The 248856-nt window shown below is 48.2% G+C and overlaps 3 protein-coding genes and 1 long non-coding RNA gene across 6 annotated transcripts in view; 2 read left to right on the top strand and 2 right to left on the bottom strand.

Annotated features, from left to right (window-relative positions):
* ACACA (acetyl-CoA carboxylase alpha) overlaps positions 1–313 on the top strand; it is a 112882-nt gene extending 112569 nt beyond the window's left edge. For all 3 annotated transcript variants that reach the window (XM_057399510.1, XM_057399512.1, XM_057399511.1), the window contains one exon: positions 1–313. This exon is cut by the window's left edge and continues 47 nt beyond it. In XM_057399510.1, coding sequence (XP_057255493.1) covers positions 1–80 — 80 coding nt within the window. In that variant the 3' untranslated portion in view covers positions 81–313.
* A 5506-nt stretch (positions 314–5819) lies between these two features.
* Positions 5820–248294, bottom strand: AATF (apoptosis antagonizing transcription factor). Its single transcript, XM_057399508.1, has 13 exons — positions 248253–248294; positions 140034–140127; positions 51263–51451; positions 50528–50950; positions 49906–50043; positions 37225–37339; positions 36713–36917; positions 35779–35943; positions 34922–35005; positions 24884–24951; positions 23337–23417; positions 19963–20034; positions 5820–6601 (listed from the first exon to the last, which is right to left on the bottom strand). Exons 1-13 carry the CDS (start codon positions 248277–248279, stop codon positions 6538–6540), a joined length of 1725 nt encoding a protein of 574 aa, XP_057255491.1. The 5' UTR covers positions 248280–248294; the 3' UTR covers positions 5820–6537.
* On the top strand, positions 52910–55253 carry LOC130593971 (uncharacterized). Its single transcript, XR_008970941.1, has 2 exons — positions 52910–53028; positions 54953–55253. It is a non-coding gene; the product is annotated as an uncharacterized LOC130593971 (long non-coding RNA).
* Positions 60961–66882, bottom strand: LHX1 (LIM homeobox 1). Its single transcript, XM_057399509.1, has 5 exons — positions 65822–66882; positions 64441–64667; positions 63913–64190; positions 63159–63324; positions 60961–62826 (listed from the first exon to the last, which is right to left on the bottom strand). The coding sequence occupies exons 1-5, from the start codon at positions 65989–65991 to the stop codon at positions 62447–62449; spliced, it is 1221 nt and encodes a 406-aa protein (XP_057255492.1). The 5' UTR covers positions 65992–66882; the 3' UTR covers positions 60961–62446.
* Positions 248295–248856: the final 562 nt, after the last annotated feature.

The following is a 248856-nucleotide window of genomic DNA, read 5'->3' as shown; positions in this document are numbered from 1 at the left end:
TGACCCAGCATATATCACCCACGCAGCGAGCCGAGATCGTGCGGATCCTTTCCACAATGGACTCCCCTTCGTCAACGTAAGAGCATCGATTTCCCACGCTGCCCCTGCCCGGTACAGTGGAGGATAAAAAGCAGCAGCTCAGAATTGCCCTTTGTCTGCTTGACTGCGCCCACTGTACCGCGACCGGGAGGCTCAGGGAGCGCTGCCACCGGGACATCTGTATTGTTTCCAATCAGACTGACCAGAGGAAGCGTGTTCCTCGGCCAGAGACCCGAGGGAGGTGATGGATAAACACAAGCGCCTGCGGAACCCAGGCCCCGCTGTCTTACCTGTACCTTATTTATTTAACAAAGCGTGACTGGACCGACGCTGCTCAGCGCCACAGCCAGGCAATGACGGGTGCTGCGGCACCGTGAGGCCTGCGCACCGCAGAGCCCGCTGACAAGTGCCAATGGGACCCTGTGAGCGCGTCGCCAAGGCTGGGCTCTGCCTGTGGGAGCCCAGAGCCGTCCTGCCTGTGTCCTGCGGGGGGGGAAGCAGCGCTCTGGGTCAATCTGTCTGGTTACCTGGGAGGAGTGGAGGGGAAAGAGTGTTTCAGGGCTGTCCCTGTGCCCTGGAAGGCTGCGGGGATGGCTCTGGGACCGCCATGGTGTCAGGGCAGGACTCTGGAGGGCTGTTCCCTGCTTGCTTTGCCTTTGTGCCCAATTCCTTTAGACCTGGCCAGCAAACTGCGTGAAAAGCTCTTCTCAGAGGAGGTTAAGAGAGGAGACCACAACGCAGCTGCTCAAACACCTCTGCTCCTCCTGCCCTGCTTACTCAGAGGGGTTTGCAGACACGAGCATCCCGTTGTGTAAGTGCTAATCCCTTTTGTAGGAGTGGGAAACTGCAGCAGAACACAGGGGAGGGGAGAAGGCCAGAGCCACGGACAGCAATGGGGTTAGAAACGCACAAGGAAATCTTGGTCCAGTGCATCCAAGCAGAGGTTTTTCTCCATCACTGCCTGCACACGGGAAGATGGGAATGTAAGAGAAATGATTTCTGGTAATCCCAATGATCACTCTTGGGGCAGGTCAGGAACGTGTGTGGCAGGTAAGCACCCATCCCCACAGGCTGACCCAGCCCAGGCCCCAGCTTATTGCTACACTTTTGTATTTTCGTGCGCCTCCTGACACTAGTAAAAGCTCAGAAAAGGTGGAATTCTGGTTGGAAGCACAGTCAATCCCTAGTACACAAACACTGTAGTGGATCTGGTCTAACTAGCACTGGAGAGCTTACCCCAATGATGGTCTTAAAGGTAGTTCACATTTTACAGTTCCTCTTTTAATACAGATAAATAGGAAATGTTTTAATGGGAGAGTTAACTAATGATGGTGCCAGTGCCTCACACCTGTACCTTTTTTCCTTCTGAAGTGTAATGCAGCCAATGCTGGAGCTCATCCCAAATCCAGGGTAACCATGCTCCTCCCAAGGGACCAGCAGCCAAGGGAGCCCTGTCAGCTGAAGGACTTTGCTAAGAACCCCAATTTCATTTAAAAGACCTTTTTTCCCCCCTCAACAAGCCCCAAAGCTGCTTTTCCTTATGCCAGTGTGCGCTGCAGCAGGACACACAGGACAGGCAGGAATGTTGACCGCTCGGGGGGCATCCCAAGGTACAGGCACCGGGTGAGGCTCCGCTTCATCCAGGGGCAAACCCAGCCCCTGGGTGGCATCAGTGCTGGTCTGAGGTCGGGCTCCAGCACTATTCCCTGGCAGTGGCACCGGTGCCGTCCCGGCGGTGGACGCGGTCACCGGCAGGCAGGGGTGGGGGAGCTGCCCCCGGGCCGCACGGTTCTGCTGGTGCTGAAGTCTTTCACTTACCTCAACTTCTTTTAATAAAAGAATGAATTACAGCTCTGCTGCCTGCAGTGTCGATGTGTCCCCCCTGTCCCGGCTCACTCCCAGCCCACTGCCACCATCCCGGCGTGGCATCAGCGGGTCCTGTTCCTCCTCCGTGGATTTATTGTCATCTTTAACATGACACTGACTGGAACAGTGAGCAAACACCCAGTGACTGTCCTTAAGGGGGTGGGATGGTGGCCTTGGACCTGGCCAACAGGAGCCCCTGGAGAGGAAGCACCAGGATGGAGGGTGATAACACAGACACCTGTTGGCAGTTCCCCACCTTAAAGGCATTCCTGTGATGTTAAATGGGGGCACATTTCCCAACACAACTCCAGCAGTTGTTTCTCAACCCAGAATCCTGACAGTTAAAACTCTGGGGGGGGGGCAACAGCAACACACGAGGGGCAGCCCACAAACTCCAGAAACACATTTAAAACTCTTTAGCCTAAAATATCTACATATTAAACCCCCACGAAAAGCAGCACCAAAGCTGCGAGCTCTCCAAAGCCCAAGATCAAAGTGCCATCATCTTTTAACGCAAACCTTTTGTTGCAGCAACAGTCTTAAGAGGGATGAGAAACATCAAAAATACAAACGGAGGCAAACTGTGGCTCTGGTGCTGTGTTTTGTTTTAGTCTCTTCTCTCAATGTGGGCCATGAAATAGGTCAGCTCCATTACTGCTCAGCCTTCCCACAAATATTTAAACCAAATTGAATTGCACACCCAATACCCATCACAATTACAGCCGGCACAATAACTAAATTAGCAATTCAACAAAATAATTGGAAATGCGATTCTCTCTATTCCCCAGCCTCCCCCGGGGCTCCGGCCGATCTATGGGGGGAAAACTCGGCTTTACTAATTCTGCAGCTAATTAGAGACACACTTGTAAATGAAGTTGTTTGTCTGAAAGTTGAAATTCTTTGCTGTTGGAAGGTGGGGGGGAAGGATTAACACAGCCCCTCTGTGTCCCTCCCATCGCACGCATCGTTCCCCGATCCACTGCGTAGCTGCTCTGCAATGTTTGGCAAAGGTGTAACGCCCGTTTGTGTAGGTACTAATTAGCAGCTGTATCATGAATTAACAGCCTGTGGGGTGGAGGGTGGTGTGTGAGGCATCTCCCTTGCTCTTAACTGGCAGCGTGAGGAAAACTGGGTGGGAATCATCCCGGTTACCTGTGCCTCCATGGAGGGCAGAGCTGTGTCATCCCACTGCTGGGCACGGGCACGGGCACGTCACCTCTGGAGCCTCTCTGCTGCATTGCTGCTCAGGGATTACACAGGCTGCACCTCCTCCTGCAGCACACTCCAATCCAGGCGAGCAACCGCTCCGACAGCAGGAGTGAAGCCCTGCTCTTAACAGCACCATCAGCAGACGAAACGGGACTCGTGAGTGGGCACTGCCAGTCCAGGTTCTCCCCATGCAGCCCCTACCCAGGTGGTGACAGGGGACAGCAGGAGAAAAGGCTGGTTAAGCACTGATAAGTGAATTCAAAAGCATGCTTAGTAGGGCTTTGACTCTTATCTCCTCAAACAATGCGAACGAGCAGTTATCAGATGTAAAGCATTTGTGTTACCCTTTAACACTACAGCCAGCTCCCACTCACAAATAGGAAAAAAGGGTAAAACATTGAATGCCCTGGTGCTAGGAGTGTCAAGGACACAGGAGTCAAGCAGAAAGGGGTGGCACAGCACCGGCAGCACCCCAACAGCCTGCCAGCACAGCAAACCAAGAGTAGGGCAGGGCCATGGTGTTCTCGGTTAAACACCCTTGATGCCTGCACTGACAGTGCAAGCAGCATGAACCCATTCCACCACCACCAACTCTGGAAGCAGCCGATTTACTTCCCTTGATGCCTTCCAGAATGGTGGTTATTAAACCATGAGATTTTAATGATGTTGGAAGACCACACAGCTTTGCTGCTGCTGAGAAATCAGTGCAGGTACAGTTCAAGGGGTGGGGACACCGGCGTCTGCTGGGGAGCTGGAACTAATGGAGGATAGACAGAGGACAGAACCATTGCCAGGATGTGCCTTGGATGATGGTTACACCAAGAGGAGGCCGCTGACAGGCATCAGCCTAAACTAAACCAACTGGCTCACCAATGAACACGGGATTACTCACCATATCCCAGCACTGGTGGCTTAAAGATCAGCCTTTCCCTGCAGCCATGGAGCCTCCGGGCCCTTCTCCCCACAGCTCCCTGCATGTTGCTTTACCTGCGACTCTGGCACCTTCACACAGGGACGAGCAGTGCTGCTGGGCTCTCTTGCTGTGCACAAGGTCATCAGCAACAGAAAGGGAGCAGAGAGGAGCCAACGGTGACATTCAGTGTGTTTTCCACCTGGCAAATCCTGACCAGAGAGCTGCAGGGGGGGGAAGAACAGGAGAAATCAATGCACTTCCCTGCGAGCTGCAGCTCCTGCTCCGCTGCGAGCAAGCACCAAGATTTATTCATCCATGATCCGCATGTTTTCCACACAAAGTCAATACTCACCTTGGCACTTGCTTATTTTCTAAAGCCAAGAAAAATGCTCCATTCTGCACAGGGCTGGAGCCTGCCCCATGCTGCTGCTGCTCCCTGCATCGATCCAGAGGGGTGAGGACCAGCACCGGGGAGGAACAGGGAAGAGAAAAGCTCTGATGGCTTCTGGAGCCAGCAGCTCCCTAAAGACAGGGCAGAAAGGCAGCAGAGCTCCTGGGAGCAGCAGTTGGAGGAGCTGGGTTTAGCAGCATTACCACACTTTTTATGCCCTGCTTTAAAACAGCAAGTCACAAAAGAAACCCCTTTCCCAAAGGAATAGTTCTGTGAGCAGCCCCTCACATGGAGTTGCAGGATCTGCTTTGTGCAGGCTGGTGGAACCCAGCAATACCCATCCCCACACACAGGTGTACTTGTTCTGCTGTTAAACAGCATTCAAACCCTCTGTGATTTCACACAGCAACTTGTTCCAGGCAAGTCTCTGCAGCTGAGCTGGGTCTCTCTTGCTGTGGAGGGCTCTTTTCTCCCCATACATCACTGGAGGTGTTAGGAAGCCAGTTACTGGAAGCAGGTGACTCCAAGACTTCAATCTGTAATGATGAGGTGCAAAAATGATTAATTAGTATTAGGTCTGCAGACAGCTCTGGGGACTGAGAAAGCCTTCTGAGGGGATAGAAGGATAAACCTGTGCTGTAGCACAGCCCTTTTCAAGCAGAGACAGGAACAGAGGGACAGGAGCAATCCCCACATGGAGATACAAAGTGGGATCATCACCTGTGCACAGGGTCTCACCTGAAGCAGAGTTCATGGCTTGGGCTTCCTTCCTTGTGACCTAACCTGTTACACATTTAAAACCAGAATGCATGTTTATTTAGGAACAAAGAACAACTGAAGTGAGATCCTGTAGCCCAATGGGCAGGGAAAAATCCAACCGACCTTCCCATGGAGTTCAGAAACGGTCAACAAACACGTCAATGCAACTGCAAGCCTTTACATTCCCATGCTGTGTGCCGGGTGTCCTCAGAGCCCCCAGCACACGGGGATGGGCAAAGCAGTGCTGGTGAAGTGACACCGTGCTGGTGGGGTTTCCTGCCCTGACCACACTTGGATCACCAGGTTACAACGCATTTTAATTGGATTGCTCAAAACACACAAAACAAAGCTCAGTTCACGTGGCCACAAGCAACGGCCCTCGTACACACACATGTATGCACCGATTATTTACGCAAGATAACCTTCACTGCAGATTGATCACAGCAGGCTGACAGATCCCCCTTGCAGGGATTTAATTCCCAGCTTCTGCCCTTTGGATATGAACACCCCACAAGCCCCTCACATGAGTCCTCTCCTCCGGCCAGTTTTACACCCATGCTGGCATCCCCCAGCAGCGTGTGATGTTGATGGTGAAGGTGAAGACAGGACGGCTCAGGGTCATGATTGGCAGAAACGATTCAGTGCACAGGATCAGTGCTGGACTCCACCAGCAAACAGCCCCAGATGTACCCCAGTGCTGTGCTCATCACCAGTCAGCAAACATCCCTGTGTGCACTGAGAGCTCACTGAGAAACAGTGTGAACAGGGAGCTCTGGCTGCCTGCAAGCGAGAGCACCTTTTCTCTGTTTTAAGGCCATGTTAATTATGTAAATGACATTTAAATCCTCTTGACTCGCTGAAAACTAAAGTCACACATTCCAGATATGCAGCCAGCCACCAGAACAGCACGCTCCAGCAATCCCCCCGTCTCCCAAATGAAAATCTCTACGGATTTAATACAAACGTGGGTGACCTGATTGCAGGGGGGGCTGGTGGTCCCTCTGCTCTGAATCGTGTGTGTCCCCCTGGCAGAACGCTGTGCCCAGCTTGCAGAATCAAGGTCAGGAATTTCAAAGAGAACAGTTAAAGCTGGATTGTCTTTGGGAGGAAGCAGAGTTCATTTTCAAGGCAGAGAGAGGGCGTTCAGCCAAGCTGAACCTCCCTGCTCTCCTTTCTGAGCCTGTGTGATTCAGCAGAAACTGCATCGGATGCTCCTTCAGTGGGGTTTTATAGCAACAAACCAGCAGCTGGAGAGACCTTGCTCTGGGTCAGACGAGCAGCAGCCCAGACCAAGGAGACAGCAGGAGATGGGGCAGTGTCCAGTGCAGGGAGAGGAACCCGCTGCTGTGGTCAATCCCTGCTAATTCTGCTCCGGTTCTTGGGGATTGGAGATCTTTCCAAAGAGTGAACGATAAAGCTCTGTCCTGGGGAAAAGAGGAAGGAGGAGGACAAGTTACTTCCCAAGGTCAAAATGGAAGCAGGAGGCTGCAAACCCATCCCCTCCTTAAAATGAAAAGGCCATGAGTAATTAAAACTGCATTCAACAATCTTCATTACCAAATACGGGCGAAGGGGAGAACTTGCCTAAGACCAATCACACGCACAAGGCAAGTATGTACACACCTCAGTGTGCCTGGGTACCGTGTCTCCAGAGAATGAGGTGTTCTCTATGTCTGCCCTTTACAGACAGGCTTGTCAAGTAAGAAACCAAGATTGAATATTTTAATAGGCTGAGCCCACAGAGCCATGAGGAGGATTCAACCACGCATCTACATGGGACTATAATTCAGCTTCCATACATTGTCTTGGACCTGACGGTACTTGAGAAACAACGAAAACAACCCAGCAACAAGACTCCAATTAATAGCACCCAGGCAGCAATTCTGGTAACAGGAGCAAGCTTCCCTTTTACAAGAATGAAGTGGGCTGGTGGTGTATTTAACTTTTAGAACCAAAGTAGCCCGAGATGAGAGATGGGGAAAGGAGAGAGCATGTTTATAAATCAGAGGTATCTGGAAATCAAGGGAAACGCATTGGGAGAGCCTTATTTTCTAAGGCTGGTGTGCCAGGCACACACGAGTGGAGTGATGGTTACAGGGAGGATGGGGTTTTTTCCTCCAGAACACACTGATCATCACCAGGTTTTCAGAGCAGTAACCAACTGATGCATCGCTGGCAGCCAGTGTCTCAGTGGTCCATCAGGGCCAGCACTTGGGAAAGCTGCTCCTGGAAAACTGTCATCACAGACAAGAGGAAAGAGACTTCTCCACTGCTCAAGACTGCATAACACATGGCTTCAAAGGATGAAATCCAGACCTGACAGAGACACTGTGATTTCAGCCGCTGCCTCAATGGAGGCTACAACAGGGACCACCCTCGCTAGGGGCTGCTTTGATGCTTTGCTCCTTCACGGATCAATAAGAGATGGCAACTGGTTTGAAAACTGTCTGCAGACGCTTCCACTGCAGAAAGTTACCTGTCAGCCTCGAGAAAGAGGGAACTTCTGAGGTCTGATGGCAGGAAAACGCCAGCCATTAATCCCAGGAAGACAAGGAACCAAGTATCAGCTCCGGCGATGCAGGAGGATGGACAGACACACATGGACCACTGAGACAAGCCACCATCCTCATTCACAGGGCCACATCTCTCCCATTAATTCTCATTTAGCAGCTAATTAACCCATCACTGCTCTACCCTCAGCAAACGAGGCTTTGGTGAGGGACGTGCCCATCTCCTTATATGACAAAATGGTTGATGCTGTGTTTTGTGTGTACAGAGTGTGAAACCCCAGCTGGAGCTTGTGTGTTACACTGGGAGCGAGCACAGGGGTTATGGCAAGTTTAACACAAATGCCAAATCAGAACACCTCTACAAAACAGGGCTGACGCACAAAAAGCTGTGAGTACTGACACCTGAAAGGAAAAAAGAGGAGGGAGAGGAACGCCTTACCCAAACCTGCACCATTTTCCATCTTTGCTGACTCCTATCTGATAAATGCAACTCACTTTTGCTGTTTCAACTGAGAAACCAGGTGGCAAGCGGCAATGGGGACAATGTGACCTTAAGGCTGTGTCAGTGCTCAGAAGGGAGATGCAGAATGCTGCTGTTTTGTCCTCTGACAATCACAACCCTCAGCCCGGCTTTGCCCCCTCGGCTCAGACCCCCTCATTACAGCAACGACCGCTTCCCCCGGCGCTGCGATCGATGGCATCCCCGGCCAGCAGCAGGGTTCATGTGCCGGGAGCAGAGAGTGAATGCTCAAAGTGGTGCTTTGATAGGAGATCGTTTCACAGGCAGGTGGCCAAAGCTGACAAACCCCATTGGAAGAGGCTGAGCAGCTCGGGCACTTCCAGGGAAACGTCCACTTTCATTCCTGCTCCCCTCCCTCTGCTATGTGCTGTTACCTCTCCCATAGGATGCAGCCTTCTCCTTCCCCGCACCCCGGTGCCAGTGAGCAACAGAAACCACTTTTGTTTTGCCCACAAGCCTCACTCACAGATAACAAGCTTCAAACCTTCTCACTGCTTGCCAAGCACACCTCAAAGGCATTCTGCAGCATTCCAAGGGGAATTCCTCCCAAACATCACCTCCACTGCACAGAGGGGCTCCTGCCTGCAATTCCTCTACATACACCCTTCTCTTATACATTCAAGGAAGCCCAAATACAATGGGCACATTCTGGGGAATGCCACAGAAACCAACCACAGAAACAGGAGTTTTGGTGGTTTCCTGGTGAGCTGGCAAAAGCCAAAAGCAATGTTTCTTTGCAGCTCACCCTGGCCTTTCCCACTGGTGGAGAACCAGTCCCCTCTGTTTTGTGTTCATTTTTGGGTTCCTGATAGCCTCCTGATGGGTACAAGAGTTCAGGGATCACTGCAGCATTTGCTCCAACCCTACAGATTTTACATAAACAGCCGTTTTCCAAGCAAGCAGGGCCCAGGGAGAGAAATTCAAGCAAGAATTTATCTTCACCAGCAGAGAAACGCTGCCAGCACCAACTGAATCTGACATTCACACCCTGGGTTTCATGGGTGCAAAGGGGGGGCTGCACCCACAGCCACAGGCAGGGAGCCCTGCACCTCACAGCACTCCGCAGCCCCAACCTCCTGGGCTGGTAACCTCTGTTTAAGTCAAAATCCAAGTGGAGCTGTTTGGATAATAACACTGCATGGGCAGACACTGTCAAAGAGCAGCAGGAGAAGGAGGGGAATCAGGTAAATCCTGAAAGAGAACTAATGTTTCATCCTGAAAGAGAACTAATATTTCACCCTGAATGGAAATACCCCAACCCACAATCTTTCTCCCCCCTCTTCTCATCATCTGGGCTACCTTCCTTTTACAGCATCTCCCCTCAGCAGGATTTAACCATGCAGAGAGTAAAACTCATCAATCCTCCAGGTTTAACCTTGTCTCTGTTTCAATTCACCAGGGTAAGTGTGGATTTTAATACTTTCAGCCCCCTTAAGGCTATGCATAATGAACCTGGATTTTGGTTAAAACATACAAAATTCCTCTCCTCCACCCACATATATTAAACACCAGACTTGAGCTGAAGCAACCCACCCTGCTGCAAGCCTGCTACCTCTGGGTAAAGGAAAGGGGACTTCAGCACAAAGAGGTGCTGGTCTTAGCAATGTGCTGAGGAGTAACCTATGCGAGTAATTAACAGCACTTACACCTCAGGTAGAGAGTGTGGAAGAAGCAGGTCGATACAGGGGTCTTCCTTGAATTAAAATTTAACTTACCCTTTATTGCAACCTACAAAAGCAAGTAATGAGCACTAACATTTTTATTTCTTTTAAACTGTCATTTAGGCTGCAGAGGGGATAATTACCTATTTCCACTGTAGTAAGGTTTTATCACCCTTAGTGAGGCATTTTCTAATTTAATATTTTTACTATATTATCATAAAACCTGTTTCTGGAAAAAATGATCAGGAACCACACAGCCATTTGCCATAAAACATGTGTGTGTAACTACCTTGCCTTCATTATTTATGCATGTCTTCAGAGCTGGCTCCAAGGGCTGAGGACAGCACATGGGCTGGATGCTCTGGGAGCGCTGTGCCCAAGTACTCCCCCTTTTCCCAGCCCTAGGGCTCACTCCATGGGCACTCAGCACCTAGAAACTTTGCACAGCCCTTTCTCAATGCACCAGCAGCCTGAGACAAAAGGTGTGTGCGAGGGAGGTGCTTTATTCTGCTCCCTGCACTGTAAAAACAGTCCTGGTTTTGGTGTTATTTCCACCTCAGTTGTGTGGGAAGAGCACGGAAGGGATGTCCCTGCACCCCGGCCATGCTGTGGACCCCCGGGAGGGCATTCCCCATGCAAACCTCAAGCCAGCAGCTTGACTGTCTTCCCATTCACAGCTCTAACACTTGCACAGCCCTTGGCACAGTCACAGCAATGCTCAGGGCTGTGAGGAGCCCCTGATGTGCGCTCTGCAGACAAAGGATCTGCCTGTGCAGGGAAGAGGTGCCAAGGCCCGGCTCAGCACCACTCCATGGCACTGCAGGGATGCCAACCAGCTCCTCAGCATTCAACCTGACGGATTTCATGTCGACAACATGACTTTAAAAAAATCAAATGAAAGGAGCAGTTACTTCAGACAGTTATCAGTGGTGTACAACTGACCGATGGACCTCACCACCCTCCAATCCCAGCTATTGATGCTACACACAGGCAAAATCCTTGCGACAGACAGCAAGGAAACACACACACCAAGGGCCAGAGGGCCCTGGCTGAATATTAATAGCAACAGCACATTTGATCAATCTATGAATCATCAAAATATACATCATTAAAACTGTTAGCAGTTCCTTTGCCCATCTGCAGCAGCACTATTCCACCAAATACACAACAGGGAAAACAAACACCTAAGTGTACATGGAAGGGGAGAACAGCTGATGGTGGGCTAGGCCACTTAATTACAGCCAGCTTACTTCTTGGGTTTAAATACAGTTCTGTAAACGAGCAGAAGAACAATATTAAGGAGGAAGATTCCGTTTCTGGTGGTTTTTTTCCAAGTGTTATTAATACAACATCACTGCCTGAGTCACTGCTGGGCTGGTTTACTACAAATGCCCTCCAGCAGGTTTCTGTACCTTTCCCCATGTACCTTTTACTTCTTCCAGGCCCCAAATTAAGAGGATAATTTAGAATATGCCACAAGCAATACTGAACTGTACCTACTCCAATCCCCCTGACACCCTCCACTGGGACCAATGAGTTTTTAATTCACAAAAGATAGAAAGATAGAACATGACACACACCCCCCCCCCCCGAAGAAAGGGGGGATGAAAAACACACACCCCAGATGAAAACTGAAGCTGGCTGTGAATCACTTCCTTGGAAAACTTTCTGTCTGTATCCTAAGAAATCTTTTAGCCAGTGGTATGAAATTCAGATGACCAGGTGCCCAGCAAACAGAGCAGGTTCACGGGAAGATGAAACAAATTGAAGCCCCTTATTTTTCAGTTCCTAGTCAAAAAGCAGTACCCTACATCAGCATGAGCGGGGTGTGGATCTGGCTCCATATCCACACACCTTCCAACACGCACTCCCTGCTCCTCTATTTCCCCAGCAACAAACCCATGGTACGGTCGATGATGCAGAGCAAAACAAGCAGCAGTAATCACTGAAGGAGAATGAAAACACCCTTGTCTTTGAGAGCGAGGGGGCCTGACTGGCAGAGCCGAGCGCTGTGCGCTGTGCCGGGCCACGGCATCCACATCCGTGTCCGGCGGCAGCGCGGTGACACGGTGCTGCCCGGGATGCAGGCCCACGAGATGGCACTCTCTCCTCTCACTCGCTTCCCAGCACGGCCCAAACCCGGAGCGTGCAACTCCAGCTATAAATTACCCAGCCAGACGGCTCCCATCACCGTGCCCGGCGCTTGAAGGAGATCCAGACAGGTCTGCCGCAATTCCCCCTCGCTCACGCAGGTCGGGATCGGGTCCTCCAAGTCTGTGCAAATGCTTTTAGCCCCACGGCTTTAAATTATGACAGGTGACATGTGACCTCTGGTTTGTCTCCTGAGAGCAGGCACGAGATTTACAAGTACTTCAGAAAGCTGGTTCCTGCCTAAACAAAGGGACTCTGCACACTTTGTGAGGCTGCATCTGGGGACGGGGCAGGGAGGAGAGGATGGAGATGCTGCTCAAGGTACCGCACCCCAAACTTAACCAGACCCTAGGTTCAGACCTGCCACCTCTGTCACTAATTCCACACGCTTTGCCCTTACACCAGCACACAGCCATCTGCTTACTGACCAGCCCTGAGCTTGGGACTTCTCTCATCCTGATTTTGATCCTAACAGCATTCAGCATTCACATTTTCATCTGAGCTTTTACAGCACAAAGCGTAAAAGGTGGGGACAAGTGGCTGCAGAAGCAGCAAAACACAGGGACGTGCAGAAGGCTGCTCCCCTGGCATGCCTTCCAGCAGCATTCATTTCCCCATGAAATCCATAAAATGTTGCCTTCCCACTCTTTGTTTTTAGACAGGTATTCGAGCAGAGCAGCCACTGTAATGCTGCACGTGAAGTGCCCTGCAGACGTGCACGTAGGCGCACGGAGGGGACCATTCTTTGTGTACCTTAACATCCCATATTCCTAGGATGATTTCCCTCTTTCACAGCTTGCCTGTTTTATAACAGATTTGATGCAGGAGAAGACAAATTGTCTCACAAAGGGAGGATGACAAATCATCTTGCAGCTCTTAACAGGTTATTTTTTTCCCCTTTAAAAAGGAAATTTCCATAACAGAAGCGCCTGTCGTCTTACATGGGATGTCAAACATCAAATGCTGGGACACGATGATTTCAGCCCACTGGCACCAGCCAGGGTCACGTATCCCACTTCACTACTGCAGCCTCAAAACATACAACAGCTCCTCATTCAAATGCCAGCCTTTCTAACAACCGTGGTTAAAAGCAATATGGGATCCTTAACTGCATCTACATGAGCTGACTTCTAAGGCAAAGCCAAAGGTTAGGAGGGTAAAATCCACCAAACAATGATACACAAAGGGCAGAATGATACCAAGGCCATGGTGCCTCAGGACCTACAGTCAAGCCAAGCAGGTTGAGTTTCACAGGACAACAGTAGGTTTTTTCTTGGTTCCCAGCAGAGCTCAGGTCTAAGGCTCCGTCCCCCCATGCACTGTCCCTGAGTGAACTCAGGCTGTGCAGCAGGCTACACATCACCTCCCCAAGAGAGCTCATACATCCCTCAAGGGGGTCCCTGCCATTCCAGGGGGCTCTTCCAGAGGCTACAGCGCCCAGGCAGGAAGCTCACCCTCATACCCACACCTCATGCCAAGAATAACAGCTTCCCCTCAAACCTCAGAGCACTGCACACTCAGAAATGGCCCTCCACGTCAGCACTACTCCCTTTCTTTCCCAAAACAAAGCCAACACAAAGCAGGGTAACCCATCATCCAGGCTGGGTCTACAGAAACTCAGAATAACTCTTCTTCACCAACACAGTCCCAGAAGCTGCTGGTTTACTTGTTCCAGAAATAAGAGCTTGGCTTCCTTTCAGGGACTTCTGTCGTGGTGAATGCATTGGATTGACAATCCCAGAGCCCAAATTCCTCCATTAATCTAGTCTCATGGTGTTTTAATACCCAAAGTACAAAGTGAGCTAAGTTCAAGGCTGGTATCTCACGAACCTTTCCTTTTTTTTTCCATATTAAACTCTTATGTCATATAAGTAAACTAATCTTTTAATACCAGGATTTCCTAGTACGTACCCCCCTCTGCTTGCAGAAAGAGACACTGTGACAAAGCAACTGCACTAAGTCCAAGAGTGAGAATGCTGATGGGGAAAATACACAACATCCTGCCTGAATCCAAGGGAAATGCTCTAATCCAAACCTTGCTGGCAGCTGGATAATCTGTGTCTTAACTCAGCTTCCCAGCAGGCACTGGTCTGCTCCTGCAAGAACAAGAGTGGGCTGGATGCTCTTCTATCAAGCATGACTTGAGGCCAATGGGATGACCTTTGTGGATTCAGGGGCTTAAGTCCTTGCCCTTGGCTGTGGGATTTCAGGCAGTGATTCCTGAAACACAAAGCCTACTACAAGAGGTGTGGAGAGACAAGGCATGGGCAGTACATGGGAGCTGGAAGAAGGGAGCCACAACACTGGCACACAGCCCTGTCTTGAAGTCCCAGTTGCCTGGGGTTCCCACAAACCAGGGACATTAAGGGAAGTGCCACCACAGGCACAGAGGCTATCTGGCCAAGCTACACCATCAGCTTGTGGTGTATGACCAACGCTGCCTGAGGGCAGGGACCAGGTCATGAACTGGTGACAACCCAGTGTGGAGAGGTCTGGGAAGAGCAGGGGAGACTTCCCCAGCTCCTGGAAGGGCTTCACATTGTGGTAGAAATGCAGGGTCTGACGCAGTCCCACCACAGCCAACTTCTTCCCCCTAATTTGGCTCATAAGAGATGCAAAGTCCTCCTCCATAATGAAGACCCATTTGCTGAGGCAAAAAGCAACCTCACTAAAAGCTTGATATATTCTCCCCCCTCTTCACTCAGTTATAAATCCTGTCCTGAACTCCAGCTTGCACTTGAGAACATGTCTCTTTTGTCCTGCCTGACTTTACTGCAGAAAAGCCTCCTTTTCCCTCCCATTCCTGCACTGGTGCCATCTTTAATGATGATGTATGGGTGTCCTTTTCCTCGGCGGTGCTGTGGGGAGGGGGTCAAACATGTGACACCGCCAGCATGTGTATCAACAGCAAATTATAAACCGTGTCAATCCAAGTTAATGCAAAGCTGTAATCCTCTTTAACAAGAGATCAAATCAGTGCCATGAGTTATGTTCATTCTGTAATCTGATAAGAAATAGAGTGAGCCTCTAATAAAAGAGTAATGAGAGCCCTTAATGATGCTGTTAAAAGGTAGCGCCAGTTAAAATATTGCTGTTGTTCCAGCTGATTAGATCACTGTTGCATATTTGCACAATCTTGTTTTACCTGTCAGAATAACCTGAGTCCTCCTGGGAGATAAAGGTGTTTGGACCAAACATCTGCGTCCTTAAAGGGTGTCTCACCTGCAAGTTACTGTCCTCCAGAAGTGAAATCACGATGCTCACCTGACTTAGCAGTAATTTAGTATTACACTTTTTAAAGTGTCTGTGTTTAGTCTCTGTTTCACACACAGGTACACTGCAGAGATCTGAGGATCTATGTATCAAAGCTGACAGAGAGGCAGAACAAAACCAGAACCCACACACAGCTCATCCCAGGAAGAGAGACTTTACCTGACCTTGCCACAACCAGGCTGCTCACAGGGTGCACTCCTGCAGATACAGCAGCTGTGTGTGTGCTGAAAAGATACTCTATGTGGGCCTTCAGCTTGAACACAGAGAAATACACCTACCCAGCACAGGAGCTGTGAATGCACAGATACCTGAGCCCCTGAAAACACGAGGCTGCTCCAAGCTGGGCCAGCTGAAGGCTCACAAGATCCCGTTTAACTACAGCTCTAGCCCAGACCCGCCGTGTCACCTTTGGCAAGTCACTGAGGCTCTTGATTCATGGATTTCTGGACCCAAAAACCTTTGGAGATACGGGCTGTGATTGATCTGTGCTGCATTTCCCAAAGGGTAAACCAGAAAAGGCTGGAATTTTCCCAACTCTGCTGCACACGGTGATACTGAAGGATGACTGTGTTAAAGATTACACCAGACCCTGGAGCAATGGGATCAGTGAAGTACCATAGGTCATGAAGATGGGACAAAAAGGATTTCAAGGGAAGCCACCCTCAAACTCAGGTGAAATCACCACCAAAGAGAGATGAACTCTGTTCTAATCCTGGGTAATTCCTGCCCAAGACACCAGCCCTCTCCTCTGGACAATCACCACAGTGCACACTCAAGCCTTTGCCTCCAGCTTCCTTGTCTTAAGGTAGGTCCATTTACATGGTGATGACCTTGGCCCAATTACAAAAACCTGGGCCCAAGAGCACAATAACTGTATTTAAGTCTATAAACACATACCCTGAGATAACCATAAAAATCACTTCCCAGTGCAGGTTTTAAAATACTACCAAAGAGGGGTTAAAACAGAGGAGGGCTCGAGGCCACCAGTGTCCCACACATTACAACATAATATATGTGAGCACAAGGTTAAACAGCCATGCCCATGTGTAGGGTGCATGAAAAACTGGCAAGTGGAAGATTAATTGCCTGCACAAATGCTATTATTCCAACCAGCAGCAAGAATAAGAAAGAATGTGGCAGTGATGTTGACAAAGGCAGTTATTATATGTGGACATTTCCCTTCTCAAATTTAGGCTGTAAAACAATTCTGGAGTGACTGCTCATCCTCTTCTCCATGCAGTGCTCAGGCTGCTTCTCCTCACACATATCTCTTCTTTGTTTCTCCAGCCAGCAGCAGTGTGAAATGACAAACTTGATGTGCCACATCCTGGGTATCCCACATGCAGCAAGCAAAGCAAGACAACAGTCTCAGACAACTCCCTTCTGCTTCTGCCCCAGTGACAAAGGGCTTGTGCATTCATCAGGAGGTGTGAGGACTTCGCACAACCAACGAAGAACCAGAATGACACCACTCTGTCCACATAGCTTCTGCCCACCCACATCTGCATTGGCATTTACTGGCACTTCCCAGGAATCTACCTTCATTCAAAGGAAATGTTCTGCCAGCTCCGTTTCTACAGCCCTTTTCTACATGTAGCTCACCGACACACTAAAACTCCTCATACCACAACAGAGAACCCCGTTGTTCAGATGTGTATGTGTTTTGGGGTCGTGCTTTTACAATGCCTGACCAGAAAAAGAAAGGCTCAGAGCATGATCACATCCTGTGAAGTGTATACCTGCATTTTCAATCTAGTAATTCACACTTGCAACAATAAAATTACCTTTTTCTCTCACAAAGGAACCTGTTCTCATTAATGCTTCCCTCTCATGTGTACAGGCCTTGTCCTTTCTTTTTAATTCACTTGCACTTTAAAGCAGATGTTGAATTCTTCTTGCCTTGTCTATACATTGTGCGCTGCTACAAAGGTATTATGGCCCATGGCAAGTGCAGAGGCATTTTAAACAGAGATGTGAAGTGACCCCTACAGAGTGGCTGTGATTTAAAAAATGACTGATAGCTGCACGTGTCTTCATTTTGGGAGAGCTGAACCAAACACCTACAGAGGGCTCATTTCAGACACTGGCCACTCCAGGACTTTGAGTATGTTTTATGTCTGGATGCAAACACAAACAGTGTAAAGCAGGGAGGAAAGGAAAGAAACTAAAGTTAAGTAACACCTAGGTTTTCCCTGTGCAGAGCAAGAATGCCCAAATGTGGAAGTGCTGCTGCAAAGAGGAGGCAAGAATCTGTTCCTAACAGACCCAAATTACAGCAGAGGGAAATTTAGGCTCAACATTAGTACTAAACATGCTAAAGCACATCATGTAGGGAGGAAGCTGCAGAGAAACTGTGTAAGGAAGACTGCAAAGTCTGCAATAGCAAAGGTAAGGCATGCTCTTTGTGTTACAGGTAAGCAGCAGGCATTTGGGCACACAGCGAGGGAAGCTTAGGCTTCTATTTGTGTATCTAAAACTAAAGCTTTCCTACATAGGTTAAAAACTTAAATACTCCTAATACTAAATGACTGATTTTGACAGGCACTTCTCAACAGCAGAGCTCTGCGGCACAGAAGAGGAATCAGAGCCCCAGAAACACGGAGTGACCTGCTCAAGGTCATCCACAAAGCCACTGGCAGAACTAGAAACAGAACCTGCCCGCTTGATTCCAGCATTACCCCTTCCGGGTCCAGGGTTTGCTTGAAAACCTGATCTTGGCAGAAGGGGACACAGCTGCCCACAGGATGTGACCCTCAGGCACACTCGCTGGTGTGAGAACACATCAACTGACAGTCTCGCTGTAGCTGGATAAACCAGCATCAGGAGATGAGTGACTGAAATGCCATTAAGAGGAAGTATGGCGGGCCTCCAAAGTGGCTAATAAACTTAATGTAAGAACTAAGTTCCTGCAGTCAGACAATAAGCAGCAGCAGCTGCTGCCACCAAAGACTCTGTAAAGCATGCAAGCGCTGTAATAACCCGCTCGACGTGGAGAGAACCCCCAGGAGACATTTTCAGTAAACCAAATGTCAACCACTCTGTCCCTACCACAATGATAACTGTGTCGACACAGCAGAACGTAGATGGCATCCTATTAGCTGTAATAGCTTCTGAGGGTCAGGCAGGCTTCGTGCGGTTCGCGGTGGACTCAAGGTGCCTCCTGAGAGGAGTTAAGATAAGGGTTATGAAGATGGCAGGCAGATGAAGTGTAGCTGAGGCCCAAGGAGGCTGTTGTGCACAACAACTCCACCATCCCAGCTGCTTCGATGCACTTCACGTTTGCTGGAGGATTCTGGCTTACAGAATGCATTTTCTATGCAACTTTTGGATCACAAGTGAACGCAGTGGACTGTGAAGGAGCAGGCAATGTCACCTCTGGGGACAGCAAACATGGTGTAACTACTGCATTATTAGGATCAGTCTCACTGGGGGTTTTTCACCTTCCTCCCCCCCCTGTGTTCACCCCATTACAAGCTAAGTGTGCCTTCATTCTGGGGTCAGAGCTACCTGCTTAATCTGCAGGACAGCGCGATATATAGTGTACACAGTGTGTCTAATCTCACAGTGCTCAAGCCACTTCCGTCCCTCTCTTCCTATATTCCAGGTAAGAGAGTGGAAAAACTGACCACTTTAAATGGCTGGAGGCACAGCTTTCACCCCATACATGCACCACATTTATTTTCATGGCAAGAGGATTTAGACACTATTCAGGAATCAGAGCAGTTTTCTCACTTGAAAAAAATAAGAATAAAGAACTATGAGAAAGATTCATGATGAAACAGCACAGGTCATATTATGACCATAAAACATCTTAGTGCCAGCTTACTGGAGAGCTCTCATCCAGAAGCCTGTGCAATACCCCAAAAGGCAACAGCCTAAAACCAGCAGGTATGTGATTGTCATTTCACAAACAGACAGATGACATCTCTCTCTCTCACAAAGCACAAACATGTTCTGCAACCCAGGGGAAAGATGTTTCTCAAGCTTTCTACATCCATTCACTGGAAAAATTATCCCACCTCCTTCCCACAAAACGCTTGGCATTTCCAGCTTTAGTCTAAAAATGTAATACCAAAGAAAAATGGGTGTAGATGCAGAAAAGCTACCTAGTAACCATGCACAAAACTTCATTGATATTTGCTTCACTAATGAGCACATTAAAACAGTACAGTCTTCCAATAAAATTCCTTGCTCTTTACACAGACACAAACATAAGCAACATTTAGGTCTTGAGTGTTTCTTGACTGAGCTATTCCAGTCATTAACTGCTCTAAGGAAACGCATACTAAACACATCTAAACCAGTTGCCATTTCTGTTAGAAGACAAGTTATCTGTAAGTTTTGGTTATACCTGAAGAGATCATATAACCTAGTTGTCTGTTTCCAAAATAATTCCCCAAAATGAGATTTCAAAATCAGAGGAGTTTTAAACCAGGAATCAAAACGTAGCTACTGAGATTTATGGAAAGTTCTTGTTTGGTGTCACGGTAATTACAGAGTGAAAGCTCAGCCAGAATGCCTGGGCAGATGTGACCAAGACACCCAGGCTATGATGCCAGTGACAAATGGTTAACTGATAAGAAGAAATGGAGGGGGCGACAGACTGAAGAACAGGTCAATATCATGCTGTCATGAAGCCATTTGAGAAACGTAATTAATCTATTACTCACCTGGCATCATCATTCATTGTACAGTGGTCAATAGGTGCCATGAAGCTCACCAGCTTGCTATGGACATGATACCTGAATAGTGCAGGAAATAAGCAGACAGCACATTAGTAACTATTAATGAAAAGGAAGTGTTGCTGCTTGAATAGAAACATACCAGCCCCTGAGATGCAAAGCACTGGCTTTCTTGGTGGCTGGTATCTAACGAGTCAGTAGTTGTAACTGGCAATTCCCTCTCCTTTTCCTCCTCTTCCTGTCTTATAACACGGACACAAGAACAATCAGATAATACAATGAACTGAATGGCAAACAAATCGTTTTTTATCACAGCCAGAAAGAGGACAGACAGCATCCATTAATTGTGTGCAAGTACCTAATCAGGCTCCCAAACAGACAACCCTGAAAACTCAAGAGACAAAGAAACAAGAACTCGTTTTCAGCCTTCCCTTCAGCTGGCATCTTAATCACCTTCTGGAGTTTGTGCCCAAAGAGCCCACTGCGGGCAGCAGAAGCAACAGAGCATCAGATCTTCTTGAGCATCCATCTGCTATCACTTTCTTCCTTGCTCTGTGGTATCTAAGGCCTTAACGGATATCAAAAGCCTACCCTGTGAGCCATACCTGCAGCTGGGAAGCCTTACGCTGAATAACTTCTAAATGAAGCACGTAAAAAGAAGCAAAGGAGAAAGACCTGCGCAAAGAAGAGATGTGAGACAGTGCTGCATCTGCCTCCACTCCTGATCCACCAAACCATTTTTGCAAGCTGTATCGTGCCTTCAGGTACTGGCTCCCCTTCCTGCTCCCAACTCTGGGCTAGGAAAGGAACCTGCAGTGTTTTCATGACTTACATTCAAGGGCTTGGCATAAAATTTAACAGAGGACTGAAAAAATTCAGAATGAAAAGGTGGCTTTAAGCACTGGTGTGTACAGGCAGGGGATTCCAAACCAGTGTCTTTTGGTGTACTCTACAATGCTGCCCACCCAGGTCTGAAATGTTTTATCCAAGCTCCTGCTATTTTTAGAGCTTGACAAATAGCAGGCAAAAGGATTCACAAGCATTTGCCCAGAATCACCTTTCCACTCTGCCACCTTTGCACTCCCTTCTGTTTGCTTATGCAGGAACATTCCCTCAAGGGGATTTTTAGCTCACAAGACTATTTCAGAATGGCTCTTCAGGCACAGCACACACTCACCCTTACACAAGGGCTTCTCTGCACAATCAAGTCTTTGTCACTGTTAATGGAGGGAACTGCCCTGGTCTGACTGTGATGGTGGAGTCAGGGGACAGACATGCCTGTGGAGGGCCAGTTCTGAAACAAACCCCAGGTCAACAGGCTGGACTATCAAATAGTTTGCTTATGAGACATTATCAAGTGATGGGTTCATAGAGATCAACGCTTATACAGGGACAGCAGAGTGGCAGAGGGACCTGGCAGCTCAGATGAATTCTCTGACATGAGTTTGTCTGCCCAGAACTCATTAATGGCACATTTCTTTAAATGAGCACTTTACACACCCCAGTCGAGCAGATCTAAACTATTTCATTCAAAGGAAGACATCCCACGTGGCAGCAGCACAGGACCAGGAATCACTGACATGAAAAACAGGGTGCACACATCACTCCTTCATGTCTACTGCAAGAAAAGGCGAGTCCTAGCGAGGGACAGCAGAGTTCCAGGCACTAGGTTTCCTAAGCTCAACTGGAGTTTTTAGATGAGCTCACTTCCCCTCTTAGTACCCCAGTTTACCTGTCCATGGAAGGGACAGGTACTCATGGCAAGTGGAAGATCAGCTGCTTTTCAAAGCATTTGAAGATCTTCAGACCCTAATAAATTAGCACATCTCATCCAAACATGCTCTAATATTGAAGGTTTGCTAAAGGACTGCTTTATTTGCCAAACAGAATTATGAAGGAAGAAACAAAAAGGAAGAATTATGGAGACAGAGGAAACTTAGTATTAATACTTTGCTCTCCAGGATCTCCAAGCCCTTCATGAAACCAAATCTAGACACTGCTGCTTCAGTTTTAGTTGAAGGGAAAGGAAGAATAGAGGATAAGTGATCTACTTAGGGTGACACGGAGTCTCTCAGTGGAAGAACCAGCTTTGGGCTCCAGTGGACTATACTGAAGAGATGCTGGAGTTAACTGCATGTTAATCCAAAACACAGACAATGGCACTTTTTTCTGTTATTGATATTTTCCCTGCAGGGTCAGTGCAACTTTTATTTAAAGAAGGAAAAAAAAAAGGCCCCTAAGATCTAAGAGGCAATTGACTTGGCCAGAGAGCCATCTCTCAGGAATGCTGAAGCACACAGATTGCACACAATGAGAGACTTCCCCATTATTCCTGTAGGTTTATGAGTCTGACTCAGTTGTGTGATGTTGTCAGTAGTTTTGACTGAATCATGAATATATCCAATTATGTGTGATGCTGACAGAAAAGAATATTGATAGTCAATAATTATAGGCTTTTCAGGCCAACAAAGTAGCTCTTCCCTCTTTCAATAAATTATCTTATGACATCTATCTTAAAAATTGCTATGCCAGGCCTGACCCAGACTGACTCCACTGACTTTCTATCAGATGCCATCTAAACTCAGGATTTATAGTTTACTCACAAAAGGATGGTTAATGTTGCGGGTTTTGCAGGAAGCGGTGCAGCTTTGCTGCTGCCTCCCTGCCACTGACACCTCTTCCACCACAAATCATGCAGTCATGCTCAACTCAGGGAGACTCATGTATCTGCTCTGCAAAGACGGGAAAAAAGCCCAACCTATCCTTTCCAGGCTGCTTCCCTTCCCACCCTACCACATGGAAGAGTCTTCCACTGGAAACATAAGGGGAGAGTTCAACCCAAATGAGTGATCCAGGAGTCAGGATGTGAAATAAGCTGAAGCTAAAGAAAGCTGTGATGTGACTTAAGACATTAAAGAGAAATTAGTCACCAAATTCCAGCCGACAGTCAGTGGAAAAGAGGCATCTACCTCACCGAGGTGTTTCGATACATCTTCCCCTAGAGCTGCTACCCACATTTCAATCAGCTAAATATATATTGCACAAGAGGTGTTTATTGGCTTTCATTGGGAATTATGGCCCCAAATCGCTTGGGGACATTTCAACACCTCTATCCAGTGTTTTCTGAGACCAGTGAACGCTCTTGCCAAGACTAATCTGGGCAATGCTCACAAGCTGCATCCAACCAAGCCCTTATTCTAGGCTCAAAGAGCATTAAGATGTCCCAGTGGATATCCCAGAGCATGACATCTTGCCCCTAAAAGGCATGAAGAAGCCTCCCAGTGCACCCCAGAGCCAACCCAGTGCAGTCAGACTTTATGTGGCAAAATCAGAACTGTTTGCTTGCAAAAGCTGGCACCCACCTGATTCTCCTCCCTTTACTGGCTTTCCTGTCCACTTTCTTCTTTATTTTGCTTCGTAACTTCTGGATGGCCAGCCACTGCCTGCAGAATGCAAAAGGACACTTACACAACTAAAGAGCCACGAGGAAAATGAGCATTAGGTACCGTGGGGTCTGAGGCCCTTCCCAGCCCAGCTGCCTATTGCATTTACACAAGTGAAAGAGATCAGAACCTCAGGAAAACAAGTGTGAAACTCCAAATGCCTGTGAAGCTGCTTCACTCCACAGACAGGGCATTTAAACAACGTGCCAAAAAAAGGCAATAACACTCTGAGAAAGTGCTGTCTGATCCCTGCCTATATTGAGAAGGGAAAGCCCAACTCCTCAGACAGAACTTCATTAAACCAAAGAAGTTTTCAGCAGGGACAAACTTCTACCAGTTATAAATATTTCTTCACAGGAACGAGCATCATTTTACCTGATTTATACAATGAAAACTCGACATCAGGGGAAAAAATCTAGCAAAATCCAATTACTGCAATCTTAATATAATCTTAATTACTGTAATCTATTTTATTGTAAAGTCAGATAAATGTACAATGTAATCACCACTTAAATGTAATTTTGTCTATATCATGTTAAATTATAGTGAAGAGCTTTCCATAATATTCCAGACATACACAAAATAAATTTGACACATTGCACTAAAATTTGGGTAATATTTCACAAGGATAAAAGTTATTTCACCATCACAAAATTTCCTAATGCATTTTCTTCCCCTCCCTATACATATACCCCATAGCACTTTTGTAGTGGAGAGCCCTACTCCAGCCTTCCTCTGCTTTTCTACTACTCTAAATTAAAGCCCACAGCTATTTTAAATGCACCCTGTTCATTAAGAGGTATTTGGAAGATTCTTTTCTAACTATAGAATTTAAAAGAAATAACAGTTTCCCTGCACGGAATTGTATTTACTTCTGCATCCAGGAAACATTCCCTGATATTGTTTTAACTGGATAGTATCTTTTCTTACAGCAGGGAGAGAGCATACATAGGAATTGCTTTAACTGAGCTCGTGACAGCAGGTTTGCTCCTCTAAAACAATGACAAGTGAGAGCTTGTAACGAGAACAGGCCCAATATCAGCAGCAGGCAGTCACTTTGTCTAGTTCCCCCTCACTAGGGTGGGTTAAGACACTCCTCTATGGATCCCATTTGTACTGCATGAACCACTGAGAGACAGAAATACCCAATGTCTGGAACAAGCCTTTTACAACTGGAATTATCTTCAGGGGATCACAGAGAAACCAGGGCACAGCTCAAAGTCTGGCAAACTTGGAGTCACTGTGATCCGTAACTCAGGAATCTGTTACAGAGGATGACTTTCCTGACTGATGTCATACTGGTTTAATTATTTGTTATGCAGTTTCTTACGCCCAGATGATGCTTTCTACAGCCATTCCAAATGTGACCCTCTACAATGAATAGGACTAGAAACTCACAAGTAGTTCTGGACTGGAATGCAGTGCTGGGGTGAAGCTACTGATGTTACAGACAACTTGCTACTTACCTGCCCATCGCCACCTGGTCATTGGGGTCCAGTGAAGTGGTTTTACGTTCTATGAATTCTCGAAGGAGCTAGAAGAAAGACAACAATCCCATTGAAAAGCACAGAAAAGACATGTTAATGCCAAGAGGCTCACAGGTTTCTCAAAACACCTGGACGCTTCATTTCTTGAAACGTTTCCTCTGCATGAAAAAGCTGATGGTGATGCTAAAAGTTTAAGTTACTGCAGATCATCACCCTCATCCAAAAAGGTCCCCACAGCATGTATGACTAAAGCATAACACCAAAGGCCACTACAAAGAGCTTCTGCATATAATTTCAGATGGATATAGGAGTAGTATAGAGTCGAGTCCCTGGGGTCACTGCAAAGCTTCCCCTGGGGCTGTCAGATGGTCGAGTCGTTGGGTAACTGCTAGTCCCAGGAGCCCAGAGCAAAGTGCACAATCCCACAGAGGGCAAACGGGAGATAAGCTTGGAGGGATGTGAGCAGCTGAGCCTCAGCTTGTGTTTTCAAGGCTGGTGCTGTTCCTTGGGCTTTGGAAGAATTAAACAGACCTAAAAGTTCACAATCTGTTGTGTATACAACTCTCATGGGCAAGAGATACAAGGCAGGCAGATCTGCAGCAAGACCTCTGCCCCACACTTTGAGTAGGGAGGGCAGGGGGGAAGTGAAACACTTCACCAGACAGAAGTCAAGCATTTCTGGGCAGTAATGCTCGCTCCAAGGAACAGCACAGCAAAATAACTTTTATAGCTGGAGCAGGAACACTCAAGCAGACTCTTCTATTTCTTTTCATGTCCTGAGGGTTGGGGTTTGTATTTTTTGCTTCCTGCAGCCAAAGAATATTGTGAACAGTCTTTTTGGATACTTGACCGGTGCTGTATGTTTATCACCACTCACTGTAAATTGTACGTGCTGTGCCTTGGGTATCAGCCAACATATTAACACAGAGAACAGAAATAAACCTTCCAAAACCAAGAGGCACAGACTGCTTTATCGAGGCTGACATTTCACTGACGATGGAAGTTACTGCCACAGCTCAGAACCCAAAACAGAGCCTCCTGCAAACCACAGTCCAGGCAATTCCACATTAATGCTAGAGAAGAACAGAGGAAAAGTGTTTTTCCTCCACCTATGCTGCTCCACTGAGCACAGCTGAGGCCAAAAGCTGTCCCAGGCTCATTGCTGCATGAGAAACTCACTGACTCCTGTGGTTTCTGATCACTTAAGTACTACTGAAGTAAGGAAGAGAAAAGGTCTGCACCCCCCAGAAGAAAATTGCCATAAAGGTAGATGGGTATCATTTTAGGAGACTGAATTTATTATACCTGTCCACATCTTTCCTCTTCTTCATGGCACATATCATATTACCAGAAAAAGAGGGATTCAATCATAACTAAAAACCTGATATGACTGTTTCTAGTTGCTTATTTTTTGAGATTCTGACTGCAGCAATTACATTTAAACACCCCAGGAAGAGAGGCCACTGGTTTATTATCACTAGAAAACAGCAAGCTACTTCTCTGCCCTGTTTATCTGACTGATTCCCAACATCTTTCTGGCACACAATCTATCAGTTTATCTCTCCCACTTCATCACAGTCACTCCTGGCAGCTAAATACAAGATCCAAATCCAGTGTTACACAGACATACGACACAGTAAACCTGTGTAACACCACCACTCTGTAAACAGCTGCCCTTAAGGCTAAGCAGAAATGGGATCTTGGTTCCTAGTCAATATTCTGTCAAAAGCAAGGTGGGAGGGAGGGTTTTAACAGCAGCAAGAAATGGTGCAGCAGGAGTTTAGTGGTTTCTTCCTGTACCAGCAATACAGTGTGTTTACTGCCCCCTGTTATCTTGCTTCCTTGGCACAATGCACTGCAAAACCCACTGAGCAGTAACAGCAGAGACTAAGGAATGAGAAGACAGTGCACAGACATCCTACGCTCTGACAGAATGAAGCAGCAAGGCATTTTCAGCAGGACTTGGACCCACCAAACCCAGAGCTGGGTAGACTAAGGAGTGCTGCCATGATCTTACAGCTTTGGTCACACTGCTTAGAACAAGATGCATTTTTAGGGCAGGTTCCTCGTGCTGTACCTGGGAAGGGGGCAGCATCCTGTTGAACAGAATCATTCTCCTTTTGCCATGGCAGTGTTCCCCATGATGGATCGGGAAGGACATAGAGCTGACCTATGCCCTGCTTAGCAGGGATCCCTATTTGCTGGAGGGCATATCCTCTTCTCCATTCACAGAATTAGAAGGGAAAAGCTTTGTGCAGCAGTAGGAGACTAAGCCCTGCACACAGTGGTCCTCTCTGCCCTAACCAGACCACCAGTCCATCAGCCATTAGCTGAGGCAGTTTGGTTGACCTTGGTGCTGACAGCGAAGTGTCCCTTCAGCACAGCATCAACTGCAGGACTGGGGATGCTGCTGGGGAGAGGAGAGAGAGGCAAAGAGGATGGGGGTAAATGAAATAAAGCAGGAACCAGAGGGAAATTAGGAAGCAGAAATAAAAGCTGCAAAGCATCTTACTACATCTAAATAGCATATGTCTTAAAGCTAAAGTTATAAATCATGATAACAATGGTTACTAACATAAAAGTGGATGTAGCCAGAGGCTACCACTGAAAAAGTCAGTCTAGACCTGCCTTGCTGCCTTTGGTCTTTAAGGATTTGATTAGTTTTTCCACTTTCTAGCGGAGTCTTGCATTCAGCCCATGCTCCAGAGCCAGCTCGGGCTCAGGATACAGAGGGAATGATAAATTCATTTACTGAATAAAGCAACACTGTTTTCACAGCACAAGACTTAAAACCCTTCCGAAGTGGTAATATTTCATTAGGCTTGGCGATTCTGGTTAAAATTTATTAGTCAAAACGGAAAACTCTCATCAGACCCCATATATTCCATTAGGAGTGATATATGGTGTCTCCCAATGTCTAATTATTAACTAGGAAGTGTAAGTAAATCACTATCAGCATTAAGCCCTGATGTGTGAAGACAAGAGTTTGAGTTAGGCAATTCCAGCATCAAAAGGCTTCGATTTGAAACGTATCCTTCTTGCTTTCTCCCCTTCACCTCTTCACATCTTCCCTGAACTTCAAAAGCCTTAAGCTCAGTCTCCCATGTAAGCAAACACAACCGCCTACTGCAATGAAGTGCAAGCACATCCAGCAGCCTGCAGCTCAACTCCAAGCTGCTCCTACCAAAAGCTGGAAGCAGGAAGACAAACCATGTGCGGAGTGGACAATGGTAAGCAGAAGAAAGTTGTTAATGTGAGTTGATTTGTCTTTGGAACGAAGCGCCGATGACAAGAGTGCTCCTGCACGCGCATTTCTGAACTCAACAAAGCTTTGCTGTTAAACCCAACCCAACCAGACTCCAAAACCAGGGACTACCAACCACGTGAGCAGAGGAAAGCACACGGAGATTGTGTGGCTTGCCAAGGACCACAAGCCATGTATGAGGAGGGCTGGGAGCAGATGGGGAGAGAGCTTTAAATCTGCTGCACTAGCAGAGAGCAAGGCAGTGCTCCCACAAAACATGTCCAAAGGTGAGAGCTCCAGCAGTGGTTAGTGCTCACCCACCTCTGCTGACACCAAAGGCACTGTTAAATTGACACTAGAGCCCATGATGGGTGCATTTCTAAAGAATTCACCTTAAAAGGACTCCCTGTCTGCACTGGTTAAAGAGATGCACACAAAGTACATTGTACAAAATTAAAGGGATTTAGAAATGCCATCAGGGTGTTGTTCAAGGGTAATAGAGATTCATTTCTCATTTTAGAGGTCAATTTTCATCTTAGAGGTTAGGTCTCATTTTCATGCACTATCTATCAGTGTTTCTAATAGTACAGTTGCTGACCTTTCTGATTTGCAGACCCCTAAGAATTTCCAGTTGAGACAAAGAGCTAAATATAGCTGAAATAAGCCTGGTGACAAAAGACTCCCTCTTCTTAGACCTTACAGATCAATTCAGATTAAAACCTCACAAAAGTTCATCTATAGTGTATCATAGGAAACAGTCGAGTTTACAAAGCTTAGGAATACAATCAGAACAAAAGGAACACTTTGATGTTATTCAGACCTTCAGAAAAGCCAGGAAAGGTACAGGTCATTCCTGCTACAGTGCATCAAAGGTACCTGCTCTGCCTTGCAAGTGGCACTGCTGCCTTTGAACTCACCAGCTCAGGTATGAGAAGAGGTGAGCAGCACAACAGAGGAGTCAAAACAAGGCCCATCAGGCTCTCTGTGCTGATAAGCATATCAAACAAGGGTCTGACAATGCTCATGTTAAAGCAACTGTGTAAAACAACAGACAAGCAGAACCTCGTATGGCTTCTGCCATCTTGGTCACTTGCTAAAGCAGCAGGATCACACGAAGATTCTATACTTGTGGATTGTGAAACAATGAGAAAAGTGGGAGAAAGGCAGACTTCAGCTGCTTGCCTTTAACAGAACACTCTGTCACCCCTTGGCTAAAAAACACTCTCTTTATTAGTGAGGAACTGTAAAGTATTGGTCAATCGCTTCTGTGGGCTTCTCCAGCTGAATGTGTGTTTGTTCCTAGAGACAGTAAACAATTACTATGGTGCAAAGGTCTACTAATGGCATTCCACTATCTTTTAACATGGAATCATAGAATAGTTAGGGTTGGAAAGGACCTTAAGATCCTTCAAAAGCTCAGACAAATTACCTTCACCCTGCTTCACAGAACCACAACATGACATGTCGCACACTGAAGAAATGTGCTGTTGTTAAATCATCTTTTAAAACGGGTTAAAAAGCAGGTCTTTTTTAACAAGATCACTGTAGGAAACAGCAAGGGAGAAGGTAAGTACAACTGGTTGAGTCCAGGAAGGAAGACTACAAACCCCAAATGCTTTTCCTCTTTCCTGAAAACAAAAGTTGACAAAGCTGTGTTTTAGCAGTATGATTTCAGTACTTTTGTTTGTTTGTTTCTCCTTTAGCCTTTGGAGGGATCCATTTTTTCCTCTTTTTCCTATTTATATGCCATACAATTAGTTAAACCAGCATCAATTACGACAAGGTGCTATAGCCCAGGACTCACCCAACCCACATTTTACACCATGTCCTGCCCAGATGTAGAAACAAAGCTGTTTCTTCTCCTCCTCCAAGCTCCCACCCCACAGGACCATAACACGATTTGGATTTCTAGCAACACCAGAGAAAATTCAGACTGCAGCTCAAGTATTATCTTTAAATCTCCTTGAACCACTTTCTGCCATTATTTATAATGTAAAAACCAAAAATATGAGATGAAACCACTGGACAGCCTCCTTTTAGAAAGCCTTTTCTCAAAGTTGAGTTTTGTACAGAATAGGCATTGACTTGCATATTTTCTCATAGCCCATTAAGAGAAGTTTCAAATCAAGCTTTAAAACGTGTTATTAACCATCTACCCAGCCATTTGAAAGATACATGCCTGTGATAAGAGTATTGTATTGCCATTAACCTGTGGGATGGTTCGAGACATCTCTTCTTCACACAAAACTCTAAATGCATCTCATTAAAGCCACGAGATCAACTGTCCATATTAATCACTCACCAGTTTAATTAAGGTAAACCAGCTTGTCACAAAGCCACTCTTCTCTCTATTCCTCACCATTATCGACTTTTAATAGTTCACTGCATTAGTAATTACTTGTTTAGGGCATTATCAAATACCTGAGACAGAAAACCACAGTTTGTGCCCCAGAAACTGCTTTAGGCCAACTCTTGCTTGGGACATGAGTTAAAGTTTATCCCCTCAGGTGGTTTTCTAAAACGCCACACTGTGGTTTAGACACAAATACAACTCGGAACAGAAACAAACTGAGCTAGAAGCATCTTAACAAGAGATTCAGGGTTGCAAGCTTGTGGTTACTCCAGTTACAGCAGGTAGTTGGGATGCTGAGCTAAGAAAAAGGAAGTTAGTGAGATTTCCTGCTCACTTGTGAAAATCATGCCAGTCACAGACTGTGCAAGAGTGGGCAGGCACAAACACTGCCACTTCACAACAGCAAAGCTGCAAGTCCCACAGTTAAACAACATTTTCTCCAGGATTAATTCCTTCCCTAAGTAATGAGGGTATAGATATGCAAGGGAAAAAAAACTCTTCTTGCTACTGATGCTCACCTTGGGAACAAACCCCAGCACATTGCAACATATGACAACCCTCTGGGAGCTACTGGCAACCCTGCCTGGCAAACTGCTGGCCTCCTCTGAAGCCTTCAGCGTTTCCTTGAACATTCCCCAGCTTGCTTCCAACTCAGCTGCTGAAGTCATGGTGATCACAGACAACACTGGTGATTGTGGGTTGTTACAGAATGCAGTGACATACAACGTACCCAAAATTAGGGAGAGGAGGGAGCAGGCGAGCAAAGGAAGAAAGGGATTATGTATATTCCTAATTCTTAGGCGTACCTGCTGCCATCAATGATGAACATTTGTTCTGGGAAGAGCTGCTACCAGTGGAACGCTTAGCATATGAACACTAACCTAATTCCTGTTGGGAATAAACCAATTTCCACTCTCTCCTTTACTAGAGGAGTATTTCAACCTAATAATAAAATATCCACTGTAGCATGTCAGACCAGCAGCTCTCTGGTAGCAGGCTGGAATTTTAAGTCTTAATGCTGCAATATCAGCTGTAATGAATTCTACGTAAACATGACTTGTAAAAATAAGAAAAGCCTTTTTCTTCCCTTAAAGCCATGTATGAAGGAGAGTTTAAAAGGAAAGGAAACAGAGTGGAGCCTCTCACTGCTGGCAGGAATGAGGATCCGCTGACACAGTTTCACTATTCCCAGCCAGTGCAACCCAGGTGACAGTATTTCCCCTACATTACTCAGCTCAGCTTCACATTACTATTTACCATGGGCCACCACAATAAAAATTATAACTGCTTATAAAACAAGTGAAGAAGATGAGAAAAGGCAAAATGGGATGAACAGACACAACAGAGTTAAACTGTGAACTGCCATAAAATTCCACCAGCCCCACACAGTGAACTCCACTGAATACCAAGACCTGGACAGGAAAATTGGTTTTCCACAGGAAAAACAGATTCATTGAAGAGTTTCTTTAGGATAATCTGTAACAAAATGGTGAAGCTGCTTATTCCATTATTGGTAACTTGTGCACATTCATCAGCTCTCCTTCATTTTTACTTGATTTCCCACTGAAATACACAGGAGTTGGTTTCCAATGTCCTCCTTTATCTGGATGTTTGCTAAACCCTAAGCAGTATTCAAAATAAACTGATCATTAACAAATGTTAATTAGAAAAATGAAAGTCATACTAAAAAAACCTCTGGATCTAAACGCAAATACAAGGAAAAAAGTCCCCACTGAAGTGTACACGTACTCTCTGCGATAAGCATAATGCCCAGAGGTCAGAGATCCTGGGCAACCTCAGCTCCAACAACCAGACACATTGCTGATTACTCCTAAAGAACCAGGTCCCTTTCAACGTTTTATATTTGTATGTCCACACACACAAAGTGCTGCCCAGTTATGACCCATCTGAGAGAAAACACACTCACTGCATTGTCAGCACTCGATTGTAACGCACTCTACCCTCTCTGGGTGCAATGTTCAGCTTCAGTTTAGCACCGTGACAAATAAAGGAAAGCCCTTCATAAAACCAATTTAACTGGGAGGTGACAGGAACCATACAGCAGTTTTCTTTAGCCTTATCATTGAACCGGCTTCAGCTCCCATCTCTGCCAAATCCCACTCAACTGAAGACATTAACCAGGTCAGCGGCACAGGTGCCGCACGCTGTCTGGCAAGGGGCTGGCATCCCCACAATTACTTGCACACAATGAAGCAGTAATCTTTCCAGATCATCTCTCCCAAGAAGCATATTGGGGATGGGAGGAGAGAAAAACAGTGGAAGAGAAGGGAGGGTGGGGTATAAAAAAACCCCAACAAGCAAGAAAGGAAAATGAATGTGTGGCTGCCTCACGGCTCAGCAGATGTCTGTGCGTGATGTACGAGGCTCGGATAAGCTGTCGTAGCCCGCTGCCAAAGAGTGGTAAGTGATTAAAGCCTCCACCAGCCTAAGCACCATATTTAGAGTCCATGGGGTGTTGAAGGTTGCACCCATTCCTTGCTGTGCTGCCAGATGTTGTTGGCTGGTCCTGCTCCCAGTCGCTGTGCGCAGGAGGCAGCAGTTGGTACAGCAAGGAATGCAATCTGGAACGCTTCCGGAGGTGCCGTACATTAAACCAGTGTCACCCATCCTTCACCTCTGCCGAATGCTGAAACAACTCCAATTTGCTGCCACTTCCCTCTTGGGAAATGGCCAAGATACAGTTGTGCCTGGCAGCCCCATTTGTTTTACTCAGGTGATTCTCTTCCCTCAATGACCTCTATTAGTTTAAGTTTTAATTTAGATTAACCCCAGCACCCCAATTAACCAGTGAGGGGAAAAGCTAAGCTGGGACTACTCATATTTCTGAAATCATGATGCATCGAAGTTGAAGTTATTAGAAGGGAAGATGGGCCATTCATCTATTGCTGCTTTTCTTTTACAAATGTAACATTTCATGGCCAACAAGCACCTCCCCTGCACAGGTCCACAGGCTGTCAATCGCAGCTATTTCTCCTTGACCACAGTTTTGTTAAACAAACTTCATTTACTCAGTGTTCTTATGGTGGCCCCCAAAGCTGGGCTTCTGGGTCCACCTGGACCCCAAATTCCACCTCAGTATTATCTCCCTGCCTTACAGATTTGGCCTCTTCAACCACTGATGACCACAAGAGGAGCACTCAGAGCCTTCATAGATGAACCCAGCACCTTCACCTGCCCAAGAGATGTTCCTCAATTGACAGCAGTGCCTGCAGAGATGCTCCTACAGTAAATACACAGCCTGGAGAAGAGCTTGCTCAGTACAGAGTCCTGGCTCTGAGGCAGGCTGCCTTGAGTACATCCCTCACAAACATTAAGTATTCACATGGTCCTAATTCTGCACTAGGTGAGATCTACTGCAAATATTTGTCTTGGACAGTAGGGTTGGAAGCGTGTTGAAAAACTTTGTTGGAAGGGAAAAAAAACCAGCAGCATTAGAGTTCCCTGTATTTCCCTTCTGTAAAACACAGGTAAGAATTGGCAATTTAATAAATCCTTTATTCACCTTTAGTCCTGGCTCTGTACACGAAACCTCAAATTTTAGAACTATCCAAATGCTTCTGGTTAAATCAGTTAACAGAGCACAGGCACGCGGCAACAGCTCTCTTCCACTGTTCTAACACTTTCCTAGCCACTCTAATGCTATTCAGATCAGAAAATTCAGCCTTTCTAATGTGATAATGGTACTTGTTTAGTCCTGAAGTTAAAGCTCTCTGTGGATCATCAGAATAAAATTGGGTTTTGTGCAGTGGGGAAGGCCTTATAGTGAATCAGACTCCTCAATATATGGCCATTTCCGTAATGCATAAAGCCGGCACTCTCATTTCTTAAATGAAGCACAAACATGAGGTTTCCCTAAGCTGCAGCCTCCATGCACTGGGTGCACATTCTTTGTGTCTAGGAATTTTGCAAATAAAAAGAGTAACTGGCCTAAACCCAAGCTGGCACAATACCAAGAAAAGTCCTTGCAGCTTCTTCATTCAGTAGGTAGATGATTTAGGTTGAGCTGAGAGTAACTCAGGTGCTCTTGAGGATCTACCAGACTCGTTTTTCATAATGGGACTCTACCCACAGAGAACAGTCACCTTTAGAGACTTCAGTCATTTTTCTCTGGTATAGCAACATTCACCAGCAAGAACAGAGATAGACCTTATCCTGTGGCCCTGACTCACTCAAGTACAGCAGTAAGTTTCCATCCACAGTGCAACCTTAAGCTCATGCAGCCATATATCAAAAGTTGTGAGTGAGGTCCTCTGAGGTACCTACAGAGATTCCAGGTGTTAAAGAGTAACTGAGTTTCACTGGTAAGAGAAATGTAGAGCACAGAACCAACCACATTAGCTCTGTAAGTATTAAAAACCAACTGGAGCCATAATTTCAACACAGATTTACCATCACCTACCTGGTGATAAAAGTCATCGTCATCAAATATCTCCTCATCTATGTCCTTCAGGTGCCTGTTGGACTCTGACTCAGGAAGGACTTCCTAGAAGCACAAAGGAAATACTGAAAGCTCATGTGTGTGTAATTCTGTCCCTAACTCTGATGACATCACGTGCAGCAGCTTGTAAACACACTTGAAGACAGGAAGGCATGGAGAAAACCTCCCAACATAACAAGCTGTTAAGGACTAGGAATACATTTAAAGGCAAAGCAGAAATGCTGCCAGCGCCAAAACAGATTTATGAGACCTTTACTGGGAAATAAATAGGACTGTGCAAAGTCTTTCTGGCAAAATACTACAGATATTTTTAATGTAATGGCAAAAATACATCTTGCAAGTGCAGTAATTCTGCATGATCTCTCAGAATCGAGTATTTATTCATTCTTAAATACTAAATTAATAACAAGCTTACTACTAATATATTCTGCAGGTTATATGCAGTGTGACTTCAGAATTGACTTTCTGGGTTAAAGATTCTAAACTCCAGAGTAAAACCAGCTCTGTAGCCACTACCTGAAAAAGCAGATTTAGTGACAGCATCATCACTTCAAAGAGCACAGAAAGAGCACAATCACAGACAAAACCTCATTTTCCCCTGTCCAGAACTGGCACAGGAGATAACACAAACACCATAAAAATGGAATGGAAATGTCGACATCTTCTTCTTAGCCATTACATTAAAGGAATCAACACTTGGGTATCTCCTCCATAAACCTCACACAAACAAGAATATTACCTGCTAAAGGCTTGAGCTAATTGTTTTGCAGCGTTTCTCTGCTGCTATAGGGTGAGTTATAGAAAGAAAAAGCCCTTACCGAATTTTCAGGCAAAGACTCAGGGATGGGATGAGTTTCCCGTTCCTGCTTCCCCAGCACTGTATACACGGATCGCTTGGTCTGTGTCCGCCGTAGTAATCTCTCTTTGTCCATCATAATATGATCAATCTGAGTCAAGATTGAACGCTCAAAGGCACCGAAACCCTGCAATAACATTAACTAGTGTCAGATAATGCAGAAAGCTTTTCCTCAAGGCAGCAGTGTTCCTCTATCTTTCCATGTCAGTGGATAAGCAGACAGCATTCCAAGAGGAGGGGGCCTGGGTTTCATTGCAGGGATTTCTGCTAGGATATTTTATTTGTTCTCTCTCTCTCTCTCTCTCTCCCTTCCCAACCTGAGGCAACCTGACGCCTGGCTTAACAAAATGCCTTTGCTGTTCTGGTTCAGATTAACTTCTCAATGATTAATACTGACTCACAGATGTTAGCAGACCCTGGATCTCCGGGTGAAATGATTACCCACTGCATTAAAGTGTACACTTCATGGAGAAGGAGAGCCACAAAAGTCCCTAGTTCTGTTATAAAACACAAACAGCTTGCTGCTAAGCACTAGTGGCATTTTCACAGGGCTTACTTGCTGCTGAAAACTGGCTATGATGAGACTGGCTACTGGGAGAACACCAACATTATCCAAGAATTTTTCCCAAAACCTGGGAAACCATTTGCCCCTGAAAATGTTTTCTACCCATCTGCTCAAAACAAAGGAGAAGAGCTTATGCCTTTGACATCTGAGGGTTGAGTTTCTTTCAGACTCCTGTAAGGCTGGGGAAGACAGCATACTTGTGTATTTAATTCTTACTGCTGTAACTCTCAGCTTAATTTGGAACATCCATGATACAGAATTTCCACATCAGCTTGTTCCCCAAATCTCTGCTGAACAGTAAGCATGTGAGCACACATTAACAAACACTTGCCTTTCCCACTTTGCCAGATGCCAGCTTTGTCTTCTCATGCCACTTCTGCAGGACGCTGTTCCGATAGGTCCTGAAGTCAGCATAGCGCTTGGCTATGAACTCTGGGTACTCCTCCAGCTTCAGCTTTCGCTTGGGGAGGCTCCTCCTCTTCTCCTGAGCCTTATCCACTTGCTCTTCATCACTACTGCTAGGGATTTCATCATCACTGGAACAAAACCACACAGATTAACCACCCTACACCTGTCTAAGGAAACATGTGAATTCTTAACAGCCCCTTCACTACCACCCATGCTCCTTCCACACCATGGTGAAATTTATGGTAAAAGACCCAAGTTTTAGCTCTTTCTGTTATCAGCAAGATTACAAACCAGATGTTTGTTCAGAGTAGAGCAGCAACTGAGAGCTGAGAGAACAGCAGAGAGGGAGGATGGGATGGTCAGGAAGGTTCTGCATTGCCCTGTTTATTGAAGAACAAAAAGATTCCAAAAGGTCCTGTCTTGTTTTGTGGTTACCTCTCAGTTTTGGATTGTTTTCCGTCTACCAGATGCCTCGTGCCTGGGTATTGATAAAGCAGCTCATCCTGAAGCTCCACTAATACTTTCATCAACGCCTCCAGGGCTTTACAACCTGCAGAAGAAGAGACACAAGTGACCATTTCCCACCGGTGAACACTTAGGTTTGCTGCGCTTGGCTTCTCATCGTGAATGTGAATTTCTGCCACAGTTACTGCCTGTCCCATTAACTGTTTTTCTCTTAAAGATGTGTTTTTATCTTCAAACTGATTTATAGCTGTTAATGTCAACCACCACCACGCTGGGAAAAAAAAGGGAGGCAAGGAGGCAGGATTGCCTCTTAAGCATCCACCTGGCTGCACACTGGGAATATACTGAGCTAGCGTTTCATCCACAAACATTCCAAACTGTAGAGCCTGAAGGATTAACATACTAAAGAAGCAAGTACTATGTGCAGAAGTGTCTGATAACACACACATATGACAACAACCTTTCTTGCTGACTCACCCATTTCTCTCCTCTGTGAAGCTCTGAAGCAGATGCCAGCTTCTGAATAGTATAAAGCAACACAAGGGAAAACGTGTATGTGTACATCTCATCTAAACCTGACCTCTGACCTTCCTTTCTTGTATATAATGTGTATGTTATAGGGAGCAGGAGGAAGGCAAGAAGAAAAACCAAACTCCTGCAGGGCTGTGACTACCACTGGTTTCTGTGCCACTGTGCTCACCACACAGGAAGTGTAAGAAATTAGATTGTAAGTAAAATTAAATGTAGCAAGATCTGATCTATGGGGGACACGTAAACAATGACCTGGCAAGTTTAATGAGGAGATTCTGATCAAAAAAGAAGAACTGCAGGCTCAGAGAGCCTTAGAAAGAAAGTGAAGAAAAGACTCGGGTGGAGAGGTGTACAAAATGATTAATATGTGGTGGGAAGTTTAGTTTTACAGGGATGAGTAGCTGCTTTCCAGGGTGTTTGCAGACACAAATGCTGAATGTAGATCTGATGCTGTGTATCCAGAGGCTTTGACAATTTCCCCCTATGCAAATGCAGAGAAAATGGTCTCTGTCCAATGATCTTATGCTCTCCAAGGACACAGAGTTGCAGCTGACTGTGGGAGGGGTTAACTGCACACTGCTGCAGCATCTGCTCTTTAAAAACAGTTCTTCTGTGGTGACCAACAAGCCTCCCTGCAGCACGCTCTGATATAAAACAAGTGTTTGTCTGGGCCTACACAAACTCTCCCTTTGTACATTGCTACACATCAATCACAGCTCAGCTCTTACAGGTAAAACACTTGGCACACTTCTACCCAAAAACCTAGGCTGAACTTCATACAGATTCATTTCTATTTACCTGCCTCTGGTGCACTACCTTCTACTTTTACAAAGAAGCACTACAGGAAGGGGAAAACGGGCCCTGCCTGGGGGAAGGTAGCAGCACATGGCTTCAGGATCTGTTTTCTGGCAAGACAGTGAGTGGAGCTGCTCTGCTTAACCCCCAAATCTGTTTCTTTCTTTGTAGTTACCATAAAAGAATGGAGAGAACTTCTCACCACTCAACTCTATTTCTTTTTTATAACAGAGGAGCCAGAGATCATGGGCAGAGTGAGCAGCAAATCTCCATCAGCTAGACAGAGACACTGCAAGCAGAAATCAGCCCAGACATTCAGAGGTCTCAATCTCCCACATGTTACCACTGTGATATTGCTCAGTTGTCACCATCTTCAGATAGATTACAGCCTGACCTCAGTAACAGGAATGTCAAGGAGAAGATGCTTTAAGATTTTTGTTGTAGATCAGTTGTTGGACTCATCCTTCCCTGGCTCACAGTTCACTACAGACACATTCTGCCCCCTTCTCTATGTAAACCTATTAATGGATTAGGTTTGCTGTACTTGTAAGAATCATGTGTTAGCATCAAAACAAATCCAAGAGACAGACAAAAGCCCCTTAAAAATGCATGTATTGTATGTGCCTGCAGCTAAAAGATCCCTTGAAAAAGGAAAGTGCCCCTAGCCCAGCCTCAGAGCTCAGCTTGCAGCAGCAAAATCTTCCCAACTGCAACACAGATGAATGTCTCCAGAGCTTCCCAAACTGTTTATTTTCTCCCTGTTGCCTACCCTCCAGCAGCTAAAGCACCCCAGGCAGCTTTGATCCTGTCAATTACAACCGGAGTAGCACTTCAGCTCGTCTGGGCCATGGTCAGCAGGCAAGGAATAATCTGCACTATAATGTGCTGGGGTAAATATTCTACCTTAGATAGACATCATTGTCAGAACTGACACCTTTAGCACTGGGCTGTATATCACCAGCAAGAAACACCTCCGGAGTGTCTGTAGCGAGACACTAAGTTGTAAAAGTCACTTTTAAGAGTCCATGGGAGCCCCTTCACTTTGTGTTCAGGAGTGAAAAAGTTGTTCCAGGTCCACCAGACAGCATATCAATCCACCAAGAAAGCTGGGAGCCAGCACCAGTAAATCAAAGTGTGCCTTTCTGTTAATACTCTCTCATATGTTCTCATTTTATACATCCCTTCACCCAGTCAGAAAGTAGCCCTGGAGTACTTAGCTCCATTCAGGGATAGCACTGCCATGTATCAAAGTGTCAGGAGACCCACACAGAGATGAAATCTGTCCTACTGCTCTCAACCCACAAAAATCAATTTTGTCAATGCCAGTGCTTACAGACAAACTGTCTGTGCTGCTGGCATCCCCTTGTATGTGCACATACATGTGGAGTGGCTCCTGGTACCATCCCCACCAGCCTCCTCCCTTCCTCCTGTGCCTCCACTGTCACTGAAGCCTGAGCACCGCCACACTGGGGACTTGCAGGGAACATAGCTCTTGTGCTCACCCATCACTGTAGGTTCTGCCTTGCTGTAGAAATGCTGCTTCCTGCACAGAAAAATAGCTGTGCTCTTATTCCTGACCTCTAAAAATGGGGTCTCATTTCATCTTCCCAAGCAGCTGTGGAGAGCAGCAGCTGGTGCAGAGCAGCGGGGACTGGCCTCATGTGGAGACACTTTACGTTGATGGAAAAAAGCCTGTGCCCTCAAGGCCAGGCTGTCAAAGGTATTCACAGAGAGCCAAACAGTGGGATTCCCAAAACTGCTCCACCCAGAAAAGCTCCTTGGTGCATCCAGCCAGCAGATTTGGGGTAAGACAGGGAGGGAATCCTAAAAACTGGGGCAAAACTCCCTGAATTTTTAACTCCGTGGCTGCATGTTGCTGGCACCTAACGGGGTGTGATGGGGTGGCAGTGCTCCCTTGCAGAACAGTCTCTTGCTTGCTACTGTGTACACACTATCTGCAAACAGAAACAGGAGCATCCTTACTGTGATGTACCAGCAGGAAACACCACACACCCAGGCCACAGCTGAAATTCAGAGCCCATGCCAAAGCTGGGAATTAAATTACTTCCCCCCCACCTCAATTAAATCTGAGGCTCTGGCATCACAGGAATAGCATCACATGCCAGCTTTTAATTTTCTGTGTATCTCCACAGGCTGTATGAAGTGCTCACACAGGAAAACTGGAACACGGCTGGTGTTTGAACCACGGTTTGCAGAGCAAAGCCAAGCTGCCAAATATTGTGTGAGTTCCTTGTGCCACTACCATGGGGAGTCACCAAGTCACCGCTGCCCAGGGCGGGTGCAGTGCCCCACTCAGATAAAAAAGGAGAGGAATCAAACCTCTTCTACTTTAATATCTGCACATAATGAAAAGCATCTTTATCAGGTACACCCATTTATCCCAACGTTCAGCTGAAGAGGGGGAATTTTCACTCCTTTCAAATGACTGCGGGACAGGAGTTAAACTACAGGTCACAATGGCACTCGATATGCTGGCCTGAGAACAATACTTCTCATTCAAATCCACAAGCCAGCCACTTGCACTAGTCATCCCCAGCAATTAATCCCCCCCGAAACACGTTTGATTAAATCTTTTCAAGCAAATCCTTTGCTTTGCTTTTGTTAGTTCACTTCTTGTCAACATCTATTAAAATATGCCTTTAATTCTCCCACAATCTTAAAAAACACCGATTCCACTGTCTTCAACTTTAATCAACTGTATGGCCGGCATTTTTCATTTCATAATAATGTGCTGTTTGGAATTCAAGAGGCAGGCTCAACATCAATCATTCGGCAAGAATTTTTCCACTGCAATAAATATGCAAATGAGGAGAGGCAGTCAGTCGTATTTCAGGCCCGACTTGCCAGTGTTTTAAAAAAGACACAAATTTATTAATTGCCGTTGGCCAGCGGAATCCTATTACTTTGGGCATTGATTACAAAGCTGTGTGAGTGATTATTGTGCAACTCGCAGGCTATCCAGGCATGAGGAAAAATTATTAAAGCAAGGCAGAGATTATCAACTCGGAATAACAATAAGCCTTAACATTTTAGGCCTCTAACTTCTTCAACAAAGAATTACGCCACAGCTCCAGTGTATCATAATTCTGAAGTCTGTCAGTATTACTTTTGGAGCTTGCTCTATATTCCCAACAGCAGAGCAACATTACCCAGCTAGCAAAAGGCGGGGGGAATTCCTCCAGGTATCACATCTTAAGCATGGGGCTTTGGACAACAGCTTCCCTAGCATTCCCGCTGCGTTAACTCACTGTAGGAGGAACAACGCGGTGCAGGCAGGACTTCACTATCTTCAGTTTTGCACCGCTGTACATCCTGGTGCCAAAAGGCTACTGATAAGTCTAAGACAGAAGCCACAAGAGCCAGCATAGGCTAAATTATAGGCTGGGTGCGAGCCCTTTGGCAGCGGAGAGTGGATTCTTTTAGAGGTGGTGGTGAGTTAAACACATGTATCCAGAGACCTGAGCTGAATCCTAGCACAAAGTACTTGTAAATCTGTCCAGATTATCTGGGACAATTGGAGTAACATTCCCTTCATGCTTCCCAAAACATGAGTTTGTGAAATTTTATCAAATGATAGGAGGAAAAAGGCCAACTTTTCTGCTGATTGCAATAAAAAAGGTCTGCTCCAAACCGAAGGCCCAATTTGCTGGTTCCATTGGAATGCAAATGATGCAAAAGCCTTTGCAGAGGGGAAAATTGTATTCCTTCAGCACAAAGGAGCCAATGCTGAAAACCCCTTTCACACCAGCAGTTCAGCTGACTCCCAAAGAGTTACAGAACAGACTCAATTTAGCCCTTTCACTCAAATATTACTGCATTTGGCGGCAAGGACAACAGGATCAGACATTGATGAGTTTGCTAAAAGTAAAGAATATAACTAGATGCAACAACAGAATAAAAGGTTTGGTATTCAAGGATTTTATTAGTGGGGGCTGGGGGAGAGGGAAGGCTGAGAAGGGAGAGAAAGAGAAACCCTTCCATGAAGTTCATGCTCTACTGATTCGCCTCCACCGGCATCTTTTGATATCAGCCTATACCAGGGAGGGGATGGGGCTTTAAAAAATGAGATTTATAAAACCTGATGTTTTACATTACTGTAAATGTAAAGAAGCTGACAGCACACATCCCATCTCTGCCAGGCAAGAACCCCCAGGTACACAGGCAGGAATGAGAAAGGAAGAGGAAATGTGAAATTTCATAGTTATCTAGATATTAAGGCCAGAAGAGAACATTAGCCCATCCAGACTGACCTCCCCATATAACACCAGGCCATTCATTATATTTATCATGACAAGCACTGAGTTTCCATCTCAAGGTAACCAATTGCCAATTAATCCAAGTTAGCTGACATTTGCACATGCTTGTCTGGATGCACTGCAAGCCTTTGTTCCCCTGTATCTTGTTTGTGGAGTACACAGACTCACACACACAAGTATTTAGCTAAACTCTATTTAATTAGCTATTAATTATCTTTGGAAACTCAAGTGCAAGCAAACCTATTTGATGTGCTTAAAGTGTGGTGTAATTCCGCGGTCCAGAGTTGGGATGGTATGGACTCTTCTACCACTGCCTGCACTAGAAATTAAGGCAGCTTTAAATAAACCTCAAACACCACTAGTGTCCAACCCATATGGCTATGGAGTTTACCCGTTAAGTGGGAGCGTTTCAGTTTTACCACATCTGTACAAGAGAAGCAGACAATTCTGTTCAAAAAGACTAATTATCACATGCTAAAAGCCTTGGCACCCCCTGAGGAAGGGCAAGATGGGTTTTGTCAGAGAAAACCCTCAAAAACCAGACAGAAAACACAAACTAAAACTGCATGTTAAATAAATAAATATCCTGCACTTCACCTTCCACACAGGATTTGTGAACAATTCACAGCCAGCAACAAAAAAACACGAAGTATCTTACTGGTACCTTGCACAGCCCAAATCCTGCACATCACACACATACCGTCGCCCACCTAAACATGCACAAATAACTGAGCTCCAAAAATGAGACCTGTGCCTTTGTCTAAAGCTTCTCACTTCATCTCCCTTCCCTCTCACTCACTGGCATGACACACAATGGCCACCCATGAGCAGATCATCCTTTCTGACCCCAGTTCTTACCAAAAGCTCTCCACAGCATAGGATCATTACAACAAAGTCTACAAAAACCAGTCTGGTTCATTCATTTATTTCAGTTGAGAGAGAAGTCTTCATTATTGTCAACAGGCTTTGGCTCAGACCCAGAAAGAGTTGAATAGATTCTTCATTAGATCAGAGAGAAAAGGTGAAATTTGGGGACACCTGCATCCACATCCATTTAAATCAAATTCAGCCCTGCACGGACTGAAAAGCAGGATGGGTTTTGTATTCAGAAAGTGTCTAGACTAATACAATTCAATTAAAATGAACTACCAGTTTTAAGTAGGCTAGATCTGATCACAATAATTTACACTCAGGCCTGAAACCCAGTTCTGCTGTCACACATTTGCACAGGCTCCCAGTAAAAATCTTCAAAGCAAGAACGCATTTAAGTCCATGATCTTGCCTAGCACCAATTAATCCTGTAACTGCTCTGTGCCTCTGGAAACTGTGCAATCTGCCTGTGCCTCAGTTCCTCCCCCACTCCCCTGTGACACCTACCCTGCTCTGTGTTAATGTATTATCATCTCCAGATGTATGGGTGGATACAGTTTAGTTTTAAAAGCCATCCACAAATAGAGATGATGATAAAATTACAAGTGAATTATTGGCAGCTGATTCCTGCACAGCTTCTCTGGAAAACCCAAAGTCTATAAAGCACATTTCATGTGACAGCTTCCCTCTAACCAGATGTGTAAAATGACAACCAGGTGAAGGCAAGGAACAACCCCACCAGAAGGAGGATGCTGCACAATTGGAGAGGAGGACACCTTGCCAGATACATCCTCTCTTACAGGAAGTGGAACAGGCTCTTTGCTACTTAAGGCAGACTTGATCTTACTCAGTCAATGCTTAACCAGCTTCTTCAACAGGATTTACCTGGATGTCCTACAGAATGTATTTGTTCATTTTTTTTAAAGATCAGGAACCAAAGTAACAGAACCCAGACAAAATCCTCTATTCAAAAGACACTAAGAACATACACTAAAGAGATACCGAATAAAATCAGTCCTGAGCTCCTTTCCAGCAAAATATTACAGAAGCAACCCAGAAGAAAATGAAGCTATTCAGTTGTGAAGCATTCATACAGAAGCATTTAATATGCAAGAATGTAAAACCAGAAAACACATCACATCTTTGGAGGTCTCCTGCTGGCAATGAATGTAAGTGGGATTCTTAATCACATCCTTAAGAGGCCTTGTCCACAAATGTGCTGTTTAGTCACAAGCCACAGATACTTGTCACAGGAGCAGTTCACCAACCTGGCAAACCAAGAGTCTTATGCAGGTCCGCACAGCTTCAGGTGCAAGCACAGTCCTTTACCAGCACACTCAAAACAACATACCTTTTTCCACCCCAGAAACAGACATTTCTGGGTCAAAGTGTTTCAACTGGACCTTACATTTGAGGAACAAAAAGTCAGCATCTCCTCCATTTCCAGAAGGCAACAAGCACCCAGACCTATACAGCCCCAAGCAAGGCCTGCAAAGTTTATGTGCTCCTTTTAGCTCTACTTTTCAGTAAAACATAATTAAACATCAACCCTTGGCTAGCTGCACCTGAGATGTAACACCTTAAGGGAATAACTAATCAATGTGTAATACAGATTCTCCAGCAAGTGACTCTGAGTTGCAGAAACTGGCCACAGTAAGAGTATGAACAGTGAGCCGTTTCCTGCAAACCTTATGTGTAGGTCACACTCATTTCCCTTGTTTCATCTTTCTACATTTTTCTTTTGAATCAAGTTTCTTCCCAGCATCCTATTTAAAACATATACTGACCAGGCACTGTACTGAGAAGTTGAGGCTGCTGCTCCATTAATACATTTATAATCCAAGCAGCTTTGGGGATACTGGCCTTGCAAGCACATGGAGCATTTCATTTGCTTTTATCTGATTCACTTTATTCAGGTTTATTTTCTTACTGATCACAAACTTTTGTATAACTTCTCCACAGCTCAACAAAGTGCAAAGAACAGTTAATATTTGTTGTCCCCACTTCTGTTCCTTCAGTGAGCAAACCCATTCTTCCACACCCTGCATATCTGCCTCTTACCAAAACCAGTATTTCCCCCATTTCTCCAAAACAATTTATCTTGAGCTTATGCTAAAGAACAGCCATGTGGTATTCCAGAGTTTTCTCTTAATCCACTGACAGACAGAGTCAAAGCAAAAACACCTACAAAAATTAAGCCAGCAGTTTGCATTTCAGGCACCTACTGAACTCTTAGGAAACATATACACATGAAAACATACACAACTACTCATCCCTTTAAAGTCTTGCCATTTCCATCAGGATCTTGCAGAATCTCACCTGGGTTTCTGCCTGCTTTTAACTCATCTCACCAACTAAAACCTGAAAATAACATGTTATAGTATTTAAAAGCCAGAATTCCCAGCTCTTTGGGAACATAAAGTACTAGTCAACAAAACATTCCCAGCTCAGTATTTTCAACCAGAATTATCTTTAGACAAAGTAATGCAAATAGCAGGAACAGAGCTACACATCAGTACTTGGGAAGCCCAGCTACAGAGGGCACATGGAACAACAGCTTCTAGCCTGCGTCAACTGAGAGAGATCATTGCTTAAAGCTCTTGTTGCCCCCCTGCCCCCCAATTAGCTGCAGGGTTTTTGTCACTGTATCAAGATTTAACAGAACAAGCCCCAGACGTAGGAACTGGTTAAATCCTGACACTGGATGTGGCTTCACTGATGTTGCTTCCACCTTTTCTTTGGCTCTTTCACACTCTTGAGGTCATTTTTTGTGACATTTTCCTGAGATCCACTTCTAACCTTCCTCCCCCTTGAAAACACACGCACAAATATGAATGGCAGGCATGCAATCTGCACAGAGCCACAGCACAGAAACTTGCACCTTGCACTCTTTTTCTATGTAAATAATGCAAGGATCCTGCGGGAACATGCCAGGGATTGGAATTTTTAATTAATGGGTCTCTTTAATGTGCAAATCAGGAGCAGGCTGCAAATTCTGACTTGCATTGATTATGAAAAACATTAATTGAACGTGCAAGACCCCAAACAGAGGCAACATCTCAAGCCCTGGACTAGACTGGAAGATATGGTGCAAGAGAATACAAATGTATCTTGAAGAAACAGACCCTGGGCAGCAGCACCTCAGGAACCTGAGCTGTGGGAGCTCACGTGCGCGGTGCATTAAACATTTGCGCTCTGCTGTGATTTCAGCATTAAAACCCACTCTAACTTGCTCCATGGATGCAAACCAGGAATAAACAGAAGCTCCATGACCACAGTTTGCTCTCCAATTTGTATGTAAAAAGTGACAAAAAAAAAAATATCTGGAACGTAATTAAAGATTAAATAAAAAAAAAAGGAGGGGGAAAGAAAAAGTAAGACAGCGCAAACAAAGCAAGGCTGTCTCTTTAAACAGAAATTCATCCTATATAAATTATGGCCATAAACTTTTCCTGCAGTGCAGCCTAATTAATTCTTGTTCTATACACAAAGGGAAATGCTGGGTGACAAATGGGTGTGAAGCCTGAAAGCTGCCAGGTCTGCAAAACATTTTCTACTTCAATTTATAAGCAATTTTGCAGTAAATCATCCAGCAGAACCTGAGATCTCAGGAATCCAGAGTGTCCAAACCATGGGGCATCATTAAAGAAAAAAAAAAAATTACAAAAAAAAAAATTAAAACACTAGAGGCTTTGTAACCTCTACTCTCAAAATTGGGAAAACAAGCATGACCTTACTGCGTTCACTCAGATTTAGCTTTGAAACTGCAAATGTATAGAGCACTGCTGCCTGCTCTTTAACACAATTATACTCAAACCTAAGGGGATTTCACTACCACCACTAACCGCACAGAGGGTTGCCACAAGTGGGATACAGCAAGGAGACAAATACACGAAGGACCATTTTCCACTTCAAAAAATTCATCCTTCTTGTGAGCACAGAGCAGAGATTTCCTGAGAAATGGAAGAACTTGGGATAAATCACTGAGTGCTCTGGGACAGCTTTCAGAGATGCAAAGGACCTGTGCAGGTCCTCAGAGAGGTGGGTGCAGAGACCTCTATGCACTCCTGTCTTCAGCAGGCTACAGAGCACATCCAGAGTCTGAATTTTTGGCACCAACTGCTTTGTGCAACATCAACATGAAATCATTTCTTCCTGTTCAATGAAAGCATGCCAAATTTCTGTAGTGGATTTGGAAAGGAGCTGAGGCTTGCCTGAAAGGGGAGTACTATCCTGTCCAAAACAGTGTCAATGTCATGATTATCCCAAATCCTGTCCAAGACCAAAGCGCATCACATACAATGAACCACCTCAACATTCAGTATTTAAAGTCCCATCTTACTTTACAGGACACTCATCTTTCAACTTACTCATGCACAATTCTTCTATTTTTTCAAGTCTGGGGAATGGGATCCTACTCACCCAATGGTAGCACAGAAGGGATGAGAACTCACGAGTATTTACCCAGCCTACTACATGCCCATTCAGAACCAAGTAAGACAGTTTATTAAATATATTATGATGTATACTTTCAGAATTACTTAGTTTCACCTCCTGAATGGACAGGCCACAGCCCTGCTATCCAGGCAGAAGTTCTGGACTTAAAATGTAGCACAGCTCAGCCTGCACACTTGGTAACGCTCTAGCTGTTGATCAGACATGAATCCCTCTCACAAGGCCTAACACAGCAAGAGAGAAACAGGTCTTTGCCACGTAACACCAACTATATCCCTAGTCTTTCAGAAGATCTTCATGTCTAAGTTTACTCTTTATTTCATGCTTGGCACTTTGTAACCTCTGGAAAGAGCATCTTTGCAGGACAGTGAAAGACAGCTGCACTGCATGGTAGTGTAGCTCATCAAAAACTAGTTTATTGTAACCTACTCCAGCTTTATTTTCTTCCTGTCTTCACAGATGAAATCCAGAACACAAACCTAGGCTACCAGGGACATCCGAGTACACTACCGCAACTTTCTGTGATAAGACTATGGGATGAGAGTGGGGAGGAAACTGCTGGGCAGTTACTAACAGTGGATTTTGCTTCAGTGTTCTGAACAACTGAAAGATCAGCCTCCCTGCTGTACTGCGTACAGTATTATACTCCATGATCTTGGATGTATTTTGCTTATGGGAAATATCAAAATGTCAACCATTGTTTCTGTTAAAGGTCTTTAATGATATTGCATTTTAGACCTGTAATGAAACATGGTGCTCGGTGCAGTTTGTAATGCATCTCATTAAATACATTAATAACATGTATTTCACTGAAAGGTCAGCTTAGTATTGTTGGGAGTTTGCCTTTTTTCCCCTTAATCACTTAATTTAAAGCAGCAGAGCTAAGTTTAAAATGTAACAGATCTCACCTGCTGTAACTCCAGATAAGCTGATTAGCTGCCATGTTCAGGTGAGGTATACGCCCTAAGATGGGAGTCTACACCTGGTGTAGGCACAATGATGGGGAAAGTTCCTAATCCAGTTTTGAGATGAATTGTGCCAGGCCAGGCCAAAACTGTCTCAATGCCTCTTGATGTTCATTAATTTGTGACTTCTATAAAGTTCATTAATTTGTGATTAACGCAATCAGAAGACAGCATGTCAGGGAGAGACACCAATACCTGCAGTCATTAGTATTTGTTCCTAAGGATAACGTACCAGACATTCATCTCCCTGTGCATTTAACTCCAATAAAAAAAGGTGTCTAATTCTAAAAATTAAATAGACCCACAACACAGTGAAGTACTTTGCAATTACCAGCTGGAGCACGCAATTGTATTTGCCATATTGGAGAATCTACTACAAATCTCACCAGATCAATATCATTAATAGTGATCCTAAGAAATAAACAGATAAAGCAGCTCCAAGCTGAAAAGGTATTTGCTGCTGATTTAACAGCACAGGCCCTCTCTTATGGGCTTCATTATTCCTGGTTAAGGCAAATTTTTGTATTCACTGCCCCAGCACAAAATTGCTACCACAAGGTGTCTCTGGACAAGGTGTCTCTTTGTCTGGGGTAGAAAACAGGTGGAATTTCATTAACAATTAAGGCAACACAAACCAACAGCTAACACAAGACACCTGGAACTCAAAGCCCTCACCTTCCTATTAACTCTTTCCTACACAGGCAAACCATACTGGCTACAGTAGTCTAACTAAAGTAGAGAAATAAAAGAATTCTTACAGTTCTCAACAGCGTTGTCAAATTCCTGTCCACCTTCCTTCCTGAAGGTTGGGTAAGTGTCTGGCTGTGGAAGCCGGTTGACTGTTACAAGCGCCTTCTGCATCTTGATTCTCCCTTCCAGTAGCTGATCCCACAGAGCTTTATAAAACAGAGAAAATAAAGCAATATGATCCTGACTGCAATTCTAGAATCCACAAAAGAAAAATCATCTTTTTCCTTTACTGTTTAAAAGTACATTCTGCACATGGGGGTTTGATCATTTAATAGGACAGACAGGAAGAAACTGCAGTCAGTATAACATTTTCAGAAGAAACAGAAATGGCATCAGCACTCCCACTGTGGTAACTCCCCATCCCCACCAATACCACAAGCAATTTACTACTGGTTCAGTTAGGCCAGTGGATAAATACACTTCATAACCTGAGATTTTGTAGCAACAGTGACACCAGCTTGCCTAGCAGATTTGGCAGACCATTTGCAAATGTGACTAGAGCTGCTGTAGCATGCCCATGCAGTATGCTAACAGCATGTTAACATGCTGAAGTGGTTCCTAACATGGCCAGTTTCTATGATGTCAGCAATGTGAAAGGCTTGACAAAATACAAGGCAAATGTGTACAAACCTAGCTGATTCTTCACTGCTTTTCCTTTTTCTACTTCTTCAGTCTCTTGTCCTTTTGAGAATGTCATCACCCCCCCATCATCTTCGTGGTCTTTGGTTTCTTCTACACTGTCATGGCTTTCACTCTCATATTCCTCCTCATCACTTCCTTCTTCCATGCTGGCATCATCTTCATCTTCATCTTCCCCTTCACTGATTCCAACATCATCCATCCCCTCTGTAAATTTCTCAAAGTCTGTGATGTTCTGGAAGCTGAACTTTGATTCCTTGGTCTTGGCAGACGGATCTGTCTCTTCATCATCTTCCAAGTCATCCTCTTGGTCACTGCCAGCACTGCCCAGCTTCTCCTTTGTTTTAGTGCCTAAGCTGCCATTCTCTTCCGAATCCTCGCTGCCACTGTACCAGTCATCTAATGCTTCTTCAGCTAATAATTAAAAGAGAAAACAGTTATTTATTTACCAGCAAAATACGCCTTTTTGCAGCCCGCATCATCAACAGTTACAGGTTTGGCCTATTTGAGCTCCAAACTCCATTTTATCATCATACAACATTACTCCTGAATTTCGGGAAGGCACTTCAAGACGTCCAACCTAAATGTACCTGTTTATTGCCCTGTAACAGGGACCTAAAGTTTGGCATCTCAGCTCACACGGCCCTAGCTCTGTAGTTAACTAATAGTTAACTACTCAAATTTCAACTAGTCTAGTGAAAAGGGGAAAGAAACGGCATTTCTTACCGGATCCTTCTTCAGATACAGCATCTCCCCAGAGTTCTTCCTGCAAAGCTTTGCGGGATGTTGCTTTTCCACTGTACCTTTTATCAGCTTCCAAGAGAGAGGCTGAAGCTTTTTTCCGTATGTTACCAACAGGTAAAACGTCATCTGCAGTTTCATCCTCAAATCTGTCAATCACTTTAGCAACTGTAGCTGTGGGGAAAAGAAAAAGGGGGGGATGTCTAAAATGAACTGAATTTCAGACTAGAACCACCAGCTGCAGGAAGGAGTCATGGAAAACTCCCCATGCTCCACAAACAAACATATACTGCAAAGGTGAGCTGGATAGCAACACAGCCTCACAGAGGAGCCTGGCTTTTAGGCCCTGAGAGCTGAATTCTTTCTTTTGAATGAACATTGCCCACATTCACTCTTTCCTTCCTGCCTCCTCTTTAGAGAGCACACCTGAAACTAAGCCTGCCCAAGCGCTTCCAGAGATTCATGAGAAATGCAGTCCTCCAGGTGCAGGGCTCAGCAAAGTAGGACTGCCTTCACTCCATGCTTACAGAATGAAAGAGGAAGCCTGCAGTTCAGATGCACTTTGGCCTCTTGCTACACAAAAATACATAAACACTTCAGAAAAGCTAAACAGAGAAAAATCATTTCCCTTGGTTATTACCCTCTTTCATACCCATCTTCTCCAGAACACAGGTACAGAGCAGTCCAGCAAAGAGAACACACCATACCAGCCCACCTCCCTATTTCCATTCATGTGCAAGACACCCTGCATGCAAAATTACAGGGTTAGCTTTGTTCACCCAACTGAGTGATCCAAGTGGCTGAACATCGCTAAGTGCTCTTTTAATGTTCTTTGGAAATGTAAATGTCTCACATATAGTGTTTACCCGAGGCGGGGGGAAGGAAAAAACATCTGCTCACAACCAAAGCAGGTCTAAATACAGTCACCCCAGCTACAAGAAATGCAGAGCACCAAGGAGTGAATGGGCAAAAGGGGCAGACCTGTGGCGCTCAATGAGTCTTCTGGCACTCTCTGTCTTGGCACCCCTGATGTATGAAACTAAACCATGATTATTAAAATGGGGAAGCATCTCTGCCGACTACGTTAATTTCCCAATGGTTACTAAGAGGTTGCTTACAAGACATTATTGCTCTCACACAGATTTGTACAGAGGATCCAAGCCAGCTGGCACATTTACCATGAACAGCGCCTAGTACCTCCTATCACCAACCAGTGCCAGTGTGTGAGGGCTAACTCACAGTCTCCAGAGGCGAGTGCAGGAACCTGGGACAAGATGTCCTACAGAGGAGCCCTACCCCATGGAGAAAATGCTCTGGAGAGGGTAAGCCAAGGAATCAGCAGGCACCAGCCTGGAAAGAGGACACCGCCACCTACATGCCATGGGAGAAGGGATGGATACCAAAAACCACAACTAAGGCAAAACCACCTTGGTTAAAGATACAAACCGAGACTTGCCCGTTGTTTGGCATCAGACAACACGTGTGCAATGTGCTGAGCCCTACTCCGCGCACACGGAATGTGTACAGGGCTGTCACCAGCGGCCCGGCCTCCCACCTCCCTCAGCCGGCCCGGCCGCGCTGCTCCGGCAGAGGAACCGTCCCGTCCCGTCCCGCCGCTCAGCTGTTACAGCTCTCTTCTCCTGCAGATTCCCAGCCGGATCTGCTCCCAGCCCGGCTCTGCACAGCCCAGCCCGGCCTTGGCAGGCCTGAGGAAACTCGGCGCTGAGGCGACTCCAGCCCGGGGCCCTGAGGTAAACCCGCTCCTGAGGTAACGCCGGTCCCCAAGATGGCCGCTACCCCTGAGGTAACTCTGGTCCCCCCGGCCATGGCCCCGACCCTAAAGAAACAAACCCTGCTCTCTGAAGGGGCCCTGAGGTAACGCGGGTCCCCATGAAGGTAACTCCGATCCCTGAGGTGTTCCCGACTCCTGAGGGAACCCCAGCCCGGGCTCCTGAGGGAACCCTGGTCCCTGACGTAGCCCCTGCCCTCGCAATGGACCACCCAGGCGCGGTGCGGCGCGGCGGGCAGCTGCGAGCCGAGGGCCGCCCGGCTCTGGGAGCACAGCGGGGACACGCGGCTCCCAAAGGGGGCAGATCGAGGCGTCCGCGGGGATGACGGGGTCCCGTCTGCGGCACCGGACCGGGCATGGCCGAGCCACCCCCTCGACTTCCTCCGCCACGTGCGGCCCGGCCGTAGGTGCCGGCTCCTGGTCCCCCCACTGATGGAGGATAACGATAACCGCATATCCGAGCTGTGGGAAGCGGTGTGATGAAGCTGAGCAGCACTGGGATAACGGTATAGTGGTATAAAAGCAAAATCCTAATATATAATATCAAATACTACAACTGCTTTAACTCACATTGCGCCTTTTTAGCACTGGTGGCTGCACAGACCTGAATTAGCTCTTTCCTTGTTCCGTATGCTGAAGATCCCCAGCCTCTGCTGGAGCCAGGGTCTCTCTTAGAACGGGGGGTTCATAGTTAGCCCCAGACCTGGTACACAGACAGCTCCTTACACCAGACTTACACCAGATGGCTCCTTACACCAGAGTTACACCAACCTCACCAAATCCATACCAGCACCAAAGCTCCTGGGGTGCTTTTGCCCAACTCTCACCTAGAAGGAGCAACGAAGTGATGGAGAAGTGGCCAGCCAAGAGCATTAATGAGAACAGGTTCTTGGGTTTGCCACCAGCAGCTTCTCCAGGCTGCTTTGTGGGGTGAAGTGACCCCAAAACACACAGGTGGACCTGGAATTAGGGAATGCCAATGGGAATTAGCACATACTTTGTCACAAGGGAGGAGGGACCTTAATCTGCATCTTGGATTCAAGTTGCAGACACAGGTTTGAACTTCAGACCCTACAATGAACAGCTTCAGGGGGTCAGCCTGGACTCCAGGACCTGGGTTTTCCACAGCTGGCATTGAGATTTTCCCCAGGAAGGTGCCAACAGCAACCTGCAAACTTGAGCTGGTTCGAGCCCTGGCTGGGAGAAGAGCTGCGTAAGCTGCTGCTCATCCCCTTTGTGTCCACTCAGGACTCTTACCTGCTTTTAAAGGCTCTACAAATGAATCCGGACCTGGTTTCTAATTGGGATGCAGAGCGGTGGGGGCTGCACAGGTCGGGGTGCTCCCGCAGCAGCATTCAGTGCGGGCAGCTCTCCTACAGAGGGCAGAGGAATATCATTAATTATCGCAGCCATCCATGCTCCCGCCACCGGGGTCCTGCAGGGGATGGATGGGAAACACCCCAACGTCTCACCCCTTTCTCACACGCCCCGGGGCCTCCCCCTGTAAAACCATATGATCTCGGGTAGTGCACAGACAATATACAATTCAATGTTTATAAAAACTAATATTCACTGAAAATCACATTTCCATCACAAGCAAAACCCTTGGAGTTCATGCTGTTGAGCATCTCACTCCTTCATACTGTAGTTTGTATTTATTTCATCACGCCGTGATTGACAGGTATAATGCTCTGCATTATATACTATGTGGGTTTACCATTGCTCCAGCAATGTGACATTAAGCACTACTATCATTTGTTTTTCATTAAGACATGGGTTTATAAACCAGGAAACCTGAAAACCAGGGGACGGGTACTGTGTGTCTTCCCTGGCTTTGCTTCTAGGTCTTTCTTTTTCCTTTGAGTTCGTAGGTGTTTTATTTCCAGAGTAAAAGATGCCATTGCAAACAAAGGGAGGAGCCTGGAGAAATAAATCTACGGAAAATTAAGGAGCAGAAACAAGTGAAACAGGAGTAACGAACCACTCACCTAAGCAAAGAACCAGTGCCAAGAACCCCCCTGCGTAACTGCATTTTCAAACCTCTGCACTCTTAAAGAGTGAAAAGGGGATGTTCTCTAACCTCACGAATAATAAATAGCCCTGTTAATAAAGGAAGAGAGAGGCTTTTAGTGATGGTTAAATACTACATACCCAGTATAATTAATAAAAAATACACAGTGAGCTGCATTACTCCTTTGGAGTGAAAAATGGGCTGCTTAAAGTCAGCATTGTTTTTGCCCCTCACGCCAGCGAGATCAGGATTTCACCCACTGAGACTAATGGGACAACGGGTCGGTATAAATCCCAAATCCAGCAATGCATTAAGATTCCTGTATGTACAACTGCAAACTCTAACAGAGCCTATAGACCTGTTTCTTTTCTGTCCTGCTTCCATTGCTTACACTGGTGCAAAACAAACAGGAAGGCTACACTCACACACATGCATTGCACACATACATTACATGTGTCCTCCATGTGCAGGGGTTAAGGGGGAGCCCCAGACTGGGCCCTGCTCTGGTTACTGGGGTCAGCACAAGGAGCTGGTAGTTCACAGTGTTTGACAAGGAGATCCAGTCACTATAAACCCACATCAAGCAGAAAACGCAGTGTGTGGAAGTCACGGATTGTTAACGTATTGCACTGCCGGAGCCTCCTTCCTCCCCGTTCATTCCCTCTCTTTTGCCTTTCACTTAGCAGGGTAATTAAAAGAGACTCTCAGGCTCGCTTTTAATTTCTGGTTCACATGCCCTCAAACCACGCTGCTGTGGTTTGCACTCAGGATCATGCGGGGGAATATTTGTACCAACCCAAATCTATCAATACATCTTAATTCCAGACAATCACGAAAGCCTTTCCTGCATCACGGTGCGCTCCGTAAACCCCTCTGCCTATTTATGAACTATAAGCAGAAGCCATCAAACTGACTGACAGAATTCCTGTGGCATTTTTTCCTCTTAATTTTCCTTTCTATTTACACGCTGATTTGCTAAATGGAACTAACACCCTAAACACAGGGCACCTAAACAAGTGCATCTGGAACAGCCTGCGCTGCGAGCAAAAAGGCGCTTCTAATGCCTCACACCCAGCCTCTTGTGCTCCCGTGTATCCGTGGAGCTTGTCATCCTGTAGGAAATTGTCAGATGAGAGGGTAGCTTTGGCAGTGAAGGACCACATCATCCTCATGCATCTGTGTAATTACAGGTTATTAACAGGAATCCATTTTCCAGGGCATTTCTTAAAGGTATAAATAAAGGGACGTGTTGGAAACGTGAAGCCGTTCAGACACCACCAGCGAGTAACTCGCTGCTCGCCCGCGGAACCTGCGCTCAGCGGAGCGGTGGGAGCGAGGTGGGCTGCAGGCTCCGGGCTGCCATGGGATTCCCATAGAGATCCACGGGAATGACAGGCGCCGGAGCCTCGTCTCCTGGATTTAATTGAATTGCATTATCAACGGCAGGATTTGACCCATATCCGGAGGACTGCGCGCCGCCCAAAAATAGCTGCAAGCCCGAGCTGAGCTTATCTTTCCAATGCTTTGGCTAGCAAATGTAATTTCCCAAACCAGGCTTTCTCATTGCAGCCAGGCTATTCCATTTGAAATTTCCCTTTCTTAAATCAGCAACACAATTTGTCAGGGAAATAGGGGGGAAAAGAAGAGGAAAAAATTGGGGAGAAGCAGAAAAGAGCATTCATAAACCCACCTCCTAAAATAAATGACCCGAGAGGACATTTCGGTTATGTACATTAAAAACCACTCTCCTTATAAATATTTATTGCTGTTTCTCACCTGTGTTTTTATTGACTGGGGTGGTTGGGGTATTCCTAACCCACCACTCACTCAGAAAACACAACTGTTTTAAAGATTTAATCAACCCTTAATGGCTCTTACATCTAGGACCAGAATGAATACAGTGAGCCTGAATAGGCGCGCAGCCTGAAGATGCTTCCAGCAGATAAGGATTTTAAAGGCCACCCAGAGACAATCCAAAAACAGGAAGAAAACCTTTTTTAGACAGAGCCAAAATCTCTATTTTTCATCTACAAAAAGCACACACACACACACACCCCCCCCCGTGCAACACCCCCCGTGCACACTGGTTTGTGCAGGAACACAGCACACAGCTCTCACGGAGACACTGAGCACAACCATGCAGGGCAGTGCTCACTCCCAACACTTCCCCGCGGCTCGCTCCAGCTCCATGGAAGCCGGGGGGATATTTTCCAGCTCACATTCCCAGGCTGTGCTGTGTGACCGTTCCCACACCATATAAAGAGACCTTTTGACCATGCCACACTCAACCTGTCCTGCAAACTTGGGCTTCCTCGAGGAGCAGAGTGAAGAGTTTCATTCCAAACCATGTGAGATACCAGCAGCTGCTTTAAGGCTTGGATTCTGCAGGAAGAACTTGGATTAAAACCAATCAGGAAAAGAACTCGAATTCTTGCAGTTGCCAAAACCACTCTCTAAGAGCGCACCAAATGGCACCCAAGTGGAGCTGGTCCTCATCTGAAGGCAGCCTGTAACAGAAGGCTGCAGAGAGCCCCATTGTGCCCCTCATCCCCAAGAGCGGAATGTTGAGGACCAAGGGCATTCTCCAAGAACCAAACCATGACGTGCAATAAAACCAGCTGTGCCCATCACCTTCAGTGATCCCATACACATATAGGGAAAACACTGCAGGAAAAGCAGTTGCCCTAAGACTGCCCTTACAGGAATTCCAGGAACAGAGGGGTGGTAATTTGGAGCTGTGAGGTCACGTTCACCCTGCAATCTCTGCAACACAATTCGGCATCTGATGCATAAAAGCTCTCCAAGCAACAAACTCCACTTTCCAAGCATGACCCTATGCTCTACAGCTAAAATCACCATAATAAAAATAACAACCAGAAAGGAAACACAAGATGATAGCAATCCCGGACGGATTTAGAATCAAAATATATTTGCAATGGTCCCTTTAATTTCATTTATAACTTCATGGATATTTTATTGGTGTGAGGAATGCCGAGCACCCAGTGCCATGGCAGACACAAAGACAAGACTTTCCAGAAGCTGCTCCAGCACCACAGTTCCCTGTTCCCAGTTCAACAGTGCTGGCAGCATTTAAGGATAGGTATCAGTTGTTTAAACTTAACATATATGAATTTATCTACATGGGGCAGTAACAGAAAGAGAGACTGCAAATGCTTATATTTAACATTGTGAGAACATGCAAAGCTTCAATGCAACACTCTTATCCAGGATAAAAATCCAGACTATGGCCAAAGGAATCATTCCTGAGAGGACACTGCAACATCTGCCACCTCCTGGGATGGCAAAAGAATGTGAATCACCCTGATATTTGAAAACTGTATTTATTTATAGCTCTGTATCATGTACCCATCGCGCAGCATCTGGGCACACATACATGTATTAAAATAATAGACATCATTGGTCTACAAATCATAACTGAAGTACACTCTTCCTCCTGGGGTACAGACTTACAAATCCCCCTCTGTTCCCCAAGCAAAGGCTTGAGTAAATGGATACCAGGAGTAACAGGAGACGAAGGGCAGCGAGGAGCATCGCACAGTGATAGCGCAGGGGGACAATTAGTTTGAGCCAAAAGCAGAGGTGTTGGGATGCTGGAAACTCAAGGCATGTTAAAGACACTTTGATCAGCCTTCAAACTCTCTCTGTATAGATTAGCTCAATAGGAATAATACTTACAGGGCCTTGTAACTTTTTTCTAGTAAATGGTCCTACACATGGGCTTTGCACGAGTCCTCAGCCTCACGCATTGCAACACCCTCATCCGGGCTGGACACAGCAACAAGGTGAAGGTCAAGGAAGAAAAGATCAAAAGAGAGCAATTGCTTCTAAAACCACTCTTGAAATCCCACCGCACGTGCTGCGTGCCCATGGTTCTGCATGGAAAACCCACGGAGAACAGCACAGATTTTTCCAGGCCCTTCTCCCGCAGACCGCTATTCACCCAAGTAACGCTACTGAAGTCAATGGAAACGCTCTTGTAAACAAGGACTTACAAGAACCCAACGTGACAATGGTTTCAAAAGGAGTTTTGACTGTGCAATTGTTGCTGGATTAGGGTCTTCAGAAACACCCAGCCTGCTCTGAAGAGCACAGAATTCAAATCCACAAAGCGCAGGGGCCTCCGGAGCGGATCCCAGGAAGCACTGAAGGACACGCTCAGCCTCAAGCATGGGATCGGCTCCCGGGCTCCCCCCCGACGATGGGCAGAACCCCTATGGAAGGGATGGAGCGTCAGGAATAAAAAAAGACAGGCTCTCCTCCCTCCCTTTTATAAGCCACTGACCTAAACTGAGCCATATCGCATCGCTGCCTAAAAGAACACGGAATGAAGAGGACAAGCACCTCATTACAAAAGGGGAAAAAAAAAGGGGAAAAAGGAAAGTAAAAGAAAGAAATCTCGCTCGGCAATAACGGGTTTTCTACAAAATCAACCTATTTGGTGAAATCCTCATTGAAAAGAATTGATTCAGCAATAAACTAGCAGCAAATACAACAGCATTTATCAACAGCACTTGCCCAGATAGGTAAAAGTTTGTAATAAATAGATCGCCCATTACTTTGCTTATATAAATGCAAAAGAGCCACAAACCAGAGCACTCATACAAAAGACAAATAAATGAGTTCGACACAAGCCCAGCAGTTTAAGAAGTCTCCCCTGTATTTAATAAAGCATGAATTATTTTTATAGAAACACTTACAGACCCCTTGCAGATAGGGGGGTATTTTTACCTTTATATTACTAAATAAGACATTTTGTATTTAAAGTGAACTATTGCTTCATCTCAGTGGCCCCTCTGCTAGGGCACAGAAATCAGGCTGTGAACAAAATAAAAACCACCATTGAAAATTACAAATTGTACAACTTTAAAGCATTTTGATATCCCCCCCTCCCCCCCCAGTCCAAAGAGATAAAGAACTGAATAGCTGGGAAGGGAAAAGTTGCTGTTTTAGCATCAATTTCTGTGTTTATGTAAAATAAAAGAGAAGCCACAGTCACTATTAGCTGAGAGACGGAGGGAAATCTGCAATTAGAGCTCACCCTGTTCTAGCAGCTCAGCAGGTGGAAAACATTTAAAGCAGTGACCTTCCAGAACCGAACCTGCTCCTTTGTGTCTAACGCAAGTCCAAGTCCTCTTGGAATCAGTGAGTTTTCCTTTTGAAGAACTGAGCATTTGGGATTCTGCAATGATTTAGAATGAAAACGTTACATCTGTTATTTCACAAGGCTCCGGGATTTTTTTGTTTCGCTTCATTTTTCTCCCTGTATCTAGTGCAAAGCCAAACATTCTCCCTCGCTGCCCCTTGCAGAACTTCAGACACACCAAATGCTATCAAATAATTGACTTTGTACCAGCTCTAAGAAAAAGGATTAAAATGACTTTCATGCCATTGAGGTTCAAAAGCATCCAATCAGGAAAACAAAAGAAAAAGGAAAAAAAAAAAAAAAGAAAAATTACCTTTGGAGAATTAATCGAACTAAAAATGCATCCATTAAAACTCACATTTTGGCACGCTTTTTACATTGACAATACAGTTTTGTTTATGCATAAAATAAGCATTTGGAATCTGTTTCCGAAGGAGAAGTGAATAGATTTCACAACCTGATTGGTTTCCAGCTGGGGAATTGCATGCACGGCGTTAACGTGGGGTTTGTGCTCCAGCAACTGAGCCTGAGATAGAAGGAGAGGCTGGAGCTGCCGCTGAGGGCGATGCGCGCCGACGCCAGGGCTTAGGCTTCCACCAAGGCAAAAGAGCTCTACAGGATTATCAGTGGAGTGGATCAGGCTTCTCAGGGCTCTTTAACTCGAGAGAATCCCTTTTAAATTGCTTCGAACATCAAATGAAACACAAGTTATCTAAACATCAGATTTTCTAATTTTATTAAAAACGCACAAATTTTATCCAACATGTTTTCTTTCATACAGTGAATGGTCTAATATGCACTGGAGGTCACACAAGCTTAGGTTTATTCGAACAATAAAAGACATATGAGAAATTTAATATATAAAGGAAAAAAGTAGCAGCTGTTGACTGCATATTTGACCATAAAATTTAAATATTTTGGACTTTTATTTTAAAGACACAAAAATAAAACCTGTGTGGGTCTATATAAGTCATATTAACAACTCCATGAATGTTCAACAGGACTAAAAATTAGCAAAGATGTCGGGGTTTTTTTTTTTGTCTTTTTCTCTTTGAAACCTTGTAACACTTCTTAAACACCTTCTCGGGTTGCTGGTGCCAAGCACCTTACAGTATTTGTGCTATAGATTCACTTTATTTGGCAACTGTCTGGGTTTGGTGGGGTTTTTTCTTTGCCTTCTGTAAACAACACCTTTTACAAACTAGCACAGTGAACCACAAGCCCTGCGATCTGTTAGAACAGCGACAGAACAGAAAAAAGGAACTATTTTGGTTGGTTGCTCAAAATCGTTTGCTTTTGAACAAGAGGTTCTAAAACAGGCTTTATTAGCAAAACACTGAACTCCTGAATTTAACATTAGACGTAAACAGTTGACTGTTTTTAGTTCAATAGAGTCTTTTTTTTGTTTAGCTTTTCTCTCTCTGTGAAGGTAGAATACTTTGCGTTTGTTTGCTTGGTTTTCAAGTCATTTTGCCTTAGAGGTCTGGCGACCTTCGCTATGCCGAGGAGGTTTTGTACGTGTAGCTTTGTGAAGGTAGAAGAGTTGGTGCTGAGGGCTTTAACATTGAAGTATTTGCTATTTTGGCAAAGAAAACACACACAAAAAAAAAAAAAGGAGGAAGAAAGGGGAAAAAATAAAGGAAAGTTGTCCCACCTGGTAGTCAGCAGGCTGCAATGGCTGGAGCTAAAGAGAGTGTCTTGTTGGCGAACTTTCTGAGAGACAGAAACTAACAAACAAATTCAGAATGCCAGAACCATCCTTAACCGGGAACGCTAGAGTTCTTGACGCTTCCTTTTCCCCCTTTTTTTTCCTTGACTTTTCCTTCTTTCAATTATTAATTTGTGGGGTTTTTTGTGTTTTAAAACAATAAGTTCCTAAGGATTGTGGCTCTTAGGATGACATCCGACAGGGTAAGCACACTCACGCCATCCTACGGTATGGCAGCACTTTACTGTACAGCTTCACCAGTTCCTTTGTCAGTGGTACAAAAAAAAGTCAGTCCCTTTGCTTGTTGGATACAACCGTTAACGCGGAGATTGTCCTGGTCTAGAGCAAAGCTTCCCTTGGAGCGATTTGGGTTCAGTTCATGCCCAAGGTAATATTGTCTCAGGGCAGGAGAGATGTTCTATGCATTCATTTCTGTACACCGTAACAATAAGCAGACTAGATGATCATCACTTACTTAGACCCAGTTTGTTTTAAAGCTACCACACTGCCGCTTCGTTCATTTCGGGGGGGTGTGACAAGTGATTGCCGTAGTTAGCACCGCCGTTGACAGATAGCGAAGAAAACGGAGGACTAGGGCCAAAAACTTCCGCGGACATGGAGTGCAAGGACCCGGGCAGGTTGGGTTCGGGGCTGGGCGAGTCTCCCGGGGGATGCGACATGATGTCAGTGAAGCGCTGGGCCTCGCTGGGGGGGTGATGTCCGGGCAGGGGGTGGTCCATGGCCCCCAGAGGGGTGCCCGATGGCCCCGACGAGGGCACGAATGGGAGATCCACGGGTGTCTGAGTTTGGGATGATGGAGGTCCTTGTGGGAAGAAATCGTAATTGCTTCCAGGGCCGTAATACTCGCTCTGATAATCTGCCGGGCAAGGAGAGACAGAAGGAAGGTAACACACAGGCAAAGCAACCGAGTGGAAAAAGACACGAGAGTGCATCTGGAAGGGGGGGGGGGGGGGGGTTAGGGGGTGTCTTGAAATGTCACCCAGAGCTCAACAAACACAAGGCAGGGGACGTGCTGATGGCCTGGCCAGGGTAGGGGGGAGGCGCTAACGGCCTGGCTGGTTCCCGGGGCTGCCCTTCCAGCAGAGCCCGGTCTGCAGAACCGGGGGGACCCCGGTGCGGGCGCGGAGCCGGAGGTGCGGTATCGCGACAGGGGGTGTCCGGAGGAGAGGGGAGGGGCGCGATACCCACCTCCGTAAAAGGAGAAGGGCCCGTTGGGGATGAGCTCCCCGGGCTCCAGCCGGTCCACCAGCGGCCGCATCCTGCGCGGGCTGCGGAAGAAGGCATGCCGCCGGGCGCCCAGCGCGCTCAGCTGCTTCATCCGCCGCTCCTTGGAGCGCCGGTTCTGGAACCAGACCTGGGCGGGCGGCGGGAGAGGAGCCGGTCACCGCGGGAGGGGTCTCTGCTCACGGCAGCCCGGACCCCCCCCACGTTTCCCGTTCGTTCCGGCGGGGGGGACCCGATCCGGTGCACCCCGCTCCGCGCTGCTCCTCGTTCCAAACGCGGCCGAACCCACCCGTGACCGCGGCCCCGCGGCCGCTCCCCGCCGCCCGCAGGTCAAGAATGATCGAGTTAATTCTTATTACCCTGACAAGATTACTCCTAATTACCCTCACACTGAGCCTCTCCAATCTAACCTCGTCTTTAATGGTCCTTTAACCCCCCATTACCCCCAGCGCCGCGGGTTTATAAACCCTTTAATAATTCCAGTGTATTCTCATTCTTATTTATCCATTAACCCCTCACATTTATGGTTATTAATTTCGATACCATTTGCAGCATCCTTTAGGACTTTTTTAAAAGAAACCCGCAGCTCTGCCCCTGCCCTCACCGGGCCGCCTCGCTAACAACGATTTAAACGGGAGGCGGGGAGGTTGCCCCGGGGCTTCCCCTGAGCACCGGCCCCTCCGCGGCAGCGCATCCCCGGCGCCCGGGGCCGCGGTACCTGGATGACCCGCATGTTGAGGCCGGTCTCCTGTGCCAGCTGCTCCCTGATGTGCCGGGTGGGTTTTGGGGTGGCCGCGAAGGCGGCTTTCAGAGTCTCTAGCTGTTTGGCTTTGATGGTGGTGCGGGGCCCCCGCCGCTTCGCCCCCAGGTTCTGGTCGTCGTTTTCGTTGCTGCCCGTCTCCTTGTCGGACACGTTGGCGCTTTCCGAGTCCTTGGCGTCGTCCTGGGAAGGGTCTTGGGAGTCGGGGGACAGGCTGGGGTCACTGCCGGTGGTGGCTGGGAGACAGCAAAGCGGAGCACGCTCAGATTGGGGGGCCCGGGAGAAAACACCGATTGCGGGGACGGGCCGGTAGGACCAGGAAGGGGAAAAGGGAGAGGAGAAGAGAAGGGAGAGGTGAAGGGGAAAAGAGATGAGAAGGGAAAAAGAGGAGAAGGGAGGAGAAAGGGAGAAGGGACCGGAGCGGAGCCGCTCCCACCCCGCGCATGCCGAGCGCATCCCTGCAACTCCCCGGCCGCGCTCCCTCACCTGAATGCAGGCTGTTTTCTTTGGCAGTATTGCTGTTATTTAGGTAATCTTCTTTGCAGACAAACTTGTTTTCGTCTATGATGTAGAGCTCCTCGCCGGTAGAGAGTTGCTTGTTACACATCATACACGTAAAACAGTTCAAGTGGAACACTTTGCTCCGCGCCCTGCGGACCAGATCGCTGGGGGAGATGCCCTGGGCACAGCCCGCGCACTTGGTCCCGAAACACCTGCGGGGAGAGGCCGGGCAGCGGGTCAGCGCCGCCCGCCCGAGCCGCGGGGACCGCTGAGAGCGGACCGCAGCCGGGCCCCGCGCCCATCACCGCGGCCTCCGCTCGCCCCGCGCAAAGGACATTCCGTAAAATAAAGCATCCCTCGGATTGTTTCCGTCCCTAACCAGAGGAGGCTTAGAATTATGTCTTAAAAGAAAAAAGAAGGAATAGGGAAAAGGACCCGATCCGGGGCGGGTGAAGTCTGAGGGACGATTCAGCATCGAGGCGATGTCCGGGGCTCGCCCCGGCACAGCAATTAACGACACGTTAATCGATATTAAGCATAAATTCGTGTTCGTTATTCACCGGCCGCGGCCGCGCATCGGCCGGAGCAGCGGCCGCTCCAGGCCCGGCGGGCGCTGGGGACCCGCACCGGAACAGCACCAGAGCCTGCAGCGCTCCGCTCCACCGGGGCACCCCACGGCCTCTCGGTGCCAGGCAGCTGAGCAGCGGGTCACTGGTGCAGCCTTCGGTGTGCGGCGAGGAGGGCCCGGAGAGCACCCCGGCCCTGAACCGGTCATCGCTGTCGCTGCCGGTGCGCGGCGGCCCCGGCCGAACAGGGGCACCAGGGCCCGGGATTCGTTCCGATGGAGCCCGCCGGGATGCGCGGGGGATGCGGCTGCGAGCGGGTGTCGGTACCCAACGCCCCTTCCATCGATCCGCCAGCAGTGGGTGGCTACCCGCCGGCGCGGCCTCGGCTCCGTTTAACGGGAGTTACAGGGCCCGCGGAGCCGCGCACTGAACCGCGGAGCTCCGCTGCACTGGGCCTCCATCGCGGTGCGGCTGCGGGCAACGCCGAGCTCTGGCCGGCGGAGAGCGGCTGCAGCGGCGGCGACAGCAGCACCGGGACCCGCCGGTCGATAGTTCCGAGGCAACTTTGGGCAAGTGGAGCGCGGCCCGGCCTCGACGGGGCGCCAGGGCCTGCCCCGGCCTGAACACCCCCCCGCCCCACAGCGGGACCGGCGGGAGGAAGAGCGACGGGTGCGGAAGAAAAAGGTGTTTGTGGATCACGGTGACAACGGGGGAAGGCGCATAAAAACGAAACGGGGAAAAAAGGAGATGAGAAACGGCTGCGGAGGAGCTACGGCCGCGGGCAGGGGCCCGGTACTTACCGAAAGAAGTCGTTTTTGCAGTAAAGCTTGCCTTCTCGCGAAAAGCATTTCTCTGTCAAATTGCATTTACATTCACAGCACTGAACACACTTCACATGCCAAGCCCTGTCCAGTACATTCAACAAAAACCGGTCCAAGATTGGCCTTTTGCAGCCTGCACAGTGAACCATTGTCTTTGGTTAGTTCTGAGAGCGGGGGTCGGTTTCCCAGATGTCAAGCAAAAAAGAAATTAAAAGATGCGTTTTTTTTTCAAGACGACACCGGCGGAGGTTTGCTTAAAATTTGTGTTTGTTTTAAAAGCCTCGGAAAAGCGAAGGAGGAGGAAAAGAAAAGGGAGGAAGCAAAAAAAAAAAAACAATCTTCGTTCGAGTGTCCTAGGAGGGATACACAGGAGAAACCACCCACTGCCCGAGGAGACCAGCGCTTCCACACACCGCAGGGTCCCGGCCGCTACCAACCACGACAGCAACAGCGAGAGTAATTATAGGGACGAGAAAAGGACAACGACAGAAAGATCGGCGCTCGTAAAAAATTAAAAACGATTCAAAAGGGGAAAAAAAAAGGAAAAAATTAAAAGGAAACAAAACCCAAAAACCCAACGGCAAAAAGCGAGTGACGAGTGTTTCTCAGGTCTGAGGTAGAGCAGTCAGGAGTCAAAGTGCTTTTCCCAAAGAGAAATCAAAATCAAAATGCAAAATTAAAAAGGAATAAACGACAAACGGAGACATGGGGCCGCCGCGCTCACAGGGGCTCTGCCCGCCGCCGCGGCGACATGGCGCTACGCGCCCGCGGAGCGGAGCGGGCCGCCGTCCTTACGCGGGGAGGTGGGGGGGGGACACGCTCCGCAGCTCCTCGCTCCGTCCTCTCGCCTCTTCCTCCTCTCCTTATCTTTTTCGCCTCTCTCCCTCGACGTCCCGGCGGTGCCGTCGCGCCTGGTTCCTTCCTACCTACCCCCGCGCACCGCCCTGCGCGCTACCCGCGGCGGCCGGCCGCGTCCCCGCCGAGCCGGCGCGGCATCGCCCGGTGCTGCCGGCTGCAGTGGAGCCTCCCGGGGCGGCGGCGGGCCGGGCCGGGCCGGGCCGGGCCAGGGCAGGGCGGGCAGAGAGCGGCGCGGGCCGCGCCGTCCCGGCCGCGCAGGGCGCTCTGCATGTTCCCGGCAGCCCCGCGGCCGCAGCCTTATGCACCGCGCGCACACGTCACCGCCGCTCCCGGCCAATCGCCGCCGTCGCCGCTGCCGTCCCCGTCACCCCCCCCCCCTTTTTCCCGCGCCCGCCGCGCCGCCGCCGGACGGGGCGTCCGCGCCCCTTTATAGAGCCGCCGGGGCGCCGCCGCCGCCGCGCAGGGACGGGCGGGCGGGTGAGCAGCGGCCGCCGCCGGTCGGGCCCGGCCGAGGCGCGCCCCGCTCGGAGCGCCGGGAGCGCGCGGCAGACGGTAGGTGTGCCGGTGCGGTGCCAGTGCGCGGGGGGGGGGGGGGGACGGCGGGGGAATAGGGACGGTCGTTGAGGTCTGGCACCCCCACGGGGCTGCGCATCCGCTATAGGCAAACACCGCCCGGGGCCCGTTGCAGACGGTTGAAGAAGCGGAGCCAAACGAGTTCCCGGTTTAACGGGGGTGCCCCCGTCGTAAACGGCGGGTCCCGAGGCCGGGGGCGCGGAGCGGTGTCCCCCGCCGGGAACGCACCCGCGGCGGATCGCCTTTGCCGGAAGGAAAGGCGCGGAGAGGCCGGGCCCGCGCGCTCCGACGGCAGAAGGCAGGCTCCGGTAGCGGACGGTGACTCCGTTCCCGGCGCTCGTAGCGCTGCCGCGGATGGACTTTTTTAGCAGTTGTTTGGTTTTTTTTTGTTGTCAAATAAAGATTCCTTTGCTTTTACCTTCCAGGGGCCCGGTCTGTTCCGGGCCGGTTTAGGAGGGCCGTGATTTCTCTTTGCTGCCCAGCGCTCCGGGAGGTGTCACCGCCGGGCCCGGGACCCTCCCGCTCCTCCCCGCGCCGGAGCCCCGTGCTTCCCCCCGTCGCGGGCGGGTGGATTTCGCTAGCGGGAAATTAGGAGGGAAACGGGGGATTAAAGGGCCTGAGCGGGTTACACACACGGCAGCGGGATGCGTACTTTCCGCGGCTGCCCGGGGAACGGGGGGTGACGGAAGCCGACCCCGGAGCCCGCAGCATCATCATGCTCCCCTTTTTATGTCTCTTTTCCTCGTCCTTGTGAGGAAAAATAAAGACGTGGAGAAAGGAGAAATTGGAACATAAAAAAGGAAGCGAAGGCAGGAAAACCCTCACCGCGGCGCGGGGCTCCGGCCTGGGGCGGATGGGCCCGGTGCGGGGCCTGCCGAGCCCGTAGAGCATCACCCCGTGCCAAGGCACCCCTCGCTGCTTCTGCGGGTGTTTAAAAGCCGCGGGCCCTGTGTCCGTCCGCCGCCTGCCCAGGTCTCCCCGGAACCGGCCATCCCCGCCCTGTCGGGGCCGCGCAGGGCGCTCCGCGTCCCCGCCCAGCTGTTGCTTTGCTTTGCCGGCGGTTGCGGGATCAATGGAGGCCCGGGCGGGCTCCCCCCGGCCGGTGCCCGCAGCTGGGCAGCTCCCAGGCGGAGCGGGCCCCGTTCCGCCGCCCGGGAAGGCGACAGCTGCGGGCTGGCGTCAGGGGACCCTTCCCTTTGACCGCGGCCCCCTGTGACATGTGGCGGTGGGGATGAATGAGGGGAGGGAGATGAGCAGCTTATGTCCATCAAGCACCAGGGTTTCACAGCGATTTTGTTGTGTGTTTTTTTTCTCTCTCCTTTCCCAGGCGTTAGCGAAAGCAGCTGGTTGTCCCCTGCCCCTCCCGTCCCGACGGCTCCGCGCAGGGCCTGGGGACGCCGAGGCAGGCACACATCACTATGCCCCTATCCACATCACGATCCCGTCCGGTCCCCCGGGGTGCGGAGGGCGAGCGGTACCCGGCACCCGCAGTGCCGCGACAGTGACTTACCGGCGGGTCTCCCTTCCACCCCAGTACACGCACATCCCCGTTGCCGTGGGGTGTAAAAGGGCCAAACACCCCCTAGGGAAGGGGGACCCCGGGTTAGAGAGGGTATTTGAGCGGTGAAAATACCGGTGCTGTTTCCAGCGAGATCCGAGAAAGCAAAACCCCACCGAGCTCGGTCCCCAGCGGGACACGGCGGGGGGCACCCACGGGGCATGAGGGAACGGGAGAAATCCCCGCAAGCCACGGGGATGGGCGGCACGGCAGCGCCCGGCCGGGCACAGCGCATGGGGTGGGGATTTGAATTCATTTCACTTCGGTTTTTCATTGTATTCCGCAGTTCCCCCAGGCCCGGTCCCCGGCCGGACCCAAGTCCTTGGTGATGATGGGGTGGCGGGGCCGAGCCTATCCATACCCGGGGAAGAACTGTGCGGGCTATTCAGAGCCGAGCGGCCCGGGAGCCGAAAAAGAGGGAAATTAAAAGAGGAAAATAATGTTAATAAAACTCCCTCGAATTTATTTTACATCTGATACATAAGGGGGAAAAAAGGCCCCTTTTAGGCGCGTTTGAATTTGCATTTTATAGGTGTCGTTCCCGTCTTTTTAGTTAAACATCACTCCGGTTATCAGCAGCCTTTCTACACCGCTGCGCCCGGTAATGGGATTTCTCTCTCCTTTACGGGGCACTAGTGCTGTACAAACACCGGAGCCGCTCGCCCGGCCACCGGCAGAGCCCCGCGGCGAAGCTGAAGAAGAAACGTTCCTCCCGCTCGGGCACGGACGCGCTCTCCGTGTCCATCCCAGTTCTTTCCCTCCTTCCCGGACTCCTCCGCATCCCGGGGGAACGCTGCTCCCGCATCTATCGGGGAGCACCGCGGCGGGTCGGAGCACCCAAGGCAGCGCTGCGGGGGGACAGCGCGGGTGAAGCGGGAGTATCAACCCCCGGTCACCCCTTCTCCCCTTCCCGAACTTTTCCCCGTAGGAAAAGCACCTCCGCCTATTAAACATCTTCGCGGCCGCTGCCCTAACCAAACATTGAAGATGTAATTAAACCCGGTAAAACAACCCCGCGCGATAACCCCGTTGCTGGACAGGATCCATCGCCGCGCCAGGTTTGGTTTAGAGGAGCTTGGACTCCCCAGAAAATTCCTTAAAATACCTATCGGAGGGTCCCGCTTGGTTCTGCTGCGCTCGGGGCGATGCCGGGGCGGGGAAGTCGGCACTGGCTCCGCTCGCCTTTCCCTGGCCTTATTTATTCTGCTGCCCCCTTGATTAGCTTTCCCCCCCTTGCCCCCCGCCCGGGTTTCTTTCCATGTCGCTAAATGTTGTCGCTTACACTCGAAGCTCATGCATTGTTTATGGGAAATAGAGTTAATAAATTATTGCAAATCCGAGGTGTGCGCCCATGCGTCTGACTGAGGGCTGCCGGCCGAGGGGAAGGGGAGAAGGGCCTGGGAAAGGGAAAAGGGCCCGGGAAAAGGGAAATTCCCCAGGAAGGGAAAAAGAGCCCGGGAAGGGGCCCGAGCCCACCCGGGAGCGCGCTGGGGGTCGGGGCAGGGCTGTGTGTGACAGCCGAAGGGGATTCTTCCCCTTGTTAAAGACAGAGAAAAGAGCAGAGAAAAGACGAATAAAAGAGAAAAGAAGGAAAAGTAAAGAGGTGGCGGGGGCGGGGGGAGACTATAAAAAAGGAGGGTGAAACAAACCCCGGGAGGACGCACCGATCCCGGCTCATCCATCTTCATTGTCTCCGTGTGTGCAAAAGCAACTCCGGTATAAGGAAAAGCCACTATCAAAGCCATGGCTTTATTTTATATCCTATAGATCAGGAGGGAGGCAAAGCTTTATTTTCGCCCAGAGACAGATATTTTATTTCTCTCTTACGGTTTTATGTGTGAGAGATGTCAAAAAGGTAAAATGGATTGCTAATGCATAGGCAAAACGAAGCTGTTTTGGCATGCTCTGTGTCAGGAGGTCTCCCAGGGAGCGCGGGCTGGGGATTTAGGGCTGAGGGGAGGCTCGGGGGGATTTCTGCCAAAACAGCGCTCGCCATAAATCCAGCGCCGTGGTCAGCTCGGGCGGAAGGAACAGGGTTTAAAGGGGAAGAGTTGGAGCGGAGCGGGGACCCCCGAATCCCCTCCCGGTTCCCCTCAGCCCCGGGGGGGCCCCGTCGGCTCCTCGATCGCTTCTTGCCGCGGCGCTGGGGACCCGCCCGCACACCCCATAGCCCAGCTCCGGCGCACTCCTCACCGCTTTAATCTACATATATACATACATATATGGATTTTTTCGCCCCAAAACAAGGAAGCAGCCCCCGACCGTCGGTCCGAGCCGCTCCGGAGCGGCTGCAGGCACCCACCAGCGCAGGGCACCGCTCTCCATCCTCCTCTCCCCGAACCCCTGCAGCGGGTTTGCCAGGACCCTTTGCGAAGTTAAAATATATCTCCCCAAGCTGCAACAATTTTCCTACTTTTTGACCTCGGGGATTTACTTAGCGTGTTAAGTTCAAGGCTCAGAAGCCCAGGGCTATTACTCATGGAGGCACTCCCACCACCACCACTTTTCACCACATATTTTATCATTTGACTTCCCGGCTTAAATTCATGTTATGGCAAATAATGGATGGTAATACTTTCCCCCTTCCCCATGTTAATTGTCTTGTCTGACAACCTCCGCATTTGAAATGATTTAAAGCAAACAACGGGCGCAGTGAGACCAGGAGACAAACCAGGAACCGGCTCTTCCCTCGCAAGTTAGTGCCTGGATCCGGGGTTTGCCTTTGCCTCCAGAGCCCCCCCCCCCCCAAAAAAAAGCATCACCCAGTGCTTGTTGGGGTCACTGCTCAGCTCTGCCCCGCATCCCTTGGCCTTTGCTGCCCGAAATCCCGCTGCTCTTGAGGCGGCTGAAATGGGGAAACAAACCCGAGTGCTATTTGCAAATTAAAAAAAGCAAGGTGTAGTTGATTAGCAAATTAATTATTTCAGTCCCCCCAGGATTATATTGTTTTTCCAAGTTCTGTGGGCCTGTGTAATTTACTAATTTCACAGTCGCTGAACTTCCCTGGGAGTGAGAGTCAATCTCAGCCACCCATCTAACACGTACACGGGATCTTGTGCAGCGGCAGAGGGAAGAGGGTGTCCAGAGCTTTTCCCTGCTCCTGCCACTGACTTGGCTCCGGGAACATTCCCTGGTTTTCTTATTTCTGAGGGCCGACAGTGCTCTCCTGCCCAGCAGGATCAGATAGATCTTCGTGCTTAGAAAGGAGTAACTGCATGGACTTCTCTCTACAGACCACTGTCGCTGGCTTCCCAGATGCGCGCAGAGAAAGGGCTGCTGCATCCTTAGCAAACTGATGGAGAAAAGGGTTCCCAACGCCAAAGGGGTTTTGTCATCAGCAGAGCATCAGCTTTGGGTGTCTGCCACCACCCTCATGCAGAGTGTCTGAGGAAAATAATCGATATAAAAGAAAAAATAGGACTATCCCAATAAAACAGAGGGATAATATGCCTGAGGTGGTGGGGAAACCAGCACTGCCCTCTGCCTACCTGCTGTGGAGCACAGAATCATAGATCACAGAATAGTTTGGGTTGGAAGGGACTTAAAAGCTCATCCAGCTCCAGCCCCCTGCCACGGGCAGGGACACTTTCCACTAGACCAGGTTGCCTCAAGCCTCATCCAACCTGGCTTTGAATGCAGGAGCAGGTCTGGGTTTGAGGTGATAAAGCAGCATCACCTGGACCAGGTACCACAGCACCAGGGACTTCCCTCACTCCTATGAAAATGAAGCCAGAGCTCCCAGCTGCGTTTATATCTATCTGCTTAGTCCCCACTGCTGATTAATCTTCTATATATAGATTCTACAATTTGATACCACATTACTATATAATATCCTATGTCACCCCCTATTTATATAGACTTCTATTCTAAGGCTACTGACAGGGCATGGAGGCTCTGGCCAGCATGTCCTGCTTCCTCCCTGCTTCATCACACACACACAGACCAAGGCACATGGGCTCACACAGCCTGAGTCCAACAGAGTTCCTGGATGCTGGGTGTCTGTGGCTCAGCACATTCTGCCTGCCTGGGCCAGTGAGTGAGAGCCAGGTAAGAGGCAGGGGCTCACTCAAGTGCTTATCCCCCTGTGCTGTGAGTGTGCATGCAATTAAAGAGGTCACCAGCACGCTCCAGACAGGGCTCGTTAGCACAGCACAGCACACACTGCTTGTGACACCTGAGCTGCAAATGGAGCAGTGGATTTCTATAGGGTCACCTATAGAAGATGGTGTGAAACTGGGGCATTGCAGTGAGGAGATGTGGCCAAACACCTTGTTTGATTTAAAAGATGCACATTTAAAACCCATTCCCTCCCCTTTGTACAGTAAGCGATGCTGTAAGTTTGGCTGTACACACACACAACTTATTTCCGCTCTACAGCAAGGATATGGCATGCACAGCCACAATCCCAGTGCTCTGAAGTGCATCATTACGCTGTTTTCAAGATGAAAACAAACCATTTTGTTCTAGAATGTGAAATTTCATTAGTTTCAGCTAATTTTTCCAGGAGGAGCAGGGATACAGCTCCATCCCCAGGAGGGCCCTGCCTGCTGATGCTCTGCCATGCTCCAGGACAAGTCCCCCATGCAAGGCAGAGGCACACAGCAGTGTTACCAAGGGCCAATCCTCCATGCTCAGAAGCTTACATTAAAATATACATATTATTCTAAACCAACCATTCCTTATCATCTTTGTCACTCATATTCCAGCTGGGCCTGGAGATCCCTGTGGGATGGGGATCAGCTTCTTGAGAATCACACAGAGATGGGCACAAAGCAAATCTCCCAACTCCCACATGGAGGTACTGCACCCTTTAGACTCCATCACTTCTCACTTCCTTTCCTTATTGTGTTCCCTGGTAAACAGGGAACTAAAACTCCTCCACACCCTATTTGTGCTGTCCCTCAGGAGGCTGCAGCAGGTTTAGATGAGGCTCCAGGGTCTGGAAGCGCTGGAGAGCATCACCTGCACTGGAAACGCAGCCCCATGGCAACATTATCATTCCGCAGTGGCGAAAATGTCATGCAAAAGGCTGCCCACCCCTGGCTTTGTTATGCCACAGTTGGAACTGGTCTTTCACCCGTCTGGTACTTCCAAGGCAAGGTTCTTTGTTGAAGTCCTGGCAGCACGCTGTTAACATCACACCTCACAGCCTCTCACACCACAAACACATGCACACACGGTGCTATGTAACCAGAGCAGCTCATCAGTGGCTGGGAGACACCTCCCTGCTTCCCTCCTCACCGTGGCCTGTCATACCTTGTCACTCATGAGAACTTCACATCAGGTGGGTCCCACTGTGCTCTTATCACCTCTCTCAATCCACAGGTGAAGGTGGCTCTGGAGCCTGCAACCCTGAACCAGTGTAACCCCAAAGGCACAGAAGCCTGTCCTCCTTACAACAAGTAAACCTCGTTTCAAATGGAGGGTTGCTTATTTGGGGAGCAGCCCCAAACCCCAGTGAACAGCTTTACAAAGTATGCTTCTCCTGTAAACGGTGAAATTAAACCGTAAGCAATGATCTGAGGGATCTATTCTGTGCCGACCTGCAGATCATGCCATGCGCATATGAAAATGGAAACCATTCCACCCCAAACCATTCGGTGATTCTATGTTCAAACTCAGAACCTCTGATTCTGCAGAATTCCCGACCAATGTGTATTTTCCCAGTTGTTGAAATAAAATCTTCCTTGCTGTAATCGGTTAATACCTGTAAAGCCTGTAAGATTCCAGAATAAATGGCTATTAGATAAATGTGTTAATAGTAATGATGGTTGCTGAGAAGACATCACTCCTAATGACGTACAAACTATTTCCTTAAGGTTGTGCTAATAAATGGAAGTCCCTGTTTAAAATCTGGCACATTTATTCCACCTACGCTCTCAGATCAACCGAGTTACTCCAACAACAGAAGAGGTCTTCTTCTTTTCTCCCTCTCTGAAATGTCTCATTAACGCTTGCTGGGCTGATGACTATGAGGACAAACACTCCATCCCACCTTGTACCATAGATATTAAAACCCATGCCCTCATCCCCAGCCTGCCCACTTCCAGCCAAGGTAAGAATGGGTCCAAATTTAACCGTTTGGTTAAATGACCAAAGGGTCATTTAACCTCTGCAGAGGAGCTTGGGTGTTCATCCTCATCCCAACCTGAGCTTTGCAGTGAGTCCCTGGACTGATGTCCAAGTCCCGGACCAACCGCATCCTCTCAGACTAACCTAAACCCCCACCAAATCTTATGTCACTTCTCTTGTGAAACCAGAGAAGCTGCTCCAAGCTTGTGAAGGAAGGAAAGAGTTTCCTTTCTCTTAACCGGGTCAGCCCACGGTGTTTGCAGCAGCTCCATCACCGTGGTGTCGGTGCACAAGGTGAAATGCAGCGGGAGAGCAGAGCCAGCGGAGCTCTGCGGGTGCCGGGTGGGCGCTGTGCATAATCTCTGCTCCCTCGGATGGCTTTGCACGGAATTGAGATGATGTTAATTCCAAACAAATCTTCCCTGCATACCTGCAGGAGATTATAGCCCTGCACAAGGAAGCCCACAGAAAGGTTCCCTTCCCACCACCGTCCACAGGTGGGACAAGCAAACATGCAGTGTCTTCCAGTGCTGCCGGATTGCTCCTGTGTTTGAGGAATGGTTTAGGGCTCTGTGTGCTCTGGAAGATGATTTCCTACTGTAGCTTTTAAAACCCCCAATTAATATTCTACAGGGCTGATGCTTCATGCGGGAAGGAAATGCCATTTCCAGCTACTGATGCCACTTTCATTCCCCTATTTGAATTCAAGCACTCTCATACGTAAGACACCCACTTGGTTTAGATTTAAAAATGACCATGGAAAAAGCTTTTCCACACCTCCAGTGTCTGCACCACCCCCGCGAGCTGCTGTGCCAGCCTACCATGAATCACCAGACACGGACAGACACAGTCGTGTTCAGGGACCCCATGGCATTGACGACAGCAGGGTTGGTGTCCAGAGCCCTGGAAGCGAGTGTGCATCACCTCTGCTCTCCAGAGGAGAAGGAAGTGGATGTAGGCACCAATAAAGCACCCTGATCCTTCTCTTCCTTGTGGAAATCCCTGTCTCGGACACCCTGGGATCCTGCCAGGGCTGTGCCTGGTGCTTGGAGCCCAACTGAACACGTGCTGTCCCCAGACGAACACATCCGCAGTGATGTGTGGCTGTGATGCTGCTCACATAACACGCTGTGATCATTGTGAGTGTTCCAAATTTAGAGAGAAAGAGGAAGAAAAGTGAAACCAGCAGGTTTGGAATTAGCAGAAAATATCCTTTTCTTTGGGTGAAATCCCCTGCTGAAGGCCCAGCTTGTGAAGGGAAGGAAGCAAGGCTGGGCCAGCCCCTTATGAGGCTGTTACCTCCTGAAGCTGCAGTTGCCTTTAGAGCCCAGACCAAGGGACACAACAAGATCAGCCCCACCAACACTACACTCACCAGCAGCAACAACACACAACAGGATATAAAACACAGAAAGAGGAGGAGGCAATGTGCAGGTCCAGTGAGGAGAAGGGTGAGAAACACCTTCTATGGGGAAACCCAAGGATGGGTGCGAGGGGTCTTCACGCAGCCAAGGGCACAATGTCCCTGTGTGATGAGCAATGAACCATTCCTGTTACATAAAGAAATCCCAAGACAAAGAAGAAAGATCATTCCAACAGGAAGCAATCTGAGAACCTGTGCATCTTCTACTGCGCTTCTTCCTGTTTATTTTGTGTGTGTGTCTAGAACAGCAACTCAACTCCTGAGTTTCATAGAAAAACAAAACCAATACAGTTTAAACACCTCTGAAACGGGTGCACCACCCCAATCTGTGCATTAGATGCTAAACCTTCTATCAGAGAGCTCAGCTGGATGAGGGGGTTATGTTCAAATCTGTAAAATAGAATTAAATTGTGTTGGTAAAAAGATTAAAGAAAAGGCAGAGATAGCCCCATCCAAACCCTTATAAGGATATTTCAGGCATGCTGAGGTTCCTTTTCCATAAATGTTAAGCAGACATCTGTAAATATAATTGGAATTTACTGCACACGTGAATAACTGCATATAAATTAGCCTGTATCATTGGGGTTTATAGAGGGCTGCAGGTCCCCCCCCTTGTCGGTCAGGTGATGGTGTTCCCAGCGCATCCCAGCTCCATTCCAAATGTCAATTTCCTACATTTTAATTGTCTTTCATTTTTTGGCAGAGCTCTTGCCTTGTTACATTTACCATAAAGGCCTCGGTACACGAGCCATTCCTCTGCATTCCATGCATTTCCAGCTTGGTTTCCCAGGTTAATCTTTGGGAAAACGCAGAGCAGTGTTGTCAGGGATTGCTTAATATTAGTGATGGAGCCCTGGGCATCTGGGGGAGCTGAACGAGCACAACTTCATTCACAATTCCTCATTTTCCCAGTGTTTTTCCTTTCCTTTTCTCTGCCTTTGCCTTTGTTATGGGCGGGACCCATCAGGCATGGAGCCCTCTGGCCTAAACCCACAGGGACCTGAGGCCAGATCCTGATCCTCCACAAGTTAATGGAAAAACATCCAAATTCCATAGCTCAGGATCAAGCTTTTAAGCACCTGCTTCACTTCGTGCCCAGTAGCTGAGAAGTCTTGGTTAAGCCAGAGTGAAGCCTGAGCACCATGATGAGGCCTGAAGCTTTCAGTAGAGGAAGGAGCTTCCTCCTTCTCCTCATTCCCTTCTCCATCCTCCTGGCTCCATCCAAGCCCAGTGAAAAGCTGGGAACTCCGTACCTTGGAGCACAGGGGAGGGAAGGAGGGGCATGGGCAGCTTGAGCTTGGTTGAGTCCAGTGTGAAAAGAGGTGGTCAGATGCATGTAATTCAGCTAAAACAAGGATTACTTCCTTGGATTCAGTCAGGAGTGGGATTTACACAGAGCCACATCATGTGAAAGCCTGATTTGATGCAGATTTAGTGAAAACAGAGTTTCACCCTCTCTCAGAGACACTGACACCCAGCTTCTATCAGCTCAGCCCTAGTCCATGCATTTACAGCAGCAAATTCAACCAACCCATCAGTTTCAGCCAAATATGAGCCTGAAACACACTGGACTGAGGTGCCAAAGCACCTCTGGGGCACAGACCCACATGCTCCCAGGCAGGGGAAGCACCACACAGTGCAATGGAGAGGCAAGCCCAGCAGGAAAAATCCCTCCTGCCCCAGGATAAAGCCTCAGATGAGGCCCCCTTGATCCCAAATCTGTTGAATTCCAGGGAAAAAACTCACAGAGGGGAGGTTTAGACATTGAGAAGCTCTTCCCTGTGAGGGTGCTGAGGCGCTGGCACAGGGCGCCCAGAGAAGCTGTGGCTGCCCCATCCCTGGCAGTGCTCAAGGCCAGGTTGGACACAGGGGCTTGGAGCAAGCTGCTCCAGTGGAAGGGGTCCCTGCCCGTGGCAGGGGTTGGAGCTGGAGGAGCTTTAACGTCCCTTCCAACCCAAACCATTCCATGCCTCTATGAAGGCAAACATCGGCGTTAGGTTATGACACTCCCCGGGGCGGGCAGAGAACAACCCCACTGTGGAAGGGGCAGTCATGCAGCCCCCCCAGCCCCAGCACCCCCAGCCCCTGCTGTGGCACCCTCACCAGCATTCCCCACAGCCCCTTCTTGACGATAACGGCATTATCAAGTGTGCCAATGGAGTAACGGGTGATTTATTTCATTGTCACTCTTCAAAGGCGCATTTGTTTACCAGCACCTCTGGCCCCCAGCTCACCATAAGCTGTGTGTTTGCTTGGGGGGGGGGGGGGGGCTGTGGTGCAGGAAGAGGGGGGCTGCACTCACCCACCACCGTTGTCACCTTGACTGCGAGCGGCCGGAGCCGCGGGCACCGCCGGAGCGCGGATCCCTGCGGCTTCCCAAGGGATGCGCTCAGAAACGTGTGACTGGGGAGCCCTGACCTGAATTTAACCTTTCTCCGTGCCCCACCTTCGATGGGGATGGGAGGTGAGAGATGTGGCAGCCTGGCCAGAGCCAGAGCCAAACTGCTGGGATGAAGGAGATGACATGGGGGGGAGGAAGAGCCGCAATCCCGTCCCGCAGTATGCACCGGGCAGAGCTGCCTCTTGGCTTGGTGGGGCCTTGGGACACAGCATCATAATGATGGTGTGGTACCCTCGCTTCTCTTTAGGGAAAGACTGAAGGAGGAGGAAAGCAAAAACAAGACAAAAAGGTTTTTTCCTTGTTTTTTTCCCCCCTATAAAGAATAAAAGATGAACTTTTGGTCTAAAACCCTGGCTGATATGACCCTACAATGTCACAAGTCATGAATCTTAATCTTGCCAGACCCAGCTAAGCAAGGGAACAGCTCCCACAGCAAGGTTTAGGCAGGGATCTCAGCCAGAGGAAACCATCATTTGCATCCCAGGGCTGTGGCTCCCAAGGATGCTGCCCGGATAACTGCGCTCTCCAGGTGCCATCTCCTCATCTAACCAAGTGCCAAAGCGGATGGAAGTGATGGAAGGGCTCACAAGGGTCTCTGCACCGTGCTCAGGGGGTGCAGGAGGGATGGGCATGGGGGGCCCTGCCCCACGTGCAGGCAGCAGCTCCTCCCTGCCTGCACCTCACACCAATGGGGCCACGACTTGTGGTCACGTCGGGTCTCCCCATCACCCCCATATGGCACCATAGAACTCAAAGTTATCGACTAAGCAGCTCTTTCCAAGCCATTCCAATTACTTTCAAGCACCTCTTTGATTTTTGTGTCAAAGAGATGTTTTTTTCTTCTCTCTCAAGTTGTTTCCACTTAAAAAAAACCCCAAAGTCCTGGAGCACCAGCCAGAATAATAAGCAGACTCACTAGTTAGTCATAGAATGACCTGGAATTTCTCCAAGGAAACATATTTTTCACTGAAAAATACTGGAAGAGTCTGTATGAAAGTTTTGCTTTGCCATTTGCTGGGTTTAGAGGGAACAGGAGAGCAATTCTTCCCCATCACTTTCATAGTTTGTTATTTTTGCTTCCCTCTCTTTACTCATCCCCAAGAGTTTCCTCTGGGACGGCCACTCACACAGTAAGATAGAAAGGAGTGGGATGAACAAGGCATTGGGACCACTGAGAAACAGGGACGCAGTGAGGAGAAATAACCAAAGCTCTTTTGTTTCTGATGCTTTCCAAATAGATATCAAAATGCTTTAATTCTACAGGGTGCCCAAAATAAGCCAGTTTTTTATGTTTTCCATGCTCAGCTTTTATGAGACTTTAGTTTCCAGCGACATTTAAATTGATAATCCTTAAGACCCCTGGAGCTGGCAAGAGTGAGAATAGCCTGGGGGGGGGATGGACACACTTGGAGGGCTGCTTGTCCCCATGGGGCTCTATTATCCCGGGAACATCACAATCCCTACTCATGGCCCTACCACCCTGTTACAGAACAGAAATAAACTGCTTCACGTGGGGTTTGTGATTTTAAAGCATAATCCTGTATAAAATACTTTGAGGTCCTCAGATGGGAGCGGCTACAAAGGCCCACTGGGCATCCCCTGTTCCAAGGCTCCTTCTGTGCCTCAGGTGTGGCTCTTTGCACTTACAGCAGTTTGCAGCTGATCCTCTGCCAGCAGAGAGCTGCCAAACGGCCTCTCCTCCACCTCCCTGCAAAGCCCAGATGGAATTCTCCTGACTTGTGCAGGCAGTTCCAGAGTGGGGATCAGAACGTATGGGAGGGATTCCATTTACAGTCAAATTCACAAGAATTTGGCTATTTTGGAGTCCCTGCCCCAAGAGCTCCTGAAGTCAAGGGGAACCTTTCCCCTCCCCAGCATCCGCCTGGATGAGGCTGTGTTTTTCCCTGTTGAACTTGCTCTATGAAGGACCCCACTCCTGTTCCAGCTGTTTACACGGGAACACAGCTGGATGACCAGAGGAAAAAACACTTTGCCAAGAGCGCAAGGGAGATGAACCTGCACCAAGGAGGGAGTGCTGCTGAGAGCCAGCCACAGCACCAGGTCCTTGGCATGGTCAGGGTGCCATAAACCCAGGGCACAGGGGGAAGCCATGGGTTAATCTGGACTGGGGGGCATCCACTTCCACTCCCTTCATTTATGGCAGAAATCGGCTATAAACACTATATAGTCTCTCATGCTCATTTTGGTGAGCCCATTTTTACTACATGCTAAGGCATCATGCGATAAGAACCATAATGGGATAACCTTGCTTTGAGCTCCCTGCTCTCAGCTGGGGGCAGCCAGAGCTGTTCCAGCCTGTGGGATCTGATCAGCTCCCATGGGGACACCCAGTACCGAGACATGTGGCTTCCTGGTTTCTGAGCCAGAAACCTAAACCTGAGCCTGCCAGTTGCTTTTGTCCTGGTTTTTGAAGCCCTCCTGCCATCCAAGCATCATGCCAAGGGGTCTGTGGCATTTAAATACATGGAATTATCTATTACAGTGCTTCACTATTTATTACATAGCTTTCGCTTTAACTGCTTTGTAAATCATAGCAGAAATAATGGCCGAAATAATGGCCTTCCAACTGAGAGTGAGATGCCATCATCAACCAACAGAAAGTCACGATTGTAATTTAAAGTAGAGATTAAAAACTCCTTATGTGAACATTTTGCTTAAACTAAGGGACGGGACAATAAGGCCTCCCCAAAGGCTATTTTTCCTAGCATCAGTCAAGGGTTTAGAGGAGGACAAGGGGGGGTGAAGAGCAACCTCGACCTCCCAAGACTACAAATGTGTGCTTGTTGTCACATTCCTTGAGCAGGAGACTGTGCCCAGCCTGCCTGGTCTGTGTCTAAGCGGCACTGTGGTGGTTTCAGCAGTGGAGCCGTGCTCTCCCGCCTGGCAGGAGACACCAGCAGCAGAGCTGGACACAGAACAGCGTCCTTGGGCCATGGCCAACCTCCCCTGGGCAAAGCCTCGCTGCCTCCAGCCCCGTCTGTCACATCCCTCCCCAGCCCCAGCGCCCGACACGCGCCGTCTGCTCGGCCTCCAGCACCGGGAGGCTCTGCTTTAGCTCCCCATGGCCAAGCTCCTCACCGCATCATTGTGACTGCAGCCCCCATCCTGCTCTGCTGCAGCACGATGCTGTGTGCCTGTGCTGTGCCACTGCTGCTGCCAACCAACCCATGGCAGGTATCCAGCTTCACAATATGATCTCTCCATACTGCATCAAGCATGTAACTCCAGGTCCTGGAGCTCCAGAGCCCCTCTTCCCACCGCAGGATCCATCCCTGCCCAGCCCTAGCCACAGCTCCCTTTGCACCCACAGAGAGCCCCTTGGATACCCCTTGCCTGTGTAACCCCATAGTGAACCAAGCAAAACCCAAAGTACATCATCCCCTGGGCACCTCATGAGTAGGACTCCTTTGGGAGCCTTCTTGCAGCCCCATTCCATGCAGAGATCACCGGGCATTTCTGAGCTGGGTTCTCCCAGCGGATCATGGTATTCCAGTATCTCTGAGGCCTCCTTTCAATAATTATCACGCTGTTACATTGGTGAGTTTCTTGACAAGTTATTAAATCATAATTTCTAATTTAAATGCCAGCTTTTGGCGTGCATGCCTGCTCAGGATAAGCTCATTTTCATTTTTATTAAACACCACCTATTAAACACACGGAGAATTTTCTTAGGAATAACAGGAAACACCACAGGTGCCTTATTTCCCAGCTCATTTTGTAATGGTTGCAAATAACTCCCCAAACGCCTAACCACACCAAGGGGATTGTTATATGGTGAGGGCTGATCTGCAAAGACCCTTCCTAGAATCCCTTAGGATCTTCTCCTTGCCAGCCCCAGGAGGTGACAAGGGGCTGCAGGCTTTTGCGCCATAAAGCACCTTCCACCTTCCAAACCCGAAGGAGGGTTAAGGATGTCTGAGCCATACATCAGTATCCAAAGCACCCAACTTCCAGAGACATGCGAGGGCTCCTGACGTGACAGTCATCCTTCAGTGCCACCCAGAACGTGGCTTCTCAAGCAGATGGTCAATTAATTATGCTCATTTGGTGTTTGTAGTGCCTGGCCCTGGGCTCAGCATCCAAACTGTGTCCCCCCCATTGCAGGAATGGTTGCCGCAGCACTGCCGGCTCCATCCATATAGGGTTATCCTCCCACCCCACTGAATTTGTAGGGTGAGGGGTTATGCTTAGGGCTGAGCTTGTGGTGGGGCACAAACCATGCAAAAATGGGACAACACAGAGGTTGAAAATGGGGATTAAAAGGAAAAGAACAACTCCAATACAAGAGATGTGGGGTGAGAGGATGTCCAAAAACATCCCTTGGGATGAAGGGTCATGCCTTGGCTTAGCCCCTCTCTCTGGGCTGCATTTTGTGCTGAAAGTCTGCAACACTTCAGAGCTGATGGGAAAAGGAATTACCCATTTCCCCCAACTGATTTCCATCTCCAGACTATACATTTTCTGTGATCAGAGTGATTAGTTAAATAAATCATCCTTACCTGAAGATAATCCATTTATGCTTTTTAATTAAGCACAATTATGACAATTTGTTCTGCTGCCTGCCAGACTGCGGGTGCAATGGGAGCCCAGGGCAGGAAGCTCTTGTGGATGTGTTTACCTCCAGGATAAAGAAAGGAGCTGAAAATGCACCTTTTGATGCTGGTGCTGGAGATGGGCTGGGAAAAAATAACAAGGGAAGACTGAGGAACTAGTTGAGATGACGGGTGTCCTCTGGAGCAGCCATGGGCTCTCTTGTGCCGTGCCTCACTGGTATTAGCCTGGGCCCCATGGTCCCATTGGGTGCAGAAGGAGCTCAGTTTTGGGGCTGTGCATCCCCCCTGCTACATGCAAAGCCAGGGCTAGGTGCAGATAGGAACATGTCAGTGTTCTTAAGAGCATCGTGTCCTTTTCACAGTCCAACAAGACAAGAAAACAGCTCCCGTTTCCTCTGCCAAGGGCTTTTACTCAGATAACTTCCCTTCAACTTGCTCCCACGGAGTGAGAGGCAAAATAAGACATAAGGAGCCAGCTTAAATAGATGTTAGAGACCTTGAAGTAATTTAACAACCCTCTGCAGCCCCTCTCTACTCCCCTTGCCACCGCACGCTCAAGTTCAACTGCAAGCGAGTACAGCAGACTATGTGCTGTTTGTTTTGGGTTCAATGGCATCTCATTTACACGTGTTAATTGCAACTAATTGGCACTAATTGGATGAACAGGAAACCCTCTGGGAGCACTCATACCTTTAATTTGTAGTAAATATCATTAATTAACATATGCTAATTAGAGCCAATTAACATTGATTAAGGGTTGCCAGCTACTTGGAAAGTACAACTATCCGTGTTGTATTAAGTCAGCACAAAATATGATGCATGCTTTAAGTAGAAAAGAAGAGGCAGCTGACATGAGGCAGCATCTGAGCTCACAATGCATCCTAGCACTGTGCAACCTCCTGTGGGCAAACACAGCGAGGGGAGCAGTGTGATACCCACCACGTCCCGTGCCTTGCGCCCACAGATGTCATAGGAGAGAAAACGCGTCTGCAAAGGGAGTTGTTCCTACCCAAAGTATGTATAAACCATCACTTGGGGCTCCAGGGAAGCTCAGCACATCCCTGCCATCAGATCTGTGAAAGGGGATCTCTGGCCTTTGAGGACAACCAGAGAACCAGAGAACCATTTTTGTCGGAAGGGACCTTAACACTCATCCAATTCCAACCCCCTGCCACAGGCAAGGACACCTTCCGCTAGAGCAGGTTGCTCACATGTTCTAACACTGCCTTTTCCCCATGGAAAACCACTGTTGAGAGCCCCAAGAGGGCTCCCATAGGATGTTTCTGCCTGCCTGGCCTTGGCAAAATAGACATCACAGAGAGCTCAGCCCAAACACTTGTACAGGCACTGAGCTGGATCCCTGCTCTGCCCGCTCCTAGGGGCAGGCAGGTGTGAAGATAGCCTGCAGGCACTGTACCTGAGACCAGGACTTCCGCAGAGCACAGCTACCTGATCCGGCAAATATGGGTCACAGCATTCCTGGGGTCCGCAAAGAGCCCGGGGCTGCTCTGCACGGAGCTTGGCCCTGCTCTGCCAAGCATAGTTACCCAGCAAACCTGGGAGGTGGGAAATAACCCAGCAAAGCTCCCGCAGGGCCAAATCCTGCTGCTCCCACGTCAGCGGCACTTTTGGGTACGGATACCCTGCATCTAGGGATGGAGCTCTGCACTGGATCTGAATGAGCCAGCTCAGACACTGGGAATACCAATGAGGCAGCATGCAAATGTACTCCCTGCAACCCCACGTATCCCAGGGAAGAGTGAAAGACTGGATTTAGTCTGCTGTTACAGTTAGTGAAGATGACCAAGGCCAGGTTGGATGGAGCTTGGAGCAGCCTGGCCTAGTGGAAAGTGTCCCTTCCAAGTTGGAACTGGATGCTCTCTAAGGTCCCGTCCAACTCAGACCAGCCTGTGATTCTATGAGTAACCTGGGGGCACGCAGCCATGGCCAAGTCTGCCACAGGAGGCTGAAGCTCAAATACTTCTTGCTCCCCTAAAGCTTTTGCACTAAAGTCATCACCAACCTGTTTACTCTGCTGTTTACCATTTATTATCTGATAAACTGAGTGCTTCTCAGTTTGTGTGGAAGGACAGGGAAGTGCAGCGCTTAATCTTAACGAACACCTGGGAAGAGACGTCGTTTGGGCTGACACCGGGTCTGTTTCCCAATTTCCGTGTTCCTAAAAGGATTAGCTTTTTACACTGAGAAAACAGAGCCCCGGCGGAGACATGGCAGGGAGGAGATGCACAGCAAATACCTTGAATTTGGTTGTTTGGCTACGAACCGGGCTTTGTTAGCAGAGCGGGAAGCACGAGGTGCTGGTGGAAGGGGGTGTGCAGTGGTGTGTCCCTGTGCTTTCCTTTCCCAGCTCCTATAAGTGTTGACTGCACAGCATGGGAACACACAATTGGAATCATCATAGAGTCCCAGACTGGTTTGGGTTGGAAGAGACGTTAAAGCTCACCCAGTTACAACCACAGGCAGAGACACCTTCTACCAGGGCAGGTTGCTCCAAGCCCCGTCCAACCTGGCCTTGAGCACTGCCAGGGATGGACATTCCCAACTCCCTTGGGCAGCCTGTTTCAGTGCTGGACAGCAGATAGCAGAGGTTTGTCCAGACAAACACAGAGAGGCAGGCGCTGATGAAGCCGTGTTCCCCTTCACCCTTTCTGGTAGAATCCTCCTACCGCATCCTGCTCTGCAACTTCCCATTTGCTGGGCATCATTTTGGGAAACATTAAATCCCACTGTCCTCAGCCTGGACAGGAAACCTCAGGGAAAAAAAAAACAAACCAGGATTGCCTGGCTAAAAATGGGCTGCAACAGTTCAGACAAGCGCAATCGGAGGGGACGTCTGAGAACCTGAAAATGGGCTTCTCACAAGTTGAATATAAATGTCTGTTGGAGAGGAGCATCACCGACACATTTAAAGCAGTATCACAAAGCTGATAAGCTAAAAATGCCAACAGCATACATATATATATATATATATGGCCACATAACCTGCCCCTCTGTGAGGATAGGCTCAATAATCCAATAGGTCTGTTCCACCTCTAATTACAGTGATCCCGCAACCCGGCATTGCTAACCAGGGCTCTAAATCTGAGTTTACAGTATTTAGGAAGCATTGTCAATAATGTTTACAGTGAATTAATTACCGCCGCGATTTTAATGTCTTTTCATTAATTATAATCTTATTAACCAATTAATTAAATCCAAATATGGGCTGTGACATTGTTTGGTGGATACACCCTGGTAAGCAAACAAGCAGCATAATCATACTTCCAGCGAAGCAAATGGGCAATGCAGGAGGGATCCAGCACCAGATGGACCCATCTAAGGGTTGCATGCTTTTGGGATGCTCGCCACAGCCCATCCCATTCCTGCTTCCTCACCACAGTCAAGGAAAACCCAACAGGGTGGTTTTTCCCTTGGGACTCTCCCAAACATGAAAAGCTTTATCCAAATGGCCCCCCAGTTCCAGCCTATTGCTGCTTCTCACCCTTTACCCATCCCATGCACTGTCCGTGGTGGGATGTTATCAGGTTTGTAGCAATGCCACATGAGAAATCTGGGATTATTTGACAACAGAGTGTGTATCCCCTGGTGAAAAGGAACAAGTTGAATGAACAACTAAACCACTTGCAAATTCAAGATCCCTTTTTGTTTTACGGCTGCCTTAGCATTCAACTGCACATGGATACATCCCCCTTCAACAAACATTATGCACAGGATTTATTACAGATGTATACTATTTACTAGGGTTTACAGTGATATATAGTCTCTCTTCATCATTTGAGCAGTAAAGTATATTGTTCTGACCCTTCCACTCTCTCCATTTGCCTAAGACTCCAGCCACTTGATATTTCTCCAGTTCTGACATTTCAAACATGCAATGCCATATGTATTGCCACTTTCAGGTAATTATCACGTAAAATTAGGCTAGTCTTGTACATGAAACTAGCAATTAGCCAAGGATTGAAGGTCAAAGAGATCTCATTTATAGAGTCTCTAACAAAATGTTAAGTGTAAATGTGTGTCAGATGGTCCAGGATGCCGGATTATATGGGGTCATGACAACGGGTCTGAAGTGTCATCAAGCACGATGTAACCAGTCTGTTGGGCACAGCAGTACAATCTGGGACTTCTCTCTTTCAGCCTTAGCAGAACCTGTGCTAAATCTAGGACACGGCCTTAGAGGAGTTTCTGCAAAAAACAGGAAAATCACTCACAGCCCATTGTTTCCCTTGCTGGCACTGTTAAATGAGCTGCTCTTTATTACAGTGCGCTCGGTGTGACAAGCCTGGTCCTCATCCTGCAGGACCCCGCTGCTCCCGCTCGGATGAGGGCAGGTTTAGCTCCAGCCACACGTAAGGTAGGGCAGCAAGGGCTGCTGTGGCACGAGGAGGTGAGTGGAAGTGCAGTGCTGCAGCAGTGCTCTGTTGTCCTGTGTGGATGATGTAGACCTCCCTCCACCCCCAAAGAGGCTGCTGAGAACATATCAGCTACTGACACCAACCCATCATCTCTTAATGTCATCAGAGTGGGTTATCCAGAAGGCCCAAAGGCGTTTAGGACCTTAATCAGGTGCTAATTGGTTCAGCCCCGGTGAAGATACCAGCCTTCCTTTTTGCTGATGCAGGGCCTCATCATGATAGCACCGAGGAAGGCAGAGCAAAGCTCCCAGGGACACTGTGGGGCTGGGCCAGACCTTCCTTGCACGAGCACAGCAAAGGAGGGCTCCCACCACCTCCACAAGAGGACACCAAGCTTTCTGCTCCTTCCCCAGCACCTGGGAGAGTCCATTCCATGTAGAGAAGTCAGGGATGCTTCCATATGTGTGCATTTTCTACTCATTTTCTTTCAGTGTTTGCAGCTGAAATCTCTCACAAGCCTGATCCCTCTGTTTTTCCCTCCCCAAATACAATACTATCCCACTTTCCAAGTGCACTTGGGTGAACAGAGACCAAGCACCAAAGCTAAACCTGTGGCAGGACTATTGCTGAATGAGACCTTCTCCTCCAACAAGGAAGGCAACTGCACCCGAACCAGGGGTTAAACCCCCTCCTTGCATGGTTTCAGTTACTCTCACCTGTATCAATATTCATCCTTTCTTTCTGACACCCTGTCAACTCCAGAGTCCCCGTTACAAGCAACTATTTCCCACTGCACATCCACGGGGATTATGGCAGGGGATGATTTCATTTCACACACTGACGGGGAGAGCTCACAACCTTTTCCTTCCAAGTTTCCCCCTTCCTTATCCCTCTGTTTTCCCCGGCTCTCTGACTGCCATCACCTCCTCTGTTCTCCTCCCCTCTCCCGCTCCGGTTTTCCGCCCGCATCCCTCCCGGCTCTGTGCCCTGACTACCAATGATGCTCCCAGCCCTGCTCTGTATTCCGGCTGGCGGCAGAGGTGGGGGCACGCTCGCCCGCTCCGCTTCCAGCCCTTCCTTTTGCCTCCCGCTCAGCAGGGCCACAAAACCCTGGGAGAAGACACAAACAACATTCCCATTTTCCCTGGCCATGGCACCAGTGCTTTTCTAACTGCAACCAACCAAACCCATGGGCATATTGCACTGCTCTGATCTGGGAGCTCTCCCCATCCTTCCCTGCCTTTCCAGCTGTGGTGGTGAAGGGAGAAGGCACACTCCTTGGGCCAACACACTGGAGGTGTTGGGCTTATTGCAGATTCACCCTTTGATTTGCCATCCAGACCCATTCCCCATTGAGGACAGCCTCAAACTTCTCTTCCCTCCGCGGCGGCTCCGGCTCCTAACCTCCCTTTCCTCCTTGAATCCCAGGTCGTAGCGGCACTTAGCTAAATGCTATAACTGCAAACAAAGTGTGACAGCTTTATTTGTAATTATACCGCGTTTAAAGGAACAAGATGAGCTTAATGAGTTAATAAAGTGCCTGCCTGTCAAAGCAGGGGCTGCTTTGCATAGGCGCCCGGCGGGGTCCCTACTCATGCATATGGAGGGGTACAGGAGGTGCCCCCGGCCATGGCAACGCGCAGGTAGCAGCCCGCGGCCAGCTGCCCCCGTCCCGGCAGACTTGTATGAAGTGAAGACTTGTGAGCAGCGAGCATTTTGTCTCCGCACACTTGACAAAACAAAGACAACTCACTCCTCTGGTTTCATGCCACATTTTTTATTCATAAACAAGCTGTTGGCTGTAAAGACATGATAAAACTCAAGCTCAGAGGAGGCTGGCGCACATTTGAATGCAAATCCTCAGCTGCTACAAATCCCTCCTATTATTCAGCTGATTTCTTTCTCTCTTTTTTTTTTCTCTCCTCTTCCTCCCCATTTTTGTCTTATGCTAAGCCAGGCAGGATCCCAACCAGAGATATGTGATAAACTCTGGTCAATGCAAAGAAAGGCACCGGCATAAAAATGCAAAGGCTTGCCTAGGAGAGGGGAGGCAGGCAGGCTCTGCGGGGCCGGGAGCATGAACAAAGGGCACCGTGCTGCCGAGGGCTCCTCGGTGGCAGCAGAAGGTTTAGCTCTACATGCACAATATTGCCTGTTTGTGATCTTGTTTCACCTTTGTCTCGCCCTGGCCAGGTAGCTTGCTCCCAGAGGGAGTGCGTGGGGAAAACCTGGCATGCCAAGAGGCAGGGAGGGCTGCACAGCAGCAGAACACCAGTAAAACCAAGAGATTCCCAACACTGTGCAATGGGAATATCCGACAGGGGAAAAACCCTCTAAAAGACACAACGCAGATTGGTTTTATTACATTGGAAAGAAAGCGTAACTTAGTATTTAACATTTTCACCCCCAAACCTTCCGGTGATCACAGAATCCCAGCCTGGTTTGGGTTGAGGGGACCTTAAAGCTCACCCATTTCCAACCCCGTGCCTCAGGCAGGGGCACCTTCCACCAGAGCAGGTTGCTCTCATGTTCTAACCCTGCTCAGGGTCGATTCAGACCCTTTGCATGTGCAAAGCTCCTCACAAGGGAGGAGTTCCTGGGGCTGGTGCCACAGCCACGCATCTGGGCTGAGAAAATAAAGTCTCAGGTTAGTGCCAAGGCTGGTGCTGAGCGGTGAAGGGCATGGATGGCTCCTTAGGTCTGTAACTTAAACCCAGCTGTGCTGCTGCCCCAAACCCTGCTGGTTTAAGACCAGATATTTCAGAGAGCCCAGCACTGGAGCTTAAGGTTCCTTTTAAGCAGGACCTGACCTGGCTCCTGAGTAGCTCCCTCCCCTTGTAGGCATTTGTGCAAGTCTTCTAACCTCATCCAGTTCCACCCCTGCCACAGGGAGGGACACCCTCCACTAGAGCAGGCTGCTCCAAGCCCCATCCAAGCTGGCCTGTTGGTGGATGTTTCTGCCAGCTCCCGTGTAGCTGGAGGAGGCCCCAGTGCAGGACATGCTTAGATGCGCATTCAGCCTTCACCCTGTGTTAAACCACAGCTTTGACCCCCTCTATCCTCCCTTTTCCCACATTTCTTAAGGTGCCTCTTTATATAAAGCAGCATCAGCACTGCCTGCTTGGCTGGGGACCTGTTTCTGCAGATGCTGAGGCCAGGAACCAGGAGAGGGATCAAGCAATGGCACCTCCCCAGCTGGGCACAGCTCCTGCTGCTCCCGCCACTCTGGGCACAGCCCAGGTTCCTGGCGTTCGCAATGCGATCAATGCAGGGCCCCTGGTTGTGGACAAGAGGAGAGACTTAATTCTAATCTGTATTGACTGCTCACTGCTTTGTCTGCCAATTTGCATCATGGACTTGTCTCAAACAATGATGTGGGCCTGGCAGGTTCTCTCACAGTAATCTATACCAGCGGGTCAAAATCTCGGAGCACTCGTTAAAGTCCATCCATACAAAAGGCACGTTTAACTACTGGAAAGATGCTGAGGTGCATCTGTCTCAATATTTATCCACCTTCATCTGGAATCTGCTTAAATCCCAAGAAAGCTTTCAATTCTTAGCAACAGAAAGAGGCCGTTTGATGCAGTGGAGAGTATTCCCGTAAGTTTGTGTTGTAATATTTTCTCATGCTACCTCGTGTCCAAGGAACAGGTTAATGGAGGTGGATGGTAGGAAGGAGATGCCCAAAGGAGTAAACTCAGTCTCCTGCCTCACACTGTAAATTCCTGCTGTGATTGAGAGAACAATCTCTCAGTGTATTTTGGGTAAAGCTCTTTGGAGCTTCCCCTATTTTTACATCCATTTCCCGCCAGGTTTGTAGCTGTTGGCAAAAGCAGCTCTGGACACAGCATCCTTACTGCTGCCGTGGGGTGGATGCTGGGGCTGAGGGGCACACATGATACCCTATGGTGGGATGGCATAGTGGACTGGGGAGGACATCCCCAGCTTTGGCCACTCACAGACCCCCCAGATCCACATCCAGCCACTGCCAGGTCAGCATCACTGGCCCATCCCTGGCTCCTGATGGACAGAGCGTGGACAGGAAACCCAGGCGAGGTTCTGGGTTAAGTGCTGAGCTGACAAAGACGCCAAGCTCCGGAGCCCAGCCCGGGCATGCGCTTCCATAGAGCCTGATAACACAGCGTGTCAGCAGTGTGGAGATGGAGTGATTAGGCTGGGGACACGGACACTTGTCTACACTTCATTTAAGCTCTGCCACATCTGCCTGTTTGTCAGCGGCGGTTTAGGGCTGTGGCGAGGGGGTAAGTGTGCGTTTGTGAGCGCACGCACCTCTGTCCCGCTCCGTGTCCTGGTCCTGCATCCCTGTGCTGGCTCCTGAGCAGCTTTGGCTTCCCTGTGCTTGGGTGACAATTTACAGCCGCCGTGACCCTGGCCCCGGTGCTGCCAAACCCTGTGTCCAGCCAGCGCTGCCTGGACCATGACTGCAGCACATAAAGGTGATTTATAGGCAGCCATCAGGGAGAGACACTGCCTCGCACATCAGCTCCTTGCACCAGATGGACTGGCTGCTACTTCAGCCATGGGCTCGGGTGGCTAGGACACTGCCCACCTCCCTCCACTTCCTAACTAGATGGGGTTTGCCACTTGTCAAGAGGTGCCTGAGTTTTATAAATAGCTTTCTGCTCTTGGGTATTTAAGAATACAAAGCATGAGGAAGGAGGATTTGAGGAGGAACAGCCACTTTGGGCAAGAAGAAATTGAAAAGCCACTTTGATCCTGTCCCGGTGCCACCAGGGCAGCAGGACAACTGATAAACCATGGCAAAGAGGTTTTTGGAGCCATGTAGGCACCATCCACCTTGCAGCAGTGCCAAGAGGGGGGACACTTACATATTCCCCATGGCTTGGCTGCTTTGGGTATCTGCCCACATCCAATGGCACAGGCTCCTTGTCAGGATGGAGCCATTGCAGAGACAAGACAGAGAGCAGTCACCACCCCCCACCCCCCCACCCCCCAGCATGGACAGAAGCTCCAAGAGACACAAATATGTTAAATAATGTTTTCCCTCGCTCCAGATCCATCCTGCAGCATGGAGAAATGGCCCTGCTCATCCAGCAACCGTAGAAAATCTCAATTTCCCACATAAAAATATTAGTGGCTGGCTTAAAATATTAACATGTGGATCGCATTGCCCTCAGAAGCTGTGGGATCGGAGTTTAGCATCAGCAGTTAGACACAGATATGGAATTAAAAATGTAAGCAATGGCTTTTCAGGCTTTATCATTGCAGCAGGGAGGCCCTGCAGGATGGATGGCGGCGGGAGGGAGGAGAAGAGCACAGGGCTGGGGTTTCGTGCCATGGCTCCAAGGGATCTGCCCCAGGCTCTGCCCCACAAATCCTGTGTCACATCCCACAGAGCCCCATCCCTCTGCTCCAGCACCCAGAGGGGACACCACATGCTTTAGGGTGGCTCTAAGGATATACTCAGCTTTGGACCAAAGCGAGTATCCTCTTTGCAAAGGGCTGGATGCAGGCTGGGGGTCAGCACACATCCCCCTGCATCCCTGGGATATTGCCATCCCGCTGCATCCCTCCCCATGGCATTGCATGGGGACCCAGCCCTAGACCTGGTGAGGCCTCTAGGGGCTACTGTAATACAAATAATGAATAATTACAATGCTATTAAATGGGCACACGACAGATATTCCACAAGCCCTGCACGTAACACATGTGAAAGCTCCCTTCTGAGCACAGAGACCTCCTTCCCTGAAGGTTTGGGCTTGGCTGATTTCACCCACAAAGGTGCTGGGTGCATGCCGGTGGGTGCCCGAGTGAAGTTGGGAAGAGCAGAGTTTGGCAGAAGGTTAGCGTCGGAAACAAAAACCCTGCACTAAATTATCATTCCACCCATAGCCTTCCCAAGGAAAATAGAAGCAGCAGATTGAGGCCTGTTTTCATATTTGATAGGGAACCAGATAAATGGCAGGCAGCTTGCTCTGATAAGGCCTTGCTCTGGGCATAACCTCCTTCTCTGAAAGCCTCTTACTATGCATAGAGTCAGGCTATCTGTGCAGCTGCACCTTGACACAAATATATCTGCACCCAAGATGAACCAATTCCCCCAGAAATTACAGGAGTGGGATTGCATCTGGGGAAGGGGCCGCAGCCACTGCTTTGCCACCTTCTTTTCTGAACAATACTCTCTTTTCGCCCCAAACAGCCTCTCACACAAACAGTTTTCCCGTATTCTCCCTTCGCATCGCTCCGTCCCCTGTGCCTGCAAAGAGCAGAGAGGGTGATGGGGATGCAGAGGGAAAGGGATTTAACCCTCCTGAGCAATCTCATGCTTGGGAATCACCCCCAAATGGTCCTCAGCAGCAGCTGGGGTGACATCAGTATAACCTGGGAGTTCCCAGGCTCGTAGAGGGCATGAACAAACGCGTGATGCTACAACCAGTGTGCCCACGCTACTTCCCAAACTCCCTCCCTGCGTGGCCACAGAGCCCAAATCCCCTCCTTTTCTATGGGACTGGCTCTTCTGTACCAAATTACTTTGGGAAATGGGTCTTGGCTCCAGAGGCCAAGGCATAAGAATAAATATCCGGAGCACCACCAGTTCCCAAAGAAAACCAGAGGGAACCAAAAGAAAAGTTGGTTACAGAGATTTGGGAGAAAAGGAGAGATATCCAAGGAAACAGCCATGCTAAGTGGGCATTGAGCAGCTTCTGACCAAACCCATATTCATTTCCAGCCGTTTATGGACACAAATAATATCCTTTCTCCCAATTCCACTATGTTTTTATATCCAGAAGGGACTGGAAATGAGTTTTCCAGCTGCACAGCCACTTTAAGGACTTTATCCTAATGTTCTGTTTCGTGGTGACACGAGCTCCATCATCATAAGAAGAACAAATCAGCAATTAGTCTGCGACAGGCATTGCCACGGAGGTAGAACAGCCCCTAGTCAAGAGGGAGAGGGAATCCTTTTCCATGGAAAGCCCCCGGGAGCGCCGGGACCTGGCGCCTGTGACGATGATTGATGCTGGCTCTGCAGAGACGCACCACACCTCCCCAGAAAATTAAAAGCCTATTTGGTACGGTGCTAACAACGCAGCCCATTGATATTGTCTCATTACCCATCAGCACTGGGCCCTCATCTTTCCATCAGTATGGTATTAGGGGGAAAAAAAAAACCCATAGGACAAGCGCTTTTCCTCTTTTCTCCTCATCCATCCCACAACATGCTTGGGAAACCTGACAGTGAAGGTTGGGCAGATCCAAAGCTCCTGTATCCTTCCTTATGCAGCATTATTATTGATATTATTGGGATTTATGTCTCACTATGAGCCCCTGAAGCAGCTCTCACCCACCGGAGCCTTGCCTTTACCCAGGCACAGGGTGATGCTGGCTGCACGGCTGTGGATTAGCGCTGACCCTGCCAGCACCAACGCTGAGCACCACATGCCCAAACCACCGCAGGGATCTGCATGGAGGGAGCACACGAGCAGAGAATGGGCTTGCTCTGCAGCCGGAGCCGGGGGGGAGCGGAGAGGCAGCGCTCGGGGCAGGGACACGGGGAGGTGTTTGTGAGATCCATCTGAAAACCGCAGTTGCCGAGGTGCAACCGGCCCCGCTGCCAACCGTGAAGGGCCGTCGGTGGGGAAGTGAAATATTAGAGCTTCGGGGGGTTCCCTGCCCCCACCGCTCCCAAACTGGCATCTGTTCCGTGCTGGGTTGGAGCAGCAGATGCCTGGTTGCAGCTAATGACAGCAGTAGGCTGCTAACAGATGCCACGTATCCAGCAACAGCCTTTGTCTGATCAAAACACCAAGTGCTGATTTAGCTGTAAAGGTAGCGGGGACGAGGCCTGCACCTCCCTGCAGCCGGGTGGCTCCATGCAGGAGCAATGGACTCACTCCTATCCCTTCCCCTGGTGACAGAGAAGATGCAGCTTCAGAGCCTGGCTGGACCAGAGCGTATAAACCTGCCCATCCCATGGAGCGGGTGATGCTCCAAGATGAGCATCCCTCTTTTCCACACAAGCACTTTGCTGGGGGCTAAACCTGATGCTTGCAACCGCTCTCTTCTAGCTTTCCCTGCCCTATTCCCTTTGGGAGCTTTGGATGTGTTGGCTCTTCCTTGCCCTGGATCTCCCATCCCATCCCATCCCAGCATGTCTCTGCACCTCAGTGCATCATTCTGCCTATGGCAGCACTGACATCTCCACCACCATTAACCTGCTGCTGCCTTCCCTACCCCAAGCAGCAGAAGAGATGCCCATTTCTGCATGGGATGTTTAAGAACAGGGGCTTAAATAAAGCATCACTATTGCACTGCAAGCCATCCTCCTGCTGTAGCCATCACTTGTTAGTTCAGCTCCTGATGCTGAGCAGACAGGGTTGAAGTTTGGTGGGTGAGATAACTCAAGGCTGCTGGATGTGTGGCCAAAGCACAGAGATTGTGAATGGGCTGCACAGAGTCTCGCTGCTGACCAGGCTCCCATAAACCTCCCCAGGCATTAACTGAAGAGAGCAAAGGGAGTCCCAAGGGTTGTGAACGGCTCTGGATGGGGTCCTGAGGGCATGAGCACAGACACTCATTTTTCAAGGCTCTCTCCATCAGCCTTCCGATTTCCATCTCCCAGCCCCACCAGAGATTAGGGCGCATCCTGGGACCCACAGGCTTCCCGGTGACATTAACAGCAGTGCCATGCCTGTATGCAGAGCAGGGGAGAGCCCTTATTGCTGAGCAAATTACACGTTTAAAATCAAACCTGTCTCTGGGAAAGAGGAAAACACAGCGCTGCCCACAATGGAGAACTTCAGTGTGCTACAGGAGGTATTTAAATAACAAGATTAACCCCCTTTCCTTTAAACTAGTTCATAAAAATTGATTTCTCCTGGTGCTGAATACTTGCTTTCACCAAAACTGCCCTTCAGGGGTACTTGCAACTTCCTAATGTTGAGAAAGCTCAAGAACAGTCAGAGATTTTGGGTCTTTCTATGTAAAGATGAAAGCTTGGGTATCCGTGCTCTCCGTGGAGAGCCTGGTGCCAGTTCATGCTCCACAGAGGGCATTGCAAAGGGGAGTTATTGCTAAGGAAGTTATTTCTAAAGGGGAGGCAAGGAACCACGCATCAAAAGCTCTTGATCTGGAGGTCAGCAGGGATGCAGGGATGCAGCACTTCTCCTCCCTGAGACCCTTCTACTGTAGGAGGCGACCCTCCTGCTCTCCCATGGCATAGATAGAGAAGCCAAGGCCTGGAGCAGCCCCTTCCACCTCCCCACCGCGGAGCATCCTTCCTCCCCTCAACATTTCTATCTCCTTACCACCCTGCCACACTGGATAGGCAAGGACAATACGGCGAAGCACCAAATGAAGAGAGTTTTTAACCAACACACAGGAGCCTAAAGGATAATTAAATGACAAGACCTATCAGCCCCCGCAGGGCATTCCCATTGTATCACAGATTAAAAAGTGTTTCCTTTCCAAAGGAAAACCAGCCACTGATCTACCTCTGGCTGAATCCATCAGACAACTCAGCTGAAACAAGTTTCCCAGTTTTTAATTCCGCCAGCTGATCCAATCCCCCCCTCCTTTTGATTTCCCCAGATGGCAGGAGCAGCTGGAAGGGAAAATCCTTCCCTGCCAGCGCTGCAGCATCACCTGGACATCCACAGATCGCATCACCCAGCCTGAGGAGCACAGAGAAGGGCTCAAAATGCTTTGCTCTTAGCAATCAAACCAACAAACCAACCATCCCCTTGCATTTTTACTATCTGGGGAGGCTTTAAACAACATGGGTACGTATTACAACAGCTACAAACAACATAAAGCCTCCAGGGAAGCTTTAAAGGCATCGGTATGTCCATACAACTAAGTATGCAAGGAGGGAATTACTGTATGAAAGAAAGTTGGACCAGAAAGAGGAGTCAAAATGTCTCCACTAAAAGTTCTTCTATGGCAATACACTGCTTCTTTGCTGACAGGATCTTGCTTTCTGCAGGGCATTTGCACTGACTGTGAAAAGAAGCCCATAGATGACAGCAAACAGCCTTGGCCCCTGCCCGGCCCCGCCATCCCCTCAGAATGGGGTGAATAAAGAAAGAAATGGAAAGAGCATCAAGGTTTTCCTTGGCATTTCCATGTGCCCTGGTGCCGCAGCCTGAAGCTGGTGGTGCTGGTGCCTGTGCACTGCTTTGCCTCCACCAAGTGCTGTGTATTCAATCAACTGTTTACTCGGCATCGCCTATAAATGTGCATTTAATTGGGCACCTTTGCTCCCTCTCCCCTCCTTCCTCCGAGGGGGAACAGCCTCCGATTCATGCGCCACCACCCTGGGGTCCCCCCCTCCCCTCTCCCCGGGACCCACAAAAGAGAGGTCGCTCCCATGTCAAGTGGGGTGTGGAGACCAGCTGAGGAGCTCGAGAGCTGAATTGTGCCAATTTGTGCAGCCAGCGCCCGCTGAAAACCCTCCGGATCGGGAGGCAGGAGCCGGCATATGGTGCCTCACTCAAGAGCCTGTCATTCAGGGGACCGGCAAGTGATGGCTCTCTCTCACCCTCCCTTTATGGCCTTTCTGCCCCCCTCCCGTGGGTCTGCGGCGGGGCCGGGAGGATGAGGAGGGCTGGGGCACGGCATCCCCTCTGCCGCTCCATCTGCACGTGGAGCCAGCGGAGCGTGGATGCTCTTTCTTTATCCCGCTCCCCTCCTCCGAATTTCTCCGACGTCCCTGTGAATAAAGCACTCATGTTTCTGAGGGACACACGTTTGGGCTCAATTTCATGCTAGTTAAATCCAAACTACAGCCTGTGAGAGCGGCTGTGGACCGTCCCTGCTGCCTCCGACACTCCATGATTCCCAAAGCCCTCTCCCGTCTCCAAAGCCAGCTCTCCTTCTCCTTCCAGCCCACCCTTTAGCCAGGGCTTGTTCCTGTCCTCAAAGCTGCCCTTTTACAAGCAGAAAAGCTGTTGGCATGAAAGAACTATGAAGAGCCACCACTTAAAGCCCCTTTCAGGAGCAGAAGGTTTTCAGCTCTCAAAGAAAGAGGGTTTTTGTTCTGGCTTTGATGTTTCTGGGGTTTGGGACTCTCCGCTCTTTTCTCCTCCATCCTGAGCGGGCAGATATAATCACCCTCCACCCTCCCTGCCTCTATTCACTGCTGCATTTGAAATAAGGGAACAACACAATCCCCAATTTGGGAACCAACCTCAAATTAGTGCCTGCACCGCTTCAGCAGGGGAGATTTAATCAGGTAGTTAAGACCCCGTTTGTGAGAGGCGGCTGCCCTTCATGGGGGGTTTGAAGCCCTCAGTGTCAGTGTGGGGCAGGGGGAGGGGGGAGCTCCAGCCACATCCCTGGCAGACCCCTGAACTTCAGGCTCCCACTTATCTCCATCTGAGATGCCAGGGATGGGAAAAGCCAGGTCTCCACGTGAAGGGATGTGATTTGCCAGGTGTCTTATGCCACTTCCACAGTGCCAGGCGACCCCTTCCCATCCTCATCCTCATTCCCCCTGATCTTACTCTGCTTTAACAGCAGCAACTTCATAAACTCTCCTGCTCTGTATAACAGAATGCATGGAAAGGGTCAGAGCCAGAACATTGACAGGGAACTTCATGGACATGATTGTTACCCCACAGCTGGCTCCGATGAAGCTGGGCTTGCACTGATTATGGCTACGATTACTGAAAGCATCCTTATGGGGGAGGATGCTTCACTTGTAGCAGGTACTTAATCCCTTTTGAAGCCAGATGAGTCAGCTGGGTGAGTGCAGGGGGATGAGAAGGAGTGGGGAGGTGCAGGATATGGGGTCTCAGCAGCACATCCACTTTGGCCTCATATCCACCCTATGGGGAGGCCCATGGATCTTGCACGCACTACACTGTGCTGTGGCCATCACAGCCCAGGTAGTGAAGGTTTGGAACCCCCTGCTCTTGATGGGGCAGGAGTGGGCAGGCAGAGGGCCCAGCATGGCGCACAGCATCCCTGCAGCATCCCTGCAGCATCCCTGCAGCATCCCCGCAGCATCCCCGCAGCTGCCGCGGCAGTTGGGGGAACAAACCTTTAGAGACACCGTCTGTCAGCAGCTCTGGGGACATTGTCTGGGATCCCATCACACTCCACCCCTTTGGAGCTCTTGCTGCAGCTCTCTCTGCCCTTCCCCAGCAGCACTTTCCAGCCACCCCTCACTCTGATTTAATGACAGCACCCTCAGACCCGGCCGGCGGTGCGGGAAGGGATGCGGAGCACGGCGCATCCCACCTGGATAACTCCCTGCAGACCTTTGGGACCAACTCTCCACTTGCCAAGCAAGTTGGCGATTGGGTACTGCGCTAAACATGTGTGCCCACGGAGCCCTCCCCAGCCGCCCGCTGGCTCCGGAGGTGAGCTTCCCAGCCACGCTTCCCAGCTAATCTCCGAATGCTTCCCTGGATGTCCACAGCCTGATTTCCCTGAAGTTGCTCAGCCCGCATTGAATGGAGGCGGCTTTAATGTCGGAGGCAGATGGGCACCTCACAAAGGCCCCTCACCTCTCCAAGCTGGTCTGTCCACATGCCTGATTAAATCCTAATACAGAAGTTAGAATTGATACAGTGGCTCTGGGGTGATTCAATTAGTGCAGCAGGCATGGAGAAAACAGCACAAAGAGATGTGGTAGTTAGAAAGTCATTTTCTTTTGATCATTATAGCATCTCACACGTGGAAGCAGAAAATTATAGGCTCATGCGTCTTTGCTTAATATCCTCTGGGGCCAGATTTGTCGTAACATTGAAGTTAGCTGTCAGAATTGACAAAATCATGTGGTGTTGATGAATTTACAGTGCTGCTCTTAAAAGCCGAAGCAGGATCCAGGAAATCTCTGCCAGACAAATGTATTCAACTTGTATAAAATCACCTTTCCCTCCCTGCCCCCTCCCTTGGCTGCAATCCCTCCCCTGCCTTTGTGGTCCTTGTGCCGCCGGTACAGATGCCGGGCTGGGATGGGAGCCAGCTGACTTCATGTTGGCCATCCCCATGTGCTGCCTTTCTTCTCCAAGCACCACGGTCCACACTGAGCTCAAACCCATCACATGGTTTAAACGGTGCCAATAAGGACCTTTTTTTAGCTCCCAAAGGAAGTTTGGTGCTGGAGAGTGGCAGCCAGTGAGGCTCGAGCTCTAAGCATCGCCACACGATGGGTATGGCAGTGGGAACACAGCCATGACCAAGGGATGCTCAGGACCTGGCGCTCCTGCTGCAGCACAGACCCATCCATATCACCATCAGAGGGACCCATAGGGCTGTCTGAACGGGTGAGGAGGAGGACCCCAGCAGTTGTGTGGCTGATGTGTCCCCTGTGTCAGGGAGAACTGGCTGTTCTGCATGTTCAGATGGCAAAGAGGTTTAGGGACAGACATGGGGCATGGGAAAACAAGCAGTACAAATGTGTCCTTGCGGCTGATAAAAAGGGTATTTCTATTGACAACAGACCTAACAGGCTGCTGAGTTTTATAGGAGGGGAATGGATCCATCAGGACAAACTGCTCTTTTTCCTCAAAATGGGAAGAAAGGTCCCATTCTCTGTATTTTTTGAATAACAAAACTAAATTATCAGCTGGTGGAGCTAGCCCAGCTTCCCTGAAGCAACACCCTGACCAGGAGGGAACCTGGTCCCTCCATCTCTGTGGGACTGCTCAGTACCCCTGCACCCACCATTGGTGCTGCAGCAGACTGTGGCTGCCCGGTACTTTACCCAGCCCCCGTAGCCCCTCAGAAGTCCCAAACTGCTGGCTGCATTCTAAAACTAAACCTCCACCAGCCCCTGATCCCAAACACCATCAGCGCATCTCCAACCGTCTCTCCTGTTGCTGTTCCGCAAGGTGAGGACCATCCTCTTCCAGAGTAAGCACTGCTTTTCCCCAACCAGACTTCAACTTACTGGTGCTGCACATCACTCAACACCAAAAGCAACAAACCATGACATGGGAATATGCTTACTCCAGGCCATATTTTCCTGATTTGCTCTATAGAAGTGGAAATGTTCAAAGATCCCATTGCCTCCTGCCTGGAGAATCCCTCTTGCTGTAAGATCCTCAATGCCACAAAGTGGGGCCGGCGCATCCTAATCGCTTCCTGCGCAGCAGGAGCTCATCTATCTCATTAACTGAGCTGTGCTCATTGTTTTGCCCTGGCTTAAGCAGATACAATATTCCTCCTGTATTTAACACAAACCCCATCTCAGCTGCTCTCTCCACACATACACGCACCAAGGGTCCCGCTGGCATATTTGGATGACAGAGAATAAAACAGATAAATGGGCTATGGAAATGCTTCTTTCCCATCACAACTGCCAGAAAGGAAAAAGCCAGACCCCACCATAGCAAAACCATGTGTGGGGCCAGGTCTGCCTGCTCTCAACCAGTGTAGCACCACTGAAGTCAATGGAGCGGCAGTGGAGCTGGTTCATCTCATGGTGCTCCCTAGGCTGGACCTGCTTCCAGGCACACAGTGCTTGGGGGGAAACCGAATGCTCTTTAATGCTGGTGGGAGAGGCAGCACATCCCGCTGGCCTTCCCCTTTCATCTCTTTGTGGCCGCCCTTCCTCTGCAGAAGGATATTCCTAGCAAAGTTTCACACACTCCATTTGAATTTTCTTTCTATTTTTTAATTTCTAATCAAGAGGTGAGCTTGTGAAGAGTTTTTTTTTCAGGTTGCCTTCCTTAAGAAAATGCTATTTCTAAGTAACTTCTCTGATTTTGGGGGAGCGAGTTTTCTACAGTTTGTTCATCTTGAGGAATATCTTTACCTTCTATTCTTCCATCTCTGTCTGGTCTTCAAGATATGCTAATCAGTGTGTAAGTATATCCTTTCAAATAATTATCATACATTATACTCTACTCATCTCTGTATAATTTCCTCATATGCATAATCGTATTTGACTTCCTTATGAATGTAAAAACCATCTTACCTTGGGCAAGTTAATCTTCATTGATTGAATATCAAATTCATTTGAATGTGTTAGCAAAGCCTTCCACCTCCCTCCTGAACAGGAGCAAACGGAAGAGAAATACACATTTCCTATGCTGGTGCTGAAGAATTAGTGTGTTTACTTGGTCTTTATTTCTCACTTTGCTCTTTAAGGCCCTTTTTGCTGCCCCACTTCTTCTCCCTCCCTTGTTCTTTAAATAAGAATTAGAAAAGAGGAAACCTGCATAATAACAGCACTTGATTTATTTTCAGGTGCAAAATGCTGCTCTCCCTCCATGCTTCTGAGGAGAATAATTAAGGCACCGCGGCACCTTGATAATAACTAACTTCAAAAGGGTGAGAAGCAAAGCCAAAACTGCTCCAAATGAGGCACAATCCACCCAGGAAACGCTGGTGTGGGAAATCAGGCTTTCTTCTTCAGACCATTTGTGGGTTTTGATAGCAACAAACCTCACACACAATTGGGTCCCACCAGCACATGGGTTTCAACCCAACCTCCTGCTTTGGGTGTAAAGGTGTGACTGCTCCTGAGCCTGCTCCTCCTCCTAATCAGACCCCGGGATGCTTTCCTGCCCAGGAGATGGATGAGAGACATCCCGGCCCCAGACAAAACTCCTCTGCTTTCCACAGGGATGCACTTTCATCTGGGACCAAGGCAGGGATTCCTATGAGTAAGCTTCCATTTCAGGATCAAGTGCCCCGATGGTCGCCCACTACTACTCATGCCACCCAGCAGCTCACCTGAGCTATGAGCTGAAATGGTTAAAGCATCTCTCCTACAGGAGGCAACCATTAAACAGCACAGTCAGAGCTTGCCCCCAGGATGGTAAAAACCATTCCTGGTGCCATGCTCCTGCTTCCATTTCCTTGCTCTGCACCCAGGCCAACTCCTGCCCTGCAGTCCCCAGTGTCACACATGGTCTTACCTCCTCAGAGGCCAGAGATGAAGCCATGCATCTCCCATTTGCCACTGCTCCAAGAGCCTGTAACAAGTCCCTCTGTCCCTGAGCAGCCCACAGGGCAGGGATGCTGCCCACATCAGGGGAGAAGGTATCCTCCATGATGCCTGCCCGGCTGCTGTCCCCATGCTATGAAACATTCCCAGCTGAGTTTAACGTTTTCCAAAGTTCTGTTTTGCCTTAAAAATATATAGTCAAAATAATAACAAAGCAGAAAATCCTGAATTCCAATAACATTCAGATCTCCCCAGATTAGGCTTCTCACTGGCCTCAGCTGGAGCAGACGCCAGTAAATCAGCGCTGGGGAAATGCCCTGGTGAGATTTTCTTATCCAGCATTTAGGAAGCAAAGAATATTATACATTAAATTCCAGTATTACATATGGCAGAGCTTTGCCAAGCTCCAAGGGCCTGGAGAAGCAGCCCAGCACTGCTCTATTGGCCATTCCACCCACTGGGCATCACCCCAACCCACAGTGCTTCTAGGTGGGGCTTTGCCATCACATTTGGCAGGGTGATGGGTGGCTGTAGCCCTGGACAGTTATGATCCTGTTCTCCCCCTCAGCAAGGTGAGTGTTTTGCTACCTCTGACGGAGTCTCTTTGGACCCTTCTCCAAAGGCAGTGGGACATCAGCCCCTTTATGGAGCCGTGCAGCACACTGGGCATTTACCTGTGACTTCCAGACATCCGACAGCTCGGTTGGAGCTACCGCTATGAGTGGGCTGACGGATGTCCGGAAATCCAGGCACGGGGCCAAAGTCCATGAATCCTGGCTGGGCAAAACTTCCAGGCTGGGAAACCTGGACATATGGGAGCTCCTGTCTGTGCCATTGCAAGCCCCGAGCCAGGAGGGCGGCAGGACCAGGATGGTCAGAACATCGCTGCGTCTATTTTCAGCTCTGCTTGGACCAGGAGGGAAACGTGTGTTACATAGCGAGATGCGGGTTTAAGCTGCTTTGGGGATGGGTGAAGGCATCAGTGCAGCAGCCAAAATCATCTTATGATTAATCAAGTTAATGTCCTGTACATTGTTAACCCTAAGATTTTCAGAAGAGGCGTGTCCAGTCTGTGTGTGCGAGGTTTGATTCCTCGTGACTGGAATGGGCTAATTCCTAACAAACATGGAATTATATGGTTTTTCCTTTTTTTTTCCCCAAAATTCCTCTGACTCAGTGAGCTATTTTGGGCTGTAGCTCTGGCAAACCTTCCTGCACAGCTCTTCGGACGCCCTCCCCAGCCTCCACCAGCCTTCCTACAAAGTGAGGGGCTGATCCAGCAAACCCCAGGTACTGCACACTGTGCTCCCTGCCTGGAGCAGCCCCTTGGAGCCCAACGAGATGCTTCCAGGCTGCGGCAGGAGAGGGCCAAGGAGAATGTGGGACATCAGATGGAAGGAAAGCATAACAAGGCTGTTGGGTGAGAGATGGGAGGCGGAACTGGATGATCTTAAGGTCCTTTACAACCCAAACCATCCTGTGATTCTATGGGTACAGCAGCTGAGAGAACTTTGGGGCATTTTCCTCCCTTTATACCAACAGTGAAGTTGATCCCAACACTTCTAAAAGGATCACTCTTCACTAAGCAGGTCACAGCACTGATGAACAACCCCGAGTGCATTTTACTCTCCAAGTATCGATGACCTCAAAGTAGGCAAACCCACATCATCCCACGCTCCATCCCAACCCCGGCATGTGCTCGGAAACAGTAACTTTGGGCAGAGGATTGGGATGAGGTGCTGTCCCTGAAACCTCTTCCCCAAACATCACCCACCCCCGTGCATATGCACAAAGGGGCACAAATGGCCGGTCCAGCGGAGGTCCCCCGGGACGATGACCAGGGGTGCTGGGGAGAGGGAGCAGCTTTGCCACGTGGATCCATCTATCAGGCCCTGGCCAATGCCTTCCAATGGGGATTTAATGATGATGAGCAGCAGACCCCTTCCTGCTTTTACGTCACCCCTGGGAGGCTGTGGACAGACAGGCTTTCACAGCCGCCTTGCACTTTCCCTGACCCTTGAACCTCGGGGCCAGCACTTTTATGGGGATGAAGCGACACAGTTCCTGTAACCTGCCTCGGGGGCCCTGAAAAATTAGACTGAATCAAAGCAGAAAATGAGTTTTCATTTATCTTGTGATGATGCACGAGGTTACATGAAAGACAAATAGCTGCTTCTGACTCTTCCTTTATCATTGTCACTGCAATTAATAGGCTGTGGCCTTCGTTACTGTGTTAGTACTAAAGAGACCACGGGCCCCGGGGGACGTTAACGAGAGGAGAAAAGCAGCCCAATCTTCTCCAAGTTCTGTCACCTCACGATGTGCTAACCTGCTTCTTTTCAACTTGCTTCTGAAGTGCTGGGGACTCAGCCGGAGGAGCAGAGCAGTGACAGTGCCAGAGCTCATCTGCCTCCTCCATCACCAGCATCGCCGGTCCCGCTCCCTATGGCTGGGACGGTGGAGACTGGACATGGCAAAGGCTTCCCAAGTTTTGATGGCCTTCAAGGCCCACCGTGCTGCTGAGGATGTCCCAAGCTTTGGTGGTCCCCAGCTGGCACCTAGGTCAGCATCTGAGTTGGATGCTCCCATGGGATGGTGGGAGTTCAGGTGTTCTCTCCAGGCCCCAAGGCAGGACTATTTCGAGCACGAATGATGCTGCTGCCCTGGCAGTGCAGCCTATCCCCAGCAAACACCACTGACCACTGCTTTCCAAGCTTGCTGCAGCCTGTGCCTTGCTCCTCCATCCCAGCAACAGAGCCACTTCCCCCCATCCTCTCCCAGAGCCCTCACAGCACCTCTGCTCACAGCACCACCATAAGACACCTTCTTTCCTTCATTATACTGCATCTCAACCATCAAATCCCTATCCCAACAGAGTCAGGAAAGCAGTCGAAGTTATTCCCACCATCAGTTACACAGGACAGGGAGTCATCTGTCACCTGAACACATGCACCACCACAGATCTTTTCCCACCTCATAAAAGCAGATGAGCCGTGTGTGTGCCTGTGCGGTGGCTTTGGCTGTGTGACAAGAAGGATGCTCGAGCTGAAAGCTGGTCCAGGGGACACGGCCGGGCCTGATCTCCTCACCAGCTCGGTGCTGCCAAGCTCTGTGGGACTTATTCTGCCTGCCTGGTGTTCAGACTGTGTGCCCCAGAACCAGCTCAGGTTTTGCCATTGCTTCTGTCCTCTCACTGCCAAGGATGAGGATGCCAAGGTTTCTAAGTCTCCTGTCCCACCAAACACCCCCAGGGACAGCACTGCCCCTCCAAAGGCTGCGGTGACAGGGAGAAAGTTTGTCACCTCACAGAATGATGGCAAAAGGGAGGAGGACAGACAAAAAGTGATACCACAGAGCCCATACAAATTCCCACCCCGGCAACAAGCCTGTCCATGTATCCCTGAGTCTTCCTGTTACTGGTTTTCTCAAGAACTGCTCAGAGCATCCTTTGCTCAGGCCGGAGATAAAGCCCAGCATCACAGACCAAGTGTCCCCAGGCCAGGCTGCAGACCCTGCTCTGCAATCTGAGGGGCAGCCCCTCTAGGACCTGTGTTCACACCTAATCTGAAGTGGAGCCGTTTTGGCTCTCCCCTGCTGCTCCCTCCAGCTGTGGGGAAGGACTGGGACCAGAGGGAACCAGCAATCCCACCCCGGAGGGAGCTACAGAGCAGGGAATGTCCCTGGGGCTCCATGTGCGGAGCCAGACTTCTCCCCTGCCTCCCATCTGAGACTCCAACACATTCAAAGCTCTTTCCTCATCCCCGAGACAAACTTGGAGGCATAATTAGAAGCTTGAGTAAATCTACCCCAGGTTTTCAGCAGACTTTGTGGGCTCCTGCTTACATTAATTTAGGGGTTTCCCATGCAAAACCACCCCTGCACTGCAACCTGCTTTTGACCTTTATCATTAATTTTTGGTGCTAAACCACTCCTAAAGGCTTTGGTGTAGCCTATTCTTATGTGATTGCAGCACTATTCTCTTTAATTGGTGCTTTTGGAGGTTAATTGAAAAGGAATCCATGATTGGCAAATCAAAATTAAGGGAATTTTGTAGGGATTAAAGTTGTCCTGAATCAGGAAGGGAAAATGTTTATCCAGGAATATTCAATTGCCATGCTGGTGACGTGCGTTCCCTGTCCCACAGCTCGGGTACCCCCATAACCTTAGCTCCTGTTAGGGTGAAATGAGGGGCTGCGCTTCCTGGTCCAGACAAGGAAGATGCTATGGGTATAAAAGCTCATTTTAATCTAAATGCAGTTAACATGCTCAGAGTCATTTGGGATAAATGGGATACTTAAGGACACACGATAGCTAATCTCTGCTATGACATTTGTGGAGGAGGAGGAGGAATAATTTAGATGGAGGGTATTGTACTGCTCAGGAGTTCTCTCCTCTCCCATCATAACTGGAACTAATTGGGAGGAGGAGACCTGGGCACAGTGTGGCACCTCCTGGTCAAGGGTTCAGAGACATCTTGCCAAGGTCCTCCAGCTCCTCTGCAGATGCGTTACTGACCCCGTCGTGCAGGCAGGGAACTGAGGCACAGAGCGCTGCAATACAGCATTGAGATGTTTCTGTCTCAGACTCCTGGCACAGGCAGGAGAGACAAAGTGGTACCAAAAGCAGGAGAGAGTGATTAAGCTGCTCCCTTACTGGCAGTGAAACAGTGCCTGGGGCAGGTACAGACTCAGGTACAGCTCATCTGCATTCCCAGGCACAGCCAGTGTATTCCTAATGCTTGTAGAGCAGCGCTTGCACAAGAACCCCTCGTGTTTCTAAACTTAAGGAGAGATGTTTTTGACACATACTTTTAGATGCGGATTCCAGACTTTGCACCTCTCATCCTGCCCAGGCCCTTTCAAGCACCCATTTCTTAATCTGAATTTGCAAAACATCACAGATGATCAGCAGAATCAAGAAAGCCAGGAGCTGATTTCCCACTGGCCTTTGTTCAGCAGCCCTGGCTCCGAGTACCACTGCTCCCAGTGTCACTGCTTTAGACAATCAATAGACAAATACTCATTATAGCAAACGTTGCAGCATGGGTTTGGGGGAACCACGAGGTCATAGAAGTGTGAAAACATCACTCCTTCCCAAGTCCTGACCCTTCTGAACTCCACAGCAAAGCTCCCCTTTACTTAATGGAGCCGGGATTTCGCCCCTAGATGGCTCTAGGATATAAGTTGTTTCAGGCTGCACTGAAGGATGATTTGCAAATCTCGGTTCCCTGTTTGTATCACAGCAGTACTTGAGGGTCTGGGTACTTCCTCCCAACACTGGGGGTAGTGGGTGTCCCTGTCCCAGAGCACTGGCATACCTGGTGCTGTGCACGGTGCGATGCTGCTCTGCACAGCACAGAGCCCCCCAGCAGTGCGGCAAATGCTAGAGACCATAGAAAAGACCTGGCAAGCATCAGTGTGTTTGTAAACTGTTGTCCTGAACCCGAAACAAGAGCTTGTTTGGTTCTTGTACCGTGAATCCCCCTGCCCTGGTATGCTGCTGGTGCCATAAGCAATCAGGTTTTGGGGTTAAGATCAAACACTTCGCTTTGGATAGGCAGAAGGTGTGTCAGGAAAAGTGTCAGATCCCAGGCAGGGAGAGGAAAAGGGAAATAGGCAATTTAGGGAAAGAAGAAAGGCAGTGAAAAAGAAAAGCTTTTCCCTCCTGCTCTGCTGGTGAAGCTTTCTCCATGTATTGGTAATGAAACCAGAGATGATTTGGTCAGGATACCCCTGCCCGCAGAGACACGTGGCCCATTTCCGCCGCTGAGATGAAAAGTTTAAGCACCAGTAATGGAGTGGTGGGGAGAGCATTGCCATACACACTCCATCACATATTTATGATGCTTGAAAAAAGATCAATAGAAGCTATATGCAAGGGTCTATAAATTTAATGTAGCGTGATCATTTAGTATCAGTTGTTTCTTAAATTAATAACACGGGGACGAGCCAGAATCCTGTAGCATGATAAAGGGATGCTTACGTACAACTGATGTTATCTCCATCACCCTTTGCTACAATGCTATGGTTGAAGCCACTGATGTGCACAAGCAGCAAGTGAATAGGGAATGAACTGTGCTGTGAAGATGTCCCTGCTGCAAGTGTCACAGCAGAAGGATGAAGCTCTCCCAGCCAAGCACTTGCTCCCTCCTGCCTGCTGGAGGCAAAAGTGCTCAGCACCCCCCTACCTGTGCTGACACCTCCCTGCCTGTCTCCACGGGCTGCACAGGGGGGCCAAGGACGGACTCTTTGCATTGACCACAATATGTTATGGTTCAGTGGAAGGACCTTAAACTTACAGACAAGGACAAGGCAGTAAAAGATGAAGCACCTGAACCCCCCATTTCCAGATTACTAGACCCCAGGTGTGTGCTAGGGAGCAGTTAAATTTCATCATTACCCTTTCTTCTATGGTATTTTTTATAGTCCTTTTTACTACTGGCACTAAAGGTGCCGGACGCATCCCAGGAGCTAAGAGGACATCACTCGTCAACCTGACTGCTGGCTGATATAAAAAATGACAAGTCCTGGCTTAATCTTTCTGATAACTGTGTTCTGCATGGCCCATCCATCTCCATGGAGGAGTTTTGGTGAAGCTGGAAGACAAGAACATCACAGCATTTAAGAATGAAAAATTAAGTGCCCTTTTTGAGCACAGCATGGAGCTTATTACCACAGAAGTGGTCGCCTGCTACTCCTCAGGTTGTGTGCATGTGCCTGCACTTGTCTGGAGAGAAGCTCCTGCTTCCAGCCTGTAACAACGTGGATGCAAATAGGAAAACGAGGGGAAAAAAAGGCAGATTGTCCAACTGATTCCAAAGACCTACAAATTCGGAGGCCTCTGACCTCAAACCCAGGGATGCAGGGACACAACAAGCCTGCCTATGGACTTCCAAACCACTGCTGCGGCTCTGTGCTCCGTAGAGAGCTCAGGAGAGTCTCACATTTAGGTGTCCTAAAGCTCCAGCTCCTGGATTCAAGGGGAAATCAGGAAGTTTGCTGTATGTATAAAACCGGGGGTCATGGAGGAAGGTTTTAAAATTTACAGCTCCAAGCAAACACAGGAAGTCCCTAAAATGATCATTTTCCAGTATCTTTTCTGCTGAGCTTTATCAGTGAGTCCCCGAGACCCGAAGCAAATAGCTGCACCCCCCCAGCTCCCCTTCACTTGACGACTCTTAAACCCCCAGGCACAAGCCACAGATATTACTGTGTCAGAAATCAGGCTCTTTGTGGAATGCTGTGCCTCCTCTCTCTGGCTGCACTGCCAAAGAGCAGGTGGAGCTCTGCAGCCCCAGAGGCAGGACAGCATCCCTGCCTCCCACCCCTCCATCCAGCCACAGATGTTGCAGCTTCATGTGAACTGGCAGCATAGCAAATTGTAATTTAATTAACTCCTAAGCGCTCCCATAATCCAGGCTGACAGGGCCCCCCCCCCAACCCCTTTGGTTCACAAAAGTCCTGGCTGCATTGTCCCTTTTGGCAGGCCATGGGTATTGTTTGAGGAGCCAAAGCTGATTGAGTCGTCTTGGAAAGATGACCTGAAGCCCCTGTGCTGGAGCTCAGGCTCCCGCCACCTCCAGCTATGGATGTCAGGCTTAGAAAGGGCCAGGCTGGCTGGTTTGAGGCTCTGATTGCTCATTTTAAACACTCAATTGAAAGTGACTTTAGTGATGGGAAAGGAGCCAGAGGGATGGGCTCGGGGAAGGTCCCACTCCTGGCACAGGCAGGCACCGAGCTGCAGGAACCACCTCCAGGGAGAGGGGAAGAGGGCTTCCAGAAACAGTTGCTCAATCCACAGCTTCTGTACAACAACCAGATGAAGAACAATCAGCCCTAGCAAAGAGACAGTCCCCAAGCCCATCAGAACCATCCTGCTGCCCTTCCCACCGTGTCCCACTGATGGTGCTGGTGACGGCTGGAGGAAGATGTGCTCGGATGCTGCTCCACAAGGCAGAGCTGGGCTGATGCTAAGTGAATTCCTGTTTTCCCCAAGCCCCAGCTCTCCCTCAGCCACAGTAAGACCAGGATGCTGCCCTCAGCTCAGGCAAGGAGCTGCTCCCACCACAGAGAAACCAAGATGCTCTTGGCCTCACTGCCATGTAGGCCAGCATGCCAGCACCAACGTCCCCACAGCCCGCTTCAGGCACCTAACCATGAACTGTCCTCCTGGGTCATTTGAATTGGTTCTTTGCATCCTTCTGCTCCAAGCCTGAGGTGTCCCTTCAGGCAAGACAACTCTCAAGGGCTTTAACGGGGAGAAGGCAGCCAGCATTAAAATAATACACAAGGGAGAGGTGGAAATTTTCCATTGGAACCTACTTTTGGTGGAAAATTGGGTTTCCGACAAAACGAAAGCAAGTGCTGTGTCTTTTCCTGGTGTTCTGATTTTCTCATCGGAAAATGAAAGACAAAACCACTGTCACAGTTCCTTTCCCATTTTCTTTTCTTCGCAGTTTCTTTTGGCCAAAGGGTATAAAAGATATTTTGGATCCCTCCCCCAGTTTCTCAGGTTTTGTATTTTCAGCTTCCCGACACAAACCTGGGATTCCTATAGGGAATTCAAGCAACAACCCACCCCCTGAGCATCCCCTGGCTCACTGCAGCCCTCTTGTCCAGGGCACCAACACACTGCAGTACCATTCCATGCGGAATCTTAGCAGCTATGTCATTTTCCATAGGGTTTCTGTGGATTTCAGGTTTCCTGGTCCTTCCACACTGAAGCTATTTGACACAACACATGTCCTGGACATTATCTCCATTTCCTCCCCTGCTGTACCTTATCATGTGAACAGGACCCCTGTGGCACACCTTGCCCAGCACAGAGATGCTGGGCTGCTATCACAGTGCCACGATAAATAACAACAGCACGTCTGGCACATCGGGCCCTGATGGGAAAGCAGTTTTGCTCCTTCCTCCACTGAAGACAATTAATGCTCCCCCAGCACCCTGGCAGCAGCCACGGTCTCAGCAGAAAGGGTCACAGTGCTGCTACCAGCACTCGTGTGCAGCAGCTTCGGTGGAGTCAATGTACCAACAGCCCTTCTCAACGTCGGAGCAGTGGGACTGGCAACTGCATGCGCCTCTTCCCAGTGCTTTCAGCATCATGAAGGAAAACTGCTAAATAACTTCTGGCAACGAAACCAGCCGGTTCCCTCCGTTCTACCTGTCATCAAAGAAAGTTTCATTTATGGAACGCATTAATCGTTGGATCTCCAAAGCCCCATAAACCTGTGAACCTGTGAATCCTGCCTGGTGTCTAATCTTCTAATCTCCTCCTCCTTAATCTGCTCGCTATGGAAACCCCTGTCATTAGGAAACAAATGGCTTCGTGGGCTGCCTTATTATTTGCAAGGCAAGATGTAAAAGAGGGCGAAGCTGATCTGGGAGGACAGTATAAATTACCGTGGTGTTTACTTCGGTCATGTAAAAGAGCTAAACAGTGACTGGTAATAAAATAGCAATCCCGTTATCAGAGAAAAGTTTTAAAACCAGATTAAGGGGGATGCTGTTTGCTTTGTTATCATGCCTGCCCTCTTCCTGCCAGGGTGTTTATCAGGTAAGTGACTTCAGGCAGAGCTGTGTGTGTTCATTTATTACCAGTTCCTGTGCTGTTCTGTGAGAGGTGAAGCCACAGGCTAATGAAAGTGGGCCACAGAGTCTGGCTGCTGGGATGCACCCTGAGCACAGCACCGGGCTGGTGGCAGCCCCAGTGCCCACAAGGAAGGGGACACAGCCTGCTCCCCATCACTTGGGTGCAAATTACTACTGATGGCTGCATTGCCACTGCGCTTGCACCCAGCCTTTGATAGATCAGCTCACATAGCATAGCTCCAGCTCTGCTGTTGTACTCCTTGGTAGTTGGTGTTTGACCTGCAGACTGCACCCAGGGGTGATTGCTGGCTCCCTGTCCTCTCAGCCTCGGTGCTGCAGGCATGCACCCTGTATTCTCCCATTCCTGTGCTGCCCTTATCTCCCTATCACAACCTAGGACCATCCCCAAGCCCAGTGTGGCATGATGCTGAGTGTGGTAAATACAACACAGGGCAACACAAGTTGTGCACTGTCCTAGCTCAAATCTGACTAACAGCAGTGACAGTAACAGAAGTAGTGACAACAGCAGAGCATCTAGATATAAACCATAACTTGCTCCCTGAAGATACACCCAGTGTGAAGATACACTGAGCAAGTGCCTGATATTTTTAACCTGGAGGACACATCAAGTCTGAACGATGAAATACTGAGGTCATTCTATGAAATCAAGGTGAGATGCAGGATGCAGCAGTGGAAAATCCCTGGGCTTGGGCATGACTGAAAGAGCAGGGCACTGCAGAGGGGGAATTGCTGAGCAGCTGCTTTCTCCAGAGCCATTACCAGCACTGACCTTCAGCTCAGGCAGCGTGGTACCCACCACTGCTGAAACCTCATCCATCAGTGATCCCGAGGAGGAGGAGACACAGGCGGTAGAGAACCAGGGGAAAAAGCAACGGGAAATAAGAAGGGAATTAGAAAAGCAGGGACCCCAGTTCCAAATGTGCTGATGGTGCTGTGCTGTAATTAATAAGCACCAAATCTAACGGGGATTCGTACAGCGCAGGGAAGAGCACATCATTAATCAAAGCCCAAGGTGTCAAGATGCCAAACAGGAGGAGGACCCGCCAGACACAGGCAGGGAGTGAGAGCTGTGGCTGCAGCATTCCCTCTGGAGCAGGCAGGTACGAACCAAAACTAAACCCCCACAAACCAAACACCATGAACAGCTTCAAGCAGAAAGTTCTAGAGGGTTCTAGCAGCTTTTTCAAGCCTGGAAGAGACAAGAACACCACAAGCACTGTGTTAAACAGGATCTCATGTCTAAAAGCGTTACCAGGAGCCTCAGCTCCCTCAGCCCATCATTTGTCACCGTCTCTCCTGAGCAGAATGAGGACAGTGGAAGTGGTGATTTCTGTGTGAGATCCAGCAAGGTAAGGTGCCAGAGCAAACCTGGCAGGGGTTGTCAGCACTAACAGGTCACCACGCTCCAGGTTTGATAAGGAATGCCGGCGTTATCCCGACCGCTGCATGAGCCTCTTCCCGCAGTATCCTGAGCAGCTTGGCCAACCCCAATTCCTGCATCCTCAGCTAAACCCCACACGTTTTAGCAAAGGGTTTCCACCTGCACCCATCCACCCACAGCAGCACTGTACGACCTTTTCCCTATAAATATAGATGCATAAAACCAAGAGCAACACCAGCAATAACATATTAATGCCTCTAGTTGCTTATTCACAGTCAATGGTTATGTTTTCCTTCAAGCAAGCCATTAAACTTGTTAGCTCCTGGTTAGACACTAATTTTCCTTTCCAAAGAAGCAATGTGTTAGGAATTATGTTAATGAAGTATAAATCAAATCCATGCTTAAGTCAAAGGGCTGATGCCATCTAAACATATCCTATGTATCAACAGCAATACAATTTCATAGGTGTAATCCATCAACAGCCAATCTGGTCAGCTACTTCATTAAAGATAGAATTAATGTCCAGTAATAATCTGCTGCCTTGACTTTGTTCTTCTTGAGTTAGAAAGAAAAAGGAGAAAAGCCAACATTTTTAGGCAGTCTTAAACGGCCTATTTTAAAGGAAGTAATTGTTGGGCATTAATTTGCTATCAGTCAGGAGTGCAGTTAGAGTTATTTATCTCCCTACCTGATCTTGCTGAAAAGCTTGGAGGGGAAGAGCAAACAGCAACAGGAGGCTGCTGGGAACAGGGAGCTGTCAATAACTGCATTGGGAAATGAGGAATTCCCAGGGTAACGGTGACACTACTTAGATATGAATGGTGCTTCCAATGTAAAATATGAGATAACCAAGCAACAAATAGGTCATTTCTTGTAGTACTTCCCAGGCAGAGAGTATTTGTGCCGCACGAACACCATCTGTTTGCTGAAACCACAGTGATCTGGGGTATTTATTGGTACTTGCTGTTGTCCCAGGACCTCTCTGGAGAGGATAGCTTGATCCAAAGTGCTTCCTCACTTGGTGTGTGTGAGATATGAGAGAGGTGGTTATCAGTGGGGATGAGGTATCAATCAACTGGATGGTGATGCCCATGAAAGAGAACAGAAAAGAGAAGGAGAGAAAAGGAAAAGGGGGAAAGGGGGGGGGGAATCTATCTCACATTTGAGCTCTCCATCATCCAAAAAATACAAGATACAAAAGGTGTCTTGGTTATACCACACCAACAAATATCACCCCCCTGTCTATAACTGTGCCAGGCCTTCAGCCAAGAAATGTGCTGGCATATTCAGACCTGAGACATCCCAGGGAACGGCAGCAAAGGGATGCTGGGGATGGACTTGGCAGCCCCCATTTGTGGGGAATAAATAAATACAAGTTCTCCCTTAAAAGCAGTAACAATAAAAGGAAAAAGCCGTGTAAGAGACAGAACTTGTGCTTAAAAGCAGAAGCACATGGGAATAGGACAGGACAGACTAGGGGTAAACAGGCAAGGATGGTTTAAAGCATTTAAGTTGTAATTAAGCAGAAGGGGAGAGGAGAGGCGCTGGGCTAAGTTTGGTTACAAACCTCCTGTACATCCCGCTGCTTTGGGAAAGCATCCTTCCCTGCTGCCTCCCCCTCATTACTATTATTTGCACATGGCACACCGTACAGCATCTCATAACTCACCGTGTTTATGATAAAGCAGAGCAGTTGGTTTTGGAGACAGGCACTTTGGTATGCAGCAGCCCCAGAGGCTACGCCGCGGTGTGCTCTCCCCACCACTCACTCCTGAACGTGCCCATTTTTCCCTCCCCTTTCTCGCCTGTGCCTGAAGGAAATTTATTGCAGCAGGCGCCTGCTATGGGCAAACACTAATAAAATGCTGGTTTGCTGCAATTTGTTTAATTGGCCACAGAAGAGAAGCCTTGCATGTTAGATCCCGCTTCTGACACCTCCTGCCCAGTCCACAGATGTTCTCACCATGAAGCGCTCGCATCTCCGTGTTTATGGTAGGGAGAAAACAAACCCCTACTATTAAATCTTCGCTATTGCTGCAGATCTGATTTGATTTAACATGCATATTGACTGTGGCAGGCTGCTGGCAACCCCTCTGATGTATTCAGTGAGAGGTTTGACTTCACACACATTCTCCCCTCCTTGCCACCTTCCAGATACTCAATCCCATCCCGATCCCACGACAGACCCAATGGATGTGCCTCATCTGCTGGGCAGCAAAGGGGGAAGGCACAAACAGCTCTGAAACCAATAATCCTCAGAGCCACACGTGTTCAGACATGAAAGTTTCTGTCCTTTGCTTACCAGTACAACTGAGTTCTAACTGCATGGGGTGTGGGTTGTGTTTAAGATATTCTTCTTCATGGTAAATACAGATTTTATGGCATGAACTGAAAGGTGAGGGTCAGGATTGGGGCTGTATTGCACTGCCTGCTGCACAGATACAGAGGGGTCAGGGCAGGCACTGGAGGGTTTATCATCTCCAGCATTAATAGGAAGAACATAAGAGTACACGGATGTGAAGAAAAGGACTCCCCAAAACCTGAATTCATAGATTTGTGTTGAGATGTGACTTAGAAATCACAGTACCCAGGACAAACTCCTGGGTGTCTTCCTTCCCCAGGGCTGTTCATGGGAGAGACAGGGAGCAACTATGGAGTCACCACTTTGGAGGAGCCCATTGCCTCCCATGGAATCAGGAGCACCACCAGCTGCCTCGGGCAGGGGACAACAGCATCCTGAGCATCACAGCAAAACCAAACCTTAGCAAGAACAAACTGGGAGCCGTGCAAGTTCATCAGTGCAGTGAGTTTGTGAGTCCTCAGCTCTCCTCCCATCCAGGCTGACACAGAGGAGCCTTTACTGGGAGGAAGCAACAAGAGGGACCTCACAGAGCAAGAAGCACCATGTCAAAGGGCAGGAGCTGCCCAGGGTGAGCCCAGGAGCCGGCAGACTTGGGGGCATTGCACCCCATAGGCCTCCAGTCCCGGTACACAACACCTCCTCCTGCAGGGATTATTTTCTTTACACACCAGGCTGTTATCTGAAGGCAGAGAATGCAAATCATCATCCCCGGGTCTACCAGATCAGCTCTTCCATTCTTTTATCCTCTCTTCTTGAGCAGATTAAACCACTGCTGTGCTCAGCGAAGTCCCCCCAGGGCAGAGGTGCTGATTCCCGCAGGAATGGGAGGCTGTGCTCATTCTCACCTGAGTTTAGCTAATCAAAATACACATGTGGGTCATTCTGACATGGGCAAACGTTGCAGGGCATCTCCAGGGATAGAAGTGGCCACCACAGTTCTGTGCAGTGGAGAGCACCTTTTCTGTGCACTTACTATCCAGATGGATCATTTTGGGAATACAAGAGAAAAAGCCTCATTGCCTGCCTGTTTTGCCTTCCTCTCTCACGGCAGGGCTAGGAGGGGCCACTGAGCCCAGGGTCTGGGGCGCTGCTGCTGTATAACTGATGGTAAAACACCCTATTCAACCGTTCCTTGCTAGGGACAGGCTCCCAGTGCCTGGCTGAACTCCTCCAAACGGCTTCAGATTAAAAAGTGGGGCAGAAAAACATCACAAAAAGAAACTTTCAGCGATTTCCTGACTCCAACGAGGCCAGAAGTTCTGGGACAGCAGGTTGCACACACGCTGCTCCCGACTCCGGCATGCTGCCTCTGCCAGGCTCACCCTGTCTCCCTCAGGTAGCGCTGAAAATGGGTTGAACACACATCTCGGGCCCGAAGCAATATTTCACAGCTCTTCTTCCAGTCCCTGGAGTTCACTCAATTTATACTTATTGTGTCTTGTTCCTTGCTGTACTGCTTGCAGGAACCCCAGAGCTGTTACTCACCCCATGGAATTAATAATAGCACTGGAGCAGCTTAAATTATTCGGGTTTATTCAGTGCAAACAGAGGCTGCTGCAGGAACTGGAGGCAGTTGGATGGGGCAGCACAAGGGACGCTGCCCATGCTGGGAGATGAATGCGTGCGGAGCAACCCAGCAGGAGCTGGGATAGGGGAAGGTGCAGGCTGCTTCTCCCAAACCATCACTTCTTGGCACCTGCACCCTTGGGCAGAGCTCCAGCAAAACTTGAGGCTGGGCACGGGGCCATCGCGACAGACGGCCCCGAGTGTAAGAACCGCGGCTCTGCCCGTAGGCACCGACTTTGCAGGGCTTGGGAGATGGTTTCCAGGCACGGGCTCCCAAACATGACCCCACTGGGAGCCGGGAGCTGCACCATCAGTGACTGGGAACAGGATTCATCCCCGAGAAGGAGAGGACCCCAGCAGTGGGCCTGAGCATGGTTTTGCCTGCTCTGGTTGGGGTGAGGAGGGGAACCAGGATGCTACAGACGCCAACCCTCTGCTAAAATCCTCTCTGCTCCCTTTTCCATCTGCACTGGGGACCACAGAAGCAAAGCGAAATCAAACCACAGCCTCTCCCCTACCCCTGCTGCTGCTTGGAGGGGAGCTGAGATGCTGCTGGAGACCTGAGCTGGTGAGGAGAGGGAATCCCAGCCTGGCGCTGCAGGAGAAGGCCCCATCTTCTTTAACAGCGCACGTAATATCCTTTCCAAAGGTTTACTAAGGTTACTCGTGTATTAAGTTAAGCTAACCAATTTACAATGCAAATGTTACATAGATTACAAAGGGTAAATGAGTTGTATGTTGAAGAAGATAGGCTTTACCCAGACAAAAGTGGAACAGACCTGTGGCAAACTGCAATTAATGACCTGAACACATCTTCCAGAATGAAAAATTCATCGAGTCCTCTAAGGATATATAGCCCAAGCAGAAGAAATTATTCACCACCTTCTACATATCCAAAGTGTCACCAAGCCTATTTATCTGGCAAATAAAGTACTTCCCTTCAGCCCTAATATTTCTGCTACTGCATGGTCCAAAAGCTCTGAGAGGTTTTTGAGGTAGATTCGACAAAGAAAGTGCAATTCCAGGGAACGGGAAAGCTGGGCAGCTGCTGGGAGAAGGAAGATTGTGATAAAATGAGGACTCCCCTTGTACTAAAAGCAATGGATGGGGGTAACAGCAGCTATTTGCCAACACTGGCTTTGCTTTCTCCAGGCAAGGGGAAAACCCTGAGAAATCACTGTGTGCCAGCATCTCTTGTGCAGGCAGAAAAGGTTTTGTCTTTAAAGTCAAAGTGAACAAAAGCAATAGGTTTCTTTGGGGCACATGAGGATGGGCACCTAACATTTGAGACACCGAGTGATGGATAAAACCTGGGCCATGACATTGAGGGAGGTGATTCACAGTCCGACCACGTGCAAAGGGGAGATAAAACCTAACCGTCCCGTTGGAGGAGGCACTGTTTGTGTCATTAATGCATGTAAAGCACTTTTGTGGTCCCCAGGTGGGTTGGGAAGTGTTGTTATAAAACTGGGACTAAATCCGAGATATTCTGCTCCTTGCCTGTAATGGGAATGAACAGAGCAACTGCTGAGCAGACCCTCTATGGTTCAAGTGATTCACTGCTTCTTTATGCTTTACTATCTTAGTGAGTAAACAAAGGGAAAACCAACTCTGGATGCCACAAAAACCAAGCTTCCTTTTGCCATAAGCATCAATTGTACGTGTTCACTTTGATGGGTACAAGCTGGGGAAAATGGGGAAGGGGCAGAGGCTGCTGCACACCTCAGCCACCCTGGTTTTCCTGTTTCTACTTCCTGCTGTTCCCATAACCCCATGCAGCCCTTCCATCAGCAAAGCCCTTCCTAGTGACCTGTTTGCAGGATCCTGCCTTCTCCTTTAACCCTTAAGGCGTTAAGCTGGTATTGCCTCACCTGCGTACACTTAACTAGTGGAGGCAAAGCAGTTTACGCATTAATGCTGTCTAGCGAGGCTGGCACCCAAGCGATCTCAAAGAGAGGGAATTAAGGGAATTCAGTGAGAAAGCTGGCGCTGGGAAGCAGGATGCTCCCAAATCACTTCAGCTGCTTCCCCTCCAGTAAACCACCAGTATAAACACCAGGAACAGGCAGAGAGAACCCAGTGCTGGGTGCTCTGGAGGGGGGGTACCACAGGATGACTCCATCACCCCCCTCCCATTGCAGAGGATGAGGAGGCAGCAGCGAGTGCTGCCCTTCTGCTCCTGTTTGCTGAACAACCGCAGTGTGCAGCTCGGAGCTCACTGGTTAAGCAGCACTCATCATGCCTGATTTACAAAAGAAGGGGCATATTTCAAAATATTTATTCTGCCTTTCCCAGTTGGATTGGCATAAGCATGTGGAAATCTTTGAGGAATCAAACAACTGTTAATCACCTCAAGCTATTCCAGGCTGAGTTTGCTATGTAAGCTGCCGCCCTCTGTTTACACATAAGAAGCAATGACTCAAAGAATCCTATAGAGACTATTTTTTTTCCCCTCCTTTTTCACTATACGGTCTGGCCAAACGGCTTAAAGGGCCCAGCTATTTAGTATTGGAGCTGCACCTCCTCGCCTGCCTCTCTGCCCTGTAATATCTGCATTTGTATTCAGCTGGTGGGGTGGAAGGGGAGGGAGAGGCTGGGGGGGTTCGCAGCCCACCCGCCTCGCCGTGCTGCCAACCCCGGGGCTGGAGGGACATGGATGCTTCCCATAGAACTGGGTGGAAAAGGGCAGTGCTGGATGTGTCCAGTGGCCGGTGCAGCATCCCAGCCGCTCTGGGAAGCTGAAGGGGGTCAGATCCCAAACCCGCAGCAAAATTTCCCACTAAAAGGCACCAAAAGTGGAATTTTGAGACTCAGCTGCTGCTAGAGGGGGATGTCAAGAGCAGAAGCAGCACCTCAGCTGTGTGGGTCGGACCCGCTCCCCTTTCCTGCTTTTCAGCCTTAGCACCCCTTTACCTCAGCATCTACCCAGGCAGGGTCCCAGCTCTGCTGACCCCAGATCCTTTGGCTCCATGCCCTGGGATGAGCCTTTTCCTCTGCTAACACCAGGCCTGTGGACAACAAACCCAGCACTGACCACGTTCAGTGCTTTTCCAATTACACCAAGCTCCAGCCCGCTCTAAAGCAAAGCAAAGCAAACCCACCCGTGCCCTGCTCCCCTTCCCTTTCATCCTGCTGCCAGCCAGCAGGCTGCGAGCATGCGCCGGGCTCTCCTGCACACATGGCACTGGAGCTGAATGCTGATGAGGAATTCTTGGTCCAACCCCAGGCACTCATTTTCAAGTAATTAACTTGGCACCACCATAGCACACAGCAGATCCCACTCTCCCGACCAGGAGATAACTGAATTAAAAGGCCAGGTGTGGGATTATTTATGGCCAAACTTGCTTCTTCCCCACTCCCAGTTTTAAGTCAGAAATGATGATTTTATCCCCACTCTCCCTCTTCCCACCCAGCCTGGAGGTGACACGTTCCTTTGTTGGGGAGCACAGCACACGGGCTGCTGAAGTGGGAAGCAGTGCTGGGATGCTGGAGGAGACCCTAAGGGTGGCCTACAGGGCAGTTTGGGGGACAGCTGAGGGGTTTTTACCCTTTCTAGTCCATTGACATGCTGTACATGACATCACCTATTATCAATTTTTTTATTCCCGAATTGGTGTGGAATGACTGAAATCCCAGCCATGCAAATGCTGCTGTGATGCTACTGCCCCATGGGCTATGTTGGAAAACTATTCATGGCTGCAAACCCTGGAGTTCTCTATATAAAAACCCAAGTCCAAGCAGAGGGAACAAAAAGAGGTGACAGACACAGGTCTCCTGCCCACGACCCCATGCTCCCAATACCAGCATCACCCCTAATGATGCTCCAGCTGTGATTTCCGAGATACGCAAGCTGAGGTTCTATTCTTTACCAAACTTGGGACTTCTCATGCCAGAGCCTGAAGCCTCCAATGCAAATACACCTCTGCAGGCCTGCCAGGGCTGCTCATGGGAAAGGTGAAGCAATTCCCCAAGGTCAACAGTGGGAGAAAGACCTTGAAGCCTCCCTTTGCTCAGCCACTGGTGCTTTCCTCCTTGCTAAGCAGCCACTGAGCACGGAGCTTGGGGTGTGCTGCTTGAGGGCAGAACTGGGGGGAACCCGGTCCCCAAAGGAGCACACTGGACCATGCTGGTGCCTGAGCAGACCCCATGGCCTCCCCAGCCCAGGCTGGAGCCTGGCTGAGTGGGGATGTGGATGGGAAGAAACCATCCCTGCCCACAGCGAGAGGAGGAAGGCTGCGGAGCGGTGACATATGAGGGTAATGAGTGTTGACATATGAAGATACAGCCAAACTGAAAGCTACATCCTATTTAGCTTTTAATTTGGATGCTCATAGAGTGGATTCTGAAGCCCTGTTTCATCACAGCTCTTAAAACAGATCTGACTTAGAGGAAACAACCTGATGTGGAACTGCATTACTTACAAACTCGACTTGAATGCCACCACCCGCCTTCCTTGACAGCCACCCTCTGAAATCCCACCGCATGCTTGGGCAGGCAAGCTGAGCCCCTGGAAAAGCCATCCTGGCTTGGGAAACCCACTTTATCCATGGGAAACCCATGGATCTAGTCCCAAACTCTGCAGCTAAGACAAGTGGGGATGATGTGCTTACCTTAGCCACATAGGTTAGGGCCAGACCTGTATAACACAGAGGCACCTGTGGAGTCCTTACTAGCATCCCAGCAAGAGCCACCCAGACCAGAGCCAGTCTGGAAACCCCAGCTATGATCACACTATCCTTCCCTTGCAAACCTCCTCTGGGCCAGCATCAGTATGGGGACTTCCTGAGCATCATTTTGAGTGCCAATGCCCAGGCAGAGGGCAGCTGCTGTCTCTGTCTCCCATGGGGACAGCCTGGGGCAGGAATTGCCCTGGTGCCCTCTGCTCTTCCTGCCCCACTGCTCCTTCCCGCAGGTTTTCCTCTCCCACTTTGCTCCCAGCCAACCTTCCAGTTACTGAACTTAACTGGGGAAGGGCAGCTAAAGGTTTGCGACCTGCAGCTCCTGCTAATAGCATCCCAGATCCCCCCCAGCAGGAACATCAGCCAGACTAAAATAACACCAACCATCATACGTTGCTATCTTCATCCCTGGTTTTGCTTTCTTCTTTCTACAACTAAATCCTGACTCGGAGCAGAGAAGAGGCCCCTGTGATCCCCGGGTAATGGCCTGCCCTCTATGCAGAGTGGAATAGAGTTAGAATGAACGCTCCAGAAACCCTGACAGCCCGTTTAACAAGGTGTCTAACATCCCATTTCCTCTGCACTTCCTCTCTCCTTAATCCTTTTATGCGAAACTCACTCAGGAGTAAGCACGTGTGAAATTGAGGACTCTCTAATACACATTGCTCGACACAGGCTCACTGAAATGGAGTGTCTCAGCCTTGTTCCGTCAAACAGTGCCAAGAGGAAGCTGACGTTAATCAAAGAGTCTTTTCCATGTGTCCAGGGCCTTGTGCGCCCGCAGAGCAAATAAACAGCTTTCCACTGACACCGCCTTCCCAACACTTTCATCTCCTGAAAGCTCCGGATCCAGAGACACAGGAAGGGTGGAAACGGAGAGGAACAAGGAACTACCCCGCACCCAGCTCCCAACAGCTCCACTACTGGGTTTTGGTTCTGCAAATAACATCTATTGGAAGCATGAAGCAGCCCCCAGGCTGCCGAGACCTGGAGCATCCGCAGCTCCGGGACATCCCTGGAGCATCCCAGGACATGAGCAATGCAGGGCATAGCTCAGTTTGGAGGCAGGAGCAAAGCATGCAGAGTAATAGAGAGGATTGGACTGAGGTCAGAGCTCAGGTCTCCCAAAGCTTGGGCTGAAGCTGCTTCAAGGATTATTCCCATATTTCCCATGACTTCCTAGTTCAAGCATCCCAGCTGCCAGGTTTGCTGGTGGCAGCACTGGGAAGAGTTTGTCAGTCCTGTGTAACTGTGACTGGTGCCAGGCTGGCCCTGCTAATGCCAAGGGAAGTTTATCCTGACATCAGGATCTATCATGGAGCAGCACAGAGAGGCCAAGCCCCTGCATGGGGCTCTGTGTGTTACAAGGCACCTCAGCACAGGTGACCCAGGGAATTATATGTATATAATATCTATATTATATACAATATTCATTCTAACTAGCCTCATTCTGCAGTGCAAAATGCTTTCAATTTCCCTCACTAACTTGGATTCTTCAGCAGAAAGCCTTTTCTTTTCTAGAATAGGGAAACCAATGCCAGGAAGGAAACCAACTGCCCTCCTCCTAAGTATTCCCAGGGAATACTTACACTATTTTTATGTGTATTTTTTAACCACAAGCCACATCCACCGAAGATGTGAGCAATTCACTCTTTAACACCGGGTACAGCTTCTATCAAGGGGATAATATGCTGCAATTGCAGGCAGACAGACTTGATCCAATAGGTCTATTATCTCCCCCCGTTACTATGATCCTGTCCTAATTAGGATCTCACACAGACCAGATACACCAGAAGTCAATGACAACTTCATTTATCCAAGGGCTTCGGTCTAGGAAAGCTGTCTGGTGTTTTTAAGTCACCATCAAGTAGGTATTGATTTGGAGAAGTCAGGAAATGATGCTTCATTTATGTGCTTTAGGCTGGAATTTGGGGTGCAGGTTATTGCTCACTGGGTGGCCCCAGGGCTGAGCTGGGGCTGTGGTTTGCAGGATGAGCAGTTACAACACTTAGTTTCCCTCTTACAACACCCCACAGACTTTCTGAGGGTTAAAATTCATGGTAAATCACAAACATTTGGATCAATAAGGGATGCAGGGGAGCGATCTGCATCAAAACCTCTGCTGGAAGAGGAGCTTGGAAATAGGGAATATATGGAAAGACGGAGAATCCCTCTAATTGCACAGTGGAATGCAGATTACAGACCTGGAGATGATGAGCAGTGCTAAACCCTGTGCCTAAAAATAAGCAACCACACAATATAAACCCCAAGTGAATGAGATTCCCCTATTATCATCGCACTGTGTAAATGATCGCGTCCCTCCGGATTAGCCAATGGAGTGCGGGCTGGGGCCTGGCAGAGATAAGGCAGTTTTAATCTGCACACATAATCAGCTGCAGGGAAAATATAAAATGCTAATAACAAATTGGGATTCAGTCTAACAAGGATGCAACAAACACCAGCACCCTTTTCCCCTTCTTGCCTTTGGGAAAACCAAAGAGCCAGTCCCCCCGCTCCCACCACCAACCTCTTGGCTCTTTCTTCCCCTTACTTTTCCCCTCCACAACGCTTCATTACAACACTTTAGGGGGTGAAATCTTCCCACAACTCACTTGGCCACCACTGTGCTCTGCCCCATACATCCAACTTTATGTTTTAAACGGATCAGTTTACTTGTGACTAAATATAGAGTGGATCTCCACATCCCTCGCTAGGTGGAACACTATAAAAGGTAAGTGGTACCATACATCATCTTAAAAGGTGGCTTATCTGGAGAGGAGGTGTAGGAAATACTGTGCGAGGGACTGTCTGCATCTGAGGCAATTGGATTCCATTTTTCCTCTTGAAATAGGGAACAGCAAGTTTGGGGCTAATGCCTGAAAAATCATGTCAAGCCATGAGGCAGGCAGTGAGGAACAGGCTCCCTTATCACGAAGGGGATGCTGTGCCAGCCAAGCCCAGGGCAGTGAAGTGCACAGGTTGAATCATTCCTAACAGTCCCCATCTACCCCTTCAGGAATGTACGTGTATGCCACGGTAGTGAAGATCCCAAAGCCCTGTTGACATGTTGGACCTGCCACTCGCAGCGAGGCAGCAGAGCCCTGGCCAAGGCCAAGAAAGCTCTTTTCCCTGTTCAAACCAGCATCATGTCAAATAGAAAGGCAATTTTTCTTCCTAACGGTGACGATCCCAGGGGCTGTGCCTACGTGGCTGCATTGCTGAAGCAAGTCACATCCCTGGGCAGCGTGGGATGTGGAGCTGGGGATGCTCCACATGGACCTGTGCCGGAAGCCGCTCCGGTTATCGGCTCTAGCCTGAATAAGACAAGCATTTCTGTGCTCACCCCTTTAGCAGAGGGACTGCTCTTTCCTCCTGCACAGAACACCACTCCGGCAGTCAAACCCATCCATTATTTAAGCTTTACAAAACATCGCTGACCAGAATTAAGAGATATTTCACCCAATTTCTGCCTCCCCCCTCTCCACTTAATGCAAACAAACCACAGGCACATGCTCTCCTCCCAGACCCCAGCACAGCCCCATCACTGCATTCAAGTGACCCGTGGTCCCTGATGAGCTGTGTCACTGCTTGTCACTAGGTTCCAGAATCAACATCCCGCCCTGAATGGGGGGTAAGATGCGATTGTGGTGCTGTTTTGATCCCCTTTGCTGTGCCATGTGGACTATGCTCTGTATTAGGAATCAGTCCTTTCACGTACATTGTGAACACCCCCTCCAACGCAGTTTACAGAGACGTTACTTGCAGACCAAGAAAGGCTCCTCTGTAGCATTTAAAGCTCATTCTTCCACGTCCTCACAAAGTCAAGGCTCCGTGGCAGTAAAGAAAATCCAGCATCAACGCAGAGATTTGGGGTTAAGCCACGAGCTGCTGCAAACCACATAAGCCCCAGTGACAGTGTATTTATTTCCTCCCCACACCTCTGCTCAGCCGCTGTAAACAGGGCAGATTTCCTATTACACCACCCAGCCAAATCCTGGGTATTGGGCAGGGAGATTATTGAACAAAAGTAAGTGATAAAAGCACGGGCCACAAAGATGTGTTACAGTGTTTTCCTTTGAGGCAAAGACAAAGAAGACACTTTGCTGTTTGTTGTGCCAGAGAATCATCTCTGATTGTTTGTGTCACGGTGGCAGATAAGTGCAAAGGAGATAGATGTTCTGTCTCCGAGGCACAGTTCTCATCTGTATAGTATGAATTTATGCCTGCTGGTTGCAAGCCTCATGATTCAGAGCTGTATATGACTGTGAGCCGAGCAGGGGAAAGCCACTGCCTCGATGCCTGACGTTGATCTGCTTCATTCCCCTTGTCAGTCGGCCACTGAGCAACGTCCCCTCGCATTAGAGTCACCCACTCCTCTTGCCCTGCACAAGGGGCTGTCCCGCTCCTGCTTCAGTCCAGCTCATCCCGCCCAGCTCTGGCAATGGCCTTGCTTACCAGGGAGGTGCATTTTCCATTCCCTTCCCCTCCCTTGTATTCCCTTCCCGCAGTCTGGGATTCCTTCATCTTCCCACTCCCCAAATCCAAAGCCATTTCTCTGCACAAACCAAGCACACAGGCTGGAAAGGAGGAGGATAGTTTGGGGAGGTGGCCATCCCTGCGCTCCAAACCCCATTCCCTCCTTCCCATTGCTCTTGGCCACCACATCCAGCTTTACAGGAGTTATCTGCAGCACAGCAACACCGCTTGGTCTGGATTTCAGGAGTCCAATAGCTGCCTGTTTGAGACTTAAGTGTTCACTGGGGCACTATCAAGATAAATATATAATCGAAATAATTATATTCCAACTGAGCTGAAAGAGCATCTTGGCTTCAGCATTCCCCCATTCATTCAATACCCTGTTAATGAAGTATACCTTACAGGGTGCTCTGAGGGCTGCCAAAACCAGGCTTGGAGAGGTTAATGAGGCAATGGTAAGTTTTCTTACACAGCATATAACTGTAGCTGACATCTTAATGCACAGACAATTAACAAGGATCAGATTTGAGCCCAGAGCTCTCACACCCTTTTGCATCTCCCTCAATGGGCTTCACTTCCTGGTGCAACAGGAGCTGTACTCAAAGCTTTGCTGCTCCTCACTGTCCTTCACCTTCCTAACACCAAACGGATGAAGCACCCTGTTCCTCCCTTACGCTGCTCCTCTGGGACATGGACCACATCATTCCTTCCCCCTTCCCAATCTCCTGGCCAGTCCCTCTCACTTGCAGGACCCTGAAGAGGTACATGACCTTTCAAATGTGTTTTTACCACAAGTATTTTCTAAGAGAAGTAGAGGATTAAAAACAGCATTGATTATTTCAATTCTATGCTTTCAAGTCCATTTACAGGGGCTTGAAGGTTACTTGAAAAGTGAAGGGTGATGGAGAGAAGCTGTGTTAGAATAGATGAGCAAAAACATGTCCCCAGCCCCTGGCAGCAAGTGTGAGCAGAGAAAGAGGCAGAGAGAGATGGGGAGACTGAAGAAGCCCTTTCCCTTGCTGACCAAGAGCTGGGAAAAGCCTGTTCTGAAGACAAACTCCGTCAAAGCAACAGCATCTCGAGACCATCTCCCATTCTCCCACCCGAGCCAGGCCCTGGGAGTGCTCCTCCCCACGTGGAGGTCAGTCATGCCTTCAGGAGATGAAGATGAAAACGTCTGGGTTCTGATTTTGTTTGGGTCCCTGAACAACCCCAATTTCCCCCAGCTGCTGATTGCTTCATTTCATGCTCCTCTGAAACGGAAGCAGTATCTCAGCTCATCTCCTTCCCAACCCTGCAGGCAATTACTCACACATCCACCCCCTCCCTGCTACACCAGTGTGGAGGGACCAGCCAGAAAGGGGATCCCGGAGGAAATGAGCTTTGCTCCTGTTACTGGACAACCTGGAAGGGATGGGAAATGAGGCCCAAGCCCACAAGTTTAATTTTCCCTTGTGATGATCAAGGGACTTCCAAGATTCCTTTTGGTACCTCTGAAGTTAGAGGGAAAACAGCCAGAGCCAAAGACAAATGAGACAGTTCAGTGGAGGCTCAGGACCTCACCACAAATCACCCTCCCCAGGGAAGGTTTTACTGCAGGAGTTTCTGGGTTAACCCAACACAGGAGCAGAAGCGCTACCGACCCCGAGAGCCACGCTTGCTTTGTGCAGTCAGTGGTTACCTGCCACCTGCTATTCCTGAAATGGGATCCAAACCCATTCAGCATTCCATAGGGATCCCCATTCCCCTGGGAGTTCTATGAGCAGCAAACTTGCTCCCTGTTTTGGGTCAGTAAAAGAGCGATGCAGCAGTTGCTTTGCTACAAGGCTCATGTTGCCAATGTGAAGGACAAATCCTAATTCTCATGTTCCTGAAGCAACCCGCTACCAAACACACGTTAAAACAAGGAGCCAGGGCAGAGCTAAAGTCATGTGCTCGGTTCCAACCTCTCTTGGGGTGATCTTATCTCTAACTTTCCATTCCCATGTTTCCTTTCTGTTGATATATCACCGCAATAGCAATGTGATGGTCTGCAGATAGATCTGAACCCTGGCATTCCAATAGTGAGATCTGGAAGAAGCCCAGGAAATTCCTCAAGCCACAGTATATAAAATGGGGCACAAGTAACCCTGGACTTGCCGAGTCCTTGGGAACTGGGAGGTATCTGGGTCGCTAAGCCCCAAAAAACAGCACTTCAGTCCCAGTCTTGCCATGTTCCCTCTGTAAATCACTGAACCTGACTAGACATCAATTCCCCACACCTGCAAAAGAGAGAGCAGTGCTTCCTTCCTGTGGAACCCCGCTAAAAATGCCATCTTCTCACACGTGTATGGCACTGGGCAGCCCTCATGCATCCCAGAGAGGAGTAGGGATGGAGAAAATCAGCAGTACATCACCACTCCCTTGGGTACCATTCGTGACTTCTCGGGGAACTTTGCACCTCTCTCCATGGCACCAAGTTCCTTGGAAAGGAGACGTTGTCTCCTGTGTCATGTACATTGTCTCAGAAGATTGATTCTCCACCTGTAAAAGTGATCTACATTCTCCTTCCTCTCCTGGATGCCTTAGTCAAAAGAGAAAATGGATCTTTTAAAGATACATGTATCCATCACTATTATTTACATTCTAATATGCGTCCGCAGCTCTGCTCCAACAAGGGAAATGTAAATCAGATGGACATCGTTCCCCAAATGCCCTAAAGAGCTCCATTCCCCCCAAATTAGAATAGAAAATGCTCTTTTAAAATGCACCTTTAATATGTAAAAGCTGCTGCATCCTGACTCTAAATAAACCAAACTTGAGCTACATGCCAAATATCTTAGATAAAGGACAGGTAAGATGGTAGTATCTGGCCAAGGAATCGGTCCTAAACAGCTATTTATATTAATGCAAAGAAGGTACAGTGTTCTTCCTCTTGATATATGCTGCAGTGGGATATAGTTTTGTCCCACTAGTGAGAATAAAAACGTACAGTTCATGATAGGCAAAGTCACATGTGTGAGATAAAAAGCTCCAACTATAATATATGTCTTCACCATGTATTCTCTTCAGGATTTTCTTTAGATCTTTGGATGACAACAAGAAAACACTTACTCAAGGTTAGACACTGCTCTCTGGGCTTTTTAATAACCATTCCCTCTATCCTGGGGGATTGCGTCCATGAAATAAGGCAAACTCGACTTCAGTCGCCGGCCTTGCAGAGACAAGGCAGAATCCTGTGTGCCTTTGTTCCTGCTTTGCTGTGCACGCAGATGAATGCTGCGCAGGGGCCCTGGGCCAGGGCATGGGGAGGTGATGGTGATGAACAGCTCTGCGCTGGTGACAGCATAGCCGATGGGCCCTGAGGTGGGAGCAAAGCCCTGGCAGGGGATGCCCTGCTGAACACTTGTATCCAGGTGCCTGAGCCCCTCTCTGGCTAATGCAGAGGCTCCATTAGCCACCAGGTTCTGAGGCAAGTTCTGCCTCTTCCTATTCCCAGGGTCTGGGGACTCACCATGCTCACTAGAGACAATTCCATGGCCCTTGCTCAGAGGTGAAAGTCCCTGCCCTCTGCAGCCAGGCATCCTCTCCCCATGGGTACAACGGGAGCCCACATGCACTGCACATCCCCAGGAACTTTTCCAAGAGCAGGAGCAGAGGCTGCCTGTGCCCTGGGCATTCACTGACTTGGAGCATCACCACCTTATAAACACTGTCAGACTTTACAGACGACCATGAAAACTAGCAGTTGCATTGCTCATACTTATTAAAAGGAGACCCATGCTCGCAATAAGACAAAAAACTTGGTTTAAAAGCACATCCCTCCCATGTACCTCCGGCACAGGGCTGCAGCCGGAGCTCTGCACATGATTCTTGGCCAGCCAGGCTTTTCCTAACAAAAGCAGAGACCTCTCCCTCCCAGCAGGCTCCGATACATCTGCGGTGTCGCAGCAGTATATCACTGAGCAGAGATGGTATCTGCCCCGTGCCCCGCTTGGTGGAGCTCAGGCAGGTCCCTCGCCACTGATAGCATCTCCCTGATGGAAACGAGGGGAGATAAAGCAAAGCAGACGTGCACCGAGCACAGCCCCGCTCCTCCCGGGCCATGCAGCACAACCAGGCCAGCACAGGGGACACCTCTGCTCCTGGGAGGAGGATGGGGTGCACGGTGGATGGAGCTGAGCAGGGCATTGCATTGCTCCCCTGTATCTGGGGCTTCACACCATGTAAATCCCAAGGGCACACACATACAAGGCACAGGCATGCAGCAGGGGCCAGCCTCACCTTAAAACCTGTATCTTGGCCATAAGACTGGTCCCTCAGCCTGGCTTTTGGGGTATTTTGTTTGATGGCCCTTCATGCACACAGTCTGCCCTCTGTGGAGTAAACTCCCAAAACCCCGCATCCCCAGGGACACAGGAAACATTTTACCTTGGAAGCTGAAATTTGAGTACATGGCACAGAGCAGCTCACAAGCCAGTGGATCAGAAACAAATCCCAACCCACCTATGGAGGACGTGGCCACTGTTTCCTGCTCCAGACCTGGCTTGGCTTTGGGAAGAGCTTGGCTGTCTTTGCCCCAGCAGGACGTAGCCATCAGTATTCCACTGCAATTCAAATGGATGTTAAAAGGGGAGCTACTGAGCTACCCTCTTTCTGCAGCTCAGGCATCTTTTAAGCATCACCTTGCTCCTAACTATCCCGGTGCGCCACACTGCAAATGCTCCCCCTTTTTTTCTCTCCTGCTGTCAACTGATAAACCCATGCATACATCCTCCGACTAGTGGCTAGGGCTTTACACCAAGAGGCACAGTGTTATGATATGCTCAGCTTGATATTTCTTCCAGCCCCAAAACAAAGCTTAAAGCGGTAGGGAAGTATTCTGGGATGGTTTTCCTTCTGGGTTGCTGCTTTTTGACTCATCCCCTGGTCCAGCAATAACACGTTCTCGACTTTGCATTAAGAAAGACATTAGCATGAGAGGTTTTGCTACTGCATGAAAGGAAGGGGAGAGCCTGGACACTTGAAAGGAGGAAGGGCAGTGCAAGAGGCAGCCACGAGCCCTGAGGTGAGGATGGCCACAAGCTCCTGCCCTGTCCCTCTGCTGCAGTTCTTAGCTGTGCAGTCCACCAAAGCCAACCAAAACCAACCAGCTCTGGCTGGTATTAAATGCATCAGATGTTGTCTGCCATGTAACCCAGCTGCGTGATGGAGCAATGCATCGCACTGCACCCTGCATCCCTCCCCCATGCTGGCCTAGGAGACAAGTCAGAATCCACCTTTTATATTACAGCCTCTGCTTATTATTATCATCACTAAACCTGGTTTGTAATTCAACCGCATTAATTGACTCAGATCCCAGTGCTCAGGGAACAAGGAAGCGTGGTGAGCCATGGTTGGAAAGCAACACCCACACAGTGAATACTGGGATGCTGAGTGGTAACACGGGCATAGGCCCAGAGCTGGGCATGAGTGACAGCCACACGCTGCTGGGGAGCTCAGCATCTCCTTCTACCACGCAATACATGATGCATTAAACCCCCAAATCCATTAAAATCTAGCCAGCTGCCTACACGTATCCATGAGGATACAATCCCGCTATTAGAACACGTGTCCAGGTATTACCGTGCCGACCCTTTAGCTGTAAACGACCCAGGATAGTTTGGAAGACAAAAACAATTTGCTTCCACTCTTTACTTCTTTCTGCTGTTCTTGACCCTGCGAGCGTGCAAACGTTTGTCTGCGCCCCGGCTCGGAAAGAGATGCTCTCATCAAGGAGGAGTAAATCACAGTAACAGGGAGATAAACCTTCCCCGGAAAACCATTCCCAGCCCTTCGTTCATTTATTTCTTTATTTATCTCGCTCCCTGGCTCTGCGCAAGCCTACATCCGAGTGCATAAATTGTGGTGGTGGCTGACGAGTGTCCCGGGCTCCAGGCGAGCATCCCGGCTCCGCTCCCGACTCCGGCGGGGCGGTCGCGGGCCACGTCGCTGCTGTTTCCCTTTAAATCTAACTCAGGTAATGAAACCGCGCAAGAAAATAGTGTGGGTGCATCTGGGAGCAGTAGAAAACAGTTAGATCTTCATAGAGCCATAAAGAAGTAAACAGTAGGCTGCTATGAAGATCTATGGGACCCCGCAGTGCCATTGTCTTCAAAAGGAATTAAAAACAAATTGCTGAGGGCCAGCACATAATTTAGAGACTCACGGCAATTTTATGACTTGCTAATGTTCCTAATTACATGCCCGTGAAAGGCTTAATTAATTGGGGGATGTAGCAAAAAGTGGAGCCTGTGTTTGTTATCATGGTTCCACTGCATTGATTTTAGTGCCTATGGAGAATTTAGGGCCTCTTTATTTGCACAAAGAAAATGCAAGTCTCTCGAAAAAATGCACATTAAGATCAACCCCTCGCTGCTATCTAATATACTTTCCTCTACTTAACCAAAGTGCTTGTAATCATATTTTGTAAATGTTGGTGCTGTTAATTGCATTGTGAAAGAAAATAGGTTCCGCTCCACTGGTCATGGAGAATTTTATAAAGTTCTTTCCCTGCTCCCAATTCTGAGGACTGCAAGAGAGAAACTCATCACAAGTTGCTGCATGGGCAGGGAGCGGGTGATGCTCTGCTGCTGCCTATGTGCTGGAGGCATCTCCTGCAGGCACCTGGCTCAGCTCTGCCACCTGCACCTTAGCAGGGCTGAGGTTCACCTGCATCCTTCCACTCGGGATGCTCTGGCATGTGGAAAAGGCTCTAAACCTGCTTGTGCCAGGGCAATTGTTAACCCTCAGCCCCCACGCAGCCCTTTGAATGTGCTCTTTGTATTCTGAGCTCAAGGGGTTGCTGTGATTTTCTAGAGAAAAGGAAATCTTATGACATATAAGCCTATGTTGCAATCCCTCTTCCCTAAAATGCCTCTGGGATCAGTGCATGGAAGGCACAAAGTGACCATCTTCAACCAGACATCACTTAATACTGAAGAGCATAAAACCACACAAGGAAACACACAGTGCTGTAGAGCACAGAAGCACTGCGGAGCTTTGGTGCATTGGACACGACACTCCTGCGTTTCTCAAGGCTGGAAAAGATATTTGCACTTATTCACATCCCAAAAAAGCAGAATAAGAGCATAAGGAGTTTAAACAACTCCATCTCCCATCTCCCAGCTCGCAATGAGAAACTAATGCAGGACAAAGACAACCACAGAGCAGCTGAAAGCGCCCATCCACAGTAGGAAAGCAAGTGGGGAGGTGGATGGAGCTGGCCTGCAATTATTCCAGGAATGGAAAGCCAAAGCAACAGCCCCTAGATAAAGAAACCTTCCTGCCAAGGCAGCACTGTTTGCCTTTCCTGCTTCGTCTGTTTATCCATGCACCCAGGAAGAGAGCAGGGCCGGGTGTGAGCCCGCATGCACGAGCAGTGTTAGTGCACGCTGCTCCGAGAGGATTTATGGGCAGTGAGGAAGCATTTCACAGGGCACTACAGGGAGGAGTGTGAGTATTCACAGGGGGAACCCATGGGCTGCTGTGTGCTGCCCAGTCACATCCCTGGCTCCTGTGCTTGAGCCACTGAGCATCACTGCCTGCCCTCACCCAGCACCTTGCCAGGAATCCCTGCAAGCCTTAACTGCACGGCTCCTTCCCAAAGGAAAACATCACAAATACAGCTGAACATTTCTGCTAAGTTGCCTGAATCCAAATCTTTAAATACATTAAAAACCAGAAACAACAGAGATAATTTTTACCATCTAATGCTTTGGTTGAAGGCAAAATCTCTCCACAAAAGGACACACAGCCAGAGAGCCTGGTCCAGATGAGCTCTCAGTCTGTCCATACAGCAGGAGCAGGTATCCAGAGGAAAATTAGGAGAACAGCTGTGTCTAAGCTGTGAGGGCCTGACCCAGCAGCCAACCAGCCTTGAAAGCCAACTGAAACACAGGCAGTAAACAGCAAGAGACAACGCCAGCTCTAGCATCCTTCTATGTCCAGACAGGGAGGATGGTGCCGCTCAAAGACAAACATCTGGAACAGCAGTTTTGGTCGGGACAATGCTCCTAGCGATCGATAATGCCAGGAGTGCAGGATGGCCAGAAGGAGCCTGGACAGCCCCTTGCTGCCTTCAGGTACCTGCATTTCCATGAAGTGAGGAGAGAAAAGGCCAGGCAAAGCCAAATTTGTCTGTTGCTCTTGAGAAAAGGAGACATCTCTCTCAATACAGTTGGTGCTTTGACGATAAGACCTTTGACAGAAACATGAATGCCATGAATACTTTGATCTCTAGTCTCAGAAGCTTCAACAGCAATTATGAGTCAAGAGGGGTGAATATGGGCAGCAGCTAAAGCAATGCCCCGGAGGGTACTGATGCAGTAATTAGAGACAAAACTCAGAGCATCTCTGCCTGCACCATGCACAAGAACCTAGGAGGAGGTGGGCCGGGGGGAGGCTCCATGTAAAAAAACAACTCTTATTCTTCTGAGAGACATAAAATCAACATGACTTTATACATTTCAAAGCCAAGATCTTCAAAGCCAGGTAAAATGCTAATTCTGCTAATGTAGGTTTTTATGTACATGCTCTGAAAAGGTAAAGCAAATTAATCACCAGCTTTACCCCCTAATATATATCTGTGTTACAAATATATTACAGCATGTCAGATCTGAGGAGATATATCTGAACAGCGGTGGTTAAAAGAGCATTTCCCTTTTCATGCTCTAATACAGTTATTTTGATCTTTCAGTCTTCATATTTTTTGTTCTCATCAAAGGAATGATGGTGCCAGAGATTAGGATGTTATTTATTTCCCTCTCACTGTCCTACCCATGTTAATCACTTCTAGTGTCAACAGCAGCAGCGGTGCCGGCAGTGCCCGCGCGAGGCTGGTCTTGCCTCTACCCTCCTCCTGCCTCCAGCATCCCTTGGGGTCACCTCCAAAACCATCCCGACCTTCATGGAAATGCTATGCAAATGGAGGGCAGGGAGGGGATGGAGATGCCTGTGGAGCAGAGGGATGGTGTCGGGAAGGCACAGCCCTACCCCTGGCTCAGCCTTCTGCATCCCAGAGGTGGTTGTGGAAAGCATCAGGAGAACAAAACGCGGAGGGCATGGCAGCAGGGTGTTAGGCACTGCCAGACATCCCTGCTCCAAATTATGCACAGCCTGAAGGGACATGGGAAAGAGAGGACACAAAGAGGGAAGGAGGCACAGGGACAGGGGACCTGGGTGTTTCTGTGTGTCAGGACACAGTCCCACATTCCAAGGTTGATTTCAGACACCTCCCAGTGAATTTAAATCTGTATTTCCATGGCACATCTCTGTTCAGCCTGACCTCACCCCTCTAACAGGAGCACATCCCAGGTTTAGGCACATAGGGAAATGCCTCCACACCACATCACAGGCTTGGTTTCAGGAACATGCATTGTCTCCAGGCACTGCAGCAACTTTTTCCCCCAGGTTCTCCATGCAGAGACCTAGGAATTAAACTCCTGGCTCCAAGAGACCCAGGGCTCCAGGCTGGAGCCCAGCATGACTCCCTACCCGAAACCAGACACTGTGAGGGGCAGACAAAGGTGGGAAAGGGATGCGGGATGCAGCCGAGAGCTCAGCTCCACACTTTGATCCCACTGGGGAAGCTGCTCAGCCGAAACACCTACAGCCCTGGAGATTAATGATCCTGGTTCCTCTACATTCAATTACACCTCGGTCAGGACAGGCAGGGCCCAGAAGAGTTTCGGCTGTCTTGGGAAGTGCTGAAATTTGCTCTGGGAAAACAACCCAGAGAGCCTGATAGCATACATGTGCTCATGACACAGCCGCATCACTCCTACCCTGTAGTTAGCATTGGTTCCACTGTGCCAGCGTCCCCATGTACCACCACAGCCAGTGGTTTGGGCACGCAGTGACTCCAGTTTGAGCTGTGTCAGTTCACCCCTGGCTCTTAAGGCGGCCTTGTCCCAAAGGGTTTTTCTCTCAGAGAGCAGATCCATGTGGAGTTTGCCCCTGGAGCCAGGGCTGCAGGATGGTAACTGCTGTCAACACATTGCTTTAAAGCGCCATGAGAGATCCCAGAGTTTAAAGCCCAAGCCAAATAGCTGTTGGCCACATCTGCAGCTAGCTGAGATGAACAGAGGAATTTGTTACGAGAGGAAGATGGGGATAAGCAGGTACCTCCAGAATTATTTGCAGAGATTAAGTGAGCAGGGGCACTTCGGGCATAACTAATCCTTGCGAGCCACGGAGCAGGAGCAGACTGCAGGAGCTAATGTCTTTGAGATAGGTTAAACCAGTGACATTGCCCACCATCAGCATTGTGTTCCTTGCCTTGAAATTGCTGACACTTACAGGTTTGATGGTAACTAGACTGCATAGGGGCACCTTTGCTTTCACATCAGATCTGCTGACATGAACAAGAGTCGATTCAGATGGGCATCCAAACATTAAAGTCCTTCCCTATTTCCATAAAGTGATTGGCAGGATGCCTACTGCTAGCGGCTGGTAGCGCTGCTGATAAATGGCATCTTGATAAAAACTTTTTGCTGTTTTAAGAGAGAGGGGGTAAAAAAAGCATATTCTTATTGTAATTCCCTCAGCTGCTGACAGATGAGATGGCTCATCTCGAAAAATAAGATCCCTGGTATCTTTGCTGTCTGCAGATAGAGAAGACAGGATCCAGAGGCTGGGATGGGAGCATGGTGTGCCCTGCTCTTCCGCTCCCCTCCTGTGTACTCCCTGCAGTGGCGCATCTCCCCCTTTCCTTGGCACTGAAAATGTACACGTGGGTACTCAGCAGAAAGTACCTAAAGTATGGCAAAGGTTGTCCCTAGGAAAAGAAAAAGGGGTTTTCCTTTCCTGGTCTTCAACTCCTGAAGCTTTCCAAGGAGTCTTGCAGGTAAGATCAGCTGGAGGAGCTGAAATCCAGGGTCATTTCTAAGACACAGAGACCCGACCCATGGAACCAGCTCCTTCCGTAACTTAAATGTTAACAAATGCATAATTCTTAGGGAGGAAAAAAGGAACTTCACAGGTCACTTGCTGCTGATTCCCAGCTAATCCATCAGTAGATCAATGCAAGTAAAAGAGAGGGGGGGAAAAAAGCTCATTTTAAGCCCTAATAATAGTATTATTCAGTTTTTGTAGTTTTTATAAGCACTTAATTCTAGGTATTTTTCTTAACTAAAGGTTTAAAAATGGCTTTTAAAATTAATCTGAATGTTATAATGGGAACTTTTTACCCCCTGAGATCAACTGTCTCTTTCTCTCCTACCTTTGCATTTCAAGTCATGCAAAACCCCATGAGCTGGGAGGCCCTGCTAGGCTCTCTGGCACTGCAGGCACTCTATGCACATTGTGGACCCAGATCTCACCTAAAAACAGTTGCAGAGCAGGTAACACCTATTGCCATTTATTACTATTTATTACACCCTCTGGTGTATGAGGAATGAAGCTGCACAGGACGATGCCAGGGTGGGGAAAGCTCCTCCTGCTCCACTGCTGGGGACCAGCCAAGCAATGCCACATCAGCCCTCACCCACCACAGCCATACCTCCCATCCTTCGCAGGACACCCACAATGACACAACGAAGAGCAAGAGCTCCATAAAGACTGAAGAGGGAACAGTTGAGATTTCTGGAGGATATCCCATTCTCCTGGAATTTGCTTTAAAATTCCTTAAATAGCTTTGAAAATCTCAACAACAATAAACAGAGACTGGCAGAGCTCACTCTGCCTCATGATATCACCCACTTCATTTTCTTATATAAAAGTCATCTAATCATTCATGATGCACCAAAGGATAACACAAAGGGTCCACAAACATTCCCTGCCCGTCCAACAGCCACAGACAAGGACAACACAGTAAAGCCTCAAAGAATCAGTTTGTTGCTGCTCAGAACAACCTGGGTGCCTACAGACAGTAACCAACCAGCAGCAGAGCTCCCTTCAACCACGCTGTGATTTATGGAGCTGCTGCCCTCCCCTTCTCCTTCCTGCCTCAGTGCTGCTTCCAGATGTGCTGCCAGCTGTGCGACACCAGCACTGAGATCAAACTGAGACATCTGACTGCCAAGCAAGCAGCTCTGCACTCTTCCCAGCAGTGGTGCCAGAGCCCAACCTTGGCCTGCACCCAACAAAGCAGTGCCTGGTACCTGGCACTGCCCACACTGGCGGAGCAGCACCAGCTTGTAACCACAGCTCAGAGACACACGTCATCAGGAAGACACCATGATACAGGCACTGAGTGCCTCCAGAACCAAGGCACGGCAAATCAGACCAACCAGAGTCTCCAGGCTGCTCAAGGAGAGCATTAACATGCTCTCCATCCATTTCTGCTTGCTCCTGGAGACTGCTCAGGGCTCCTGAGGTTGGCTGGCCATAAGTAACACCATCATAAACGCAATTAAGAGCGGTGACATCCCTACCTTGATTCCTGTCATGGTCCGCTGGAAGTTGCTTTGAGAGCTGGGGCTTCAAACCCGCTTCACCATCGGGTGATCTGACATCGTGGAGAATATACTGTGGAAACAAGAAACCCCACAAGTGTGAAATGTGACTGTCGATAGAGTAATCCCCAGCAATCAGACCAAATTAATTGTGTGAACATCATTGATCAAACCTCCTTAATACATTGGGTTTGTAGAAAGCTGGAATGTAATTTCATTACCAATCTGCTTCATCCTAATGAAATCTCTAATAATACTCTACTTTTGATTTCGGGTAAGAAGAGCGTGATAGAAATTTTCTGTTGCCTCTCCTGTAAGGTTTGATTTTAGTGGTTTGCTGCAATAGGAGGGATACTCGTTATATTTGGCAATCTGACATTTTATTAGCAGGGGGTTGAATATAACAACGCAGATAAAACCCCAGGAATTAGCAATGAGACAAACCCTCCACAAACAGAACTGATGTCGAAATTAAGGGGGTTAATTTTAAAGAAATGGATTTATTTCAGGAGGGGTGAGTTAGGCTTTATTTTTGTGAAGTTCTAGCTGATTTTCTGACCTAAAGTGATTTAAATAAGCCAAGTTTGCAGCTCCTTTTGTCCGTAGTTCTCACAGAACAATGCTGGAGGAGTTCAACTGCACGCGAGAGGCACCAACATGCCCACATCTGTAATGGGTAGAGTAGGGTGAGAAGACCCCAGCCCTACCCACGTCGGCGGCAAGGCCATAACCAAGATTTCCCCCTTTGAGTCAGGTTTCAAAGGAGACCATTCAGCCTTTCAGAGTCCCTTGTGTGGGTGCAAAGAGAAGGGTTAGAGGTTAATCCAATCGGGAGTGACGGAGCATCAGGTAGGTAACTAAATGGTGGTGGTTGGGATTTGCATGAGTGGGGTGCTCCATGCGCCCAGACCCAGCCTGTGCTATCTGGGACTCCCATCCCAGGATGAAGAGGTACAGATGGGTCTCAGCACTGCCCCAGCATTCCCAATCTCCCCCTGCTCTGTTTCCAGCAGAAAAGCTCCTGGATTACAACAGAGAAAATACAAGTATTACAAAGGAGGACCAGAAGGAATCAAACAGATAGACCTAAGGCTTCAAGCCGCAATCCACCCGCCCAGGGATGCTGTGGTCACACATCCTGTGAGACTGGAGCCTCTGCAAAATACATTCACTGAGAGCAGGGGACAAGCTTGGAAAACTCAACTATTTTGTTGCTTTTTCTACTACTGAGTACTGAAAATGAGCAGCGCTTGTCTGCAGCACGCATGAGAGGGCAAACCCTGCTCTCAGAGCACCTGGAAACTACTGATGGCTTGCCTGGCAACGTGTCTGGTGAACAGAAATTGCCTCTCCCTGGCCAGAGTCCACATGCGGTGGGATCTGCATTTAAACACAGAGGATGTGCAGGATGCAGGCTGGCGGTTTGCAGAGTTTTGGGGCCCCTGCATGATGGGACGGGACGTGATGAGCAGACAAGGGAGCACAGAGCACGCGTGCTCGCTGCGGGAAGGTGATGCTCTTTGACTACTGAACTGGTGCCTATCTCTGGTATTTCCATTTTCAGCAATCTGATGTGATTTGGTGATTTATTCATGACTGGTGTAGTGAAAAATTGGAAAAGGCTAGCAGGATAGCCATGGCCTGGAGATCCAGCGTCTGATTGAGCCTACAACTGAATTACTGTCAGAGGCATCATGCAAGATTTACTCCAGCGAATGTGAAGTTGAATCTTTATATTAATAAGTGAACATGAACTATCAGAGAGACTGGCATATGTCTGCTGCCAGGCTGGTCTGGAAAGGAGCTGTCAGATCAATAGGCAACTTGAGCAGACAAAGAGAAGCTCCAGTGCCCTCTTCACACGTTAGAGGTGTCTGCAGGCATTCACCAGAGCCACACAGGGGGAGACTTTACTCACGCACAGGACAGCTAAAAAGGCTACTGCAGGCAAAGCTGTATTGTCTTTAACATGGGCTAAACTGAAAGCATACAGGGGAGGTTTGGCTTTCGTTCCATTACTGAAGCACATGTGAAAATCAAGCCCCTCATTCAGGTTACACCCCTAAAGCATGCATGCAAACACTGCACATCAAACCCCAGTGCAACCAGAAACACCATTTCAAAGTAACACTCCCTGAGCAGCATATCTCAGGGAGATACCTTTAACACAGCCAAACCCAGGCAGCCCAAACCTACAGCAAAGGGTAGTTTTTTTGCCCTGTTTCCAAAAGGCAAAGGGAAAACGTCCTGTTCAGTGCTGATGCCACCCGTGTGAGCTGCCCTCCCCTACAGCCTCGGGGCTGGTCACCTTCTAAGCTGCCCCACGCTGATTTTCACATCAAGTATAAGAAACCACTTTCCATTTGGCTTCCAACCTGCTGTAAAAGCGAGGTGAGGAAATGTCCCTCTGCACAAGGCTCCTCTCTGAACTGGAACTTTTGGGGGAAACAAAACAAAGCAGCAATTACTCCAAAGAGAGTAAAAGAACAGGGCGGTGGGGAAGGCAGCAGCAGAGGAGGAAGGGAAGGCTGCGGTACGGCAGCATCTCGCAGCTCCTCATAATTACTGTTTCAGTTCCACATCCAGCTTCCCACCTAATTACTGCCCTGTGGTTGGTGTGCACAGGCTCCAGAGCAGCAGGGTCTCTATTTCCCTCACACTGATCGCTCCTCAGCTCCTCATTACCAACCACTCACTTTGGACCCATTAGACAGCCCTGGCCCTGCAGACCCCACAGGGGCACCCCCAGACCTGCTTGCCTGAAGCAGGCAGAGGGTCTAATCCCTTACTAGAGAGAGGGCAATGAGACTGGACCCCACAAACATGCACAACGGGCACTTCAAGGGCTCTCAGAAAAGGGGTTTCTCCCTCCCTGCTCACTCTGGATTGCTGCTATGAAAGGATCTTCTGGATCTCACCTGCTCTAGGGGAAGGTGTCCCTGGTCCTGGCAGGGGCTTGGAACTCAATGAGCTCTAAGTTCCCTTCCAACCCAAACCATTCCATGATGGATCTCCTCAGGTTACATCAGGAAAGAACCACCACACTTAAATCTGGTCCATGATTCATACATTATGGGAACGCTTCAGACCGGAAAGCTGAGAGCTGACTTTTGGTGTTTGAACCCTTAATTTCTTAGTAACCAGGTTTAACCCATCTGAGGTTTTGCACCAGGTCTCCTCTGAACCAGGCTGGGCTCGAAGCTGTGTCGGCAAACTCAGTCGTGCGAGCATCTCCTGCCATCTCTGAGCAAAAGCCTCCAGTGAAGGCAAGCCAAGGCTGACCGTGGGCTCCCATTCTGCTTTGGGGATTATAACCCTTCTCCTGCTTTCTCTGCACTTTGCTAATCATTAAACCACCGCTGTCCTTGGCGAGAAGCAGAAAATGGGCCTTCTTCTACCAGGAAAGCAGGAGAGCTGATTTCCTTGTAATTTATGGCTTAAGCAAAGTTGCAGAGCAGCGACCAAGTATGCAGGGAAGGTTGGGGTGAAAAATTAGTTACAAAGTGAATGCCCTGAAGACACTTGTACTGGACAACAATTACAGCACCTTAATTAACTGAAATTTAGTTCACCCGTCGACTGAGGCATGTCCAGTGCTACAGTTATGCCACTGCTGCTGTCTACTACTGGTTAATGAATATAAATCAGATGGTTTATAGTTAGTGAACATGTAATAGGCTTGCAATGAGTTGAATTCCAATGCAAAATGCCTGGGGATAGGAACATGCCATCCATAAAACATATATAAATAACAGATTTACATTTCTACAAGGGAAAAACCAAAGCTTCCTCCCATCTTGGTATTCTCCCAGCTTGACAGACCTCTGCCGAGACAAGGGGTTGGTAAGTAGGGATTTAACAGTCTGGTTACCCAAAGTGTGGCTAATCAGAGGCCAAAACTCTTCCATGTCCTCGGTGTTTCCTTCCCAACCACTGAGCCCTGTCCTATAGGTTCATCATGTGCCCATTCCATGCTGCTTGGGAGCAGAGCCTGAGGGGCAGGAGCACTGAAGGTGACTCCTGAAGGTGCAGAGCACAGGGTGCAGCTCCCAGAGCCTGAGCCAGAGGCAAGTGAGGCCTTGGCTGGGGTTTGGCTCAAAGCCCTTTTGCACTCAGGCATGGGCACAGGTTGCAAGCAAGTGAATATCCCCAAGTTTCTCACATGAAAAATAACCTTTACTTTATGTCTGGCTGCAGTGGTTCAGGCCTGGCCAAAGAGTCCTTGCAGCTGGGTAAGGCTTTGCCCAGCCTTTGCATCATCCAAGATGTTCAGTTCCAGGCCAGGGATGAGAGACCCAATTTTTGGGGTGCACTGCAAAGGAGCATCTCATCCCCCTGCCTACAAGATGATGTGCTCACATCACCAGACTCATGGGGAGGTGCTGGCCAGGGGTCTCAGGGAGGTAGGAACGGCCATTGAAAAGAGACCCAATGTCAACTCCCCTCTGCTCTCAGCTCTTTACTTTTCCCTGCTGCAGAAGCAGAAATCTGTGGACTTCATTTATTGCACAAATGAGGTACAAGAGAATTATTTTCTTAATGTGCGCCTTGATGAATGTTCTCAGCTCTCCACCCCGCCAGGAAGAGGGGCTTACAATGAAAATTATTTACAAAGCATGTGCTACCCTGCAGGGATATTTATTCAGGCAGGGGATGTTGCCACCGATTTTGTTGACAAAGGCAAATCAAATTACATTTTGGGGAACATTACAACAAGCATCTTGATTTGCTATGGACATCAGCTGCCTTCTGCCAGAGCCTGGGAAGCAGCTCTGGAACAGCACCCTCCAGCTACCTGCAAAGGTGGTCATTAGTATTAGTAGATGGATAAAATGCTCTGCAAGCTGTTCCTGCACTTCTAAATACCGATTTGAGGGTTTTATTCCTTTAAAATGCAGACAAATAAATCCAGCACCCAGATTACAGAAAGGTGATGACTGCAGGAGCAAGGTCCCAAGAGACCCTGCAAGACCCCCACTTGGGTGCTTGTACGCCTGGCCAGGCTCCTCCATAGAGCCCCAGCAGAGCAGCAAACTGCAGGACCAGAGCCTTGCCCCTGCAGAGCTCAAACCAACCCTGCTTGCACTGAAACTACACATGTAGGTGTATGCACACATGTGTACGTGTATACATTTACACATATAACACGTATAATAACAGGGGAAGGTGCACTAACATAAGGATCCCTAATCTGTGTTTAAGTGATTCAACCACAGACCCTTCCTTTCAGGAGGAAACAAGCAGCTTGGCCCTTCAGACATAACTCAGCTTCACAAGGGAAAATACTGACACTGAGGGCTCTTTCCTGCAGCAGAGGAACTCATGGCACAAACCTATAGTAGGAGCCCACACTGGGCAAAGTCACAGAGTGGAGGTGTAGCTTATGGGCAGTGTAATCAGTAAAGCGTGTGAGCAATGCACTATGAGAAGGATGGATTCTCACCTCTCACTACCTCTTATTTGAGCCAAGGTTGCCTATCTAGCATGAATCCTGTGCTGCAATAGAGGCTACTGGTCTGAAAATACAACATAACAAGGAAATTAGCTGTGATACAGAAAGACTGATTAGATAATCCATAGATCCTGTTGGGATATAAAACCAGTATCTTGTGCCATGCTGCAGTGTTGGTGTTTCTGGCTAGTGAAACCAAGCAGCCGATCACTACCCCAAGATCTACTGCAGCTCTCCACCCACAGCCGCTGGATCAGGAGGGATTTGGGAAGTGCACAAGAAGCCCTTCAGATTTGTGGGATGGAAGAAACGGTTCAGAGCCCCTCGCTAACAGGAAAAATCACAGCGCAACACCATTGATCCCCTCTGATTAAACCTGTGGGTCTTCAACTTGGTCTTCAATCAGGTCTTTGAGAAGTCCCAACAGATTACAACATCCCTGTGCTTAGCCATCATAATGACTTGCAAGTGATTAGTTTAACCAGCATTTCACCCAATTCAATTTCCATGGATGGCCTATACATACCAAGAAAGACGTTCACATTAATTTTTACATAATTAAATCAGGAATGACCCCGGTGCCAATGAAATAAAACCTCAATTCTTCCTGGGCTGCACAGAGCTCATCTCGGCTTTAACCCTCAGAACACGAGACTCACTTGGCGGGGAGGGACAGATCCAGCTCCAGATCCTCTCCTGCTCTCCCCAGCCTCTTCCAGCCCCTTTGCCCTCCCCAGGTTGAGTGACCCCGACACCCATCATCCATCCTGTCCCAGTTCCCCCATAACAAGCGGCACAGCAAGACAACAAGCTGTAGATACACAATGTCCCAGCTCACGGGGCCACGACTGGAGCTTCATGATTGCTGAGGACCATCCACCTCTGCTGCCTGTCTTATGGCCATAAGCCATACGTTTCCCAGTCCAAACGATGTCCCACAGAACGCAGTACTCAAAATCACAGCAACACCAAGGAGACAGTAAGCACAAGCTGTGATAGCCCATGAGCACTTGGAAAACCAAGCAGGCAACATGAGTGTGAAGGACAGGGTCTTTCCACAGGTCCCCTTGCTTGCAGGCCATCCCAGCAGCTCCACAGACCTCCTGGCCCTGCTCCTAGTGCTCGGTGCCCAGGGTCCTGACCTGCGTCTGGCTGCGCCACCAGCCTATGCCAGCTACTGAGGATAATTACAGTGTGTTTCATTAAACAAGCCCCCTTTGGAGGCGGCAGCACTTGCTCACTTCTACTGTAACCTTAATTGGTGGGCAAACACGATCTTTGTAGAGACAAAGCCTCATTCTTCTCTTTCTTGTAGCAGTTTAAATCAATACTAACCCGGGGCTGCTTGGAAATATTTAATGAAAACTGTTTTGACAGAAAATTGGATTCTTGATGAGGCAAAGTATTTGTTTCCAACCAGAAAGTTTCACTTTGTTGCAAAGCCAAAACTTCTTCAGTTTTTACTGGAAGGTCACACTGCCCTCCTGCATCCCTTGCTGCGGATGCTCCGGTTAAACGGAGGGTGTGCTGGCAACCATGGGATAAGGTGAATTCCAAGCTGGAGCCAGAAGCCCTGTGAAACCCACTGAAGTCTCTTTGCAAGGGACAACAGTCACAACCTTCATACTGTGACTTATCCCGCTGTGACAACCGCTATCCAGGCACTGAGGGTGCATCCCAGAAGGAGGAGTGGGAATTGGCGCAATGGCACGCAGCGCACACATACATCACAGCAAACACGGCGCCGGAGGGCTCTGCCTCTGCGTTCACCTTGAGGTGAAATTAGTGATGGCAAGGAAAAAACCTTACTCAGGTCTTGGCTAATGATTATCCCATTAAAGAATCAGCTGACATCATATCATTTGGTGGTTTTATAAACCTTGGTGACAACAAGACTGATGAGAGCTAAAGCCCTGACAGCTCGTCTGCCCAGAGAAGAGGAAGGCACAAGGATTTGCTATTTTACCGTACTGCAGAATGGTATTAAACCCCCCTAATTAATAACATACTCCTTGGCAAGGTGGGTAACCTTTGCCCACCTCCAGAAGCACATGGATACCCACAGCCAGCCCTCCCCACTCACTGGCAGATGTCCATCAAGCCTAAGAAATGCAACTAGAGCAACTCACAGCGAGCAGCCAGGCTCACACGCTCCCTGGACGTCAGCAGGACCATGGGGATGCAGCGGCCGTGGGTGCCCTATCCCTGATGCTGAGGTCCCCAGGGCAATCCCCAGGCCCCACCCCTGCCACTGAAGCCCCTTGCTGCAATGACCCCCCCCAGGAGCCCTACAGCTGATGCTGAGGAGCCATCTCATACCCTCGTTCTGCCTCTGCCAATGAGGCACAAGGTGAGGTCAACCCAAAAAGTCACTCACACGGCGCGAGTGTCTGGTGCAATTAGCCCAGTTAGTTAACTAAGAAGAAGGAAAATAAAGTGTGTTTGCTGCAGTTCCTCTCCTCACCCCATCTCTGCACTGTGTCCAACGACATTCACCTTGGTTGTGATACGACACAAGTTATTCTGGGGGAGCATGCGGCCTGCTTTGCTGTTCTGTATAAAGAAGGGGACATCACAACATGCGGATGAGCACTGGCCAACAATTAGCATCCACTATGGGTTTATGAACCTATACATATATAATATATACATACATATTTGTTATTATCATTTACAATAATAATCCCCTAAAAAATAGCCAAATAAAATAAAGCATTGGCCTAAGGCATGGCTGCATCCCTCCTATTGACTATTACGCATTTGAGAAGGGAAAGGGGAGGAAAAAAGAAAGCAGCTTGCTTTTCCCCCCCTTGCCTGAGTGTCAGGAGCAAGAAATGAGCAGCTGACCTGAGTTTGAATTTAGAGTGTTCATTAATAGGATATTATGCCATATGCTCAGCACACTGTCTTTTTTTTTTTAATGCAGCCGCCAATTTGAGAGAATTTCTAATTAGTAATGGTATAATGAGAGTATTCAGAGGCTAATGTGGTGGGTGGGGAAGTGAAATAGATCGCTTGGTGTGGACTGGAAATATTTCTGTTCCAATTCCTGGTGAAATAATGACCCGCCGTAAAAGGCTGCGATCTTTGACAAATGAAGGACGTGCGGGGAGGTTCCATTAACTGCAGAGGGAGCATTTATCAGAGAGGGAGGGGGAAGGTGAGACAATTTGGGCTGGTTCAGCTTAATGCAGGGAATATCTTGGAAGGAAAAACATTTAGGTGGGGTTGGGCTCAATGGGAGGAAGCACAAAGGAGGCCCCCGGTGGGGAAGTCCTGGAAGGAGGAGATGCTAAACTGGAGGGCAGGGAAGAGAGCAGCGATGCTGGGAATCCCAGCCTGGGGGGTATTAACCCTTCCCAGCAAGGCATCAGCAATGCCGTGGGTGCAAAGCACAGCAGGATATGGCAGTGGTGAATATTTAACTGGTGCAGGAATACAGAGACCCTGTGATGAGACACACACCTGAGCCCAGTGGCTGATGCTGAGCATCGCACGGGACCGGTACTGATGTGTGGAGCACTGGGGCGATGCCACAGTGGCTGCTCAAGATGCCCGAAATGCCTTTGAAAAGTGCTTTTGTGGTATGTTTGGGGGTCAGATCATTTAACATGTACTCTGCTATAGGAAATTAGGATTAATGAGGTGTGGCTGCAGGTTGTTGGTTTGTGGGGACTTGCTGGTATGAATTGTTCAATGTATTTTTAATACAATAAAGCTGGTGGAGAGCAGTGCTGGAAGCTGGCACATGCTTCACCCTCCCTGCAGGGAACGGACAGGAGATGGCCCTACACAAACCACACCACATACAGGCCCAGAAGAGTCCCTCTTAACATCCCAGAGAATCCTTTGATCTGAACTGATTATGAGTTTTGTCTCCCAACCCATCCAATGGAGTGGGGACCATGATTTTACAGACAAGAACTGGGATGGATTTTCAGTGGATTGCAAAAAGCCAGGATAATTCCAAAAAACACTCGTTCCCCTGTTAAAAGATGACAGACCTCATAACACTGGAAAACAAAGTGTTTTCCCACACGAAAAGGGATTTGGTCTGGTGTGGACATGGGAATTGCTCTGTTTGGTCAAACAGCACAAACCCATTCCTTTGGCTCCAGAGGGAAATTCCAAACAGCGACAGGGAAAATCTGAGCGGTTTAGGTTTAAAAACAGAATAAAATTAAGAAATCACTGTCCTTCTCCCATGTCCCAGCCAGCACTAAGTCCCTTCTGAGGGCATACACCCTGTGCTGCAGAGGACAGCATTCCAGCCTCCAGCTTTGCCAGCTTCAGGAATGCCACAGCCCCTCCATGCAGCCTCTGCACAAAAGCGAGGACACATGCAGATCTCTCCAAATGAGCCACAATTAATTTGCCTTTTGATTGGGCCAATTAGATCTTTAACACTGTAGGAAATAATATTTTACTAATGATTAAGCTGAGGAGCGGGAGTTTTCCTCTCCTGTGGAATGCTTTTACTGTATTATGCCATCACCTTTAAGAAAGCCACTAAAGTTCTACGACTGTGGGGTCTCTCCAGTGCCCATTGCAACACACATGAATTACAGAGGAACAGATGCCACAGGACAAAAGCAGCCTGAGATGAGCAGTAACTGATGAGTTCCGGTAGACAGGCACCAAGCAGAAAGCCAGTGTTGTACTGGAGCAGACCTGCTGGAGCTCCCCACCTTGGAGCTTGCTGAGCGGGGACCGTCCGAGCCACCAGACACTGGCATTGTGTAAACCCTGCTCTGAAAATGAAATATTCATAATGCTCCGATTAGATTCCACAGCACCTTTGAGGATGAAATAAATGAGATTTGCTTTAAAAGAAGAAAAAAAAAAGGCAGAGGGGCCATGTAGAACCAAGCCACAGCTTCATCAATAATATGTTTTTATGCCAACACTCAACAATTAAAAGGCTTCAGGTTCGTTTTGGAGAATGAATCAAGCTTAAAATTCATTCTCTGACCCTCGTCCACGTGCCATGGAAAATTAATGCATTCACCCAGTATATTTTTAGAAGGGATTTATTCCTTGCTCTCACGCCATCCTTATTTTCCAGAGTAATAGATGGGAGTGCTGAAGTGTAAGCAAGGGGTTTTTTTCCCTTCCTTAAAGTAAATCTCTGTCTTGTTGACAGCACTGCCCAAATCCGTCAGACCTGAAGGGTCTGCATTGTCCAGCCTGTCTCTTTATCCTGAGCTGTGCTCCCCCTTCCTGTGCCTTGGAAGTGAGCAGGGGCAGAACCACAACCACATTCCCAACACTTGGGAAAGGGTGAGGATGGAAAGGGCATGGGCCAGGCCACTGTGGGCAAACACTCATTTCCCCCACCCAGCCCCAGGGTTACTGGGAGGCAACAGGCTCCCCACAACATGTCCCTGTTGCCCCTACCGAGCTGCTCCCACCTTCCAACACCACATCCCACCAGGAGCATCCCCCAGCTCATTTCGCAGCCCATTAGTGAGAAATAAATATTAATACAATATGATAGTATTCTGATGAAAGTGACAAATGTGACTATAATAAGGCTCTTGTGTTCTACTGGATTAATCTGCCTGTTAATTACCAGCAGTTCCTGTGGTCTGCAGCCTAACGGATGGCTCAGCTCTCACATTCAGGAGGTTCATAAGGAGCAAAGCAAGCCTGAAGTGACGCTGGTGCGTCAATAACCAGCCCATCACATGCACTCAGTTCCCATCTGGAACAAGGAGCAGCCACCAGCACCTTCAACCATGGGGACATGTGGTGGGGATGGTGCCTGGAGACCATGCACAGGGCTCTGGCCACCTTGCAGGCTCCCAGTGCCTCTCTCCTATGCCTCCTGTCAGTGCTTGACATCTAAACTTCAAAGGTGAAGGTAACAGCATTTTGTGCTCTGTGACTTGAGTGGTTACAGGGAAGAAGCCCCCGGTCCTGACAAATGTTTGCTTCTGCCCCAACCAAGCTAAAGCCCTTCAGTTCAACTCAAAATGAAGCTTCCTATTTCATTACAAGAGTCCATAATGCCAAAGTTGAAAACACCCTTGATAAATTCACTCCCAAATTGGAATTCCAAAAACTTCCTTCTCAAACTGCCAAAGGGAAACGTTATTTTCTAGCCACCAAAAATCCATTCCTTGTTTCTTTCTACCTAGAAGCACTGTCCAGACTCAGCCTGAGCTTCCAAACAGGTTCTGGCATACCCAAAATCACATTTCTCAGTGACCGAGCCATCCATCAAAGAACTCCCTCTCCCACAACAAACCCAGGGGATGGCTGCGCTGCATCCCACTTAGCACCAGAGCGCGGCATTCCTGGCAGGTTAACAGGGATCAGAGCACTAACACTGGGGAGCTGCAGCTGCAGGAAGGCTCCGGCATGATTAAATAACCCTCACCACAGCATAGAGCCTGCTGTGGATGCTCCGTGCTGGGAGCCAAAGTGTCCTCTGCACATGGCCCCATGTCACGCAAGGAAGGGCTCGACCAGAGGCAGCCTGAGCTCCCTGGAAAGGTCAATCCAAGCCAGCTCCAACCCATCCGAACTGCACAACTTACCCCAAATTTCCCATTCCCACCTCATCCCTTTAAACTTCGCACCCAGCTTTGCACTTCCCATTCCCCATTTTCCCACCTGGCACAGGAATTCCCACCCAACCACTAGTCAGGGAAGGCAGGGAACACTTCGCTCCTTCCCAACACGTGCGCATCCCCCGGGGATGCGGACCGGATGAGCTGCCACCTCTGAGGAGGTCTGGGGATGAAAAACGTTCTAGCGATGACAAAGACATGTCAGCACAGCCCCAGGGCTGGCAGCTGCCGTGCCCTGTCCCGAGCCACCCGTGCGGGACACAGCCTTGGAACAGCCTCATCCATGGGGAACGCCGCAGCCAGGGCTCCGCTCCCTTTAAAGGGCTACTGCCGAAGTTGGGTCAGTTTTGCTGTGCACAGGCTGGCGCTGCTCATTTGAGCTTTGCCAGAAATGTGCTCCAGCTGAATCCTGAGTGAAATAAATTCCAGCCCTACTCTGCAAATGACACTGCACATAAATATTCAGTAAATTAGCAGCACACTTTTATAGATTTATCAGTCATTGCTGGCACAGAATGACAGGCAATGTTGGAGCTGAAATATTAATGCTGACAAATTAATGATTTCTGAGTAAATGATGTCATTTTTGCACCGTTTCATTAAAATTTACTCACTTTCAATATCAGCTTCAGGCCGACGCCAAAAAAAAAAAAAAAATTAAAATCATTTTCATTCTTTTTCTCCCTTTTCTCTTTTCCTCCAGGAGCCTTTTTTTGAACCCAAAGGGCATAAATTTCCCAGCGAGGAAGAAGAGGGGATGAAGTCTGCAGAGAGGGGAGGCAGCAGAGCCCCACGCTGCTCCAGCAGCCCTGTCCTTATCCTGCCCCAAAGGGAACCACATCTTCCCTCTGCACAACGTTCCAACTGGGTGCTTCCCACTTGGAGCGCTGCTGGGATGCTATGAAATAAGCCCATTCCTCCACTGGGATCATCGCTTCTGAGCGCAGTAAAACCTACAAACACCACCAGCAGCATCTGACACCACCACCAAGCCTGTCTGTGCAGTGAAGAGCAGGAAACACCACAGCAACCTGTTTACCGCACTGGACATTAGCAGTGTATCGCCGAGAGCATCTTCCTCCTCCCATACTCATCCCAGAGACATCACAGCACCTGAAGGCCTGTGGCAAGGGGGGACAGGCTGCAAGTGCAAGGCAGATGGAAAGGGGATGTCATGGTGCCACCCCAGCCCACCCTACACACACCAAGATATCCCCAGAGCATCAATGGATGGAGCAAGGCTTTCCCAAAAGGCAGTGGTGCAATTCCATGAGATCCTAAAACAAAGGTGTGAGCACCTTTGGGGTTCACAACAGTTTTGGGAAGAGAAAGGGGGCTTTTACTCATGGCTGCCTAATGAGGATCTCTTCCCTGGAGCCTTTGCCTCACGCTGCCATCTTTAATACACAGCATTGGGCATTCTGGGCAAATTACCCCATCAAAAGGCTTCCTGCCCTGTCTGTCATCCTGGACAGGCCTGGTGACATCTCTGACAGGCGACCGACAAAGACAGCTGTCGTGGGTGAAAACAAGGGGTAAAGGAAAAAAGGAAAGGAGGGAAAAAAAGAGGCAGAGAGAGAGGAAAAGCGAGCCCAGAGAAGGTTTTACCCAGGATTCCCTGGCTGAGCTATATCAGTCAATCTCCGGGCTAATTCGTGTCAGTACTTGTTTCCTATCTCCTTGAGTCTCCAGCGGAAGGTTGATAAAATTGAAGTGGAAATGAAGTTGGATGCACAGGAGGATACATACAACAATAGCCTGGTGAAATGGGTTTGTATCCCTGATACACTCTTTGGAGCATCAGGATTCGTGGTGACCTTGAGAGTGTCCTTGGGAGAATAGAATAAAATAAAAGGGAGAATTTCGATCTCTGAGAAGAAATTTAAGCAAAAAAAGCTGCATTTACCACATCAACTTTGTAGTGTGAAGGAGCGATGCTGTGGCTCCCAACATCCTGTACCCAGCTGATTTATCCAGTGGGAATTTACGTTTGCACAAGTACTTCCCCAGCTATCTAACATGCAAAGAGAGCGCCTTGTACAGCGCTATGAGATGCCTGTTTCTTGTAAGGAAGTCTCCACGGCCTCAACTGGTTGTTGATGAATGGAAGGGGAGTTGTCACAGTTTAAATAAAAGGTACCTCCAAGTGTATGTAGAGCGTGTTTCTCCCCAGGCTGCCTGGACCACTTGTCAGTGCTGTGTGAGCATCATCTGTGAGTGAGACCCCACTGATGCGCTCATGGTTAAATACAAGCTGAATCTCTGTTTGCCAGCCCCCTAAAATATAATCCTGGAGAATGATTGTGGTGAGATGCAGTGGGAAAGGGGTAGAGAGCCCATGGAAGCATTCAGAACATGGAAAAATAGGAGCTGCTATTGTAGAGTAAATGCAAACAACAAATACTAACGCAAACCTTTGCTACATCAGGGTTTTAAGCTGGGTGTACAGACGTGTAAAACCCTTTGCAGCCCCTTGCCTGACACCATCGCATCCTTATGGAGAGCTGTGATGCTCAGGGCTGCATGCTGGGGCTGCATGGCTGGTGTACAGCCTCACCATGCCTCAGCAGCACAGGAAATGGTGATCTGCCTTTATTTACTACCTACAGCCTCTTCCCTTGCTCCAGTCATTTTGGCTGAAGTGCCTGCTGACTGATGGAAACCCCAAGTGCCCAGGTTTATGGAAAGCCAGTGGGCGGATCTGCAAGCTCTGGTTGGAGCCTTCCCTTTTGGCTTCCTGAAGGATTTCTTGAACTGTCCTGCCTGAATGATGGATCAAGGGCTTCCCATAAAACAGAGCAGCCCACGTTCTTTATGGGGTTGGAGAAAGGAGGACCACGTAGGTGTCTATTTTAACTGTGGATAAGTATGAAGAGGCAGACAAGAAGAGGCTGTTCCCAAAACAAGTGCAGAAGATTGAACAAAATCGTTTAACAACATCAAACCAAACGGATCCTGGAATTGCTCGGAGCAATGCCAGCTTTGACGAGACCATGGAAAACCGCAGCTCCTCCTGTTTGCCTGAGCCTGGCTCTTAGCCCCAGCAGTTCCCGCAGTGAAGGTGGAGTTAGACCCTACATTTACAATGAATAAACCCAAACCTCCAACACTTCCTGCACCAGGAAGCGAATACCAGCACCCAGAGCAGGTGCATCCCCAGCCATGGAGCACCCACCGCCTCCAGCCTCCCTGGGTTTGGCTAATAAACCCAGCTGGCTTTTTCCACTCTGATAGCTGTGAGAAACTGATGACAACCTGTTTGACCACTGACCTCTGAACTTGACCCCCTGCTAATACCTTCAGCTGCTGATTGTCATGGGTGGCTGGCAGAGCCCTTTGTCTTTTGCTGTTTTGGAGTCCAGACAGATAAATGATTTCTATTTGTCCTTTGGCGCAACGGAAGAGCTGATCGATATTAGCCACGAATGATGTCAAGGATTTGTCGCCACAGCTTATGAATGACAAAACACTACCCAAAAAAACACCTTTTGGGGCAAAAGATTGAAAGCTGGAAAGGTTTATTGATTTTTGCTTTCTTAAATAGCAGCTCAAGCCACAAAAGAGAAAACGAAAAGCTTTGTGTGCTAAAATGCAGCAAAAAGGTTCCTTGCGAACAACGATTAGATCAGCTCTTGCATTTAAGTACTGTATGCTTTGCCACAGTCAACTGCTCAATTTTGTCTGCTAAGCCCACTGCAATTTCCCCCCATTTTTCCTGATTTCAAAAGCGCTTGTATAGAGAAATACCGGCCTCAGGAATCAAATGCTGCTGTGCATTGCCCACTGGTCAGCCAGGAGAGGAAGGTGATGCATCTCCCAGGCAGGCAACAGCGAGTGCAGCAGAACAGGAGAAAAGCTTTTAGGTGCAAGCACTGGAAAGGTGGGCACAGAGCCCCCCTCAACCTGCCCCAGGCACCCCCAGCACATCACTCTGGTCCCACTGCACCTTGGCCAATGCAACCCATGGCCCCGCTTTTGTTCTTTCTCTGGAGAAAGAGGCATTTAGTGACTCTTGGAGCAAGCTGCTCTAGTGAAAGGTGTCCCTGCCCATGGCAGAGGGTTGGAACTGGATGAGCTTTATGGAGAAACCGACTTCTGAAGCTCTAAACTTCAGTATTTTTAAAGCTCATTTCTTCTTTGTGTTGTATTTCTAAAACCATTTCCCCTCCAGCTTGCAAGTGAGATTTTATGAGTAGCAGAGAATCAAGGAGGAGGATTTCCAACACAGACGGTGTCAGCACAGCACATGGACATGTATGCACACCCCCTTCATATCCACATCCCACCCCAGAATGGGTCCCTGCATTAAAATGATGGTTCTAAAGAACGTTTCCAGGGAGAAAGCTGACCTATTCCCAAGCAAGCAAGATTCCCACAGAAAACAGGCTTGGTGAAGAGCAGGCAGCAATCGTGTCCCACGCTTGGAGCAGCACTTGCAATTCAGCCACGCAACTGGAGATTAAAGGGAATTTAAAGGAAGGGAAGAAACCCAGAGTAACGCAAAAACCCAAATGCCAGTGGAGATAAGGATCATTACACTGGTTTTAACTATGAGGGAAACAGAAGAGCAGAGATGAGAAGGACTCGCTCCATCTCCCTACAGGCAAATAGAGTTTGGGCAGCCCGGGGGACGAGCACAGCAGGGTGCTGAGCCAAGCCCAGCCCCAGCACAGGGCAGCCGTTCCCACCAGACCTTTCCCTTTCCAAGCTTCACACTGCTTGGCTCTCTGGCCAAAACCAGCTTCAAAAGTCAGTGCCAACCGGAGATGAAACCAGAGAGCTTCCCCCAGCTCCCACCCGGCCCCAGCCCTGCTTGAAGTTCACTGAACCTTGCCCGGCCCTCAGGTATGATAAATGCCTGCTCGGGGTCAGAGGGGTTTGGTTTCAGCAGCACAAGGCCTGGCTCCAGGGAGGGGATTACCTTGGTTTAAAAGGCTGGAGCTCACTGGGGTGAAGGAGGCTTCTCCTCCCAGCACGCCTGACCTGCACCACTAACACCACTCAGCACATAGTTTTGCTTGGGAACTTTGACTACTGACATGAGACAGCGCTGGGAAGCACTCAGCGAGGACATGGAGAACATATAGGAGTGCAGGGACTAAAGAGGGACCTCACCTGCTCTGTTTGCTGAGCCTGTTTTGGGGGAACACGGTGCAACATGATGCATGTTCCTCCAAAACGCCCATGATCCTCCTGAGGTCCAAGGAGCATCCCGCTCCCAAGCCCACCACAGCATTCCAAATGATCTAAACCACTGAACGCTCCCTGACCACGTCATTCCTCTCCTCCCCTTTGAGCTTCTATTTTGATCTGTGAAGTGTGTCCCACCGCCGGTGCCAAAGGAAGTTCCCGAGACAATGTGCGGTGTTGTGCTCATGGCACTCACCTCTCATTTGTACTCCTTGGGTAGCTTGACAGCTCGTTTCCCTAAATTTACAGAGCTCACATTTCATGCATATATTACTCATCATGAAAGAATCTAAATTCCTACACAATATCCTGAATCAGAGCACAAACTGATTTAAGCACCTTGCCTAACAAGCTGGGTGGCTCCAGCTTTGGGCTCTTAATCAGATGCTCATTAAAAGGCTCAGCCCGGCTTCTACTTTTGGAACTGAGACTTAATAAAACCATGCTAGAGCCAGCCCCCAAAGAAAGGAACTGAGGACTGCTGCTCATCCCTGGAAAACTCAGCTTTCCTAAGCCACATCCTACACCCCGCTTGCGGCAGCAAAGACGCTACTGAGAAAGTGTTTTCTGTGTAATAAAACATCTCCAAGTGTGGGGATTAGACATAATCCAATTCCTTTATCAAATAAAGATGCCATCATGGCCTTTGAAATACAAAGGAAGAAGTTCCCTCACTGTTTCCCATCGCACAATTATATCACATAACACACTCGCCGGCGGCTCGGCCGGCACCGCAGACATCGACATAATGAGAAATGGAAAGGGCTCGGCCTCCCCTGCCACCTGCTCCCGCTTCTGCATAATCTGGCGAGAGAGGGATTAATCCCTACATTTTGCTTTTCCATCTGCATTGCATCAAAGGTAACCCCTGTCAATCCTGAGCCATAACCCATGTGTAAGCGCAGGAAATACCCTGCTCCGGCGCCGAGTCCGCTGTGACAAATGGAAAGGCTTTCTTTAGGGCTCTGTTTGTTTAATTCAATTTTACGCACGGATAAAATGTGTTGTGAAATTTCCACTGTGGGGTGTTGTAATTAAAAACTGGTTGACTCGGTGCAGACAGCAACTATTGTGAAGCTGCCTTTGTCTGCCATTTGAATACCGGCAGCGACGTTTAGCTCTGCAGTCGGGGTTTGCTTTTGGATGCCAAGTGCTTTCCACAGGAGGTGCAACGTGGGGTGATGCTCATCAGTGAAGTGCATCTGGTTAAATGAGGACACTCCTCCTCCCCAAACCGAGGAAATAGAAAAGGAAAAGGAAAGGCAAACCAAAGCAAAAAGTAACTCCATCCAAAACTCTGCGAAATCTCCGACTTTTCCTTGATGCTCAGGAGCTGGCGTGTTCCTCAAACGGATCAGATTTCCCCTTAGCTCCAAGTATTCTGCATGCTGCAGTGAGAGGGGTCCTGGCTGCTACTGCTGCTCAAGGAGTGACCCAAAGTGCATTTCAGTGGGGTAGATGACTAAAGTGCTTTGCTACTCCCCCTGAACACGAGGAGGAAAATCACAGGAACAGATGGAAATCGCGAGTGATCACAGTAGATGTTGCCTCAATTTCCTTAAAAATGAGATTCCTTGTGGAATAAACGCTCCGCATTGCAGCTGTGGGTTCAGATGGATGTTTCGCTACAGACCTGGCTATTTCCCCGTGTAGAAGAGTAAGGAAATATCCTGGGGACCAGTGGTTTTGGAAGCTCAACCCCACCAGCAGCAAGAAGCAGTGGGATGGTGGTCTGGGTATGAAGCAATTCCCACATTGCAGGGAGAGGAGCTGGCAAAAAGAGGGCTCACATCCGAACCCCCCACATGAACTCACTGCAAGCCCATGCTTCCATAACAGATTGACTCCGAGTGTAGCTCCACAGCCAGGAAATCTTAGATCTTAATTTTATCATATCAGCCTCCATTCTATCTGACATTGATTTTTCCTCTCAGTCTCAGTGCAAACCCATGAATGCGCCCGTGCACGATAAGAGAAATAAAGAGAAATAAAACTGTTAAAAATATTCTTATGATTCTTTTTCCTGGAGCTGGCAGCAAAATCTCAGCAGGTCACTGCAAACCAGCAGTGGGAATGCATTCCCTTGAATTTTGCTCCACCCTTTGGTGGTACAGATTATGCAAAGAAAGCCTGGAAGGGACTTGTGTTACAGAGGAGGGTTGGTGAGAATCGAGGCGCAGTGGTGAGCGCAAAGCTTTTCCTTTCCCCACACTGACCTATTTCTGTGTCATTTTATCTGCACGAGGCTCGGGACAAGAGCCCGATGTGAATTAGTGGAAGGGCCATTCACCACCTGTTTGAGCTGTCAAGTTATGTGGGAAAGCATATCAATTCACAGCCCAGATTGCCTCATCAGCCTTCCCATCTGACAAAACAGTCACCCCCTTTGCAGCTTAATCCCCCTGGAAAGCCCCGGTGCAGGGCAGTTAAGGGGTGGTGATGCCCATGCTCCAGGCTCCGCGCTTCACTGTGTGCAACCAAGTAGTTTCAGCCTGCAGACAGCAGGTATTTGGGTTAAATTCCCAGGAGCCTCCTATGTTCCCTTATAGCTTAAAAAGCTGGGACACCAGCCAGGAAAAGGGACCTTCCATGACCTGCTCTTAACCCCCGAGGAAAGTTACACAAACTCTTTCACGCTTCGCTGGGATCGCTGTGTAGGAGTTGGCCAAAACAATACTTTCCCTTGTGTTTGCCTACCTTATTAAATATCAATTAATATTTATGGCAGTTTATAAACAGTGCAGCTTTGGTTTCAAGGGTGCTTAGAAATCCGATCTCCACCTCCTTTCCTTCCCCCCCCCCCAGCAGCATTTCTCCTGCTCACTGCTGCATGGTGAGAGCTCTGCTCCTCCGCAGCACAACGGGGCTGGGGGCTCCCGGGATGTGCCCCTTGCTGCATACCCCATCCCTCACTGCTGCAGCCCTTCCAGGGCACCCCCAGACCGCAGCACCCTGCTCAGCCCCATGCGAACGGCGGCACAGATGGGTGTTAGAGCAGGATCAGGCCTGATGGATTTAGACCAAGTAATCTGTATTTATCAAAAGTCCATTCTCTCCCCCCCCCCCCCCCCCCCCCGACACCCTACTTTGTTTTAAATTATGTTTAATTTAAAGGATTTTTTCCTGTACCCTTATTTCCTAGGAAGAGGCTTTCTAAAAGGCTCCTGCTGATTAATTGTCGCTGGGCTCCTGCCAAGTGTTGGAAGTTTTACATGTAAAGAGAAAATACGTCTCCCTCTCTCCACTTGCCCAAGCCTTTTCTATTTGGTACTTCAGCCTATTTTACAAACATATGGCCTGTCATTCAAGCCAGAGAGCACCATCCTGCTGTCAATATTTCCCTCCCCATCACAAAGATTAACATCAGAGGCTCGAGGCTGGGGTTTCTCTCCTCTCACCCCGTGCTGCTCTTTGCCATGCAGCAAACACGCTCCCTGCAACAGCCAAGCGCCACTGAGGAATGACTCCTGCTCCTGCTTTCACTCTTCTGCTTGTTTGTACCAAATAAATCTACAGAGCACAGATGTTCATTGCCCTATTTTTCACAGTCCCTTTTAAATTTACTCCTTCTTATTTGTAGCAACTTGGAAAACTTGAAGTTTAATAATATTCAAAAAACAAGGTTTTTTTTTCCCTGCCTGCCCTTGGTTTACCCTTCACATGAAGCCAAGGGCTGTAGTACCCTGCAAGAAGGGCTTGACACCCTGTGGGCAGTAGCTATGAAACACTGTAGAGCTGGGGTTCCTTTTATACTCTTAACACGGACCTCAGCCAACACTGCCATGACTTTGCATTTATTTCTTTAGCATAAGTTTACCTGCTGGATGCCACAGGGGACAGGGAGGCCAGAGGGATGGGAAGGAGCTGCTGCCATAGTCATAGAATCCCAGACTGGTTTGGGTTGGAAGGGACCTTAAAGCTCATCCAGTTCCAACCCCTGCCACGGGCAGGGACCCCTTCCACCAGAGCAGCTTGCTCCAAGCCCCTGTGTCCAACCTGGCCTTGAACACTGCCAGGGATGGGGCAGCCACAGCTTCTCTGGGCACCCTGTGCCAGCACCTCAGCACCCTCACAGGGAAGAGCTTCTGCCTAAGAGCTCAGCTCAGTCTCCCCTCTGGCAGGTTAAAGCCATTCCCCTTTGTCCTGTCCCTACGGGCCCTTGTAAAGATCCACACAGGACCTCATGCAAAATACCTGTGACTGTGCCCCAGCTTCCTTGCAGAGGTGAGCCAATAAAGCAACACTTACCACATCTCAGGTGAGACAGAGCAAAAAGCCTCGTCCCTAATGCCATCTCCTCCCCATCATCCCCCTGCACAGAACAGGCACCTCTCTGGGGGAGCTGCCAAGGCTGGTGGTATCTCATCCCACTTGTGTGTGTAGGTGGCTGTTCCTTTGGCCATGGGCTATCCATGCCAAGGCCCAGGGGCTGGAACAAAAGCAGCTCCAGCCCTGGCCGGCTTACCTTCAAGGGCTATCACAGGGACCATCTGAAGGCAATGAGATAAGAGGGTGTCAGGTTTAATGCATAAGGCAAACCTGTGCGCTTGGCTGGCCAGACCTTGCAACCTGAGAGTTTAAGAGGAGAGGGATTTAGGGCTGGATTCCTTCCTGGCCTTCCAAAAATAAACTTCTGCAAGGCCTGTTTAAAAGCAACACTCATTAGAGGGAATACCCTTTGGAAAAATCTGCTACATTTCTGCAAGCACATGGGCTGTGGATGATAGTAAGGAATAGCCAAGGAAAAACAAAACAATCCCCTCTAGCAAGCAAAGCCCTTAATCTCATGCACAGTTGTTATTTTTCACTCCTTTTCTCCATATTCACCTCCCAAACCTATGGCCATTTAAAGCAGAAAAGTAGCTGTGATGTTTTAATAGCTCAGATCAATAGCAGCCCCCTCCATCTTTCTCTTCTTTTAACCTCCAAAATTATTTTAGGCTGAGTTCATTTTATCCTTATTTATTTATTACTTCATCAGAGGAGAACCCTTGAGGCAAAATAGCCTCGTTTGCAAGAAAGATCAGGTGCCAGCAGCAGCAAAGGCAGAGCTACAAATCAGTATGCAAACCAGCCTCAGCCACCAGCGCAGGGATCTCCAATGCAGCCCATGTGTTATTTGCTTACATTACTTCACACCGTTTAACATGTCTTTTTAAACACAACACTTGTTTCCAAGCTCCACAATATGGAAGGCTGAGAAGCTGGCTCCAAACCATGATAAACAATGGAAAAGGCATTTCCATCAGGAATGTGCATCTCTCCGCAATCGGTTTTTGCCTCGTTCCATGGAAGATGCCCTGGCCATGAAGCGTTGTCCCTGCATGTTTCTCCTAAATCTTTGATATTGTTAACTATTATTGATACACTTTCATGCACTCCAGAACTGGCAAAAGGTGCTGAATTAGCTTCTGCATGGGAAGAGCTGCTGCTTCTGCAGAACATTAAAAAGACTCCCAATTCTTCTGCCCCATTTTAAGCCTGACGACACAAATGGGCCAATTCTATTAAGATGCTCACTCAAAAGAGGGGTGGTTTCAGCCCTTGCTTGTACCCATGGAACATGATTCAATGTCATTAATCCTCCACGGGTCCAGGGACATCAAGACTCAGCTGGAATAAACCCATCCATTAAAGTGAAACACGTGAAACTTGCTAACTTTGAAAGTAAGCTGTTCGTTGTTGGAGGTTTTCTTAAGCTATATTTCTCCAATTCCAATGATTAAAGGATTCTCTCATTTCTTTTCCTCGTGCCTATGTAGGGAGACAGGTAATAGATCAATCAGATAACTGGCATTAAGACGTCACTTTAACAATAGCTTCTTCTGAATGGTGAAAACAGTGAGGACTTGGATGAAAGATCTGGGCTGAGAAATGAGTGCCCATGTCAGGGGCTGGAAGACGGCAGGAGGATGATATTGTCACGCTAAGGATATCTAAAAGAAGAGGGAAGGGAGGAATCAGCTGACAGGGGTAACAGGAGAGATAACCCATCTCCTACTCTAGATACAGCCAGAGTGGGTATGGTTCCACTCAAACACGGTAACACACAGCATTATAGAGGGGTATTTAAGTGTCAGCAAACTTCAGGCTACACATCTGAATTATTCTTTAATGAACAATTTGTTGTCCAGAGGTATTTACAGCCCGTGCTGGCAGCACTGCAATAACCCCATGGTACAGGGCTGCTTACAGGATAAAACCACTGCTCTTAACCAAGCATACTGTAAATTATCCATCCAGAGCTGGTGTCCTCTTGAAAACAGGGCCTTGCTGTGAGCAGCATCTGATTTCGAGTAACGTGTGCCTTACTGCTTTCTTTTGCTGTCTTTACAACTTTTACATCTGTGTTCTTTCACATGGATACACACACATATGTGGAAAAGGTGAAATTCTCAGTAGGGAAACTGAGGCACGATGAGCAAAACTTATCAGAACTCTAGAAAAGCTCTAAGGTTTCTGAATGGCAGAGAATGAATGAACAACAGCCAAGAGCTGGCTGTTTGAAACAGGGCTTTCCATGGCCTTAGCTCCCTGCTCATTGTGTCCTCAGGGAGGAGGAAAAGGAACAAAACATAGCTAATGATTGCACACCACAGCTCTCCCACAAAACCCCTTTCAACCACTAAAGATATTATTCTCCCACTTCAAAGCTTACCCCAAAGTCCTACCATTGATAGCATCAGCCATCAGCCTGCGATGGAGTGACCTGAATCCCCTGGGTCTGTGGGCCAGCTCTTAACTCCAGTGTACGACAACCCTCACTGTGTGACCTCCAGACTGATTCAGAGCACAGTGAGGGGACAGTGGGTTAACAGTGAGAAAACACCTCAGCCTGGTTCAGATCCAGCTGTGGGAAAACTCGGCACCGGCTCTATTCCAAAGCTCATTTGCAATTGGAGCTCCCGGAGCTGGTTTTCCAGCAGCAGCAATCCATCAAAGTCTCCAGTAAGAGACATCCCAAACTTCCACAGAGCAGCACCGCTTCTCCTCCTACTCATCCCTCTTGTTTGTGTTACTTCCAAGGGGAGATATTTGCCTGAGAGGCCAAAGGAAGAAGGGAGAGGGCAGTGAACTTGAGTGTGCAACCTGTGCTTGGCTGGAGGGGATGGGAAGGAGGAAGAGTGTGAGATGCAGCTCTCCTCAGGGCAAAACCACAGCAGAAAGGAAAAATCACTATGCAAAACCAACAGTGACCCGGGTACTGCAGGATATGGGCACAATCCCATAGGAAATCAAGGCACCAAACTGGAAAGGTGCTGGGATGAAGTCTGCCAGCAGCTCTCACAAACACCTCTCACCTTTTGGTGATGGGGAGCACGACAGTCAATCCCCAGCAAAGATTACATTTACCCTTGGGGGTCTCTAAAGAGACTTTTGGAACACACTTCATTCTGGGGGCTTTGGGAATGAATCAGATTTCACAAATCACCCAGTCCTGGAGTCCCTGTTTCCTTAATCCCTTTGAGTGCCCTTCTGCCCAACACACAGGTCTCACTGCACAAATTGGATGCTTTGCTATTATTATCCTCAGTATCCTGTCCAGGGGCTATGTACAGTGCACACAGGCTCAGCGTGTTTAAAGTTTGCCTTTCAAGTGGCATTGCCTTCCCTCTTTTTCTCTTTCCTTCCACTGAAGTAAGAGAACACAAACAAACCTGCTCCCTCGGAGCTGTCTTGAGCTGTGTGTTCTCTGCTGGGAACGAGGATGCGCCGCAAATTAATAAGGATTAAGGAAAAGAGGATGATGGACACGATACTGAGAACTTCCACCCATTGTAGCTCATTGCTACATAGAGTTTGAAACAGAGATTGAGCCTGCTCTTGCTTGAGCTAATTCCTCTCTGAGATCAGCTGTGAAGTGCACAAAGTTCTCATCCCACCAGAGGCATCAGTACCATCCCAACAGGCATCCTGGTGAACACCAGACCTGAAGCAGCCCATCTGCACTGGTGGGGTTTGTGCAAAGCCCTTCTTAGAAGGGTGCCTCACCCACAGCCACCCCACCGCACTGCAGGTCTCGGCTCCTCATCTGCCTCAGCCAATCCACTCCTGTCACGCCTCATTCGTTTATACTGGTAAGTGTTAATGCTGCTAATAAAAGACCGGCAGAGTGCTCTGCTTCCCTCCTCCCCTGGTGCTCTCTGCAGTTTGCCTTTTGCTGTTTACCAAGTTGCTGTCTCCCCCCTAAAAGCTGAATCCTGTTTGCAGACCTCATAGGTAGTATGTGGTCCCCTCTCCTGGCCTGAGGTGGCCGAGCTGGGGACATCACACCTCCTGGACACAGACCAGCACGATGCCATTCTCCATGCTCAGGTTATTTAAACACTGAACCAAAGACACTTGCTACAGAGTTCTGCTGCTCCTCATGGAGTGTAAGGATGTGGCACCAAGTTTAGGTGGTCCAGACCACATCAGTTCATGAACTAGGGGGCTGATGGCACAGGGAACCAGAGGCTCCTCTTCCCCCGGGCACATGGGGAGCTGTGGCATCACCCTCCCTGCTTGCAGAGCCTTTCCAAGGGACTGCAGCCATCCCTTGGAGGAGGACAAGCCCATCTGCAGCTCATCCTAGGGAACTTGGTGGGGCTTCTCTACCAAACTGCATTGACAAGGGCAAACTGATCCAATCTCCTGGAAAGCCCCACTGGCAGTACTGATTTCAGGTTGTTACTAAACAGGGCCAGAGCATAGCTATGTGAAGGGCTCCAAATACACTAAACTTGCCCCCTGCTCCTCCCTCCCTGGCACCATGCATCCTGTGTTTTGCATGGACAATCCCTTCTCAATCTCTCGGGGACTGGTAAAACACCAGAGATGGTAAAATTTGGCAGAGCCAAGAGCATTCCCCTACACCCAATGCACGCATGTGTGTGCACACACAGCCACACCACCTCCCCAAAGCTGCTACGTCTCTATCTGAAGTGACAGAGGCAACAAAAGGGATGTCCCCCACCACCACCCGCCCCCGTCTATTGAGTGATACAGATGGGCAGTTCGGGAGGACTGTGTGCACATATGCAGAGATGCTCTCGTGTCCTTTGACCCCTCATCCCTCCATCATGGGAGATCTATAACATTTACAATCCAAAAAACAAAAGAGAAGGGAGAGTAGGGCCAGAATTCATCTTCCAGGCTGACACCCAGCGTTAATTAACGACTTAAAAATCAATGACATAAGGGACAGGCAGCAAATGACACCTCCACACAGAGCCTGTCTGCTTCAGGAGCAAGAAATAATATCTCTGTGGACAGCTCTGACACACACTGTACAGGGGGGACCAGGAAGAGCAGCCAGGCAGCACCCCCAGCCCACTGAGCTCTGCCACTTCAAACACCCTAAATTCCCCTACTAGTTCTTCTCCAGACACAACAGTGCCATGGTTGGGTTTCCCCAGGGATGCTGATCAACAAGGTAGGGGAAGTCTGATGCGTTTTAAAGCTGAGCATACAGAAGGTGTAAATGGGAGATGCGTGTTTAAAAGAAGTCAGAGATGCTTTCTACTGTATATTTTGGGGGTTGAAAGGCCAGTGCTCTGCATTCACATGGATCCAGCCAGTCTTGCCCCACAGCTCTGGGTTTATTCCAGTATCCCAGGTGAAAGTAAGGCAGCTCCATCTATTGCTGATTTAAACAGCAGAGGCATCCTAGGGGTCCCAGGGCTTTTTCATGGTCAGGCTGGTTTTACACCCCTGCACCTCCACTCCTCAGTACAATTGCTTGTGCTACACACCACTGTGGGATAACCCAGGGCCAGAGGTTTCTCTTTAGACCTACAAGAAAACTGAACTGTGTGAGTGGCCAAAGCTTTGCAGGGAAAATAGAGCCAGGGTGTCTTCAGTGCTACGGGGTGCTGTGTCCCCAGCTAGACTGCAGCCAAGCAGCCTTGCAGGAGATGGCACGAGTTGGGGGCAGGATGCCAGCAGGTCCCTGCAGCATTTCCCATGCACACTTCAAACAGAGAAACAGCAGAAGGAATTACATCTTGACTTTAATTGGGGAAAATACAGGCCTACTTACAGACAAGCCATCAGAAAGGCACGTTTGTTAGCTCTCTGTTAGCACAGGGGAGAAAAAGGAGGCCAATCCTGCACCACTCTCCCTGTGGCTCTGTGCTGTGGAGCATCACTGTCTCACTGGCACCAAGCACTGGGCAAACTGAGACTGGGAGGAGACTGCTGCTTCTGCTGAGATGAAAGGCAGGTATTGGCAAGGCTTGCAGCTCCTGCTGGCCACGCAACTTGGGCACATGCAGCAGAGACGATGCTCGGAGAAATGAGGGCTGTGACTTTTCCTAAGTGCAGCATGAACAACCTTTATTGCAGTGAGAGCATCCAACAGGCTCAGGTCCTTCCTGATAATCCACAACACGCACTGTCTCACCAACTAATCTAGTTAAAACAAACCACCCAGCCTGGGTGGGATGCTCAGAGGCAAAAGGGTAGAGGTGCGACTCCCAGATGCTGCCCATCCCCAGGCCTCAGCACTTCTGCTGCCACACAACTTTTGTGCCGGCGCTGTGTGGAGGGCCGGTCCTGCAGAGCAGATGGTGTGCCTGCTTTTTTTCTCTCTCCCTTGAAGAGCAAACCTTTCTGGAATACTAAATCTTACAGGAGCTGTAAATGTCAAATTTAAATTCATACTTTGTACCACCTTTGATTTCAAAGAGGATTACACCTATTCGCTGAAAGCAAAGCAACACCAAAGCTACATGAAATGGAATTACCACTACTTAGGCCTTTTTCTATTGCCTCTTTATATTGTTAACTCCTTCCAATTCATTAAGTCTAATCCTTATTAGGCTAAGTAACACACATCTGAATAGACAGGACTGGACACAGGAGCATATGTGCCTTTTGTATCACTTCCTGGTTAATCCCTAGCCCGGGGAGGGGACAGACACGGGGGGACGTGGCCGTCCCTTGCCCGCGCTGCCCGAGCAGCGTGCCGCCCTGCAGGGAGCACAGCACGAGCTACCGCGCACCCCGGGCGGCCACCCCGGCACTCTGCTTCCCTAATCCATCTGCCACGGAGCCAGGCACCCGGGGCTGCTCTGTTATGGAAATCGGCTGGACTTCGGCAGCCCCAGCGTCAACTTTGTTAGTGGGAAAGGTGGGAGGGAGGGAAATACGTTTGTGGGGGGGGGATACAGAGCCTGGGTTTAGTTTGCCACCTCTATCAGCAAAAGCCTTCCAAAAGCATCCCTAAGCCATGTGTTGTCTCCATACCTCGGTGCTCTCCGCTGTGTTTTGGACTTGCAGCTCAAGGAGCAAGACCACAATAAGGCTAAAAACTGTGCCCTTTTAGCACCAGGGATGTCCCCATCACATGGACACATGCCTTTGGCAAAGTGCCCCTTGCAGGTTTATAACCCAGGATTGCAACAGAGAAACTCCACTCCATGCTGAGCTGCTCACACAGCAGCAGCATCTCCTCTCGCATGCCCTCTGCAGAAAGACAAGGGGTAAAATCCCGCTTTTCCCAGGCAAGATGTAAATCAAAAACGACCTGCATGGAAGTCAGTGGAGTTACACAGCAGTAAGCAAGATGGGAATCAGACAAAGTATATAAAACAGATATTTATACAGCACCAGCGTTGCTCATAGTGTTTTAAAAACAATAAAGCAGCATCTTATAGAGTCTCTTGCATATTGCAGACATGAAATAAAGCCAGGACAGGAGCTAGAACATCTAATTCCCTGGCTACAAGGAAGAGAGAGTGATTCAGGTTTACAGGGTGCCATTCAGTTTTATGACAATATCTCCTAATACAGCAGGTTTATCAATTGAGCAAAAAGGCACAACGGGGTGTGTTATTATTGGAGGCTAATCTCATGCCTTGGGTGTGCTGTGCGAGGCACGAGGGCAAAAGGCCACACCACTGTGTGATTATCCAGCAGCAATGCTCGCTCCGGACGCCGTGTCTGGATTATAAAGTGGATTGGCTTAGGTTTTAAAATGAAATGTTAACATTTGTTGCTTAGGTTTCAAGTGAGGATGGATGTCCCTGCTATGAGTGTAAAGTATGAGGAGCACGTGGAGAGCAGAAAAGCAAATACCCTGCTTGGCCTCATTGGGTCTCCTCTTTGCTGGCCACGTGGCCCATGCCTTGGGGTGCCGCACGGCCTCTAACCAAACACTAAAGAGAAGAAAGCATCTTCCTGGGCTGTAAGAATGAGCTAGGACGTAAAGTTACACACATAAACCAGGAAGTACAAGTCACCTCACCACAGAAAGCCTCACTGCGCAGTCCTCCAGTCAATCACACACTCCTTGCTGAAGCACAGCATGCTCCAAGCTTCCCTACACAAGCCCTGGCCATGGAGGAGCACCCACTGTGGGCCTCATTCTTCCTGCCCATAAAACGGACCCAGAGAAGAAGCCCAAGAACATGAGCCCGGAGAAGAATGTTCTGCCCAAAGAAGCTGTGGCTGCCCCATCCCTGGCAGTGTTCAAGGCCAGGTTGGACACAGGGGCTTGGAGCAAGCTGCTCTAGTGGAAGGGGTCCCTGCCTGCGGCAGGGGTTGGAGGTGGATGAGATTTAAGGTCACTTCCAGCCTAAACCATTCCATGATTCTGTGTTCCTGAGTTCCAGAAGCTGTCTGAGATCCTGGGCACATGCATTATATATTAAATGGTAACTGAGCAAAAGACTCACTGGTGTACAAATAAATTGCTCCTTGCTGGATCAGTCCCATTTACCCCAGTGGGATACAGGGCATGTGCTGCATACCCGGAGGGAGACCAGTACCCTACAGGTTTTAATTAGCACTCTTCCAGCAGCAAAGTTCCTGTCTATTGTCACTTAATTACTGTGTATCTACCCCAACAGACATTAAGCTTTCCCTATGACCTCTCGCTCTCTCCACCCTTGTCATTCTCTCTCTCAGAGCCCCGTGTGACACTGGGGAAACATGGAGCAAGTTCTTAATTAATTGGACTAATTAGTCTCCTCGATGGCTGGACAGCTGGACCCTATCTCCTGCCTCATCTCCTCGTGGAGGGAACAATCAAATCCCAACTTGTTTCTCCGGAGTTGACAAAGTCTTAGCACTGCCCGTGATCCGGTTCCTATTAACCCGACTCCCCCGGGAGCGCTCCAGAGGATGAAGACGTTTTCCCTCTGGCTAATGAAGGCTGTAGCAGGACCACGCTATCACCACGACAGCACCTGGTGGCCTTATAAAGGGTCAAGGTTTCTTCTCCACCTCTCCCCGGTTTCGTGGGGCTTGTAATGTGGTTGTAAAGGTTTGCTCTGGCTTGAAACCCTCCCAGCCCCACACTAGCTCTTTACACCTTCCAAAACCACATTTATGCCTTTCCTTTAACCCTTTGAATTAACCTGACATTTCAAAAAGTCCAGTATTTAATCCTCCTGAACGGGTATTCTTCTCTTCTGTATCTATATCCACACTCAGCATGTGAGACCTGACACCGGCTGGGCCTCCACCCCAACACAGAGCATTTACCTCCTTTTCTTGCCCTGTAAAGTGGCATTTTCCATTCAGGCAAAGGTTTAGGTAATGCCACAATTGCAAGGGTTAACCTGCATAGCTGGGCTTTTTGTAATTCTCAGAAGGGATGGACTTCTCCTGGGTTTTCGATGCTTTCCTGCCTTTAGAGGGCTCAGAAGTACCTTTGATTCACAATGGGAACATGGGGGATAATTGGTCCAAACCGTCAATAACAGGAGAAAAGAAAGCAAGAGGAGTGCAGAGCCAACCTTGGGAAGCAGCAGCTGAGCCAAGGGATGGGACCAACAGCGAGAGGCTACTGGGCTTTATCAAGCCTTATCAAGCACATTAGTATGAATTAATGCAACATGCAGAGGGCTACGCTGGAGAGCAGGGAGCACATCAGACCCTTCGTGTCATTCCTCTGGTTGATGGATAGCTCTTGGGCATAAACACCCCTCACTTGCTTGTATTTGCACTAATACAAGTATCTATGTCTATATGGTAATGTGCCATCAACTGATATGAAACGAGAGGGAGTGAAACACGCTGAAAGCAAAACCCTGTGTGGTTCAATACTAGTGTTAGAAAAAGAAGGGAAAGGAGACACAGATAAGATACTCTCCACAAGAAGAGCTTTAATCTCTGGGACCAGCACACCTTGGCATGGGCTGCCAGGACTGTGGGTTTGACCATCGTCCCATTATCTACAATCTGGGATCAAGCTCTGCAAGTTAAGCTGCACAGACACAACCAAAGTGTATCTCCATCCACACTGATCTCTGCTCCAGCCCACAGCAACCCCTGGGAAAACCCCCCAGGAACCTGTACCTCCTGAATTACTGCATCCAGCATCACACCTCCTCGCTCCGGATCAGATTCTTGCACTGAGCCTATTCCTGCCTCATGTATTTCTCCAAAGCCAGGTTTTGATCAGAAGGGGAAAGCCACAGTTTCACACATCCACACACTACAACTGGGGAGAAAATGAGAAATTGTTTCCTATTTATGAAGGATTTTTGTAATTCTCAAAGTGCTGAGATTTTTCCTGCCAATTTTCTAGATGTGAACTCCACCTAGAAGCAAAAAAGGGGATTATTTCTTTCCCACCCTGCCTATATTATTCCTTTCAGGCTACAAGAATCTCCCCAAATGATACAGCTTTAAAAGAAACTGGGAACAGTGAGTATCCATCTGGAGACTTAAAATAAAAGACACTTGGTGCATTTTGGAAGCAAATCCACCCCAGCTGAACAATGCAGCAGGAGGGAAATGCGAGGCAGCCACAGTAGGCTGACGGCAGAGAAGCAAAGGAACCGTTAGCGACCGGAGCAGCAGCACTCACATAAAAGCTATTGAGCACTGAAAGAGCCACGGTGCAGGAAGCACTTCCCAGAGAAATCAAAAGCTACAGACTTCATTTAGATCAGCACGGAACCCGCGCGCTCGGCTGGCTCTGCTTTTACTGGTCTCCAGCCTATTGGCAGAGGTCATGTAATGTGGTTGAAAGGAAGACAAGCAGGCAAGGAAAGCACTTCCCCATCACAAAGGCAGAGCCTGCCTCCTCCTCCCCTGCTACAGCAAAATCCTCCTAGGGACTGCATTCAAATGAATGAGGGAGCACATCTAGGGAGGCTCTTCTCTCCTGGGCTCAGCAGGCAGGAGCTCAGGGGGCTTCCCTGGGTACCACAAGTTAAACAGAGCAACAGAAACAGGAGCTGCAGTTCAGCAAACCTCATTCCCATTCATCTATACACACACTGGGTACCTAGATCACCTAGTTTGCTTTGGAAAACTATAGATGTAGGAGGGGATGGTTGCTGCTCTAGGACTCACAGACCTCATAGCAGCATTCCAGTATCTGAAGGGGGCCTATAAGGATGCTGGGGAGGGACTCTTCATTAGGGACTGCAGTGACAGGACAAGGGATAACGGGTTAAAACTTAAACAGGGGAAGTTTAGATTGGATATAAGGAAGAAATTCTTTCCTGTGAGGGTGCTGAGGCACTGGAATGGGTTGCCAAGGGAGGTTGTGAATGCTCCATCCCTGGCAGTGCTCAAGACCAGGTTGGACGAAGCCTTGGGTGAGATGGTTTAGTGTGAGGTGTCCCTGCCCATGGCACGGGGTTGGAACTGGATGATCTTAAGGTCCTTTCCAGCCCTAACTATTCTATGATTCTATGACTGTCCCATAGACCTCTGAGCTGTCAGGCTTTGCACTAGATTGAAATGAGAACAAGTGGGAAAAGGCAGTAAATCCTATACATGGAAAAGACAGAGGTGACCAACTTCCAGGTGCTTTGATCCTTAGTCAAGCAAATGATCAATTATTTGATCAATTACTCCACCAGAGTTGCTGCACTCTGTCTCAAGTGCTGCAGGAGCAGCTCGGCTCTGGGGGGTCTATTATGGTCCTCAAGCAGGGCTTTGTTCAGCTCAGAGCCAGGGCATCCCTGAATCCCTGCAAAAGTAAAACATGACTGAAAGAGCACAAGGCAATACAAGGGCTCCAAACCCGCAGGTCCTTGGATGTAAATGCCACAAGATCCACTGAGCTCCTCCTGGCTGGCACCAACCTGAACTGAGACACAGGAATTTAATACACACAGTCCCAGTGGCTCATCCACAACTTTCTCTTCCCCCCCTCCCCAAGAAACGGCATTTTGTTTTATAAAGACATTCAGCCTTTATTTATAAAACTTGAGAGTGATGGAGCATCTACCATATCCCCTGGCAATTTTCTCCACTGGTTAATTACTGTGACTGTCAAAACACACACTTCAATCCTCATTTGAATTTCTCTGCCAGCACTTTCCAATAGAACCTAGTAATGCATTCTTCTTCTTTCTGCTCAGCTTTAGAGTCTTTTACTGTCTTTTCCTCTTCCCCACGCTGGTATTTGTAGATTATGACCACATTGTCTTTTAACCTTTTCTCACGTAAAGATTGGTTTGAACTCTTTGGCACCTGATAGAAGATTATCCTAATGCACTCCTGCACTACAGAGAGGCGCTGGAAAGGGACAAGGAAGGCAGGCAGGAGGGACTGTACATATATGAGAAGAAAGGCAATCAAGCCCTAAAGAGCAACCTGTGCAACTCATCATATCCATGCTGCCTCTTTGCATATTACCTAAACAACGGACATTTAAACACACAGAAGATAATGACTTAGAAGTCAAAGATATCAAAGCAGCCCCGATAACTGGCCTGTTGGGCAAACAAATGGGCTAAATGAAAGTCCTCTCTTGCTAAATACAGCATTCCCCGCTGTCTGAACCCGAAAACCATCAAAAGGATGGCACAGCCTGCTTCCCCATGGCCTGAGCACTGAACCCCCACCTCCCATCTTCCTTCTGGAGGGAGAAGAGAGCCTGAATGTGCCCCCTGAGAGCCTCGTACCTCCCACCGATCCCAGGGAGCAGCTTCCAATTCACTGGCAAAGCACCAACTATTACCTTTTTAACTCACGTATTTTCAATACATACAAAGAACATGTACAACAAGGTTTTGCTGTGGTCAATAATCCCTGAAATGATGTTTTCAACAAACCTCATTTCAAGTCTAGATCTGGAGTAGAGAAGTGATTGGATGAAAGGCCATTATATGACTGCTGTAATTTATTCTGCAGAGAGCTAAAACCACCAATTATCTGACATGAATGACACCACTTCTTTTTCTTACTAACACAAAGGTGCACAGTATCTATTTTCTGAGATCTCATTTAAATTTTAAAAACCCTCCTATGTTTAAATAAAAGGTGGTGGATACAAACCAGCTCGAGTCAGAGAGACCGAGCAGAAGTGAGAAACCAGAGCCAAGGCCCGCGCTCCATCCCCGATCCCCTGCGTCCTGCTCGGGAAGTGGCGTTTCAAACCATGCTGATTTGCTGCTACATTAGCCCTGTTTCCACACAGGCAGAGCTGGGAGGAGTTGGTGGTTTATTACTTTAACAAGTGAGAAGAAGTGGGGGTGCAGAAAGGGGGGGTTAATTTCATGCAAGCTAGAATTATCCATGTTATGTGAAGCAGAAGCTGGCTGGCAAACAACCACCACGTTAGCCACCTGATTAGGGTTGAGTTTCTTATCTGGTGCCTTGCTAGGTCCAAGATGCAATACTCAACTGCTTTGTGTAGGTCATAAAGTGAAGAGAAAAGCCCAGAACCCCACTGTATAAAACCTGAGGTGGCTATTTAAGGGGCAGCATCCTCTGCTGAGTTCCCCATCCACACCACCTGCCTCTGGCTGGGGAAACTGGTGACCCATTTGCTGGACCAAATTAATTAAATCCCATTCACTCATTACCACTAACTAGAGAGCAATGGCTTATTTTAGAACTGCAATTACTCCCCGTCCCCTCCTCCAGAAGGACCACAGCATCAGGTAACCAGTTGTGTGGGGTTTGGTAATGCTGCCCAGGATGCTGATGCTGGCTCTAAGTCGTGCAGCGGCAGTTGGTGTCCAAGCAGCGGTCAAGTGTCACTGGGATGATGCTGAGCCAGCGCTGGGAGCTCAGCTGATGCTTCAGCTGTTAATTTACTGCAGGGAAAGGCTACAGCCGCTATATACTGGTTTATGGCAAACAGGGCAACACCTTTAAACTGACAAATGTGAGTGACACAAGGGCAGTGTGCGACAGCATCGTGCCAGGCTGCTGCACGGGATGGAGGGAAGCAGTCTGGATCAGAAAGCACTGGCTTTAATCTTCCACGGGAAGAAAATGTACAAGCAAGAGCAGCAAGATAAATATAATTACAATATTGTGAAAAGCTCTGTACATATGTGCATCTATTTCTGATATTCACCAGGGGAATTACAATGTCTTTGTTCTGCAGCACGGTGTATTTAGACAGCAAGGTACCCCCAGCTCTGTGCAGGCAAATACAACTCCTTGCTTTTAACAAGTGTTGGCTGGTAGTTAGAAGGGGACAAGCTATGGGCAGATTGAGGGTTACCTTTCCCATGTGGCTGCCCCATCCCTGGCAATGTTCAAGGCCAGGTTGGACACAGGGGCTTGGAGCAAGCTGCTCTAGTGGAAGGTGTCCCTGCCCATGGCAAGGGTTGGAGCTGGATGAGCTTTAAGGTCCCTTGAACCCAAACCATCCTATGATCTTATGTTTCATCTTCAACACTGAGATTTCTGGAGCTCAGTACTGGATGGGGAATAAAGCAGGTAGGGCCTTTCTGCACAAATTCACAAGCTGAGGCTGAATTGAGGCCATCTCCTCACAGCATGCTGAGGACAACACTGACCTACACCACCGGCAATAACAGAAATTAATGTTTTATCTGGCATTTTGAAACCTCTGAATTAAATGACAGTATCATAAATCCATGCTATTACTTTTAAATGTCATTAACACTGCTGATGATTCAGGTCAAAGCCGAGTTTGAAACCATAAACAAGCCAAAGAAAAACATTAGCTCTCAGAGGCGAAAAAAATACCATTTATGGGATAGGGATATATAGTTTTCTAAACTAGGTTGAACTTATTGCAGCAGCTCCTATTTATCTTGAACAATGACTTCATAAACTCCAATTCCAGGACTAAAAAGAAGGCAAACACTTTTTATGGACTGCCTCAGTTCATTTAGTTCAATTCATCATAGCTTTGTTGATGTAAGCTGTGAGCGGATCCGTTCATGCCGTGCAGCTTTATGCCGGCGCAGTCCTTTAGGGATGGTAAGTGAGATGACTCCGAGCTGTCACTTTCTTCTCCCGATGTTTTACAGCCACTGCTGCTGGTAGGAGGTTTCTGCTTTTCCTATCACGGTGACATCTGAGTGCTGCTTTCAACGAGGCCAAATGGCCAAGTTCTAGCAGGTTTTGGACACTGGGAATTAATCAAAGTTCAACGTTTATGTCCCACGCTCATTCATCAGTGGGAAGAGCCAACACCGCTCCAAGTGAGGACACATGGGTTTTCCTTCTGCTTTTCTTTCCCAGCTCTGCAGAATCAGGGAAGTTTGGTCACAGAAAGCCAGTTTGGATGATCCCAGCTGGTCCTGTTTAGCATAAACCCCCTCAAATTCCCTGTCTGATCTCTAGCATGTCACTAACCTGCCTGAGAGCCAGTTCATCAGCTGCAAAGTAGGTATGTGTGACATGCAGAGCCGTGTCTGCTGAGTTAAATGCTGATTATTTTAACCCTCTCCTGTAAGGGTGAGCCAGAGGGCAGGAAACTGAGCCATCTGCCTTTGGGTTTTCTGCCACATTTCTTTAGCAGGACAAACTTTGAACATTTCCATTTTTACCTTTACCCTATGCACCTACAAAAGCAGAGCATGGGGGCTGATAGGTAGAAGGTAAGATTTTCTAGAAGATTTTAAACATCAATTTGATGCTTTTCAGCCTCTTTCTTTGGTGTTCCATTTCTCCCACTTGGGAAGTGCAGGGGGCGATGGGCAGTAGGTGGTCTGGGAGGTGCTGGCTGCTTTCCTTCTCCTCTCCCTGCTGAGGGCAGGAGACAAAAGCGATGCTCCTGTGGCTCCCAGCTCCCTGGCGCACACAGTCCCCTCACTGCTGATCTGCAACATATTGTCTCTGACTCATTCGTGTTTCGAGAGCAGAGTGAACAAGCTGCGAGGGAGGGAGGGATGCGGGATGCCTCCGCGGTACCCACGCTGGGCCCAGGGCGAGAGCTGCCAAAGGCAGAGCCCTCTGCCAGGCACGGCACTATCCACCCACAGGAAAATAGGGCATTCGTAGCCCTGGAAGCCAACGCTGAAACCCTTGAGAGATTTAACTCATCAAATGTGCCACATGTGATGGAGATGTTACCCAGCACCTGGTAAAGAGGGCTAGAAAATAGCTGCTGCATATTTGAAAGTGGCTGCTGTGAAGAATGCTTTAAAGAGGGTGAGTTTGGGTGTGCAAGTGTAAGAGGGAGGGAGAGTGCGCACATGCCTCGAGTGAAAGAAATATTGCATGGAATAAAGAACCAATTAAAGGGGGGAACAGACTCTTCAGAATGATTGGCCCTGTCTAAGCAGAGAACTGGAGCATTTAACCTTTTGTTTGTGTTTCACAGAAACGTTGCCTTGCTATCTGCTGGGGTCACAACCGGGTCACAGCCACAAACCATCCCCGCTGCTGCCACTCCCCGTAAATCACAGGGCTGGGATGCAGCCGGTGCCCAGGCTGGCCTCCAGTCACCCCTGGAGATGGTAATGGGTGGCAATCAGGCACAAATGGGGTTTTGGTGGTGCTTGCTTCTTTTGGAAGAACTGGAAGAAATCCAGAGCTGAGCAGAAGGGATTTGGCAATAGCGTGGGCACTTCTCCATCAGGACGGCGGCTGGGGTTATGTCAGCTTTACAACAGGAATAATATACTCGGAACCTAAGAGACCAGAGTCCTCGTGCAGGACCAGCTGATGGAGTCACACCAAGCCACCAACCTGCTCCTGTGCTCCCTCCTCTGCAACCAGTTAAAAAGACTTTGCTCCCTCTAATAAACAGGCTATGATGCAGAAAGCCCCTACAACCCTCAGCCACATCTCCTTTCTCCATTAACAATTTTGCCATGTTTTGCCCATCCATCCATCCATCCATCCTTGGGCAGGGACCCCTTCCACTAGAGCAGCTTGCTCCAAGCCCCTGTGTCCAACCTGGCCTTGAGCACTGCCAGGGATGGGGCAGCCACAGCTTCCCTGGGCACCCTGTGCCAATGTCTCAGCACCCTCACAGGGAAGAGCTTCTGCCTAAGAGCTCATCTCAATCTCCTATCTGGCAAGTTAAAGCCATTCCCCTTGTCCTGTCACTAGAAAAGATGCAAGATGCTGAAAGCTGCCCCACAGGAAGGGCAGATGGGAGCACTGGCAATGCCCAAAGGAATCAGCCCCTTACAGCACTCAGGGACTATGTTCTTGTCCTGGCTAAAGAACATCACACCAGCATCACCTCCCTAGAGAGGAGGAAGCTGCACTCTGCCCAGCTCCACACCGTCCCACAAATACCACGACACACAAGGAGGGATGGGAAGCTATTAACTTCCAGGATCAGAGACAAACTAAAAAGCAGAGACAAGCACATAGCTGTGCGTTCAGACAGGAGAGTGTTCTGGTTCACCACAGCCACAAAAACTAACCCAGAGGTCCTGGCTCAAGACCACAAGTTAAATGTGGATCTAGCTCTGTTCATGCAGATACCTCACTTAAAACAAGAAGCCATCCCATCCTAAACATTCCTAACGTGCCTTGCTAACTGCATATTGCACCTCCAATCATTTGTATGACAGAAAAGGAACCTAATCCTGAATCGGAAAAACTATGTGATGGAGGATTTACAGTATTAGAAGGCAAACAGTGGCAGGTGTAATTAGGAGAAAAATTTGTCATGCTCTTGACTCTGGGAGAGAATGAAAGGTCTGGAATAGCAATCTCCCAAGTGTTTACCCAATGTGAGCGCACACAAGATGGAAAGCACATTTCCAACCACGGCCAGATTAATATTTGATGCCAGAAAGAGAAATGCACGCTGTTCATGTTTATTTAGGATATTGTGAAATACAGGGAAATTTGCAATTTTATTGGATTCAGGGGTTTGGTGTTTTTGAGAAGTCCTAAGCTACTGTATGTTGGCTAAGCAGCACATATGTTTGGAGTTTAGACATGCCAGCTGCAGAGGATGGATGGGCTTCCCCTCCCCCTGATTTTAAAGAAGGGGAAAAAAAGATAGATATAAAAAGATTAGCTGCAGGATAAAGTGGGGAAACTCCACTGAGCTTTCTGTGTCTCTTCATACTAATTTTAGTGGCTAGAACTGACACAAAGGAAAATTATATCTAGGTTACTTTGCCAGCCACTGCATCCCTGAGACGTGGTGTTAAAGCAACATGCTCTCTAATGGGCTGTGATGAGTCCTAGCCTCAGCGGTGCTCTGCTCTGCCCCATGAGGGTGGCCCAGGGACACATGGCACTGGTCACCTCCCTGGTCCCAAGGTGATTTTCCAGCACTGGGACTTTGCTGTGTTAGTAACAAACATCCAGTTCTGCCCCCCAAAGTGGGTGCTCCAGCCTGGCACCCTGTCCCATGGCTTTGCCTCACAGGTTCCCAGGATAACAACAGGATGGCCTGGGAACATGGCATCATTTCTTTGTCTATCCTTTCACTAAGCTGCAGAAATCACACATGCTCTTCCACAAACCTGGCTCCCAAAAGCTGCCCACAAACCCCATGAGCTCCCTGGCTGTGTCACCTGCAGAGCCCTTCCAGGAACAGGTTTTTCCTCCCTAAGTTGCAACTTTGATCACACACTAAATAAAACAAGATAGGAAATGATACAGATATGTACTAACCGCATACAAACCCTCGTGCACATCACAACCCTTCATCAGAGAGCCCTCTGGGCTTTTATTTCCAAGCTGGATTTGGGGTTGGATGCAGCCATCCAGAGCTGGTGCATGGAAACCCAGGACTAGTTCTAGTACACAGGTCTCGAGCAGCCATACTCTGTCCTCCCTGCATAAACTCATGTCCTCCCCAGCGCTGTGTGATGCACACACCTTTGTACTCATCCCTTTATCCCTTTCCAGCTCCAGGCACTGGAAACATTGGTTCTGGAAAAGCAAACTCTTGCTACCTGCTTTTTGGCACTCATTTTACAGTGCTAGAACCTCTACGTCCGCACAAGGGTGGAAGAGGTCAGGCTGGAAAAGCAGCGCTGAGTTATCCGGCCCGTGTCTGTGCCTGGCAGTTCAGCTCCCTGCAGCCCTGCCTCTGCTCTCAGCCGTGCAGCACATCCCTGTGTCACTGTAAGGTGCTATCCCTGCATCCACACGGGCTTTGTCCCCAGCGACACAGCTTAAGCCTTTTGAGGGGGCTCCACAAAACCGCTGCTGGGATGTTAACGTGATAACGTGTGTTAGCGTTAAAAGGGAGTCGGATATTCTAGGTGAGGAAAAAGGAGACAGTTTGCTTCCCTCATTCCTCTACCCAGTCGTGAGCCCAATAAAAGGGATATATTATTCTCCTACACATCATTGGGCAGGAGAGGAAGTGTGTGACAGCTTCCATATTCCTTGCACAGGCTGGGTAGGGAAGGAGAAGGACGGGAATATTCTTCTCTCCCACTCGCAGCGGCAGAGCCGGGGGTACCCGGCCGCCTCGCAGTGATCCATCGCACACAGAGAAATGGGCTGCAGGAGCAGACACATAATTTGTAGCTGGAGGAAGGACTGTTTGTAACAGAGAGGAGGGAATGGAGCAAAGAAGGGAATAAAGAGTGAAAACACACCGAGGGAGGCAGACAAACCTGGAGAGATATGTGCAAAAAGGCAAGGGGAGAATGAATGGGAAGAGTAATAAATAAAGCAGGTTAATGGAAGAGACTGCAAAACACACAGGGAAATCTTGTCAATATATGCTGGTATGAGAGGAGGGGAGAGCAGAGCAAAGGGTGAGATGGGAGGAAGAACACGTGTGAGGGTTATGTGGCACCTTCATTCATTTCCGCACCGAGGATGCTGGCTTCCATTAAAATACTTAAAGTGACCAAAGAGCCACAGGGGCTGCACGACCTCGTGCTCCAGAATAAATGACCCAAAATGGTGAAGCCAGGGTCAGCCCCAGCTCCTTTGTGAGAGGAGGCACCTCTCACAGCTCTTAAGACAATTGAAATAGGAGCAACACCAATTCATTAACCCGGCAGTGCCTTGATGGGCAGCAGGTAGAGGGAGATGCGCAAGCTTTGTGCATCGCTGCACAGGGCTGCCTATTCGTACCGGGGCTTCTTGGTGCTGCACTAAGCCCTGGGGTGCGATTCAAAAACTCTCTCAACTTTAGGAATTAAAAGCACTCTGGCTGTCCTAAAGGATTCTACTGCCTGTGAGTGTGTATCACACATGCAAACCCAACTCGTTTCGATGAACCGCACAACAAGCCATTTTCTCCCGCTGCGTATGTACATACACACTGAAGTCTCCTAAGAGCTTTGCACGAGGCAGACTTTTCCATGAACCCTATGCAGCTAAAATTAGTATGAAAATGGTGGTGTTTCATAAAAGAAAGATATGTGGATGCCCGTAAGTGCCATTTTATTTCTCAGTGAGAGGATAAAGTGTTTTTTCCTACATAATTTTTGATGTAGAGGCTAAATTAGGCCCGAGAAGAGGGACAATACAACTTTAAACATCATTAGTATTCAGTCTACGTAAGCCAACCAACAGCAGTTATGTATTTTTGCAAGTATGCATATAATTTATTGTGGAGAACACAATTTACATGGGTAGTCGATGCCTGTTTTATAGCCTCACAAATAGATGTATGAACTCAAGCATATAATGGCTCAACCAGCAGGCGCAAATACGTTCTAAATCTTCTAAATGTGCTTCACAAAAATGTAACTGAGGAATATAAAACAGATCAATTCTTGCATGTTATATATTGGTTTTTGATTTACAAATCTAATCTGGGAAATTTCTTTAGAAATGAGTGGATTCTTTTTTTTTTACGGAACTTCTTCTTTTACAGGATGGTGCCAGTCAAATCCTAGAGGATTCCCTCCTGTATATGACTGGCTTTAGAAGGGTTTTATTAGTAGTTTAATCTATGGAGAGAATACAGTATATATTTGTAGCATTTGATTTCATAGCTTCCTGGATGTCCTAGTGCTAATTTCCTAAGGAAACCCTTTTGTGTTATTTACAAGCCCATAACACACAGTGTGGTTTATCTCTGTTTGTCCTAATTAGCTTCCCAAAGAGAAAGGGGGGGGGGGGGGGAAGAGGGATAAAGGAAAGCAAACCACATTACTGTGTGGATTCTTGCACATCCGAGAAAGTTGGCAGTTTCATTTCTAATTCAGGTGCAGGGGGAAGATAAAATCTGGGTGTCTGGAATAAAACACATTTCTAATGGGATGGAACGACAATCCCTTATTACCTCCCACCATTTTTCTCATAGTTTTGCTCCAAGTACAGCAAATCCCTGTGCTATATTTTTTCATAATGTATAGCTTGCTATTACCTCTCCAGAACAATTTTTATAGAGAGGGTGCCCTGTTCAATAGATCTGTAGTGTCTCCAAGGGGGAATTCACACAGGGTTTTATTTATGGTTACACTCAACTATACCATGTTGCCAAGCTTCCCCCTTTGGATTTGTCACAAAAAAAGCCTCCTTTCTGCACCAAAGCCTCTGCATCACATGGCTATTAAGATAGAAAGGAAATAATTATTTTGCCCTTTTTAAGGCCCTTATAGCACTTGCCTGATACAACATCAAAAGGCTAATAATAATTAGAAGAACAAAGTTGGCCATTTGAATATCAGAGAATGAATATTCCAAAACACAGGTTCTGCTTTGAAGCACGGATTATCTAGAATCTCCAGAAAGATGATTGTTGCTGCCTGATTGTGTGTTTTCTGACTCCCACACGATGTATTTAGCTGCCTCCAAAGGTTTCTGGTATCAGTTGTGCTGATACCAGAGCACAAACAAATTAATTCTCTCACACCCCTCAAATGTTCTTCCATTTCAATACAAAGTGTAGCCCTTCCCACATCCAGTACCATGTTTTCTGTCCAATTATATTATAGATATTAAAAGTACCACTGGAACTTCAAATCCAAGGAGTAAAATGCTCCATAAATAAAATGAATTCCACCTCATGATGACCTTTTCCTTGGCATTAATTCCCCTGTGGCTGGGTGCATCTGAGCGTGTCTATGTCTCATTTGGGTCCCCATCTCTTGTGTGGGAACTGGCAGAGGGACACATAATTAAACCCATCCATTATAAAACACATCTGGGAGTAGAACTGGGGATTTGGCTCCCAAAGCCCATTGCTCCAGCTCTGCTCACCCAATCCCTGGCACAACACGGGTGCCCCAGCAGCAAAGGTGAGAACAAAGAGGTTGTTCTGCTTGAGGCAGACCACATATTTAGATACCACAAAATAGGTGTAGATTGTCTTTTCCATGACAGTAACTTCTACATTTTCTACCTACTGAAGATGACCGTGGCTCTTAAACTGGCCCAATTCCTGTGAAAATCCACCCTGAAGAGCCCAAAACAACCATCCTCTGGCACAACCCTGCCCAGCACATGGCTGGGCCATTCCTAATGTCCAGGCTCAGGCTGCTCCAGAACAGCAGCAGCAATTAAGGAAAATCTGGCAAACAAAAAGGATTCAAGTCATCCTCATCCCTATTTCCCTGATGGCTGAGCAGAGTCTGCACCGGTGAGAGCAGCCCTGAAGGTCAGAGCCCTCAGAGACTGCAGGCAGCACGTATCCAGGTTAAAGCATAGCAGTTCTTTCAAGGTGGCTATTTATACACCAGGAATGAAGAGGGAGCCTAAACTCACTCCATGTAGGACAGCAAAGAGTCACCACGACAACTTTGAGCAGAGATGTTTAAAGTGAAAAATACCAATAGGTCATGGAAACATCCAGGAGGAAAAGCTCTTTTCGGAAGGTTAAATGAATAAGATGGAAAAGAGGTACCTAGAGACAAGCTCTGCTTAAAATAACAGATTTAAATGTTTCTATGCAAAAAAAAATCATGGGATCACCTGAGGATAATTCTCCTGGGCCAGACCCTGCAGCTAAGGACAGGGAGAGAGCACTCTCCTCTGGAAAACCAGGCTCCTGGAATGCCTGGGAGCTCTTGGGGGGCTCCAAGTGATCCAAAGCACAGCCCCAGCACTCCCACAGGCTCCTCCATCTCAGGGCAGCAGTGGGGTGCAGCAGAGGGGACCCCAACTTTCCCCTTGTTTCACCTACTCAGACATCCCATAGCATCCCAGTGCTGCGGGTGTCTAGAGAACGACAACCTGCATGACATAAAGCCTCTTGCTGATGCTCTCATAAGCAATGACCTCAGTAGGGAGGTTCTGGCTCTATCTTTCACATTACCAATCTCAGTAATTAATAACCCCCTTCTAAGAGCCACTATGAACATATTCCTGTGTTAGATCCTTAGTGCTGCTGCAGTCCCTGGAGATGGGGATAATCCAGCCCAGGAGTTGTGCAAACGCAGGTTCAGACGTGGGAGTACAACTGGAGTTAAATTTCCAGGGCAAGGTACATGGAGCATCCCCACTTCATTTTAATTGATCCTGCCAAGCAAGATTGATTATCTGTGAAAGGGCATATTAACACTAGAGAAGTAAACAAGGATCTCTGCTAGCAGGAAGCAGATGCCATGAGACAGTAGTGACTCTGCTTTCAGAGAGCACAAAATCCTCTGGAAATGGGGAAAACCAGGAAAACTTCATAGAATTCCTTCTGAACAGGAGAGAAGGATGGTTTGTGTAGGAGAGCAGCACTGGTGGGGCTCCCAGTACAGCTCCCAGCACAAGAAAAGCCCAATGAGATCCTGGTTGTCACAGTTCAGTCTGACAGTGTTCACAGGGTTTATGGAAGGGATCAGGACCAGACCAGTGGTGTGTGCAGGGACCACCAGGACCCTCAGGTTCCCACTGCACAGCTCATGCCCCTGACTTGGGATCTCTTCAAAGCAAGTCTCAAGAGGAACATCGCCACCAATTTTGATGGGCTTTGATGGTTGAGTGGCCTAAAGCTGCTCTACTGGAGGTCCCAAGTTGGATTTGCACCGTGAGGATGCAGCACATGCCCCATGCTGCAGGTATCTGATGGTTGCGCTCGATCTCACCACCTACTCCCTTCTTCCCAACTACAGCTTTGCCAAAATGCCACCACCACAAATGACCTCCACTTACAGTTGCAAGGGGAAAACAATATATTCTTTCTCCTTTTACTACAGGCTAAAGCAATACTAACGTGAAAAGCCACACATGCAGGGAGAGCGCGGCGGCTGAAGTCACATCCTGTTCCTTCATTACAGTAACAAATGTGTTCGACGGTAATTATCCAAAGGGGAGAATTCCAAATCTTCTCATCTTGCTCCCTCCTAATTAATTAATAGTTTAAATGTCATCATGATGGGAAGTGCTCATCAGAAGCCGAATCTGCTGCCATGATTTACAACTCTGCCTCCAAAGGCTCTGAAGCAGTGGCACCCCGGGGTTAAATTTAATTCAAAAACCTAAGGCTCTTATTGTGCTCCTGCCCAGTTTTGCTCTGAAACTCCCCCATTGAGTGAGTGGTGCGAGGGGAAGATGGGGGGGGGGAGCACTTCCTTTCCTTGGATTTTGGGGGGTTTGTCATCATTAAGTTGGCAAGTGAAAGATTAAATGAAAATCAGTCGTTTGTCAACTTGTTCCAGCTTTGTTGCAGATGGCAACTGAGGGACAAGCCTGCTGCGGCACTCAGCAAAGCTGATCTAAAGAGGGGCCCTCATGCTTAGTGAGTGTCTGTGTCAGAGCTTCTAATCCCGGCTGGAAAGGGAGCTCAGCACTCCAGCTCGAGAACAATGAGGGAAAGGATGCTGCCTGCTTGCAGAGAGCACCGTGGTCCTTGTTCCCAGGCAGCTTCCCCCTGCTATGAGCATTCAGCTCTGCTCTCTCAGCACCTCTGTGCTGCAGTAATTAGAAGCTGCACTTAACGTGGCCTCTCCTGCTGCAAGAGGTTTGTGCCAGCAACCCAAAGTGCTGAGCTAAATTGCAGCATCACACCCAAGCGTCCAGGAGACATCCCCGAGCCCTCAGCTCCCTTCCACCCTGCCTTTCCAAGCAGTTCTTCAACCTTGGAGCTACCAAACCCCTTCTGGTGTGCATCAAACAGTGCTCCCATGAAGGAGAAGCAGATGCAAGTTTAGAACCAGAGCAGCTTTGCAAGCCTGCAGCCCCAGCAACTGTACAAGAAGTCAAGATGCAGCTAACCCGGCCTGCCAAGCTTTCCAAGGGCTCACATGAGGCAAGATGATGCCTGAGCTTATGATTTCTGCATAGTTTTATACCCACCAAAATCGCCTTTGGGGGGAATAAACTACACTTGGAGCCTTAAGGGAAAGTCCTCAAAACAGGAAGCTGCAAAGTAAAACTGATCACCAAACCGCCTGTGAACAATTAACACATTCTCCCCCCTTTAGAGCTGGTTTTGTAAATATTAATTTATCAAGAAGACCTTCAAGCAGGCTGCCCAGGTCATTCCAAATGAAACCAGGACTACATTATCTGCAAGCATCACGTGCCTAACGACAGAGTAGTCTCATGGGGACTCACATGGGGAAAAAGTCTCATGTGCTCAGAGAAGCCTATACAGTGATCTGGACTTTAATATATCAAGAGGCCAGTTGGGAATGTCATCTTCAGAAGATGCCCGTTCCCATACAGGTATGCACATAACTCCTTGAGCTGCAGAAGATGCTCAGCACCTTCAGAGTGCCTGCCTTTACAGGTCTCCCAGAGAACTTAGCACCCTGTGTCCTGCAAAGCTCATTCTAGTTTAGCTACACCTGAGCTGACAAAGCCCAGATTTTCTGCTACAAGAGGATGGGATTCAACACAACAGCAGTGAATGACCCAGGGCATATAACTACAGCCACCAGCCACGTGTCCTTCACCATGTGCCTGGATGTCACATCAACCTGCTCGCCTGCTTCACCCATCCGCTGCCCTTCCCCTCTCCCACCTGCCTTGCACACACACATGCAGACACACGCACATGCATTTCAAACCCATGAGGTAGAAAAAGGGACATTACAGATCTTTGTTTGCCAACTTTGCACATTTTCCACCTCCCTCCCTTCCCATAAAACAACTCTTTTATTCCCAAGAAGGAATGGGGGGTGGAAGCTTGTTATTTTTCTATTTCAGATAAAAGGCTGGCAAAAGAAGAACCCGATTCATGTCATTGTATTTCCTTATTGTCTGCATTAACCTTCCCCATGGTTACTTGTTCTTTGTAATGTTACACTTGTCTTGCTGCAACACATGAATACCCGAGCCAATTTTGTCATGCAAATGAATTCAGTTGGATTGTAAATTGTGTGAAGGAGCATTAGTTTATCAGGAACCCGCCTGCATGCTGCACCCAACTGATTTCTCCTATTCACACCAAGAGTGCAATGTTTTCCAGTTGATCCTGAATGTCCATTCGAAAGCTGGGGGGGGTGTGTGTGTATTATTAGTATTATTATCATTATTTGTAAGGACTTTTACATTTGCATTTACTTATTTATTCAGTCAGTCACAAAGCTGTATTCCTTTTCTAAAGCCTGATTTATATAATCAAAACCCACGGCTATGCCATCAAGAATGAAATATTACTGCAACCCATGTTTGGATTTATTGTAAGCCTGAATGGAAGGCTCGTCCCCATGCTGGTAAGGAACAGATATTATAATCTGAGAGCCGTCAGGTAGAGATTGTTGCTGGCATTTCACACTCGAAAATGAGAATATTTGTACCGAGGTCAATACCTGTATTTAGAGTGACATTTCTTCAGCCAACCCTGGGGTTATCACCAATCTGGAAAACCCACTCTGGACAGAGACACAAACACTGTATCTACACAGCAACCTCCTCCCCTCCGGCTGCCAATCATCCCAGAAAGGCACTGCAAGGAAATTCCTGAGCTTCCCTTAGTTCACTCCTGAATCCTCATCTAATTGCATGCCTGCGCAGCGGAGGAGAACGCTGCCCATGTTAAGGCCCCCGATCCCAACCACCTCAGGCCCAGTAGCTGCAATGCCACACACCATTACTTACCCCAAATCCAGCCCTGTCCCCCAAACCAGTGCAAACGTTCACCCTACCCCCACCAGGTTTGTCAGGAAGAGCTCACACAACTTCACTTTTGAGCTGGAAACCGAGCCCAGGATCTAATTCTGGTGCCCATGGCAAAGCTGAAGCCGGGAACACAACCAGATAGCAAGAACCAACCCTTTGGCCTGCCTTGATTTGTAGCCAAGCACAGAATTATCAGTAAGTTGGTGGCAACAGCAGAACAACCTCCAAATCAAGTGCAACAGCCTCACTGCTGCTCTCATCTCCCTGCAGACCAGGCACTGTTTCACTGGGAAGCTGCAGAAATTAAACCAGAATTCACATTTCCTCACAGTTTTCTTCCAGAATTAGAGATGGAGTCAATGTGCTGCCAGGCATCCGATCATACCTGATTAACCAACACGACCCAGGACTATCACGTGCATTGCCTTTCAGGCACGGAGGGAGAAATGGCAGTGGCATCCTTCCTCTCCCCATGGCGCAAGATGCAAGGACCATGCATACCAGCTCTATACCGTCACCCAAAAGCACCAAGATGCAAGACTGTTGCTTCGTATGGTCACGATGCCCACAGAGCTATTGGGAAGTCTGCAATGCCCCAGAGCTTCTAAGAGACCTCACTGAGCTGCCATGTGCCATGTCTGCCCCATTCCCAAGGTTGCATTCTGCTGAGTAGCCATGGCAGTGTCTGCTCCTCCTGCCACCAAACCACCCTACAATGACAACAGAAGATGCGGATGCATTTCACGTCATGAGCAGATGGACTGGGCTCTGACCCACAGAGGACAGCACTTTGTGGGCCATGGCACATAGGCAGAGGGAAGCAGCGAGGGCAGCTGCATCCTTTGGGCACTGCAGCAGCAAATCTAACATGAATGGGCTGCAGAGACTCTTCTGGGTTCTGATCTCGGGGGACTGCCCCATCTAATCAGCCTTGAAATACACCGGCAGCTCAGTGGGTAGATCCTTGCCCTGCATGCACCATATGGAGAGCAGATTAGGAGCCTCTGGGGCCACTAATCCAGCACAATCACTAAAAAGGCACTTGGTTTAGTTATTAAAGCTGGGCCTTGGGACCGGGCTCTGGCAAAGCAGCTTCACAGCTTCACCCAGCTCCTGGGCCTCAGCTTCTACAACTGCAAAAAATCCTTCTCCTCACCCCAGGACCATTAGAAACCAATTCCAGTTTAGGAAGTACCTGTGAAAACCTCTGATAATCATAGTTACGGGTCTACAGAGTGCTTTTTACAAGCTTGCCTGGTAAAAGCAACTGAAGGAGTGTGCTTTATCTGCTGTGGACCCAGCTTGAATTTGAACCTAATTCTTCCCCCACCACACCGAACATAAAAGATCAAACTGTAGGTAACTGAGGACAAAAAGGGAAAAGAGCAGCACTTACAAAGAGCAATGGGAAGGAGACCTTTATCCCTTTGCAGAAAAAGGATTAATGGAAAGGGCAGGGAAGCAATGCAATGGCACCAGTGAAGACATCACCACTACCAGCATGGGAGATTCACTGTCCTGTTACCCTTTTAGGTTACTCCAACTGCAGCCCCTGGCCAGGGTGGCTTTTCCAAGACAGAAGTTGAATCTCAAAGCAAAATGACATTTTTGCTCTAGAGATTCCAAGTGAGGATGAATGCCTTCCCTGACCTGCATCAGGAAACCACCAGGCTTAGGGGTTTGTAGGAACAGTAGAGGTTGAGCAGATCCCCTCCATGGTCCATGCTACTGTTGGAGCTGCCTGCCTGCAGACAGATGTGTGCAGCGGTGCAATCGATAGGAAGGCAGTGCTGGTCACTCCACAGTAAGCGCTCCTGGTATTTATTGCGAGGCTGTGGAGTAAACAGGGCTCAAGCCTGTGTCATTATAACTTCTGCAAAATAATGATGCTGCCTTTAGTTTTTTTGCTATAATTTATGCCCAATGCACTAGCGCCAGTCACTCAATACTGTAGAGTCTGCAGAGGTGGAGATAGCCCTTAATGAGAAGAGGTTTTGCCTTTATCTCCTTTATACTTCAACCATTATCTTCCTCCAGTCTATAACCATGCGGTTACCATTGACAATAATGCTCAGAGGCAACAAATGCTGATGAGTTTTCTATGCAGTCTTCACAATAAGTCTATCAAAACAACCTCGAAAAATTATGAACCCTAGTGACAGACAAATAGAACCAGCTTCAGCACGAATTTACAGCCCAAATGCAACGTTCCTTTTAATTCTTCAGGCTTTTCTTATCTCTGCTGTTCCTCTTCTGGCTAGGAGATAACAGTAATTCTTCTGTATGCTGGGTTGGTTTTTTTTTTTTCCAACTGAGTAAGATGTTCCTCGTGTCTTTCTGCTTGCTAAAGATAAAGGGTTAAAGACCAACTTGTGTTGGTCGCTTTGTGTTGGGGGAAAAAAAAAGTAATCAGTATTCAAGAGATTGTTATCGGAGGCAAAGCGCAGAGAACAGTAATTTTGCTGCTTCAGTTCGGGTTGGGGCTCTTTTTTTTTTAAGGTTTTTCTCTCTTTTTTTTTATGAATGCACATAATGCCTGGAGTGTTGGGGCCAGATAAAAGAATTAGTGGCAGTGCAGGGGGACGGAAGCACAAAGTACACCGGGGAATTAGACTGTCTATCTTTGTCTCTCGCAGCTCATCCCGGCAGCCGGGGCTCGCAGCTCGTAAACAATTTAATCTTGGTGCTACAGTTAAAATACAAAGCCAGCCAACCTCCTTCTGCCCGAACGAGGAGCGCGGATGGAATGGGGGAATGGGGGGATGGAATGGTGGGGAGCGGGGAGGGAATGGTGGAATGGGGGGGGGGGGGGAGGTGGCAATTAGAGAAGAGAGAAACCAAAAAAGGGCTGACACAAACTTTGCCGCCTCAGTTTAACCTCTCGCCTTCCACCATCGCTATAATTTTCCAGCCAGAAATTCAGGAGGATATTTTATATCTCGCCAACCAGCCCCACCTCCCATATGTTTTCCCCATCCTCTCTCCTCTCCACCCTCCCCATCTCCAGCTCAGAAGCTTCCCATTGTTGGTGGCTGAGAATTCCTCCGGCTCACAGGTTCAAAAGCTAAACAGATTAACTCGTGTAGGGAGAGGGGGAAGGAACAAAATGAGACATGAGGCTTCTTCCCCCTCCCGGCAGGAACATGGGTTCTGGCTCTACAACACAAATACAATACTGTTGTATCTCACTCCTTGCCGTGCAGGGGAGTCAGGGTGGGCATAGCCTAGGAAGAGGAAAAATTCATGTACAGGGACCAGTGCCTGAGCCCAGCTCCTGATCCACGCTGCATGGGATAGAAATGGCCAGGCAGCCCATCCATCTCCATGAGAGAAAGGTGGTTGATGCTCCTGGCAGGGTGGGAAGGAGCTTTGCCCTTGTCTGCACAAGGCACCTGTGGTGCCTTTGAGAGTCACCTCTGCTCAGTGAACAGCATCCCGTGTTTAGAGGTTTCCCAACCGGAGGCAAAAGGTACCACAAGCACCCCAGGTGAAGCAAATGAACTTGAGGATGTGCTTAACATTGTGCTAGAGGGAGCCAGCTTTGGAGCTTTCCTAAATTAAGGCTTAAGCTCTGGAGACTGAATCAAGATGGACCAACCAGCCCATAGAGACGAGTGATGACGCCTGCTCTGCAACTATTGCAACAAGCCCAACTGAACAAGCAAGCCCAGAGAAACAAGGGCCAAGAGGAAGAGGCAATTTCAGCATCAGAATTCCCTTAAAGCTATTTACACAGCACCTCTACTGCTCACTTCTGAACAAAAGCTTCTCTCCGGGAGAAGTCACTCTTCTCCATCCCCAAAGTCATGTCTTTGGGGTAATAATTGTCTGGGATTAACACATGAACTAAACACTCATGGGCTGGACTGTGCAATCATTCCTCCCATGTGCCAATCAGTATGAAAAGAATCCATTTTTGGCTATTGGTCCTTAACCGATCTGCACATCACCCATCAATATCACTCATACGTAAGTGACATTTACAGGATAATAACCCAAAGGCTTAACACACCAGCCCAGGAAAGCAGAACTGTGTTACGGTGTCTGGGATGAAAATAGCATGGGGCCAGCTGGCTTTTCTGACCACCCAAATGACATTTTCTCTGCAGGCTCTAACATCTCCCAACACGCATGAGCCCCTCTCTTACCTATTGTATCTGCCTTTGAGATTGCAGCAGAGACAAACTACTTCTAGCACCAAACTACTTTGAGTTCATTTTTTCATTTGGCTGAAGACAGATCGGGGACACAAACAGAAAATCAGAATAAAATAGCAGAAACATAAGACTCTGAGGAAGAAATCAGGGCTAATCAATACAAGCAGAAGGTGCTGCATATCAAAGCCAGAGGTGCATGGAAAGGCTGAAAGCAAAGCAAGGCGGATGCTCACACGCACGGCTCTGTCGCTGCACATCACTTCCATGAGCGTTAATTCAAACACTTCTTTTCTTGCACACAGTGAGCAGAAAGGGGAAATAGTTAAATGATGTTAATGTTTTTTAGATTAGGGGACAAGGAGATCCAGTTTAAGAGTCAAAGGTTGCTCTCACCCAAGGTTTTGTTTTAGAAAGGAGTGCAGAAGTTAATGAACCCAGGATAACCTTTAATTTTCAGTGTCCCTTCGCTGTCTATTCATTCAGCATTCATGGCACTGGCATTGCTCCTAATGAATGACTTGGTATTCAAGTAGCTCTCTCAGTATTACTTATGTGTCTGATCTCTCCTAATGGAAAAACTGATTGTCACTGGGAAGTTATGAGGAAATATTAAAAAGACCTGATCCACAGTGAAAGTTTCTTCACTCTAAATGAAACTGCCAGATAACAAATGCAAATAAATTTGGGGAGCTTATTGGCACTGAAGTTTAGTGCCTTGATAATTTATATCTTTACTGGGAAGCATCTGATCTCCAACTGAAATGGAACCAGGAGAAGAGGAATCACCCTCCTTCCTGAATCCTTCCACCAGCAATCACAGCCTCTCTGAGCCTCGTGTTTATATCACAGCTAATCTGTTTTATAGCCATGCTGGGGTAAGGATTCCTCACTAAGCCAAGGGAATTTCTCCTGATTTTTAAGTTATTTACACTGGGCTATACACACATTCATAGAGAAACCGTGGTGTGCATCCATCTCCTCCTCTGCCTCCTGGGGGCCTCTCTTCAGCCGCTCACTGCTCAGCTCCCACAGAAGCTGCTGCACGAGGCAGGCAGTGGGAATTCCATACCCCCAGTTATATCCAGTTTATCACCCTGGTGTGCATCCAGCCTCACTCAGCACTCAAGGCCCTCTGGTCAGAGATGCTCACAGTTTCCTCAGTGTCTGCCACCCCGTTTCTACTGTACCACAGTAGTTTAAAAAGGCACCTGGATCTCCTGAGTGTGAGGATGCATAAAGATAAAAATACAAAGAGAGGCAGATTCACTGTGCTCCTGCTTTCTGCTTCCATTAAAGCAGCAAGAGAGGAGGCCTCCCGGATTCCCATTTGGTCTACACAAGCCTGGAATCATGTTAGAGTGGTTAAGGTGAAACTCAGACTAACCTCAGAATGGTTAGTGTTGGAAGCAACCTTAAAGATCATGCAGTTCCATGGAATGATTTTTACTATTAAGAGTTGCACAAACCAGGAAGAGCAAAATAATTCACAATTTCCATCCAGGGAAGATGTAGGCAAACCAAGCTATACATAAACCCTCTGAAAGCTTTCCTTGTGATTTGTATATTTGAGCAGGCTTTGGCATTAAGTCTGAACTGATTGGGAAGATCAGTTCAGAGACATCACACCAGAATACCAACAGGAGCTCCTTCTCCTTGTGTAAAACTCCCCTAGAGGTAGCAAACATCTCCTCTCCTTGCAAGCACTTTGCAGCAGCCTTTCTTTGGGATAATAATGCTAATGAAAAATGCATGGGAATGATTAGTTCTAGCAAAATAAATTCCCTTCCCAGAAAAGCTTGGAGTTAACAGCACACTGGTGCCCCACCACAGACCATGCTGCTGCTCCCCACCCCAGCCAGCTCTCCTTCCATGAAGACACCCCTGGCCCTTGGTCTCTAAAACGGATTGAAACCCCATTGTATTGGGCTTCTTTAGCATAATCCAACTTCCTGAAGGAAGTAATAGTTTAATGCCTTCCAAGAACTGTGTTTTAGTTCTGCCACTGTCTTCCCAAGAAGCCAAGCTACAGCTTCCAGTTCAATTCAACGTTACCAGGCAGAGCTGATAATTCTATAGGGGTCTGCCTGGCAAACACCAGACATTGTTGTTCTCCATGCACCTGCACACTGCTACAGCTGCAGTCCAGTCCTCTTGGCTAGAAAGACTTACAGATGTTGAAGCATCTCCATGCACCATGGCCCTGCACCAAGCCGCATGTGGCTGGGGATGGCCAAAGCCTGATGCTTACCACAACCCAAGCTCCTCACATGGAGACAGCCCTGCACTTCCACACTGCCGCCAGCACCACTGGCATCCCACCATTACTAACAGACTGACCCACACCCAAGGGTGGCTGCCCTCTCCTTTACCCAACTGGTGGGATCTTCTTTCCTGCAGCAATGGCCACCATCACTCTGCCTTAACCTGAATCAGCGTGAGGTGCTGAGGAAGAGGAGAACCCCACAGCTCTGTCTGGCACCTCGGGGGACACACACATGTGAAATGCCTCAAAGCTCCTCTCTGCAGCCCCAGCCACCCATGGCTGGTGTCAGGCTGGCTCACGGGGCTTTGTTGTGGCGCTGCCAGATGGGGTGGGCTGGGGGTCAGCCCTGGCAGCAGAACACAGAGCTGCTTTACTCACTGCAGCGTGAAAAACGTCACCCTCCTCGGGCTTGGGTTGCGTTCGATTCCCTGCTTCTTCCCTTTCCCCTTCCACACAGCTGTTAATGAGACAGTTTGCTGGAGCCAGCCAAACGCAGACAGGCACCGGGCGGCTGCTGCCCGGGGGCCCGGCGCTGGGAGCGGGCACACAGGGCAATGGGGCACTGTTGGTGTAAACATGTGGTATGTTGGCGTGCCAAAAGCCTGGCTGGTGGCCTCTATTTGTTTATCAAAGAGCTTGTCAGGTTCATTTACACACGTCACCGCCTGCATGGGCTTAAAGAGAGAGGGGAAACACATTCTTTGTCTGCCCCGTTCCTGGGAGCGCTGCAGCTTCACTGCCTTGGGACCAGCGGGCTGCTGGAGCTGCAAGCAGGAAAAAGCATCCTCCTGGATCACCCTGCGCTCCAGCTCTGGGAGCAAAGGCCACTATCCTCTGCCAGCCTGTATGCGAAGCAGTGTGAATGTCAAGACCTGCCCTGTCATACACCTCATCCTGCTCTTCCTAAAGCCAAGCTTTTGCTTCGGGGTCCAGAGAAGGCAAAATTTAGATCCCGTGTGATGGGAAGAACACCAACATGAGAAAGTTTTGATTCTTTTTCTGAGCTGTTTGCTGAGTTTTGCAAGGAAGCTGGCTCTGGAATGGCTATCACCTGTCAAAATTGCTACCAGGAGATAACACTGCTTTTAACCAGCTATGAAACGCTACTCGAGTGAAGTGGAACAGGATTGAACCAAAACGGTTTTACCTCCCCGGTATTAAGTGCATATTGAAGATTTAAGTAGCAATTAAGGTTGCTGTAGAAGATGGCAAAACAGAGTGTTTATTTTCCAGAGAGAAGGCAAAAAAGGAGCGAAAGAAAGAGGAAAAGAAAAAAAAAAGGGAAAAAACCCAGCAATTAGGAGAATAGACTGGGGGGGGAAATATTAAATGGATGTTTCTGCACAAAAAAAACCCAGGCTGACAACATTTCTGCTTTGTAAGGGGGAAATGACTGTAACGCAGTGTTTATATAGCAGAAATCAGGGGAAATTATGCTGTCACACTGACATCTGTAGGAGAAGGACAATTTTAAAATTACACTGTTCAACACCTTTAATGATTTGTAACACAAGAGGTGTGGCTACTCCTATTAAATGTGTTGCCAAATCAATAAAAGGCATAATTGGAGTTGTTAGAGCAAATTATAGCACCACCGCTATGTTGCAATACAATGTTCCCTTGTAAACTGCTATTACGGGTAAAGCTGTATTTCTCTCTTATTTGGCTGCTTTGTAATGAGTTGGCATTTTGCTCCATAATAGTTCCACTTTCTTTTATGGAGCTTTCACTTTTACTTTCCTCTTTTGTGCAGCCTATAATTTCCCTTCCCTTCCTCTCTGCCTGTTGACAACTGGTCTATACACGGTTGAAAACAGCCCCAAGGTTATAAACTATATTATTTAACATTATTTGTAATCTTTTTCAATTGGAAGTCAAGGGGGAGGCACAACATTCAGAATCCAAGACGGCTTTAGGCTGGGTCTTCGCTTTCCCTGGAGCGGGGCAGAAGGGGTGGGAAGATGTTGCATAAACTCTTCAAGGGTCTTGCTACTGGCATTTCAAATGAGGGATTTGGGCTTATCTAGCTAGAGCAAGGAGTGGCTGTGGAAGTGCTGGCAAGGCTGCATGTTAGTTGTACATCACAAGATGTGCTGAAGTTACCAAGGTCTTGGTACTGTCTGACAGGGGACTGCTGCTTCGCTCCTAATGATGAGGGGTGATTTGTCCCCCTAGTAAGGAGTCTAATATATATTCTAGATATAATATTGTACCTATATTCTATATATAGTAGTATATATATCACATATATTATCCTTATATACGCTCGTCCCTATTCCATGGCTCTGCTGGGATACAGAGGCAAGCTGGGGCCAAACCACAGGGTGACTGCCTTGATTCTTCAGTGCTCACATAATGCTGCTGTGGGCTCTCTTGCTCTCAGTGCAAGGGAATGGGAGAGATTTACTATTGTCCAACAAAAGTATCCAGTTCACAGTAAAAGAAATAGGGGAGAAAAAAAGAGGATAACAGAAAGGAGAATTGATTTTGATGCTGGCTCACAGCATCTGTGCCCTCCCAGCATCCACGCTGGGCTCTGATCTCCATGGCAGGCACAGTGTGACACAGGGGAGTGCCCTGGTGCTGTGGGGAAAGTTCTTTCTGAAGTTATATTTGGCAACTTAGAAAGCAAGGCATGAAACAAGGTGCAGTTAAAGTGTGGGGGGGAATGGTGAATGATGCCATTATGGAAGTGTTTGCAATCTCCAAACAAACCAGGAAAAATAATTGCATTGCTGTTAACTAACACAGAGATGTTTGGAAATCCAGTGTTGGCAATCATGAGAAACAAAGGGTGGATGTTGGCCTTTGACTTGTGTCTGCTTTAGCACCAGCACGCACCTTAATGTCTCTCACATGGAGATGATGCTCAGGTGGGAGCCTTACACACAGTTTGTCCAATAGGATTTATTTAGCCTTGTTTTATTAATTGATTTCTAGGACCTGCAATAAATCTGTTCCTCTGGTTTTATATAAAGTTTTCTTTGAGCCCTATACCAGCTTGTGCTCAGATCCTGGCCTCTCAGCCAGGAGCTGTCATTCAGCATTCATCAAACAGGGAAACAGAGGCAAAGGGAGGCTCAGGAGCAGTTTTCCTCACAGAAGGAGCAATTTTTGAAGAGATGCATGTAAAGGACTACAAAAGCCTAACAGAGAACGCACTCAGGTGCCCTCATGCCCTGTCTGCAATGGTTCCAGGGCCCCACATTCTCACCTACACCATCACCCCAGGAACACAGTGGGCAGCAGTAGCTGCAACAGGGGCCAGCACACACAGACACTGCAGTATAAAGACACTTCTCTGAGCTCAGCATGACCCCTCCCGCACTGTGTTTTCCCACTGAACCAGGAGGGATTTGTTCTGTTGTGATGCCATCATGCTCTCTGCACTGGGGGCACCCACTGGTGTTCAGACCCTTGGATAAGTTACATGAGCACAGCCCAGGCACTGCAAGGGAGGAATGCAGGCAAAGCGAATGCAGAAGGTGTGCTTGTAAATCCCTTGGGATATAACCCATACCCAACCAACGTCGCAGGCTGTCTCACAAAACTAACATGGTAATTCCCCAAAAGCACATCCAAGCTGAACATGCAGTGGAATCCCAGGGTGGCAATGGTAGAAGAGGATGAGCTATTCAACCCCAGGTCTGGTAAGGAGGGAGCCAACACACACGTTTGCCTCTTGTGCAAACCCCCTCAAAGCCATCCAAAGGGATACCAAGGGGGCAGTGGGGAAGGAGAGGGGCAGCTCCATGTCCATGTATTCCCAGCTAGACAAGATGCAAACACAAACCACCCCTTGGAGAAGTGGCAGATGGAAACAGGCGTTTTTCCAGGCACTGGGGTTTTGCCTCAAGTCAGAGCCCTCCTCCTGGATTCATATGCAGAAAGATGGGAGGGGGACAGCCAAAAAGAAGAGTGAGGCTCACATTTCCTATCAGCACAGGTGCCCATTTCTCCTGGCTTACTGGGAATAAGAATGCATTGCTTGTAGCTCAGACGTAAAGCAGTTAATAAACAGGCTGTTAATGTGTCAGTAGACAGCAGTAGACAAGGCACACTGTCCTAGCTCCCCCCACCTCCTCATAATCCTAATTGCATCAAATCTAATCATTTTTATGGGATAAAAAGATTTCCATAGCTGACAAAGGGTTACATTCTCAGCCCTGTTGATCCATCCAGCAAAAATTAGATAAGAAATAGATTTCTAGGCAATGCATTAAAGACGACTGGGGGGGGAAGGTAAAAAAAAAAAGGAGAAAGGGGAGATCATTTACTGCAATTCTGTGTCTCACTCCCCGGTTCAAGAAAGAAAATGTAAATGTGATGTTCGTTTGGCCACAGGCAGCTGCTTCTATCAGGCACTGCAAACTGCAGCAGGACAAAGGGGTAACTCTGGTAAAAGGAAAGGTTAATAGCAAAGCAGGGGAAGGGGGGGCTGCTCATCGGCATGTGCGGCACGTCGCAGCCTCGACACTCGGTGATGGGTTCGAACTGGGAACTGACATGAGATATAGAAGTGCTCACTGAAAATAATTCAGAGTGACGGCCGCATTGGCCTGAAAATGGAGAGGGGCTGAATCACCCAGCACTTGGCGAATATGCAGGAGCAGGGTTGCCAACTGCTCCTGATTATTCCCAGTAATAGTGTGGATTTTACTGACCACTCCTCGCCTCTCCTCACCAGCCTGCCCCCAGCAGCCCTCCTAAGTTGCAGATTCAGTGCGCTGCTGGAGGCAACGCTGCTGCTGGCTTGCGTTTTAAGCAGAAACATGCCTAAATCCTTGCACATCTGTGGTTGCATAACTGAGGGATAACATTGGGAATGCTAATAAAGAAATAAACCCTCCGACTCTAATTCATTTCACCACAAATACCTTTACAGAGTCGAACTGCACTACTCAGGCTGAAAATGAGACATGAAAGAATCAAGGCCTAGTATATTGTATATGTATATACACTATGTATATATACATTGTGAGTGTGTGTATATATATGTTGTATGCATATATATGAATGATCAGCCTGCTCTAGTGGAAGGTGTCCCTGCCCATGACAGGGGGTTGGAACTGGACGAGCTTTAAGGTTGCAAAGAGCATCAGCACAGAGCTGAGCCTGCTCTGTAACAAAATGCAGTTTGAAAAGCTCTGTATGGTATCAGAACTTCCAATTACACTCTTCCATCTATACAGACACTTTAAGTTAGGGGCAGATATCTCAGCTCCCCCTCCCAGGAAGGACAGAGAGCAACCTGTCTCAGGTAGGATGCTGGGGTCCTTCTAAGAGGGCAGCACACATGGTGGCAGGTCGCAGCTCAATAGCTCAGCCTGCCCCTGTGTAACTTACTCCAAGAGAATAAGAGGGTCCCTGAATCCCAGCAGGCTTCTTGCAGGTATGAACAAATGAGTCTCACTGGGCACCTTGGGGGTTTTGTTTGGTTTTTAAACCTGGCGTGAATGCGTTTGGAACAACGAAAGAGGAGGTTAAAAATATGCTAAAGCAAAAATAGATCTTTCACCCGCAGTTCGTCTGGATGGTTGGCACTCACCCGAGAACATGAGTTATTGGAAGATTCAGAAGCTCTAAAAAAATCACTGTCCAAAGGGAAAGGATGAAACTGGAGGCAGTCTCCTGCAATGCACTTGTATGACCACCAGCACGACCCTCTCCTCTTAGGGTACCCTTCCAGGTGTAGTGCTGCAATAGCAGTACAAGCCAGAGCTGAGGCAGCTTTTGGAGCACCACCTGAACATACCACAAGACAATGCTTCTGCAGAGAGACAACCTGTCATGTGGGGATGCCAAAGAAGCATTCTTCTAATGCTGAAGATAACTTGGAAAATGAAAGCAGGGCCAGCCTGTGAGCCAGACTGTGAAGAGACCTGAGCCTCCTCTCTAAAGCATGCTCCTCTCTAGCTCACGTCCCTGAGCAGAGCCTCAGATTTGACATGCACTGAAGAGATCAGGGATGTATTGCTTGGATGCCAGGACTGAGTTTTCCTCCCCCTTGCACGAGTTCATAGAATCTCAGGTCTGACAGCATGCTGGCAGGTCTGGAGCCACAGGGGATTTCAGGGATGGGATGAAGGTCCCAGGAGATGAGGCACAGCCATGGTACCAGGTTGGTTCTAACCCCTGTAGCTGAGCTATACTGTGTGGAACAACACGTGCTCAGTACCAACATCCTCTCCCCTTTGCAGGCTCATTCTTCAAAAGTACATTTTCCCAAAGCACTGCAGGATTTGGGGTGCAGTTAATACAGGACCTGCCACCCTCAGCCTTTCCTCTTTCCTTATCATTTTAAAGCTGCCATTGTGAGGGCCCTTCTGAAATTATGTAAAGCCCTGCTGGTTAGATGAGGGCAACCTGTATTTATAACACCAGTGTTGAAACACACACTAATTCCACATAAATCTATGGCAAGTTAATCATGCCTGCATTTCCAATCCAGTTTTATGAGGTCAGAACTATTGGTCCAGCACTCCTCCTGTGGCAGAGGCTGTCGATGGCTCAGGCTGTGCACACCCAAGAGCTGCAGTGACAAATCAGCTCCCAATAAGGCTGTCCCAAAAGGGTCTCTGATTCCATGGGCTTTGGTCTCACTCCCTTGAACTCATCCTACATGGTCACGGATGCCAAGAGAAGTCAGGAAAGATCCACCCTGTGTCCACCTGCATTGTAGCCTATTTATGTTTCACTGTTGCTGCTGTGCCTACAGAAAGACACCAAGTTGTGAGTGATTACAACTGGCAGAATGACCCCATTTTGCTCTCATCCAAAGCATCTATTTTATTATGAAGTTTCAAAGCAATCAGTCTGCCCTGTACCTGGTTTAGTTGTTAGTGGAGATGGGGAAAGCTGGCACAGACACCTGACAGAAGCCATGGCCAGAGCCTACAACCAACACGAGGCAGCACATCGCCATTACTTCTCCATGGAAGAATAAATTTTACATCCAGACCTCCTTAAGACCTTCTCCAGCATTTGAGGAGTTTTACTAATACCTCTGTAATACCTAAACCTGGTGTTAAAGCTGGTTAATGTATACCCCCTCTCATCACAAGAGCCAGAGTAGATACCACAACATCTGGGGTCTTCTGTTGAGTTGCTATGCAAACTCTGGAGGAAGATGCTGCCCCAGTTTTCCTCCTCTGTACTGACAGCATAAACTCTTGCTCAGATGCTATTGTTGGTGCACTGTCAACCTTGCTAAGGCTTGGCAGTGGCATAAACCTTTGTTTGAAGAACCAGAGAGAATTTGGATCCCAGCTCAGGAGGGTTTTGGCACAGATGGACAGAGAACAAACAGATTTCCAGCCACATGGAAGCACTGGAAGGAAACAATAGCTTGCAGCAAAGAAAGTGTCCAAGATCAGTGGCACGTCCTGTCCCTTCCCATTCCTGTGCTTGCATGAAATTTCCAAAGAGGTGGGGAACAAACCCAAGCTTTGGTGTTTCAGTTGCTCTTCCCTGTGGATGCAGTCACTGAAGCAGAGTAAGGAAAGGTCAGCTGGCTACAGTTATGCTTCCAGTCCATTTCAGGGCTTTAGCACTGACATTAGCCCATAAATAGTAAAGGCATCATTTTGTGAGATAAATTTTTAAGCTGTTCTGCTTATACTACACTTAGTAAAACACATCAGGTCATGCACAGCCAGCTATGGGAGCTCTGTGAATTAACATCACCTCAAGAACATTACAGGAGGGACAACTGGTGATCTGAGGATGCAGCTTTGTACTTATTTCACATTTATTTCCTAGCTTATATTAGCTTGCAATAAAGCACAATTATCTAAACACACTTCTTCATTGTTACATAAACTGGCCAGCAAAGACAGCTCTAAAATGCTCACAAGTTCTCCCAGTGCACGCAGGAAGCTGAAGGTTCTGGCCTTCCGTGTGGGTTTCTGTGCTTGGGTATTTGGCTGCAGAACAGGCTTATCGGTTCACTAATAACCATCTGCTTAGAGCTCAGTTCATCCCATTCAGTCTGCACTCCACAAGCTGAAATTAGAAATATTGACAGGAACAAGTTCTGCCAGGCAAGAGAAGTTCAAGCTGTTCCTGTATTTGTGTGTGTTTGTGCTGAAGTTCCTGGGCCCACCCTCTATCACCTGCCAATTCTTACTCTATTTTACACTTAAAACCTAAAATATTAACATAAACATGTAATACAGGATGTAATCTCTCCTGCAAAATGCCCCACATGCCCCTCACACCCTTCGTTCCTACAGCCCAAGCTTAGGGTGTGCTGAGCACCTCCTGCACTCAAGGCTGTGAGCAGCAAAGGGTGATGCAGGACAAGCTCGGTTTCTCAAAGAATACAGGATAAGCAAATCCTACTTGTTTGGAGCATTAAAATAAGGAAAACAAGAAGAACAAAGCTGTAGTAATTACACTCAGTGGGACGTATTTTACTCAATTCAAATGTAACAGGAGCATCACTGAGCGACTGGGTAAAAGCACACACATGAACACTCCCTCTACACGTTCTTCATTCAAATGTATATTGCATGCACAAGAGATACTTTGAAACCAAATATATACAACACTAAGATTATTTTTATTAGCTGAAATAAAAAGCTCCCCTATACTGTATATGCAACTACCTCTGCTTGACAGGGTGATGCTACAAACCCTACTGCACAGCCACAGCAGACTTTGCTACAGAATTTCTACCTAAAGGATTTAAATTCTTTAGCTTGTCCACCATGATTTAGAGATTAAAAAAAACAACCCCAAACCAAACTATCTTTCCTGAGACCATTTACAGGGCTTTTAAAGGAAAATTAAACCCCTATTACCTCTTGGATCAATACTCGATACAGCAGGCCATTAGAGCAGGGCTGCCCCAGACCAGCACCCTTCATAAAGGAGGGGAGGGAGGGAGGAAAGGAGAGGGGCAGGAAGGAGTAGTTGTCCTCATAGTGCTTCAGTCCTAACTCTGGAGCCCAAGACCCCCATTTTGGCAGAGGCAAAATAGTCAAGTGAAGCAGGAACAAGATCCCACCACACCAGTTCTTTTCATGCACATCCAGCTCAGATTTCACTGGTGCCTTCTGCTTTACAGCCCCCCGAGCAGCCAAGCTTCCCTCCTACTTTATTTTTGCCTCAATATAGCTATTCTCTGTGAGGAGGGATGATCTATTTTGAGTCGAGCTCCTGCATGTAGGATTGTTGTCTCTTGGACAGACTTCTGTCCCCTTTTCTGCAGGGAAACCCCTGGAGAAGGAGCATCCCAAGAAGGCTGCGAGCATCCTTCTTGTTTGTCTTATCAACCTCTCTGCCACAGATCGGGCTAGGAGGCAGGAGAGGGATGTCACACACTTGCCATCATCTCTGCTCCTTTTGCACCTTCTTTTCAGGCTCTCTCTCTCTCTTTCCCCTTTACCAGCTTTGCTCCCATCTATGAAAAATCAGCAAATAAAAAGTTACATTAACCCCACCCTGACCTCCCCGACATAATACACTGTGGGCTGATGGGCTGCCTTTGGAGCGTCAGTGAAAAGCTGTCATTCCTTGGCATCCCAAGCACAGCCTGGGGAGCATTTACTGGATAATTAATATATTAAATGCATGAAAAATAGTTTCACAGGGGGCCCCCCCACCAGATCCTTCCCCCACATGCATCTACTGCCACCTTTTTCAGGGAAAGAAGGGATGTAAAGAAGAAAAGGGGGGGAAAAAAGATAGATACAGCATGCGCACCATCAATATAAAAGCATCCCCTGAATAGCCATCATAAAAACTGTTCATAATTTTATAGCTTCATTCGTGCTGGAGCACCATAAAGGCAGGCCATATTTTTTACACTCAGGATGCCTCATAAAAAGAGAGAAAAGGAAGGAAGGAAAGTTGGCATGGGAGACATGGAAGCACAGCGCACAAGCCATTGGCTCACCTGAGGACAAAGGCTCGGCAAAAGGGGGTTGGAATTTGTCCTCTCTGACCTGTGAGGCTCTAAATCCCAGCGGGACCATCACAATAATTATTAATTGGGAAGTCTTCAGCTTTTTTTTTCCTCCTCTTTTTCTTATTTTGCTGACTGCATCTTTGTCTTTTAGAAGGGATGATGGAAGGGCAGAAGGAGGCAGCCCTGCCCTCCAACTGTGTCCTTCACCTTGCAGTGGGCCAGCAGCTTTTTAGGTGCTTTGAACCCCGTTCTCCTTTCCCTTCACCTCCCCAAATGCAAAATTCATGAGCTGCAGCATGGATTAACAAATAAATTAGAATGAAGGCAAATGGGTGGCAATAAAAACTAATAATAATAGAAAAGGAGGCCTCACCTTCACGTGCCAGAGCCTGGGCAATATAACAAACCACAGCCTGGTCTCCTGCTGGGGAAGGGAGGGTTTTAAAGCATTTTATCCTTTATTTCCTGTAATATATATGGACAAGGTAGCTGTAAATTGGAGGTAAGAGGAGAAAGCAAGTGGCAGGAGAAGATGGGGGTCAAAGGGAAAGGAGCTGTGTTGGTTTGTGGGTATGGCCCCTGAGCTTTTGTGATCCAGGGATTCAGCATGTTCACATACAGAGACCTATTTGCTGGGCTGGCTGCCCTGCACACACTGAGCACACCACACCACTGCTCCTGGCCACCTCCAGGAGCAAAAACCATGCCTTTGCAATACATACATGTGTGTATTTTAAGTGTGATGTGTACAATAGCAGAGATACCCCTAAATTTACGTGTTACACCTATGAGACATGGACTTCACTGATTTTGCTGAGACCTCTTACAAGTTCACACAAGTTGAACTCAAATCTAGTGGCACGTGTGGCTTACAGGACAGCCAAAAAGCTTCTGGAACCACACTCAACCTGCTCACCAAGCGTGCCTGTGCCACGGTGTTCACAGTTTGGGTTCCCAAGAGCTGGGAAGAGGAGTCATAGAATCATTAAAGCTCATCCAGCTCCAACCCCTGCCACGGGCAGGGTCACCTTCCACTAGAGCAGCTTGCTCCAAGCCCCTGTGTCCAACCTGGCCTTGAACACTGCCAGGGATGGGGCAGCCACAGCTTCTCTGGGCACCCTGTGCCAGCGCCTCAGCACCCTCACAGGGAAGAGCTTCTGCCTAAGAGCTCATCTCAGTCTCCCCTCTGGCAGGTTAAAGCCATTCCCCTTGGCCTGTCCCTACACCCCTTGTCCAAAGCCCCTCTCCAGGTTTCCTGCAGCCCCTTTAGGCACAGGAGCTGCTCTAAGGTCTCCCCTTCAGGAGCCTTCTCCTCTCCAGGCTGAACTGAGTCCAGCCCCTGCATCTGAACAAACACCCCCAGACCACTCCTGAGGAGAAGCCATCCCACCAGGAGGTAGGTGAGCACCTCCAGCCCACGGCCCAGCCATCTGCGTGAGGTGGGAAGGGATAACGCTGCAGAGCAGCCACCAGCGAGGCCTCATTTGTCTCTTTCATGTTTATTCATGGAGAACTCTGACAGAGGATCCGGCTCCATTCGGGAGCTGTCAGCAGGTGGCCTAATAGTGAGAATTAGTGAGGCACATAGCAACGAGACACACTGGGGCTGCCTAATGCTGCCCGTATTAACGCACGCCTCAGAAATGAATAAAGCTTCTTCGAGGGGAAAAAATAACAATAATAGAGGAGGAAGAGGAGGAGGAACCAAGGGGGAGCCCCATGCGCTGTGTGAACGCTCACTGCAAAGGTGTCCTCCTTCCATGTGGGTGCTGGCCTCAGGCCATGTGCACACACCCTGTCAAACAGCTCCACGGGGGGTTGGAACTGGGTGAGCTTCAAGGTCCCTTCCAAACCAAACCAGTCTGGGATTTCTGCCTTCCTCTGTGCTAACACAGCCTCTGCTGGCAGCTGCTGTCGTGGTGGGATGCACTAGAGCACCTTCTCCATCTGACGAGTGCTGGAGAGACATGGGAGAGGTTTCCTGGGCCATACCTGAGCTCTATGGATGGGAAGGCAGAACCCCAAGTCACTGCCAGCGTCATTTCCTGATGCTTTCACTACAGCCTGGCTCACAACCTCTGTGTTCCCAATGTAATCTCAGCACAGTCTGCCTCTGGAAACAGTTAACTCCTCAGGAAGGGAAGACAGGAGACTCAAAGTGGTTTTGCTGCATAACACCAATCCTTTTCACAGCCTGTTTCACCTGCTCTTTGGAAATCAGAGGCCTAATTTTACAGCCTGCTCCCTCAGTCTCAGTGGTCCCAAGAGCAAGACAAAGACAAATGAAGAAAGATACAAGAGAGAGAGCTGGGGAGCATCCAGTTTTCATGCAGAGAATAGGAACCAAAACTACACACATCTGAACAGGTCTCCAAAGGTCCCTTTTCACATTTAGCTGCCATATGACATTTTCTGACATAACTACCAAAAATGATGGCAAAAGCTGAAGATCTGCTCTGAGAAGCAGCATCTCAGCAGCCGGTTTCCTTATCCCTTTCCTCCTGCACGCATACCCAGTAATCCTGGGCAGAACTCTAGACACCAGGATTTAGAAACAAGGACCTTGGAAAAATCAGAGGATCAAATAATACCCCATAAACCACTTTAAAAGAATGGTTCTGGAAGTGCAGGATTAGGCCCTAGAAGCAGCTTCTGATTTCCCCCTCAATGTGCTGGTCACACCTGCATTAGCATCACTGGCAGCTTTGAATTTAGGGATAAAAACCCCAAACCAAAGCACTGCTCTGCCATGCCCCTACGTGTGCATTGAGCCCTTTCACCCTGGCTGGTATCTGCACATCAAATACCACAATAAAAAGCAGAAAGATGATTTTGTTTCTTCTGCTTATCATTTCTTCCCATTATAAAAATGTTAGTTTTGTGTTTGCCTTAACAGTTTTTCATCTTTTAAATTCTAGAGACACGTACAAGCTGAAAAACCCCACCCAAAGCCCCTTTCCTCACATTCCTGTTTCCTGCAAATAGGAACGGACACACACAAATATATCCTATCCCCTTGCATGGAGTGCCAGACACACACAGTTCCAGCCTCACACTACAAACTCACCCATAAACCCTCTTTATGAATGAGGTACCTGGTTGTTGGCTTTCCCTTTTGCATTTTAAACGCTTTCCACACCTGGGCTGACAAAGGTGCAAGTAAATGACGGAAAAAAGCACTGACTAATTTGAGGAAATACTGAAGAAACTCCAAGTTCCTGCCTCTTTTACTATCCTCTGCTCCATAATTACATTGCACTGCCTGATATTTTCATGGAACATTAACCCAAGTCAGGTGACTGCCCCTCACAGTCTACGCCTATCCGTTACCCATAAGACCCCCATGGACCTTGACATTATTAATAGTCCTATTCATTAAGTATTACTCTTGTAGAATGAGTAGCATAATATTGGCCTGGAGATAGGAACAGGCAGAAGGAATAAGTCAAATTAATTTTCCGCAGCAAACGCCCCGATTCTGTAAATGACATTCTATACTGTTAGCATTTTAAATGTGACACAAATGGCAGGAGATACAATTTGAAAGCAAAATAGTAGAAGACATGGCTCAGGGTGTAATGTGCTGCATAAAAATCCAATAACATCAGTTACATGAAGGAAGGGAATGAACCAACCCGATGGAGGGGTTTAATTTGCATTTGTTTAAAAAGGCAGGTGAGGGAGGCTGCAGCTCCCTGGGGAGGGGGCTGTATCCCCTTCCACTGAGGACAAGGGTGCGGAAGAGCTGTGCTTGTCTCCGAGACCTCAGAGCATCCTCCCACCTTCCTACCACTGCTGACAGTCCTGTGCCTCCACTACACTGCTGGCTGAAGGCAGATGAAAGGCACATTAGAGGAGGGCCCCATCCAAAAGGCTCTCTGCACATGTGGAAGCAGCACACAGGCTCAGCTCGCCGAGTCCCTTCAGAGAGCTCGGCTTAAACTCCAGGGAAATGAAGGCTGCAGCAGGAAGGCAGAGCGAGTGGCTCATAGGTTCCTATGAATCATTTGATTCATAGGAACCAAATCCACAGGCAATGGCCTGGTCTGAACATGCTCTACCAGAGAACTGCTCTAAGCTATAGCATATTTGATCCACAACTTTAAGGAACGAACAAAACCACACATCCCCATTTGATTGGGTTCCTCCAGCATCAAAGCTGACACCACCACTTCTAGCATCAGACAAAAGGCCAGCCCAGAGCTGCAGGATCTTCTCTGGATCTAGAAGAGATGGGCAAAAGCCTGAGCCCTTGATTTAAGCCAAGCAGAACAGCAGAACACAGCCCCTCCAGGGGAGTTCAACCCCAGAGCTAAGGCATTTTGTGAGAAAACATTGCCAGCTTTGTCTTAGTTCAACTCAAACTCTCAAATCTAAAGGCACTAAGAGCTGCCCAAAGGATGAACGGGTCTGAAATTCAAGACTAGTGCTGAATCCTGTGCTTTCAGCCTTTTTGTGTGTTTTTAATATCTCAGTGCATCTGGTCTGGAGGAGGTAGAAGAATGCAGCTCTCCAAAGCACTATGCATGTTTCTACATTCCCTTCTTCTTTCATTTCCCTCCTTACAAAGCTCCCCACACCAAAGCTGCAGACCACCAGACAGGAGAGCTCAGATCAGGAAACCACAATTAAATGCAAAGCCTGACCTCCATTAGTTTTATTTAGGGTAAAGCACGGCACTGTAGTTTATTTATTAACAACATAAAAAGACATTGCCTATAGAACATAGAATAAATACACATAATTTCCCCACAAAGAGCACTGAGCTGGCTTCCTGAGGGAAAAACAACCTATCACTTAATTGAAGCAAGAAATGTCCAATCCAATAATCTATAATTAAATATTTTATGGAATATGTTACCTAGAGATGTTTATTTATAAAATGCTTCTATCAATAACAAGTTGTTAGGAGGGGGAGAGGTCTGGTCCATGGCTGGTTATGTCTGAGGGAACTGCATCAACATTAAAGAGGCTTCTTTCTGCAGCTCATGGTATGGGGTATGGGATCCTCCCTCAGCATCACCAGGGGTTCAAGCCATACAAGTGTCATCAGAAACTTAAAGACAAGCTTCTAGACATGCTCAGTGACAAAGGCAGATGCTTAAAGTTACCTCAAAATAGAGAGAGACGAAGAAAGTTTTAAGGACTACGCCTGAAACAGATGCGGACAACTGAGGATTGGAGCCACAACCTATGACATTCTAATTTCAAAGCCATGAGATCACCTTAAAGACTCTTCCTTTCATATTCATGCACTCCAGAGCACATGGGACAGTTCACACAGAGAATGGGAGTAAATATTTGAACATTGTTCTCATCAAATCAGCAGGACTTCAAAGACAAAGAGAAGATGCCTTGGAGTAAGAGTCCCACATATCCTATAGACCCACATGACACACACACAACCCTCCACTCTGCTTCCCACTGCTGGTTTTCCTCCAGACAAATGACTATATCTGTTGGTTGCAACCCTACTGCAGCCCTTATTAAAACAGCAATTCTTCCTCTCCCTTTAATTTGGGGTTGCTTTGCAGCGCTCGGTGCTCCAGCTCCTTTGCGGTATGGCCAACTGTAAATTGCGTTTGAAGCTACAAAGTGCAGAATAAAGCAACTGATCGAAGCAGTAAAAGGAAAAGAAAACACAAAAATCCATGGCAGTGGAAAGGCTATCGGAAAAAAGAAACTTCATCCATCAAGGTAACAAGATTTGGGAGGGCATATACATGTCAGATGAAACACGAGAGATACACATATCCTAAACGAGACAATACCATGGCATGAAAATGCTGGTGAGCGAAGCAGGGCAGGCTCTGTACAATCATTAACAGGAGACACTGGGACATCAGGAGTGGAGGCAAGGTCAGGGGTGGAAACAAAGCCCTGCAGCCCAAACTGAACACCCAGGGGCTGCTCTCCCCACCACCCACACTGGACTTAGGGGAAGGATGAGCGGGTCTAGTCTTCAAGTCAGCTGTGATTTTGGTTTGGTAACTCAAAATAGCATTTAGTGGGTGCCAGGGAGGTGGCACTGCTGAGCTACATGGCAGAGTCACCAAAGCACAAAGCCCTCAGTCCAAACCCAGCAGGAAAAGCAGGACAGCAAAAGGAACACAGGGCAGGGACGTGCACTAGCATGGAGGCAGAGCATCAAAAAGCCATTTTCCAGGCTAACGCTTTGTTTCCCAGCTTCAGGAGGTGCCACCTGCAGTCACCTCCAACACCAGAGGCTGCTCAGCCTGTCTCCACTGGCCCCCCAGCCAGGCCCTGCTCAGCCCACAGCACCCTGGGCCCAGCTCCCCATCCGCTGGTAGATGGGAACTGTGGCACCTCGGATCCATCAGCGGTGTTTACACTTGGCTCCCTTGCTCTGCCACGAGCATGAAATGGGGGGAAAATTATAATAATATCACAAATGAAATTGAATGAGTAACAACATTTTCTAAGAACAGAATAAATACAGTTGGTGGCGCCTTTTTTTTTTTCCAATTTAGTATTGTTTAATATGCATTTAATCAACCCATTCAGTATTATAGAGTCTATGTACCGTGACACCCTCCTATGCCACAGAGGAAGCATTCATAGGCCATTAGGCTAAAGTAATATGTATGAGGAACCACTTTTCCCCAGGGTGTAGTAACTATTTTTGCTCCCCAGTCGTCCCCATTAAATCATTAAACCTCATGACTATGCTTTCTGAACTCTACCCTGATCTTTAAAAAGCAGAACATTAAAGGGCAACTGTCACCCTCCATTGCACAGGCCTTGTGTTTTATATATTCAAAGCATTAAGCCTTTTGTCAGTCTATACATCATAAGCACTGGAAGACTGTATGCACAAACAGGAAATGTTTATAACTGATGTCCCTTTTATAGTGGATGTGCGAATGGGCAGGATGAAAAGCCCAGGCTCGGCTAGTTTATGGAAACTGAAGCAACGTGATTTTCCCCAGCTGCTTGCAATAAAACCATCTTCCTTACTTATCTTTATGTGGCCACTTGCAGGGGGAAAGAGAAGTAGTTTAGCATAGGCAGAGAGTTGGAGGTCCAGGGGTCATAAGGTGTTGCCAACTTTGGACTTGCAGATCTCATTTCCCTGCTTATGGCAAAAACTTAATGAAGAGAAAAGCAGCAGGAGGTATCTACTGAGAGAGGCTGGGCTGGGCTTACACAGATCCTGCCAGCTCCCAGACATCCCTTCACATGTGGAGCTGTCACTGCTGAAATGCACCCGTACACAGGGAGGAGGAGGTTAGCAAAGAATTTGAGGCACGACCACCTCTGCCGGCACCAAGTTCACTTCTCTTGAAGGCTTCTTGGAAGACCTCTCCCAGCAAACTCACCTGGCCATCTCCATTTTGCTCCTCTCCATCTATATCTGCAGATATAACGATACCTGAAAACCCAGCCTTGTACACCTGGAAAGACTGGGAGACTATTCCCAACTCTACCACAGAGCCTTGAAAAAAGAGGTATCTCAACTGCTTTGTGCCTTGCAGCTCCTATTTTCCTTCCTATAGTAAAATTAACTTGCTCCTAACATGTGCTAATGCTTCTGACATTCTCTCCTAGGCTTTTGAGAGGTGAGGTGCTGCAGACACCCACACAATGTGGGTGCATAGCTGCAGAAACCCCTGCATGGATTTTGACTAAGATTTTGGACAAGCATCCTGCCCTGTATCTCCCCTGTGTATGACCACTGGGCTTTAGGTGTCTGAAGTCTCATTAAGAGCAAAGGAAGCACCCAGCATAGGGCAGAGCTTTCCCAGGGCTTTTAGTACTCGGGCAAGGGGAGACACAAAACAGCCCCTAGAAGAGGTCTGTGAGAGCATGGGGATGGATGCAGACAGCGGTAACCCTAAAACCAGAAAATAGCAAATACCTTTCAAAGCAGGGAAAAGAGACCAAAATAAATGTCAAGGTCAGGCAAGGAGCAAGGGAGAAAAACAATTCCATGTTTTTGAGCCTGTATTACACAGGTACCACTGCACACTTCTAACGCACCTCAGCACACCCTCCCCATCCCCGGCATCTGAGGACGCTTCCCAGTTACCTGCAGATCCCTTGTAAAACAACAGGGAATGGTAGGTTAACATGACTTAGAGAGCGATAGTGTAGCTTGCAAAATGTCAGAGCTTTCATCCTGTATGTTAACTTCCCAGCCAGTGGTATCAATCTGCAGCAAAACACAGTTATTTCATCATGACATTAGTTCACCTTTAAAGGCATATGGTAAAGCCTGCTTTGTGGCTTGCAGCAGATGAGCTTCCTATAATTACAATTTGAACTGTTCCACAGGCAGCTCTATAGATAGCGGATCAGTGATTAAAGTTGAAATCACAGGGTAAGTAGTTCTGTGACACCGTGAGTCACAACAATCATCAAAGACTCAACTCTCTGGTTTCTGATGAAGTGGAGATAGTGCAGTGATTCAAGTAGGGGACTGAGACTCAAGTGCTGCTACTTGGAGGCAGGAAAAGAGCAGACACATTCTTGAGGAAGATACTCAGTGCGTGCTATTGACTGGCCCCAAGCAAATCTTTAACCCTGCGTCTGGGAGAGAGCATGACTGTGCATCTCATTGTGGTGGGGCCCCCAGTGTCACACCTGAGGATCACAGGCTCCAGTTAAACATTCTTCTTGCTGATTCCTCCTTTGATTTGAGGAATAATGCATGCAGGGCACAGGACTGCAATACTGGGGCTTGGCGACAGGCTGACATGTGCATTGGTTTTCCCTACAGAGCTTTCCTGCTCCCCAAATCCCATCAGCACAAGGCATGGAAGGGAAAGAAGTGTGCACTCACACTGCTGTACCCTTTGCTGACCCCCAAAAGGGGGTTTGATTGTTTAACTGTGCAAGAAGGCACCTTCTGGTCTATGAACAGAGAAAATCCTGTCACTGCCTCTCCTGGAAGACCCCCTTTCCACAGTGCTCCTTCAAGCTTAGGTGAAGCTGATGCTGAGAGAATTTGGGTCCAGAAAAATCAATGGATTCAAATTTGTAAGGAAAAAAATCCACAATGGAATTGACACAACAAAAGAAAACCCCCATATAAGAATTCACTTAGTTCCTGGCAGTGACACCTCACTCGTACATACAGTAAAATGAATTATAGCACGTGGAAGGAATCGGATCTCAGCTCCGTTCTCCGGCTCTAAGACTTGCTCTTTCCCAGCCCTACACACATTCACTGTGGCAATGCACAAATCCAGGTGCTGAGGAACTTTTACCATCTGTAAAATGAAGGAAAAGGGTAAACTGAGGCACAGGGGATGTGGCACCCATGGCTCAGGTGATACCAAGCCACCAGCCACAGCAGTGCCCGGCCTGGGTGGCACTGACTGCACCGTGTCCCAGAGGATGAGGTCAGGAGAGTGCTAAGGGACTTCAGCAGGAAAACCTCTGTCAGAAGAACCCATCCCATTGCAAGGTCCTGTGCTTTTCAGATCAGCCCAGTTGTGCAGCAGCCTGCGGCACTGTGCACCAGCTCAGATGCTTTAAGGGAATTGCTTTCTCTACACTTTCTTTTAAAGATGAAAGACATTTCATTTAGAGCAGGGATGGGGAAGGGGAGGGTGCAAGTGCAGTTACAAAGCCAACAAGCTCCTCTCTCCTCCAGGAAGATTGTATCATGGCTGCTGGCTGCCTGCCACCGCTGCTTTAGCATTAACCATGGACAGTGACTGATGGGTGCCTGTGGTGCCAGCTCAGAAAGCCAGCCAGGAGGACAGGAGATGGCCCCTGTGCTCAGCACGAGTGCCCCACTTGGAGGAATGGGGTCAGATTTGGAAGGCAATCAGCTCAAGTGAGCTGAGCCTGTTCTTGCCAGTGTGTCCTGGCTGGATGCTCCGAGGCTGGAGACAGAGACTGGGGAGTGGAGCACTGGTTCCCGGTCAGCATTTGATCCTCTGAAAGGGGATGAGCTGCAGTAACAGCCCTGCCCAGCTTTCAGACATCATTCAATGTCTCTTACAACTCAGCCCATGTGTCTTTTACAGGTTGTATACCAAGACTTTGAGACTCTAAGGGAAGATCTGTGCTGTACACTGGTACAGGAGAGGCTAACAGAGATCATAGAAAGGTTTGGGTTGGAAGGGACCTTAAAGCCCATCCAGTTCCAACCCCCTGCCATGGGCAGGGACACCTTCCACCAGACCAGGTTGCTCCAAGCCCATCCAGATAGGTAATAAGAAAGAGAAGCTCCACAGTGCCTGAAGCCTCTGACCCAAGCGAGTGGATGTGACCCACCAGCTTACAAGGAAGTTCTTGTCCCCTGGAGGCTCACCCTGGCCAGAAAGTGCCACCCTAAGGACCTGCAACCATCTAACACAGACCAAAAGCAAAACCTTAGTGCAGGAATTCTGAGGGATTTACCATGTGCTCCCAGCTTTATGGTGCTCATTTTAAGAGGATAAACTGACGCAAATACATAGCAATATTCACCACAGGACATTTTAGAACAAATAAATGTAAACTCACACAGGTGAGTTTCAAACCTACAACCCCATGTATGGGCTTAAGCAATAGGAAGACAGAGATTTCTATTTTCCTTGCCGTCCTCAGAGAAATTGTCAGCAGGCTTTGGGCTGCAAGAGATTCAGACCCAACAGCCCGTCTGGACACCCCTACCCAGACGAACAGCACAGAGCATCCACTGCTGGAATCCATCAGCAGTACTGAACAGGGAAGGGTTAAGCCCACAGTGCAGCACCAAGGTCCTTCCCAAGGCTACAGGGAACAATGCAGCCATCAGTCTATATTTGGCCTTTGCCCGTGGATCATTTATGACTTATTCTTCACCTCTGATGACCACAGCAGCGAGCTCTCAATCTCTGCTCCCTAGCCTGGAGCAAGGGCTCTCCCTCCCTCCCCCTGTATAAAATCACACCATTTGCAATTAAAAGCGGCTGCCAGGAGGAGGTCTGGAGCAAGTCTTCCCTTGCCCCTTTGTGCCCTTTGCCTTGCAAAGCCCAGACTTCTGGCATATCATCATGTCGGGGCCAGGATGGTCCTGCTGTAGCAAGATGTGGAGAGCAGGGAAATAGAGACATCATGCTAGTCTACAGCTTCAAGACTGTGCTTTAAGCTTAGGGAGAAAGTTTAAAGAGAATAAACAGGGTTAACATTTTCCTCAGATGCTTGGTGGTAATAGCACTTTACGGGTAGCATTTCCAGTATCTAAAGGGGTTACAAGAAAGCTGGACTGGGGCTTTTTGTAAGAAAAGGCAGGGACAGGACAAGGGGGAATGGCTTTAACCTGCCAGAGGGGAGACTGAGATGAGCTCTTAGGCAGAAGCTCTTCCCTGTGAGGGTGCTGAGGCGCTGGCACAGGGTGCCCAGAGAAGCTGTGGCTGCCCCATCCCTGGCAGTGCTCAAGGCCAGGTTGGACACAGGGGCTTGGAGCAAGTTGCTCTAGTGGAAGGTGTCCCTGCCCGGGGCAGGGGTTGGAGCTGGAGGAGCTTTAAGGTCCCTTCCAACACAAACCAGACTGTGATTCTATGATTCTCCAGCCTCAGACCTCAGCCACAGAGGCTCTGGACATTGACACCTTGTGAAGTTAAATGTGCTCCTCCTAGCCCTTCCCAGAGGGGCAGGAGGAGGAAGGTTACCACCACGCACTGCTCATCTCCATTCACAGCATTAGGATGTAGGAGATGGAGGTTTGCAGTGCTTGCAGTTATGCTCAAGGGCCCACTGAGGACACACAACTGAACTGCAGCATGTTCTGGTCTGTGCTTGCAGGGACCAACCTCACACCACAGCTCCTATGCAGCCCCCAAGGGCCTGAGCAGCCACAGAACAAGACAAAGCCAGGATGTACTATGAGATCAGAAGATACTAATCCATTTTCCACAGTAATGAGGATGAGGTGAGTTGATCTTGGTTTTAATGCCTACGACACCAGTGTTTGTTTTCCAGAGACCAAGGTCAATGAACCATATTAGTTCTCCTGCTGCTTCCCCGGGTACAGCTCCATACCTGACAACTTCTACCCCAGCTGATCAAACCCAAAGCAAGCACTGCTTTTGGGGAACAAAAGCCATGGACAAGCTTCTGCTCTTCATAGACCCAATCCTGCTCAACCCCACAAGCTCAGCGGAACACAACTAAATCCACAAGAACTGATAGTATCAAGGGATGAGTCAAGAAGTCAATTAGCCTTCAAAATCCTGTCTAAAGCACAAAACAAAGGCAAGAAATAGACACATTTTGGATCTAAAGTACTGGATAATGCCTCACAGTTGGATAATGTGGTTATTTTCTTTTACACTCAATACATTTACACACTTCAGCAACAGTTTGAGTCTCTCTTTTTGTCCAAGTGGGTAAGAGAGAGGAAAAGGCAGGGCAGGCTGCAGGGCTGCTGGGATGAGCACCCAGCCTGGCCAGCAAGATCCATGCATGTAATGCAACCACCCCCAGCTCCTCCTCTCCCCTCCTTCTTCCCGACTACATGTGCCTTGCAGTTGGTTTTGATTTGAGAATTCCAGCTCTGGCAGGTCTGTCCCAGCTTTCTGTGTTCCTAGGAAGTATTTCTCCCTCTCCTGCAAAGGCTTATCTCCTCCAGCTCAGAGCGCTGGAAGTTGCAGTATAAAAACCTGCTCTTTTTTCCTATCCAGCAAAGCAAACAGAAAACCCTGTTGCTATTTTCAGCTACATTGCTTCTTTTTTTATTAAAGGAGCCCTTTCCCTCAGCTTTCACTGGGGATTTTCCTGCAGAAACAGGACATTCATGTGTTAATTTTTCTTCCTCTATTTGCACTTCCCAGCATGCAGGGACATGTCAGGCACTGACCAAGAAGCCTCTTCCACTTTCTTCCAAGATGACAAATATTCCTGGTGCAGGAGACCCTAATGCATCACTGGATATTTGTACCTTTTGCAGGAAGAGGCTTCTTCCAACGATGCCATTTGCACTGATATAATTCAATTCATCATGTATTAACCTTTTCCCTTTATTCATGCAGGATTAGGAGGGAAGTATCTAGCTTGGGAGTCTCATGAAGAGCTTTTCATCCAAACCATGACCTGTGCCTTCCAGTAACAGGTCAGTCAGCCCAAGTTCTCAGGTGTTTTGTTTCATAAACTCAGGATGCTGTGTTTGGGTAAGAAGAGGTGGTTTGGCTCTAAAATACCCATCTAGGAAGTCATTTGTTTTATCAGAGCTGCTCAAGCGAAGCACATGGAAAATTCCCAGATACCAGGAGGTCTGATTCCTGCCCAAACACCACAAATAACCACAGGGGGGCCCGTGGGAATGGCACAGCCATTTATATGTAAGCCACAGGATTGCAAGTCAAGGTGAAGAGAGATGCCTGAAGTCTGGAAAGCGACAGCAAACATCACACACCGCTCTAACCCTGCACCTCCATCAGCTATTTCAAACACACAGTTCACCTTTTCCTTAGGCAAGGGCTCCACATTTCCATGCTGCACATCGAGGACTCGGCCCACTCAGCAAAAGATCTCAATTCAGAAGTTCATAACGAATAACCTCATTATTAACCTCCCCCCCCCCCCCAATCTCAGATCCGCTTTCGAGCTCTGACATCTGCCCCCTCCTGTCGGCTCAGAAAAATAACACCAAGAGCTTCAGCACTGGGCTCACACCAACTGAACCAAACCCCTCCTTCCCTTCCCTGTCCTCCCTGAGCTGTCTCCTTGTCAGAGCCTAAAATTCTCCACCTATGGATGCCCAAATCCAAGTGAATACTATAGGAATGCTGCCTGATTCCCACCCTGTTCCTCCCAAAGAAAGTAATCTCACACCATTAGAGCAAGTGGGTTTGACAGAAGAGGCCTCTATGGGGCTTTTGCACCTCTTATTTTCACTGTTCCCCCCTTAAGGCTGCTCTGTCCTTGAGGTCTCTCCCAGCACTGCTGCCTCCTGCTCCTCAGCATCCTCCTCACCCTGGTGCTTACAACTGGAGTGTGAAGGCAGCGTCACTTCACCAAGCCATGGTTTGCTGAGTGTTAACGTTCAAGCTTTGGTTGCTTCCCCTCTCTGCTGCTGACAACTGTTCGTTTTGTCACATCAGCCACTTCTCTAGATTTAACTTGGCTCTCCTGCTCCAGCCACTGGAGCTCCGTAATAAATCAGGAGCCTGGAGGCTTCACGTGGGATGCAAAGGCCGTTCTGGTGCATGTGGAGAAGGGAATCTACATGTTTAAGTAGACTTTGTCACATTCATGACAGGTGATAAAACAATTGACATTTTGACTTTCAGGACGAAAACGTGCTGGTGGAAACACACTGTTCTTGGGGCTTGTTCAGGACATGGGACATGCTTCAGAGCTCCCAGAGAACATCAGATTGGACTCTGAAGCCATCAGCTCAGCTCTGGTAGGCTAAAAGTGGTTTGCAGCTTTCCCTGAGGATGCTGAGCGCAAACCTTGCAGGTAATGAATGCCAGCTTCAACTGCAAGATCTTCCTGCTAGGTCTCCTTTTGGAATTTATACACAGGGAGAACAGCAGGACTTGCACTACAAGGCAATGCCTCCACACACACATGCTGACCATCCAGCAAGTAAATGCCCCATCCCATGGGATCCCACAAGCTTCTTGGGATACTTGCTGTTACACAAACACCTCTTTAGGAGCAGGCAGGACAAAGCATTCCCATACCTGCTCCAGCACCACCAGAGCCCAAAGCTGGCATATGCCTGTGCATTAGCCACAAGGCAGCATTTCTTTTCAATTCCTCCTAGGATCCATGTCAGAGTCTTGGCATCCCAAAAGGCCACATGATTCCCTGCAGCACACTACAGCAGCCTAAGGGTGCAGGGCCCGCTCACAGATGGCAGCGAAACCCTTAAAGCCGCCAGCAGCACGAGGAGCGCACGCGCCTGGCACACACAGAAGGACAGATCCGTGCACAGGGCCCTGGGAGAGCTCCAGCGGAGGGCAGAAAATAACCCAGCAGCAGCCTCTCCCCAGTCAGCAGCTTGTGGAAAATGGGGCAGCTGGTTCCTTGCTCCCGCTAAAAGGAGTCTAAACGTGTGTTCAGGTGCAGCACCGCGCAAACGCTCCCCACGGCTCGGCCTGGCTGCTGTGGCACACGGCACAGCCCCGGTGCCAGGAAAAGCCAACATGAGGCCCAAAGTGGCCTGTTGGGGAGGGCAGGGGGGCTGGAGCAGGCTGGGATGGATGCTCAACTATCTATAAACCCTGTCTCTCTGCAGACAGGCTTAGGGGAGGGTCTCCTGTAAAAGCAAACCTGCCTTTTGGAAGCGGCAGCAGCTGATCCAAACCCAGCGTTTTCCACAGATTATCTCTTCCTGTCGTTTCCCTTCTGGACCCGGCTCGCAGGCTCGCCAATGCCAGGGGTCCTCGCAGCGTGCACGGGCAATCTGTCCTTTCATGAACTCTGCCAGCTCAGGCTAAAAGATGTGGAGTGTACTTGGAGCGAGGCAGGGGAAAAGAGGCAGCAGCCTCCTCTTGCCCTGTGGAGGATAACCTCACATGCATATTATTTCCCACCATAATCCTACTGTTTTTAATTAGTGCGCTGTAAAAGGAAGAAGCACCACATCTCCAAGGGGAAAAGGAGGAGGGAAGAGAGGAAAAATCAGCACAAAGGATTCTGTCCAACTTTTCCAAAAGCTTAATAGATTTTTAAATGGGGTTATTAACACCACCTAGGAATTATTTTAGGGACCTAATTATAAAACCCAAACCCCAGTTAATGAGGTTTCCTGAACTTGCCTTGACACAGGTGAAACAAGATCTCTAAATGCAGGAGGATTGAAAAGCGAATCACTTCAAACAAAGAATCAATGAGTATTATTGCAGAACCAATTGAACAATTACTTCTTTAATTGTTGGCACCCTGCTACCTTCACTTAACAACAGGATGGATCAGCAGAGTTACTTAACCTCCTCCAGTAACTAAAAAGTACACTGTTAAAGCCAAAATAGATTGCTGCACTTTGCTGGAGGTGAATTAACCACACGCCATGGGGCATGTGCACAGCACATCACCTCCCGGTACCTGGCTGTGGAAGATGCTCTGCTCCTGCATCCCAGGACCTGCTTTATCCGAGCAGAGATCCCAGAGCTCATCCTGCACCACCCACACCACAGCACCGACAAGGTGAGTGCAGCTTTTTCAGGCTATGCTTCTCAGCAGGAGTCGACGTGCATGGATGAGGGGGGCTGAGGGTTCCCCTCCTGCTGATGCAGAGTCCCAAGAGGATTTCCATACACGCTGCTTCGGCTGAAACTAGACACACTCCCTCTCCAAACAGCCCGGAAAATCCCAGCCTGGAGCCTCGCTTCGATGCTACAGATTTACTATCTCAAACAAATGATCCCCGTGGACAAGGAACGGGAACATGGCCGGGGAGAGCGCTGGTGGATGGATCACCACCGCGGTGCCGATGGCGGAGCGCAGGGCTCTGTTACCACACAGCCTCTTGCCTGTTTGTAAAGAACTTCCACCCCGTGCCTGCAAACCCCACCGCCCAAACGGAATGCCTGCGATTGAAAATGAAGCAGAGATGACAGAGCGCCCTCTTATGTTGGCAAAGCAGGGAGTGGGGGAGAAGGGAGCGGAGAAAGCGCTCGCCCAGCACCGCCCGAGCCGCAGGATGGGTGCTCTCGGTGGTGGGTGATGGCAGAGCCGGGCTCAGGCTGCCAGCATCCCTTCTCCGCCTTGGGGACACGGGGCCAGCCCCAGTCCCTCCTGCTCTGTCCCCCATGGCATAACCAGCGGCCCATTTTTGCCTGGGGACCCGCAGAACTGTGAGTGTGTGTTACCAGCTACGCTGATGCACTAACAGGATTAGCTCTGTCTCTCTCCCCTGCGTGCCAAGAGCAGCCCTGAGCCTCTCACAGCCTGGACAGCAAAGTATTCCCTGAGCCAGCGCTGAAAGCAAACCACAGAGTGTAAAAACAAACTAGCAAATCCTAACCACACAGGGAAGAGGGGTCCTGGAGAAGCCTCCTGCTCCATGCAGCAACTCCACATCACACAGGTCTCATCATGCACTTTTTAAATTCCCTTCCATCCATCCATCCATCCATCCATGTGTGGCAAGTTCAAGCTCCCAGAAGAGCATCAGCATAAATTGCTCACCAGTAACCTAAAGATGAAACAACAGCTGGACAGAGCCAGCACTGCTGCTGGCCACGGGGGTGCTGGCACCTCTTGGTTATGGCGCCCCACATCAGACCCTCCCCATCACAGCAAACAACAGAAAAGAGCTATTGAACAAGCCAATAAACCACTCAAAACATAGGTGATCTTTTCTATTGCTGGAAACCAGGCTGGCAACTTCGGGAGTACAAACACAGCTTGAGAATGAAGGTAGTAACAATGGAATACAGTTTTCCGTAGGTTTAAAAAGAATAGCCCTTTTTATTATATAGGAGCTAGCACTGCTGTGCTCAAACTGCATGGAGCAGAGAGCAGGAAAGCAGCGTGCAGAGGGCGCTTGTTTAACACTGCCAAGTTCATCTGAGCACAGGAGATTGGGTGGCAAAACCTGGGACCTGCAGAGGTGAGTGTTTGAGCTGATCCCTGCTCATGGGCATGGCTTCAGGCATAGAACATTTTACCCTTAGGGAGCACTTTTCACCTGAGCTGACTTCCTCAAGTCCATCATTTCCCAGATGTGGAAGTGCCATCTCCCTGTATATTAACAAACACTGCACCTCACCCACATGGCAAGAGGGGATGACAGATGCAATAACCCATTGACAGTGGAAGAAAATAATACACAGCAAGTGTATTTGGGATCCTCTCCCTGGTCTTCAAGTACATTACTAAAATCCTTCAGGAGCAACTCAGTACAGTGGGATTTTGATTTCTCTTTCCTAATGATTTCTATGGAATAGCTCCTATTTCAGCCATTGAAATTTTAAGTTTTTTCTGAGAAGTCTAAATTTAAGATACCTTTGAAGATGACACCCATAGCAAGAATCACACTTCATATACAGTGCTAATAGCCAAGAATCAGACCAGAAACATCATCTTTGATATTTAAAAGCAGAAGCAATTAAAAAAATCAGGACCTTTTTCCCTACATGAGCTGGTTTCCTTATATATATAAAAACATCCTAATTTTGACCTTCATATTTAAAAGCAGGTTTCGAGTCAGCTGCCCACTAGCCCATTGGATTTCACAAGTGTAGAAGCATAGTTCTCCATAGGAAACAACTCCTTCATTTTGAGAGTCACATTTTTAGAACCATGATTTGATACAGCAGCAGAGAACACCTGAAACCAAAGGGGCTGCCAGTGCACACCTGAATTTACAAATTCACTGCTACTGTTTTTAATTAAAACAGTGGTTCAGATTGGGAAGGACCTTAAGATCATCCTTGTTATGGTTTCTTACTCTTATATCTGAAGCACTTAATTTCTGTACCCTTTCCTAAAGAGGGTGCAGAGGGAAGCCACGGGACAGGCTGCCCAGGGAGGTTGTGGAGTCTCCTTCCCCAGAGACATTCAAACCCTGCCTGGACACATTCCTGTGTAACATTATCTAGGTGTTCCTGCTCCGGCAGAGGGATTGGACTAGATGATCTTTCGAGGTCCCTTCCAATCTCTAGCATACTGTGATACTGTGACAGCCCCATGGAGGTGATGCTGTGCCCTCCCCTGGACCAGGCTGCTGAGCCCATCACTGCAGTGACACTGCACAACCTGGTTATGTCGTTCAGCACTGATGAAGAGTGGCACTGGAAAGAGGAGCAGAGGTGGTTTGTAGATGAGCTGATTTTCACTGCTGTTAGGTAAAAGAAACCCACCCTTCACTGCTGATGTTATTAAGCTCTTGTCAACCTACACGCACTTCCAAAGCGCTGCTGCACCTTCCTGTACTTTAGGAAGAAGGCAGAGGGGAATCACTCAAAGCTGGCAGCGACAGGCACAGCACGGCCTCTGCAGCCTTCCCTGTGCCAATGAATCTGAACCCTCCTGTCACCCTGACCCCCACTGGAGTCTCTCAGAGCCAGAAATTAACTGATCAAATATGCAATAAGTGGTCAAGCAGTGTCCCCCACAGGCAAAGAGAGATTGGACTCTGTTTAGAAGTGATGCTCAGCAGCCAAGATGCTCTCTCCTCGCTCAGATCAGAGAAAAAGAGGATTCTCTTCACCTCCACAATGCAACAATAACCAAATTTAGCTTAAGAAAACACACTACATTAAGTAAGAGACCTAATGGTAGTGCACTTGTCCATTTTTTAAATTAAATGATGTTCATTAAAGGAACATCACCTCCCCATAATTAATTTTGCTTTGAGAAGGAAAGGAAAAAGCTACAGACAATTAATGTACCATGCAAGCTCTAGTAGATGCTCCATATATTTTCTCCCTACAACCACCCCTCCTCCATAACAGCATCTCTGCTCATCTCCCTTCCACTTCAGAATGCAAGCACTGAGTTTTGGGCAGGGAAGCTGCAATAACAGACAACACCCCACCCATATACTTCACCCAGCCTCACAGTGCTTCACAGGGGTTACACAGTCATGTACTGAGATCTACAATCATTTCTCCACTCCCCAGCTTACAAAGATCCAAGAAAACTGTTGAAGACACCCAGATAATGAAATCAATGAGATGACAATGAGTCTGCAGAGAGCATCCTTCCTCCTGCACTGACTATAAGTATATGGGTTGCACCAGCATGGAGGCAGGCAGTAGGGAAGAGGGCTCGCTTTGGGTTGGTATTTTGAATCTCTGTGTGCATTTTCCCTTACAGAAGTAAAAGGAGCACAAAGCTGATGAGCCAAACCAGGGAAAGAAATCACAAATAACATAAAATTATCCTTGAGCTGTGAATCAGGAGCTAGCACTTCCTACAGGCCAGCGTGCACAAGACACTGACACATGTAAGGTCGTAGAGTGATAAAATCAATAATTCCCCAAGCAGGGAAGAGCAGCCCAGTGGTTTCAGCAAATGACACAAATTAGCCCTCTCCCCACAGCTGTGTGCAGCTCTTTTGGAAGTGTTCAGGAATGAAACCCTCCTCGCCCCAGGAAGGTAACAGGCTCCAGCCCCAGGCCTCTGTGCCCCTCTGTTTCTAAAGACAGGGATAAGGATGCGACTAGGAGGTGTTTGCTTATTTTATCAAAGAGCAAATTGATTGTAGCTGTTGGATAAAAGCACTGACATTTCACAAACTGCACAGAAGGATTCTGCTGACACAACTCCAAATAAGTCCAATTTGCTTAAACTAACAAACTGCTCTGGAAACACCTACAGATTTGTCACTACTTTTACAAACCTGAACTTTTACTACCTTGTCTCCTAAGCATATAGGTGTTAGCTAACAACTACAGCCTGGCTTGAGAGGGATTAAATCTCCCCAAACCCCCATGCTTTGGCATCACGCTGGGTGGAAACTGAGACTGAGGCTGTGAAGCTTAGAGAGCCCTTGTCACAAACAAGAAATGCATTTCTCAGGGCCAAGCACAGCCACATCCCACGGTGGCACAGAGGATTCCCTTCAGGTGAGAAGCAGGAAGCCCTTCTACCCCTACAGAGCTTAAGCTCTCACACATGTGTTACCCACACTCAGAGTTGGTACCAAGCTGACATCTTTCCTGTCCTAATATATCACACAGGACTGCCAGCATGATAGTCCACAGTGTGACTAGAGGCTGGCAGGAACTGGAACAGCTCTGCTCTGCCTCTTGGAATGGAATCATGGAATTCCAGACTGGTTTGGGGTGGAAGGGACCTGAAAGTTCATCCAGTCCCAACCCCCTGCCACGGGCAGGGACACCTTCCACTAGAGCAGCTTGCTCCAAGCCCCTGTGTCCAACCTGGCCTTGAACACTGCCAGGGATGGGGCAGCCACAGGAAGTTCTCCCATCCCTCTGCCATTTTAGAGTGAGCAGGAAAACAGCAGCTTGCAGTAGCTTAAAAAGCTGCCTAATGACAGAAAATTGATTTCTCCCCCATTAACAGAGAATTTACTGACATATACTGAAAGTCATCACTGGCCTAACTCCCCTTTCAGGTTCCCACTTTTGAAGGATCCAGGTGGATGTCCAGGTTTTACTGCAGATGCTAAATACCACAAAGAGGCAGTTTCACTTCTTTTAATGCTCTGCACAATTTAAACCACCATCAAATTGTGTTGTGTTCAGCAGGACCCCACAGGAGACCAGAACTTTGCTCCATCAGGTAGTGATGGGCAAGGCCCTTCCCACCCCACAAGCCCCCAAGAGCTAATCCCTCTTCTTCACACACATCAACTTAGGCCTGGCACATAGCTGCATTCTTGAAAAACTGTTTGTGTAATGTATGAAGACTAACTTGGATTCATGAATATTTGATTTAATATACATTTATTTCCCCTAAAGGAAGATACATTTTATTTAATACTGATTGCGGTTCTTATTACCTTCCTAAACCCAGCACACCACTCAGCATTCCAATTACACCAGCACGCCGCAGTTATGGCTGAGGAAGCACTTTCATTATAAGCTTCTGTTCTTAGACACTTGTAAAACTCCCACCATCACATGCTCTTCCCCAGCCCCTCCTGGAAAACGGGCCTTTAGCTGAAAGGGTTCAAGCTGCTTCTTAGAGCAAGATTTAAACCTGGTTGAATCAAACCCTCCTGATGCTGATTTAAATGCATGACCAAGCATCGGTATCTGACAACAGCAACAATATCCTAGTGAAAAACTGAATGACAGAAAAACTACAACCTCACTTCTAAATTTAGACTGTGATTTAGATTGAAGTTATTTAAAGCTGGACCTGCTTTAATTCAACCATGCAACACAACACAGAATGAATAACCCCATACACAGCAATCCCTGGATCCCCTGTGGATGCTCTGACACTTGGTGGAGGCCTTGGATATGGAGCACATACAGAAGGAGCAGAAGCCTAGCAGCTCATATATTTTTTCCCCACAAAGCTTGTGTTTGTTGAAGAAATCCCTCCTCTCTCAGGAGATCAATTGCATTTATGGAGCAGAGTTACTGCTAAAGAGGCAACACTTCTCAAGTGACATTTTGCCTCGTGTCTTTATGTCCCTGGCTGGGATGCTGAGCATTCCAGCTCACGCAGCAGCTCCTCCAGGATCACCTGCCTGATTTAGGACAGCAGTGGACTTAAGAGAAAAATACTTCCCACCGTTATCTTCATGACTGCAGTCAATCTCAGCAGCCAACGTCTGCAAGAGAGTTGGTTGGCTGGTTTTACAGCTTAAATGGTGCTAAAAAGAAATAGCAGAGGTCATTCTACTTCCTCTCACCCAAAGTGTTACAAAGCACTTTGCAAGGTACCCACCAGCTTCAGTTTAGACTTGCAAGTGCCTTCATCAGCTGCTGAGACACTGCCATTTCAGAGGGGGAAAACCAGCCACTTCCAGACAGAACCAAACAACATTTAAATGGCAGAGCCAAAAATATCCCTCATCCAAATGCAGCGAGAAGACACACGTAAACAGGGGCACAAAATAAAGACACAGTTAATGAGTTTCAAATTCTGACTAGGACAAAAAGTAAAACCCATGAGATGGCTCATGCAAAGCATGCCAGGGCATTGTCTGTAGACTGCAAGTGGTGAGGAGCCCTACTCAGCACAGCACAGCCGCCTCGCAGGCAGGATGGGGCTGAGATGAATAGGAATGCTGATTACTTGTACCGGAGCTCAGGCAATGCTCTCCAGTCTCATTGAAGTCTCCGGAACAGTATAATTGCTTCAATTGTCTAACTCAATCCATATCTGCAGCAATCTATTGTCCTTCCCCAGCCAGCTCTTGCTGCATGTATTCTGTGGCAGTCCCCCTCTACACAGAGTGTTTATCCCATATTATATTCAAGATTAGATAAGTGGTGTATTGCTTTGTGCTGTAACGTGTTACTGTTTCGTGCTGAGATGTATAAAAGGAAAATGCAAACGAACGCTGACCGAAGGGGAAGGAAGGGAGGAAAGGAAGCAGGGAAGGTTTGAGGCTTCATTAATCTCTTCCAATAAACAGATTTTTCAACAGGTTATAATCTGACTACTTGTTTAGATGATGGTTGGTTGGGATGTACAGGTGAAATGTGTGACATGCACTAAATCTGGTTGGAGAACTCAAGGGCATGGGAAGCTTGGAAAAGTCACCTGCAGAACATCACAGCAAACTCAGGCCGGGCTCTGCTGCTTCTCCTGCTGTAGGAAAAAAAGGGTAGAGGAAAAAGTCCTTGCCCTGAGGAGTTCACAATTCAAACTGCTGCAGAGCACACAACTGACAAAGGCATTGCTAGGTCAGGATGATGAAGGAGGGCCCAGCTGCCAAGCCGTGGCTAGCAGGAACAGCGGGTGACCAGCAGCTCTGAGCCACCCGCCTCCAGACCCCTGTAAGGTCAGCCTGAGCCTGCACACGCACAGCAAGGAACAGCTTTGCTTCCCCTGGTTTTCCCCCTCAGCATTCCCTCCTTTCTTTAATGCTCATTATATTCCAGGCAGGCCCCAGCCGGCAGCACAGCACATATTTACCTAACAAAAACCTGCAGCATCACACGCAGCGGCTGAGCTCTGGCTCCCAGCAGCAGGAACACAAACCTCTCCTACTCCACAACCCTAAGCCCGAGCTTTGGCCACCTCCTCTGGCAGGAACTGGAGCATGCAGGCCCAGGTTGTGCTCAGCAGATGAGCACGAGCCCTTTGCTCTTCCACAGTGCCTTTTATCCCCTGTACTCCAACAAACATAGATCAAACCTTCTCTGTGCCCCTCCTCCTGGAGAGCCACAAATCTCTCTGCTTTATAGATGGGAAAACCAAAGCACAGAGGGATTTAAGGCTGAATCCCGTGAGCTTCAAGCAAGGGAGCCTATCTCCTCCCTACCAGCACCCAGAGGCAAAGCCTCCTGCTGCCCCTGGGCAAAAAAGGGTATCCCAGCCTCTGGGGACAGCAGTGGCCAGAACCATGCCTGGGGTAAGGGCTCCCTCTCCCGTTCCCAGAGGCTGTGACCTCTGTCTTCAGGGCCATACAAAAATGCAAAGGCAGCGGTAGGACACTGGGGGGGATCAGGCCCTGGATTAAGAAAGCATTACCAGTGACTCTGCTCCAAGACTGGGGGACCACCAAGTATTTATTAATCAGAAAATATATAAGGGTGGAGATCCTCAGAACAATTATTTCCCAAGGACAGGAAAGCCAGGATGATGTGTCTGTGCACGCGGGTACATTTGGATCCAGGGTCAGCACCAGGATAAAGCTTTGGCAAATCAGAGCATTCATCCAGTGTTTACTTGCGGCAGTCACTGCACCAAAACACCATCATCTTTGCTTCGAGGCTGGTGTCACACGGTAGTGCCTGGCAGGGGAGGTGAGGGGTGAGACAAGCGTGTGCTTCCTCCTGTGATCTGAAATCACAGTCCCCAGCTATTTCCTGCCTCTTGGCTCTGCCTATCAAACCATTATTAATCTTTCTGGCCTGTGTATATTCATTAGATAAACACCAAACTGTGATGGTTTTTATTGTCTGCTCTGTACACATCATAACCCTGGGAAGACAAGATGAATTTGACAGCTAATGTAAAAATTACAGCAGGCAATATATCTTAGATTTGGGTGGAACACCAAGATGAGAGTTAATCAATAAAATCCTAACTTAGGTATTGTATGAAATGGCACTTCATTCATTATTAGGAGTTGGTATAACACATGATTTACTGGTTTGATACACTGGCCCTTCACCTTAGGGACCTATTTTCAAATCCAGTCCAATCCAAAATTACTAAAGATCCCTCTAGCCTGAGGGCTTGGGAACGATAGTGTTGCCAGAAATTTATGGGAGCTTGCTTGTAATACATGGGTTGGAGGCAATGAGAATGGTACAAGGATGCTGGAAGGGTCAACCCCAAACCAACATATGCACAGAAAGTCAGCTGCTTCCTTTAAAAAACATTAAGTAAAACCACACAAGTGGTGGGCATTATATCCTCTTCTCCTGGATTTTACCCAACCCCTTGTCAGCAAGTGCTCTATAACAGCCCTCAGACTGCTTTCCACTTTCATTTCCTTTTCTCTCTGCCTCGTAAGGCTCCAAGAAGAGTAGTGTCGGGATATTTTTGTGGACCTCAACCCGAAAGGCATCCTCTAACCCCCGAATATGTGTTCTAAAACCCATTGGGATAGGGCATCCCAGGGACTGCCCAGTCCAGCTGCTCCAGAGGGTCTCACCATTTCCCAAAGTGATAGCCCCCAAGGAGTCAGTTTTGCATTTAGACCAGTTCTACCTGGCAATAAACTGCAACACAGGAGATAAGCTTCAGCCCTGCACCACCTTCTCCTCAATGGCACAAATCAAGAAAAACCTAAAAGAATCTCCCAAATAAGCTTTCCATTTATGAGACTTGAGGCTATTGCATTTGGAGTTAGTGGTTAAAACACCTCTTCGGCTTTTCCTCTTCCACCCTAGCAAAGGACATTTTTGCTACATTGGAAAAAATAGGCCAATGTTCTGTACTGTTCCATTTCTTGTGGGGAAAACAAATCATACAACTGACAACAAACCTTTCCCTTTCCTCAGTACTTTGGTATTAAACTGCATTGAATTGTCCCAGTATTTTAAAGCCATATTAACACATTACCCTGTGCTCCAGCAGCTGCTGAATCATTCACACTAGATGTTGAAGTCTGTTCCATGTTCTTTGTCGGAGAAAAGCCTTATTTCCAAGTTTAACTACAATGTTAACTATAATACCCCAAGAGCAGAACTCTCATGGAGCTGCTCCACCATAGAGCTCCTTTGTCTCCATTCCCCTCCCACTCCAGGGAAGATAGTGAGGAGATGCTCACATGCTCCAGTATAAGAGATCCTAAAGCACCCTTGAAAATTAAGTGGGTTTTGGCTGGATGGTTGTTAATTCCCCCCCAAAATCCCCACAGTTTATGCATGAGGCTGTTGTACCAGTGTGCACAGCACAAATTCAACCCTTGTACCATATTCCAGGAAAAAGACACTTCAATAATTCATAGAGCAAAGCCACGGTAGCACAGCCCATCCTCCCTGTTCAAAAGGCACAGAAACCAGTGGTTTCTCTCCTGCTGTCTTTTTACAATCAATTGCTCCATGAGACCTTGTACAAAAGACCTGGCTCAGGTGTCCTATGAATCTAGTAGCCATCACAGCCCAGTAAACCTGAATGAGAAGTGGAATGATTTAGATGCTAATGACTAATGGAGTGATATCTGTCTGTGCAACTGGCAGCCATGCAGGAATAGCAGCAGCTTCCTCAGGTCTTGTCTGTGCAGGGAGAAGAGACAGATCCCTTATCGCATTTTATAAGTTTGCATTTATAGGGCAAATAAAATAGAGCATTTTAAAAACCAGAAAGCATTTCAGAGGACAGATAATTTTTTTTCCATATAAAATCACAGATAGAATTTAACTTTAGATACTTTTCTGGCTGGGGGGGGGGAATAAAATCAATTGAACTGATTACCTTGGTGGTACCAGTGAAGATTTCAGTTGTCTTTGTAATCGCACTTCTTCCTTGCTGGCTTTTAAACATAAAAGGAAAGTGACTTTACTGCTGTAGTAAAACCATGGGCCCTGGTCAAAAATCAACAGAGCAGATGTTAACCCCCTCTATGCTGCTGCAGTTCCACAAGCATCTTTTAAGTCTTTCTGTTCAAAAGACCAGTGGTGAATTCATCTCCTGTGCTTTAAAAGCCTTTTTTTTCCCCTAAAAACTCCAACAGCTAATTCTGTCAAGCTCCTACAAAAAGAAATTGCAAGGACCTGATCAGTCAGTTTAAAACCTGTGTCCCAACACACTGCTATGGAGCCACCAGGCTGCTGGAAGCACCATTTAAAACCCTACACAGCCCTATCAGAACTGGTCAATACCAAAGGTTTTTAGGTCAATACCAGTTCCCAGGCTGTGACAGACAATGCCAGCAGCAAGATCTGCCTTAGCAGATTCAACAGACCTTTGGCATTAACACCTCCAGAATTCCGGAGGCCAGTTTGGATGGGGCTTGGAGCAAGCTGCTCTAGTGGAAAGTGTCCCTGCCCATGGCAGGGGGGTGGAACTGGATGAGCTTTAAGGTCCCTTCCAAACCCAAACCAGTCTGGAATTCTGATTCTCTACCAAAGAGACAGAAACCATTCAGACCAAGCTGGACCACTTCAGCCTCCCCCACACTTCCCTCCTCCCCGGTTCACTGTATCATCGCGCCTTCAATGCCAACAGGATTTTCACACTGTCATCTGCTCGTGAATAAGATCCTGCACGTGTGTCTCCTGAGATCCATATACACTGCTCGCCACTCATAACACACATGGTTGCAAGACAATCAGTTAAAGGGAGCTAAAATAGATTTCCTAGCCCAAACATCATAAATTCAGTGCTTCACCCCTCCTGCTTTTTGGACTCCTACAGTCAGCTCAGGCCCCTCTCTGCATACTTCAAGAAGCAGCTGGGCAGAAATGAACGTGCACTTCATGCACTTAAAGGGCTCTGCATTTTCCTATTTTGCATGCCAAAATTACATCTGATGTGCACACATCATGCGTGTACATGGACAAACAGAGGGGCACAGTAATCTGACCGCACATTGAGAGTTGCTCTGCATTTGGAGGAAGTCCTATGTTGTGGCCACAGCAAGTCAAACTGTGATGTTTAGAAGAGGGAGACACAGATCAGTGCCTATGTGCACACACAAAGTGTCTTCAACACATGGGTTCAAACACACAGAAAAGAGACAGGTAGAATTCTTAGCTTAGGGAGAGAAGCAAAAAGTTAAACAAATTTAAACTGACCCATTGAATTGAAACTTGTTCCTGCTACAACTGGTTTTGAAACAATTATCCAAGGAGCATTTAAGATGTCTGTGTTACTCACTTCGTGTTAGTGCTCTCTGTTCTGAGCTGGGCTTTCATGCAAGTCTCACACAAAAGTAGACAGTAGCCAGGTTTCTATATGGTATCTAGAAACACCAACATGTTTAATGCCATGGGAGAGGCTCCCACATCTCCCCCCCAGCTTCCCCCCCCCAGACCCGACACGGAAGCCTCACGCTCTCCACCCTTGCGCTGCATGTTTCTGCCCCCGTTCTGACTGAGGATTTAGCTCCTTGTTGTCAGAGGATGAATGTTTTTATTCTGTTTGCTCCCAGGCCAGTATCAAAAGCTCCCAGTACATGGGTTAACCAGATGATCCTTTAATACACAAAGGACCCCCAAACAGCTTAACCTTAACCCATCCGTAAAGATTCCACCCAGCCTGCTAATGCTGTCCTGAGTCGTGTTCTCTATTATTACATCTGAAATCCGTTAAAATTTCACACAATTTCCTGCACAGCAGTGTATATAATAGTGCTGGGAGCCAATATGTTTCTATAATTGGGCCTGTAGTGGGGCAGAGTCCAAAGCAATTAATCCAGCCTCCTTCCTTGTTTGCGCCCATAGAAAGCTGACAGGGTAGAGAGTAATTGGAAGTGAGCGGCCTCTATCCCCTACTTTAAATTAATATTTTCCTGTTCTGATTTAATTTCACTTGGTAACAGTGACACAAAGACATGCCATGTCAAGCACTAAGTAATCTGCAGCAGCTGCCTTAGGAGGAAACTTTTATTCATCAGTAATATACTGACCTGTATATCACTCCCCATACAGTACACAATATTCCTGTCAGACAGACAGCTGCATTTAACTCCGTATAATCAGGGAGAAAGAAAAACCTATGTATACTGTATATATAGTCCTGTATATATGTGTGTTTGTCTGTCCACAGAAGATACAGACACAGATTTATTTAATCATGAAAAATTCAGCTTTCCAAAAGGGGGGGGGGGAATTCAATGGCAAATATAAACCTCATGCTAATGAGCAGAGGCAAGAAGCCATGCAAATGAAAAGGCAGAAGTAATGGCCAAAACACCCAGGCCATTAAATCAAATCACTGAGAAAATAATGGCTAAACTCTCTCTTACTTGTAACACTCAATTTATGTAGTCAATATGGCTCTGAATGAATGAGTGAAGGTACTAAGAGCACAAATCTAAATTCAATATACATATCTTAGGAAACTCCCCAGCGCACGCACACGCACGCTGACAGGCCACATAAAGCGGACGCTGCTGCTGCTGCACATGGTGTAGGAACAAGAGGAAAACTAGCTCCATTGGAGATGATTCCCTCTTTACATCAGGAAAAATATGTAAATAGACACAGATTATTGTACCAAATCCACAGCTGCCAAGGAAATCATCGGAGTCTGTGGCAACCTGGGACCAGTGAGGACTTGGGAGGAGAAGAATGGAGACCTTTCTCCCTCCATACAAGAGTTGCTGTTCCTTGAACTAAGCCTTGATCACTCTGAGCTGCAGGTACATGAGGTCTGTGACAGTTAAGCACATCTTCCAGTCTACTGGAAAACACTAAAGCTGTTTGCACTTCAACACGTGGTATGTTCATATTCAAAGGCTAAAAAGAGCACAACTATTTTTATACCCTGGTAAACTGCTCAGACATAGAAGAGAAGCAGGACCTCCCATCTGGAACAGCATTACCTGACGGTTTTTGTTCTTCCAAATAAATAGAGATGCTCAGTGTTACCTCCAGATTTCTCTTCAAACTTACTTAGCAGAATTTCCATGGCTATTTGAATATAACAGCTTCTTTCTATCCAGCACACATTTAAGCTGAAGGCCAGAGAAGAGAGTGGCATGCTGGACAACACCACCATGGCCACAGACAGTTCCCCTAACCAAAAACTTCCTGGCCCAAAGTGTACCAACACCCACAGGGAATGCTCAGCATGCTCAGTTCTATGTATACTCGGGAATGGAAAGGAGCCCCAGACAACCCATTTGTACAGTGAAGAACCCACATGCCTTCAAATACCCCAAACTGGAGGCCACAGAATACAGACTGATGCTTGATAAGCAGCCAGCAGCAGGGAGATCCCAATTCATCAATGATACAGGAGGAGCTGCACAAGGCTTACACAGCAAAGTGTAGTCTCAGGAGACTACTGAGGGACACGGCAGCTTAGCTCTCTGTGGATCAGCAGCTTATTTCCAGTTGCTTAAATTTTCTCCTCCTCTCTTGTTCTTGATTCTGCGGGATTTTCTTCCTACTCACCAGTATTACATTTTCATTTACAGTCAATATGCTTAGACCAGAGATGATCACCAGCACTGGTAAGCTGACAATAGAGCTGACACAGGAGCAGCCTCTGAAGTCACCTGCATTAGAGCACAGCTGAGCTGCCAGATGATGCTACAGCAGCAGTTGTACCCCCAGGAGACCCCATCTGCCTGCCCTCCGGGAGCCAAAGCCATCACTACCAGCCACCATGGTACATCCCCTTGCTTACAGGAGTGGCTCTTGCTCTTCCACATGACTGCACTTCCAGAAATCCTCAAAGCCCTCTGATCAGGCATCTTCCCAACAAACTGCATCACTTTCCAACAGCCCTGCACCAGCTGTGCTCACGAGGGGCAGGATCACCCCAGACGCCCCACAGGAGACCCAAGCAGAACAATCCCATGAAGTACCAAGCTGGTTAGTTAAAGGCAGGTTTTCCCTGTAAAGGAAGTGACAGCAGAATGAGCTGCAACAGCATTGGAAGACACAGAGCCAGCCCTGAACCCTCCTGGTCTGGCCTGGGAAGCTCAGCATGAGAATCCTTTTTATTTCAACAAACCCATGCAATGACACCACAGCAAAACATCTAACACACACCCTCTCCTCTTACTCAGCAGTTTGTCTCAAGGCTACACTGAAACAATCCCAGCCTTTATTTTTTATTTTCTCCTTAATTTTGTTAAATTCCACTGTCAAAAAAACAGTGGATAGGAAGTGAATAGATCACACCAATTCCACTCATTATTCCCATTGATTTTAAGTCTGGCCAGGGCTATTATGATCATGCTACAAATTGTCTATTTATAGAAGGGAAAGTTTAAAAAGCACTAGGTTATCCCTTCTTGCCCCCCAGTGATGGGCAGCTTCTAACCAGCTGGTGCCCTTCAGTGCCGAGGTGGCTGCAGTCAGTGGCAGAACAAATGATCCCTTTGTGCAGTTTTGCATTAATGTTTGTCAAGTGTCTTGGGCTTCTCTCACAATGTTGGCTATCAAGGAACAGGAGTAAAATTCCCTAGAGCAGAAGTGTGGTGTGTGTGTGTGTGTGTGTGTGTGAAGGGGGGGACTTATCCACTTAGGCTAAAACCCTCATCAATATGTTTGTCTCATGAGAGTCTGCATGCAAACAGGAGAATAAAGTGGGTGATAACCATGCAAAGGGTGGTTGCAGAGGGACAGGCAGGTGCAGGGAGCACTTCAGTTATGCTGTAGTGGCCCTAAACCATCTCTGCCTGGCAAAAAATGCCAGAGCCAGCATTAAAACCACCCTCCAAAGCTTTTGAGCATCAGCCTTGCAGCCAAGCACACCCGGCACACTTCGATTTTGATGTACAGTTTGAAACAAATCAATAGCAGTATAATAATACTCAGCACGCTGTGTAATTTTTATATCATTAGTTTTCATTTTCCGCTCCCCATGCATCAAAAAACTTACAACGGGCTCGTAAAGTTTATTTAGTATTCCATGAATTCCTAATCAGTTTCATTTCATAATGATTCAGAGCGGCCGTTGCCAGGGCCCCGGTGTCAAAAAATCGATAAAACCAACACACTTTTCCTGATGGCGGCTGCAAAAGGATCTATTGTAGGGGAATTATGATTTATGTCTGGGCTGCAGCACGAGCAGCAGCAAGCGACAGCCTGGCTCAAGAGCTGAGATGGTCGCCAATAATGATTTATATGCAATGCCTTTCCCCTCCTCCCCCAGCCCTTCTTGCCCCCTCCCATGCACCACCACCAGGCCCCATGTGTTGTTTCGCAGTGGCTTTGGCTCTTAGGTGCTGCAGACACCAGTCGTTAGGTCCACAGCTCACCATGGCTGATGCTGGCCCTGCATCCCCTGTTGCAGAAGGACATTGCACCACAGCACTGCCCCCCTAACGCCCTCCTTGTCCCCAGGCTCTCTGACAATCTATTCAGCTCCAGATGAGCATGGGGACGGTTCGATTTTCAGCTCCATGCAGAAGGTGCCTATTTATCTTGGGGCACCCATTCTGTCAAGCCTGGCTGGGGTGAGGAGAGTGGTATGGGAGTCCAGGAGCAAGCCTGTGCATGACTGGTCCTATGCAGACTTGTGCCAGAGGAGGGTAAAACAAAGACTGCACAGGGAGATGAGGACACACAGCACTGAGGGACTCCAAAAGTTGAAGACTTACAAAGAAAAACACAGTTCTGAAGACCAAGAACCCAAAATCTGAGGGATGCAGTTACCCTCTATCATGCGCACAGTGTCCTTAAGATACACATATTCTGGGTTAGGAGGTTGGAGGATGGTCATAACTGATAACGTGGAAGATGCTCACATACCATCAGGAAGCAGTCCTACGCAGAGACAGCAGTGGGATCTGCTTCATTTAACATATTAATCAGGTTGGTGGCTCTCCACATGGGAAAGGGAACAGGAAGAGCAGGTACAGTTCATTGTTCAAGTGCTGTTTACAGAAAGGATTAACAGCATCATTTAAACATCTAAATTAATTTCTTGAGATGCCTTTACTCCCCTTTTCTCATTTCAACAGAGAACTGTCAGCAGGCCGGCCCCATCAGGAGCTTCACTCTCCTCATGCTGCACTTTGACACTCCTTCAGCCTCAAAGCCACATCCACCCTTCCATCCTCATTTGATTGCCTGTATTAAGATGTACAGCAGCATCTGTGATTAACAACTTGCTCTCACCTTTTCTGAGCTCTGCAGAAGCTGCAAGAAGATGTGTTTTGAGTCACCACAAACCGAGCACCAGCAGCTCACAGCACATCCTGATTATGCCAGTTGATAAAAGGAAATTAGTCCTTTTCCCTATAGCAGAAACAGCCTGTTTTATTATGTGCCTTAGGCAAGGGAGGGAAGAAAAGAGGGAGAAATACTAAGACAATAATCCCCCTTTTACCTGAATTGCTGACTAGCAATAAGCAGGTTCATGTCCAGAGCACAGTTGCTCTTGCCCTGAGCTGCAGACAGTGCAATCATTCATACTCTGGAGCCTCCAGTCATCACATAAGAAAACACTCAACTTTGGGGCCTGGCTGGAAGGAAAGTGTGTAACCTTCTAGGAGGACAGTTCATGCAAAGCATCACCTCCCTTCCCTGCATCTGACAAGCTGGAATATTGCCTGGAAACTACAGCAAATATCCTGCCCAAAGCAGCTCTAGCTCCTGTCCAGTGGTTTTACAGCTTGGAGAAAAATGGGGATATTTCCTCCCCCCCTAGTTTTGCACACACAGAATTACCAGGCTCACTCCCTGCTCACATCCCTGGGCTGTATACCCTGCGTTCCTTGCAGTGGGAACACAAGTTATCCAGGTACAACCAGTCCCTAAACTTGGCTGCTTACCATTAACTTCTCAATACAAGTACTATTTCATCTCCCTCACGTTCAACAGGGATGCTAAAACATTTCATCCAAGTAACACCTAAGACTCTTACTACAGGCTCCACAACTGGCATATTTTCCCCATTTAATGCAGCAAAAGAACCAGGACATCACAGTGCTGTATTAATGTCAGCATGAATTTGCCTGTATCAATGCTAAAGTGGTATTCTGGGCACTCTGTACAGTTAAAACTTCTTGCCTGGTGCATCAGAGCAGAAGTCAGGGCTCAACCGGAGCTACAGTATTAATTTGACAGGCTGAAGGACACAGACACTAAGCCACACACTCAGCCCTGTGCTTCCTGAGAACATCTGTGAAAGTTAAAAATAAGCAGAGGCTTTAAACAGTGTGCAAGTATTAGAGAATGTGCCTTCAGCTTCATCATCCTCTATTTAAACAGATCATGTTCATAAGGTATTTCTCTTAAAATACAGGCCTGAAATACTATTTTTAAAAGCAAGCTGAGATTTATGCCTTGCTTACTCCTCCTCTACTTCTAGATCCGAGTTAAACATTCCATCCAGCTATCAATACATGCAGTTAGGTTGAAAATTCAGTATTCAGCACAAGCTCTTCAGCAAGTCTCTAGTAAACAAAGGGGAAGTTTAAGTTGGAATTATGCCACTTGGTTAATAACAAGCAGTTATTACGAGATGATTCAATAGCTTGGGTGAAATGAAGGTCCCACTGATAGTATTTTATCCATTTATTTACACGTTGTGTGCACACACACACACATTCACACTGTTTGCTGATTATCTCAGAGAAGCAAAGGTTGAGATCCAAGCTCCTCTTGGGCTCCCTGCTCCAGTATAAACATGGTGCTTGCAAATGAGGAGTACACCAGCAGGAAAGCATTCAGACACCCAAAGGTGCTGGTGCTATTCTTCAGGGAGGAATTCTAGGAAAAGCATTATGGATCACAGCATCCTCTTTAACAGGAACATGCAGGCAAATCATGACACAGTTTTAGTACCTAGTTTTTGAGAGCATTTGCTGCCAGGGTGAGGCTGAGTCTAACATAAGCAAATCGACCACCAGCTTCTAAAGTCTGAATACTCTTTTTGGAGACAACAGATTTATTTTGGTTTAGATCAGGCTGATGAATCACAGTGCTTTAGGGAAGCTTAAGTGACACTGGAGTTTTGTACAGCAGCTCAAAGCAAGAGCAAGTTTCACTAGGTTTTTTCTCCAGCTGGATTTTGACAACACAAATGAAGCCCAAAGCGAAGAGGAGATTGGGTTCAAAGTTTACAGGTGAGAAGTAGCAAGATGTAGCCTGTATTGAGTAAGGGGGAAAAGGTATTTCAGTGGAGAAAGATGCATGAAATAGTGCAAGGAGTGAGGATTAGACTCTTGCATTTCATGGCAAGAGCTGCTTTGCAGCTACATGCTCCTGTCCCATTCACAGTTGGCTCATGCTACCTCCAAGATGTTGAGTAGGAACTTGGTCAGGAAGGAGCAGGTCCCCAGGAGCGAATGGAGAAGGACTGGGCCGGCAGATAACACACCTGCATGTAAATACCTTCTGCAAAGGAAGGTATAGACCCACTTTTATCACCTTTGAATTTAGCCCAGGAATTACTGGACAGGGTCATTAAGACCTGCAATCTTATTTACAGGACATCTTTCAGCAAGACAAAAGACCTGCACGAACACATAATTACATTTTGCTTAGCATAAGTCAGACATTTCATACAGCTACACTAAAAGGAAATAGAGTTTTCTTCCCCTCAAAAAAGGAGGTGCTGCTCAAAACTGCACTTTTATTACAGAGGGGGGGAAAGGAGCTCAAATACTGAGATTTAAGGGAAAAAAATAATCATGGGTTTATGTTCCCAGGCTCCTGTGAATATTTTCAGCATATTTCACCATATCATTGCACGGTGGGCTCTGTTCCTGCTGCCAGAATGGATGTTCCATCATTTCTATAGTGGGGCTGTGTGACATTCATTAAGTGCAGCTACAAAGGGAGAGGGTTAACCAGCGCGGCCTCTTTTCCCTGATTCAGTCATACATCAGCGGGCGCTCCAGGTTAAATGCCCAGAATCCCGCAGCAGATGGATAGGGAGAAGGAGAGCGGCAGATACTTCACCCCACACTACTTAACCCAGGGAAATGAGTCTCGGAGTCGGTGTCATGGTAAAATATGGAAGCTCACTTGGATAATGTGCAGTTGAAGATTTTTTTTCCCAAGCCTTTACAAGTGACTGCACGTTGAGACACCCCCTCTGCAAACTCACCCCGGCAGGAGCAGCTATTTGTGTGTGTGATTCATCTATATTGGCTATCAAATACGAATTTTAACCTATAGTGCAATCACTGATACAAGCCCGCAACGTTTCTTTGCCTCTAATATCACCCCATGAGAAATCGTGCACTGGGAAGTTTAGTTTCCTTACCCAAAAGCCCTTATGAAATAGTGGACATTTAGTGCTTGAATACTCGGGGCCTCCCAGTGCCAAGTGCTGCTCACAGTGTGGTTCCTGCCCTGTCCCCCCAAGGAGCTGCACATCTCACCTGAGATTCCTCTGCACCTCCAAACTGCTGCACTTTCAGGTGGTTTTATTTCATGTTTTACTAATTCTCAGTCATTTGACAGCTAAAGGTAGTGCACATTTTTGACTGAGCAGTGTTCCAGTATTCTGGATTATCCCGGCTCCACAACTGTGTTTTTAAGCAGTTCTGCAAGAATCCAATGCCAGCACCTTTTGGGAAATGTACTAGTTGTCCTATCACCAGACTGCTGTCTCTGTGGCATTTTTGCAATGCAGTCACAAGGCAGGAAGACACAAAGATGATACTCCTACTGTTCACAGTACTAAAAAGACATCCATTGTACTATGCTCACCTGATATTAAGCATATACACCCAACAGCAAATAAGCTGCTCACAAGACTATCAGGAAGTGAATATATACTTGAAGAGAGCCTTATTTGAGAGATTACAGAATCATAGAATAGTTAGGGTTGGAAAGGACCTTAAAATCATCTAGTTCCAACTTCCCTGCCATGGGCAGGGACACCTCCCACTAAACCATGCCACCCAAGGCTCTGTCCAACCTGGCCTTGAACACTGCCAGGGATGGAGCATTCACAACCTGTGTCATGCAGCTTAATGACAGCAAAAGAACCAATACAGTCTAGTCTGTACATCAGACCTGCACACACTGGCCCTTTCTCAGATTTATTCATGGCTTCATAAAGCTAAGTTTAAAGTTTTACTATCTTAGTTTACTTAGAGAAAGGAAAAAGGTGAGGGTGAAGACGCATTGCTCCAAGAACAAAGCACTCGGTACTGTCTGCTCCTGTTGATTCTATCCCCTAATAAAAAGTATTAAAAATCACTATTTAACCAGTGCAAATGAAGACACAGATAACACACACACGTGTTTGGTACATGAGTGTAGATGCACATACAACCATAAGGCTATGCCAGTAATTCACATTCTGACGTGGAGAAATAACTATCGAGTTGTAACCACAGCCTTTCCTTTCCCTTCATAATCACCAGGGAAACTCCAGAGCCCTGCAACATCTATTGTGGGTTTTAATATCTCAGAAATAATTGCTAATCAAAGCTTCACGCGGTGGGGCCAGTAGGAAGCGGCTCCATGGCCTCAACACAAAACATTTGTGTGAGCTGAAGGAGTGGGAAGATGCAGGGACACCTCATTTCCACCTTGCGATCCAGCTCCATCTGATGAAAAAGATTGCCCAGCAGTCAAAAATCAAAGCGGCGGTGTCGTGGGGAGCGCCGGTGTGGTGACAGGCCCGGGCATGCCGGGGAGCAGGCATGCAGCAAGTGAAAATTTGGTCTCCACTAGGTGTGGAAAGTCAATGTTAGTTGTTTTTAAAGTTATTTTAGCAAACATGGAGGGGTTTTGTTCTCTTATCGAGCCTGATTGAATACACGGGGGTTCTACTGTCTTATTAACCTTACCAAGTCTTTGCCATTCGATTGTGGTTTTAAGACATTAGGAGTGTTCATTAGTGCCAAGAAATGCAGTGGGGTTGTGGGGTTTGCTGGATCTGGGGCAGTTACAGCACTTCATGACTTGTTCCCTTCTGCCAGATGAAAGAGAAACATACACAGAAAGAGTTTAGAGCACTAGATGTTCAGCATCTAAAAGAATGTTTAAAGCTGAGTAATGCAATACACACATAATTAACAGCTTCTTGCTAATTAGGGAACTCCTTGCTAATGAGGCAGCAATAAGCTGAGCAGCAGGCAGAACACAAAGACAGGGTCTTCCCAGGCAGGTTGTTACTTCTGTCAAAACAAGCACTACCACTTTTCCTTCCCAACCAGCTTCCATTCCCCCCACACACACACAGACACAGTTCAGGAAGTGCTGAACACGACATTAGCAAAGGAAGGCTGTTGTGTTCCCTGTGTCTTTCTTCACGGCATCCCTGAAACACTGGGCAGTGCCACTTCCCATCCCCAGGGTAACTCCCAACTCCAAATAAGCTTTCCAGACCATCAGAGCTTGCTGGCATCCCCAGTCTCGCTGGCATCCCCAGTCTCACTGGCACCAAACAGCAACCACATTTATAACACCATTCAGACACAAACACCTTTGTGATCCAGCCCTTTGCTCTTCCCAAGGGCATCTTCCAGACAGGTTTTCTGCCAAGGGGAAGATTTAAGCCATATTTTTAAGTACTATCTGGAAAGGGCACAACAGTACAAGACTGACAAACCAGCATCATAGGAAAGGTGACACATTTGGAGAAGGAAAGTTCAAGCACAGACAGACCACATATGGCATTCCTGTGTTGGGATTCAGTCTTAGAAGCTGCTTCCTTGCTCCTGATTCGTTTTCCCAGTGCACAGACAGGGGCATGGAGCCTCTCACAGAGGCAAGCAAGCAGCCCAGAAACCCTCTCCCACTTCCAGTCCATCCCTAGTGATTATTACTAGTTACTTATACCCCAACAACACAGAAGCTTGATAGAAGAAGCACTCCAGGGGATAAAACCACCACCACACACGTGTATGTCTCTCCCCCAAGCTGGGAATGCCAATATAAAGACTAGGAGACTCCCAAGATCAAGCTTCCCAAGCCACTTGTCCAAGTGCCTCCCCACCTTCAAGAAGGGTTTCTTCACTTCTCCTAAGTGTCCCTACCATAGCAGTTTTCACCTTCCCACTGCCCAGCTGCTGTCATGTTTGCCTGAACCATTAATACATGGAGCAGGAACTGCAGCTGTGCTGCTTAGAGGAGCAGTTTCAGAGGACAAGAACAATCCTCATCTGTGCTTAAAAGCATCTTGGACCCACAAGAGCTGATTTCAAGTCAATATTCAGTCTCTTGGAAATAACTGTGTGGAATAAAGAGACTTCTTGATGGTGACAGTTGATTATTTCCTAATGAAGCAGATTTGGAAAATTCAGATAAATTTTACTTAAGTCTGTTCTTTAAAATAAAGAAACAAAATAGATACCCAAGGCTGAATAGTAAGGGTTGCAAAGGAAAAGCAGCCAAAGGCAACCACTCAAGCTCCAAGCAAGCAAGGCTCCTTGCTGCCACTGACAGCTGCAGTTTTAACAGGCTTTGTAGCATTTAACTCTCGTTATGTATTTATTTGTGCCAAGGCTGTAAATCTTCCATTGCTATTTAAGCTGGAGATAATGCCAGGACTGAAATGAGCTTGAAAGTAACGTGCTTTAAGATAGCAAAGCTGGCATGGCTGTGTGAAAGGTGCTGCTCACAGTAAAATTCAGTGAGCAAAGGCTGGAGCTGGATCATTTGTGCCTTCTCCTGCCAATACCATGTTTGTGTCAAGGTAACTTATCTCCATGGAGTACCCAATACCAAATCAATAGGATCAGCTTTCAGTGGTGTTGAACTTTGCACTGTGGAAAGACCATGGCTCAAATGGAACTTTAATTCTTTGCATTATAACAGCACCCCAAGGCCATGTCACACAAGGACTTTTCCATCAAGGAAGAGGAAACCACAACAGCAGCTGGCCAAAGATATCAACATTAGGCATTTGCACAAGGGTATAGAAGTGTTCTGGGCTTTATCCTTGCCAGAGTAACCAAAACCCAACTGTCTCTCAGATAAAGGCAAGGCTGCGCTTTCTTTTCCAGGGGTCCTTTACAAGTAACAGCTGGTTTCTATAAAGAATAAAGATAAACCCTTAAACTCCATTTATACCATCCTTAAAAAGAGAAAAGGGAGGGAAGGAAAGGTTAGGGGATTAAAGCTTGCAGATGCTTTGCACAGCCTGGCTAAAGCTCTGGAAAGACCATCTCAACCTTTGATCCCTGTGTGGAAGGAAGCAGTTATTTGAGCGGGCTCTTATGGGACACATGCTGGGGACATCTGTGCCAGCAGACCCTCATCAAGGCAGACCCGGAGCGCTGGACCAATTTGTGTTCCAGGATTCAGACAAGAATATGAAATTCCTGATGGGATAACTAGCTACCTGTAGGGGCATGGATGAGTTTCCTGGATGGATTGTGAATGAGTGACAGTTTAATCCAGGTTTTTTTCCACGTCTGGTTTTTTTCTGCTTTAAATCTAGGAGTCTTTTAAAGAGACAGATGTGCAGAGCATTACCCAGAAGTTTGCTACCTTCAGAAGGAAAATTACTACTTTGTCCTCCCTAGATCCAGCTCCATCTCCCCCCACTCCAAATGTGAAGTAACAAGAGTCAACTTCTCAAAATCCCAGATCAGAAGGTACAGGAAGGCATTAGGGCCTTAGCAAGGCACTCAGCCTTTTCCAGTGGCACAAACGAGCAGCAAAACCAAAGTAAATTGACCAACGAACTAATCCACACACCAACCCAGCTGGTTTCATGCGTGGCTCACCTTGACTAGTGCAAACCACCTCACCTAAACAAATAACTTCCCCTGCCCCTGGCCCAGATGTGGGCACACAGGACCAGAATCCCCATCAGGAGCAGAGCCTGTGCTTCAGTCTCTAGGACAGAATGGTTTAATACAGAATTTATTAGACAGTGAACCTCCATGAACAAAACATATGATACCTTTGCGCACACCAGTGCTCCAACACAAGGCGAGAAACAGGAAAGCAGAAAATGAGGATTAAAAAGACCCCCAAAAAGTAAAAAAGCTCCACAGATGACCACAACACATCCTTGGTTTTGTAAGTCTGTCCCTTATTCTCCAATTTACCCCCACATCAAAAACCTGGAACAGGGAAGTCCAGCTGTTTCAACAGCATAGACTAACATGGGTCTTTGGCACGAGGATAAATTGCGCCCTGAATTAACAACAGCAATAGTAACTGGAGTCTTTGAGAGGCACTGTCAATATTTGCTCCACTTGTCATTGACAGAAAGCACAAATCCTGTGCCTGGGTGTCAGTGCATGTCAAACACCCCCATCTGAAGCAGCCTGCTCAGGGTGCTAATGAGATGAGCACCCAGGAGAGACCTGCCCAGGCTGTAACCTGATGGGTGGGTGAGGAGAAGGGAGAGAAGGGGAAGAAAATCCCACTGCTATCATGTAAAACGGCATGACTAAAGTGACACCAGGTAGTAGACAGCATCCATTCTGTGTTATAAGTAAATGCTTCATAAGGACAGGTATTCTCCTGAGAGCATCTCTCTGATACGAGACACATTTAGCATCTTGCCATGAACAGACTTACAGGAACCTTCATAAATTAACCTAAAGCCTTGCAGATAATTTTTTACTTCCCACACACATACACTGGCATTGACAAGGAGTTCCCAGGATCTGTGGTCCTAAAACCAGTCTTAAAACACTAATGGTATTATCTACCATTATCACCAGAGTATGCCACTGCATTTTGGAAGTCCTTTCCTGGTTGGACACTGGGCACAGCCAGCACTATTCCCTTGGCATGATAGTGAATGTCTCCCCTTATCCCCCTTTAGCGGGAAGTAACTCCTGGAAACTCTTCCAGCAGGACATAATGCAGCAGAAGTGTGACTGAAGGTTGCCAAGCTCATGAACAGGCAGCAGCCTACTTCTCTTGCAGGGAAATTACTTCTCCGATTTACTAAATTCAGACAGCAAATTGAAGGAGCCATGTCCAGGGTAAAGTCCAGCCAGGGTCACCATTTCAACTGCTCTTCTCAACACACATCTTTATGGCGAGGAAGAAAGAACCAGGCGACTCACCATCCTGCCACCCAGATGATGATGTGAAAGGAGAACAAGAAGCAGCTTAAACATCTCTTACTCTCCAGGCTGGCAGAGATTTGCTGTGCACATTGGTGAGGTATCATAGAATCGTTAGGGTTGGAAAGGACCTTAAGATCATCTAGTTCCAACCTCCCTGCCGTGGGCAGGGACACCTTACGCTAAATCATATCATGATGAAGATGCAGCACTAGGTGTCTGCATCTTCACATACATTCTTGCTCCACTGTCCCTTGGTTTCTCTCCCATCTACAAATTCACATCTGTGTCATTTCATTACTTTCAAGGCAGGCTGGTTTCAGAGAGCCATCAGGTTTCTTTGGTCAGTGTTTAATATAACCTGGAGCAATTCTGGAAACACATGCAGCCTCAGGACAGCTGGCTCTGGAGCCCCAGTGGGGACTGAGCTCCAGCTGTGCAGGAGGAAAGGCTGTGCCAGCCAGCTCCAGATGTGCAAGCAGGTCTGTGATGCAGCCAAGTGACTACAGCCCACCCAGCCTATCTGAGCTGGCCTGGGTACCAGGGATGGTCAGAGGCATTCCCACCTTCAGCATCACACCAACACCCAGATCAAAGCCTGCTCCTCTGCTGTTACTGTGTTTAACACACCACACTGCCAGAGGAAGCTGTCTCAGCCACACAAGGCATCTGCCGTCTGGGGACCATCCATCCACAGAAACACCACTTGAACCTCAGCTGAGAGGTCCCATTTCATTAGAGCAATCCAGCTGCACCCAATTCAAACAGCAATGAGCTTGCTGTCTGCTTGCCTACATTACATCTTCCTGAATCCTTCTGCTCCACTCTGTATCAAGGAAGGGGAGGGATCATTTCTTTCCTCCAGAGCTAATTCCCATACACTGCAATGAGAGAAATGCAATGTTCTGAGCAATAAAAGCTGGAAAGTGGAATTATTTTCTGTCCCATTCAGATGGAAATGAAGCCAAGCTTCAATCCTGCCACCCACCTGGAGCCATGGTATGATCCTATAGATCTTTGGATCAATACTGCATCATAGCTACAAAACTAGAAAGGGGAACAGAAGAGGCACAAAAATCAAGGAGAATAAATTCTAACTAGATTAGTTCTGTGAGGGTTCCCCCCTCAATGACACTGTTTGGAAGGAGGTCCAGCAGGCAGCTGGGGCCAGAGGAGTGCAGAAAGAACACTGCTTCCTTTACAGACAGCTGTTTATTCTGAAGGCCATTATCCCTCACCCCAAATAAACGCACAAGAGTACGTTGTTTTCTGTTTGACTGTGTGCGGAGAACAAGAGTGCTACACCCTGTATTATTCCTCAACGATTCACTGAAGGGCAGCATCTCCAGGGGAGGAGTGGCTTGAACTGCCCCCCCCCCCCCCCCCGGTTCCTCTCCATCCAGGCGTTCTGTTACAGGCAACCAGATGAGTTTCTGCCCACACAGCACAGTAAAGAGATGAAAAACGACAGGGTTTTGTGTTTGTTTGCCTGTAATTTAGGGCTGCTTTACATGCCAGCATGCAGCCGAGCACAACGTGGGCAGGGAGAACGGCTGCTCAGGGCTGTTTTCCCAACTGCCTGATTCCCTGGCTCTCCAGGGACACTGGTGTCCAAGGGGCAGTTATTTCATGGACTCCAGCACACAGGCTCAGAGAAGCGCTGCTCAGAAATCACCTGAGCGAGAAAGGGGAACAGAATTGTGTTCCATGTATTTACTTCGAGCTCTCAGGGATTTCCCACCTGGGAAGTTCACCTCATTCCTTTTCTCCAGAGAAGCCACTGATCCTGACACAGAGACCACTCCACTGCAGAGGGCTCCCAGCCCCACACCTCCGGGCATATCCCCAGAGGCCAGAGAAGGAGAAACAACACATCAGAGCTTTACAAGCCCTTCAGTAGCTGCTTCCTACCAAGCAGAAGCACAAGAAGCCAAACACAAGCACCCAGCAAGCCTGCTACACGTGCAAGGCACACCACACTGCAACAGCAACATCCCCAGCCACCCCAGAGAAGAAAGCTGTAATGCCTTACCTTCCCCAACAGATGAATCACACGCATAGGTCTCACACCAAAGCCTTGGAGCCATAGGAGCAGCTCCACGTGTGCTTTCCAATGATGCATCAAGCGGGTTATGCCCCACTATCCTGCAGCAGCCTGGCACAGGCACCACTCACCCTACTAGAAAAGGAGCAGCCCCTCCAGCTCCTCTTTTCTTTTCTCAGGGTCTTGCTAAGCACCCACAGCTGCAGATGCCCTGATGGGAAGTGGAGGCAGGTTTGCAGGTGGGAGCAGCCTGCCTGGCCTCCCCCTGCCCTGCTCAGCCACCAGCCTCTCCTTAATGACCCCTCGTCAGTGTTTGGGCTGATGCATCAAAGGAGAACTTGCTACTGGCCCCCAAACAGTGTCTCCTAGCTCACAGTGATGGTACTTACCACTTTCCAAATCACTTATGCCCTTTAGTTTCAGTATTTCCTGACTTACTTCATGACTGTGAATGCCCAACAGTGTAACTCTGAGCTCAAATCCTGCACTACTGTACACAGAACAGACACAGCTCATTCCACCTTTAACCATCCCTGATGCCAGTGAGAGCCATGCAGGCTTAAACAGGGCACAGAAGTTCATTCCTTGGATT

Source organism: Pezoporus wallicus, unplaced genomic scaffold, assembly GCF_028554395.1.
Source record: "Pezoporus wallicus isolate ANWC-B61680 ecotype Strahan unplaced genomic scaffold, APGP_CSIRO_Pwel_v1 contig_8143, whole genome shotgun sequence".
Classification (NCBI taxonomy): Eukaryota; Metazoa; Chordata; class Aves; order Psittaciformes; family Psittacidae; genus Pezoporus; species Pezoporus wallicus.
Note: the sequence above shows the minus strand (reverse complement) of the source record. Positions and strands in the feature narration are given on the sequence as shown.

What these genes read in the sequence shown, in the direction of transcription:
- LHX1 (XM_057399509.1), bottom strand. Translation starts at nt 65,991, where the DNA reads ATGGTTCACTGTGCAGGCTGCAAAAGGCCAATCTTGGACCGGTTTTTG. An exon ending in TGCAAAAACGACTTCTTTCG is followed by an intron (nt 64,668 to 65,821) that starts GTAAGTACCGGG and finishes CTCTCCCCGCAG; the next exon opens with GTGTTTCGGGACCAAGTGCG. An exon ending in TCAACATGCGGGTCATCCAG is followed by an intron (nt 63,325 to 63,912) that starts GTACCGCGGCCC and finishes CCGCCCGCCCAG; the next exon opens with GTCTGGTTCCAGAACCGGCG.
- AATF (XM_057399508.1), bottom strand. Translation starts at nt 248,279, where the DNA reads ATGCGTGTGATTCATCTGTTGGGGAAG. An exon ending in TGTATCTGAAGAAGGATCCG is followed by an intron (nt 50,951 to 51,262) that starts GTAAGAAATGCC and finishes TTTAATTATTAG; the next exon opens with CTGAAGAAGCATTAGATGAC. An exon ending in AAACAATCCAAAACTGAGAG is followed by an intron (nt 36,918 to 37,224) that starts GTAACCACAAAA and finishes GTTTTGTTCCAG; the next exon opens with TGATGATGAAATCCCTAGCA.